The sequence below is a fragment of the Pan troglodytes genome, chromosome 17 (assembly GCF_028858775.2).
Source record: "Pan troglodytes isolate AG18354 chromosome 17, NHGRI_mPanTro3-v2.0_pri, whole genome shotgun sequence".
In the NCBI taxonomy this organism is placed as follows: domain Eukaryota; kingdom Metazoa; phylum Chordata; class Mammalia; order Primates; family Hominidae; genus Pan; species Pan troglodytes.
The window spans coordinates 25,268,082-25,556,439 of NC_072415.2; the positions used below are offsets into that span (position 1 = coordinate 25,268,082).

At 39.5% G+C, this 288,358-nt stretch overlaps 1 protein-coding gene and 1 long non-coding RNA gene across 51 annotated transcripts; one reads left to right on the forward strand and one right to left on the reverse strand.

The window, feature by feature from the left end:
* The first annotated feature begins 473 nt into the window (after positions 1 to 473).
* EPB41L3 (erythrocyte membrane protein band 4.1 like 3) lies at positions 474 to 237,424 on the forward strand. Of its 50 annotated transcripts, none has more exons than XM_016933355.4 (27): positions 474 to 763; positions 140,836 to 141,029; positions 151,583 to 151,780; positions 184,854 to 184,958; positions 186,218 to 186,260; positions 191,675 to 191,750; positions 195,664 to 195,882; positions 196,229 to 196,316; positions 201,316 to 201,468; positions 205,426 to 205,523; positions 206,236 to 206,411; positions 209,862 to 210,082; positions 213,409 to 213,969; positions 219,161 to 219,214; positions 222,083 to 222,118; positions 222,317 to 222,382; positions 222,851 to 223,042; positions 228,783 to 228,857; positions 229,231 to 229,329; positions 230,437 to 231,171; positions 231,681 to 231,803; positions 232,393 to 232,761; positions 233,490 to 233,621; positions 234,117 to 234,215; positions 234,677 to 234,757; positions 235,031 to 235,147; positions 236,338 to 237,424. In XM_016933355.4, exons 2-26 carry the CDS (start codon positions 140,847 to 140,849, stop codon positions 235,139 to 235,141), a joined length of 4,293 nt encoding a protein of 1,430 aa, XP_016788844.4. In that variant the 5' UTR covers positions 474 to 763; positions 140,836 to 140,846; the 3' UTR covers positions 235,142 to 235,147; positions 236,338 to 237,424. The 50 variants fall into 50 exon arrangements, with proteins under 50 accessions (XP_016788844.4, XP_016788845.4, XP_063652059.1 ...); XM_016933356.4 differs by having other exon boundaries at positions 140,869 to 141,029; XM_054672326.2 differs by lacking the exon at positions 474 to 763 and adding an exon at positions 19,142 to 20,020 and having other exon boundaries at positions 209,916 to 210,082.
* LOC134808653 (uncharacterized) lies at positions 150,282 to 164,925 on the reverse strand. Its single transcript, XR_010152033.1, has 5 exons — positions 164,839 to 164,925; positions 162,462 to 162,634; positions 158,515 to 158,691; positions 157,600 to 157,687; positions 150,282 to 150,395 (listed from the first exon to the last, which is right to left on the reverse strand). It is a non-coding gene; the product is annotated as an uncharacterized LOC134808653 (long non-coding RNA).
* Positions 237,425 to 288,358: the final 50,934 nt, after the last annotated feature.

The following is a 288,358-nucleotide window of genomic DNA, read 5'->3' on the forward strand; positions in this document are numbered from 1 at the left end:
CTGCCTCTACACACTGCTCTTCATATTTTGGCGCTTCATGTGAAGTTGGAAGATGCTTAAATGAAACAGCCTCCAAGCCACTTTCTGGCCTACATCCCTAGACTGCTGCTGTGAAGTTAACTCTTTTCAGAGATTGCAAAAATTTAATACCAGCAAAAGAAACCAAGTTACCAGGTCCCCTTAAGGCACACGAAGGGACATTTATCATAGCCTCTCCCTTCCCTCCACTCCCTATCTACACAAAATTGTGTGTGTGTGTGTGTGTGTGTGTGTGTGTGTAATTCTTTCCCTGCTTGCAGAGCCCGCTGGCTATAAAGCCCAGGGAGGAGGCCTGTAAGGAGACCCATACTTCGCGAGCGCGCGGCTGGGAGGCGGGCTCAGGGCGGGGCAGAGCGCGGGGACTGCCCGGACACCGGGCGCAGCCAACGAGCGGACGGGGAGGGCGGGCCGGCGAGGGCTGAGCGGCGCGGGCTGTCACAGGCGCCCGAAGCGCGCTGCAGGTGGCAACTTGGAGGTGCCGCCACCGCAGCTGCGGGAGGAGCCCGGGTCTGGCGGCCCCTTCCAGCCTCCAGGAGCTCTTTCCCGCCGCCGAGCCCGAGATTGGACCTCGGAGAATTCGAAGGAAAGAGCCCCTGCGGAGGGACCTGTGAGCAGCCCTACCTCTCTCTGCCCTTGCGCTACTTTTTTTCTCCAAGGAAGGTTGTGCCTGCGGGCTGCGAACAAGCTCCGGGAGGGGCCCCAAAGGAAGGCTTCGGTGACCCAGGTGAGCGCCTTTCTCTTCCAGTGCCCCATCCTTCTTGGCAGCCGGGCGTAGGCCGGGAGCGCCGCCTAGCCCCGTGGGCAGGGGCGCGGGTGCGGGCCGCCTGCCCTTGGCTCGAGGTCGATGGGGGAGAAAGCGAGGAAGGGGCGAGGCTGGCCCGACCGGGGGCTGCCTGGCGGGGTCCGCCCGGAAGCGACAGGGACTCTCAGACGGGCACCTGGAGACTAGGGACGAGCAGAGAGGTGCTTTGAGGGGGACAGAGGGCTTGCGCCCGGTTTAAGCTGACCGGGATCGACCGCCTGCGCGCTGTGTTGGAGCTGCTGCGGAAGCCGGGCGCGGCGCCTCTGCGAACCCCAGAGCTAGTGCGCGGGGCCCGGCGAGCGCACCAGTCTTCGGTTCCTGGGAGCCCAAGGCCCTGGAGGACGTCATCCCTCTCCGCTCGGGCAACTCCTCCTCCGCCCCCTCTTGCCTCCACCCCTCCGCGCCGGCCGTTTAGCCTATTCCGAGACTCTGTGCTTTTGCCAGCGCGCGCTAGTTGCTGCTGTCACTCCCCTCCCCGCCCTCGCCGGAGTTGGAGCGACCTGGGGTCTGGCTCCCCGGCCCCGGCCGCCTAGTTGTGGGCTGGACGCGAGTGGGGCTGGCCAGTTCTTTGCGAGGAGGGCAGGAGTGAGCGCGGGCTCTCTCTCTAGTGCTCCCTCCGAATCCGTCCCCGCCCCCCTGCAGCTCGAACCGCTAGCCCAGAGAGCGGAGTCTCAGAAGCTAGACCTTGCTCGCCCTGGGGAAACGGGGGGGAGGGGGGGACCTTCCGGGAAGGTGGGAACCTCGCAGATGAGGCCAGAGCCTCCGCCTCCATCTCAGCGTTTCAGCCCCTGCTTTCCTGCTTTCAAGTGGACAGTGGCTCTGACCTCCGCATTCCGGCTTGTGGCGTGGGGGGCGCTAGCGGCAGTGTGTGTGTGTGTGTGTGTGTGTGGTGTGTAAGGATGAGCGAGTGCGATCCTCCGGGAGGCAGAGGCGTAGGAGCCAGTTCCCCCAGCCCGGCGGAGCCGCAGGGACCGCCACCCCTCGCCGCCAGCTGCGCGCAGCTGCACCCCGGCAACTCCGCGCTGCCGGCTCCTCTCCTCCAGCTCCAGCTCCCAGTACCCCCACGACCAACGCGGAATCCCAGGATTAAAATCATCTGGCCAAAGGGTGCGGGTGGGGGATCGAGGCGCTCCCGAGGCGAATGAGGCTGTTTTTCAAAATCCGGGAAGCGCCCCTCGCCCGGCGTTGCATCTTCCCGTGGCTCGGCTGTAAGGACCTGCGGTGGAGGCTTGGCGGAGGCGGGCCCGCGCTCCAGAGAGGGCGTCACGTCACCCGAGAAGCCGACGCTGGGGGCTGCTGAGCCTCCGAACTCCCTTTGGCGCGTCCTGCTCAGAAGCCGGGGAGCTCCTGGCCGGCGGCTGGCGGGGAAGCGCGGCGCGGGAGGTGGGGTGGCCTGGCTGGTGCTGCGGGAGGGCGCCCCGGGCGCGTCAGGGGCTGCGTGCCGCGGTTGGAGGGCGCGCCGGGAGCTGCGGCGGGCTCGGGGCACCCGAGTGGCGCTGGAAGTTGAGCCGGGGTCCGCAGGGCTCGGTGACCGCCCTGGCGCCGCCGCTGCGGATTCGGGAGCAGCAGCCACGCGGCGCGTTCGGCCGCCCCCTCGGCCCGCCGGCCGCGTCTTTCGCTTTCCTTCTGCAGAAGTGAAGCCGCCGCCTGGGCTCGCTCCGGCTGGCGACCTTTGCGCCAGAAAAGCCTGAGGTGCTGGAGGCGAAATCCTCCCGGGAGCGAAGGGCGGCGTCCACAAGACAAGGAAAGGGAGGACGCCGGGCTCTGGCGGGTAGCGCAGTAGCGGGAGGGCGGCGCTGAGCGCCAAGGATCCCCGAGGCGAGGCGAGGCCAGGCGGACCCAACCCAGCCAGGAGGTGCTGCCCCCGCCCTTGGGGCTCTCTCACAGGCACCTGGTGTTAGTTGCAGACCCCCGCCCCCGCCAGTCCGCAACTCCCGTGTAATTCCCTCTGAAGTGCGTTGGATTAAGATTGGGCCGGGAGAGGGCTGGAGCCACTAAATGAATGAAAGTAGAAACGATGGTAAATCCCAAATCTAACTGTGGTTTAAATCTAAATTCCACGTGATTAGAAACAGATTCTAACCCGGTAGAGCAGGGTCTATGTGGAATCTCCTATATCGCATTCAAATAATGGCAGTTACTGACGGGCCCCGCAAGACTTGCCCCTCCCAGGCTGTAATTGTGCTGCTTTGGGGGGTAGGAGCGGGGTGGGCTCCAGTGTGCCCATATCGTTACACATAATCTAGAACAAGGAAAGAGTCAAGTTCAGGTCGGTTCTTAAATGACCTTGGGAGTCTCCGTCTTCACTTTCCCTTACTGGCCATAGGCAGTTCCCAGTTGGATCAATTACAGTTCAGACTTAATGACACCAAGGGGTCAAAGAGCCTCTCTTGTTAACTATTAACATTAGTTAATAGTCTTCTTAGAATGTGTAGTACCTTAGGAAAACATTCTCAGTACTGAGGAGCAGAGGTATAAAACCGAAAGTTTGCAGCTAGGCTATGACCTCTCAATCCCAATAATGGAAATACAGCTCTTAGTGGAATGTTAAGTTATTGAGGGCAGGGCTCTTTCTCATTCTTTTGTTCCCAGAGTCTGGCATTTAGTAGGTGTTCAACAAATGTTTGTGTAGACCAGGGCTTATAATTAAAGACACTGCACTGAAAATACATTTAATAATTTTTAGGTCAATCATTATTAAAATCAGAATATTAAACTATATATCCCGAAGAGTTTAAAAATATAATTAAACCATGCACACTGGTCCTCATGAGTTGTGTTTTTAAACTCTTTGGGATTGGTGAAATCACTTCAAATAAGAAGGCACTTAAGATATTGGAAATTTAGAAGTTACAGAGTGGTAGAGTTGCATGGTTAAAGTCCCTTTATAACAGTCTCTGGTTGAATACCTAGAGAAACTGGGATCTCACTACTTTCAGAAGTGTTTGATTCCATTTTAGAGAAATTTTGTATTTAAATGTTAGGAACACGGGGATGAACATGCCATGGTTCACATCTGCCCACATGAAGCTCACATCCTAGTTGGTAGGCCAAAAAGGAAGGAAGCGTTATGATTTTGATGCTATTGTGTAGATACATGAGAAAGTTAAGGGATCTCAGCAAAGTGACCTCGCACTTTGAACAGCAACAGCAAGGGAACTTCACAGAGGATGGGTCCTGTGGTCTGAATTTGAAGAAAAGTTCTCCTGGAGCACTGCGTAAACAGACTAATGAGAAGTCCGCGGAAGGTCAGCCTGCATAGCTTTCCCTTCCTTCCAGTTCCACCTTCTGAGCTATAACACCCTGCCTTCTCTCTCTTCTACACACCCACCATTTTTCTACTTAAGAGCAGTTTCCATCTCTCTCTGTTTCTTCTTTTCTCCAGGCCAAAGAGCCACAGATTCTTCATGCTACCTCCAATCCCAAATTACCTATTCTCACAATACACTGAACATTGGCATGCTTTCCTCTTGAGGAATTAGGGAGGGAGAAGCAAAAACTCAAGCAGGGCAAGATTTTTGTAGGATTTTAAGTGAGGGCAAGTTGGCTGTGAATGGTTTATTAAAAAGATCCAGGAAGTGAGATGAGTCACAGTCCACTCTGGGCAACTACTTCCTTATCTGTAAGGAGAATAGTAATTTTCACCTACCACACTGTGAGAATTAATTTGTGACTTCAGAGTTATCTGAGTTACTTGGAAGCAAAGTGTGAGACCTAGCACATGGGAACATAGAATTTTCCAGTGCAGAGCTGGTTAATCAAGAATAGCAAGAAGCACAATTAGTAAGGAAATATGACTTTCATTGGAGAACTGCTAAAGAGACTAGAGATTTTAAAAGGTATTGAAACCCGCTATTTATATTAAAGATTAAAAAATAAATATGGCTATTAGAAAATGTGTATGATTGGTCATTTTGTCAGGGAGTAGAGAAAACTGGAATGTAATAATACTCAAAGTAGCCACCAGATCACTGAAGAGATGAAAATAATTTGTTTTGTTTTCATGCAGTTCAGTAGTATGTGAGGCTTTTATTTGGGAGGATTTGGTGTCACGATGATGTCTTGTGAAAAAGCAGGGCTGATTGATGTCTAGTGTGCATTCTGAAGTGCTAAGGGTCTCCTAGCCCAAAACTAATGCAAGCACCAATGTTCTAGTGGGACTGTGGGAAGAATGCCAGATGTGGGAGCTAAAAGGACACTGTCTTGGAATCCTAAATAATGAGAGAGTGAGCAGTAAGTTGAAAGCAGCGACGAGACAGGGGAAGGGCACTGAATATAATTGGGGCCGATTGGGTGCGATTTCAGTCAAGCAGCATAAATGAAGATCAGAATGGAGAAAAGACATGAATGGACAAAAAAAATGCATGGTAGAACTTACATTGGGGACTTTGAAATAAAAAGAGAGAGAAAGCTACCATTTCTTTGTGTGGTGGGAAAACAAGGGTGAATAAGAACTTGGACACCCCCCTTCTGAAGTCAGCTCATTGTATAAGATCTCTGAGCCGCCAAATCCTCATCAGTGAAATGGGGATAGGAATGCTTTATGGTGAGAAGTCAACAGAAGAACATATCAAACACCTAGAATATGACCTGGCTTTTAGGTGAGCTGCTCTGGCAACAAGCTACTGGTTTTCTAGAACCAAGAGTGTTGGTTGGCTGGATGCATTATTGCCACATCTTTATTTTAACTCTTAGCCTTCATTAGAAATCTAGTCTCACATTTGAAACTGGCAAGGGGATATTTTACCCAGTTATTCCCCAGTCATCTCAAACTGAATATGTTTAAAAATTTCATTCATCAATTTCATACTTTCCTCCCTTACTGTAGGACCACCATGTCCTGAGTCACCTGTGTGGGAGACCTGGTCTTCATTTTTTTACACCTTTCTCTTCTCACGTTGCTCCCTGACAGACACACACCACGGAAACGTCAGGGTCCCCGTGGTGGTAACTCCCACCGCCACTTCCTTTCTATCAGATCCCCACCAGTCCTAGCTCTGGCTCTTGCTACCTCCTGCTTGGATTGTTATGGTAATTATCCCAGCTCACTCTCATTCTGCCTTCCTAACTTCTGCTTCCAGTTCAGTTCTTTTACAGTGCTCCTTTGGTTGTATCACTCCCTGCTGCAAACCTCAAGCCACTTCTGTTTCCTAAAGTATGAGTGAAAACTCCTTTTGATTTGTATTCAAAGCCCTGTGTTTGCTCTCCTGTATCTAAGTGTTCAGATCTCCCGAGGCCCCAACAGGAAACCCATGGCAACTCTCCCCAATTCCTATGCATGCCTTTAGGTTTGATTTCTCTGCTTTCGCTCACCCTATTTCTTTCAACTGAAATGCCCTTCCTCCCCTTTCTTCACCTTGAAATCCTGCACTCAAACACCACCTCCCTTGTGATGTTTTTCTCGATAATTCTCAGAAGAGATCTCTCTCTCTCATCTTTCCTTCTGTAGCTCTTTGCTCCTTCTGCTCTCATGGCACTTCTCATGTATTTATTCTTTGGTGTGTTTTACTGATTGAGAGCTGTGACTTCATCCTATTCACCTTTGTATTCCCCAGTAAGTTTTGTCCGGAGTGGGGGCTCCACGGTAACTTGTCACTGAGAGGATGATTGTCTAGAGATATCTGAGGAGAGTTTATGACAGAAGAAGAGATGAATGTTGTTCCAATCCCATGTCAAGTCAGTATGAGGAAGAAGTAGCCAGGCCTTGATGAGGTCTTTCAAGACAAAGTGGAAAAACAGGCAATTATCTGGAAATTTCAAAAACCACCCTCTACCCACATTGGCCTAATTTCATGGATAATTTATGCCTTGGTAGCTGGAAGAATCTGTAAAATTGGCATTCTTCATTATAGTGATGAGATTATAGTCATGTGAGCTAGACAGAGATTTCAAAAGTAGAATAGAATGTGGAGAGTCTAGCTGATAGTGATTGGGCTGAAGGAAAAATGAGATATGCTGGGCAAGATGCCCATAAAGTACTGAATGCATTCCTAAATACATGAGCGAGGCCAGACACCGTGGCTCACACCTGTAATCCCAACAATTTCAGAGGCTGAGGTGGGATGATCATTTGAGGCCAAAGACCAGCCTGGGCAACAAATTGAGATGTTGTCTCCACAAAAAATTAAAAATTAGCCAGGCATGGTGGCACAGTGCTGTAGTCCTAGCTTCTTGAGAGGCTGAGGCAGGAGGATCAGTTGAACCCAGGAGCTGAAGGCTGCAGTGAGCTATGATTGTGTGCCACTGCACTCCAGCCTGGGTGACAGAGCAAGACCCTTTCTTAAAAAAAAAGTTTATTCATACTTTTAGAAGATTCAATTTCTTATGGTCTCATACTTTTTTTTATTATTAAAAATGAAAACATTGCCTATAATCCCAGCACTTTGGGAGGCTGAGATGGGTGAATCTCTAGAGGCCAGGAGTTACAGGCAAGCCTGGCCAACATGGTGAAACCCTGACTCCCTGACATTACTAAAAAATAAAAAAATTAGCCTGCTGTGGTGGCTCATGCCTGTGATCTCAGTTACTTGGGAGGCTGAGGCATGAGAATCACTTGAACTTGGGAGGCAGAGGTTGCAGTGAGCCAAGATTGCACCACTGCAGTCCAGCCTGGGTGGCAGAGTAAGACCGTCTTAAAAAAAAAAAAAAAGAATGAAAAGATAAAGCCATGTCATTCCTCATGTGTATACTATATATTTGGGATCAGGTGAAGAAATAAATTGTTATAAGAAGATGACCAGCTTCCATATTTCAGGAGTGAAAATGCTTCCAAACTATTGAATATACAATAGCCTTCAAATTGAGAGGATAAATTCACCCTTCTCAAATAGTTGTAAATAGTCCATTGCTCACTAGGAATGAGCAAAAAGAAAAATAAACAGGCATGATCAAGTACCGAGGTTTTGAATAGTTAGGAATTAGATACTTTCACGTAGTGTTAGAATTAGGTACTGAAACCTCCTGAGTTATGAGAAATTGAATGGCTCTGAATGATAAAGAGCTGCTGCATCTATGTTGTATGGATTTTGACACATGGTATTTATAAAATTTACACAAATATGTTACAAAATGGAAAAGATGTTGGCTATCCACTATGTGCGAACATTTGGTCACACGTGTGTGATTCATATCAAAATGCTGTTCCATACCCAGCTCATCTGCAGCTTACTAAGCCTCTCTTGGCCTCAGCTTTCTCACTGGCAAATAGAAATAACAGAATTCCCTGCATCACATACAGGATGAAAAAAATTTAATGACGTCAGCTACGTGACTGTAGTTTATGAGTGAAAAAGTGAGACCGAATATTTTAGTTACTAGTCTGATAGCTAAAAAAAAAAAAAAAAAAAAAAAAAAAAAATCAGCATTATGCCATACAAACCTCTCTGTCTCTGTAACTCCTTCAGTATAAAAACAAACATGGAATATTCACAGGAACAAATTCAAATACAAACAAATGTTTAATCAGAGACTCATATTCACCTTTAAGTAAAAAACATACTTCTTTCCCCCTAATAGTCACAGCATTCTGCAGAGCTAAAGAAGGAGACCAGGAGTCTGTGGGAGCAAAGATCATTTTGTGAAGCTAGAGGTCCGATTTAAAAGCAGTTGCTGCCACAAATTAAAACATATTTGCATTCTGCCTAAAATAGTTGTCTCTTTGAATGTTGGGTGCCTTTTTTAGGTTGCTTTGTGAATAATGTGCACAAAATGAAAATGTTAAAAAAAATGTAGCCTGCAAACCCTAAAGAGCAGAATAAACATGGTGATACAATATAAAATGAGCAAGACTGCCTTACTATTTAGCTCACTGCATACTGGGACGCGTAGCAACTGCTAGACTCACCCTGCTGCAGTTTCAGTACCAGTAGGTACTAGCTGGCTATCTGGCGACAAGTCACCTAAGTTTGTTGAGTCTTCATTTCTTCTGCAAAACAAGCTTAGTAATACACATCTAGCAGAGTGGTTGTAAGAACAAGAAGTAATATTTAGAAAATGGCTAGCGTATTGTAAGTGCCCAAACAAGTGTACCAGTATCTTTTTGTCATATAATGCATACCTTGTTAACATTTAATTCAGTCTGAAAGTCCATATTTAATGGATCACGTTTTACTCTCAACATTGATGTTTCAAGCCCTTCTTGGCCCTGACTGTGTTTATTTACTTTTTGATGATGTACAAAATAAATTTTAGTCCTGAGTATATTTAAATGTAATTTTCTTTTGCCCTTTTTCAGGTTTAAAAAAAAAAGTAACCAAAGCAAAATGCAGTTAGGAAGATAAACCTGATAATCCTACTGCAAAATGTTTCTGCATTTTGAAATCAAATAGAAATTAATATTTTGTTGATCTACCTCCTCTGTATCTGTATCATTCAAGCAGAAAAAGTAATGACTATCATAGATATTTAGCCTTGCTTATTCTAAAGTAATCCATGAGAAATTAATTTATACTTTTTAATCTTGAAGTGATCTACATTGATCATTTAATTACCAAAATAATTAGGAAAAACTGTTACACTTTCATGTTTTCAAATGGACAGGGATGATCTTCTTTCTTTTTTCTTTTGTGAGACAGGGTCTTGCTCTGTCACCCAGGCTGGAGTGCAGTGGCACAATCACAGCTCACTGCAGCCTCGACCTCCCAGGCCCAAGTGATTCTCCTGCCTCAGCCTCCCGAATAGCTGAGACCACAGGCACCTGCCACCATATCTCGCTATTTTTTTTCTTACTTTTGTAGAGATGAGGTCTTGCTGTATTTCCCAGGCTGGTCTGGAACTCCTGGGCTCAAGCAGTTCTCCAGCCTTGGCCTCCCAAAGTGCTGGGTTTACAGGCATGAACCTGCTTTGATCTGGTTTTTAAAAGAGCACTTTAGTTCATAGTGGATACAAATGTAACCTATGTTTCCTGAATTATAGTAACTACACAGCTTAATAACTTTAATAAAACTGTACTTCTTTGACTCTGTCACCACTCACAAAATAGTCATTCTAACCATAGTCAGATTTCTCCCAACTGGGTTTAGGGATCACTGGAGATCTCTCCCCTGCTTGCAAAACTGAATCCTCTCTGAGCCACTTAGACTAAGCAATTTTTACTTGCTCCGATTTTGGCCACTACAGTGACGCCTAACATCAAATATCTCAAAGGATGCTACTAAACCCATTGTGGCCAGCACCCAGCAGAGAGTCACTAGGACTGCCGGGAAGTGAGTGATGTGTTCTCCTGCTTCCCTGAGGTCTGGAGGCGATAGAGGTTCTGGACCATTGACACCTGTGGCCTCATGAGGTCCACCTGGCATATGTAAATGTTTAGACAAGGGTTACCAACTTGTAAGCTCAAGAAATTTTAAAATTGATCAAATAGGCAATGGGGAACCATTGAAGGATCTTATTGCAAAGGAGTAATATGGAGAGATTAGATAGGGAAAGGTTACTCTGACTATGGGTGGGGAAAGTTTGATGGCCTAAGAGTACAGAAAACCTTGGCGCCAAGGTTTGTACCTTGATTTCCTTTTCTCTTTACCTGGGTTCTTTCCCAAAAGACTCCTTACTTTTTCTCTAATAGTTAGATATTGGAATATCAAAAGCTAAAAATATATAGATCTTATTTTTAAAAAGGTCAGATGGCATATTTTTAAAAGATTGGATGATGTAGATACTTTTCTTTCACAAAATGTATGAGTCCTGGGGAATATTTTCATGTTACAACATCATCTACATTATTATAAAGGATGAGTAATTTGTACTATTCTTAGCTATTATTTGCTTCCTTTGAAAACATATTTTAGATAGAAGAGAATTAGGTAATGCAACAGTGAGTAATATGGCTGAAGTGTATGTGTGACCCAGTTGCCAAACCTTTTCACTAAGTGAAAAAGTATCATGACATTTTGTTTTGTGTCTGGTACTTTAATAGATGAATATACTCTTTCCTTTCAGGTTACTCCACGTGTATTTTTCTTTAAGTGTAGCATTGGTCTCTGTAGTATACAGTTAGAACATAACTAAGTGTGTTTCAGGAAAAGTAAGCAGCAATGTCATTTTCCAGATTGTGGGTTCATCGTCACTTAATTTCCCTGGATGATAGTTTATTCATCTTTGTGATAGAGTTACAGCTGCTTCAGCTTTCAAATCTACAATCCTGAAGCATTGTCATAGATTAAAAACCTTTTTTTTTTAAACTTGATAACATAGCATACACTTCATGATTGTTTTCATAGCTCAGGGTTGTTGAAACACAATTTCGACATGAAAAAATGGAAATATCACTTTACACAGATTTTGCTATGGAAAAATACTAAAGAATTCTTTAATAATAATATTGTTATTGTTAGCTCAGGTAATATAGTTTTTCATCTCTGGATAATTGATCACATTGATCTAATAACAATTAATCTATTGCTTTTCTGAATTAACTCAGTACTTTCACTGTTTACCGTGTTACCTAGAATCTCATTTTATTATTTTCCTTTCCTTTTACGCATCGTCATGGATTTGGATGAATTCAAAGAGGTTCTGGGTAATCTTTTCAAAGCATAACAAGAGGATTTATCTAGATGGCTCCCATTAAAATAAATAAAAAATAATACATGGCTGAAGTATAGTACATCTCTTAAAAACACTTTCTCTTGACCTCCATTTGGCATAAGGAAAGGGGGTGTTTGTTACATTTGATTAGCTGTTAGTCTAGAGAAAGATAAAAGTCCACTAGACCTGGCTGGAATATCGCAAGTGGCACATTCCTGCCTGACTCTGACCTGCTTATATAATGCTTCAAGGAACAGCTGAGCTGAATCATGAATGGCTGAATGGCTTTTTGTGGAAGGTGCAGTTAACTTTGTATCTGGAAATGAGTTGATATGGGAAAAAGTGTCTGACCCACAAAATTATTTCTCTGGCTAAAAGTATAATGTTAGTAAGACTAAGGAAAAGGATTAATAATAGAAAAAAACATAAAAAAGAAAAGAGCAATTTTCATACATTAGACTTCACTGGGCTGCATATGGATGGAAGTGAGTGCTCTGTACCAGGGACTCAACAGAACAAGTTGCACTGTGTTCACAAAAAACTAATCAGAGTGAAATGTGCTCTTCTTCTTTTCTGCCTACTGCTTCTGAACTTCATCCTAACCCCCACCTTCCCTGCCCCCACCCCAACCTCTCTTAATAGTCAAGAGCCCCATTCTTGTGGAGTTGTCCTTGTATTATACATACATCACATAGTAGGCGTTCAGTAGATACAAATCATTACAGTGCGGTGTTGTAAAATAGAAATTAGAACACATAATAATTGTATTTTCAAAAAAGTTTTAGTGGCTGAGTTAACCAGGGTAATATTTTAAACATATCTTATTTAACAGCAAATACCCTGTTTGGTGTTAAAGGTGTAATCAAACTGTATATTGAAGTTGCAGAGAGAGGTTCAATAGGAACCTATTACAACTTTAACACCAAACAGGATGTTTGTGAGCACATGCATTCTACTAGGGCTGAAAATACCAAGTTCTGTTCTAAACACATTATTTTTTTGATGGTGGGATGGTTTTGCTATTGTAGAGACAAGATGAATTTGTCTGTATGGGGTTGCTTGTTGGAGATTTATGGTATAGTTTTTTTTTACCACTTTTCATTGACTTTCGTCTGTTCACAAAGATACACATTGAATTCAGAAATTTGTTTTTCACCAATGACCTACTAAAGTATCAGTTTGCACATGATATGAGAAGGACCATCAAAGATGTGGGGAAGCCAAGGTCAATGACCTCCAAATGTTTAGAAGCCTTTTATTTTTCCACTGAAATCCCATGGGGAGAAACTTGGTCTCAGTTCTGTGTGCTCTTTAGACGTAGGTTGAGCAATGTCGCTAAGCTATTCTTCTTTAGTCCATGGTCTTACATTAACTTTTTTACATTTCCCGCATAAGGAATGCATGTTTATCTCATATTTTGGGAGGTATTGGCACTCTCTTTCTGAATATTTTTCAAAGCAGAAGACAAGCAATGATCAAAGAGTAGTTTATGAATGTTGTAGATTTTGTTTCTAAGAGCATAGGAATGCTTCTTTTCTTCAGTCTCTGGCTTTTTTAGCCTTAGGGTGAAAAGACTAGAGTGATAAAAGGCAGAGACCTACTTTCTGAATATAGGCATTCCCCATTTTACAGCTGAGTCATTTTTTGAAAAGTGTATTTGTAAGTAGTTGTTTGGAATTTTGAATTATTTGCCCGGAGAGAAGATATTAAAAATTGTGTTTAGGTTTCCAGGCTAGTCCAGACAACTATATTAAACCTATGTTATGAACAGATTTTGGAACTGCAGTATTAATATTACTTATGGGACCTTGGAACAGGAAGCCAAATGGTACCTCCCTAGATGGATAGCCTACGGTGAAAAATTTTGGATGAGTATATAGTGCTTTGCAACTTCCTTCCTGAATCCCTCATCTGTCTTCTAGTGCCCATGTCTTTGGACATACTATCCTAAGTCAAACTGTTTTGCTCATAGTTAGGCTTTCTTACTTTCCAAAATATACTCCTTGCTCCAAATTTATTACATTCTCTTTCTCAAATAAAACTACATTTTTTTTGTTCTTCTGATCAAGTAATAGATAGGAAATTAGTGTGATTGAATTAATTATATTTGCAGAAAGGATTGCTGACCCTACAATCCTTCCTTGTTATTTGCATTTAAAAAATAGAATGACTTGTAACTCAAATCAAATACAGGTTGTTGTATTTTCTTCAGTTTGATATTCATTTATCATCTTTTATAAGCAAGGTACTGTTACACTATGAGAATTTAAATGTGAATAAAATATGGTGCTATCATTTTATAGGGAGGCCAGTATATAAAAACAGTATAAAGTGTGATAATGATGAATGGCGAAAGAGAATTTTGTGAAAATACCAAATCTTATACATCACTGGAGGGAAGAAGGTAAATTGATACAATAATATTGAAAAACAGTTAGGCATTATCTTTTAAAGATATGCATACTGTCCAACACAGGAGTTTTGCATTTCATTATATATTATAGATAAACTCTTGCATGTATACACCAAGAAATGTTTCAAAATTATCCATAATAGCAAGAAATTGGAAACAACACAAATGTCTATGGACAAGAGAAGATATCTGAAGTATGGCATGTTCACTAAATGAGATACCATACAACCACAAAAATGAACCATAGCTATCAACCAACCACATGATGAATCTTTAATATTGTTGATTTTTTTACATTGCGGAAGATTACATGATATAATAGCATTTTTATAAGGCTCAGAAACTGAAAAACATAACAATATTGTTTAGGAAAATGTGTAGGAAGGCAGGAGGACTGCAGAGTAGAGGCAACCACATTGGTGACGTTCTCATTGTTAAGTGAGAGTTCACAGGTGTTCATTTTGTTATTATGCTTCATCTCTTACATATGTATATGTATTTTAAGCAGTTGTTTGGAATTTTGAAAAAATAAAAACCTAGAGAGTTTATTATGCAATATTATTTATATAATATATATGCATATGGATATAATATATATAATATTGCATAATAAAAACACTTGTATTGCATCATAAAAACACTTTAGGTGCATTTTTTTAGTGATCGCTCCAGTTCTGGGGAATCATCAAAGAGGAAGCAGTTGATTTTGACTGGGAGACTGGGAAGGATTCACAAGGGAGGCTGAGTTCACCCTGGACTTGAAGGAAAAGTAGGGTTGTGGGGGTCAGGCAATGTTGAGTGCTGGAAAATGGAGAAAGAGTGCAGCAGGCATACACGTAGTGGGCTTGAGATGTAGAACAGTTGGAGTGATTCACGGGTGGGCTGTGCAGGAGCCAGGGTAACAGCTGAATTTGGGAGAGGTGAGGGAAGGGTGGTGCTGTCATTGTTCTATATTTTTGTGGAAGGCAACTATAATCCTCCTGCAAAACCCATGAGATTACCAAGGGAGATTGCTGAGAATGAAAGGAGTAGCACCTGGAGAAATCCAGGGAAACCAGAAGAGAACAGAAGACCTTCCTTCTGGAAGACCACCAGAAGGAAGGGTTGAGGTTCTGGAGGAGAACCTTAGGGCACAAAACTAGGACTTCCCAGTTGGAGGGGATTTCAGGCCTGTGAAAGGTGGGATTTCATGATACAGATAGGGGTTGTCCTTCAAGAAAAAAGGAGCACTAAGAAGCCACGCTCTCTTTCTATTTCTCTCTCTGTGTTAAAAATTTTCTTTTTGTATGCATATAGATCACAGTTACCTAAAAGTAAAACAGCTTTTGGGTGACTTATTGTGATAGAAGAAAAAGAAGAGACAGAGAAAAAGAACTACCATTTACCGAGGGCCTACTATGTGCCAATATTCTGCCCTGAGTGCTGGAAATATCTTCATTTCTGGCCTTTCCCACAACTTCTGGAGTATCTAATGTTAAGAGATAAAAACAATCACACTCTTTATTTTCGAATGTACGGTGATGTTATTTTTGTATAGTCACCTTCTAGTGTTCTCAAATAGTAGGTCTTACTCATTCTAAGTAGTTTTTTTGTACCCATTAGCCATCCCCACCTCCCCCATGTATCAAAACATCTCATATACCCAGTAAATGTGTACATCTTCTATGTACCCACAAAAATTAAAAATTAAAATAAAGAGATAAAACTCAGGTTTACAGAGGGTGAGTCACTCACCCAAGCCAAAGTCGATTCATAAAAGACAGACTACCTCTGTGAAATCACAGTTTCTCTCCTTGCTCCATGCTTCTCAAAAAAAAAAGGAGAAGAAAAAGGAAAATATAAGAAGCAGTTAAAAAAAAAAAGTCTGAATTAGATACACTGAGAAGTTCAATTTTGTGCTTTTTTTTTGCTCTGATATCTTTAGCATTTTTAAAGCTCAGTTCTTTTCTCTTGATGTTTAACCATCTTAGTCTTGATGGGAGGTTCTAACACCTTATCGGTTGCTTCCTTTAGGGTACAGACTGTCCACTCAGTTAGCTATGTTCTAGCAGGTGTCTCTGGAGAATGTACTTAAATAAAATTTTTGCGGTAACTAGCCTTGTCCCCTGGCCATGTTCATACTCTCTTCACACACATAAACTGACCCTGACATAGCTACAGATTTGTCTTTTCTCACTGATTTTACTAATGTATAATTATTTTCTTTTTATTAAAATCATAATCATGCTTTTAGTTGCTATTTATTCCTGGAAACTGCATATTAAATAATTATTTTTATCTTGCTGACACTAAAGTTACAACTCATACATTTCGTAATCATAGCGCATTAATGTTAACTCCATAGTTTCCTGCCTCTGGTTTCTCAGTGAAGCTGGAAGTGGGGTTTTTTCCTAAGAATCAGGGGAGTACAGAAGGGGTTTGAGAATGGATAAAGTTTGCAACAACTTCAGAGGGCAGAGGTACAAAAGAGCCAATGAGGGAGCACAAAGAGGATTTCTAAAGCAGCAGAGAAGGCCTTCATGAGGTTAGAAAAACCCATCTCTTGTAGAAGTGGCCATCAGCATGGCTCCATTTCCTCCTGCTTTGCGGAGAGACTCCAGAGCAGGAAAGAGACCCTAATTCTGATTCTACTTGAATGTAGGAGGTATTGGAAGACAAAAGAAGCTCATCTATGAACATTTTCCATGAATCAAGCAGAAACTTGGGTTTTAAAGGCAAGTACAATTCAGATATGCATCTGATCATGTAAGGGAAGTTATTCATTTTGAAAACAATTCTGAGATTCATTATAAGGTGATGAAGATTTATGGATCAAAGTGGTGGAAAAGTAAGGTGAACAATTAATAATTCTGTACAACTATTGTGTACAGAGAAAGGGACTATAATTCTAGCCTCCTACACCTGTGGACTATTCCAACATTGCTCTTGGGTAAAGACCAGAATTCTTCCCTTGGCCACATGGTTTGCTCCCATCCATTTCTGCAGCCTCATCTTGTATCATTTGCCCTTCTGCTGTGTGTTCTGGATTAATAGTTCTCAACTGTTTTGGTCTCAGGACCTCTGTACATCCTCAAAGATGACTGAAGACTGCAAAGAACTTTTTATACATGTTATCTATTGATATTTACTGCCTCAGAAATTACAACTGAGAACATTTTTGATATTTATTTTTAATTCACTTAAAAATAACAATAATAAATCCATTTCATGTTAACATAAATATTTTTATGAAGGTTAACTGTGTTTCCCAAAACAAAAATAGCTTCGGGTAAAGACTGTCATTGCAAATCTATTTAATGCCTAGCTTAGCAGAAGAGAGTGGGTTCTCATGTCTACTCCCGCATTAGAAACTAAGGGTGAGATATCACACATCATGTAGCTTGTAGAAATTTCTACTCTAAGCTTATGGGAGAATGAAAGTGAAAAGGCAAATAAGGTCTCAGTATAACCAGGAAAGTGGCTTTGACCTCGGGGGTCCCTGAAAGGATCTTGGGGACTTCCCAGTCCCTGGCTCCTACTTCAAGAATTATCTACCCTAAACCCATGGGCCTTTGTTTGGTTGGAGGGGTCAATAGGGTGACTGATGGGGATAACGGGAAATAGGGCTAGGAATTTAGGTTGAGACTATAGCATACCTTGTCGCATTTGGACATTCCTCGTCTCCTGAGAAGGAACTGAGCATTACTGCCAAGAGGCAGGCAACAGTTGGAGATGTTCAAAAGTTCACTCTGAATTGACACGGCTTTGTGTTTCTCAAAGGTCTTTTATGGGCATCATTTTTGTTACTGTAACTCATTTTGTTACTGTAACTGCAGTGAGATGAACATTCACCATTCATTATCAGGACTAAGGAGAGTAGGTTAAGAAACAAAATGCTATCTGAAGCTCAAGTTGTTAAAATTTTAAAATATTCAAAGGACATCAAGAACACCTGGCATGGACGCTTTTCCAGGATTCGCATAGAACGGGATGCCACAGGCAAGGACAGATCCCCTGAGGGCTGTGGAATGAGTGGGGACAGCCCCACCCATCTCTGGTCTTGGTAGGCATTTCTGTCATGATTTCTTCCAGTGTCTTTTAGGCAACTACTCTCATCCTACTATCTGCTGAGAATAAGACAAAATTTCTTGAATTAATGCTAGGCAGCTTTTTATTCTATTACAAATTGCAGTCTTTTAACACTTTACACCAACTGTTGACTTCCATTCATGCTTTCCTTTCAAGATTGGGTCTACACAGGGTGGCCAAATAGTTCCAAAACCATTCTGATAGTAGTGCGTTTTTTTTTTTTTTTTTGCCCTAATTGTGGCAAGATACAAGTGTCATAAAATTTACCATCTTAACTATTTTAAGTGTACAGTTCGGTAGAATTACATGTGTATATATTTTTATGGATTGAGAACTTAACAATTTATTTATTTGTTTTAGATACAGGCTTTTGCTTTGTCACCCAGGCAGGAGTACAGTGGTGTGATCATGGCTCACTGCAGCCTCAAAATCCTGGGCTCAAGTGATCCTCACACATCAGCTTCCCGAGTACAGGAAGTACCCTGTCTCTACTAAAGTACAGGTGTACTACAGGTGCACACCACCATGCCTGGCTAATTTTTTAAAATTTTTTGTAGAGACAGTGTCTCACTATGTTGCTCAGGCTGGTCTCAAACTCCTGGGCTCATGTGATCCTCCCACCTCAGCCTCCTAAAATGTTGGGATTACAGGCGTGAGCCACTGTACCTGGCCAAATTTTATTTATTGTGCTACTCTCTAATGAAGCTTTTCTTGGTATGCATGTCATAAAAGTTCAAAATAAATAGTCTTGGCCTCATTAGTGTATGTTGTTTTACAACTAATCTCCAGAACTCACTTCATCTTGCGAAACTGAAACTCTACACATTAACCAACAGCTCTCCATTTTCCTTTCCCACTGCCTCTGGCAACCACCATTCCACTTTCTGTCTGTATGAATTTTACTACTCTGTATACCTCATATAAGCGTCTGACTTGTTTCACTTAGCATAGTGTCTTCAAGCTTCATCCATTCTGTTGCATGTGTCAGTATGTCCTTCCTTTTGAAGGCTGAGTAATACTCCATTGTACGTACATACCACATTTTGTTTGTCCATTCATCCATCAATGGACACGTGTAGTTTCTGCCTTTTGACTATTACAAATAATTCTACTGTGTACATGTGCATGCAAATATTTCTTTGAGACCCTGCTTTCAGTTATTTTGAGTTGACAGTAGCATTTAATGGAACTGATTAGTAGTGTACATCTGTAAGAAAGAGGCCCAGGAGGCCTGAGTGGACCTGAGGATCACAGAATTCCTCCAGCATGACCTTGACAAAGCCTGGTTTTCCAAGGTGACTGCTCATGTGGAAAGCTTATGACAGATGAGCTATTTTACATGAAAGCTCAGTTTGGGAGTTCCATCTACTTGAAAATATGTTTTATGTGATTTTATGCTGCAAAATTTCTTCCCTGATAGAGCAATTATCATGGTTTGTAAGATTAAAAAACAATGCATCCTAGAAATTTAATGACATGCTAATTATTTTTCCTGGGCCTCTATAAAAAGATAATAATAACTTATTTCTTTTTGGTATCTTCTTTGAAGAATGCAAATTCTATTCTGTGGTTCTGACTGGTAGCACAACTAAACTGGGTTATAATTTATATTCTTTGTGAGTGTGTAATTAGAATTGTTTTAGTCAAATGCTTGTTGGAATGTGTAAATCACTTTATACTAGATTTTCTGATTATTATTTTGAGTCAGCCTAAGTCTATACCTTGCAGAAGTCCCCCCATCCCCATTCTAGTCCAGACTTGTTTTATTTTTATGATCCTGTATGTTTATACAAATCTTTCCTGTTATCTTTCTGGAAACATCTATTGCATATTCAAATGTGGTTTGGGTGTATATCTCTTATTTGCATCTGTTAATGAAAATGTTCGTGAGAGATCACTTTGGATGTCTCATGAATTATCTACCCTGTTTTTCTACAGAAACTTTCTCCTTAACTCCCACTGTATTGGCAGTGGGGTGGCTTCTAGAAAGGAGGGAAGTGTCATTCTCGTGCTCAGAATGGGATAAGGTAGCATCAGTTGTTGAACTATGTCTAAAGTATTTTTTTCTCTCTCTTTTTTGCTCACCCTTCTTGTCTCACTTGGAACATGGAATATGGACCTGCCAATCATCTGGAAATACGTTACCTTTGCATGTTGGGACGTGGATAATGTGGGTGAGTCCTGAAATCTGTGTTTAAGCTTTTGACTTCTCTTTGTTTGGGGAAGAAGAAAACTGTCAGATGAATTGTTTGATGGGAAACTATCTTCAGCGTCCCAGTGCCTGTGAGCACACTGCCCAGGCACCTCCAGTTAGACTCAGTCCTCCTGCATCAGAGAGGGAAAGCTCCTGAGGTGTCCTTTCAGCAGCACCCAAACTCAAATGAAACGAAGATGAATCATATTCAATGGCAAAAGTTGCTATTTAGACTTCAGCTGTTGTTTTTCTTTTGGGTTTATACCACATTTAATAATACTTCTTTATGACAAAGCAACTTGAAAATATCCCACATGTCTTGACACTGTGTTTTCTAAGACTCTTGTTCAGTTGTTTCTATAAATCACACACCTCTCATCTTCATATTTACCATTTGTGGCAGATGCACATGTATGTATTTTTGTGATACTGAAATTGTTTCTAATATAAGTCCATTGGAAATTGTACGTTGTTGATATGTTGATATAAAATGAGTCGTGCATCTTGACATGACTTCCCTGCTCAATTAGTCCTTAGTAGGTGATGTCAAAACTCAAAATAGCAAAACTGTTAAATATTAAATTCTAACTTTGTTCTTCCAAAGCTGAGCAATAATGATGTACTGGACCCTCCATGGTTTTGCATGCAGGGCCAGGCCTGGGAAGGAGGGTTGTGGTCTGCTGGTAGATTTCTTGCTATGGAATGCAGAATAGACAACAGGAAGATTTTGAATACAAAAAAATGTTTTTCAATACATATTTTTCTAGTTCTCAAGGATGTGGTAAGAAAGTCTAGGTACAGCGTTTGATTGGTATGATGTTATAGAAGAGGCTGGTCTAGGATGATCTTCTATACTTTTCTTAAAGGGTTTAGCATGGCTGATTTAAAAAAAGAAATAAGTTGAGGCATACCTCCATAGGAAAATTATTGTCTTGATTATCAGTTACAGTATCATCCTGAGTCTCTGTCTCAATAAATTTGAAACTGCCATGTCACTGTCTTAGCCGGTGGAGGTAGCAGGATTTCACTTGCTTGGAGCAAACACATTTGTTGTTGCAATCTGTTATTTCTGAAATTTCTAAAAATGTATTGAATGTTAGCATGAAATTTGGCATTGGTGTTTGTAAGATTTTCTATTCTGGTGTAAGTAATTTGGGAATCTTTATCTTAGATGATTTAGTTTCCCATAAATATCCTTAGGAATATGTGTCATTTGAGTTTAATCTGTTGAGCCGTGAGCTGTTGATTCGACACAATTATCACCTAATCAGCTGTTTTGCTTATTGACTTATGATTCTTTAGTTCCACATCTAAAAATCTCCCTTTGGGATTCACATGGTGTGTTTTCTTCTGTGTGCACTTTCGGGTCTTCTCATCTCCCTTCTCTTAGGAAACAATAAGTACCTGGATATTTACCCTGAAAAATAATCTAATTTTCTCTTTCAGTAATAATTGGTAGCCAGAGCCTACCCCCTTTAAATTGATTATGAGCCAGGTCTTGTGAATTTTCCATCTGTCTGGGACCTTGAAAGCCTTCTGAAGATAACACTTTGTGAGATGCTCAGGAAATCCTCAGAAATCTCTCATCCTAAAAATAGCGAAGTGCAAGAACAACAGGGTTTTACTCAATTATTTTCTCCTCCCCAACTCTGTTGCAGTGTATGATGTGCGGGCTCATGTGCCTCTCCCTCTCTTTTTCCGGACTCTTTCTGTTGAGGGGTCTTCTCATTTGGGGATTGTTTGGTTTTCTTATTTGTTTTTTTGCATGTATAGGTTGCTAGCTGTATGGCATAACACCTACTGGTTTGGTCAGTAAGGGATTGCTTTCGTAACAACAACAACAACACATCTGGTGTGCCCGTCACACTGTCATGGCTTACTTTCTGGGGTGCACAGAGTCGCAGCATCATCACCACCTTCCTTCCACCACCATCCCCATTGCTTTGTCTCCACCAGGCACTCAATTATGGACTTTCCAGGAGTCTCATCTAATTTTCCTACAACCTGATGATACAGGAACCTTTCATTGTCTAATACTGTGGATGAACAGACTGCAGCACAGCTAAACCTGCCAGAGGCCACTGAGCAGTAGAAGAAGGGGTCTGTTTTTCATCCAGGAGTCTGATTCTGGAGTCATATCCATTGAAATATTTTCACCAGACGCATTTCCTTTTAGCCAGTTTAACATACTTTTGGACTCTCCTGGCCCTTCAAAGGTAGAATTTTGGTGCATCCCAGATAATGTTTTGCCATGCACATCTGAATTTGTCTTTTATCTGGCAGTTACGTAAAGTTCTTTCATGAGTCAAAACTGACAGTTCCGTGGTGGCAAGGTTGGGGAACAGGGGGGATTATATTAAAGAAATATATGATATTTCTGTCTCTAGATAAGTGAAGAACTTTGCACCTGATGGTATAAACATATTTTAATGGAATGGATGGTAACCTAGGAGTAAAAGTCAAACTGTGTAGAATCTAACTTTTTTCTAAATCCAGACAAACCCTTGTACCTACAAATTTTATTTAGATTTTCGGCTCTTGTTATTGAATGTTAGGGCTTCAAAATCTAATTGTGAGTCCTTCTCTAATAGGTAATTCCTGCTTTATTAGTCAGGGTAATATGGCCTTTCTCAAAAGCAGAGGGACATGAAAAGCAGAGAATTATCTTGGTCAGCTCGTCTTGCTTGCCTCTTTCAAGGAACTCGACTGTCAAGTGTAGGCACTCATAGAGCCTCGCCGTGGAAGGGCTCAGCCAGAATGAGGCTGTTTTCCATCGCCTGACACTGGGCAGATCCTCATGATATCTTTCCTGAGTTTTGTGACAGCTTGCTAAAGACTTCTCCCAAAACATCTTTATCCCATCTTCTATCTGACTCCAGAGAGACAGGTCCAAGCTATAACTCTGACCATGCCTCGCTCTTGCTTTCGACATTCCAGTGGCTCCATATGGCTTCTAGTAGTTCCTCTCCACGGTAGTATTCAACAACCTGGTGACTGTTGATCATATGTGGGTGTCACGAGTAATGTGTTACTAATAATAAATCTGGTACTACAGTTTAAAAATTATTTTTCAGTAAAATAGACTGGATTCACGTTTACCATGATAGCAATGTTATTCACCCTTTTTTTCCTGTATTATTTCTTTGTAGGGGGTTGAGGGAGAGAGAGAGAGACGGAGAGAGAGAGAGACAGAGAGAGAGAGAGAGAGAGAGAGAGAGAGAATGACGCCATGGTGGGCAGGTGTTAGGGACTGTGTAAATTCATCAGCCTTGCTTATTTATCCCATTTCCTAATGGTTTCTGGTACACAGCTAATAACTGAGGTTCTCAAGAGCTTCTGTAGTACTTGTGAGTTATGATTTTTACCAGTTATTAATTTTGTCTAGTAATTTTACTGATGGACAATTTCTAGATAAGAAGGAGGGCAAGGATAGATGAAGAAAGCTCAAATATTTATATTGTATTAATGATGCTATGAACATTCTTACTTATGACAAATAGTTATGACCACCAAATAAATAGAAAAATGATACTAAAATTAAAATGTGGAAGAAGATAAGTCATACGAATAAAGGGTTAAAGTTTGTACATTTCCTTTATTTCAATAATAATAAGTAACATGTATACTCATCAATAGTACACTGTTGTTTGCCTTTTAATATTATCTATGTCAGGGAGGCCTAAACAAAAAGAATGATTCTTTTTTTCAAAATAGAATGAGATGTTCAAAAATTTTTATGTGTTGATAATTTTTCTTCTAAAACAGATGATTTCATGTTTAATAGATGTCATTACTCACATGCTCATGTAAAGATGTTATCAATATAACCCACCTGCCCTCCAAAAATGTCTGTGTTGCTGCTCTTTGCTTTATTTTCCCAAATTATTTTGGTGGAGGTGAGGATTTGGAAAAATCTGGAAGTATATGTTGCATGGAAAGGTCATTGGCCTTATGTCTCAGTCTTAAAAAAATTGGCCAAGAACCAAGCTCCATAGGATGAAGTGCAAGTTTTTCCCTGATGCTATTACTGCCTACTGGATGCATCTGTCATTTTCACTTTTGCTGTCACTTTCATCCCCTGCTTGTCACCCCCACGTGCCCATTGGTGTGTGTGCCATTAGCGTCCCTGGAAGCCTCAAACATCTGTGATTTTTCTCATCCTCCTTCTTCTGCCTCCAACTCCTTACTTCGTCTTTACCTAGCTTGTCTTTTACACACAGCTCCTACAAGAAGTCAATTCTGATAACTTCCTGCCTCCCAACCCCTCCTGGGACTCTTACAGCATCTGGTGTGTGCCTTTCTCACACAACTTCGCATATTATATGGGAGTGATGAATGTACTTGTATTACCTGCCTTCATTGTTTTCTAAAATCAGAAAGAGGTTGGACCTAGTGTCTCACACCTTGTAATCCTAGCACTTTGGAAGGCCGAGGTGGGAGACCACTTGAGTCCAGGAGTTTGAGACCAGCCTGGGCAACATAGAAAGACCTAACAATAAAAAATAAAAACAAAAATACTAAAAATTAAAGAGAACTACTAAAAATAAAATAAAATAAACATCAGCCAGGTGTGGTGGTGTGTACTTGTAGCCCCAGCTGCTTGGGAGGCTGGGGCAGTAGTATTGCTTGAGCCTGGGAGATTTAGGCTGCAGTGAGCCATGATTGCACCACTGCACTCCAGCCTGGGCAGCAGACTCCATCTAAAAAAAATAAAGAAAAATAAAATCAGAAAGAACTGGGACCTCATCTCTTAGTGATGTCTGTGTACCTAACACTTGAAATTTGGTAGGCTGTCATAGATTGTGTTTCTTAAGATGTCGGCTGTGAGTTGAACATGGGTGGCCAAGGTGTTGATTGAGCTCATCACTAAGGAAGAAAGCAGGGCTGGGCAGAGGGAGAAGTTGGGCTGGTTGTAGTCCCAACAGAGGCCTCAACCTACCTTACCTGGGGAGTACTGGAGTGGGGATGACTTCCAAGTTGTTTCTAATTAGAGTAAGAGGGCTGGAGCATTTCTTCCCCCACAGAGACTAGTCATTTTGGATGTTGGCCCTCCCCAGGAGGAGGTGTGACCTGGGGTAAGCAGTTGTCTTCGGCAGAGGCAATCCCCACAGATGGTTGACAGCTAAGGGCCACCTGCTGGCAGCACTTTTAGCAGCTAAAGGATTATAAATCCTTTATTCCTGTAAGGGGATCTGGGAGGTATATCATAGTGTCCACCATATGGGAGTAACTTTTTTGTGAAATTAACTGAAAAAAAAGCAAAATGCCTGTGGCTTTGGGAACTTAGGGGATAAGGAGAGGAAATGAAACATGGGCTATTTCAATCTGCTTTATTAATAGAAATGGTTTTTAAGGCCGGGCACAGTAGCTCACGCCTATAATCCCAGTACTTTGGGAGGCCAAGGTGGGCAGATCACTTGAGGCCAGAAGTTCGAGACCAGCCTGGCCAACATGGTGAAACCCCTTCTCTACTAAAAATACAAAAATTATCTGGGCATAGTGGTGCACATCTGTAATCCCAGCTACTCGGGTGGCTGAGACACAAGAATCACTTGAACTCGGAAGGCGGAGGTTGCAGTGAGCCAAGATTGTGCCACTGCACTCCAGCCCAGGCGACAGAGCAAGACTCTGTCAGAAAAAAGAGAAAGAAATGGTTTTTAATAAAATGGATTTCTCTCTGAATAAAAAGGTATGACTTTTAAAGACCCCTGAAATTTTAGTGAAGGCTTCCAACTCTAAAAGCAGCAAATGGCAAATATTTAAATTTCTGCTACTTATTCTGTAAACATTTACTGAGTGCCCAAAAAGGGGACAGCACCACTGTTGCTGGTATGGGATCATTAAAAAAAAAGAGTAAGTCAAATACCAAGGAGATTTCAAGCCATTGGTGGGTAAGGACATTTAAACTATTGATCATAATACAAAGCAGAATGAAAGAATGATTCTAATACTATTACAAGCAGAGTATACTAGAAAAGATGCATTACATCAAACTTGGCTGAGTGGAAGTTACATGTGTATTTATGTGTGTGTGTGGGCATGTGTATGCATGTATGTATATGTGTATGTCTGTGTATTTGTGTATGCACGTGTGTGTGTGTGTGGACACTTCTGGAAGGAGATATCAAATGAGCTAAGCTTTGAACCTCCAGAGATTTGAGTTTGACCCTTCCAGGAAATGTTAACTTTTACTTTTCTGCCCCAAATAATATCTCATTCAACTTTTTTTTTTATTTTTAATTTTGAGACAAGGCCTCACTTTGTTACCCAGGCTGGAGTGCAGTGGCGTGATTGATCATAGTTCACTGCAGCCTCAGCCTCCCACCTCAGTCTCCAAAGTAGCTAGGACTATAAGCACGTACCACCATGCCAGGCTATTTTTTTCTTTTTATAGATATAGGGTCTTACTATGTTGCCCAGGCTGGCCTCAAACTCCTAGGGTCTAGTGATCCTCCTGCCTTGGCCTCCCAAAGTGCTGAGATTAGGCGTAAGCCACCATGCCCAGCCTTCTTCAAATTTTATAGCTCCTGCAGTTGCTGACTTATATCCATTGAAAGGAGAGGCACTCCTGGCAAAACCTGTAATTGCCCAAAATCAGAATTATCACTCTTCCTCTTTATTCCACTCCCAGACTTTAAAAGTACAATGACCGTCAAGACTTGCAGGTTGGTTCCTGTAGGTGAGCAAGGTTCCAAAACACGGGAACATGCTTCCGTTCCAGGGCTGAGCCTGCAGCCTTGTCCAAGTCTTGCCTTCTGGCATTGTTCTCTAAGAACCTCCCATGATTTGGGTTGGAGGCGGGCCTTAGCTCATTTCCACCCCGTCCAAAAGAAAGTGACTTTGTTCATTTTCCTCTCACTTAGAGAGGCTTCCCTTCCTTTTAATGACTCCTATGTATATGCACGTCCTTTGTTTTTTCTACCTTATCTTTAATTATTGCTCAGATGATAACAGTCCTGATGAATAAGACATTAAGTCTCCCTTTCAAAGTATTAATGAAAAGGAAAAAAAATGGAAGCATACTGAATTACAACAGCAAGGTTCTAAATTATGCTTATGAGGCAGTGTTGATGATAGGGAAGTAGTTAAACATTACTTTGCTTAGAAAGAAATTGTTCTCAGGACCAATACTGAGTGTCAGCAAAATGAAAAACAATTGATTCATGAAGTTCTTTCTTCCCTGGCATATAGAGAATGAGATTATTAGCTAGAGAAATTTATTCTAAAATCTATTTTAGTCTGTAGCTTTCCTTATCAACCATTTTCCTGTCAGTCCTAAAGTCCTATATTTAAAAATCTTTCAACATCAGTTACCTGTCCTCTTCTTCTGGACTTGTCACCCTAGGTATCAAGGGAGGAGGTGAGGTGAGGCGCAATGGTTCATGCCTGTAATCCCAGCACTTTGAGAGGCTGAGGCAGGAGGATTGCTTGAGGCCATGAGGTCAAGACCTGCCTAGGCAACAAAGTGAAACCTTGTCTTTACAGGGGAAAGAAAAAGTTAGACGGGCATGGTGGCACAAGCCTGTAGTCCCAGCTACTCAGGAGGCTGAGATGGGAAGATCGCTTGAGCCCAGGAGTTTGAGGCTACAGTGAGCTATGATGCATACCAGCCTGGGCAACAGAATGAGACCTGTCTCAGTCAATCAATCAATGAGTGAGAGAGAGCAGAAGACAGAAGGACTGTAAATCTGTTGAGTCCCTATTGATCCTTCTAAGTGGATTAGCATCACCTCCCTGGTATTGTGCCACAAGTAGGCACAAGGTGCTCAGCTTCATCTTTTAGGGAAACAATTTGTATATAAGCTTTGCTATGATTAATACTGGCAGGAGGGATGGAAAACGTGCAGCATTTAGGGGAAAATGAGTTAGTGTGTATACTACAGGACATGCTGCTAGTTCCCCCACACCCCATGTGAAAAACTAATTGAAACACTTGATGTTATTGTAGCAGAAGGTCAAACTGCTTTACCATCAAAATGAGAACTTGGTATGAAAATATACAGAGTTTAAGGACCAATTTTACATGAAAGCTGCTGACAGGCATTGAAAAATCCTACTTAACATAATTTGTTTAATTTGTCCGATCTTTATTTTAGGCAATAAATGACTGGAGAACCTGAAGCCACAGGTCCTCTATACTAGCTTCATTTCTTTTCAAAAAATCACCTCCGTCATCAAAGAAAATCAACCACTCCGAAGTGCTATTCTTCTTTATCCCTGTTAGTTTTGCTTTTATAAATCATTTATGATAATGGAGTTCAGTTTAATTTAGTAATTAGTTTGCAAAGGAAAAACATTCAGCTTGCATATGGAAAGGATGAGGAAAACATCAAAGAAAATTGGTTTTTCATAATCATTTTAGTGTAACAGACATAAATACCTACTTAAGAATGGAACTGGATTTCTGGGATAGTTCTAACTGCCTTCATGCTTATCTCACCCCTGATACAACCAGTTTCTTGGACTTTCTGGGGGAAATTTATGTGAGGTCAATGATTCGTACTTGTTCAAAGGTTACTCTGCTGCGTAATTCAGCTGTCAGCAGAACTTTGTCTTGCCTGGCCCAAGATTTTGTGGAAATCTGAAGGAAAAAAACAACAACACACACTACAAGGTTTTATTACACAGTGAACTGACAGATCCCTGCAGGCTATGTCAGCAGAAGCATGGGGCAAGAGTTCTTGCTGCTGGTCTGAACTTTGCATTTCCAGCAGGTTGGGTTGCAAAGCCAGCCCTGGGATAGCACAGGGGGAGGCAACTTAGCAGCATTGGAGGGAGGTAGGGGTGGTTTTATCCTACAGCAATGACTGATCACCTAAGTTTGATGGTGTTATCTCTGAAGCCTTATCTCCTTCTCTAGTTACAGTCCATTAAGAGTCTCAAGACTTAGAGCCTATTTTTAACTGCAGGTCCTGCTTAACCATAATTGAACATGTGATTTGTTCAGTTCAGAAGCCCTTCCCCCTCCCAACGTCTTCAAATGCCTGCATATTCCTATATACCTGAATCATGGAAAGCAAAGAGCAAAATATCCATGTATTTTGGATATTTTGCCATTTGTTAGTGCTCTGGTGTTTTTTAAGAGCTGTTGTTGTTGTTTGACAACAATGTATCTCTAACTGGAATGCCATGAATTATCTGAGTACCATGTGCCCTTTACAGCATGAGAGCATTAACACGGTTAAAACATTTTTAGAAGCATCCAGAGAAGATTTTATCTTCCATGCCTTTTACACCTCCGCCCCAACTGAAATTTAATGTTTGCATTGGAATTCAGGGCCTTCTAGCTCTTGATCTGCAGCGGCAGCTTGGTAACTACTTCTTCTCTGTAGTAAATGTTAATGGTACTCTGTATTCATTTTAATGGTTTTAATGATTAGAAAGAACATTGGTTTTGTTGGTACTGTAGATTTTAAGGATATGTTTTTAAAACGAAAGAATGAGTGCCTTTTTTGGTTTTGATTGTAATTGTAATGTTTTTTTCTTCCCTTTGCTTTTTTAAATCTCTCCCAATCTTGGACAAGGGGCTCCACCTAGTGTAAGTTTTAGGTTAAAAAATAATATGGATGTAAGTAGTATAGAAGGGACAAAAATTATCTGAATATACTCCTTTTTTTTACGATGAGACTGTAAAGCAAAAGACTGATATTTTATAAAGTGCTTTTATGGTTCAGATCATTCATGTGATTTATACAGACATTCCTTCTGATTCTCTCATTTCTCCACAGATTCTTATTTTTATCTACTTTTTAAAAAGGCAAAATTACATCTCTTATGTGTCCAAATATAATTTTAGGTTGTAAACATTACCTTTGCCTGTGGTGAATGAATTTAGATCCAATTTTCTAGCAGTATGACAAGAGAAGAATCTTAAATGAGACAGTTTGCAATGCCTCAACCCTTGGTAAACTTAAGAAAGTTACTGCCTGAAATTTTTTTCTTTCTTTTTGTAAATAGGTGCTTAAATTTTAGATCAATGATTTTATTTAATAATTTTAAGAACATCATCTAACTACATTTTGAAAATTTTTATATTGAATCCAGCCTTAAGATTCAGAATTGTTTACTTAGCAGCCACTAAGTGGAGTGTACTACAGTTGATGGTATAACTTTTTACAGCTTTGAAAATATCACTGTATCACGGTATTCAATTTTTAAATATGTTTTTCTTATAGAGGAGAGTTTCTGGTGCTTATATCTGTTGCCAGTGAGTTCCAAGAAGAGAATATAAATACGTCTCTAAGGGACTGTATGAATCCATGCAGTGCTATAAAGAAATACCTGAGACTAGGTAATTTGTAAAGAAAGGGATTTAATTGGCTCATCATTCTGCAGGCTGTACAGGAAGCATAGTGGCTTCTGCTAGGCTTCTGGGAGCCTCAGAAAACTTACAACCATGGCGGAAGGCAAAGCAGGAGCAGGCACAGTCATATGGCAAAAGCAGGAGCAAGAGATAGAGCAAGGGGGAAGGTGCAACATACTTTCAAACAACCAGCACTTGTGAGAGCTCATTCACTATCATGAGAACAGCACTAAGGGGATGATGCTAAACCTTTCATGAGAAACAAATGCATGATCCAGTCACCTCCTACCAGGCCCCACCTCTAACTCTGGGGATTACAATTCGACATGAGATTTGGGTGGGGACACAGATCTAAACCATATCAGGGACTAAATACTAGTCTGAGGTGCATAAACAGGAAAATGCCCTACCTTGATGATGACATCAACAGCCAAGGGATACAGAGAATTGAGACGTTTCCTTAAGAAATGTGTCCCCTCAAATATTTGGCTTTTCTGATGTGAAGAGTTTGCTCTCACTTTGGCCCATCGCCATTACAATAGGAGTAATATTTCCTGTATGCCTCCCTCAGGACAGGTGTTGGGCATACATGATGTATTTAATTCTCCTAACATTATGTGAATTAGGGACTCCTGAATCTATTTCATAGATTAGGAAACTGACACTTGGAAAAATCAAATGATTTATCTAGGTTGTGTCAGGATTTGAACTCAGATCTCTGTTCCATAATACATGTTTGTTTGTTCTCCATAATACATGTTTGTTCTTCTGCATCGTATTCTGCACGTCAAACTTCCAAAATCCTCATGGCATGAACTCTTCTTTCCTTCTCCAGTTAATCACTGTTCTTATTCAAGATTTAAAATGTGCTAGATTCCAAGGGAGTTGATGCTGTCCGTGTCCTCAAGAAACTTTCAGTTTAACTGAAGAGACTGAGCACAAGTGTATTTTTAATGATCCTATATTCCCTGGTGCATTTAGTTAAGGCCACATACATGGTATACTCCTAGAGAGAATAGCTGCAACAAGGCAGTGATAGTGTTAATTGACAAGGCAGGATTCTAAAGGCAAGGACATCTGCTTTTCTGCCTCTTCTTCTCCAGCAATGAGAGCCTTCCTTCTGGAATGCAGGTGATACAATGAGACCATGGAGTATTATCTAATGTTGAATTCTAATACTGCATTATCTAATATGGAGGTTCTCAAACTTTTGAGGGTTGACACCGTTTTTCACTACTGAGAATCCACAAAGAACTTTTGCTTAGGTAGATTATACCTATTGATATTTACCATTTTGAACATGAAAACTAATAATATTTTAAAATATTTATTAATTCATTTAAAAATAACATTAGTAAATCATTACATGTTAACATAAACGAATGACATACTTTTATGAAAAGTAATTATATTTTCCAAAATAGAACAATTTAATGAGTAGAATGGCATTGTTTTACATTTTTATAAGTCTCTTTAATGTCTGACTTAATAGAAGACAAGTGTATTCTCATCTGCTTCTGCATTCAATCTGTTACGATACACTGTTTTGTAGTATAGTAAGAAAATGCACAGAAAATCCAACTTCACTCAGAAATGTTGCTGGAAAAGGGAAGAGTATTCAATTAGTCTTTTCAGGCAATTCTTTGACCTTGCTGTTTCAGATAAGGGTTTCAAGGAACCCCCAGGGGTTCCTGGGCCTTAGTTGGAGAACTGCTGGTATAAGTAAGATGAGGCCTACTTTCAAGTCTCAGCTCTTTTGTTTCCCAGATCTGAAACCCTGAGAAGTTACTTCATCTTTGACAGAACTGCTACGGGACTTAGAAACATTGTGCATGCAGGATCTGGCACAGAGAGGGCACTCAAACAAGAGGCAGAGATGCCCATGGTGATGAGCTGCTGCTGCTACTGCTGTGGTCTTGAGTGGTGTGAAGAGCAGCTTCCAGAGTTGGAAAATGAAGTCACACCCCACTTGGGCGTGTCTAGGAGTAAGACTGTGTGGAAGACAGTGATACCATAAATTGACAAGACAGGATCCATCTCTTTCCTAGGTTATATGACTTCTGCTGTTCCCTTCCAGAATGAGGCTGATTTGTAGGATTTGCACAATCTTCCTAAATTCTGAATTCACTACACTTAGAGAACCATTTATAGTGGTTATTATAACAAAATAGAACAAAGGTGGGTTTTATATTGTATATTCATCTCTTACAAAATTCATTGTTTAATGTATAATGAATAATTGCAAATTTTCCTAAAATAAACAGTAGAATACAGGTACCATGGGATTGGGAGAAAATAAAAACCCAGAAATTCTGAGAAGGTTTTACAAATACATTGTAAAACCTCAGAATTTTCGGATGAATACATTGTAATGTAATGCACTAATGGGATGTAGTCAGATCTCAGCAGGACACTGGAGGCTGCTCCTAAGGGAGTGTCCTGAAGCCAAGTCATATCATAGAGAGATGAATTTGGATGTTCTGGGTTAGAAAAATCTGAGGTTATGAGACAGATCCAGAATAAAGGTCACTGATCTGAGAAGCAGAATGTCTAAGGAGCAAAAACCAAAAGGCACTTGAGGAGGGTCTGGTGGCATGAGGGGGAGATTAGGAACAAATGGTAGATTGAAGCTAGACCCAGATTGAGGTGAGGCAAGGGTGTGAAACAATTTGGTCCAAGCCAAATCTTATAGACTATTCCTTTTCTTCCTTTTCCTTCTTTTCAGAGATGGGGGTGTCACGAAGTTGCCCAGGCTGGCTTTGAACTCCTAGACTCAAAGCAATCCTCCTGCCTCAGCCTCCTGAGTAGCTGGGATAGACTATGCTTTTATCTATCATCTTGATTATTTATGCGGAGAGCTGGGAGAGGAGATTTCAAAATGCTGGAAAATAAACTCCTTAAAAATAATTTTTAAAATATATTTAAAAGGCTTATGGAAAAATACCTCATTATTAAAACACTATGAAAATGACCTCACGAAAAGAATCTTCTTATTGCATTGTCAGAAGGATGATGTAATGTTTTTATTTTAAAAGAACATTTTAGCCACAGGAATAAAACTGCCACAGGATATTTATCATTTAGAGGAAGAAAAAGAAAAACAACAAAAAATGTTTCTCAACTTTGCTTGGGATGAGCAGCCGTAAAGGTGGATTCTTTTCTCTTTATAACCTCAGCGATATCAGGTAAAACTAGTATTGCCAACAAGTATGAGTGTCTATGGCTGAGACACATTTTTGTGTCTTGGTGTTTATCTGCAAGTTTCAGAAACTCATAGGAGACCTGCTTAAGAAGACCCTGCTAATCATAATGTGGTTAGACCCTGGGCGTCCTACTTAGCTGTTACTTTTGGTGGGTCACACCCAGCTTCTGAAGGCCTCAGTCTACTTTTGTAATATAGGAAATAAGGTTAGATAAGTGGTTCTCAAAGCATGGTCCACTGACCAGCACATCAGCCTTACCTGGGACTTGTTAGAAATCCATTCCTGGGCCCCAGGACCTAAAGAAGCATAGACTGCAGGGGTGGGACCCAGAAATCAGTGTTCTGCCATGCCCTCCGATGTGATCGCTAGGAACACTTCTAGCTTCAATGATCTAAGATTCTCAGAAGTCATATGGCTCATTCTGGCCTTCAGGTAAGTGGTTTTCTGGACCAATCCGAACAGAGAAATATTCAGAGGATGGACACTATGTGAGGTGGCTCATTCCATTGTTTAACCATCTCAGGAAGCTCTTATACCTCATTGTTTAAACACAAATAAATTTAGAGCAGTGAATTTTAAATTGCTTTTTGGATTACAGTTACCTTAAAGACTTAAAAACAGTTTTAAAGATTCCCCAGAGAATGTGGGGATGGAGTGGAAGATGGGAGCCACCTACTGGAATATACATTAAATTAATATACAATTTTTGGAGGATTACAGATTCCCCCCAATAGTATTCCATGATCCCCATGGACCTGCTTAAGAAGCACTGATTTAGAAATTTTTTGGTGAACAGTTAAGGAAAATAAGCACATGTCCAGGAATTCTGAAATGGAGAATCGGTCAGTAAATTTACTACAGTTGCCTTTTTTAAAAAATCAAGTACGTAGTATGTATCAAACACTTACTGATGGGGAAGGCACTGTTTGAGGTGCTGGGGTGGGATGCCTCCTACTCTCTGAGCTTTCACACAATTACTGCAGAAGTGGACACATCAGATAACAAATAAGCAACAGTTTCCTTCTGCCAGGAAATGTTCCCAAAAGGCATGGCACGTGAGATGGCCCCTAGGGTAGACCTCAAGGTGGAGAGGAGGTGCAGGAGCTCCTGCCTGCTGAGAGGATGGCATGAGAAGGGGCTGGAAAATGGAAGGCTGTCCAGGACACAGTTTATTCCTGGCTTCTGGGGAGGGCGTGCACAGCCCAGACTGATGGAGGAGCAGTCAGTGTGGAATCTGTGGCTCCTGCTAAGCTTTCTTCCAGGGCTACATATAAATCTCTTGAAGGAGATGAAGTGGAATCTTTCCTTCTGCACTTATTTTAACATGGACAGTTGTCAATTCTCTGCTTTAGCTCCAAGGATTCTCTTGGAAACAAAGCATTTCTTTCAGTGGAGGGTATTGGATCTTAAACAATTAGGCTGGTTCTCTTTACAGAGCAAGTTATAACCATTTGCCCAGAAGTCAATGCCCAGAATTTTGAGCTATACTTTTACTTCAACATTAGAGAAGCCAAAAGCTGGGTCATTTTTAGAGATCTAACAACGAATACATTGCATATTCTCTGTGTGCCTAGTGTGGATTGATTAATTCTGTATACTTAGTAGTTTCTCATAAGGCATTGCCTTATAGTCTTTTAACAAGATTTTTATTAATTCTCGCGGGAAAGATAATTTTCTCCTTATTTTCCAGATGTTTCCTATTACAATTTCAATAGTTTTGTCTTGATAATCTTATGTAATCCAACATCATGTCCTGGTTGTTTAATTCCAGAAGAAATAGGGCTGTGTGAAAGTGGTTTTCCAACTTGATCAAATCTTCATCCTTAGTATTCACTGCTGGACTAGATTAAGGCTTCAGTACTGCCAAAGGCTGCTTAAATTCACAGTGAGGGGAGCAAACAATTTAAAAAGCTGGTTTTTTAGTCTGCCTTCTAAAAGGTTGGGTGAAGGGAAAATGATGATATTGCCTAGTCTGAAGCTGGAAGATACACAATCTTAGGAATTTAGGTTGACATAATTAAAAGTTAAATTACCCTTCTTGAAATTACCAATTAAATCAATTTTTATGAAAACTACATGTTATTTTTTTCTGTATATTTTATTACAATGCAAGGCCTTCAGAGAAAAAGTATTTTCTTATGTACCTCTTAAAATGAGGTCACACAGGATAAAATATTCAATAACTTTACTTTGTGTGCATTAAATGTAATTGAGAGGTTTACCAGATTGGTAATGTACCAATGGTGGGTAACAGATATTTAAAATTTTGCGGGGGTGTTGCGGGAAGTCAGGGACCCCGAATGGAGGGACCGGCTGAAGCCATGGCAGAAGAACATGGATTGTGAAGATTTTGTGGACATTTATTAGTTCCCCAAATTAATACTTTTATAATTTCTTATGCCTGTCTTTACTGCAGTCTCTAAACATAAATTGTGAAGATTTCATGGGCACTTGTCACTTCCCCAGTCAATACCCTTGTGATTTCCTATGCCTGTCTTTACTTTAATCTCTTAATCCTGTCAGCTGAGGAGGATGTATGTTGCCTCAGGACCCTGTGATAATTGTGTTAACTGCACAAATTGTGGAGCATGTGTGTTTGAACAATATGAAATCTGGGCACCTTGAAAAAAGAACAGGGTAACAGCAATGTTCAGGGAATAAGAGAGATCACCTTAAACTCTGACCGCCGGTGAGCCGGGCGGAACAGAGCCATATTTCTCTTCTTTCAAAAGCAAATGGGAGAAATATCACTGAATTGTTTTTCTCAGCAAGGAACATCCCTGAGAAAGAGAATGCGCCCCTGAAGGTGGGCCTGTAAAATGGCCCCCTTGGGTGTGGCCATTTTCTATGGTTGAGACCTGAGGGATGAAATAAGCCCCAGTCTCCCATAGTGCTCCCAGGCTTATTAGGACGAGCAAATTCCCGCCTAATAAATTTTGGTCAGACGGGTTGCTCTCAAACCCTGTCTCCTGATAAGATGTTTTCAATGACAATGGTGCCTGAAACTTCATTAGCAATTTTAATTTCGCCCTGGTCCCATGGTCCTGTGATCTCGCCCTGCCTCCATTTGTCTTGTGATATTCTATCACCTTGTGAAGTACATGATCTCTGTGACCCACACCCTATTCATACACTCCCTCCCCTTTTGAAAATCCCTAATAAAAACTTGCTGGTTTTATGGCTCAGGGGGCATCACAGAACCTACCAAAATGTGATGTCTCCCCCAGACACCCAGCTTTAAAATTTCTCTTTTGTACTCTCTCCCTTTATTTCTCAAACCAGCTGATGCTTAGGGAAAATGGAACATACATGAAATATCAGGGGTGAATTTTGTCCGATATCTGGCTGAATTTCCCCCGATACAGGGACAGGGGGGTGGGGGTGAGGTGGGTGGGAATTATGCATCGGAACCATGTCTACGCAATGCTAAAAAAGAACAGTAAAAGGTCTATGGTTTTGTCAGTGGTTCTGATCATTACAATCAACTGGGCCCCATTGATTAAGCTAGTATCTCTGCAGATTTGGCGCTGGCACTGGTTTTTAAAGCCTTGCGAGGTTTTTAAAGCCTTGCGAATGACTCTCAAGCATAGCACTGCCCTACATGATACCTGCATAGCTGTCATGTTCAGGCAGTGATGTGACTGATGGAAAGATGCTGACAGATACAGCCGAAAGATACAAAGTTGTTTTCTTTTTTAATTGCAATTGATTTGAAGACATCCAGAGACTACGACAATAAAGCAAGATATAACACAGCACTTGTCTAGAGATCTGACTTTCCAGGCCCCCACAGTTCCCTAAGATGATGCACAGCTGTGGTTGGTAACACCCATGTGAAGTGAGGACCTCCCAGGTGCAGGTAGAATCACTGGCCACTCTGACCTGAGCTGTCCAGACTTCTGTCTCACCACCGGATGTCCCAACCACTCTGCCTCTGTTATGGGAAGCCTGGCTCCATGTTTGCTGCTCACATGGTGTAAGTAGCTGGCACAACCCTCCCTCCTCTGCACAGTCCTGGGTATGTGCCGCAAGACTGCAAAGGAACTCCTGGGAGAATTCCTCAGCCAGCCTAGCCAGGATTCCCAGGGTGTATGGTCTATTCCTGCCACAGCCAGTTAGCAGTTTATCTGACTTTTATTTTGTGGTGGCTCATATCTGTAGTCCCAGCCTTTGGGAAGCCAAGGCAGGTGGATCATGAGGTCAGGAGTTCGAAACCAGCCTGACCAACATGGTGAAACCCTGTCTCTCCTAAAAGTACAAAAATTAGCCAGGCATGGTGGCATGCACCTGTAATCCCAGCTACTCAGGAGGCTGAGGCAGGAGAATCACCTGAACCCAGGAGGTGGAAGTTGCAGTGAGCCAAGATCATGCCACTGCACTCCTGCCTGGGTGACAGAGCGAGACTCTGTCTCAAAAGAATAAAAATTTTAAAATTAACAAAATAATAAAGACTTGAATGACTTTTCTAATTGCAAGTTTTTGTAGCATAACTTTTTAGGTAAATTACTTATTATAATAGTTGATTAGCTCATTGTTTTTTTCTGTTTTTAAGAGTCGAGATGCTGAAGAAATTCACCATGGTCTAAAGCATTTTTGTGTAAGTCCAAACCATGCTTAGCTTAGCGTTTCTTTATAGGAAAGAAATCTAGAATGTCCCTCAGACAACAGTTGACCCAGCAGTGGCTTGGCAATTATTTCATTTTTCTGGGAAGGGTAGTGACTATAAAGGATTACATCACATATCTATTTAATAGTGTTCTCTTTCCTGAAAATGGTAGATTGAAATATTTTGAAAGTTTTTGTTGATTTCACTTTACTTTTACTCTTGACATTTCTTGTTTATCCTTTACTGAGGGGTCGGAATAAAGTGAGATTCTCATATGTTTTACAAAAGAAAAATGACACATCCAAAATTTTAGCAATTGTTGCTGTGCTATTTGAAATTTTATATTCTAATATTTCTTCCACTTTTTTTCCTCCAAGCAAATATCTTCCCTTGCTAGAATCTGAATGTTTGTATTTCCCCAAAATTCATATGTTGAAATCCTAACACCTGCAGTGATACTATTAGAAGATGGGACCTTTTATGAGGTAGTTAGGTCATGAGGGTGGAGCCCCCATAAATGAGATTAGTGCCTTTATAAAGTGGGCCCAAGGGAGCCCCCTCACCCCTTGCACTGTATGTGGACACAGTGAGAAGGCACCACCTGTGAACCAGGAAATGAGCCCTCACCAGACACCAAATCTGATGGCGCTTGCTCTTGGACTTCCCATCCACCAAAACTGTGAGAAATAAATTTCTGTTGTTTATAGGTTACTCAGTTTGTGGCATTTTCTTATAGCAGCCCAAACAGACTGAGACATTTCTCTTAAGCTTGAAAAGTGAGGCATTGAAGTGTGCAGATTCCATGAATATTTACGAATGGAAAAGAGTAGAGAGAAGATAATATATAGATTGTGTTTTCATTTTGGATATTTTATTGATTCTTTTCTTCCTCTGTCTTTAAGACATCTTTTTACTTTTAATTTTATTTTTAAAATATAGTACAGCAAATTTGATCTTCATGTCTGTACTTCTGTATGTACAGATTTGTGAAATCACCAGCACAATCAGGATACAGACCAGTTCCATCACCATAAAAAACTCCCATGTGCTACCCCTTTGTAGTCACACCCATCCCCCACCCCAGCCTCTGGCAGCCACTGATCTCTTCTCCATCACTAGGGTTTTATGTTTTCTAGGGTGTCAAACAAATGGAATTACTTGTATGACATTATATGCAACCTTATGAGACTGGCTTCTTTCATTCAGCTGGCACCTTTGAGATTCATGCAAGTTGTTGCACATATCAATTATGTTCCTTTTTATTGCTGAGTATTGTTTCATTATAGGCATATACTGAAGTGTATTTACCCATTCCTCAGTGAAAGACGTTTAGATCGTTTCCAACTTTTGGCAATTATTAATAGACCTGCTATAAACGTTCATGTGCAGCATGTGTGTTTGTGTGTGTGTGTGTGAACATGTGAACATAGTGTTCACTTCTCTAGGGTAAATGCCCAGGAGTATAGGATTGCTGGGTCTTATGGTGAGAACTTTGTAAGAAACTGCCAAATTTGCAAAGTAGCTCTACCATTTTGCATCCTCGACAGCAGTGTATGAGAGTCCCAGGTGCTCTGCATCCTCGCCACTGCTTGGTATTGTCCATACTTTTTCTTAAGCCATTCTAATACACATACAGTGGCCCAGGATTGGATTTTAAAGGAGGAAAGGAACAGATCCTTGGTACTATCTGAGCTATTGATTACTCTGCAGAGTCAGAGGTGCACTGGGACCTCAAACAGAACTGCTCTCCTTGGGAAACTCTGATATAGGCAGCTCAGAGGTCCCTGTCCTGGACAAGCTTCGAAAGCCCAAAGCGAAGGGGATGGGGAAAGAGATGAACAGGATCAGAGGCCGCTTCAAAAGAATGGAGCAGTGTGTATCGTCCTTCTTCTTTCTCTCATTTTCTCCTTCCTCCTTCGCCCTCAGTGGAAAATAAATGGATGGTTCTCCTTTTAATTCCAATTCCAATTTTAATTTTCACTCCAATTCAAATGTGGAAATTGCTCCTTTTAATTTAAATTGCTTTCTATCCCGAAAAGGACAAAACACAATTTTACTCCACTGAACAGTGATGGAAGGAAAAAGTTCTAGCAAGAAGAAGTTGAAATAATCAAAGGATCTCTGTGTGTTTGTCTAGATCACTGTGCCACCAGCTATGAATCTAATTAATGTCCTTGAAGCATCAGAGAGTCACTCTCCTGCCAGAAGTCCTCATTTAAAACAGCAGCAGACCCCAAAAAAGTGTGCATAAAATTTTGAGGACCGGCATAACTTTTTCTTTTTCAAAATATTGGAAGAAAAATATTGGCAAAATTTAGAATTTAAAAAATTGATAATTAAAGCATAGGTATGGGAAGACTGGGGTATATATAAACAATAGAAAGGTTTCTCTTCTTTTCAAACATTTTCTTTTTATAACAGATTTGGATAAGACTACACAGAGATAAAGACTCATCTAAACACAATTAAGTGTGCCTAATGGAGCACCATATCTTCATATGTTTTATAGCCACATGATCAAAAAAGATATATTAAATTACTTGCTTTATTGCTATATTTTTCCATTGTCAAGTCATAATCACCTTGAGTTAAGAGATAAATAACTGCATATTATTATAAAACAAATACTATCCTTAATCATCTTTTACAAGAGATTCAAGTAGTTTAGTAATTTTTTAGGGGTGGGGGTGGTGGGGAGTGTTACCTGGGGAGTGTTGACAGAGAAAAGTCTGATATGGTTTGCTGAATATTTTCATGGTTTCCTGTGATCATTAGCATTTATAAGAATACACTGTGTAATGAGTTGACACCATAAAATTAGCTTTGAATTCTCCTCAATGGAAAGAGGAAATTACGGTAAACTCTTTTTATGTCTTTAGTTGTAATAAATCCCCAGTATCATGTGCCTACTTATTTAATTATTTGTGGGAACATAGTGTGCCTACATCCCTCTAAGTGCAATGTAGTACAAGTATTGAAATACACTTTCAAATTAAATACACTTTCTCATCTACAGAGTAATCATTTTTTTTTTATTGAACTGAGAAGTCATAAATACTTGGGTGCCTGGAAATATATCTGTAATAACTGGCCCTACTCTTTATTGTCTTCAGAAATAAAATCATCATATTTATTAATGCAAGTCTCAAGATTTTACTTAGATGCAATTGCTTTTTTCAACTCATCATAAAGCCTAGACAAACAGGAAACTGTTGCTTTAATTACAGTGGAGAGATAACCTTTAGTTCTTGGAGGCACAGTCCAGGTAATGGACTCTTGGTGTTTGCTCACCACTAAAGCTTTTGTGACCTTGGGCAATGTACTTCACCTCTAACACTGTACTTTTCTCATTTGAAAAATGAACATGGGACTAATAATTTGTTGAATAAATGAATGGATGGATGTACTGTTTCTTTCTACTTTTCCTCTCAAGATTTATGTGTATATATATACACACATATTTATGTGTATATACATATATATACACATATTTACATACACGTAATACACATAAATATATACACATATTTATGTGTATATATATGACATTTAAAATATTTTTAAATATGTATTGTGTTTAATATATATTTAAGTATATGTAGTTTGTGTATTAAAACATTGTTTTAGTGTTATAATAATATACCAGTTTTAGGTTACTCATTTATAATTAGGAAAAGGCCATTTCCACACTATTAAAGGCATGTTTAAAAAATTCCTATTCATATAATTTTGTTGTTTTGAGTTCTATCTTCAGGATACTGGTTCTAAAATTGGAATTCCCAAGTCCCAGGCTGGAATCAATATTCTGGCTCTTACTGACTATTGTGTGGTTGTTTTCCAAGTTTATTGCACTCATTTACAGGAATTTATATGACTCCTTGCAACTTCTGCCAACATTAGATTTATTATTTTAATTTGTGTTTCCTAGCTCAGTAGGTATGAGATAGTACCTTATATTTATTTAAAATTGTGTTGCCTTCATTGTCTGTGATGCTGAATATTGTTTTAAAGTTTGCCATGTTAGCATTCTTTTGCGTGATCTGCATTTTACTCTTGTCTAAGTTGAGGTTAGGTATTATCTTAAGGGATTTAAGGTTATTTCTAAAAGGTTTACATTCCTAATATGAGAAGCATTATTGTCATAATTGTATCTGTTTTTATCATCATCTTAGTCCTTATTTTCATGTCATACCAAATTATTTCATGTCATTAAATTAGAGCCATATAATAGGTGAATCAAACAAACAAACTCTAGCTGCTCTCTGGAATTAAAATTCTGTTATTCTTTTAACACTTTGTTGGTTGTTTTGACACTATTTGGAAATCATTGTGAATGTCATGTAAGTAACAGAAGCATGAAGGGCAAGAAGGAATTTTATGGCTATTTGTGGTCTATGCTACCCGTGTGCCTTCCCTGGGATAGTCTTCCAAATACAGTAGTGCCCCATTATCCTTGGGGGATGCATTCCAAGACCCCCAGTGGATGCCTGAAACCTCAGATAGTACTGAACCCTGTATATACTCTTTTTCCTATACATACATACCTATGATAAAGTTTAGTTTATAAATTAGGCACAGTAAGAGATTAAGAGTAACAAATAATCAGAACAATTATAACAATATATTCTAATAAGAGTTATGTGAACATGGTCTCTCTCTCTCAAAATAATATTTTCAGACCACAGTTGACCATGGGTCAACTGTGCAAAACTAATGTGCAAAGGCTAAATGTAAAAGAACGTGCAAAAGCTAAACTTTTAGCAGAAGCTAAAAGATGAGAGGGGACTGCTGTCTAACGCCCACGGTCATTTGATTAACTTCTGCCCTTCCCTGCTTCTTCCTAAATATTCCTATTTCCACAAAGCTGCCTAAGATTTTTCTCCTTACAAATTGATTTTTGGCAGATATAGTAACTTATATGAGTTAATTTCCATGCCCAAGGTATACATTTGCACCTATTTTAGTAAATTTTATAAACATGGCAAACTAAAATATGTAATTTATTCATAATTACTCAGGATCTTTTAATATGTTAGGGTCTTACTGCTTATTCATGCACAGGTACAGGGTGAAAGAACTGTGAGGTTTCTGAACAGATTAAAAACTGATGACTATAATTACCTGGGACCCTTAGGGCTCAAATACTGAGTCTGTTTTTCCAACACCTGCCTGTAAATGTGTTATGTTGTCAGGCTTCATAGAGCAAACCGAATAATCAAGCTGCCAAATAGTTATCTTTTGAAATAACTTAAATTACAATACATGAACTCCTATTTATCTTAAATAATACCACACACAGAAAATCACAATATAAGTTTGGCACTATAGCTCATGCCTGTAGTCCCAGCAATTCAGGAGGCTGAGCCAGGAGGATCACTTGAACCTAGGAGTTTGAGACCAGCCTGGGCAACATAGTGGGATCTCATCTCTACAAAAAAAAAAAAAAAGTCATGTATGGTGGTGCACACCTGTGGTCCCAGCTACTCGGGAGGCTAAGTTAGGAGGATCACTTAAGCCTAGAAGGTCAAGGCTGCAGTTAGCCATGATTATGCCACTGCACTCCAACCTGCATGACAGAGCAAGACCCTATTTCAAAAAAAAAAACAAAAAAGAAAAAGAAAATCACAGTATAATACATTGCTTTAAAAGAAATCATTTAGACTATTTACTTATAATATCTGCGTCTTGAATCTTTCAGCTTCTCTGTCTACTGTCTAGTGTGGCTTGGTCAAATAAATGCCCTTTTAAAAAGTCTGACATATGCCAAAATATAGAATTTTTCTGTAACTGAATTATTGAAGTAAGGAACAAATTTTACTATCTATTGGCTTAATTTCTGGATGTATCATTTAGGACCATCACATCATAGGAAGCAGAGGCACATTTAGCTGTGAGTTTTGGAGAATGGAATGCAGGGAATTTTATAGAGGGGTATGAAAAAAGAAACTGACATTGGTGTTGAGCCCCAAGGGCTAGTAATGGTGGGAAGTTGTTACTGCCCCTAGGGCTGAAATGGTAAGGGGAGGTAATAGTGTTAACTGAGCCCACTAAGAGCTGACTTCGTAGAAGGTCATTTAACAAGAGCTGCCCTTGCAGAGGGATGATGCCACTGGCAGAGGGATGAAGCCACTGGCAGAAACATGACACCCAAGCAGGGAGGAAGCCTGGGAGAAATACCCCCGCTTCTCAGGCTAGTTCTTTAGTCTTCATAGTGTCTCCCATTGGCCAAAGCCAACCCACACCAGAGGGTCAGAGAGCCTGAGTGATGCAGTTCATGAAGTGGACCATCCCCCTAACTCCGTAGCACAGTGCCTAGCAAAGAAAGGTAGGAGATAGATCTGGGGACCTAATGGCATAAAATAAGCATAATAGAATTTTTAGGTTCTCTTTGAGGAAATCGCTTGGTTAACATGTTCAGAAGAGCAGCATTCAATAGAATCTTTTAAATAGATCTGGACTTGCATTGCTTGTTTTAAATTACTTGTTGGCCAGCCTGGCCAACATGGCAAAACCCCATCTCTACTAAAAATACAAAAATTAGCCAGGCATGATGGTGCATGCCTGTAGTCTCAGCTACTCCGGAGTCTGGGGCAGGAGAATTGCCTGAACCCAGGAGTCAGAGTTACTAGTGAGCCCAGATCGCACTACGGCACTCCAGCCTGGGCGACTCAAAAACAAAAAACAACAACCAAAAAAACCATAAATATTTAAGATCTTAAGATCCTTATGTCTTATTCGAGTAGCAGTAACAAGTAGAGACACGATCACACATTAGCAATTGTTTTAGCACAGCTAAAACTCAACATCCACTTCTTGTAGCTTAGAAACACAGACTCCAATCAGAAAAATTGGAAGAACTCAAAGAGAGCAAAAGCTAAACTTCAACTGCAGAACCTAGGCATGTTTATTTTCCTTTTTCTTTTAAATTTCAGTTTCTGAGTCTTCTTTCTTGAAAAGTATCAGACAATTCCTGAAGGGATTAAAAAGATCATTATGTTAATTTTTGGGAAACTGTACCTCCTCTACACAAGGCAACCATTGACTGAGACAGTAAGAGTCACACAGTCCTGCAATCCAATTTTCTGAGTCATCGTCTCATGTTGTATATTCATTTTTTTATTTAAGACAGTACTCTCTTTGAAGCTGTATGCCTTTCGTTTCAATTTGCTACAGATTTTCACTTTGAATCAGATGAAATAATTTGATACTTTGGGATGTCTCACCATTGATGGTTATAAGTTATTTTCATGTTATTTGTTGATTATAGTGGTAAAATTCTTCCCTTTTCAATAAAAAGAAGCATCAATTTTACTCAGAGAAGGTAACTAACATTTATTGAACATCTATTACATGGCACAATCCTTTTATCTTTTTGTTTAGTCTTTTCTTCATACCTCATTTTATTCTACAAAGAATTTGGGGATAATTTTTGTCAATGGGTAACAAGCTTTAGAGCACCTATATACTGTAGGTACCACTAAATTCACATTACAGTTGAGGAAAAGGTTTGGAAAACTTAAGTAACTTTATAAAACTATGAAATGACCCATCTATTTATGTTAAAGCTTACTGTCTCCTTAATAAATACTAGATGATCTGCTAATGTTAAACTGAAACCATGAAAGCAACCAAATATGACTTTCACCACATATTGAATATTTCCAGATTACACTTGCTTCAAACGGGTTAAGTTCTGTTGTAGCAAATCCATGCAAGGAATGTTGGATCTGCAGCATAGGCCCTAGCTGCTCCTTAGGGATTTAATCTCAGAGGTAAAGGACCCAGCTATTGGCTGTCTTGGCTGTGCTCTTATATCCAGTGGCATTATGGGTAGAGAACCCATACATCAAAGATGGAGCCCAGGTCAGAAACATGTTGGAGAAGCATTTAAGAATTATTTTCTAGGCCAGGCACAGTGGCTCACACCTGTAATCCTAGCACTTTGGGAGGCAGGCAGGTCATCTGAAGTTGAGGGTTCAAGACCAGCCTCACCAACATGGAGAAACCCTGTCTCTACTAAAAATACAAAATTAGCTCGGTGTGGTGGCACATTCCTGTAATCCCAGCTACTCGGGAGGCTGAGGCAGGAGAATCGCTTGAACCCGGGAGGCGGAGGTTGCGGTGAGCCGAGATCATGCCATTGCATTCCAGCCTGGACAACAAGAGTGAAACTCCAAAAACAAATTAAAAAAATTATTTTCTAGACCCATGTCCCTTTAAATGGCTAACTTGAAAGTTTCAAAGGCATTTATCATCTGAAAAAAATATATAGCTCTTCAATTTTAAGATGCTGTATGATTACACCATCAATTTAATAACAGCATTTAAGGGGAAAAACACTATTGCATTAAATATATGAATCATTTTCACATCCTGATTTCAGACATGTTGACGTATTTGCAGAAAAGTACATGCTAGAAATGAGGAAATAAGAAGTTGCTCCTGGCATAATTTTCTGGAAGTAAACTTTTCCCCTTGCAGTCAGTTGAATCCAGATGATGTTCTGAAAAGAAAAAGGAAGGAAAACAATCAAAGCCTGTTGATTTTGAATTGTGCTACTCTTAATGACCTGTATAGACTGTGGTTCCGGTTAAAGGGTCATGACTGGGGCTGTGGGCTTTCTGGACAGGGAAGAGCTCTTGAATTAGGTAGACATGGATTAAAATTTGGAGTCAGCCATGGGGTCACTGAACTTCTCCAGACTTCCTCTATGCAGTGAGTAGCAGAATGCCTATTTTACGAGGCCTTTGTGAAGTTTTGAAAACTACCATCTGTTGAGTACCGTGCCTAGTATCTGGCGGGCGGTAGGGACAGTTACTGTGTTCTATGACAGTTGTCTGACTGTCTCAGCCACCCTACCTGACAGTTAAAATAGTGTAGTAAAAATAGTCACAGCATATTATTTTCCTGACTCATCTCTTCACCTGCGTCTCAGAAATTCCAGAATCTTTCCAACGTTCTCCCACCTGTCGTCACCAACTTTTCCCCCACAGTGATGAGGGCTGATTCATCTGCAGGGTCCCTTCCGTTACCCTATGGTAGCTGCTTCCCCAGCCCCTGCTGTGATGTGATGTCTGCAGTGGCTCCTGAAAGTGGCCGCCCCCACTCCCGGGCATGCCTCACTGCCTCTGCTGACACTCCAGCTTCTTAACTTTGCACTGACACTATGTGACAGCCCCTGTCATTCCATGGGATATTTAAATTTTTATGAGAGGTTAAAATATTTACAGTGAAAATGACCACATAGATTCTACTTATAGCTCAGTCATAAACAATTTGTGTAGAATCAATAAGTCACTTAGCCATAGGGGACTCATTTCTTCCTTTCCAAAGTGGGGGCTAGAATAGCTCATTGCGTGAGTCCTTTCTAGCACTCATGTTCTCTGTGTTAAAATCGTCATGGACCTTGTAAAAAATACCAAGTTTCATTTGTAATATTTAGAAAACATTAGTTTTAGAATATCCTTAAACATATACTGTTTAGCATTTAAAAAGTAAACATCTGTTTAACGTTGGGAGAAATTAAATTGTAGGCTCCAGATGTGGTTCAATTCTCTGTGGAGATATATATTTAAATCACAGATCTCTAAGCAGCCTTGAGGCAGCTGCCAAGTTCTTGGTCCTCCCCCACCCCCATCTTCTTTCCTTTACCTGTTTTCTTCTAAGATGAGGATTGTGTGAAGCAGGCCCAGCTGCTCTGTTGTCTTCTCCTGTCCTGTATTGGGCAGCTTTCTAGCCTGGTGTCACGTTACAGCCTCCTCACTGCATTTCCCAAGATATACCAGCAAAACGCAGTGACCAGGGAGCCCCACTGCCTTGGGATTCAATTTGAGAAAAAGCCTCTGTGGTCTTTGAATTCTAAATCTACTCAGGCTTTCTACTAAGATACCATAAAACAAATGTTTCTAGTTCGATGTAAAACGGAACATCCCAAACCTTTATGTTCCTTTTCTTCCTTTTGTGTGAAACCACAACATCTTAATCTTTTTTGTTTGTTTGTTTTTAAGACAGGGTCTCCCTCTGACACCCAGGCTGGAGAGCAGCGGTACAGTCATAGCTCAATGCAGCCTCAAACTCCTGGGCTCAAGCCATCCTCCTGCCTCAGCTTCCCAAGTAACTGGGACTACAGTGCATGCCACCAGGCTGAGCTAGTTTTTGCATCTTTTTGTAGAGATAGAGTCTCGCTGTGTTGCCCAGGATGGCCTTGAACTCCTGGGCTCAAGCAATCCACCCACCTCGGCCTCCTAAAGTGCTGGGATTACAGGTGTGAGCCACCATGCCTAGCCTTAATCATTAAAAAGTTTCATTTCTGTGTTTTGAAAACCTAAACTATGTTTGATGGAATAAGGCAGAACTAAACTATGGAGTGGGTGTGGCTGTTGGAGAAGGCTCACGTTCACCTTTTCCCCTTGGAGTAACTGTATTTGGTTCTTATATGTTGAGATATTAAGGGTTTAGAGAGGTTTGAGTTTGTTTGTTTTGCATTTCTTTATTTTATTTCTAACTCTTACCCATCCTACTTACTTACATAAACAAAAAATACTGAAAATGATAACATATTTACCTTCACATTATTCTCTAGAGTCCCTAGTATCTTAAAATTTAGTTTAACAGACTGTTTTTGTAACAGAAATTAAACTCACTGGTGTACCTTCTATTAGACACTATAAGGGTAAACTCCCAAAAGTAAAAAGCTCAAAAATAAGATATGAAAAGATAAATTTAGCAAAACCAGATTCTCCAAAAGTAATAATAATATTCTTATTATTTTGCATAATTATATTGCTATCATTCATTAAACACTGGTTACATTTTAGACTTCATCCACTACATGTTTATGTAAATAATGCTACATTTTTCTTCATTTGGTTGTGTCACACCACAAAGACTTGATGGATTTTTTGAAAATTAGAAAAATCTGATTTCAAATATTGGCTATTAAGCTTCCTCCAAATTCACTTTGTGTGGCCAATCACAGACCCTCAGAGAGTCACTTACTCTCCAGAGAGGCAGAAACAGATACAATAAGAGGCTGCCATGGCCACTGATGTGGAGGGACAGGTCATGCTAAGAAGGCTATGCTGCAAACACAAATGCCGGTGTGAGTAGCAGCCCCAGAATGGACGTTATGAGGCCAGGTTCTGCAAGGGGTTTACATTTATTTTTAGGTGAGTTGCTTCCTGCGTGGACTACTCCATGTGATATGTGCTGGAGGGAGACGAAGCAGGAAGTTTTAACAACAGTTAATGAATCTCTTGAGCAATGCCGGAAAAGCTAGGCAGCATTTTGTGTGTATTTGTGAATACATGTGCATAAGTGTGGGCATTTATGCATATGTGTGTCTATACATATGTCTGCATGAGCATGTATCTATATATATATATGTGTATGAATATGTGTTGATACTAATGGATATATGATTGTATATGTGTGTGTGCATATATATGTATACATATCTATATATGTATACATATTTGCATGTGAATATGTATATATACATGTGTGCCTATATGTGCATATGAGTCTGTATCTATATATTTGTGTGAGTGCATCTATACATGTGTGTCTATATACATGTATGTATACGTATCTATATATCTGTGTCTATACACATGGCATGAGTATGTGTCTATACATTTGTGCCTATACACGTGTATGAGTATGTATCTATACATGTGTGTCTATACATATTTGTATGGGTGTGTGTCTGTGTGCTTGAGTGTGTATCTGTGTGTATAAGTGTATCTATACACATGTCTATACATATGTGTGTATGAGTGTATCTACCCCATTTTTGTGTATCTATACATGAGAGTATATGTATACATATGTATTTATCCATAAATGAGTGTCTGTTTCTATACAGAAGTGTGTACTTATCTTAGACGTTTAGAGCATGGGCAATGGAGCCAGGAGAGAGCCAGCCATCTTTCATCATAATTGTATGACCTTGTGGAAATTTCTTAAGCTCTTTTTCTCTCAATCACCTTACCCTTAAATTGGGATTAATAGTAATTCATGCCTTATAGGTTGCACTGAGGGTCATATTTTAAAATGTTGATAAAACTCTGGCTTATAAGCAACCAACAGTGTCAGTCTTCATGATCATCATCTTCACCGTCATCTCTAATCCTCACATCCTAAGGTAATGGAGGCTGAGAGAGTGAAACATTCCCATCTGGAGACATTGGTTACAGTATGTGGTAGGTCCAGGATTCTAGCCTAGCTCAGACTTTCTGTTGCCCAGAAGTCTCTGTCAGATTGGTAATATCTTTCTTGTCTTTCTACAGTTCTGGAAAAAATAAGTTTATCAGCTCTGGCTATGACCTATAGACAAGGTCACTCATCATCATGAGAGAATGGGAGTAACTTGTATGGCTTTGGATCTCTAGTTGAGAAAGGAAGAGCTTGGGCTTTGGAGCCTGGCAGGCCTGAATTTGGGCTCCTGAAGCATCACTGGATGACTTGGGCCTGATTTATGATGATTTGTTGTTTTTATCTTGGTCCTTTGGGTGTTTTTAGGACCTCAGAGGTACAAAATTAGATTACTAATAATCTTTGGTTAATGATATGTACTCATTGGTGTTTCCTCTTTACTTATCTATTAGACATCTTAAATAAGAAGCACCTATGAACCACCTGCCAAAACAACAGCTAGAATTTTGATGATAACCTTCATCTCACCATTTGGCAATTTCCTTGTCTTATCCTCTCTCTCCACCTAACAGAGACAGCATCCTGTCTGGCATGTAAAGTATGCCTTTACTTTCCTGTTCATGCAATCTTATTACACTCTGAAAAGAAAATTTTAAATTTTAATTGTGTTTAAGTTTTTAAAAAGGACATCTTGTTGTATATAATTCTTTGAGATTTTTTATTGTGAAGTTTCACCTACATTGTGATATGCTGTAATAATATCTGTTTTGTTCTATTGTTTAATATTCCAGTGTGTAAAACATACTGTAGTTTATTTTTACAATGTCTTCTTGATAAGTATGTGGGTGTCTTCACGATTTTGCTATTGTGGAGGGAGCTGTTTCAGCACTGTTGAAGGTAACTGTAACTCCTATGCACATGTGCCAGAGTTTCTCTTGGGTGGGAATAGAATTGCTGGGTAGTAGGGCGTATGAATGTTCAACATCAGGAGACGGTACCAAACTGTTTTCCAAAGTGGTTGCCCAGTTTTTCACTCTCATTAGAATGTGGATTCACATTCCTTCCAACACCTGGAATTGTGAGACTTTTTCATTTTTTGTTAAGTGAATGGGTATAAAATTGAGGCTCTTTATTGCATGATGTTATCTCTCACTGGGGTTTAATTTACATTTCTCTGACTGCTAATGGTGCTGACCACCACTTCTCATGCTTATGGGCATGATGTGCTTTCCCTGCCACGAAATGTGTATTCTTATCCTTTGATCATTTTTCTGTAAGATTGTCATCTTCTTATTGGTTTGCAGGAGATGTGGGGCAAATTTCTTGGTTTCATCCAATTTCATTTCTGGGTTTTTCTACTAAAAACTGAAAAGCAGAGCTTTCAAATCAGAGAAAAACTAGAGAACAATTAGCATAGCAAAGCCATGAATAACAAACATTTTAAGAGGCATCATGCACTAAAGAAGAATTCCACATTTCCCTAGTTGAATTTACATGTGGATTTTGTTTAAATATGTATCCAATGCAGAGTTATAATCACTAAGAGTAACAACTTCTTGATCATTTTGAGATCTTTTTTTATCTGTAAAAATGGGGATGTGGATAATACAATGTTCACTGAGTTGACTTAGGATTAAATTAATGTTTACAAATGGAACTGTAAGTGCTGGCATACAGCATAATAGACAACCAAAAAAATGTTGTTTTTTGCTTTCTCTGGGCCCTGCCCCACCCCGCCGCCCCCCCAACCCTGGAGCCTCCTATCAGTGGACTGGCTTGGTTGGAACTGGCCCTCTTTGCTTAGTACAGAGTGCTGCTTATCGGTGTGGCCAGTGTAGTCCTACTAGTATTGTTGAACTTTAGAGAATAAAGCAAGTTAAATGAGCTCAGACTCCTTTGAAGGAAATATGAGGAAAGAAAGTGCAAGGGGAGAATTTCAATGCAGTCTTTGGCAAAATTAAAAGGAAAAATCAGTATAATTATCCTGTTGATCTCAGTAGCCCTATCTGTAGATGTTCAAAGTGTGTATTAATATGACAATTGTGAAAGATAAGGATAACAATATATACATAACTAAACTGAAAATTCAATATCAAGCAAAATGATGATGCTCAGAAGCCAGTGGTCACAGGTGGCCCCATGACACTTTAGGTTTTCTGTTTCTCTGCTGCTGGGATCTACAGCACTTTGCAGAATGCTGCAGTCATGCGAAGAAGCTACACTGGGAACCAGGGGAAATATTAGAAGAAGAATCTGAAGGACACGGTAAAATACTGTGCAGTTATTGCTTCCTGCCCCGGCTTGATTTTTGGAGTGTTGAATTTAAGGAGAGAATCTGGATGTGATAGAAAGCAATTGCTTTTACCTTTCCGGGATCTTTCTGTGTTTCACGGAGAATATTCCTGGAGGAATAGAAGCCGGAGAGTCAATGCTACAGTAACTTTGAAATTGCTGCACTGCAGCATGCCATCTTTCATCTGTCTCTATCTGTGCTCAAAGTCTCTCTTAGGATTTGGAGGTAAAATTTTCGGATTGCTAACATTAATGTATGCTTGTGAGAAGTGGCCATTGTTAGTGATTATAACTCTGCATTGGATACATATTTAAACAAAATCCACATGTAAATTCAACTAGGGAAATGTGGAATTCTTCTTTCGTGCATGATGCCTCTTAAAATGTTTGTTATTTATGGCTTTGCTACGCTAATTGTTCTCTAGTTTTTCTCTGATTTGAAAGCTCTGCTTTTCAGTTTTAGTAGAAAAATCCAGAAATGAAAATGGATGAAGTCTAGCTACAGCGTATCTCACCTTTCCCTTTGTCCTTCTTACTTAGTACATGCCAGCCTGACCAATTCGTCAGAAAGTCTTTGCTCTGGGGACATTCACTTGAGGAGTTTGGAAACAGCTTTCAGTTGTGATGGCAACTTCAATTTAGGGGGTGGTTAAAAGTGTGAATGCTCTCCAAAGACAAGAATGCCGTGTACTTATGCTTAGACTTTGCAATCCACAAGTTGTAATTCACTTTCCTTTGTGCCAAGAATTACACAGAAGTATAGTGAAATATAATTTAAGTTTATTTTGTAAGTAATTGTAAAAACAACTGGCCACGCAACTTCATTGAAACATGGATGTTACTTAAACCTCAGAGGCATGGGGCTGCCCACAAGCCCAGCTCAGGAACCTATTTAAGGCTTCAGAGTCTTACGTATGGGTCTCTTAGTGGGTTTGCCTGTCTTCTGTTGATCCTTGGGAAAATATATTTCAACAATAAGTGGTATTAGAAGTGGCTAATTAGCAAGGTTTGTAAACATAAGCAGTAGTAAATAAACTCAGAGGGGTATTTCATTAGGCTCTTTTGTTGAAACCTTTTGATCTTGATATGTATTTAGCTAAGGGGGTTCTTAATGTTTCAGAAGGGACTGTTTCTTATCTGTGTCACCTGCCTCATCCTGAGGGACGAGGGTCAATGTCTGGACAGGAACCCAACCCCTTTCCTGCCAACTACTAAGTTGCTGATATCTTTTATTTATTTATTTTTCTGACATTAACTTTCAAAAACAATCCTACTATTTGGGAAAAGTAACTTGTAGTAAGATATTTTAAGTATTATTCCTATTTTATAGCATATTACATTTTCTTTAAGTGTCTAATTTTCCTTTAAATGTCTAATTTTTCGATAATTCTAGAAACTTTTACAAAACTATATAAAAATTACTTTCCATAATGGAAATTACAGAGAAGATGAGCCACCCTTAACAGAGCTGTTTGACTTTACAATAAACTTTGATAGAATATGCCTTTTAGCAGCAAACTGGTAAGAAATTACTGAAAATCAAAATTATACATATGGATGTTATTCATATTTGTAGTTGTATTCAGATCTTAAGTGTAAAGATATTGTTTAGTTTGTTTTGTGCTGCTATAAAGGAATACCTGAGGCTGGATAATTTATAAAGAAGAGAGGCTTATTTGGCTCACAGTTCTGCAGGCTGTATTAGATGCTTTTTTTTTTGAGACGGAGTCTCACTCTGTCGCCGAGGCTGCAGTGCAGTGGCACCATGTTGGCTCACTGCAACCTCCGTCTCCTGGGTTCAAGCAATTCTCCTGCCTCAGCTTCCCAAGTAGCTAGGATTACAGGTACCCACCACCACGCCTGGCTACTTTTTATATTTTTAGTAGAGATGGGGTTTCACCATGTTGGCCAGGCTGGTCTCGAACTCCTGACCTCAGGTGATCCACCCACCTCGGCCTCCCAAAGTGCTGGGATTACAGGCATGAGCCACAGCACCGGGCCAACTAGATGTATTTTCTTCTGGTGAGTCCTCGGGAAGCTTACAATGATGGAGGAAGTCGAAGAGGGTGCAGGGGTGTCACATGGCAAGAGAAGGAGCAAGAGAAAAAGAAAGGAAGTACCAGCTGTTTTTAACAATCAGATCTCATGGTAACAAACAGGGGCGAGAATTCATTACCATGAGGGCAGCACCAAGCCATTCATGAGGGATCCACCCTCATGACCCTAACACCTCCCACTGGGCCCCACCTCCAATACTGGAGATCACATTTCAACCTGAGATCTGGAGGGCACACACATCCAAGCTATATCAGATATTGAGGATATTTTATAGGTAAGGATATTAAGACCAAGAAAGATTGCGAATTACTCACAATTAAACAGCAAGTGGCAGAACAAACAGGGAACTAAGAACAGAAACCAGTTTTCATGGCTGAGGACCACCCTCCCAAGAACTGCCATTCCTTACTTCATAAACCATGATGTAACCCTAGTTAGTAGTGGGCACATGCTCATATCCAGTGGTAAAGCTTGCAGAAGTGATGGTACAGGCAGTGATGAAGGGCTCCTCAAGTTAGACAGAAGAGGCTAGAAATGATGTAATTGCTGTAAGAGCTGTGTCAGGGTCCCAGGTTTGGTGATTGGCTTGGAGGGCTCTTATAGGACTCAGCATATGGTCATACTCACAGCCAAGTTCTATTACAGGGAAATGATACCAAGCTAAGAGAAAAGGTGCACAGGGGCAAAGTCTTGGGGGAACCAGGCACAAGCTGCCAAGGTCCTCTCCCAGAATAGTCATAAGGGATATGCTTAATTCTATAGCAACAAACTGTGATAACACGTGATATGTTGGGAAGCTCATTAGAGACTCAGGGCCCAGGACTTTTACGGGGAGCAGGTCACACAGGCAGAGCCTCTGCCTGGTATGTATCAAAATTTCAGACTCCAAGAAGGAAAGCAGGAGTGTGCAGCATCAACCACATTGTTTAGCATGAGGAGGGGAAACATTCTAAGTTCTGGATATATGGACTCTGAGATGACAGAGGGAATCAAATTAGGAAGATTACACTTAAAAAAAAACTGATTCTACTAAAATAGAAAAATAAATAAATAAATAAATAAATAAATAAATAAATAAAATCAGGTTGAGGTAGGTCTAATAAGGTTGAAAATAGAAAAAAAAAAAAAAAACTGATTCTAGCCAGGCTTAGGTAGCATGTGCTGATAGTCTCAGTTACTCTAGAGGCTGAGGTTGCAGGATCATTTGAGTCCAGGAGTTCAAGGCCAGTCTGAGCAATGTAGCAAGACCCCATTTCTAAACAAGAAAAAAATCTGACTGTAATATAAAGTTCATATCCATGGTACATCTCTAGTGTAATCACTAGAGAATTAAAGTAAATTATATGATTAGAGAAATAGAATAGAGAGGGAATTTTGACTTTGTATTAGCTGTGAAGGACACACTGTTAAGAGATAATCTTAACATGAAAATATTAATATTATTAAAAGGTGGTGCGTGCCTGTAGTCCCAGCTGTTTGGGAGGCTGACGCAGGAGAATCGCTTGAACCCGGGAGGTGGAGGTTGCAGTGAGCCGAGATCGCGCCATTGCACTCCAGCCTGGGCAACAGAGCCAGATTCCGTCTCAAAAAAAAAAAAAGGTATATATATTAGGTAAATTTTTTGAAGTACCTGAATTCACAACTGCTCTTTGAAGTTAGGTAATTCTTCGTCTGAGCTCTCTAACCTATTCTTGACTTTTTAAAAACATAAGTAGTTAATTTTTTCTTATTTGTGTAAGCATAATGTGACTGTAATAATATTTATAATAAAAAATCTCTAGAGGTTTGTTTTCTACATGGGACGAGGGTCCTGATGGGTATAGAAGTAGGAAAGGAACATAGGAAATGGTGTCTGCTGAAGTGCTGAGGTGCCTGCTAGTCTTTGAACCAACCCAATGAACTGATGTGTGTACCTAGACTTCTAAACATTCTAACATAAAACCTCTTCCTCACTGATGATCTACATATATGAGTAAATGTTAGCTACCTAGGGATATCCCTACCCTGTCTCTAGCCATAGTGGCTTCTAAGAGTCCATATTTATAGTTACATTTCCTCCGTACAGCTACTGAATTATTCTAGTCCTATTTATTGGAGGTATATGATTGCTTTTGATTGGCAATATTACCATTTTACTTAGCCAAGGCAATTTTTTAAAATTCCTCATGTGTTTTGTTTTCTAATGAAGCTGTTCTCTTACTTGTGTGGGTAGAAAATATAGTAACAGGTTTGAGATGACTTTGAATTGCGTCTGTGTGTGGGCCAAGTGGTGATGCAGTAGTATTGTAGTTAGATGAAGAAAACTGCTTCATAAATATGCATTCTGGAGATGACATTCTTATGTTACACAAATTGGATGTGTCAGGATTTTAAATGTCACCCTTGCATTTAATGCAAGAAGTTCCTGACTTGCACTTTCTTGACTTTCCTTAGACGTGACCGTAGAAACTTACTTTCTTCCTTGCTGCCAAAGAGTGAGACATCCTTTATTTCCCTCTTCTGCACCCTCCTGGCTCCCCCTTATTCCTTTTATGCCCAGCTCTCAACATCTCTCTAAATACCAGGGCTCTCAGCAGCAAGAAGTGGGAGAGGGCATGGGTGTCCTTCTTTCCACCTGGATTCACAAAACAGAAGAGCTGACAGATACAGCGGCTCATGCCTGTAATCCCAGCACTTTGGGAGGCCAAGGTGGGAGGATTGCTTGAGGCCAGGAGTTTGAGATGAGCCTGGGCAACATAGCAAGGCCCCGTCTTTACAAAATATTAAAAAATTACCTGAGTGTGGTGGTGTCCACCTGTATTCCCAGCTACTTGGGATACTGAGGCAGGAGGATTGCTTGAGCCCAGGAGTTCAAGGCTGCGGTGAGCCATGATGACACCATTGCACTGCAGCCTGGGCAACAGAGTGAGACCCTGTCTCTAAAAAACAAAAACAAAACCAAAACAACAAAAACAGAAACAAACTCAGAAGTTCAAATAAGAAAATTAACTTCTCTCTCTTCCATGTGACTGTTTTGTTTGTTGTTAGTTGTTTAAATTCACATCCCACTTTATTCTAAAACAAAGGCACTCTAGGTAGGCATCCCAATTATTGCAGTAGCATAAATAGTTGATGATGTCAGGATGCAAAGAAAATATGGGAAGCAAAATTAAAGCCAAGGAAAAATAAGTAGGGTAAATGTATATTGTAATGTCTTTTACAGTTGACAAAGGTGGGTTGGGAATTTGTCTCTTAGATTCCTAGCAGTGAAAGTGAAGAGGAAAACATGAACGTGAAGATACGAAATATCTGTAACATAAAACCCCAAGTTTTCCTAGTACTAAAACCTAAGACAAGTTTCTTCCATGGATGTTCTTAACCGGTAATGTAAAAAGCAACAACTTAGATAGCATCCTTTTCACATGTAGAGTGGGAGACTCCCAAGCCTACTGGTGAGACTGTCGTCTGACTCTGACATCATCAATATATGGTTATTTACGTAGTGCACAAACCTAAGCAAGGACAAGCAGTTCTGAAAGGGCTAATGATTCCAAGTACGCAGGTCTAGCCAAGAGTGAAATGCAGGAAATTGTGAGGAACAGGCAGTCCCTGTATCCTTCAGGCAATTACTTTCATGGATATATTTTTCCCAACTGGGCTTTTGAGAAGAATTATCCAACCCAGAGTCTTGGCTTATAGTCTCTGACTGAAACTTGGAGTGCAGTGTTGCCAACATATTTGGGAATGGAGGAAGGGTGGAGTTATTTTGCCCTGATGAAATGTAAGGACATATCCCTCAATGGATAGCCACTGTGGTTTCTCTCAGAGATGAAATGAAGGAGGATCAACCAGCAGGGATAAAAATCTTTCTCCAAAAATAACTCTGGATCCACTTTAAACCAATGTGGGATATGATTCTAACTCAGGTCGCTTAACCTTTATAGCAGTAATTTGTAAACGTTTAAAATTTGGGTTAGGACTCATGAAACCAACCCATTGCCTAGAAATGAAATGCCATGAAAGCCTATTGTGCTATCCCCACTGGAGAAGTCTTAAACTGTGTCACGCTGAGTGCAATTAATCACCTATGAGCAACAAATCCTTAGGAGCCTTGCATTTGGTACAGAATAGGCTGAAAAAAACAAACTCTAAAGATGATGCTTAAATCTTGGTCACATTCCTTTCCATTTCAAAATAGAGACAAGAGAACCTATAGAACATTTTGGGTTCCTTTCTCTAAAGAATAATTTTCTAATAGGCAGGCCAATGTATTTGAAAATAGAATTTAATTCAACATTAACTAATGGTTCAAAGTGAGGATATTATTTAGAGCCAATATTTGTTTCTGATACTTCTTGGAATGCTTTCAAATGTGTTCACAACTACTTTTGGCATAGTACATGGCTTCAGAATGCCAGTTTTTCACTTTAACCTTCAAAGTATGCTAGTGTAATAGAGAAGCCCATTTCAAAATTTCAAAGCAATGCACATAATTATAATTCTCCATGTGTAGTGGACTTATATTCAGAAAGAAAAAAATGTCTCTAAATACTTGGCATTTGATAAGAAAAAAATTACAGACATTTGATACAATGAAAACTATTTTATTTCAAAGATTACAAAGTTAGATGGAAAATGCTGATAAGAGCTTGCTTTCCATAATGACTTTAGTCTGCTCCTTAACCTCTGACATCTCTTGCCACATCTCCGTTGCCAGGCAACAGCAGAGAAATAAAACCTGTGTGAGTAAAGGAAGTTCCCAACATAAGAATGGGGAGTGGGGGAGGGATAGCATTAGGAGATATACCTAATGTAAATGATGAGTTAATGGGTGCAGCACACCAACATGGCACATGTCTACATATGTAACAAACCTTCACATTGTGCACATGTACCCTAGAACTTAAAGTATAATAAAAATAAAATTAAATAAAGTAAAATAAAATAAAAGAAAAAGAAAAAGAATGGGCTGTATTCTAGAAGCTGGTGAGCCAGTTATTTAGAAATTTAAACACAGTTTTTATGTTAAAAATATTATAAATGGTAGTTTAGTACCCAAGACAGCCATTGCAAGCCTAGTTAACTCATAATTCCCTTTAAGTAATGAAAAGCAGCACCTTTCCTCTTCAGTATAACTTGATTCTCTTGTCCAAAATGCCATATTCCAGGAAATGAGAAAATGCCACTGAACAGCCAAAATAGATGTTATAAAGCCCTTGTGTTACAGCATGTCCTTCTTACTCAGAGGGAAAGTCAGATGAAGCCACAGACCATGTATTCTCATTCTAAATATAATTTTAAAGCTTACCTATTTGATTTGAAGGGTGACAGAGGATGGTAAAAGGAGGCCTGCAGAAAAAATAAAGATGTGATCGCTGACAGCCTAAAGGCAGGATAGGATAGAGGAGGCAGACCAATCAAAGCACAGTTGTCTGTCGCCTTTTCCAATAAGGTAGGAAGTGCTGCTTACCTGTAGACCTCCTGAGAGCATCACTGTGTAATATCTCCTTGTAAGAATTACAATAACCATCCCATAGCTGACAAAATAGTGCTTTTTAACAAAACTCAGAAGTGTGCATTTTAGAAAACTTGATACATAAATAGCTAACATTTAAAAGAAAACAGCATTGACTACACATTTGAAAGGAGTATGCATTCAGCTCCAAGCAAAGTTCATCGAGCTAGAGTAACAAAAATCCGAGCGTTCTGCAAAGCCAAAGTTTACTATTAAAATACAAACTAATTATACCTACACTTTATAAGATGTTGCCATGGAGAAATATATTATGAATTCCAATTAGGAATGCCAGAAAAACCACTACCCACCTGAAGGCATGGAGAAGTAGCTGTAGAAAGCTGTCTGCCCTTAGCAGAGGTACATAGAAAAAGAGATATTTTCCATGTAAGAGAGAGTCATGCCTCTGTGTCAGTCACCAGCGTGTTACCAACAGGGCAGTAAAAGGCATTTGCCCTTAAGGAGGCCATGAATTTGTACCTTTCTCATCCTTCCTCTCATCCCTCTCTCATCCCTGAGGTGATCACTCATGTGGCTGCTCATTCACAATGGGGTTATCTCTAATTAGGGGGACTACTTTATATATTACACCTCAGCAACATTTTAATCTAATTGTTCATGAGCCCTGCTGACTCTTAATTACTGTTTTAGTCATGTACACAGCAGCGACAGTAATTCCAAATTAAAAGGTGAGTGATTGGTATTAAGCATTGGATTAAGTTTGTATAATAAATACCAATACTTGCTAAATATACTGGAGCCAGCTGACCACCTCTTTAAGATGCAGCCATCTAACTAAAAATGTTCTATTTACCAAAAGGGAGTTTCATGTTACTGTTTTGTTTTGTTATTTCTTCCTTTAGATTGCCTCTGTATCTGCAGGAATAATTTTGAGTGCTCCTGTTCAGATGACTGAAAATTGTTCTAAAATGCTAGGCAGTCCTGTTGAAGGAAACATTGTCCAATCAAACCTACAGATTGTAATCAAGAGGAATTTTGTAAGATTATATTGATAGAAATGTTCCTTAGGAGACTGCATAACCAGCATTAAATCAATCTTCAAATAGTTTCTTAAGTTTTAATGAAAGTTTTGGGTTTCCTTCCCTAATTATTCAGCTTGAGCTTTTTATAGAATTTCTTGAGTTCAGAACATATTAGGGCCATGTGAGGGCTCTTCCAGTATCTGGTGAGAAGTGATTAGCACACAACAAAACATATCCTGCAACAACTTCTAAATTCGGAAAGTTAGGGGTCTGAAACTATGGGCCTTAGGAGCAAAATATTTAACCTGCTTCCTCCATTCCAGAGCCAGTGAATGTTTTGAATATCTATTGCTAGGAGGATGCCTTGGGGAAAGTTACTGGAACTTCCTTAGTTTCTCCTCATGTTGACGAATAATCAGTATCACCCACAGACGTGTTGCATTTAATTAGGTCTTGCGTGTACTCTGTGGGGCCCCTAGCAATGTGGCTATACCTCTGGGAAATGGAGATCCTTATTTCACATTTAGTGTTTCAAAAGGATTCTTTGATGTGTCAACAAAGCCTTTGCTTTCTCTCATACTTTTTTTTTTTTTTTTTTTTTTTTATCCAGAGGAATTGGTAGAAACCATAGAGAAGAGAGAAGGGAAGCTCTTGGGGAATGGATGGAGATGGTACTCTCTTGAGGACTAATGGTCTTCACTTTTCACTTATGCGCCACCTAAACAACACTGAAAACCTACGTACTGCATGCACATTTTTAAGTTCACACCTAAAATTTTTATCTTAAATTTAAATGATTATATAGTATGTAATTTCAGATATTATATATCAGTTATACTTTTTATGACCAAACATCACTTTTATGTTATCTTTTAAATACTGTAGCAATTTTCTATCCATCATCATATATTTCACAAGTACAAGAACAAACTTTTCTTTTACAGATATTTTGCATCATTTCTTTTCCTACATAAACTTGTTTCCACTCTACTTCCTCCTCAAAATATTACCCTAATGTAATATTTTTATGCTTGAAAATATTTTATTGGTTACCATCTGCAACAAAATGGGTATATAAATTTAAATTTAATTTTTCATTCTATGTGACTATAATATTCTCAGTTTTAAAAAATATTCTCTGGATTAAGTGATTGTTACAATGATTAGCAGTACACACTTAGACATAAATGACACAAACATATTACAAATTATGACAAATAATTATTACACATAAAAAGTAAAGTGTTATTGGAAAATAATCTCTTAGTAATACAGGCAGAGCATTTTTTTCCCCACTAGCTCATGTATCTGTTGATAAATATTACATATTGCTAAAATGAAACAGGGTTTAGCAACCCCTCCCTTCCTTCCTTCCTTCCTTTCTTCCTTCCTTCCTTCCTTCCTTCCTTCTTTCGTTCCTTCCTTCCTTGCCTATCTCTTCTCCTTTCTTTCTCTTTTTCTCTTTCTCTTTCTCACTTTCTGAGATAAGCACAAATAAACTCGTTGAGGTACAAACCTACAAAACTGGATGGATAGAAATGGAAGGAGAACCATATGACAGCGTATAGCCTCCAATTTGAATTAATTTATGAGTTACTTCATTTTCTCCTTCTTCAATTTGATTGAAAGGAAAAACTTAAAATGTATCTACCTCAGTGGCTAACAATTGGTTAATCAATCATTGAAGTAATTCTAATTATTGAAAAAAATTGTTTTCTCGAAGTCAGCACCAATCTCTTAGACAGTTTCTTCTTTCTGCCCACTAGAGGTGTTGTGTCCTGAGACAGTGCACTGTCTGCCTTGGGGATGGGGCCGGTTTGCGTTTGTATTGCCAAGTGGAAGGAAGAGGCTTGTGAGAAAAGAAAGGCTGCAGATACAGCCACTTTCTTCAGCATAGCTGTGTGAGGATCCAGAAGCTGAGGCTCTAAAAACTGAGTCTCCACCGGGCAAGGCGGCTCACTCCTATAATCCCAGCACTTTTGGGGGCCAAGGCCAGCAGATCACTTGATGTCAGGAGTTTGAGGCCAGCCTGGCCAACATGGCGAAACCCCGTGTCTACTAAAAATGCACAAATTAACCGTGAGTGGTAGTGTGTGCCTGTAATCCCAACTACTCGGGAGGCTGAGGCAGGAGAATTGCTTGAACCCGGGAGGCAGAGGTTGCAGTGAGCCGTTGGCGCCACTGCACTCTCAAGCCTGGGCATGAGAGCGAGACTCCATCTCCAAAAAAATAAAATAAAATAAAATAAAGTAAAATAAAATTAAAATAAAATAAAATAAAATACATAGATAAAGAAAAGAAAGAAAAGTCAGGTAGTGTGATGCTTCCAGCTTTGTTCTTTTGGCTTAGGATTGACTTGGCAATGCGGGCTCTTTTTTGGTTCCATATGAACTTTAAAGTAGTTTTTTCCAATTCTGTGAAGAAAGTCATTGGTAGCTTGATGGGGATGGCATTGAATCTATAAATTACCTTGGGCAGTATGGCCATTTTCATGGTATTAATTCTTCCTACTCATGACCATGGAATGTTCTTCCATTTGTTTGTGTCCTCTTTTATTTCATTAAGCAGTGGTTTGTAGTTCTCCTTGAAGAGGTCCTTCGCGTCCCTTGTAAGTTGGATTCCTAGGTATTTTATTCTCTTTGAAGCAATTGTGAATGGGAGTTCACTCATGATTTGGCTCTCTGTTTGTCTGTTATTGGTGTATAAGAATGCTTGTGATTTTTGCACATTGATTTTGTATCCTGAGACTTTGCTGAAGTTGCCTATCAGCTTAAGGAGATTTTGGGCTGAGATGATGGGGTTTTTTAGATATACAATCATGTCATCTGCAATCAGGGACAATTTGACTTCCTCTTTTCCTAATTGAATACCCTTTATTTCCTTCTCCTGCCTGATTGCCCTGGCCAGAACTTCCAACACCATGTTGAATAGGAGTGGTGAGAGAGGGCATCCTTGTCTTGTGCCAGTTTTCAAAGGGAATGCTTCCAGTTTTTGCCCATTCAGTATGATATTGGCTGTGGGTTTGTCATAAATAGCTCTTATTATTTTGAGATACGTCCCATCAATACCTAATTTATTGAGAGTTTTTAGCATGAAGGGTTGTTGAATTTTGTCAAAGGCCTTTTCTGCATCTATTGAGATAATCATGGATTAAGAAAATGTGGCACATATACACCATGGAACACTATGCAGCCATAAAAAGTGATGAGTTCGTGTCTTTTGCAGGGACATGGGTGAAGCTGGAAACCATTATTCTCAGCAAACTATCGCAAGGACAAAAAACCAGACACTGCATGTTCTCACTCATAGATGGGAATTGAACAATGAGAACACATGGACACAGGAAGGGGAATATCACACACCGGGGACTGTTGTGGGGTGGGGGGAGGGGGGAGGGATAGCAATAACATTAGGAGATATACCTAATGTTAATTGACGAGTTAATGGGTGCAGCACACCAACATGGCACATGTATACATATGTAACTAACCTGCACGTTGTGCACATGTACCCTAAAACTTAAAGTATAATTAAAAAAAAAAAAAAGAAAAGAGAAGAAAACCTGAGTCTCTCTTTTTTTCTTTTTTGGAGACGGAGTCTTGCTCTGTTGCCCAGGCTGGAGTGCAATGGCACGATCTTGGCTCTCTACAACCTCCACCTCCCGGGTTCAAGCGATTCTCCTGCCTCAGCCTCATGAGTATCTGGGATTACAGGCACACACTGCCATGCCCGGCTAAGTTTTGTATGTTTTTTGTTTTTTGTTTTTTTTTAGTAGAGATGGGGTTTTGCCATGTTGGCCAGGCTGGTCTCGAACTCCTGGCCTCAAGTGATCCACCTGCCTTGGCCTCCCCAAGTGCTGGGATTACATGTGTGAGCCACCGTGGCCAGCCCAAAAACCCTGAGTCTCTTAAAACTAGACAATTGCCAGCATATGCCTTTGAGAGAAGCTGTGTGCTCCCAGGGGCATGCGTGCTCCAGTCTGAAGATCATTATTGTAAATAATAAATATTTTGCTATGTGGCCGTTTGTTTTGAGGGAAAAGTTCTCATTATGAATTTAGTTGCCCTACAGATGCTACCATTATATTTAAAAAGCCGAATCAGGTAGAGTTCTGGTATCTGTGTGCCACCTTGCATTGTCCAGTATCTCCCCCAACCCACTCAATACACAAGCCTTCATCGAGCTTGTGAGTAGCTGCAGGGAATTGGGGTCCTGTTGGTGGCAGGGAGTCCAGTAGGAGTGGGAGGAGTTGGGGAAGGAAGTGAGAAGTTTGATTTCCTTGGGCACTGAGATGAAAAGCTGAGGTGATACAGTTGACCTATCTCAACTTCCTGACCCATTTTGTAGGTGTTTATTGATAAATGAGCTCATCTTCCTTCTGATTTCTGAGAAGGAGAAGCCCTCAGTTCAAGGGCATTACCTCCGCCTGTGCCTTGATCCCCTCTCATCCAGAAATCTGCCCTGTGACCCACCATCGGCTCCATAATCCTAACCTTTCCATCTGTGTGATTCCTTTCCCTGTAGTTATGATTATGCTCAAGTCTGTCTTATCCTTCAGAAACAAAGCAAACACAAAAACCCCTTTTCCTTGATTAATTTCTTGCTAGCATCCTATCTCTCTCCTTCCCTTTCCTATTTCCTCGTCTCTAACATGGCAGAGATAATAGAGTTATTGAGGGAATTAAATGAAATAATACCTGCAAAACATACAAAGCCCTATCTTTACCTGTAAGACATCATTAAAACATAGCAATTATTAGTAGTAGTAGTATCTATAGTTATTTATATTTAAATATCTCCATTTCTTTAAAACTTTCATTCACTCCTCAATACACAGAATTATTAATATTTATCCCCAAAACTCAACTGAAATTGCCCTGGTGAGGCCACTTGTGACTACATTCTAAATCTAGTGGACTCTTCTGAGCCCTTCTTTTTGTAGAAGACTTAGTTAGATCTGCTGTCTCTCTTTTCGATACTTCCTTGTTGGTCTTCCTCAAGACAGTGCTTGTTCAACCTTTACCTGTTAGTGTTTCCTAGGGCTTCATCTTTGACCCAAGTTGTTCTTTTTCTCCATACTGCTTTGGGATGAGTCTTAACTTCTCCCTAGTCTCAACCTCTCCTGAGCTGCAAGCAAATATTTTACGGATTGTTAGAAATATGAATTAGATGCCTCATGAGCAACTCAGCCTTAAGCTGTACACAACAGAATTTATCATTTATCTTGCACTCTTTCAGTCTTTCCAACAACATATTTCTCCCCAATCCCTTCTCCTTTATCAAAAAATGGCACCACCACCCAGTTGGGTGCCATTACCAGCAGTTACCTAAGCTAGAAAGCAGGATTCAGGGCAGACTCCTCCTTTCCTAGTCAGACCGTTGGTGCGGTCAACACTAGTGCATTGAGTGGAGACTATGTGTCAAGTAATGGGACGTCAAGTCCTGTCAGTTTTTTCTCCTGCATATTCCTCAATCCATCTTGCTTTTTCCCACCTCTACTATTATTGCCCTAAGAATAATTTATTCATATAATAATGATAATAACTTCTTTGTTACTATTAATATTATTATTTCTTGCTTAAAGAATGGCAAGACTCTCCTACTTGGTCTTCCTGCCACTAACCAGTCTTACATTTCTCCAGTCTTTTCTCCAGAATGCTGTCAAAGTGGTAGCCCCAAAATACAAATAGAACTGTGTTGCTCCCCTGACTACAATCCATTGCCCACAGGGTAAAACTCAAGGACTTATCTCAATATGCATAATTGTCAATCACTTGGGCCTTACCTGCTTCTCTTCAAAATGTTCCCGTCCTCTCTTCTTACATATTCCCCATACTAATGACTTTTTCAAGGATCCTGTGGCTTTTCTAATCCATTTGATCCTTTTGTCTGGAATCCCTTCCCCTCATCCTCTGCCCATCCGTCTGGTAAGACTCAGCTCAGGCTAGGTTAGGTGCTCCCATACTACCTGAGCTTATTTCCAGCAAAGCATTCCCTGCATTAAAAGAAAGGATTGGTTCATGTAGCAGTTGTCCCACTAGACAAGAAACATGTCCCTTTCTCCCTCCAAAGCGGAGACCCACACTTGTATTTAATCTCTGTGTTACTGCTACTTAATACTGTACATTATTAAGTCACGCAGTAAGTGCTCAATAAACATCTGAAGAAGGCTGGATGGGAATATAGAGAAAGTATCAGAGGGCTCTGATGGGATCTGCAGCAGTGTGGGGGGATGAGACATCCTCAGGGGCTTCGTGGAGAGAGAGGGTCTGAGCTAGTGGCTGTCACATACAGGCTGTTCATGTTCACTGTCATCATTGTCAATACTTCCATATCATCACCACCACCATGGTTAACATTGATTGGGTTCTGACAATGGGCCAGGCACTATTACATTCTTTAGATAGCTGATTTTGTTTAACCTTCATTTCTAGCTTTACGAGGTTGGTACCCTGACCCATCCCCTTTTTAAATATCAAAAAACTTACAGAAAAGTAACTTTAACTTGTTCTAGGTCACATAGCTCATAATTGGTTGAGGGAGAAATGGAACCAAGTCATATGACTAATGCTTCTCTTTTCTAAGCTACTTACGATCCCTACTCTCATTGTTTAACTCCTGACCATCCTACAAGTTACCACTCAATGTGGACACAGAGCAACAAAGCAAGTTATATTTTTTAATCTTTTTTTTACCTTTAAACTTTTTATTTTGAAATAGTTTTAGACATACAGAGGAGTTATAAACTCAGCACAGAGTTCCTATATATACCACATTCAGCTATCCCTAATGTTAGCATCTTATAAATACACAGCACAATGGCCAAAACTATGAAACCAACATTGGTACCACACTATTAACAAAATGCAGACTTTGTTTAGATCTCGCAATTTTTCCACTGATGTCCTTTTTCTGTTCCAGGACCCAATCTGGGATTCCACTTTGCATACTAGTTGACTCATTAGGATCTCCTTGGTCTCCCATCCATGGCGGTTCTTCAGTTTTCACCTGTCTTTCATGACTTTGACACTTTTGAAGAGTATCTCATCATTTCGTAGAATGTCCCTTAATTTCGATTTGTCTCATGTTTCCCCATGGTTAGATTGAGGGTATGCATCTTGGGAAAGAATCTACAGTGGTAACGTGCCCTCTGTCATATCGGGGGCACATGATATCTATGTGTCTTGTTACTGATGATGTTAGTGTTGATCACTTGGTTAAGGTGGCGTCTACTGGCTTTCTCTACTGTACTGTTAACATGTTTCCCTTTGTGATAATAAGTATTTGGGGGGAGAAACTTTGAAACTATGCAGCTTAAATTTCCAACCACTAATGTTAGCATTCATCAGTGGATCTTCTCTGTAGCAATTATTACTGTGGTTTTCTAATGGTGATTTTTCTATTTTCTTCATTCATACTACAACTATTAATTGGAATTAGTCTATAAGGAAGAGTTGTTTCTTTTCCTCCTTTTATTTTTTTGTTCATTTATTTTTAGGAGTATGGACTCATGGGTATTTACTGGATTCCTTGTGTTATAATCCAATACCTTCATTTTATATTTTTGTTCAAATTCTTCAATCTTGGCCATTAGGAGCTCTTTCAGGCTGTCTCCTGTGTCCTTTCTATATCCCCCTGTCCCCTTTTTAAAGCGTTTCCTTACTTTCTGGCACCAAAAGGATGCTCCAGGCTGAGAAATGAAGCAAATTTAAAAAATTAATTAAAACTGGCCAGGCGCGGTGGCTCACGCCTATAATCCCAGCACTTTGGGTGGCCGAGGTGGGCGGATCACGAGGTCAGGAGATCTTGACCATCCTGGCTAACACGGTGAAACCCCGTCTCTACTGAAAAAAAAAACGAAAAATTAGCCGGGCGTGGTGACGGGCGCCTGTAGTCCCAGCTACTCGGGAGGCTGAGGCAGGAAAATGGCGTGAACCCGGGAGGCGGAGCTTGCAGTGAACTGAGATCGTGCCACTGCACTCCATCCTGGGCGACAGAGCGAGACTCCGTCTCAAAAATAAATAAATAAATAAACAAACAAACAAACAAATAAATAATTACAACTATGAATCATATGAGAAAATTAAAATTTCTCATTGGACATGTCATGCAATCGATCACTAGTCTTTTAGAAGCCTGGTGCTTCTCATAAAGGATTTGCCTTATGTGACCATAAGGAAACCACAGAGGGTAGTAAGTCCTTCGTTCTTCTCCCCACCCCCCAAAATAAAGCCTTGGAAATTACCAGGTAGAGTATGGAATGTTACATTCCAGTCACATAACAATACTTGCCATTTAATTTCCTCTCAATAAATGTGCAAATGTTCCCTTTCCTGATCAATGTACCTGAACAAATGTCGGTTTTCAGAACGGTGCGGCAAATGGTGCAGCAGGCATCCTGCGGTGTTCTCTAGGAATTTTAGGATCTGCATGCTTAATTCCCCTATCTAGAAGAACATGTACTTTACCTGAGGCTTTGACTTAGTTCATAACCAGTTGTCTCTTCCTGCAAAGTGAATTAAGTTTGAAAAAGTTAAAATTAAAAAGTTGCTCTTATCAAGCTGATTGTACTGCCAAAATAGTTTAGACTTTCTATATGTATCTCTGAGGAAGCTTGTTATTAAAAATAAACTTTATGGTAGGGATGAGAGTTCTTCACTCTTAAAGTTACTGAATCTAGATTAGTGTCAATTATGGCTGTTCTTCACCCATCACTCATCAGGCTGTTGCTATGCCATTAATCAAGGGAACCCATCTAATTTTAGGTTTAGCTTTAATCAGCTCTTGTGCTATTTCCATTTTTATATCATCCTTTTATACAAACACCTTAGATTACTTTCAGCATATTTGTAAGTCATAGTTGCAGAAAAACCTAATCTGGCAAACGAATTTTGAGAGGACTTGTAGGAAAACGAAATCATATTGGGAATGGTCGTATTGTGTAAGGTCAGTAGAGGCATATTTTCACATCTGGATGGTGTCATAGTAACTGAGCCAAAGATCAAAATACAATGAAAAGAAAAATCATATAAAGGAAGGCTAAATAACATGCTCATTCTACAGAGTGCATAAAGGCAAAAATTTTAAATGTAGTAACCAAGGTCATAGTATAGGTATAGTAATAACAACTTTTTTCTAGTCCTACTAGGAAAACTGTCAATTATGTGGTAGATGAAAAAGATTTTATTTGGATTATGTACTGAGAATCTGAGATAGTAATTAAACCATCCATAATTTTGTTTAGCTTTCGTAGGATTTTTTTCTAAGGAGGTAACCCAGTAAATGTTGTATGATTGATATGAACTGCAAGAGGGTTTCAAATTACATCAAATCATCATGAGTTTATAAAAAACATCCATAAGTTTATTTGTGGAATGATTATTCGGAACTCAGAAGATATTTTCGTTTAGAAAGACTGTTCCACTTCTTGGTGTCCAAGGTGATTGGATAAGAGCCTAATTAATCCATGACATGCTTAAAGTATGGACAAACTATAGTGTTTCCATTACAAAAAATTGCCATTTTTTGTATTGCTGCTATGACGCTCTGCCTTTAGCATCCTATCTCTAGTGGCTATTGAGTTAGCTGGGTGTTCACGGCTCCAGTGTAAGATTTCTCTGTCCTTGCAAGGCGGGTGGAGAAGTAAGGACTTCTCCCTTTGTCTTTTTGCCTTTGCAAAAAGTCTGTGTTCCAAGTTAAGAAATCTGAGAAATTTCCCTCCTCCATTTATTTGTAAATAGGGCTTTTAATAAGTCAAGACTTAATGATATAAGAACATTTCATTGTCGAAACCTTTATCATCTGTGTTCTTAGTCTGCAACTTTGGTGTAACTGTTCAACTGTATAAAAGTAAAACTGTAGCCAAATATTTTGAAGATCAAAATGTCCTCTCCAGAAAAAAAAAAATTGTTTATTCATCTTTATAAGGAGCACATGCCAAATTATTCTTTTTTTGAGATCTTATACAGAAATGGTCCTGGACACTTCACTTTAGCAACAATCACTTAATTAATTCCAGACACTATGTAATGTTGGCAAGGAAAATACTCATAATATTAAAAAAACTCATACTTGATGTAGTCTAATTGAATTACAACACTGCTGTTAAAGACTAAGTACACTTGTAGAATATGAATGTTTGTCCTGTTATGTCCTCTTCTAGAGAATGACTCTTAGGAAAATTAAAGTAATGTATTTTTACTTAAGTATTAATAATAGTAGCTAACTGGTATGTGCCTACTATGTGTTAGGCACAATTGGAGGAGCTTAATATATTTGATGCTGAAAGAACCCCATGAAGTGGGTAATGTAGACATTTCCATTTTGCAGTGAAGACACTGAGGCCTTGAAGGTTAAGAAACTTACTTCACAGCCAGCATCTTCCAGATCCTGGTTTAAACTCAACTCTGACTGCCCAGGCTCATCTCTTAACACCCAGACCATGCACCTTCTACATACCTAAATAAATATATCATCATTCTGCATACTATAGGCGTACACTCTCCACAAAAGTATAATGGTGTCTGGATACCAATGTCCCTATCTGTCGCCCATTTCCAAGTGTTTATTAGGCTCATTTCTGCTTCCCATTTAAAAGGGTCCCATAATTGTTCCTCTAGGAATTGGGATACATTTGCAAATCCCTGATCTTGCTGGTTTGGGTCCAGACTCCCATAAGTCCTCATATCTGTCACAGTGTTCTGTGTCTGCATTGATGAAAAGAAACTCAACCATTAAATGATGATTTTTTTAAACAAATGTATCAGAGTGCATTCATTCAAAGGAATGTTGTCTTCTGGCAAGTAAAACTCCATGCAGATAAGCTCAGTTCTATCATTTACCTGGTTGTGACCTCAGAGAAGTCACTTACCTTATCTTCTGTAAGATGGGTATAAGAGATTGGCAGGTTTCCTGAAACGTAAGTGACAGAATGTATGTCAAATACTTGCAAAGTGTCTGGCACATACTAAGTGCTCAATAAAGTAGTTGCTATTGTGAGTGAAAATGATTCTGTTGTTCAAAATCTTGTTGGAACTACTTTTTGAAGTCCCTTCCAAACTAGTACATTAAACTATTCTAAAGAATTTAGTTGAGTTTGTTTATAGTTAAAACTCAGGGTTTTGTTTTGTTTATTTTGGTGCTCAGTGGATCTGACCCCATTGACCCCCTTATTTATTAGCCCAGTGCAAAAATCATTTTGGCTCCTTCCAAAAACCAATCCATCTCCAATATCATGAGTATTTGCAATTTTTTAAGTGATTCCAAATGAGGCCTGTATTCTTGAGAGAACTTCTCAAGTAAATGCTATAAAAATGTTTTGAGTGCCTGGGCACAGTAGCTCACACCTGTAATCCCAGCACTTTGGGAGGCCGACAGGGGTGGATCATTTGAGGTCAGAGTTCAAGACCAGCCTGGCCAACCTGGCGAAACCCCATCTCTACTATAAATACAAAAATTAGCCATGTGATAGTGGCGCACGCCTGTAATTCCAGCTACTCGGGAGGCTGAGGTGGGAGAATTGCTTGAGCCTGGGAGGCGGAGGGTTGGGGTGGGCTGAGATTGTGCCACTGCACTCCAGTCTGGGCAAGAGAGTGAGACCCTGTCTCAAAAAACAAAAACAAAACAAAAAAACAAGTGTTTTGAGCCATTTTTAAACTTTTTTGAATTGTGTGTGCTACAAGACAGGAAAAAAACATGTTAGGAAAAGCCCACATGTTGATATCTATTTTTATATGCTTTTTTAAATATCTGAGGCCTGTTACCTCAGAGCAGATGCCATTTCCTGCACTTAGCCCTTTCCATCAGGCAATATTATCAAGTCTGCAGACCCAGCAGACTAATCAGAATTCCTGGCTGCTTCATCCCAGCATTTCTAGGAAATGGATCTATAAGCTCAGCACACCTCCCAACAGTCGAGAGCCACCTCCTTTACTTTATCAAATGGGCTGGTTCTCCAAGGGCCTTCCTGCTCAGCTTTTGCAGCTATGTGTCCACAGAGGTGAAAGGAAGGAGGGAGACCCCCGGGGCCCCCCAGCTGTGCTGGCAGAGAGAGAGTGGCCATGTGGTATTATTGTGAGCCCCCGTCATCACCGTGACACACCATTATATGGCATTGAGAGCTTACTGAGTGCTTTTTTCATGAATTATTTCATTTAATCCTCTCAATGATCCTTGAAGCAGGTTTAGTCACTCAGTTTATAAATGAGAGAGCAGATGAGGCAATGCAATCCAAGCCAAGGTCAGAGAGCTGGGAGGGAGGAGCGGGGCAGAGGGCAGGTCTGTGGACTCCATGTTTCCTGCTCTGTTCCCCACAATGGTCCATGGGCAGACAGAGAAACTCATTGTCTCTTGGGGTTTCCCTCAGTCCATCACAGATAGCTGTACAAATGTCACTTATTTTTCTGCCCTCTAACTTTCCTAATGAGATTAATCACTGGCATCCAGGGAGCAAATGTGAATCAGTATCAAAGTTTAGAGTCTGATCCTCTGAATTGAAGAATAGTTGAGTCATTCTCCCGCCTCTTGTGGCAGCATTTCAACACCAAATGTTCCTACTCCAGCAGCACTGCTAGGGAAAATTAAGGTTTTGGTTCCTGGAAGATAAAGTGTCGTCAGCAGCTCTGGCTAGTCCCCTACCCAGAGTAGCTGCTCAATCCATGTTTGCAAAGGATATTGATAAATATTTGAGTGTCCATTGCAAGCTTCACTTAAATGTCCAAGATCTGAAAAACCTTGTTGATTTTTTGTCTTTTTGTTTGCTTTTTCCTTTGTATCTAGCAGAAGTAGTGAGCCCCTGGCTACCAACTGTGGAGGCTGAAACCTAACCATTATGTACTGTCCTGATTCCAATAATGACAGTCCATCAACATTTATTTATTGCAAATATTCACTGAGCGTCTCTTACATGCCAGGCGGTGTGCAGGTTGGGGACACAGTGGTGAGTAGAAGCAACCCAAGTTCCCTATTGGGACTTGCATCTAGTGAAGGGAGACAATGGTTCATGGAATCGCCACACACACAAACGCATAGGTGCAATGTTTGAAGCAGAGGGACTGATGCTACCAGAACCCTTGCTGAGGATGTGTGATCTAGTTAAGGAAGCTGAAAAAGAGGAATGGAAAGATGGCTGGGCCGACGGGAGTGGAGGAAGGGAACACTTACAGCATTGAGGCTGCATTTGAGAGTGTTGTCCTCACCTGAGAACAATGGGATTGGAAAGTTCTAGGCAGGGGTGACAGCATCACCTTTGTATCTCTGAGTGCTCACTCATGTCCCGGGAAGCTGGATTAGAAAGCTGAGAAGAGACTATTTCAGGATAGGATGTTGGTCTGGGGTTGGGGAGATGTGGACAGAGCCCAGAAATTATTTAAGGTGAAGTACAAAGGACTTGGTGGTAGATCTGACAAGAGGGTTTGGGAGAGTAAGGTGTCCAGGAGATGCCTGGGTTTCTAATTTGCATGACTGGGGATTTGTGGTTTCATTCACTAAGCTCCCTACTACCTTGTGCTAGGACATTTTTCAGCTCCTTTTAGGGCTAACGTGCCATGCTACTTATTCTGAAAAATACAAATATGAGTAAAAGAGACCCACTGCCCTCACAGAGCTTACAATCTAGTGGGTCAGTACAGGGGGAGTGGTTAAGATATACCTCTACCAACTCACTGTCTCCTTATGTTTTCTCGAAGTATGGAGGTTGCATAAATTTGGCAATGGTCAACACACATGAATGCCCTCTCCAGAGGGTGACTAGGGGATGGGAGGCCCTGGAACTTGGGTGCCCTGGTGGAGGCAGAGGCTGGGGATAAGGAGATCGATGAAGGAATGACCTGGCGATGTTTGAAACGGCACTATGAATCACTGAAGAAAGCTTAATGCAGACCAAATGGAAAAACACAGCACAGGCTTCAAGCCTGAAATGACAGAATCTAAAACTCATCTTTAGTGGGCATGTGAAGCGCAATCAAAAGAAGTGAGCCATGTCATGGGAGCAAGTGGGATGACAGTGATTTGTGAGGACGAAGGGTGGATTGCGACGTCTTCTCTTCCAACAGCCCCGTAAAAGTATTCACTGCTTGATGGTGGCTAAATCTTTATAAATATCACCATGGCAACCATTGATATGAAAAATAATGTTAGCCTGGACACTTCTGCTTCAGATGCTCTGACATTTTCCACTGCAGTGGTCATTGCCATTGTTTGTGCACATGAGCAAAGAGGGCCCTGCTTGAATCCTGTCACATTTTCTTTTGTCCTCAGAATATAAATGCTTATTAAATTGCCCCTGGTGTTAACAATGGCCCAGTGGCATTTGGGGAGGGGTGGCTTTACCATTCTTCCCTCTCATCTCTGGGTGTGTGGTGGAAGAGGAGCCCTACTGGTGTCACCAGGGTTGGCTCAGGAGTAAGGAATGGGGTTTTTCTTAGGGTGATTGGGAGGTGCTGCCTAAATTAGTTCCATGGTTGGAGGGAACCAGTGTATGTTGCATATAACTATGTCACATTTTTATCATATATCCACCATTCCCTTAGATTTAGTTTCTTCCTTCCAAATCTCCTTCCTGTGTCTAATCCCAATCCTGGGCAAGCTAATTCTTCAATTTTATACTTGTATCCTTCTGATAATCCTTCCAAAAGAGTCCCATATTTTATAATCTCTGAGCTTTTTAAAATTCTTTCATTCAACACACATAGATTGAATGCCTTCTCCATGCCAGGCACTGTTCCAGGTAGCTGGACCCCTGTTTTTGTGGGACTTATGTCTGGAATGGCAGAAGACAGACAATAAACATGATAAATAAGGAAATGATATGCCATGTTAGGTCATGGGAAAAAAGGAAAGTGGGATAAGAGAATAGGTGCTGGGGTAGCCCCGTCACAGTTTTGTTTTTACTGTGTATATTTAAGGTGTGCAGGGCAGGCCTCTCTGAGAGGTGACGGGAGCAAAGACTTGAAGTAGGCAAGAGCATTAGTATTTCCTAGAGAAGAGCTGATTCCAAAGCTGACGGTGAGAGTGCACCTGGTTGTGTGAGGAACGGCAAGCACAGAGTGCCTGGAGTGAGACGGGGAGTGTGGCTGGCAGATATGTTCAGAACAGTGGGGCTGGATGGGGTGAGGGCAGATAACACGGCCCCCAGAGGCTTTGAACAAGAGTGACGTGATCTGGCTTATGTTTTACCAGGCTGACAGTATCTTCTGTTTGGAGAATGACTATAGGGGTCTCAGGGTGGCAGCAGAGACAGATGTGCTGAGGTGTTGCAGGAACCCAGACAGGAGATGGTGGTGGTTTGCACCAGGGTGCCAGAGGCAGGTGCAGTGAGAAGTGGCTGATTCTGGGTATGTCCTGAAGGTAGAGCCAGCGGGATCTACTGATGGATGAGAGCATTCGCCTTTGCCCTTTTTCTCAAACTCTTAACTTGTAGACTGCTCTTCTTGGTCAAATGGATACATGTTTATACAATGACCCCATTTTGGGCACAGCTTTTTGAAATTAATTTCCCTTTTCTGTAGAGGAAATTCCAAGGGAACCTTATGTAATTGTGTAGGGGCAGTTTAGCATCATGGTTAAGAGCATGGACTCTACAATAAAATTGCCTGGTTCTACTACTCACCAAATATGAGGCCTGAGACAAGCTACTCAACCTCTCATTTGCCTCAGTTTTTTTAATCACTTGTAAAATATGGATAATTATAGTTCCTACCTCATAGAATTGTGAGGAACAAAGAGATAATGTGCACAGAAACCCCTTAAAACACTGTGTGGCACATAGCAGAGGTAAATACAAGTTAACAATAATAATTATAATTTTATTAGCGGTTGCCTTACGGTCTTTTAGTAGCTTCTTAGACTATAAACAACCTGCATATTCTTTCTAAATTAGTGACTTTTTGGAAGACTTTTTCTGTTCTCTAACGTGTCCATAGTAGTAGAAATAGTCTTTTCTTAACTCTGTTTCTCTTCTTTGTAGACAATGCAATGTGTTCTCATTGGAGTATATTATTGTACTCTAAAGTTACTGCTCTGAAAGTCAAAACTGTTGAATATTGGCAATTTCATATGATTTAACTGAATATCTGTGTGTATGTATTTATTTGACTGTCTACTTAGAGGCTTTAGAGGACTAGCTCAGAAGTCAGACTACCCGAGCTTGTGTCCTGGCTCTGATAGTCAAACCTGTGTAACGTCGGGCACCTTATTGAAACAGCTTCTGCCTCATTGACCTCTTTTGAAAATAAGGGTAATAATAGATTCTACCTTGGAGGGTTCTGGTGATGGTGAAAGTTATTTAACTGGAACAATAGCTTGTAAAACAGTTCCTCATACAAGATAAATGCTCAGTAAATTTTAGCTCTTAGTGAAAACAGATCCCTGGGCCAGGCATCGTGATGTACCAGTATCCCAATGCCTGAACACACCTGGGGAAAATCGCTAGATCCAATTCATAAAACGTCAGGTTATAGTCACTTAGACACAATTTCCTACTGGCTCCTCTAATTTTTCAAATATTTTTATCTGTTTCATCAAAAAGTACCTGCTGGAACCTTCTATTATTCATCATCTGAGATAACCACAAGTACGCGTGTGTAACTTCTACACATTACACAGAAACTTGGAATAAAACCACAAATGATATTTTTTTCTTTTGGGTGTTTGAAGAGTTGTTGAAATTCTAGTCACGATATTTAACGTGTGATGAGTTCTTTATGCCTGTTGTGAAATATGCCAGCATTTTATTGACATATTACTATGAACTGGGTAGCCAGCTACAGTAATAGGTTTCCCCTAGGGTGTGAGAATCAACAAATCTGATGGCAGGCACTGCCAAGCAAACCCAGCCTGTTCAAAATTGACTCACTTCGTAGTGAATGGGCACATGCACATGTCATCCAGTGGCTTCTCTATAAGGACTTCAGGTAATTTTTTAAAGATATAAATAAGTGCTTGTTATCAATGTTTATTTTTATAGCCTCTCTCTTTTGAGGAATTCTTAACATTCAATTTAAGTATGTGCTTTGGTCTTCTTTTACCTGTTTCTCAACTCCATTTACTCCTAAAAGTCACTTGGGGAATGCTGAAAGATACTGCTGCCTGGGTCCCACTCTCCAGAGGTTCTTATCTAATTGGTTTGGGATACAGCTTAAGCATCAATATTTAAAATTTTTTAAATTTAAACTTTCAATTATGAAACCTTTCAAATGTACACAAAACAGAGAGAATTGTATAAGTCCACATGTACCTATCACCCAGCTGTGATAATTCACTTCAGTGCCTTAAAAATTTTGTTTTGTTGAGATAGGGTCTTGCTCTGTTGCCCAGGCTGGAGTACAGTGGCACTATCACAACTCACTGCAGCCTCAACCTCCCAGGCTCAAGTGATCCTCCCACCTTAGCCTCCTGAGTACCTGGGACCACAGGCATGCTCCACTACGCCAGGCTAATTGTAAAATTTTTTGTTGGGGTCTCAATATATTGCCCAAGCTGGACTCAAACTCCTGGGCTCAAGTGATCCACCCGCCTCGGCCTCCCAAAGTGCTGGGATTACAGGAGTGAGCCACCGTGCCCAGCCTTCAGCGGATGTTTTTTAAAAAATCCCCCCACGTGATTCTGCTAATGTGCAGCTGTGGTTGAGAACCACCCGTCTGTGCTAGTAAAACAGAAAATGGAGGGAATATTTCAATGAATATTGATATCACATCAAGAGAAGTGGAAATTTGCTGAAGGTTATACAACGATTTTCAGACATTACTTGGTGCTCTGTTCATCAAGCTATAATGGCATTCAGGAGGATGGCATGTACTCACTGCACGCCTGTTTGATTCTGTTAAACAGTGGGATAATTTGGGAATAGGCATTGAGACACCCAGGAAAAATTCCAAAATAGGCTTAATGATTTCCCATTCAGAGTATTTATACCTTGACTCCAAAAACAATATCATGCCCAGCTACTTATGTTAATTCACCAAAGCTTGGCTCAGAGGTAAAGAAAGGTTTGATTAGAGAGGTTGAGGACTTGTATAAATCTAAGCAGATTAGAGTTGATGGATCTGAGAAGACGTGGGAGGGGAAGAGGTGGTGGAAACTGTCATGAGATTTATGGAGAAAAAGCACGGAACCAGTGACAAATTAATCTCAACCTATAATTGAGAAGTTGTTGGGGATTCAAAGACCATGTACATATGTACATGAGTGTTCCTTCATGAAGTCAGTGCTTGAGTTGCTACCTCAAACAGGGTAGGCAAGCCCTGGTTCCAGAGTGGCAAACATTTGGAACACAATTTCATCTCCCAGTTGGACAGGAATTTATAGCTGATTTTGCCCAAGTGCCCTCCTGACAGAAGCAGCCTTCTGGGGCATTACTAACACATGTCATCTGGCATCTCCTTAAACATTCTAATTGGAAACTCACTGTTTATAAAACAGCCTGGCCCATATTAGAATGATGGTCCTCTTTTATTGAGCTGAAATCTCATCCTTTAATGAAAGAAAATATTTCTAAACGTATATGGATGTAAAACCAGATTTAAGTTTATAGGGCTCATCAAGTATAAAACCAAAATAACCTTAATAAATTGATAGGAGAAATGCAAGGCCTGAACACTAAAATTAACAACACACTAATTTAAAACGATAAATGATATTGTTTTTCTGAAATAAAATTCCTCATGTTGTGCTTTAGAAGGATGGAGCCTCTGGTCAATTTCCTTATTTAATTTGGTTCACTAAGTTTTACTAAGCAGCCCAAGGAATGCTTGTTTGCCTAAGTATGGTATACCAAAATGTATTGAAATTCTCTATTTGCAGGGTTTAAGATAGTCAGATCTCAAACTTAACTAAAACTGCCGGCAATTAGTCCTCAATTTCCCATTTTAATGAGACATCCCTTGGCAACTTTGTAAAAACTTGGAAATTAAGGTCAGAGTTGCAGTGTTACTGCAATCTTTAATAAATAGGCATCTAATCCAATTATTGCTGGAATTGGGAACAGGACAATCCTTTATTGTTATTTATTACTATACTTACTGCTAATGAACTGCTGCTACAGACTGATGCATGCAATGACAGGATCCAAGCAATAACTCCTGCAAACTGTGAATCGTGTAGTGTAGATTATCTTCAGTTCAGCTCTCGTATATGTCTCAGTGGGCTGTTTTTCCACCCGTTTTCTGTTCCAACTTCTATGAAACATCTATCTGAACGCACTTTGTCACCTGTGGGATTTTTGGTATGGACTGGTCACCTAGGTCAATGGTTCTCAAGATTTGGTGTGATTTATAATCACCTGGGGAACTTGTTAAAAATGGCTGCTCCCTGGACCCCACCCCAGAGCTTCCGACTCACTTAGTTAAGGCTGGACCCCAAAATTTGCATCACTCACAAGTACTTTGAATGATTCTGATATCAATGGTGTCCATCTGGTAGTTTTATTCTTTTTAAGATTTTTATTGACACAGAAACGTAAAACTTAGAAAACTGTTCACAAATAAGCCAGTTTGAGAAATTCTGGTATCCTCAGATTTGTATCATTTACAAATGAGTCAGCCTTGGATATCAGACAAATCCCTAATAAACATCTTGCATAGGAAAGTGTTAGTAGCCAAGGCTTTCTTTCAAATGGCTTTGACCTATTGAACAAATTTATTTTAAGGGACAAAGATATTCTAGATGATGTTCTCAATGATTCCCAGAGCATTCTGGAAGCTGTGGACTACAGTGGAATGACATTTTCAGGTTGTACCCTCACTGTTGAAATCTGCAAGCCAGTGAGACAGTTGGAAAGGGGGAAAAAAAACATGCTGGAAAACAGGAATTAAATTAAGAAACAAAGCTAATGCTTTTTCCTTAGAGCAGTTATTGCTGTATGCTTATTAGTTTATAAAGTTAACCATCACACATTTTCCTAAAGAGGAGATAGCATTAACAAGTTAATAAGCCCGACTTCCGAATGTGTCTTACTATCTATTATTTCTTCCTCAGTTAATTTTTGTTGATAGCTTCTGGGGTGAAACATAATAGCTGATTAGGATTACTTACAGCTTTACAGGGGATGGACAGGCTTGCTGGCATTTATTTTGTCTTTTGGGGGAAAAGTGATTAAAATGTTAAGTGTCTTAGCATATAATTCAATAGTGATCATGTGGTTGAGAGCTGAATTTAATATTACAGATTAACAACTTCCATTCTTTATATTCTAGCATTCATATTTTACCATTCCATATTTATACTAAAATCCTAAATAGAAAACATTCTCAGTGGATTTTTTATTTTTACTTAAGAAGAACAGAATCATTGAGCATTTACATTTAATGAAGAATTGATCACTAGAATAACCCTTACAATTTTATCATTAAAATTATTCCATTTAAAAGTACTGAGACTTATTCCTAAAATTTACTGGAAATGGAGAAAGTAAAAAAATCAATAAGGATATGTTTTAATACAATAAAACTTACATACTATGTATGGGTCCACCTTTAAGTCTATTCTTTATATAAGAATACAAAGATAAAAAAGGCAAATATGGAATTCCGATGAATAGGAATGATTTTAAATGGTGTTAGCATGCCTAAACTTGCTCCATCTTATGTATACTTTTCATACATTTTGTGCCACATTTATACTTATCAATACTTTATTTCATTTTGCATCTGTGCCTTGCATGTAGACAGACCCCTGAAATGGGGTATACAAACTCAATATGAAGAGAGCATCTGGAAGCCTTAATGAGCTGTAAACTTAAAGCTATTCTTAGAACCTAGAAACTCTTCAATGAATTTTTATTTCAGAAGAATAGGCTTGTTGCTTTTGAATTATGCATTCATCCCTGTATTTCTCTTATTTATGGTCCCCAGTAACGCTGTGGCTGAAGACTTTATATCCTGATTTCAAGAACTTGATATGCAATTCAGGTGCCTGACATTATTCTGAGCATAAAATAAACCTCAACTAGTTATTGCCAGTGTTGTCAACATTTCACTAAGGCAGCAGATCAGGTTGAATAAATGAAGCCAAATGAGTGTGAATGTCTATTAGGGTGGCATTTGTAGGGTTTGCTCAAGCGTCAATATTTCTTCAATTTTCATGTTTGAGAGCAAAGTTCAGATAAGTTTAACCAGACTGATTCTCTATTGTTTCTTTCTGGAGTCTCATCCATAAGGCTGACAACATGGCTGTCAATACAACTGCAAATTCTGTCCTTGTCTTGGCTATCAGGTTGGAATTATCATTGCTGTTCAGGTAGCAGAATACCAGTTACTCATTCACTCAAGAAGTCAGTACTCTATTGACATTTGCGGTGGAATAGAGGTTCATGGGGGATCCAATCTCTTCAGCTTGGGATGAATTTACACACATATCTTACCTGAAGTAAGCTGCACCCTTTTCTCTGCACCTTTTCTCTGGCTAGAATTCTTGATAGCTGGTGACCTTCAGTGATATAACTTATATAGAGTAATTTCAGGAAGTCCATAAATAAGATTAGCGTAGAGGAAGCCCAAGTTAAGGTAGTGGAGATCAGAATGGGCATCCTAAGACCTAGGCTAGAGTCATGGAATCTTTCCTGACTTTCCATGGATTGTTTCAGTATTTGCATAACACTCCCTTTAGTACTGTGTGGACATAGTAAATTAAGAATCTGAAGAACTGAGTTCTCATGCCAAATTGGCACTAATTCTAGGACTGTGTAAACGGCATTTACTGGACCCAAGAACTACTTTTCTATAACTTATTGAAACAGCACCACAAGGGGGGTTACAATGACAAGAATAAAGAATTCTCTGGGGCTATAGTGTCTTTATTTTTGGTAGTGAGAGGGAAAAGGAGAGAAGTTAGTATTCTAAGAAAGCAAGCAAATTCAATCATAATTGTATCTTCACCTTGCTTTCTACTTTATGTTCCTTCTCCTTTCTGTGTGGAAGAGCTCATTATTTCCTGATGAGAGCTAAATAGTAGGGTTTTCATTATTGCTTTTACTCAGTAAGTAGTAAGAGGTGATACATCTTTTAGTTTTATAGGCCCCTAATATTATTGAACCATACAGAATTTTAGAATCAGTCCCTAATTTTATACATGAGGAAGCCGAATCCCTGAAGAAAAGTGACAGCTTAGTTCATTATTCAATGTCCATTCATTCATTTAGCAAAAATGTGAAGTGCTTGGCTTGCAATGTGCCCAGTGAGGCACTGTGGGGAGACAGAGAGGACTAAGAGAGGATCCTGCATGGGATTCACAAGAAAGAATGAAGAGATCGCTATTATCAAGATGCAGGCAAGTTGCTGAGGGAGCTGTGCAGCTATGCACCCCTCATGAATTTGACGTTTCTTTTTCTCCCTGTCTGTGCTAGGGGGAAAAAAATAATAGAGGAGAGACTTGGTTAAATCCAGAGGATTCCAAAGTAATTGCTTCCAAGATTTCCTATCAAACTATGCAGCAGTATGGTTTTTACTCCAAATTTTCAATTCATGGAATATTACCATAATTAGGGTTTTGTTTGTTTGTTTGTTGTTGTAGTTTTTTGAGACGGAGTCTCTCTCTGTTGTCCAGGCTAGAGTGCAGTGGTGAGATCTCGGCTCACTGCAACCTCTACCTCTCAGGTTCAAGCAATTCTCTGCCTCAGCCTCCTGAGTAGCTGGGATTACAGGCGCCCACCACTATGCCCAGCTAATTTTTGTGTTTTTAGTAGAGACGGGGTTTCACCCTCTTGGCCAGGCTGGTCTTGGAACTCCTGACCTCGTGATCCACCCGCCTCAGCCTCCCAAAGTGCTGGGATTACAGGCATGAGCCACTGCGCCTGGCCTAGATAGGTATTTCTAATTAAAAAAATACTTAGTTGTCTAACATTTTTCTCCCAAGAAAATTGCCATTCAGACACTATTGCTGATTTTCATCACCACAAAGATTAAGATTCATGAGTCATAAGAAAAAGTTTGCTTTCAATTTTAAAGAATAGCAAAAATACTGCAACAAAATGAATGAAAATATGGAGCCATCTGTGTCTTGAATGATAATGCCAAATGAGTGTTTATTGTAAACAATACAATTTATTCAAGTCCACTTTCAATGGAGTGCTTTAGTGTACATGCAAAAAAGGAAAATGAATTCTTTCTTCATTCACAGACCTTATGTGCTACACACACACACACACACACACACACACACACACAGAGTCATACAGGTGCGTATGTGATATGTGCATATATATCTCTAATACTCATATGCAACACTTTCTGACAGGAAATGCAGTTAATTCCCAAACATCCACTATTGGAACTGTCACCTTTATCTGTCACCTGAAAGACAATTCAGGCCCTCATTACCTCTGGTAACTGTCTTAATACCATAGTCTCCTCCGAACACCAACCTGGTATTTGCCCATCTGTTCTAGTCTTTGCAGAGCCATAAGATTAGTTTTCTTAAAACATTACTTAAGTCACACTTTCTTGCTCAAAATTTCCCAAAGCTACACATCCATAGAATATAGTCCCATAAACTCCATAGCAACATAGTAACTATAATTTTCCAACCTTCTCCCTCTTCAACATGAAAAAACCCTTCCACTCCAGCCAAGGAAATCAAATACCATCCTCCTTTCCTACCAAAGTCTTCCCTATTCTAGAAACCTGCGCCAAGTCTCCCCACCTCTCCGGGCCTCACTGACAGATCAGGCCCACTAATCTTTCCCAGAGGCACGTGTTCTGTATCTTGTCTTTGGCACCCAGTAGCAAATGCAATATTTTTGTGAATCCATTTTTTTCCCTCTTTTAATGAGTCCCTGAGCTCCTGGAGGGGCAACCGGATGATTTGGAGAAGGCTCTATTTTAAAAAAAATTAATAACGTACAACATGAAAAGGATCTGATGTACAACACGAGGACTAGAGCTAAGAAGTGTCTTGTATTCAGGATTTTGCTAAATGAGTGTATTATAGCTACTCTTGCCACAAGTAGAGGGGTGTTGGGGAAATGCATAACTATGTGAGTTGATAGATATGCTAATTTGTTCCACTATAATAACCATTTTACTATATATGTATCTTATGTTGTATGCCTTAAATATACATACAATTTATTTTAAAAATTAAAAAAATTTAATATTTTATTTTCAATTTTTGTGGGTACATAGTATGTATATATGTTTATGGGGTACATGAGATGTTTTGATACAGGCATGCAATGTGTAATAATCACATCATGGAAAACAGGAAATCCATCCTTCAAGCATTATCATTGGTGTTACAATTCAATTATACTTTATTTTAAAATGTACAATCAAATTATTTTGACTATAGTCACCCTGTTGTGCTGTCAGACGCTATGTCTTATTCACTCTACTCTTTTTGTGCCCATAAAAATATTTCTTAAATATCTTGGTTAGTCGGTTAGATCTTAAGATATTGTGAGATGACCAGGAGTTACTTCTTTCACTTACAAGTCAGTGAGCCACCTCCGCTCTTTAAAATCAAGGTAAATTTCGGTGGAAAGCTTTATAGATACTGGAGAGGACGGAGTAGCTGAGTTGCTGAAAAATGGGCGACTTCTCTTATCAAGCATTAATTCAGATCTTCTCTATTAACATGACTTGAAGACACCACCAACTTGATTTTATTTTCTTTCCAAAAAGAAAAAAAAATAATACTGCAGTCCCTAGCCAATAACTAACTCACCTGAAGGTCAGGAACACCCTCTCCCTCCTTTCTCACAGGGGATGTCTGGGAGGGGAGAGGGGTCTGGAGAGGCCAGGCCATCATCTAAGTGGGGATAAAGGGCTAAAGCTATTGGCATTGGCAGCTGTCTCCAGGCGTCGTCCGCGGAGCCTGACCCTGCGCCAGGACGGAGGAGGCTGTGCCCATGTAACTGTCCTGAAGTACTGCGGTGGCCCCCTCCCCCGCGGCTGGGAGGGCAGGCAGGACGAGGTTGGCTTTCCTCGCACGGTCTCTGGGCGTGGGCCCCCGCCGCAGCTCCGCGGAGCCTCGGTGTCTCCTGCAACAGGGGGCGGGGGGAACAGCGGCGAGCAGCCCTGGGCTGCGGCTTCCTCCCCACGCCCGAGTCTCCTGCGCACCGCCGCCGAGGACGCGCGCCCGAGCCTAGTCCCCACGCCGCGGCGCGCCCGAGCTCCCTGCTGATCCCAGGTAACTTTTCCGCCTCTCGGAGTGGGGGACTGCGAGGGGGTCTCGGCTTTACAAGGTGCGGAGAAAGAGCCCGAGGCCTGGGGCGAGGCGCGCGGGACTGTGGGGCTGACGCGTGGCTTCGGCGCCGCGCGGTCTCCCGAATCCCGAATCCCGAGCCCCGCGCCCGGCGCGGCCGGGGTCCCCAACCGCCCTCCCGCTCGCCGGGACCCCTACCGGGCCGAGCTTGCGCGCCGCGCCCCCCGCCCGCTCCGCCCGCCGCGGCGCAGCAGTGGCTGGGCCGGCGCGCAGAGCCTGAGCCCCGGCCTCCGGCCTGGGGGCCTCCCTGGGATCCCTGGCCGAGGGGGCGACTCGGTCCCGGCGTCCCTTCTCCGCCAATTTGCACAAATCCCCCGCCCGGGGCGCCATGTTTTAAGTTGCCCCTCGGGCTGGGGGCGAGCGCGGGCCGGCCCCTCCCCCGGGGAGGTGCGGGGGACAGGGGGCGACACTGCGGCGCCGCCCGGGCGGCTGGCGGCTGGCGGGCCGCGGGAGGGGCCCTGCGCTCAGCGCGCGGCGGCAGCGGGCTCGTCCCGGGTGCAGGCGCGGGCGGGCGCAGCGCGGAGCCGATAAGGTGCGCTCCGCACAAAGCATCCCCGCTGGGCAGGGGGACCGGCCGCTTTTATATAACTTGCCTCGTTCCCCAAACTGGGGCAGCGGCCCCCGGCCGGTGGGGGAGGAGGAGGGAGCGTCCAAGCGGGGTTGCCCTGGGCCTGGGCACCTGCCGGGGCCCCTCGCCTCTGGCACCCGGGCGCGGGAGCACGGGCGGGCCGGGGGCGCCTGGGTCGGCCTGCCGTGGCCCGGGGGCTCGGGGCGGCGGGACTCACCTGGCGCCCTCGGGGCCGCGATTCTCCTCGGGAGGTGTCTGCGAAGGCGGCTCTGCAGCGGTGGGGGTGGGGAGGCTAGGGCTTCGGACTGCTGGAGTTGGGGTCGCAGCCAGTTCCTGGCGAGTGTTTCCTGGCTGCTGCCGCAGGGGCTTGCTTTTTCGGATTTCCCCTCTAATCTCGCCGGACTTCTTCCCCTTCCCCCCCACGCCCGCCAAGTTCATGGCTTCTGCAATGCGGTGGGTGTGGTTACCTAGTAAATTGTAGCTGTGGTCCCTTGCAATGAGAGTATTCTTTTCAATTTTCTTTTTATATTACGGATCTGAAGTTTTCTAGGGTTTTTCCGTTAGTTGCAGCCCAGGGTTAAAGTTGGTAGAGATTGTTGCGGAACAGAACAAATAGAATGATAAAGGAAACATGTGGTATTAATTACTTGTGGAGGTTGGGCTGGGAGGTCCTGAGAGGGCCGGGCAGTCCTGCTAATGCAGTGCTTCCATTGCGTGTTTAAGTTGTTTCAGCTTTTTTACATTAGTCTTGCGGAATTGCTTTTGCAGATACCCTGCCTGTCCTTTTTGTTGAGGGGGGGTGGGGAGTGGGGCACAGTGAGAATTTTAGGCTGTCTGAGGTGGCCAGGTGTGCTGGAGTTTGTCTTGGTAGCATTAACTTCTATAGTACAGGAAGCGTCACACCAAGTGCTTCAAAACATTGTTTTTGAAATTTACCTTGATTTTTAAAGTCTCAAGGAAACAAAAATGATAAAATTCCGCTTATGTCTGTGAGCCATGGACGTAGTCCCTATTACAGCAAATTAAGCAGAAAAGCCCTATTAAGAAAAGAGAGCAGCACATCAAGCTCCAGTGAACTCTGGGGACTGAGAGGTGATTTCTATCTTGGCTCAGAGTGAGTGTTTAAAAAATGCATGTTAATTTTGGTATCAAACTTTAAAAACTTTAGTTGGAGTAACAAAATTAATGTGAGAGGGAATAAATACTAAATTGGAGAAGCGTGACTTCAATTTGTTAATTTGCAAGGCATTGATAGCTGAATGCTGAATACTGTCTCATTTGCATTATGGTTTTCTGGTGGTTTAGAAAAGCAAAATATCAGATGCACAACTTACTGCATCAAGTTTATTTAGTTAATACACTTTGGCCAAAATAAGTTTTTCAAAACAGAACATGTTTTGTGAATAATTCATCCATAACAAGAAGAGTAGCCACTTTAATTTGTAAACCGCTTTTAGCTGAAGGATTCAGGAGCTATAGGTCAAATGTCAGTGTCTCAATGAAATATTTGCATTTAATTTTTAAGACATTTCTTCTGCATGAATGCGATTTAGGTTAAAAGCAATTTTTTATCAGTTCATGTACAGTGCTTGGACTTTGGACAACTTTGTGTTGAAATAAAAGATCAGGATTTTTTTTTAACTTGATCGGATGCAATTTTACTTATAATTGTTTTTTAAAAACTGGTTGGTCAAATGTATTAAAGGACCACCTAGGTAGAAGAGAGGCAACTATCCATGTACTGAGAGATGTGATGCTGTTATCTTGTGAATCTTTTCTGGACTTATATAGTATATTAGATTAAGTGTGGCAGGAACTTGCTGTAAAAGTATTTTCTTCCGTGTTGTATGATGTGCATTCATCTTTTAAGTTAGTGCTTTCCCTAAAATTCACAAATTAGAATTCATGTCCACTCCAGTAAAATAGAACTCCAAGAGTAGACTGAAGAATAAATGTTTCCTTTCTGTGAGAATTTGAGTATATATAATGAAGAGAGAGACTTTTTTTTTTTTTTTGAGATGGAGTCCTTCTGTGTCACCCAGGCTGGAGTGCAATGGCACAGTCTCCGCTCACTGCAACCTCCGACTCCTGGGTTCAAGCAATTCTTTTGCCTCAACCTCCCGAGTAGCTGGGATTATAGGCGACCACCACCACACCCGGCTAGTTTTTTTTTTTTTTTTTTTTTTTTTTTTTTTTTTTTTTGAGACGGAGTCTCGCTCTGTCGCCCCAGGCTGGAGTGCAGTGGCGCGATCTCGGCTCACTGCAAGCTCCGCCTCCCGGGTTCACACCATTCTCCTGCCTCAGCCTCCCAGTAGCTGGGACTACAGGCGGCCGCCACCACGCCCAGCTAATTTTTTTGTATTTTTGGTAGAGAAGGGGTTTCACTGTGTTAGCCAGGATGGTCTCGATCTCCTGACCTCGTGATCCACCCGTCTCGGCCTCCCAAAGTGCTGGGATTACAGGCGTGAGCCACCGCGCCTGGCGGAGAGAGGGTTCTTGAGTAATCTACCCTGGCCGTCTTTAATTCCCATAGTCTCCCCTAAGTACCCCATCAGTTTTCCGTGAAATATAGACTCACCATTGAAACCTATGAATCAAATTTATCTTTAGCACCACTTCATTTTGAGAGATCCTTAATCGTGCAATCGCTCCATCTATTTCTTTCAAAAGGCTAGCTAGCTGCTGATTTGTTGGGAATTCATCAGGCACTCAGCCCGGGAGGGTTCTGCTGTTATTTGATTTGCCTTGGCTGTGGGGAATTCTGTGCTCAGAAGCAAGGACTGGAGCAGTGAAGTCATTGTCCTGCCTGGTGGTGTGACATCACTATGGCTCAAAGGAAACAAGGGTGGGGCAGGCAAAACCAGACCATCTGAAGCATCTTGCTGGCTTTAAAACTTTGCCTGATCAATCAATGAGACTCCTTTCTCAAGTTGAACTACATTGCGAGGTATTGTTTGGAGAATTGAAAGGTGTAAATGAATATAAGACTGCATGGGAAAATGTGTCTCCAAGAGTAAGGAAGGAGACGTTTTTTGTTTGTTTGTTTTTTGTGAAATAGTAGAAAGCACTTGAATATTCCTTTTGTAGAGAAAACTGTAATTTTTTAGAAGGGCCATTTACAAAATTAAAGAAAAAGAAAAATGAGTATATTTTTATTTATATATTGAGTCAACATATTTCTTACTGTTCTTTGTACTAAAACAGCATTCTTTTTAAATTCTTGATTTAGGTTATTAGTAATGTCTTTTAAAAAAAGTATGTGGTCTCTCTAAAGATGCAATTTACTTATTGGGTAGGCAATGTTCTCATTTATTTTTAAGTGATGTGATTGCAGTTGGCAATAGGAAAAAATGGAAAAAGGTGTTTCATAAGTAGAAGATATCTGCAGTGATTTGGAGTAATTGATTTCCATTTCCATTTTTGTTTTATGTACTAATTATTTTATAATTTAGCATTTTAATCCTAATTTAGAATTCTAGTGCAGAGATGATCAGAGACATATTTCACCCAAATTAGTGTTGAATAAATGATAAGACTGAAATTCAGAAACAATAAAGTATATTTCATGTTTTCCTTTCTGAATTTATAGTAATATCAGCATAAAAAATGAAGAACCACAGAATGGCTGCAGATGTTCCTTGTCTTTTCCATGACTGACATTTTTCATGTGAGTGTATTATGTATGTAGGAGCTCTGGGCAGTTCTTTCTTAACTATGTAGCGATTCCAGAGCACAGTTTCAAAGCATAAAGAAGAAACAAATTGGGAAGAATGGCACAAGAAGAGAAGTTGAAATTAGATGCCAGAACTGCAGATTACTTGGTTGAAATGTCTTTGGTGTTGCATTTTTAGTCCTTGCGATGATTGGTTAAATTGCATACTTTGGAATTGTAAGCTTCTATTAGCACCAAACCCCTAATTCTTTTGTAATTTGCAGTACAGAGAAAAAGCTGACAACTTAATTTTTAGATTGCTGACATTTTGATACATTGTTCTTATAACCCTGCCTTCCAAACTAAAAACAGAGAGAGAGAGAGAGAGAAAGCAGAAAGGTCTATATTAGACCTAGAAAACAAATGTAATATTTAACCTGCCTTGAGTATATATTTTTCTCTCCAGTTATATTGGGTGGGTGCTTGATGAGGATAGGGAGTTATTTCTCTTCAGGTTTCTTTCCCAAACCAAGTAGAGGTCTAGACACTTAAAGCATTCAGTAAATACTTACGAAATTGTATAAAAAATGGGGCCATTTGTAACTTACGCTTTACTACCAAAAAAAAAAAAAAATCTTGGAGAAAGCTTAAAAAGCACTGCTGCTTTATTTAAAAATGAGAATTACCAGACTCATGTATGTAGTCATTATTTTTAATGGCATGGTCCTCTTCATAACAAGGTTGTTACCTCTGTCTGTAGCTCAAATTGGTAGATCCTAGAGGTTTTGCCATATCAGGGAAGAGAATTCTGCAGGTACCAAGAGAAAAGAAGAATGGTTTCTTTGAGGGAAGAACTGCAGGGAGTCGGTTTCCTTTCCTGCCAGCTCTAATTGGTGTCATGGAGGACATCAGTGTGGAGGGTGTCCTCTGAAGAGGGGAGGGATCAAATGGTAGGGTGACAAAAGCTGAAAAGGATTAGTGCTGGGAGATGATATTGATCTCCTAGCATTGAACTAAAGAGAGGAAAACTATTTTCTGTTTTAGCTCTCTCTTCTTTGGTCATTGTTGTACATGCCTGTGTTTATATCCTCAAATAGCGAGTTTCTTTGTATTTGATTCAAGCCCCACATTTCATCATTTCTAAAAGAAAGTTATTTTTTCACATTTAACATCTCTGAAATTGGGATATGTCTTACATGGCTCTCAGCCATGTGGCAGAGAAAAAGCTGGCAACTTAATTCATTGTTTGTGAATATGCATCAAAAATTGGACATTGGATATTAGTGGATTGGAGAAAATCCTGGAGACAGTAATGGAGCACTCTTAAGTGATACATTTCTAGTGCTCGTGGTGACCCAAGTTGATATTGTGTGGAAAAGCATAGACAGCAGTAACTCTTAGTTGACGTGCAATTTGGTAGAGTTGGATTCTGAATATGTAAGAATTTTTGGGAACACCTTGGCCAATCTATTTTGTTTATATTTTCTTTATGCGTTGAATAACTCAATCAATTTGAGTTCTTTAGATAAGAAGAAAATGAAAATTCCAGTTCCTAAAAGTGTGTGAGTCATAGCTTAATTGGCAGAGTGCTATACAACATGATGTTATTTCTTATAATCAGTGTCATGAATCTTATGAAATATGGTTTATCATTTGGCTATGCAATTTTTTGAAATGTACTTTATAATAGGTAATGCTTATTTTACACTGTCCATTCTGTGTTTCAGTGATTGTTTTTCTATGTATTATTGATTGTTTCCTATAAAAGGATCCTTTTATAGGGAAAATCTATTGAAAATTCTTCATTTCCCATTTTGACTTTCCATTTTGGCCTTGGGAAGATGACTGGATTTTGATAGAGACTCTCAATTAGTCATTGAGAAGACATTCCAGATAGGACATTCCAGAAGTCAAGAGACCTGCCTTTAGCTGGAATATAGCCTGTATGCTGGGGAGTAATAGGAGATGCATCTAAGTAGGGAGTGTGAGGCCTGATTGTGGAAGGTTTTTGGATATGAGACTAAGGGATATTTGGGGCTTTGCTAGGTAGTGGGGAGTTATTGAAAGTGGTTGAGTAGGAAAGAAGAATATTTTTTCTGGTGATAAGTGTAGGATGAGTTGGAAGAATAGGAATCTGGAAACATATGGTCTTTAGTTAATGGAGTTATCCAAAATTTTGCAGAAATTGAATGTGATGTTTTTTTCTCTCAATGATTGATATTTTGGCAATTCATTCCATCTTTTTGTGGGAGTATTTAACTGAGGATTAAATACTACTTTTGGATTGTTTAAGGTAGAAAATGAGATATACGAAATATGGGAAGATTTTCCTTATCTTTTCAATGAATGTATCTCAGTTATTTGAGATATTAAAAATAATACATTCTCACTTTAAAATATATTCTAACAATACAGAAAAACCAAAAAAAGAAATCTCATTATCTACCTTTCTGAATGTATTATGTATCAGAGTGGAATAGGACACACCTGGGTTGGGCTCTCGGCCTTGCTATTTAATAACTATGTAGCATGGTTCTTTTAACTTCCTAGAGCCTGTTTGCTCATTTATAAAATGGGCATAATGCTTATATCTGAAGGATAGGAGGATTAAATGCTGTAATACATGCAAACACTGAGCACAGTATCTGGTATATCACAAGTGCTTCGTAAATAGCAGTGGCATCATTTTGTACATATACAGACTCATACATAGGTTACATAATATTTTACATGAATAGACTTCTGTCTTAAATACTTCTATGTAACCATTTTTTGTTTGTTTGTTTTGTTTGTTTGTTTTTTGAGAACAGAGTCTCACTCTGTTGCCCAGGCTGGAGTGCAGTGGCACGATATCAGCTCACAGCAACCTCTGCCTCCCGGGTTCAAGTGAGCCTCCCAGGTTCAAGCGAGTCTTCTGCCTCAGCCTCCCAAGTAGCTGGGATTATAGGCACCCGCCACCCTGCCCAGTTTTTTTTTTTTTTTTTTGAATTTTTAGTAGAAATGGGGTTTTACCACGTTGGCAAGGCTGGTCTCGAATGATCCTGACCTCAAATGATCTGCCCGCCTTGGCCTCCCAAAGTGCTGGGATTACCGGTGTGAGCCACCACGCCAGGCCAAATTTTTTTTTTTTTTTAATGTAACAGTATGTCTCGGAGGAGCTTTTTCATGCATGCAAATCTATACCCACATCATTATTTTTAATGGTAAATAAATATTTTCTTTTGGTCTTGTGCAATATTGATAAAGGATCATTACCTTAATGATGGTGTTGATGTGAAGCTTTGTTGTCCAGCCCCTCTGCCTCCTTCTGCTTGCTGCCTACACTTCATGACTCTCTTCTAATATACACATCAGGAGGCTTGTGGTAAAACAGGATATTTAAAAAAGTTAAAATCTCTGATGATTATTATGTATATCTCAAGGTTGTGTGTGAATATTGAGTTCTAACAAACTAAAACAAGCAAATTTTCACCATAGATTTCCTGACTTTTTTAAATTTAGATTTTAATGTCATCTCTTCATAGAGGGCCGAGCTTATCCAGCAAAGCCTAACCTGAGTTCCTGGGTGCCCATCATTCTCCCATGTGCCTCTTGGCATGCCTCGAGGGACAGCAGATGCAGCAGTCTGGACCTGAACTAGACTCTCCAGAATCAAAATATCCAGGGTCTGGGATAGTTTAGTAGGTGTAGGGGGTCACTGGGCTCCCAGAGATGGAAAATATTAAGCTTCCTTTGATCTCTCTCTGAGTTCCCAACACTTCCTTCGTCCTCAGCAATTGAATGGTAACAAATGTCATATTCCATTCACAGATTTTATGCCACTTCTTCAGGGATGTGGGCTGCTCTGTTATGTTATTCACAATCCCATGATTTTGACTGATCTTGGATTTACTTGGAATCCAGTCTTCATTGACCAATTTGAGGAGAATAGCTTTATGATCCTGAAGGTGGTGCTAGCTGGCATGGTGCACCCAGGCTTCTGTGAGATGATGCCATTGGGGCATCTAGAGGTCTCAGGCTGGCCCTGACAGTTGCATATTTCTATGTAATTTTTTCCTAGAGTTACTAACATCCCAGAGATATAGGGAGTTTTGGGTAGTTTCATTACAGAGAATTATTCTTGATGAATTTTGGTGTTTTATACCATTTTGTGCTACTCAGTGACAACTTTTATTAACTTTAGAAGGAATATGCTTACTGGCTAAGTATAAGACTTGGAAAATAGAGATTGACTAGGTTGTCTGCTCAAGAAGTCTGGAAAACTTTTCCTCTGAATTCTTGAAATGAGAGCAGTAATTCATTGGGGGGAGTTATATTGTAGAACAGGGGTCCCCAACCTTTTTGGCACCAAGGACCTCCATTCTGCTTACCTCCTGCTGTGTGGCCCTGTCCTTGGCACAGAGGTTGGGGTTTCATGGAAGACAGTTTTTCCATGGATGGGGGTTGTGGGGGATGGTTTCAGGAAGAAACTGTTCCACTTCACATCATCAGATTCTCAGAAGGAATGCACAACCTAGATCCCTCACGTGTGCAGTTCACATTCTCACATTCTCACTCAAGAATGTGAATCAAATGCCACTTCTGATCTGACGGGAGGCGGAGATCAGGTGGTAATGCTGACTCACCCACCGCTCACCACCACTGTCCTTGGCCCAGCAGTGGGGAATCCTTGTTGCAGAATAAAGAAAATACGAAGAGCTAGAGAAGATACAGATGGAAACATCTGCTAACCTTGAGCTAGGTAACTGTGGGAGGAGTACTCTATTTCTCTAGGCAAGGTTCCCCAGAGTGAACAGATGACGATGCTGCCTACCTCCAGGTTGAAATGAGATCTGTGTTTGAAGACATCTAGAACCAGTCTAATGAGAGTATACACATAGTACATGTTTTCTCATTTCAGTAGTATATGCTGTTGTCCTCTTTGCTTGTTTTTAGGGACATGTGTTAGTAATTGTAAGATCCAAAGATGACCCTCAGGATGAGTGTAGAATTTTGTGACATTCCACCACAAAACCCGTAATCCAAAAGATGGCCCTCAATGAGAATGCAGAATTTTTTGAGTATGAAACTCCAGATAACAGTAGAGGTTTGCAAAGAATGAGACACAGTGGTTATACAACAGAATTACCTGATGAGTTTATTAAAAAGGAATTTTTGGGGACCAATCCACGGATTATCATCTAATAGATCTGCAGTTGGATCCAGACCTCCTTATGTCCCGACAAGTACTTTGGTGAAATCTGATCCAGGTGGTCCCAGGACCACATTTTGAGACACACTGTCTTAACGACTTTTGTCTTAATGACTTTCCAGCTTCTTCACTATTGTCAAATGAGCATTTAACCTGGAAAGAAGATACAATATAAATAAATAGTACTAATGTTGGAGAAAATGTTTAGCATAGAGCAAAGAAACCTGGCCTTGGACTCAGAATGCTTGGGTTTCTTTTTTTCTTTCTTTTTTCTTTTTTTTGAGACGGAGTCTTGCTCTGTCACCCAGGCTGGAGTGCAGTGGTGAGATCTCGGCTCACTGCCAGCTCTGCCTCCCAGGTTCATGCCATTCTCCTGCCTCAGCCTCCCAAGGAGCTGGGACTACAGGCGCCCGCCACCACGCCTTGCTAATTTTTTGTATTTTAGTGGAGACGGGGTTTCACTGTGTTAGCCAGGCTGGTCTCGATCTCCTGACTTTGCGATCCGCCCATCTCAGCCTCCCAAAGTGCTGGGATTACAGGCGTCAGCCACGGTGCCCGGCCTTGGGTTTCTTTATGGCTGGTCCATCACTTGTAACTTCTGTGGCCCTAGGAAATTATGTAAAATTTAAAAGGTTAAGGAAGTAGGATAAAAGGTTAGTTTTCTTATCTATTAAATAGGGATAATGATAATTATGTAGCAGAATGGTCAGAATGGTTGAGTAAGAATCTAAGTGAAAGTACGTAGCTCTTAATATGTCTTCAGTTGGGGTTAATTTTCTTGCTTTGTGATCGGTAGTAGTGTAAAATGGCCTTGAAGAAGAGATGCTTCTATGAGTAAATGTGATGCTGCTGGTCAAAATCATACTGAGCTATGTGGGTCCTACAGATACTTTTAAGATATTATGAAGTTCTTCACTTATATATGTGAAACTTGAGATGATTAAAAGCTTTCTTTACAAATGTTGCTATGTTTAGTGACATTCATATCAATGGTAAATGGTCAGACTACATTATAATTTATTAGCATTTTTTCCTATGCTCATATCCGAGAAGGACACACACACTCACATAATCCACATAGGGGGACAACAAAACAAAAGTCACTGTATATCACATTTGAATTGCATCAGTTTCTTAGACTCCGGAGATAAATTCAAGAAGGAACTTCAGTCTTTGGAGCTGTAGTTGCCATTCAGCCTCAAGGTCTTAAGCTTTTCTGACAGCATGGCCCTGTCTTGGTGCAAAGAGGCAGCAAGCCCGATAAATTGTGTAACCATTTTCAGACGTTGGCTTTTTTCCCCCTCATTGAACCTCCCCCAGTTGTCATCAAAAATTGCGATTTTGGAGTTACCTCTGAGAGGGTTTTCACATTAAGACAAGACATGTGAAAAGATCTTTGACAAAGGGTAGAATATACATATATTAATAAATTAAATTTCATTTCTTTTTTTTTTTGCCCACTCAGTGTCCAGTAAAATGTTCCTCTAAAACATTTAATGGCTTTATTGACTTACCATCATACCTCTTATTTCTCCATGCTCTTATTTAAGAGTTGGATTCCAGCTTGATCTCCTTGCCTGAGTCTTCTCCTGACTAGAACTGTAAAGCATTTTATTCGGTCATATTAGAGTGTGTAAGGGCCTTCGTGCTGCTCAGATCAAGGACAATCCCCTAGGCGCCTTATCTCAGTGAATGCTTTATTGACCCCCAAGATGAATCCAGGTCTTCTCTACTCAAACCAGCTTCTGAATGATCTCTTCTCCAAGTATTCTAGTTCAAGCATCTCCCAGAATAAAGAACCAAGCAAAATTAAACCAACCCATCTTTTAACCTGGTTTCCTCCTTAAGCTTATTGCCAGTGTTTCTTCCCAGCTGCTTGGTTGTCAGACGCATGTCTTTGAAATTAAGATTTGTCCAGGCAGGATACTCATTTGGCACCAGTGATAGTTAAAAGACTCATCAAAGTACTGAGATACACACTGAAAGTGAAAAGACGAGACTGATGGCATGTGCCAAAATGTGACTCTTTGAGCCTTTGTAAAGTTTTGTTCCTTTCTCTGTTCTTTTATCTGTTTGTTTTTTCCACAAATACTTATGGAATGCTTGTTATGAACCTGGCACCATGCTCAGTGCTGGGGTTACAGTGGTGAACAATCAGGTTTTACTCCCCTGGAAACTGTATTTTAAACAAGGGGATGAGTAGTAAACAAGATTTCAAATACCAGTGAACACTGAGCATAATCAGAGCCCAAAGACTTGGCATGTGGAGTGCTCCTGTAGATACTATCATTTAGGGGATGTTTAACATTTTACCAAGTCTTTCTTTTTGTTTGCACCCCTTCTCTGCAAGTGTGGTGTCAATTCTAGATTGTAAGTGGAACCAGGCAGGGACCATGTCTAATCATCTTTGTGTCTTTGAGCCTGGTACAGTGCCTCACACATGGCAGGCCCTAGTTAACTGCTAAACAGATAGTTCTTACTCTTAACCACTCTTTTTTCTTGTCCCTTGCCTTTCCTTGTAATAGTGTTTTGACTTAAAATACACATTCTCTTCTTTCTTTTGTAAGCTCAGTTTCTTCTACTGCTCCACTGACATGTGGACTCACCTCAAGCTAATGAAGCTGAAACTTCAGGACTTCTTCCTTACAGAATCATGTTCCAAAGTTTGCACCAAAGTTTGACTTTTATAATCTTTTTCTTTCTTCCTTTTTTTTTTTTTTTTTGAGACAGGGTCTTGTTCTGTTGTATAGGCTGGAGTGCAGTGGCAGCATGATCTTGGCTCACTGCAACCTCTACCTCCCAGGTTCAAGTGATTCTCATACCTCAGCCTCCTGAGTAGCTGGGATTACAGGCATGTACCACCACACCTGGCTAATTTTTGTATTTTTAGTAGAGACAGGGTTTTACCATGTTGGCCAGGCTGGTCTTGAACTCCTGGCCTCAAGTGATCTGCCCACCTCGTCCTCCCAAAATGCTGGGATCCCAGGCGTGAACCACTGTGCCCAACCTATAGTCTTTTTTCTTAAAGAAGGTTTCCCAATTGCAAGAGCTTTGGCACTTAAAAAACCTGGATCTATCTCTGATCCTAACCCATGTTAAACTGCCCCTTTTCTGAATTTTGACTGCAATTCTGGCTAACCAAAATCCAGAATTTGGCTGTGACAACTCCTCTTCTTTTGAAGTATCTCATGGTCACACATGAGAAACACATCCAAAGGCTTGAATTTGTGATTTGACTAAAACACATCAGTGAACCTCTCAGAAACATACACTCATCTACAAATGTGCAGAACAGCCATCTCTTCTTTTTTCAGAACTATTGTGAAGATCAAATGGTGTAATTGATGTGAAAGCACTTTTCAAACTGTAAGATGCATAAGAAAATAATGGACACTGTTGTCAGGGAGTAGAGCTGGAAAGCATTCAGGGGAAGGAACGTCTGATTTCCTTAATGATCTGCTCTGCAGCCTGTGCCTCCGTCCGTCTGCCTAACAATGGAGTATATCTTGAGTACATACATATTTCCAGCACTACCCAGGCACCCAGCAAAATGAATGTCACCGCCCATTTTTGCGGGGCTTCCTGTCACCCTGAGCACAGACATAATTAATTGTTGCCTCCCAAGTGCTGTGATGGGGAATTGGGGCATGAAAGGCACACAAAGGAAGCTCACCTACCAGCTGTGGGTGTGTGGCTCTGGACGGAGAGGGAGTGGCGTCCAACCTGAGACCTGAAGATGACCAGGAGCCATGCGGTGGAGAAGGGGGAGAGCTGGATAGAGTCTGGAGTCGGCTGGACAGAAGGGTGTCGGAGGTGACTGACCAGCGTGTACAGAGGCCAGGAGGAAAGAGGGAGACATTCGTGTGGCTGACGAGTAAGATGGGCTCCGAGGGCAGTGGGGGAGATGAGCCTTAGGGGCAGCTGGGGTCAGAGTTCAGGGCCCTGTGCACCATGTCATCCTGAGGGTGAGGCAGAGCCAGTGAGGGGTGTTACCTTGTTGGAAGACATGGTCAGATGTACTTTTAATATGGCTTTTGTAGTAATCTAGGGAGTTTACTTTTTTGAAGGACAATATATCATTATCGTAAAAATGAGTGTTTTTTGGAGGAATACATGAATGACTCGGTGAATTCCTTAACAGTTTCTGGCACCATAGCAGTCTAGCTTTATGCTTATAGGACACATGTTTAAACTTAGAAACTTCACTGTTTTTCTATAAAATAAAAGTCACAGTTAATATCACAATATATCAATCTATACAGCAACCCCAAATATAAGTACTTTGCACATAAGTACCCAATAAATGGTGCTAATGTTACTATCCAGGGAAGAATTGAGGATGATCTAAACTAAGGAAGTGGTAGAAGAGATGGAGAAAAATGAATACTTTGAAAAATGTTTAGGAGGTAGAATTTTGAGACTTAGTGACATGTTGGGTATGGTGGGAGGTGAGGGAGAGGGGAATGGCCCCACTTGCTGTTCCCTGAGATACACACACACACACACACACACACACACACACACACACATATATGAGTTGATGGTGGGGTTGGTGATGGCATGTGTAAGTCAGGAGTTTGTCCTGAAGTTCCTGTGGGACATTTCAGAACCCATGTCTAGTAGTCTTCATGCATCAGCCAGCAAGCCAGAGAGGTCCAGCTCAAAGATCAAGACTCAGAATCCTCCAGATAGGAAGGTAATTAAAGCCATAGAAGCTGAGGTCACTAGAGAGAGGGCAGAGTAAAGAGAATCTGCAAGGGAGAAGTAGAAGAGGAAAAGGTCTGTGAAGCTGGGGAAATGTGATTTGGAAAGAGGTAGTGTTCACTGTGGTTCTTGAACATTTAAATGACACGAGAGCTGCAATGCTCCCTTTGCATTTAGCCACGCTGATGTTGGTGAGTTCGCCATGAGGAGCTTGGAGGAGCAGTACCAGTTTTCCAAGCTTGTGCACTGATTCTTTCACCTTTGCTTCCCTTTCATCTTCAACCCCCTGTGTTCCGAGGGTGGAAGCCAGGCTGCAGTGGGCTAGGGCTGAGAGGAGGGCAGTGCGCACAGCGGGGGTACCTGGTGCTCAGGAAGAAACCAAAGCACAGATGTCTTTGCCACTGTAGGTTAGGTAAGATATATATATATATATATGTATGTATTTGATGTAATTTTTATCCACCGTGTTTTATTTTTTAAGGAAGTATATTGAGAGGCAAAGGTGACATTGTTGGAAATGTTTACCTCCTATGCAGCTGAGGGGCTGTATTTAAAATTGTGACAGGCAGCTCAGCTTAAAGCACTAAACATAGATTTGCAGTATTTTCTTTTATGCAGCCCTTTTCTGTAGATCATAAAAGGCTCTAATGTGTCGTTTCGGAGCAGTGCCAGGGCAGTGATGACAGCTGTTTAATTCCCTTAATATGCTCTCTTTCTTCTCATGATCATGGAAATGATTCCACCAGTGGTAGAATATTCTTGATCACAGATGAGCAGAAATAGTGCAGCTGTATTGACCATTACTCAAAGGTAAACAGTAAGCTTCAGTTCAATCCAATGGTTAATTAAGAAACTAGAGGATGGGCCGGGTGTGGTAGCTCATGCCTGTAATCCCAGCACTTTGGGAAGCCAAGGCGGGTGGATCACTTGAGGTCAGGAGTTCGAGACCAGCCTGGCCAACATGGTGAAACCCCATCTCTACTAAAAATACAGAAATTAGCCAGATGTGATGGTGGGTACCTGTAATCCCAGCTACTTGGGAGGCTGAGGCATGGGAATCACTTGAGCCTGGGAGGCCTAGGCTTCGGTGGGCTGAGATCACACCACTCTACTCCAGCCTGGGTGACAGAGTGAGACTGTCTCAAAACAAAAAAGAAAGAAAAGAAGCTAGTGGATGCAGGAATGGGGTTGAAAATTATTTTACAAAAATATTATGAAATATTTCTGATACACAAAAGGGTTGATTGAAAAGATGATGACCTATATACACAGCCTGCACAAAATATGACCCCAGCTGGGCTCAGGTGCTCAAGGTCTGTAATCCCAGCACTTTGGGAGGCCAAGGCAGGAGATTCACTTGAGCTCAGGAGTTTGAGACCAGCTTGAGCAAAATAGTGAGACCCCACCTCTAGAAAAATTTTTTAAAAAAATTAGCCAGGCGTGGTGGTGTGTGCCGGTAGTTCCAGCTACTACCGGGGAGGCTGAGGTGGGAGGATTCCTTGAGCCTGGGAAGTCAAGGCTGCAGTGAGCTATGATTGCACCACTGCACTCCACGCTTGGGTGACAGAGCAAGATCCTGTCTCAAATAAATAAAATAAAAACAACCCTAAATTGCTAAATCCCCTGCATTCTCTGCATGTGCACCTCTCTCCCTCTTAGAAGAGGCCCCTCTTCTGGATTTGTGTTTCTCATAACCATACGTGTCTTTCTTCCTTCCCACATCACTATTTCTAGCATTACTAAATTATTTGTGGTATTGTTTTTAATGTTTATATTTTTTAAAATAGTATACTGTGCACATCCTTCTGTAGCTTTTTGTTGTTGTCTAACAGTCAGATTGAGATCCGTGTATGTTGATATCTGTAGTATTCTATGGTGTGTTTCTTATTAGTTGAAGACTGGACGCTTTATGCAAGGTTTGTGGCTTCCTCACTGAACCTTGAACTGGGTCATGCTTCTCCCTTCTCCCTCAGAGGCATTGGACTTGCCGAACCCTCAGCCTGGAACATTCTTCCTCTGCGTTTTCACAGCTGGCTCCCATGCCTTTCGTCATCCTTTGCCGCTTAGTGTAGCCTTGGACAGACCTCCTCCCAACCCCCACAACATCCTACAAAACCTGCTCCTCTTCCCTGATTACTTTTCTTCATATCACTACACATTTTATGTTTTCGTGTTTCTCCCTCAACCAGAATATCAGCTTCATGGCAACAGGATTTTTATCCATTTTGTTCACTGCCATAGACCCAACTTTTAGAACACTGCTCAGCACTTCTGTAGGTGCTCAGTAAATCCTCAAATGAAAGAGTCGTTTAAAATATAATGTGAAAAAATCCCACGAATTTATGAGGGAAAATTCCAGCTCAGTCTTTAACATTTTATTTAGCAGGTATGGTTTTGTTAAGAGTGATTTAACTTTAAATTGTAAATATAACTTCAAAATGTGAGACTCCCTGATGAGAAGAGCTTGCCTGTGCTGCCTGCAGGAGCTTCTTGGGATACGAGAGAATCAGTGTGTGCTGGACTAAGACCTTACCCCACCGAGCAATGAGAGTCATGCTGCTCAGGGTGATGGTTGTGTTTTGGTCATTTTCAATTAACTTGGACTTGGGATTCTTTTTGCTTTTTGGGATAATTTCTCCCCCTTAAGAATGAACATTTCCACGTTGTTAATACTTTCCCTGATATACCATCTGGCCTGCCCCTTTGTTCCCTTTCAATTTTAGCACAGTCTAAGGTAAACAGTTTTTTTTTTTTTTTTAACCAATGAATATTCTATTGTCTTGTAATTTGGAAAATAATTCGTACTCCTCTCGTTTTCACTGTCTGTATTCAGTGCTGGGAAAATCAAAGTGCAGTTGGTTTTTAATTCTGAGTTCTTCAGTTAAGCACCAAGTAGATAAGCGAGAGTTTGATTAGGTGTGCATGCTAATTAAAGAAACACGAATGATAATTTTTCATTTGGACCACTGTAGGAAATTATTCTGACGTATAAAGATAGATATTGATGGTTTTCTATTGGCAACATCATTTATAACTTAGTTTTGAAGAATTTCTCAAATTGCTGGCTTATTTCTATTTTTTTAATTGAAAATTGGATTTTTCTCCAGTCAGAGAATCTGTATGCATTTTGGTAGGGCAGAGATCTGGGGAGAATCTGTCTACATGTTAGGAGGGCAGAGATTTTTCTTTAGCTCCAGGTACTCAGTAAGTATTGGTGAAATTGAATGGTCTCTCTTCATTTTTAAATTTATATTCAGTTATAGTCCTTTCTTCCTGATGTCAGTGGAAACTTGTTCTTGGAGGAGGCACTTGGATCAGTGCAATGATTTGAATGTGTCTCGTTGATAAAGGGAAGTTGATTGAGTGGTAAAGAAGATGTCAACTTAGATATTTTCTAATAAGTGAAGGTGTGGGGACACCTGGACCCTCCATAATCATTTCTTGTGAACTACCTCAATGATGATCCACGTGAATTAAGTTTGACCAAGAAATACAGGCGCTTCGCCTCTTTGGCTCCATCTGTATTTGATTTCACTGATTTTAGGATGTCTGATAATAACTGTTCTCAATTGGATGTTATTACTCTTTAGCATGGACAGTCAGGATTATGTCTCAGGCCTGGAACAGCAAATTGGATGTTTTGAAGCTCTTTTTAAAGAGTCTCTAATGACGTAGATAATTGTTTTTATGGTTTTCTGTAAAATGGAATTGCCTGATGGAGCTGTCTCGTTTCTTGGTGGCCTTTTATCTGATACTGCAAAGAGACTGAGGTGGCAAATTTCTCAGTAGAAATACCAGCATCATTACAATCCTTATAAGCACTAAATTTGCATTGGTTGTTTCTCCAATAGAAGACATCTTCTCAGATGTAAGTACAAGGGTTCCTGCAATTATTTTTATGCATCTGCCTGATAAAACAAGTTGTTTGAATGGTGGAGAAGAATATCTCAATATCAATTTAGATATTCACTAACAATGGAAAGAGAATGCATTCTCTAATATCATTTTCTTCAGAACTCCAAGTTCTGAGAAGATATTTGTTAATTCTCATTTCATATATTATATAATAACTATGCATATGTATTATAATATGTCTATAATAATCATATGTGTTATAATCATTGTGGAAGTTTTAGATCAGATTTGGGATATGCAGTGTTATCATTATAAATTTATATAATCTCTACATATAATCCCAGCTCAGTAACTTACTAATATTGCAGCCATAGGCAAGTTCTTTAGTATCACTTAATGTCAGTGTCATACCCTATAAAGTGTGCATAGTAATACTAGCCTCATTGGATTTATGTGATGTTTATGTGCATATTACTGCATATAGAAAATGGGAATTGTAGGAAAGCTGGCCTCACTGTGTTACTGTGTGTTATTAATATTACTATTCTTTGTAGAGTTTGTTTCAAAATCCCAGTGCTGGCCCCTGTGAGCGCTTTCCTAGGGCCATGGCATGCCTCTTGGCTAACTCCTGGTTGCTTTGGCTGTCTGGGCACCACACTGACCAGCTCAGAGCAGGCGGCTGCTGGGCTGTCAGGGGCCTGCTCTACTTGGGTCCAGCTTGGAGCAAATGTAAGAAAGGTCATCAGGGATCGGGGTAGAGGGGACTTTTGTCACTTAGCTTCTCTCACTTTTGCCTGTCGTTTTAGATTGAATAAATTGAAATATGGCATGTCTGTGTTAAAACTGGGTTTTCTGCCACGAATGAATGATTAGAAATGAAGAACTGAAATAAGTTCAATCAAGAGGTTTGAGCTCACAGTGGGAGCTTTTATTGTGTGCATCTTTCATTTCAGACCAGCCCCTCCCCCACTTGCTTTGGAGAACTGCTCCTCACTCCTTTGTGGGGATGACTTGGGGCTGTCCACACAGGGAGCCATCTGTTCCCTGGCTAAATGATAGGCAGGTGACCCAGACCTGGCCAGTGCACTGCTGCATTCCCTTCTGCATGTGATCCACGCTAGCTCCACACATTCTCCCCTGGAAACATTCCCCATGGATGGAGAAAAGGTGGCCCTAACTTTTTGAGTGGTTAAGATAGAAGAATTTGGCCTTCTTGCTTGGCCCAGAGAGCATGATGCCAGGAAGAGAGATTGAGTTATGTTTTAGCGAAGTGGAATCCTTGAGATCTCTGACACAGCCTTATTTCCTGCAGACGACCAATGGAAATGGCCAAAAGGATTTTCTGTTTATATTATAGTAGGAAAGCAACTGTTAGCTGTGTAGTATAGTAGTTAAGAGTCCAGACCAGGCACAATGGCTCACGCCTGTAATCCCAGCACTTTGGGAGGCCGAGATGGGTGGATCATTTGAGGTCAGGAGTTCGAGACCAGCCTGGCCAACATGGTGAAACCCTGTCTCTACTAAAAATACAAAAAATTAGCCAGGCGTGGTGGCAGGTGCCTGTAATCCCAGCTACTTGGGAGGCTGCAGCAGGAGACTTGGTTAAACCTGGGAGGCGGAGGTTGCAGGAAGCCGAGATTGCACCGCTGCACTCCAGCCTGGACAACAGAGTGAAACTCCATCTCAGGAAAAAAAAACCAAAAAACAACAACAACAACAACAAAAAAAACGAAAAGAGTCCGGCTAGTTACTCTGTATGACCAGAGGAAAGTTAAATAACATCTCTGTGCCTCTATTTATTCAGTTGGGAATAATAATAGTACCCACGTCATAGGTTTGTTGTGAGAATTAAATGAATTATTATTTGTAGGGCACCCCCTAACACACACATATATATGTATATATAAACACATACATACAAATATTCATAGAAATCATATATATATAGTCATTTAAATATCTACTTGTAGGGCATTATATAGAGAGATATATTACTTTTGGAATTTTTTTTTAAAAAGGTTTTTAAAACAAGTAGAAAGGACATGATCTTGGACAGTTCTCAAAAACAAGTGTATACCAGTAGATGTTAATTTTTTTTTTAAACAGAGTTTTACTCTTATTGCCCAGGCTGGAGTGCAGTGGTGCAATCTCGGTTCACCACATCCTCCGTCTCTATGGTTCAAGTGATTCTCCTGCCTCAGCCTCCCAGGTAGCTGGGATTACAGGTATGTGCCACCATGCCTGGCTAATTTTGTATTTTTAGTAGAGATGGGGTTTCTCCATGTTGATCACTCCTGACCTCAGGTGATCCGCCCGCTTTGGTTTCCCAAAGTCCTGGGATAACAGGCGTGAGCCACCATACCAGACCAATTGATATTAAAATTTTTTAAGTTGGGTATATTTTAAAACTTCAAATGAGGAATAATTAAATTTTATTTTTCAACAAGATTGTATGTAAATTTTTATATCAGATTTATAGTATTAATGTTTCTAATTTGGAGTGTTGGTTTATTGTTTCAATTGACAGAAGCCCAATTTAAGCTAGTTTGAAGAAGAAAAGAAACAAAGGAAGACTTGGGGAAACAAAAGAATTGGAAGGGGCCCACTCTTGAAAAGCTTCTATTCAGAAACCATTATGGATGATTTGAGTAGCCATGTCTAGCATCATTTGATGTTCAATAATTCTGTCCTACCAATCTGTGAAATCTGGAAATCACTGTTTTCAGGGACTTTGTGGCCCTTGTGTGATGCTTACTGCATGTATGTCTGTTCTAATGGGAGATTTTAATGGGAATTAGTCATTTTGCATAGCCCTGTTTGCTAAACTTGTGATGCGTTTGATACTAGGTCCTTGAATTACTTTCATTGCTAAAATATTTTTTATGTAATCTCTACATATAATACCAGCTCAGTCACTTTTAACTAGTATTGCAGCCATGTTGCAAAAAAAAATTTTTAGCAATAAAAGTAATATCATTTTCCGTTTATTCACTTATTCATCAAATATTTCTTGAGCACCTATCATATGCCAGGCACTTTTCTACCTAGCAGTAAGCTGCATTGTAGTACAATTAAAAACTTGTCTGTTATTTTGTATCTGTTGCTTTGGTTTATCATTTTTCATTGTTTAAGATTTGCCCTCAACCAGAATGGCTTCTAAGAGCAACTTCAGTTATTCATTTTTTTCAACTCCTTAAATGTAGACATTGGTCAAAAACATTCAGTGTGTTCTCTGAAGGCTTTCAACTCTCATGAAATTTTATGGCATGAAGACTAATGCCTGTATTTGTATATTTTTAAGCTGAGTAGAAAAAGATGAAATTTCTACAGGCTGTAAGAGATACTCTATTGGGATGCCTTATATGACAAATAACATTTTTCATTTAGATCACAATTTATTCTATAGATACAGATTGACTTTATTATGATGACTATCGTGGAAGTTTAAAAATAGATTTGGAGGTCAGGCTTGGCGGCTCACATCTGTAATCCCAGTACTTTGGGAGGCCGAGACAGGCAGATCACTTGAGGTCAGGAGCTTCAGACCAGCCTGGCCAGCATGGTGAAACTCCATCTCTACTAAAAAAACAAAACAAACAAACAAACAAACAAATTTAGCTGAGCATGGTGGCGGGTGCCTGTAATCCCAGCTACTCGGGAGGCTGAGGCAGAAGAATTGCTTGAACCTGGGAGGCGGAGGTTGGCAGTGAACCGAGATTGCACCACTGCACTCCAACCTGGGCAACAGAGTGAGACTCCAGCTCTAAAAAATTTAAATAAATAAATAAATAACGATTTGGCATTGGAAGAAAATACATGTCTGTTCTAAAGATAACCCTTTTGCTTGTTGTAAACATCGTTTTGAGGTGTGTTGATAGTTTTTAATTGCATTATTGCTACAAGTTAAAATTTTAACTGTATAATTAAGGTTTTTATTATGGCTAGTGTTGAGATTATCAATATTTTATGACCAAGTTAATTTCAATAATATTTCAACTGCCCACTGAGTTAGTCATTTTACATTTATTCACTTATTCATCAAATATTTCTTGAGCACCTATTATATGCCAGGCACTTTTCTATCTAGCAATGAGCAAAAATCCCAGAAAATCCCTGCCCATGTAAAACTTATATTCTAGTGGGATCTTTTGTTATCTCTAAGCCTGTAACATCTGTGTTAGGTAGATATTGTCTCCTCAGTTTATAGAGGAGGGAACTAAAGTTTGAGGAGTTAAATGATTTGTTCAACAACATATGGAGAGTAAATGCAGGTTGGAATTTGAACTTGAGACTGTCTCATTCCAAAGCCATTTTGTCAATACAAATACTGTACTCATTCTAAATTTCAAGCGTTTCTTATGATATCCTCACTCTTTAGCCAGCCATGCTCATCGTGGTGCTGTTTCTTTAATAAATGATTGAGTATCAGTGACACACGTGACCCTGACAAATTCCTGGCATTTGGTACTGAGCTAGATAATGTTGGGGGTTAACTTGATGAGCTGAATGTTAGCCTACTCTAGACCTGAACTGTAATCTTCCAGTGGACATTACTAGGCATGCACCATTCACCCAAGAAAAACTGAAGTGAATCCTAGATAGGATCCTTTTTTGTGTGTGCTCAGGTGAGTGCCTTAATGACGTATATTCAGAGTTAGCTAACAATCTAGATAAAATGCTTACAAAGCAAATCATTGTCATGTAGTTTCTATACCAGACTAGTTATTGAAAATGCTTCTGTTTGAATAATAAAATGGGACTGTGGCTTACAGATGGTTCTCTGTGTAGTTAAAATCCTGAAGCATTTAGGAACCATTTTATGCATTGTTTTGACCAGGGACAAGGATTTCAGTTAATATTGATAATTATTCATAATATTTTATCTTCTGCCTAAGGAGTGGTGTGTGGGTTATGGAGCACATCTCTTTCTGCATTTGTTTTTTATGCCACCTATACTGAGTTTATGTTTTGGCAAATATTTACTCAGAAGACAAATTATGCGTTCTTAAAGGTTTCTTGTATTAAAACTGAAAGGCCCTTTGGAAGTTACCTTATTCAGTGCTTCCATTTACAAGTAATAAAATGGAAGTTCAGGGTGACCAGAGGCCTGCCCAAGGCCACGGGCCTTGCGGGTGGGAGTTGAGGCCTCCCTGGCAGTGCCTCTGTTCTGCTGATTTAATGATTCCCTCATGACAGCAGGAGTTTATGACATGTTTTAATTTTTTTTTTGTGGTTGCCCCTTTTTATTTTTATGTTGTGTTTTCATTGTCTGCCTTTTGTAAGTCCTGAATAGAAGCCCTAGCCTCATCCTTTTTTTTTTTTTTTTACTTTGGGAAAGTAGGGGAGGCGAGCATGGGTGATACAACTTGGAAGGAAAAAGACCAAAATTAATTAGTGCAGCATTTTTTATTTGTGTTCTCCCAAATAATAGATTGTTACTAAGAGTGTTACTCTGTGTAACATAGTGAAAAGCTGGTTCAAGGTTTTGCTACTTGTTTTATTATTAGATCCTCATATGGAAAATATATTATTATACTTTGGCATTTTCTAGCCAGAACATTTTAAATCACAGGGGAGGTGCTTAACTACCCTAGCTCTGGTCCCTTCTCTAAAATGAAGCAGGCAGCTTGATTGTCTCTTCTAGATTAACACTCTATGACTCAGAAATGTGTCCAACTTATACAGCTCAGAAATAAATCTGGTGACCTAGTTTATTTGGCCTTGATTATTTTCTCCTTGATTTGAAGCATATTTCTTTTTGGGGCATCTCTCATTTGACATCTTTGAAACTCGAAATTGTTGTCGATTACTGTATATTGCTTTTATTACGAAGTCCCTGGAAGTGTAGCAGAGAACCATGGACAAGCTCCTTGGGTTGCCTCAAAAAGCAAAACGGTTCCATTCCTGAGAATCAGTTGCTGCTTTAATGCCTGCAGACATTTTAGGTTTGAGTTGTCCTAGCCAACATTTGTACAGTGCTGTGCAGATAAGGATATTCGTCATTCTAGTGATTTCCTTGAAAACTGAACAGTGTAAATCTGTGGGATAACTACTAGAGGAAAAGTTATCAGTAACTACTCAGCTAAATCCGCAAATGTAGGAAAGAGAAATATATCCTTTCTAAGGAAAAACAAAGACTGTCCTGCACGCTGGGTGGATCAGTGATTATGTAGAGGTTGAAAGCAAGATTTGTCCCGGTCCCCTCTGGCAGAGGCTCTGTAGTCACTCAGTGAGAAAATGCCAGAAGAGGCATCCCTCCACATGTAGCTCTGCAGTGCCCCTTAGGGACTCCTGGGCTGGGGTACACAGCCAATGGATTTGCATCCTCTTTTGAAAAAGGAGTTCAGCAGTTTGAAAGGCACCAACCTCTGCTCTAAACAGATCTTTGGCACTTGACTGGTTGTGGTAGAGTGATTCTTGGGTCTTGGTGATAACTGAGTGACTATTTTCTTTGAGAATTTTGGACAAGGAGAAAAATAGGAAGCAATCCGGATAGACTGGGGAGTAACTGAGGTCCAAGATGTGTAGAGGGACAGCACTGAAGGACAAGGAGTATAGTCGCGATGGGTTTCCCATACTCTCTTGTAAGATTAGCAGTTTGACAGCCTTCCTGAGCACACGCAGGGGCGTCTTCTCTGTACCCATGAACACATGCAGTACCCGGCAACAAGGACGGTTTTTGCTAGAAGTGTGATGCACGCCTTCACAAAAAACAGCTATTGAAGATTTGTTGTTGTTTCACTCGTCGTTTTCTTCTCCTGAAAGCTTAGGATGAGTCATTTTCCCTGCAGTTTTTCTGTCTTATCAGTCCTGTAATTTCATCATAATAATTCACCCTGGGATGTCACTTGACACACGATCTGAGCTGACGTCTTTGCCGAGCAGATTGACTGTTAATTTGCCAAACAGACGGATTCAGACACTTTTTAGTGAGCTCCTGTTTACTCCTGTTACGTTTGAGGGATTTGTATCAAAAGAAAAAGCCCAAATCTTTTAATTTGCATACTCCTTTTTATCTGCAAATACTTGTCCATGTAAAAGGATGTTCATTGCGGTCCCATTTTTAAGCAGCGAGAGTCTGGGGGCCCTGTGTGCCTGTCAGGAGGGGACTGACCTCACCAATCTCTACATCCCACGGTGGACACCCAGTCCTGTGCTGAATACAAGGAGGTCATTTTAGCCATCTAGAGTAAACTGTTAAGAAATAGTGTAAAATACATTATTCTTTCATTTGTTTATTCAACAAAGACTTTCTGATTGCCTGTGATTAAGTCCCAGGCATTCTTCTAGGACTGAAGATGGAAGAGAAGCAAGCAGATACAAACCCCTGCTGTCCTGGAGCTTCTATTGCACAGGCGAGAAACAGAAAATAATCAAGACATGAATACAGCACAGAGGAGATCAGACAGGAGTTATGGGGCAGAATGAAGCGGGGCAAGGACCAGGAAGGGTGAGAGGATTTTAGGGAGTAGTTAGGGCAAGCTTTGGAGAGAGGTGCATTTGAACACTGTCCTGAAGGGCATGTGAGGGAGTACACGGGGTGGGAGGTGGGTGGCGGTCTGAGGAAGAACATTACAGTGCGAGGCTCTAGGGTGGGAGTGGCGGGGAAGCCAGTGTGGTTGGAGCAGAGAGAGGGAGGGTTGGAGGTGGCAAGGATCCAGAAGAAACGGGGCCACGGGTGGCAGGGCCGTGTGGACCCTTGAAAGGCCATGGTCTCCCTGAGGGGGCCTGATGTGTGCATCCCCTGACCTGATCTTAAATTAAGAGAGGAGCTCTATAGGATGAGTAAGGAATAAATAGACCCTGTGGGGATGGAGAGAGGAGGCGGAGCAGGGAGACCCCTTAGGAGCCCATTACGTCATCTAGCTAAGGGATGCTGGTGACGATATCTAGAGCCAGGACTCCAGTTAAGCTCTTCAAAGACTGAGCATAGGTATAGAAGAGTTCCAAGGACCAAGCCCTGCGGTCCTCCAGTGTCCACAGACCAGAGTGGTGGTCAGTGGGGTAGGAAGAAAGCCAGGAGCTGGTGCTGGAATCCTAAGGGAGAAAAGCGTCTGGTGGTGGCGGGGAGGGAGGGATGACCCGGCCACATGCTGCTGATGGGAAAACATCAAGTGGAACTCTGTGGATAAGATGCTTCCTGGCCAGGTGCAGTGGCTCACACCTGTAATCTCAGCACTTTGGGAGGTCGAGGGAGGAAGATTGCTTGAGGTCAGGAGTTCGAGACTAGCCTGGCCAACGTGGTGAAACCCTGTCTCTACTATAAATACAAAAAGGTTAGCCAGGTGCACTGGTGCATGCCTGTAGTCCCAGCTACTTGGGAAGCTGAGGTAGAGAATCGCTTGAACCTGGAAGGCAGAGGTTGCCGTGAGCCAAGATCATGCCACTGCATTCCAGCCTGGGTAACAGAGTGAGACTCCATCTCAAAAAGAAAAAAACATAATAAACGTCCTTTTTATTTCTTTTTTAAGGGGAGGGGTTGTATACATATTTGTGCTGGAATATGATTAGAACATTTCTGGGGAGATACCCAGAAAACTTGACATTGTTTCTTCTGTGGAGGTGTCCTGGGGCAGGCACCAGGAACGTAAGCGGAAGACCTTTTCAGTCTAACAATCAGAATTAACTTTAATGGGACCCTTCTGATCCCTCACCCTGTCAGACTCTCAGGTTTGCAGTTGCTGCATCCTCTGATTTGTTCATTCATCCATTGACAAATATTGAGTGCCTCCTATGTGCCAGAGACTGCTTGAAACGTTTAGTGATAGACGCATGAACAGAACCGACAAGATGATGTTGCTCTGCCCTCAGAGCAGCACCTAGCCCTCCTCCCTGACAGCTAATCCCTGCTGGGTTTAGGAAGAACATTCACATGCATCTGTGAGACTCGACTAAGATATTGTTGACATGCAATCTGGCTTAAGACTTTATAGACAATCTTTGAAACTTAACTGTGATTTATAATACAATTTCTGTGGAAAATGGAATTTTTGGCATGCAACCATTTTACAAGTAATGTTTTGGAATATAATTAACTGGCAAATTGAGGCCTTTCCATACTCTGGTTTTAACTGTTCTGATCAGCAGATTTTGTGTGCAGTTATCAACTGTTAGTTATCTCTGCTAATACAAATATATAGTGGGCTAAATGTATATATTTTAACTGCTGGGTTAAAAAAACCAAGTCTGTCTTGTTAATTATTTTGCTTAGGCTAATCCTGCAATGAATTTACATTCCCTGTATTCATACCAGCTGATATCCACGACAGTCATATAGCTGTGGCTGTGGAAAAAGGAAATGCTGGAAGTTCACAGTGGTTAACATTTTTGCCTTCAGCGGACATGATAGTGTTACAAACACTGTCCATTAAAGATGGTTTTAAAGCCCCTTTTTCTACTGGAAGGAACAGACTTCAGCTTACTGGGAAATTCACTTGGAGAACAACTGATAATGTCAGGAACCAGTATGAGTATTACTCTCTCCTTAACCATTTGGTTTCTGGGTTAAGAAATCCTCTCACTGGGAAATAGCACGTAAGGAGAACAAGAATCCCTATAATCGAGATAAATAATGAGCGTCCCCTTGCTTTTGTCTAAGCTGGGCATTTTTAAATCCTGCCAATTAGATGAGCCCTTGGAAAGTTCCTAGTAATGGCCAGGTGTCAACCACCCAGGAGGAGCACATCCGTAGTGGAAATGAGGTGTGAGTTTCGGGAGTATCTGCCCCTGGACTTGGGGCTCTGGATGTGGTGCTTGGATCAAGGGCATCTGCAGCACCTGGGCTTTTGTTGGTAAAACTGTCTTACTACCCTAAGGACTCCACATAGGCTATCAGCTCTTAGCATGTCTAACTTTCTATGGGCACTTACTTGCGTTTGGCTCATTATATTAGCAGCTTTTGTAGTCAGGGAAATGATGACTTCCTGAGGTTGAGTGAGGAGGATCTGTGTGCACAGGCTTCCCTCTCCCATTGCAGCAGGTCCTCTTCTATTGAGAAAAACCTATTTCTGTGCATTTGCTTCCTGTGAACACCTAGGCTGGAATGAGAGGGGTGGTGGATAGTGCTCTGTGTTTTGAAAATGTTTTCATTTTCTAAAAATCAGACTTCATTTTGTTTTAAAGAGTTACTCCAATTTAAAGCTTGCTGCTTCCTCTTATTTTTTGACTTACAACTGTGTTTCACTTTCACGCTATCTTTTCTGGCATTGTTGACCTTAAGGATTTTGAGACAGGAGGGGGAGATTTTTGCCTGTTCTTTCTTACTTCCTTCTTGCTGTGCTATTTCAGTTAATCCTGGTGATGGTGCCTGGGAAGAAGAATTATGTAAAACACCGAGAGAGTTGTTGTAACTGGTTCAATACTGATGTTCTCTGCAATTCTGAATCAGGAAGTTTCTAGTATTGCTTTCTACTTCCCTGTTTTTTATGCTTAGACTCAATTCCTTTCCCATATGACTGATGCAGAGTTCATTTCAAAGCAAACCTTACTTGTGGAACAGACGTGTTCATAGCAAATGGTTGAAGAATTCATATTTGCTACCCAAGCTGAATACCAAACAATGTCATTCCAGCAACACCATCTTGAAGAAGACTTTTTAGGGAATGCTACAAAGCAAAAAAACTCTCAGTAGCACCCCGCAGTGTACATGGTGGCAGCTGGAGAGTCTAATTATAGACTGGGAAGCCCCTTAGGAATTACAGAAAGTGTTAGGAAAGGCTTGCGATAAGTGACAGCTGTTTGCTGTGGGCACCAAGGAGCCAAAGTGCATATAGAATAAAAATAAAATGTCCTCTCCAGCATATGTTGGTTTTAGACACTTGTGAAAAGCACCCCACTTACTATTAGTAATAATAGATAGATGGCCAGTCACTGATACAGTGTTGGCTCAAAAAGCTCTGCAAGGGAGAACACACGTTTATTTTATAGGTCAGAATTGTGTTTTTAAAATATTTGACTATTGAGCATATGTTGATTTAAAGATAGCTTGGGAAATAAACATTATATACCTGTAATTTGGAAAAAAAGAATATTATGGGTGCAGCTGTACCCTGTCAGCACTAATGGATTCTAGGGCCAAGGAAATCCCACCTTCTTGTCAGAAACATATGGAGTGAGAAACATTCCGTCTATTTTTTTTAAACCTCCAGCATCCAAGTAATACCAAGGAAGCGATAATGATTCCTCTAAGTGAATACATTTCTGAGACTTAGCATTTTTCATAAGAGGTTCATTTGAAAATATATTGTTTCTCTGTAACTTTCATTAATGTTTTGACATTTCTTGATAAAAATAAAGCAGATACACACATTTAGTATCCAATGCGCGTAAGGTGGTGTTTGTGGACTTGTCTTGTAAAAAGGAGAAAACTACTTTGGAAATAATTATTTGCTGGTGGATTATAATATTTATGTATAAATAGAGGAAGAAAGTATATTCCAAGAGCAATCCAGTCATATAACCTGTATTTTTACCACTTACGCAATGTGATGTCTTATTTTGGTTATGGTTTTAAATTACATATAAAATGTTGGAGAACATTTTGTGCCATTTGTGATTGGCATCACATATAAAAACATATATGAACTTAACGTTTTGCGTTGCTTTATCCTGTGAAGGGAAGATGAACTTTGCACTATAATCAGTGGTGAGGACTATACTATATTAACAGCTGCTCTAGTGTTCTGTTTCAATTAAGTTAGGGCAGGAAGGAGGAACAAGTGTTTCATACTGAAGTAATCACTGCATAAGGGTTGATGTCAGCTATGTTGCTGTTCAGAGTTGTAATTTAATACACAAGACATACTGGGGAAAATCCTCAGTTTCTTCCACTTTTGTAACCTTATAATTATGCTTTGGCCTCTGTAATAACATGACCAAAGTCATTATTACTTTTTTAATTGACATGGGCTTCAAGTTTTAGAATGCAGCTTTAGCTTTGCTATATCATATTTTATCATCAGATTTCTGGTAGGACATACATTAAAATTATCTTGATTTTCTGTCCTGGATGAGCCATAATGACTATAAGAGACAATATTCTGTATATCCTGGGTTTTGTAATCTGAAATATAAATAAGTAGGGGCTAATGTCTGAGTACTTAAGATGTGCCAGATACTGTATAAATTATGTGAATTTTCTTACTAAATCCTCATAAGCTGGTGAGAAAGGGATGTTAACTATTCCCATTTTGCTGATATGATTAATATCACCACTTACTAAGCCAAGGCTCAGAAAAGTTAAGTTACTTACCCAGTTACGCAGCTAATTCATTGTGGAGTCAGTTGAGCCCAAGCAGTGTGACTGTAGGAGATAGACTCTTACCCTGTAGGTTTTACTGTGTCTCTATAATAGGGAAGACCAATGGACAGTGTGCACAGTTTCCTGGCCTAGTCACAGAGGAGATGCCCCATGAGTATGTAAATGAGAGAAAAGTCTTTCCATTTTCTGCACTGTCACCTTCTCTTTAACCTTGCTATCCTTCCCTTTCCTTTTTTCTAGGTACTTCAAATTTGGCACTTACATAACCGGCTTTCTCTTTTCTCTGCATAGCAGATCTGTGATCCTCTCCAGCTCAGTTGATTAGGGTAGGTTAGGTTACGCTGCTGTAGCAACGCTCAAATCTCTGAGGCTTCAAAGAGCAAATTCACTTCTTGCATGAGCTGTGTGTGCACTGTTGTTTGGCAAGAAGCTTTTACTCATAGGAATAATGGAGGGACCCAGGCTGATAAGGAAGTGTGATCCTACTAAGTGCCTGGAAAGAGGAGAATCAGAAAAACTTGGGAGAGAGAATGACAAACTACTGCAGCTGCATTCCCTGACCACAGGGATCGAGCATACCATCCACCAGATGCCCAAGCACCCTCATGCATGCTGTTTTCCTCATCCTGCTGTATTCTATGGATTCTAATCTGTGCAGAAACTGCTTACTGATGCTTCTTTAGTGGTGGATACAGCATTTACATATAGGCAGGGCTTAGCTAGGTAGGCTGTTGGGAAGTAGGGAACTAGAGGATTTATCCTAAGTCTACGTTTGCAGAGCCAGCCACTTTAAATTTTGACGATGATAATGATGATTTTAGGGTACCTTATGGTAGGAGCTGGAACTAATGGAGCTACTGGGGAGGGCTAAAGCTCCCCATCCTCCCTGCCTTCCAAAACTCCTCTTCATTTCTAGGATATTATAATTACTCAAGCCCTCATCTTTCTGCTGGGTCATCAAAACGCATTCCTCAATGGTCCTCCTTTATTTACTTTTGACCTCAGGTCTGTTCCCTAATCCATTCTCCATTCTCTAGCCAGTGTGGTGTGTCTGAAACACCAATCTACCTTTATTGTAGAAAAATAAAGATTTTCACCCTGAAAATCTTGAACTCGTTCTCCATTGCTCCTAATGTGCATTGATGCGTTCCCTTTGCGGTCAGATCCCTCGTGACCTCTTGAGCCTCCTGTCTTACCATCACCAGTCCGCACCCAAACAAAGACCCTCTTTCTTCACCTTGCTATATTCTTTGGATATCAGATTTCACTTTCTCTTGAAAGGAAACCCTGATCTCCCCAGTCAAGGTTGAGTGCCCATTCTCTATGTCTTGTAGCATCCAGTTCTCTATGTCCTGTAGCATCCAGGACTTTTCAATGGCATTTCTCAGCTGTCTTAGAACTGTTTACTTGGGTGTGTTTTCTCTAAATTATAAGGTTTTTGAGGATGGGAATTTATATCCATGTCTTTTTTGTTCATCATTACGTCCCCAGCATTAGCATACTGTGCTGTGTTCATTACAGGAACAAGCAGCTGGGTGGTCTGATCCAGTCTAATTGTCCTCTGATTCTTCTTCCAAATCCATACCTATTTTCTTACATTGCTGAATTTGACCAGAAAGAAAATTCTAATGCTACCTGATCTCCTTGTCTTATTGAAAGCGATTTTGAAGTAGTTATTCTCAAATATTACTTTACTCTGGAAGACTTTTGAAACTGCGAATCTGTACCAGCTTAATTTTTGTGCGTTCTTAATCTCCATCCAGGTGGTTCTCTGAATTTTGTTTTCATCCCTGTCTCTGGCACACATCTCTGTCTGTATGCATCTGGAAGGTTGCAGTATTGAGGAACTCAGCACCGGGGATCACCTCTCTGAAAATTACTCTTAAATTAACATTTTATGTGGTAAATGTAAAAAATAAGAGACCGTAAAAAGCTTCAGTTTGGTATTGTGAAATATGGATTCAATATTTGACCAAAAATCATGTTGATTTTGTTAGACTCATTATGAAAAAAACAATCTGGGGCAAAGAAGGGAGAACCCAAGTTTTGATCCTTTGCCCTTAAGGGAAAATTGGGTCTACATACAAAAAAAAAAAAAAAAAAAAATACCTCCACAGCTATTAAAGAAAGGGTGAGGCATGGGACCTTTAACCATCTCTGCTTGCTTCTTCAAGTCAGTTTTTCAAGGGAAATATTGGAGAGAAGTCAAATTAATTCACTTCAATTTCATGTACTTTGTTTTTTCCTCCTCTCTCGGTGCTGGAAGTCTCAGGCAGATCAAACTGACCAGAATTTCACTGCAGGCAGGAAGAAGTGGGAGGCCTGTGGATGATAATCTGTTGTCTGCCTCTGGTTAATTGGGAATGAAGGTCTTAGGTCAAACAAATGACTTTGTTCTTTGCTCTTTCACTGCATAACAGGTATTCCAGAGTTTCTGGAATACCCACTGGTTGAGGAGCTCAGTTATTTCCCACTTGAATAAAGGGACAGTACACAGGTACCGTGTAGTTATTTCAAAGTCTCCTCTTTTGTTTTTTTAACTGATTGCCTACAATGAATTTTTATTCCTCCTTTATTCTTCTCCTAAATAAGTAGGCAGATAGAGCTAGCTTTTAAGGTAAAAATATTGATGTAGACTTAATGATTTTACCAGATAAAATTTGAGGGTGATGGTGTATACTTTAAAATAAAACAACTAGATTATTCATTGAATATATGCTGAAGAAATATGCGAACTATGTGCTGGGCATTAGGATAGAAAGCTAAAAACTGCTGCTCTCTGCTGAGGAAGAGCCCATGGTCAGGCTGGGCAGTGGCTACACAGTGCCGCAGACGTTCCAAGAATGCGGCGCAGGATAATATATAGACCACTGGAATAGAACTGATAGTCCAGAAATAAAGCCACACATTTGTGGTTCCCATACATACCCCACCGACCTTCGCTGCTGAACTACTGGTTTGGTCTGATTTTTCAGATTGTGCATTCAGGATGCTAAGTGATTTTGAAAACAATTACCCAGCCCTGCCTGTCAGTCTCCTACATGTTTGTTTTTTCATCTCAGCTGAGATCATAGGGCTATTAGGTAAATGTTATGTGGCTCTACCTACCATACTCCAGCCCAGATTGGGGATGGGGCTTGGTTTTATGTAAGGGATGATGCTATACCAGAGTCCTTAGGGAAGAAAGTTGGGACTTCCTGGCTCACTCATCATGCAGACTTCCCATTACTAAGTGTAGTGAGTCAAACTGTGTCCCTCCCTGGACTACATGTCATGGGCCTATTAGCAGACCAGAAATCCTTCAGATGCAGGTGTTGCCTGGGTCACTGATACTAGTTTTATAACAAAATCACAGTACATACAAAGTCATATCCCATTAACATCTTTCTTCAAATGAAAAGCTCTTTCTCAGAGGTACAAGCCCTCAAGTGTTAAACTAATTCTGCAATACCAGCTTTCCCTGATTTCCATATTAAATTACTGCATCTGTAATATGGGGTGAGTGTGTGTTCTAGGAGTATAGGTTCTTCCCAACCTGGCTCTAGTTTGGTGGTTAGTTGTAAGTCACTCGTTTGCATGTGTTTAGCTATTTTAATGATTGTCATGTGTAACTTGTTCAGTGGTAAAGATCAAAAGTAGTAAAATTGCAAATGAGATAACAAAGTCTCCTATTTTCCTATCCTCGGGACCTAGCACATAGCATATGCATACTACTGAATGATAGATTAAATGAGTGAATGATTATAAAGAAAATTATACACCCAAACAAAGCAGAATGGTAGCAAAAACAACATAAACCCTTTTGGTAGGAATTTACTTAAGGTGATTTGGCAAAGGTAAGCAGAGCAATTTGACTCTGATTTCACAGTTTCTTTGTGTGAAGCCAGTGCCTTTGGTTTGAGCAGATGCAGTCTGGGGCTAGCTGACTTACCTTTTGATCTCCTTCGGTTCCTTTTAGATTAGTGTGATTCTAAAGTACCAAACCGTGAAATAGGAAGATTAATGTTTTTTCTCCCATTTAAATTTCAAACCTTTTATTCTTCCTACCACGTTTATTCTCTCAGGACCTTGCTACCCACAGGCAGCTGCTGACACCTCTGATGAGCTAGTTGGTGTTCCCCAGGAATGGACACCTTAGTGTGGTCCTTTAAGATGCAATTCTCCAACTCAAGAAAATGAATACTCACCTTCAAGGTTGAGAGGGTGTTGTTTGGGCCAGGTGAGGCCCTGAGCCCTCCTCTGCCATGGGGGCTGGCCACCTTGTGTTCTTTGGTTTATTTTCTCTTCTCAGAAATCCTGAAAGGAACTCTTTTCTGTTAAAAACATCTTCTTAGGCAAGACCAAACCAGTTTGAATGTTTATGAACAATTTCTCAGCATTATGCCAGTGTCCGATGATGAAAACTGTTGGCTTTATTACCTTCAAGGGTGTTTTCCCTACTGGCCTCTGAAGCTGGCCTCTGCTGCGTTGGTCTTGTAACACTTCCATGAGAGACTGCTCAGCACTCCCAGGCAGATGGCATTGATTAGAAATCTCTAAAGATTGTCTTTGTTCTCTCTGCTTTGTGAAGCAGAGTTTGCTGCCTTTTAAAATGTTTATGTATAATCTGTGCTTAACTGGCCTGGGTGTTGCTACCAGACTTAAGTAATGGACACATCAAATAGCTGGTATTCTTACTAGATTCTTTTTTTTTTTTTTTTTTTTTTTTTTTTTTGAGATGGAGTCTCGCTCTCTTGCCCAGGCTGGAGTGCAGTGGTGCCATCTCGGCTCACTGCAACCTCCACCTCCCAGGTTCAAGTGATTCTCCTGCCTCAGCCTCCTGAGTAGCTGGGATTACAGATGCCTGCCCCCATGCCCGGCTAATTTTTTGTATTTTTAGTAGAGACGGAGTTTCACCATGTTGGCCAGGATGGTCTCGATCTCCTGACCTTGTGATCCACCCACCTCGGCCTCCCAAAGCGCTGGAATTACAGGCATGAACCACCGCGTCCAGCCTCTTACTAGATTCTTATACATAAGAAGCAGATACATGGTGATAAGGAATGAGTAAATGTGTTTGGAAAATAGGACAGGAATACTTTGCAAAAGTTTTGGCATTAGACAGATAGTTCAGTGCAAAATATGTCTTCTTTTGGGTTGTACAGTGTTAATATAAAAATTATACTAATAGTAAATCATTCCCTTTTGTCCCCATCACCAGGGGAAAACACAGCTTGGAAAGTAAAGAAGATTTTTTGTTATTGTTTTATCATGCCGTTTAGAAGCTAAATGAAGAAGACAAAGTATTTATAGTATCAGATAAGAAGTTGCTCTGGTAATTATTATTTTATACTTGTAGTTCCTTGATGCCCAGAAAATTTATTTTCATTGTCTTTCTGGCTAACCAAGGGCATCACTGTCCCCCATAACCTTTGTCTGAACTCCTTGTCCCTTATCTCCCTCCTGAGAAAGTCCTGGGGTAAGTAATTATCTCCCAAGCTCAGATTTTCAGTGGAGTTCATGTAAGCACGTTACTGGAAATGACAAGTGCACAAAAGTGATAGATGCTACTGTTATTTTTCTGACAGAGTGGCAAGGAGAGAGTTCAACCTGTTCCTTAATTTGGTTTATTCATTATGATTTTATTAGCACTCGTGATCTTAAGGCCTAGAAAGCTCTAAAGGAGGAGGTAATATTTCGTAAGTTTTAAGGAACTTGGTCCAAATCATCATTTGATTTTAACAAGCTGTTCATTTTCTTTTTTTAATACTGGAATAAATTCTAGCCAGGAGATAGTATCAAAAGGAATAGCTCTACTGGTTTAAAAAAGATGGCCCATTTATTGAATGCCTCCAATGTGTGTTGTGCTATATTAATGCTATGTAGTCAACAATGATAAGATTAGGTATTTTATCTACATTTTTCAACTGAAACAAATTGATTTTTAGAGAGTTTACGTAACTTACTCAAATTCACACAGTTGGTAGGGGACACAGCTAACTCTGAACATAATCTGTTAGATGTCATCACTTTGTAGGAGATTGGTGACTGATACCAATTGGCAACAGTGATTAATGGCATTTATTAATGTCTGAATATCTTAAATAATGTGTTTTTGGCTTTTATTGTTAATCCTTTTTGAAAAAGACAAGGCTCATATCAAGTTGCTTACTGCTAATTATAAACTAGGTAGTTTATATTATGCTTCCTGGATATAACATCCGTGTTTTAAATATCGATTGGTTGCTCTGTATGTGTGTGTGTTTGTGTTTGTGTGTGTGTTTTAATGTGTTCTCTTTAGTTTTAAGACAAGCAGAAGTCTGCCTATAGCAGAGCCTCATTCATAAGGAAGATAAAATAAGGAACATCAGGGTCAGGATTTAGGATGGATGGGTCGTTCTCCAAAGTGCTTTTCTGAATAATAAAGACATGTTTGCCTGTTTCATTTTACACACACACTTAATAGGTAGTAGGGCTAGAATTCTAGCCCATGTCTGTCTGACATCAGTGACTATGCACTTTTCACTAGGTTGGACTGTCCTTATAAAAAATGATTCTAATAATTTCAGTAAGTTTGTTTATCATAGTGTCATTTTGCCCAGAAATTACCTATAATACGAAGCACAACTTAAAACTATCTTTTTAAGGATATAGCAGTTGGGTGCCCTCATTCAGCAAACATAATCTAATGAGGACCTGCTAAGTGCCTGACACTTAGGATTTAAGGGCCTGGAATCCCAAAGCTGAGTTCATACATTCAGCAGATACTCCTTGAGCACCCACTACATGCCATGCACTATTCTAGATGCCTGGGATACAACAGAGGGGATATAATAACTAAAAATCCCCCACTTCCTGGGGCTTAGAGCCTCTGATGGGAGGAGACAGTAAAAACCAAAGTAAGCAGCTGAAGTAGGTAGCGTATTGGACTAGTGATGGGTATTAGGGAGAAAAGGGGGCAGGAAACGGGGACAGAGCCAGGAGGGGTAGACAGGGAAGGCCTCGCTGAGAAGGAGAATCTGAGCAAAGACTTGAACACAGTGGGTGAATAAGCCAAGGAAGACATATGTTCCAGGCAAGAATAGCAAATGTAGAGGCCTCGGGTGGGAGGAATGGTGGGGAGGACGCTGAGAAGGGAACAGAAGTAGATGATGAGGGCGTTGGAGTAGCGCTCTTTCAGGCCAGCGTATCCAGACAGTGGAGCTTACTCTAAGGGAAATGCAGAGTCATTGGAGGATTTTGAGCCAAGACGTGACATGTTTTTATTTATATTGTAAAAGGATCAACCTGGCTGTTGTGTGAAAAACACAGTACAGAGAGTGCAGAGGTAGGGAGACCAGTTGGGAGGTACACTGGAGTAACTGGGCAAGCAGTTACTGGATGGTGAGGTGGTAGGCGAGGAGAAGGCATGATGGCTAGTGGTGGAAGTAATGTGGCGGGGTAGGCTGGGGCAGAGGTGAGGGTGTGGCAGGGAGGGGTGGAGGTGAAGTTACGGCTAGTAGTGTTGGAAGTGAAGGTATGGAGAGAAGGGGTGGAGATGAAGGTATGGTAGGGAGGGTAAGAGGTGGAGGTGTGGAGGGTGGGGATTGAGGTGAAGGTGTGGAGGGTAGGGGTGGAGGTGAAGGTGTGGATGGAAGGGCTGGAGGTGAAGGTATGGTGGGGAGGGTAAGAGCTGAAGGTGTGGAGGGTAGGGGTGGAGGTGAAGGTGTGGAGGGTAGGGGTGGAGGTGAAGGTGTGGATGGTAGGGGTGGAGGTGAAGGTGTGGACCATAGAGGTGGAGGTGAAGGTGTGGAGGGTAGGGGTGGAGGTGAAGGTGTGGACCATAGGGGTGGAGGTGAAGGTGTGGAGAGCAGGGGTGGAGGTGAAGGTATGGTGGGGAGGGTAAGAGCTGAAGGTGTGGAGGGTAGGGGTGGAGGTGAAGATATGCTGGGGAGGGTAAGAGCTGAAGGTGTGGAGGGTAGGGGTGGAGGTGAAAGTGTGGAGGGTAGGGGTGGAGATGAAGGTGTGGAGGGCAGAGGAGGAGATGTAGGTGTGGGGAGGCAGGGGTTTAGGTGGAGGTCTGGTGAAGGGGGGCAGAGGCGAAAGCGTGGAGGTGATGAGATGATCACATTCTGGAGATATTCTGAAGGTAGAGCCACAGGATTTGCTGAAGGATCATGTGGTGCATGAGGAAAAGTTACTTCTTGATGTTTTTGTTGGTTTGTATTTTCTTTGGCGTCAGACTCTGGGAGGATGGATTGATTGACTGTTCTGGAAGACTCAGGGATGCCCTGGCTTGGGGAGAAACTTCAAGTGTTCACTTTTGGACATCATAGGTTTGATGTAGACTTTTAGTCAACAGAAAAGAAAATCCCGCACTTGTCCTTAAGACTCTTAGGTCTGGTGGCAGAATGACAGATGCATGGTCATAGGGATACATATGCCTGCACTGGATGGAGGAGACCATTTCATGGGGCAGAGGGAACTTGGGCAAGACTGCTGAGTGAAGGTGGTGTTGGAGCGAGCTTTGAAGTATAGGGTTAAGGAGTGCTTGGGGAAATGGGTGGACTGGGGGCTTCTAAACACAGAAGCAGCACAGCACGTTCAAGGGCACTGGAGACTTAGAAGCTCGCTCAGCACCTGGAGCACTGCAGGTCATTGGGTCATTCATGACTGTTGAAGCTCGTGTGGTGAGGATGAAGATGAGGCTTGGGAATCAGGAGTAGCTGAGGACACCTGTGGTTGCCTTTACTGTTGTATGAAGGAGAAGTCAGTGATGGGGGACAACTGAAAATACTTCATTTCTTAGAAAGAAATAGCTTGTCGATTCCACAGCTGCCAGGACCCAGCTGGAGAGGAATGCCAGTAGAAAACAATAGAGCAGATGCTCATCTGTGGCCCTATTTGGTTACTCTTTTATACTCTTTTTCCAACCAGTGTTTCTCAAGCTGTAAAAATGCTGGGTTCCTAGTCCCTAGTTGTGCTAAAGTATATCATAGACTGAATTTGGTGAATGGCCCTTGAAATCCCTTTGGACTCACTGCCGGTCCCACTCCTGTGTGACTCTGAAAAGCTCAACAGGGCTGTCTGGGTGAAAAGAAAAGAATACAGTGAAGATATTATGAGAAGATAATTGGACAGATTTTCTTGACATTCAGGATTGAGTATATAAGAGATTTGATCTAAAATAAAATTTCTCAGGTTCTAGAAATTACCTGGGGAAAAAATTAAAAAAAAAAATCTGTTAGATGACCAAGACCCCAACTCAGGGTGAGTGTTCAGCAAGGTTTTGTGGAGTTGAACTGAAAGTCCTGGGTAAGGTCTGGATAGGTGTCCAGATTGGAGTTGTCACTAAGGCTGAAACTGAAGGTAGCTGGGAATTATCATTAGCAAAGTTCTATTGTTCCCCCTTTCCTGTGCAGGCTTCTCTCTTTTTCTCTCCTATTCTCCTCAATGGCAAGCCTATTCCAATTAAAGGGAGGCACTTCTTTGGAAAGAAGAGGAAATAAGATGTTTTCAGCAATAATCATTACTAATATAGGTGGAGAATATCCTTACCACATATGATTACCTAATATTCCTCTCAAGAGAGATTGAGCATGACTGAGATGGAAAAATATCTCCATTGTGAAATATAGCTTGAAATGAGTAGTGCATCTTATTAACCTTAAGATCTTAAAATTCAAGAGTGTAGTCAGCATATACCTTCCAAATAAACCAGAAAAACAAAATGGCATATCCATCTATGAAACACAGAAACCATTAAAATTGCTGTACCAACTTTGTCATAGTGATCAAAATATGCACGAATTGATAGCCTTGACTAGGGAATGGTCTTTTGTTTTCTACTTGTCATTTCTGTCTTCAAATGCAGCTATTCAGTAGCTTTGAGGTGGAGAGGGGCCAGTGGTTGGCAAACTTTAGTTTGTGGAAGAATCACCTGTGTGCTTATTAAAAGTGCAGATAATGCGATCTTACCACTCTCATTCCAGGCTGCATCTTAGAATCCTACAGTAGCTTTTAAAAATGACCTGTGCCTGGAGCCTTCCATCAGAGACACTGTTTGAATTGGTGGACGTGGAACCCAGGCATGTGTGCTGTGGAGATTCTGTACACCTGCACTTAACATGTTTTTTTCGGGCGCTCCAGATGCTCCTGCTCCACGTGGTCTGAGTTTCATCCTCTGCAGACCTTAAATCTTCACTGATTTGCTCCATTTGCTAAATAGTGGCATCCAGTTACGTTAATGTAGGATGAATAGTTAGGTATATTTCAGATGTATTAAATTATATTATAATTAACTTTTTCTATAAAAAACTAAGTTAAGACAGTAGAAAGGCCACCTAGCCAAAAGAATATTTTTAAAAAAGTAATAAATATAACTTTGACTACTATTCATCTCTAAGAAGAAATACTTTCTCGGTTTGATTTCTCCTAATCATAAAAATAGTACTTTTGTAGAAAAATCTAAAAAAGTGAGTCAACCATCCAGAGGTGATCACTCTTTGACATTTTGACTTATCACTTAAGTCTCTCTTTTCATGGTGCGTCTGGATGTGGAAAACTGTGGGCTTGATCTGCAGCCTCGCCAGGGTTAGTAGCTAGTGTTACCCTCTCCAGCTGTCTGGCGTCTGATGGTGGCTCACCTCTTCCCTCCAAAAGAACTACCTCCCTTTCTCAGGGAATAGTTTGATCTGTCTTCCTCTGTATCCTCATTTTTTTCCTATTTTAGGTCAGAAACTCAAGTGGGGGCCCAGGAAGCTCTCATCTAGCCCTAAACTTGTGACACTTTCCAGGACAGACAGAGCTCCCTGGGAAAATGTGTTGGGACCAATGTTGTCCACTCTTCTCAGTCTCTGTTTCTCGCTTCGAGCAGCACCCCTCCTTTTCAGCTTCTCCTCTTCTGGACCTGGTTCCATGCATGTTTGAGGAACCCTCTGAACAGAAGAGTTTAAAATAAGGCATCAGTGTGGCTTCTTTACTTAACCACATATAAAGCTTCCACTTAGACAGATTTACTTTGTGTTCATTTTAAATAGACGAGGTAAAGGATTTAAAACTAATTTCATTGTGAAAACTACAGTAATTTAAAAAATTATCAATATACAAAGTGAAGCAGGGTTTGCTGTGATTAAACCTTAGAAAAATACCTAGACACAAAGAACCTATAAAAATTTTTAAAAGATGAACTGCATTTCAGCCTTTCAGGTTTTTTTTTTTTTCCAAATTTATTTCTGAGTTAGTCTCCTTTGAACTGGAAATATGTGGATTCAAAAATTGAAAGAGCTATTTATTGGCTTAGTTGCCCAATGGAGACAAAGAATTTAAAATGGAACATCACACCTGTAGCTGTTCTGTCACTTTTGTCCATTGTGTGGGACATTCAACTCCCGTAGTCAGAATATCAGAAGGCAGCCCCAACCACAGGGCCGTCCTTTTATCTGCTGAGCCACCTCAGAGGCAGGAGGCAGGAGGCAGGAGGCAGGAGGCAGGAGGGAAGATGGCAACTGAGCCAGCTGTCTCTTAAGGCTTTCATAACAGAGTATTTGAGGCATAAATGAGGAGCCCTTTCAGTGCTACAGGCCCACAGTGAACAGCCCTGGAGTAAGGAGTCCTCTCATCAGCACCTTCAGAGAACTTGATGAGGCACTGCTTTCAGGCGACTCATTTGTGTGCCAGGGAGACCTTTGAAAGAACATTCTTTATAGTCTCCATCCATTGCTGGTGAAGAGATAAAAGTGGATGCATTATAGTAAAAACAGAATAATTAAACACTTGGCCTCACATTTGTATTGAAGGATGAAAAAAAATGCCAACAGTCTGTCAGACTCTCCAAGAATGCCAGAAGAGTCCTCCATTTCCTCCCTCTGTAAGAATTGTGATAAATTCTATTGTGAACACTTAGTTAATTAATTGTGGGGCAACAAAGTCAATGATATAGAACTGTGGGGAAAACCAAATTCCATTAATTTGGCTTTGGGCTACAGAAATGGCCTAGAAAATGTTGAGATCGAAAGGAGTGGGTAACTGATCAAATTTAGCATATTCTATATGAGGGAGAGTTGAAAGCTATTAATTGGTGTTCGTTTCTGTTTAGTGCAGTATACCATAAAACAGCCAAGGGGCTTTAGGGGTCAGATTGAATTAGATCCCATTTCCCAAGATATCATTTGTAGACTTGTGACTTAGGACACATTTAGGTTAAATGAAGCTGATACATTCATTCATTCATTCATTTAAATATTTAATGACCCCCAGTCTGCTGATAATGGTTACTTGGTAGGATTTTATAAGTATTAAATAGAAACAATAATAGAATACCTGGAATTTTTCTATGTATTTTATTTCTTTTCTGTAGCGATAGAATTGGCTTTTTATCATATTTCTTTATTGATTTGATCAAACATTATTCATGCTGTGTGAGTCTTTAGTACTCACCTCCTGGGACTCCTTTAAAAGGCAAGATACAAATATTTACAGGCAGCTTGCCTTCCTGGGTCCCTAAAAGGTCCTACTCCCCCTCCTTTGTTTTCTTTCTTGTTCTCACCACACGTTCTTACAGTGACTAGTTTTGGGGACCTGCATGAAGCTTACCATTAGGAGCTAACCACAGAGATAAAAGCCTTGAGACATGTGTGCAGTTACAGAAAATGTCCAGGGCAGCTCCTTGTTCTGCTGTTCGTTTGAATTTACAGGGCTCCTAGAAATAAGTACTGTACTGTACTGTTACATTCATGAGATGCAGAAACACAGACTGTTCATTCATTCATTATTTGTTTAGGGTCTATTTGTATGTAAAATTCTCCTGGACAGACAGGGAATTAGAAGCACGGATTATTTGTGCCCAGGTCATTTTGAGACAGCCATTTTTGTTGTTCTCTCTGTCCTTCACCCTGTGGTACTGGCACCTACAAAGCGAAACCTGAATCGTGGATTCTTGGCCAAATATCCCCAGTTAGCAGACAGTATATGCCCCCTCACTAAGGCATAAAGTTGGAGTTTTTTGCCATAACCTTTTCCCTATTTTTAAAATTAGTGTTTCTGTGAAAGAGAGACCCACTTCAGAAGGAGTTGGAGAGCTCTTATTTGGTGGTGGATGACTGTACAAAGAGTCTGACTCTGTTTTAATTTATTCACTCTCTGTGGTTCACACCTCCTTTCTCACAGATGCAGAGTCAGATGTTGGGTAATAGAAAAATATGCTCCTGAATTAAGGTGCCAAAGATATCTTTTTGCTAATAAGTTCTTCTCTGAATAGAATTGGCGAAGAATATAGAGAAAATATGCTACCTTTTTCTCTCTCCTCTTTTGATTTTAGCAAAGGAATGCTTGGAAATTTTAAACAGGGTTGGACATTTATATCTTGAAAGGTACTGACTTCTTATCAATTTGAGGTTTCCCACTAATAACAGCTTCAAAATTGTAACTGATTAAAATGTAGGCTCAGTCTGTTTTAAAGCTTAAAGCCGCCATAGTGGAAAGTTATGAGTTGTTGAGCCTCGAAAAGCAGACTCAGTGCCATTCATGTTTTCTGTAGAAACAACAGTGAGCGTTTATTTTTTGTTTCCCAGGAATAAATGTCAACCTGTGACAGAATGACAGGATCTTAAAGATTCACACTAGATTAACTTTTTCAACAAAGGAAGACACTAGTGTTGTAATGCCATATATATATATATATATATATATACACACATATATATATATATATACATAGTAAGTAGTAGGGAATATAGTCTTTAAAACAAAGTTTTTTTTATTTTGAGACAGAGTCTTGCTCTGTCGCCCAGGCTGGAGTGCAGTGGTGCGATCTGGGCTCACTGCAAGCTCCGCCTCCCAGGTTCACGCCATTGTCCTGCCTCAGCCTTCCAAGTAGCTGGGACTACCACCACACCTGGCTAATTTTTTTGTATTTTTTTTGGTAGAGATACGGTTTCACTGTGTTAGCCAGGATGGTCTTGATCTCCTGACCTCGTGATCCACCCACATTGGCCTCTCAAAGTGCTGGGATTACAGGTATGAGCCACCGCACCCGGCCAAAACAAAGTATAATTTTACAAAAATTTGAATTGATTAATATTTGACTTACAGTGAGTAAAAGGATAAGGTGGCATATTGGCAACATGCAACTGTAGGTGATCCCATAAAGCAATACCTTTGATAAATTGCCCAGTTCTGAAAGAGGAATAGGAGGTGAAGAGTAGTACCGCATACCAATGTACATGACTTGTGTGGGATAAACAGCTCTGTTATTGGAGGCAGAACTCAGATTTAATTCTTGATGCTGTGCTCCTTATCCTGTGACTTAGGCGAGTTGTTCACTAACCTGGCTGAACCCCTGTCCTGTTGGGGTGAGCTGAGCATGTAGAGAGCAGGAGGGAGGTGCCTAACATCCCCACCTGTGTCTTCCGAGTGACTAGCTTCCTTTATGTTCTCAGGCATCATCCCTGTTTAACTAAAAAGTAATCACACCATCACACATGGCTTATAGAGAATTATTTCTGTCAAACTCATGAAGATCCTGTGCATTTTAGACACAACTTTCCTTTTAGGGAACCATTAGGGAGGATATGATCAGATTTGTTTAAAGTTTAGTTAAGAAGCAAATATGCAGTATTTAAATTATGCCTGGCACATTGAGGGCACAATGGCAGTTTCTTCTTCACAAAGGGTGATTTATGGTTAACAGAAAATGGAGAAAATAGTTGCTATATTGAGTTTATTCGCTCACTCTTTCCAGGATTCGGTTTAACATAAGGGCTGAATACTTTTGTTCTTATGTATATCATTGATGCTCTGAAATGTCCACTTTGATTTGATTTTTTTGCTTAAAACCTCAAGGATGCTGTTGTGAGGGTGCTTTTGCTAAGGGAAATGATGTCATCAATTCTGAAGTCCATTTTCTTTTTCTTTTCTTTTCTTTTTTTTTTTTTTGAGATGGAGTCTCACTCTTGTTACCCAGGCAGGAGTTCAGGGGTGCTATCTCGGCTCACTGCAACCTCCACCTCCCAGGTTCAAGTGATTCTCATTACTCAGCCTCCCAAGTAGCTGGGATTACAGGTGCCCGTGACCACGCCCAGGTGATATTTGTATTTTTAGTAGAGATGGGGTTTCACCATGTTGGCCAGGCTAGTCTTGAACTTCTTACCTCAGGTGATCCACCCGCCTCAGCCTCCCAAAGTGCTGGAATTACAGGCGTGAGCCACCGCGCCCAGCCGTCTGAACTCCATTTTAATGATAGGGAACACTAATGAACTGCTATAAGCACAGCTATCAGGAAGCTCAATTGAAATATTTGTGTTAACTCCTGGAAAAATTTTTTTTAGCAGTTTTGTATCTTGGGAACAAGTATTTCTGCCGTGTTTAGAACAATATGTGAAAATGCTTGTCAAGTGAAAAAGTTTAAGTATGTTCTGGGAAACACTGCCCTGTGCTTAGTGAGGTGGTTCTAAGTCCAACCCAGGGCAAGGCAGGATTCACTTGTAGACTAATAGCACTAACAGAATTCTTGTACAGACCACATAGAAACTTTAATAGCAAGTTTCTGATAATGACAGCATCAGTGATAGTCACGTTAAAATTTTACGGAGACTAAAATTCTCTGCCAGATTATGTCGAAACAAATGTGTAAGTGCAGATGTCATTTATCCATTAGTTGGGTTCTCAGATGAAGTCTAGAAGCACATTCTCTACTCAAGAGTCCAAACATATTCATGTTAATCTGTTTTAAATTTGCTTTTTTGGAAGACTGGAGCTGTCACTTAAACCACAGGAATATATCCATTATAAATGAAGGCAGGCATTACTTTTCACCTGAACTGGATGATTTTTAGAAGTATTCCTGATGATATCGGGTTCATGAATGATTTCCCGTGTTAAAGGTGATGGAGCATCCAGTCTAGAAGAATAATTGTTGAAACTTGACACTTGTTTGTTGGTAGTCTCCCTGCCTTAGGGCCTATTGGAAACAATATTTTTGCCACTAGGGATCCCTGTGTTTTAAGAGACCTAACATTTGTGGGAGCTTTGTCCTACCAGCTTCGTACATTTCTCATCCTCACCAAAGCTGCAGTGAGAGCTTCTGATGGGTGCTGGACAGGCACCACCTACCTTCATTCCCTCACCTGCTACCTTGCTCTGGCATTTTCCCTCACCTGGACTGTTGCCATCCCCTAGTCACTGGGTCCCCTGCTCCTACTTGCACCTGCACTCAGAAGCCAGAATGACCTTTTAAAAGCATCCATAAGACCCTATCATTCCTCACCTCAGAATGCTCCACTGCATTTAAAATAAAATCCAGCTCTGCAAACCCATGGGATCTGACCCCTCCTCATATCTACCTTATCTTGTACCCCTCTTCCTCACACCCCCTGCATTCCAGCTACCCTGGCCTTCTTTTCGTTCCTTGCCCAAGCCTGGGCAATCATCTTCCTCACAAGCTTTATCGCTACTGTGCGTATCTGCATATGGCAGATTCTTCTTGATATTTCAACACTGGTTAAATTTTTCCTTCTTGGAGAAGCCTTCCCTAACCATCCAGTCTAGAGCAGCCAGCTATTTCCTTTAAGTGGGTTATTTAACAACATCTATCTCTGACACTTTTTATTTCTTTTCCTCCTCCAATTAGAACGTAGGCTCCACTAGAGCAGAGACCTTGTTCATCTTTATCTGATGTATCCCTAGGCCTCAAAACAGCTATTCAGGAAATGTTTGTTAAAGGAATGTATTAATGAATGAAGCAATGATGTAGCCAGTATTTCTAAGTTAATTGATAAGTTTCCAACATAAAGCAAAAAAGCCTTGTCAGTGTGTACAGCCATGTCACTGCTGAATGTACACTTTCCTTTAAAATAGCAAAATGAAATCTCAGATCATCAGGCCTCCTTTGCTGAACCTCTGAAGTTCAGGAATCCTAGTCTGGGAACTTCCTTGCTTTTGACAGAGTGTTCACAGCGCAGAGATCCTAGAACAGAATTTGAATTGGTTCTTCTGCCACTCCCTCAATAGACTTAATTTGCAAGTAGTTTTGCCCCCGGGGGAACCCTGCCTCTCCTATTAATACTGTCACTGAACTCTATTAAAGTTCTCTGCCAACATAGGTCCCCTTCCTTGAGTAGGGGCATCAGCTGCTTCCTTTGCTTATTAAAATGTATTTGGGTACATGTGGGATCAACCAAAGATTCTTGGTGTTTCAGAAGCATAGGCAAATTTATGCGCTGGCATTTGGTACCAGTTGGATTTGGAAGCATGAACATATAGTGGTAAGGTGGATGCTTCCATAGTCACCATATCTATATATATATATTCTAAACTATATTTGTTGATTTTTCTGCTCACGCATAGAAGATCTAAACATTTTTTAACTTAAAAGCTAAAAGCTTACTGCAGATAAACCAGATTTTCCCAATCTATTGAGTGTTTTTTTCAACTTTTTCAGGTTATCTGTGTAAAGTATTGCTTCAGTGAACTAAATAAAACCTTTATAGACTCAAATAGTTAATGAAGCCTTCAGCCTGACCCACACAGTGGTGGGAGAGGTCTGTGCTTGCTACAGGGCTGGCGGCTGCCTGCCCTCAGAGCTTTATGCCCTTGGGCCTTGTCAGTAGGATCAGGTAGTATCTGTCTTCACTTTGCAACATTTCTTTAGATTTCTTGCTGTGAATATAACAGTGTCTTTGGTTCTCAGGAATCCTAGAATTTTGGAATTTTAGAACAGAAAGGGAAGCCACGTTCTGTTGAGGTCACAGAGCATATGGCAGAGTTGGGCGCGGAACCCACTTTTCCTGCCCCGTCACAGTGCCTCCCTGCGCTCTTATTTATTCCTGATTTCCCTTCTAGCTTTCTGAAGTAGCCTGTGATGTTTGTGTCTAAAGTTTAAAACTAGTTGTCTTGCGACTGAAAGTTAGTGATTTTTTTTTTTTTTAAATCAGACAAGTGTTCTTTCCTGTGAAAATCCTTTCTGTCCCCACAGACTTAGTTAAAGCCCCCTCTCTGGGCTGTGTTCTCACACCCTGGGCATGGTGCTTGGCTTGCTTCTTGAGGTAACCTGTCTGAATGTGCATTCCTTGAAGCAGGGGACTGGGGCCTGTGGCCTTACTATTGTTTCATTTAGTTTTGTTTTTTTTTTAAGTTTCCAATACTGATTTGTAAATGTGCAATTCTGTTATGAAATCTTTGTCTCCATATTGATGAATCTTGGTAACCCTTTGCAGATTTACAGTGGCCATTGTGAAATTAATTTTTGAATTATTATGTCTTCATAAAAATCCTGACTTTCTGCTTCTTACATAATCTTAAAAAGTCAGTCAGCTCCACAGGAGCTGGTGTATTGGCCTTCAAGATTTGAGCTTAGCATGGCCAAAAAGCTTGTTTTTTACAAACCATCAGAATTGTCCCTGCATCTCAACCCTTTATTGTCAACTTTTTGAAGATATTTAATAATGACCAGTCCTGAATTTTACCATTTGGTACTTTGAGGAGTAACTTGTCCCGGCTGCCCCTTCAGGGCCTGTGTGGTCTCTGAGTTTGGCCTAGCTTTGAGCTGAAACAATGGAGAAGCCCAGTTATGCTTTCTGAGGTTCCCATGTCTGCCAGATGATCCCTGAGTAACAAGATGATGTCTCCTTAGCGAGGGTCAGGCGGCCTTGCAGGACCTGCCTGTGTCCGTCTCGCTCTCAATCCCTTTTCCTCACCTCTCATCACTCTCACGCACCCCTTCCTTCCTGCTACATCAGACCACGTAACCTCACGCAAGTAAGTGCATGCGATCCTCCATACTGTTCTGCTTTTGCTTGATTGGAATCCTCTGCCTAGAACTTTTTCCATTCTTTCTTTTACTGTTTTTTTTTTTGGGGGGGCGGGCGGGGGGAGGGTGGATGGAGTTTCACTCTTGTCACCCAGGCTGGAGTGCAATGGCATCATCTCAGCTCACTGCAACCTCTGCCTCCCCAGTTCAAGCGATTCTCCTGCCTCAGCCTCCCGAGTAGGTGGGGTTACAGGTGCCCACCGCATACACAGCTAATTTTTGTACTTTTAGTAGAGATGGGGTTTCGCCATGTTGGCCAGGCTGGTCTCGAACTCCTGACCTCAGAGGATCCACCCGACTTGGCCTTCCAAAGTGTTGGGATTACAGGCGTGAGCCACTGCACCCAGCCTCTTCTACTGTTTCTTTAAACACAACTCAGGAGGTGATATTGCCAAGAGTGAGGTGGATTGGAGTTAGGCATAGGGAGGGAAGTGCTGTCCCAGTCCCAGCATGAGCCTCTGGACAGATGGAGGCCACCTGCTGCAATAGGGAGGACAGGAGTCAAGCAGATTGGGGGGTTGGCAGCAGGCAGGGGGTGGTGCAGAGATCAAAGGTTTGGATGGAAAAATGTTCGGTTTTAGGTGCTTCTGAGATATCCAGGTAAAGAAGTGAGAAGAAGAGTTGTATTTATGGATCTGAAGCTCAGTGAGAGGTCACAAAATTTGGAATTGTCATTGTATTTGAAATGAAGTGGATGAGCTCTCCAGGAAAGATAATTTAAAGAGTGAGATGGATTTGTAAAGAATTGTGAAGTTTAGAAATAGAATATGAGAAATGGGATATGCAGAGACAAGTGGAAATGAGGAAGAGTAGCCAGAAAAGATAGAAGGAAGCCAAGAGGGTGTCAAACCTGGAGAACTGAAAGATGAGGAGGGATGCCACCTAGGATTGATTGGCTTGTGGGGAGGTCATGGTCACCTTAGCGAAGTTACTAGAATTATGAGGAATATACTGAAGTGTGAGTGAGTGGGAGGATGTGGTGACAGCATGAGAAGAAAATTCCTTCCAGAAGCTTGGCACCACAGAAAAGTAGAGAGGTAGGGCCCTACTAGAGGGAGTAGGAGAGTGGAAAGTGAGACCAACAGCAGGTTGTTTTGGTTTCTTTTTGGGATTTTCTTTTTGGATGGATGATACTAGGGCATTTTTTTTTTCATGCAAATAGAAAAAATTCAGTAGAAGGGCCAAAGAATATTACTGTCTTCTAGCTTGCTCGCAACTGATGGTTTTTAGCAGACTGGTGGATAGTACTCTATAGTCACAAATACTTATGTTAAGTAAGACCCACTTCTCCTATAAATTTACACTTGAAATATAAAAGAAAAAAAGGTTGATGTTAAAAAGTTTGTCCATTTGAGTCCTATATCCTCGTTAGACAGGTAAATGGTATGAAGACGTTTTCTTTTATGAAATGCTTTGTTATTCTGTAGGAATCCTGTCTTACACATAAATGACAGAAATTTATATTAAGCGTTTTCCTTCACTAAATCTTTAGTTTGTGTCTTTTCATAAAATGCCACTGAATTTTTATGTCCGCAAGAGAGGTAGATAAATTTGAATACAGAAACTAATTTAGCAGTCATTTAGTTAGGAGATGGAGATTTTAGAGCTGCCACTTCTAAAAGTGGAAAAGATGAGGATTAACTGACTTTTTTTTCTTGCTTCTGTGGAATAAAAAATTAGAGCTGAAAAGGAACAAAGCCCAAAATGCATGGCAATGACCGTCTTTTTATAGGTGAATTAGATTGGGGATTGTGAAGATGATTTCATTCACACCTGCACATGCATCCTTTGAAGCTCATTTACCATTTCTTTTGGTGTTCATTTAATAAGTATATTCCTGAGAGAGGGATATTGAAATATGATATACGTTTCTTTAAAAAAAATTAAGGACTCCTCTTGCCATCTGCCTAGCATACTTATGAATGTCCTTACCCCAACTTTTAGGATTTGGAGTTTCCAGGAATCCAAACCTTTAAAGCCTGAGCAAAACACAATTGTAAGGTAAATTTAGTATAAGGAAAGGACAGTTTCAGTCAAAACTAAGCATAAATACATTTTGTCTCACTTTCTGTTTGGGATTTCAAGTGATGATGTTTGCTTCCAGTAACCCAAATAATTGGCAGATAGTTTGGTGCAAAGTGAACCTATCAGAAGAGAAGGGAACCTTGGAAAACAATAGTCTTTAGTTAGTTGGAAAGGGAAAGCTGTGATTTTAAATGGCAGCACCATCCTAGAAAGCAAGGAATGAGTATAAGAAAAAGAACCAAAGCAATGTAAATATCTTGAAAATCTAGTTGAAAAGAAATGTTTTGGCATTTGGGTTTAAGAGTGAAGGAGAACACTAAAAGCTTATTAAAATAACGAGTTTAAGTTAGGCATATTATATTGTATTGTATTTATTTTTTTGAGACAGAGTCTCTCTGTGTCACCCAGGCTGGAGTGCAGTGGTGTGATCTCGGCTCACTGCAAATTCTGCCTCCTAGGTTCAAGCAATTCTTGTGCCTCAGTCTTCCTAGTAGCTAGGATTACAGGCAAGCACCACCACGCCTGGTTAATTTTTGTATTTTTAGTAGAGACAGGGTTTCACCATGTTGTTCAGGCTGGTCCTGAACTCCTTACCTCAAGTGATCCACCCGCCTCGGCCTCCCAAAGTCCTGGGATTACAGGTGTAAGCCACTGCGCCCAGCCAGACATATTGTATTTAGATGTTGATATTAGTTTGCCATTAAAAATCAGGTTATTGCTTGCTTACATTGGTATATGGGTGGGGAAGAGGAAACAAGTTTTGAAATAGAATTTGCTGATCTAGGCCATCCATACTGGTTTATTTGTAGGAATAATAAGAGCTTATGTCCTTTGAGAAATGTGGAATTAGATATTGATTCTAGTGAGATTCCAGCATTAAAAAAGACGTACATTTTAAAGTTTTATTACTTTATCTCTCAGTAGCCTTGACAATTTTATTTTATTAAAAGTGGCCAAAATGGCAACAATTTGCATTTATTATATTATGCCTATAGTGCTGGAAAATTAATATACCTAGGAAATATATGACAAGGGCATAGTAGATGATTTTGAGGTATGAGCTGCTGTGAGTTGTGTGATATACAACAGGTAAGGTATTATATGGTATAGTCATAGATGGTAATGGTACATTATTTTATTCTTTAGATTATTGGTAGGTGGTTGTTGGGCTCTATCCATTTTACATTTTTATTTAGCTTGTGTACTGCTGACTCTCTGCTTTGGTGATGGTCCTGGATTTAAGACAAAAGCAGATGCAAAACGGTTTCCCAACTAGGCTGATAACACTAAAATCATGGGATATTCATTTGCTCAGGAAATAGAATAAGCAATTTCCTGAGCAAATGAACACAAGCTAAAGTTGTTGATTTCTGCCTTACGTCACAGTCCAGAGTAGGTGGGTCATGGTCCATGAGGTCATCCAGAGACCCATGCTGGAAGGGGTGGCTCTGTCATTCCCCTGAATGTGACATGTCCAGGACTGGGTTTAAGACCTGCACATCCAGCCAATGGGAAAGGGAAATCTAGGGCAAGTGGCTTTGTCTTTATGAAGATGACCTAAACATTGAGTGCATTTTTCTTCTGTTGTCTCCTTGGTCCAGTCTTAATCCACAGCCACAGCTCATTGTAGTCTCAGGCTGGGTGAAGGGGCACCTGCTAAATCTGAAAGCTTAGTTACCAAAAGAAGATGAAGAAAATGGATTCCAGAGAGCATATTTCCGGCACAGACTAGGAGCTCCTTGAGATGGGGGGTAGTGGTTACAACAGATGAATCTCTGTTTCTAAACCACAAGCAGTGCTTGGCTTATATTTGGTACTCAGTAAGTGTTTGGTGGGTTGAATTGACTATTAAAGCTAATCCTTTCCCTTCCAAAAGATGGAGTTTGACCAGAAGCTCTAAATTCTGCAGCCCTCCACAACCTTTCCTCCTCCTCTACTGTTTTCTCTATATATTTATGCCACTTTCCAGGATAAGCATACAAAAGAGAATATAATATTTACTTTTAAGATTTGCTTGAAAATCTAAAATGTATTATAACAGGAAAAAAGAAAGTCTGTTCATTTTATTTGCATCACTACCTTTCTCTGTATTCAGACTCGATATTTACATATGCTCTGGGCAACTAAGCACATGCCAAATTGATATGTCTCTTTTATTCAACAGAAAGAATATCTGGTGATTGTGAAAGTAACCGTAAATAGAAAACACAGATATAGCATTTAGTTTATAACCTAGATTGGTATTTGTGATGCTTCCTTCTTCTTCAAATTATTAAACATATTTTTATATATATTGTGAAGATAGGAACTAAGAGTTACTGGTTTTATTTTTGCACAGTTCTATATTATACCAATTATATAATTTGCTTAAAGCACTACACTAGTCCTTTGCTCATATTTTTACTATAAAATTATAATTAGGAAGGGAAATTATATGACAATAATGAGATATTTGTACTTGAGATACTTACTCCATATACCTAAGGTAAGTAATTGCTTAAAATGACATGGGATCTACTTGGCGTAATAGCAGCTCTCTTGCTGCTTAGAGCAAAAATCTGCTTTAAAAACATTGTGGAATATCTTATTAGTAGGAGAAAAAATGTAATAGCAAGAAATAAGTTATTTAGGTATTATCACGTTCAGTGTCCTCATTTGGCACATGCGGAAACTGAGGCACGAAATCCTGAAACATCTTGACTTGCAATCTTTGGGAAGATGTTCATATTTTAGAAGGTCTTTTTAAAGGATGTATCAGCAGATTATTATATATTAAGATCTGTTGTTTGAGTTCCCTATGAGATATGAGATAAATTTACCTTTCAACACTCAATGGAAATAGGGGGAAGCCAGGAAGAAGATGAGAATTAACTTGGGAGGGAAGGAGAGGTGATCCTGCCTGTGCCCCTGCAGCTATGGCCAGTGAGACAGATCCCGAGTCCCTGAAGAAGCTGCTGTTGTAGCTCAGTTGCTAACTCAAAGAGGGATAACTGGATTAAGAGAAATCGCATGGGAAAGGCATTTGTTCCTTGAAGTATCTGTAGATTCAGGGGGTTGGGAGGGCCCCTGTGTAGAGATAGGAAGGGGGAGGGAAATGAGAAAGAATGTCTGCTTCCGTTATTAAATCATCCTTCCAAGGGATTGAAATATATATGCAGGTGATACAGCAAATTTTTTTAATTGAATGTAAGATATTTAATTATTATGACATTTCTTTAATGTCATTTAACAATCCGTTGTGGCAAAAATCTAATAGGAATAAAGCCTGTGATCATTACAGATCAACTTTTCCTCCTAGATAAATGTTAGTTTTGAGTGCCTGGTGGGCACCCATCTCAGTGGTGAAGTTGACAAGTCATCTGTCCAGTGTGTGGAATAGGATGGGGTTTGGTAGCATCTCCCTCTCTGTGGTTCTCTTGAGCCTTTCACGGTGAGCATCCTAGTTTTCTTGCACGGAGTGACCTGCTCTTCCCTTTTTTCTGCTTGCAGAACAATCAACCATGACGACCGAATCTGGATCAGACTCGGAATCCAAGCCGGACCAGGAGGCCGAGCCCCAGGAGGCGGCGGGGGCGCAGGGGCGCGCGGGGGCGCCCGTGCCGGAGCCGCCCAACGAGGAGCAGCAGCAGGCCCTGGAGCAGTTCGCCGCCGCTGCAGCGCACAGCACCCCGGTGCGGAGGGAGGTGAGCCCAGGCCAGAAAACTAATGACGCAGTGTTTGCTGAGCTGCTCCAGGATCGGCTTTAACCTTGGTCTCTTAGCCCTAGAGGCAGCTATGAGGGGTCATCTGCTGTTCCCCTTCTAGCCCCAGGCAGATGAAAATGTATGCTATTTTAAGGCTTTCAGTGAATGACATTCCACAACCTTGCCTGGTAACTCCTTCTTTTAATTAAAACACTGAAACTCACTGAAGTCCAGACTGGAGATTATTGGTCCTATCTGGATTTAGAGGAAAGATAGACACCAAACTGAGAGCTTTAATTATGCTTGTGGTTGCTTTTTCCTTCAAGTCTAAGGGCTAGAGTGAGTTTGCATTTCCCCAGGCATCACCCTGGCCCTAATATTGCAGATCTGCTTTTATTATTATTATTATTATTATCATCATCATTATTATTATACTTTAAGCTCTGGGACACATGTGCAGAACGTGCAGGTTTGTTACATAGGTATACACGTGCCATGGCGGTTTGCTGCACCCATCAATCCATCATCTACATTAGGTATTTCTCCTAATGCTATCCCTCCCCTAGCCCCCCAGTCCCCGACAGGCCCCAGTGTGTGATGTTCCCCTCCCTATGTCCATGTGTTCTCATTGTTCGACCCCCACTTATGAGTGAGAACATGCGGTGTTTGGTTTTCTGTTCCTGTGTTAGTTTGCTAAGAATGATGGTTTCCATCCATGTCCTGAAAAGGACATGAACTCATCCTTTTTTATAGCTGCATAGTATTCCATGGTTTTTTAGTGGATCTTCAGGTAGGTCTTTCCCTCCCTATACACATCTACATTTTCAGCTCTTTTTCCCTGTACATGTTTGAGTAGTCAGGAATAATGCATTACTTTTAAAAGTTTTAAAGTATGGTTTTACATGCGGGCCTTGAATAAGTCCATATTTAAATGTCTTTTGTCTTAAAACTTCAAACTTGGAATCAAAATGTTTTAGAGTGCCGATTTGTATGTGGTAAAGCAATCTGGAGTCCCCACAAGTGATTGGCCTCTTATATGTCAGAAGTGTTTCAAACTAGAAATTCTAAGATGTTGAGATAAGAGATATAATCAGCATATTAGTGAAAATCTTTGGAAGTCATAGCATTAAACTATATATTTGCAACCTGATTATTTTATTTCTTTACCTAGAGTATTTGCAGGTTTGCCTTTTTTTTTTTCAATTTTATACTTATTAAAAATTTGAGGCCGGGCTCAGTGGCTCACGCCTGTAATCCCAGGACTTTTGGGAGGCCTAGGAGGGCGGATCACCTGAGGTCAGGAGTTTGAGACAGCCTGGCCCAATACAAAAATTAGCTGAGTGTGGTGGTGCACGTCTGTAATCCCAGCTGTTAGGGAGGCTGAGGCACGAGAATCACTTGAACCCAGGAAGTGGAGGTTTCAGTGAGCCGAGATTACACCACTGCACTCCAGACTGGGCGACAGAGCAAGACTCTGTCTTAAAAAAAAAAAAAAATTTGAGGTAAAATGTACAAATAAAACTTACTATCTTTTTTAAGTGTACAGTTCAGTGGTAATAAGTACATTTATATTTTTATATAAAAAATATATATTATATTTTATATATATGTATATTTTTTAAAAATTCCCTTCATCACTCCTCCTCCCTACCATCCTCCCTATCCTTCCCAGCCTCAGGTAATCATCATTCTACTCCCCATCTTCATGAGATTCCATTTTAGCCCCCACATATGAGTGAGAAGATGCAGTATTTGTCTTTTGGTGCTTGGCTTATTTCACTTAACGTAACAGCCTGTAGTTCCATCCATGTTGGTGCAGATGACAAGATTTCATTCCTTTTTTATGGCTGAATAATATTTCATTGGGTGTATATACCACTTTCTAAAAATTCATTCTTCTGTTGATGGGCACTTAGGTTGATTTCATATTTTGGCTGCTCTGAATAGTGCTGCAGTAAACACTGGAGTGCAGATGGCTTTTCTATATATTGATTTCCTTTCTTTTGGACATATATCCAGTAATGGAATTGCTGGATCATATGATAGTTCTATTCTTAGTTTTCGAGGAACCTCCATACTGTTTTTCACAGTGGCTGTACGAATTTACATTTCCACTAGCAGTTATGAGGATTCTCCTTTCCCCACATCCTTGCCAGCATCTATTACTGCCTGTCTTTTTGATATATGCCATTTTAACTGGGGTGAGATGATATCTCAATTGTGGTCTTGATTTGCATTTCTCTGATAATTAGTGATATTGAGCATTTTTTCATATACCTGTTGGCCATTTGTATGTCTTCTTTTGAGAAATATCTGTTCAGATCTTTTGTCAATTTTTAAATCTCATTTCTCTTGCTATTGAGTTGTTCGAGTTCCTTAGATATTGCGGTTAATAATCCCTTGTCAGGTAGACACTTTGCAAATTTTTTCTACTATCCTGTAGGCTCTTTGTTCATTTTTTCCTTTGTGGTACAGTAGTTTTTTGGCTGGATGTAATCCCACTTGTCTATTTTTGTTTTGATTACCTATGCTTTTGAAGTCTTATACACAAAAAAACTTTGCTCAGACCAACCTCCTGGAGCATTTCCTCAGTGTTTTCTTCTAGTGGTTTCATAGTTACAGGTCTTACATTTTTAATTCTTTAATCCATTTTTATTTGATTTCTGTGGATGGTGAGAAATAGAGGTCTAATTTCATTGGTCTCATACAGTTATCCAGTTTTCCCTACACCCTTTACTGAAAAGACTGTTCCCTATTGAATGTTCTTGGCACCTTTGTCAAAGATGAGTTGGCTGTATGTGAGGATTTATATCTGAATTCTCTATTCTGTTCCATTGGTTTATGTATCTATTTTTATGCCAGTACCATGCTGTTTTGATTATTATAGCTTTGTAGTAAATTTTGAAGTCAGGTAGTATGATACCTCCAGCTTTGTTCTTTTTAGTCAGGATGACTTTGGCTATTCGGGGTCTTTTGTAGTTCCATATAAATTTGAGGACATTTTTTCTAATTCTGTGAAGAGTGTCATAGGTATTTTGTTAGGGATTCCATTGAATTTGTAAATTACTTTGGGTAGTATTGCCATTTTAACAGTATTAAGTCTTCTAATCCATGAGCATGGAATATCTTTCCATTTTTTGCATTCTCTTCAATTTCTTTCATCAGAGTTTTATAGTTTTCCTTACATCGATCTTTCACTTCTTTGGTTAGATTGCTTCCTAGGTATTTTATATTTTGTAGCTATTGTAAATAGGATTGCTTCTTGATATCTTTTTCAGATAGTTCACCATTGACAAGTTTAAACACTACTGATTTTTGTATGTTGATAAATTCTGCAATTTCACTGAATTCATCTATCAGTTCTCACAGTTTTTTGGTGGAGTCTTTAGGGTTTTCTAGGTATAAAATTATGTCTTCTGTGAACAAGACTAAGTTGACTTCTTCCTTTTCAGTTTGGATGCCCTTTATTTCTTTCTTTTGCCCAATTGTGCCAGCCAGGACTTCCAGTATTATGTTGTATAATACTGAAAGTGGGCATCCTTTACTTGTTCTAGTCCTTAGAGGAAAGGCCTTCAGTTTTTCGCAATTCAATACAATGCTAATTTAGGTTTTTCATATATGGCATGTATTATTTCGGGGTATGTTCTTCTATACTGATTTTGATGAGGATTTTTAATCATAAAGACATGTTGAATTTTATCAAATGCTTTTTTGACATCTATTGAAATAATCATATGGTTTTTGTTCTTGATTCTGTTAATGTGATGTATCATGTTTATTGATTTTGGTATGTTTAACCATCTGCATCCCTAGGATGAATCACATTTAATCATGGTGAATGATCTTTTCAGTCCCCTTTTTAATGTACTGTTGAATTCGGTTTGCTAGTATTTCACTGAGGATTTTTGCATTAATGTTCATCAGTGATTTTGGCCTGTAGGTTTTGTTTTTGTTGTATCTTTGTCTGCTTTTGGTATCAGAGTAATATTGACCTTGTAGCATGAGTTTGGAAGTATTCCCTCCTCTTCAATTTTTTTTTTGAAGAGTTTAAGTAGGATCAGTATTAGTTTTCTTTACATGTTTGATAGAATTCAAATGAAGCCTTCAGGTCTTGGGCTTTTTTTGATAGAAGACTTTTTATTATAGCTTTGATCTCATTACTCATGACTATTTTGTTGAGGTTTTCTGTTTCTTCATAGTTCATTCTTGGTGAGTTGTATGTATCTAGAAATTTATCCGTTTCTTCTGGGTTTTCCAATCTGTTGCCATATAGTTGTTCATAATAGTCGCTAATGAGTCTTCATATTTCTTAGGTCCCAGTTGCTATGTCTCCTTTTTCATGTCTGATTTTATTTATTTGGATTTTCTCTCTTTTTCTTAGTCTAGCTAAAGGTTTGTCTATTTTGTTTATCTGTTCAAAAAACCAACTCATTGTTTTGTTGATCTTCTGTTTTTTTTTTTTTTTTTGGTCTCAATTTCATTTATTTCTGCTCTGATCATCATCATTTCTTTTTTTCCTAATTTGGGGTTTGGTTCATTCCTGCTTTTCTAGTCCCTTGAGGTGCATCGTTGAGTTATTTATTTGAAGGCTTTTTACTTTTTTGATATAGACGTTTATTGCTCTCCACTTCCCTCTTAGTACTGCTTTTGTTATAGCCCACAGATTTTTTATCTTGTATTTACATTTTCACTTGTGTTTTGATAATTTTTTTTTTAACTTCTTAGTTTCCTCACTGACTCGTTGGTCATTCAGGGCATGTTGTTTAATTTCCATGTGTTTGTGTATTTTCTGAGGTTCCTCTTACTGATTTCTAGTTTTATTCCATTGTGGTCAGGAAAGATACTTGATATGATTTTTTTTTCTGTTTTTTTTTTTTTTTTTGGTTTTTTTTTTTTGAGTTTGTTTGGACTTGTTTTATAGCCTAAGACATGGTCTGTTCTGGACAATGTTCCATGTGCTGATGAAAAGAATGTATTCTGCAGCAGTTGGGTGCAATGTGTAAATGTTGGTAAGGCCTGTTAGATCTAGTGTGTAGTTTAACTCCACTGTTTCTTTGTTGATTTTCTGTCTGGATGTTCTGTCCATTACTGAGAGTGGAGTGTTGAAGTCCCCTACCATTATTGTACTGCCGTCTGTTTCTCCCTTTAGATTTACGAATGTTTTATATACTTGGGAACTCTGGTGTTAGGTGCATAGATATTTATAATTGTTTTATCTTCTTGCTGAATTGTCCCCTTTATCATTATGTAGTGACCTGCTTTTTCTCATTTTAGTCTTAGATTTGTTAGTCTCTCTTATATAAGTATAGCTACATCTGCTCTTTTTTTGGCTTCTAGTTGTATAGAATGGTTTTTTTTTCCACCTTTTTACTTTCAGTCTGTGTGGGTGAAGTGAATTTCTTGAAGCTAACATATAGTTGGTTCTTGTTTTTATATCCATTTACCTACTTTAGGCCCTTTAATTGGAGAATTGAGACCATTTACATTCAGTGTTATTGATAAGGACTTATTACTGCTGTTTTGCTGCCTGTTTCTGGTTGAAACTCCTCTTGTTCTTTTTTACATGGTTTTCCTTTGTGGCTAAGTGATTTTCTCTGGTAATGTGTTTTAATATGTTGCTTTTTATTTTTAGTGGATCTATTATAGGTTTTTGTGTTGTGGTTACTATGAGGCTTACCAGAAACATCTTATAGATACAGCAAGTTATTTTAAACAAATGACAACTTATCTTAGATCACAAATTTAAAAACAGAAACAAAGGCTAAAAAAAACTACACATACAAACATGCACGCACATACACACACACCCCAATTCTATACTTTAACTCCATCCCCATTACATTTTGACTTAGTTGTCTCAATTTGCATATTTTAATATTATCTATCCCTTCACTGGTTGCTGTAGGTATTATTGTTTTTGATAGGTTGTCTTTTGGGCTTCATACTAGAGTTATGATTGTGGTAGTACTAGTAGTACATTGTACACTGCAAGTACAGTAAGTACAGTAATAGAGTATTCTGGGTTTATCCATGTACTTGATTTTACCACTGGGTTTGATACATTGAAAGGTTCATTTTTATTTTTTGCACATTAGTGGTTTTTTATTTCAGATTGAAGAACTCTCTTTAGCATTTCTTTTAAGATGGGTCTGGTGGTGGTGAATTCTCTCTGCTTTTGTTCTTTCAGGAAAGATTTGATCTCTCCTTTGTATTTGAATGATAATTTTGTTGGATGCAATATTCTTAGATGACAGCTTTTTTCTTTGAGCACTTTAAAAATGTCAGTCCACTCTTTCCTGGCCTGTGTGGGTTTTCTGTTGAGAATTCTGTTACCAGGCAATTTGGAGCTCCTTTACCTGTTATTTGTTTCTTTTTCTCTTGCTGCTTTTAGGGTTCTGTCTTTGTTCTTGAGCTTTGAGAGTTTATTGCTTTGTGGTATTCTTATTTAGGTTGAATCTGTGTGATGTTCTCAGACTTCCCTGTACTTGAATATTTATATCTTTCATGAGTTTTGGAAAGTTTCCTGTGATTATTTCTTTGAATATGCTTTCTACCCTTTGCTCTTGCTGAGCTGCCTCCTGAATACCAATAATTCTTAGGTTTGGTCTTTTGAGGTAATTTTCTGTACCTTGTATGCACTCTGTTCCTTTTTGTTCTTTTTTCTTTTTTCTCTGTGTCTTTTCAAATAGCTGGTCTTTGAGCTCACTGAATCTTTCCTCTGCTTTGTTCATTCTACTAAGAGCCTCTAATGAGTTCTTCAGTTTATCAAATGTATTTCTCAGTTCTGAGATTTCTGTTTGATTTCTTAAAAGTATTTCAATCTCTTCATCAAATTTATCTGATAAATTTCTGAATTGCTTTTCATTTTTATCTTGAGCTCATGAGTTTCCTTAAAATTGGTATTTTGAATTCTTAGCTCACAAATCGCCATCTTGTAGGGTTGGATTTTCCCTTGTCTTTTTGGGGAGGTCCTGTTTGCTATTGTTTCTTGTGGGTGGGTGTCTGTGTCTTTGTATAGAAGGATTAGTTTTAAATTGCAGTTTTCTCTATCTGACTTGTTTTGTTTTTTATTGGATATGTTTGCTTAGAAATTTTTTACCGCTAGGCCTCTGCCACCTCTTTGGCCCTAGGTGGCCTTTAAGCCCAGATCACCTTGGCTCTCGTAAGCGATGGGAGTGCCGCTTGTCCTGAATGAGGGAGGTCCCAAAGGGATTATCCTGGCAATGTGGGATGGCTGACTAGGAGTTTGTGTCCAAGGGATCTGTGGAATGTGCCTTCTCCAGTGTGGTGCTGCTGAACAGCCACTCTGATTCAGTGTCTCCTTTGGCCAAGTTACAGAGCAGAGTGTCCAGGACTGGGGTGGTGGTCCCATCTCCCGGCTTTTTCTCCGCCTGTCCTCGGGGATATTTCTCCCTTCAGACAGTCACATCACTTCCTTCCCATGGGTTAAGGCAAGGGCAGGTCTCCTGCAGGGAATCCCAGGAAGGTGGGACAGCTGGTTGGCCACCTCAGTCTCACTTTTCCAGTATCATTTTTCTACGAGTTGGGGGAAGATTTTCTGCACTTTTATTGCCGGGCAGAATCAAGGGGAGGGGCATCATGACTATGGAAGTCCAATTCTTACACCATCTGCGTGGAGTTTTCCTACTTCTCTGTGGCCTCAGGATCTGTCTCGTCCTCATATTTGAGTTCCAGGTTGTTGCTGGTGAAAATCTTGTGCTGTATATTTGTTTTAGGTTTTCTGTGGAGGGATGGGAGGAGGGAAACCAGCTTGCTTCTGTGCCACCATTTTAAAATGAATGTCACAAGTTCTGCTTTAAACAATATTAATAAATAACAATTATTTTCACTCTATAAATAGCTGCTCTGTCTCATCTCAGATGCTTTGTGATGGAGAGCAGGGAGATCCCATCCCAGCTTAGTAGACAAACCTAAGGAACTGTTGTAGCCATCATGGTTTTCTTTTACCTTTTCTTTTTGTGGAGGAATGATGATGATAGTGTTTGGCTTTCTTTTTGTTTATTTTTTTTTAATCTTCAAACATTTAAAATTACTAAAGTAAATGTTTGCTTTTTCTTCCTTCTTTCCTCTTTACTCTGAAATGAAATAACATGAAAATGGGAGATAATTATAGAAAAGTATGAATATCTATACCTAGACATGATTAAATATACTTTCTTTATCTTCTGCAGTCAGATACAAAACAAGAGAAATGACACTAAGAGGGAGAGATGACTGGCTGCAAAAGGCAGAGACCTTGAAGTCCTGTCTCTTCTAGTCATTGTTTTACCATCTTCGGAGAACTCATGCAAGTCCCCAAGCCTCACTTCGTCTACAAAATGAAGAGTTCAGAAAAGATAATTTCTGAGATTCTTCCACAAAATTCTTTGATTCAGGCTAGGAAGCTATCTGTTGGAAGTAAAATGAAGCTGATTTTGGTACATAGTAATGATTAGAACATGGGTTTGGCTGGATTTGAATTCCATTCAAATCCATTGAATTTATGCCTCAAGAAAGTTTCTTAGGCTCCCCGTGTCTCTCTCTCCTTATATGCAAATGAGGGTAATAATACCCATACCATAGAGCTGTGAAGATTAAAAGAGATTGAGAATTAGCTAAAATCCGATATTTAAAATTAGAACGCATCATATGACTATGATTGACATTTCATTTGAGGTACTTAGTCTGCTATTTTTGAGTTCTTAAAGTTTTTTTAAAAAATGTATGTAAGGGCCTTAGTGTTGGGTTCATGTTTCCAGTGTTCCCAGAAACAATGCCTATCCTTTGAAAGTTGATGCCTTAAGATGCCTCTGGAATTGACATTTAAAGTAACCCAGAAGCTTATTCTCATACAGATATTTTTATTTTAGTAAAGGAAAAGCGACATTGTATCTTCCCTGTTACATAGAAAATGTTGATTTCAGGTAAAATTTAAATAAAAATGTATTAATAGCTTCTAATGACCTTTGCCTATGAAGAGACAAAAATAAAACTTAAATGTTCATAATTTGTGTAAGTTATAAAGCACTTAATGAATATGTTATTGTTGTTGATATACAATACCAAAGTAACCAAACTTCTCTGTCAATTACCTCAAGGCCAAAATTAATGACAATTTTATGATTTTCTTGCACTTACTATTTTAATACTTCGCTATAGAAAGACAGTGATTTAAAAAGTAGGACTGAGTTGCCAGAGCAGGTTTTCTTTAGTTTATTTACTTTTTTTTTTTTAAGCTAGAACTTGCCTTCTCAACTGTTTTGGCCTTTAGAATTGGTTATTCAGTTTTTTGTTGCTTTCTTTTCATAAGCTCAGCAGATTGGTCTCTCAATTCTTAAGAAGTTCTCAAGACTTTGCCTTGAAATCCTGGGCAAGATAGAATTGGAGGAGAGTACTGTATTAGCAATCTTTTGGATGGAAAACAAGATAGAAAATGAAGATAAAGCAGAAATCTGTACCTAAAACCCAAAATAAATATACCCAAATATCTTTGTAATTATATTAGTGTTATAAAAATGTAGAGGCTAATAGAAAAATTAAGATGATAAACCATCAATATTGTTTTTACTTTTCGAGCCCCTGAAAAGTAAGGGCTGATAGTATGTACACGGGAAAGGAAATGCCATGCTTATTTCAAAGCCCTAAACAGAATTCTGGTGCATGTCTTCCTTTGGACTGTCAGCACATATTTGCAGACTAGTGGCAGTGGTGGCGCAGCCCAAGGATCGAATTTGCAGTACTACCATTGGTGGCCATTTAATAGGTAGAAGATAGATGTACAGAGAGAATAGTTGGAGATCTGTGTGCACATTTCCAAAGAGATTGGTATACGGGAGAATGTTACTGTTACTTAAGATGTCCTCTGCAGTTTTATATCTAGCCTGGACTAGTCTGTTATGGTTTGAAAGCAGATTAAAGCTATTGGACAGATTTGATATGTTCTTACACTGGTTCATTACAGTGAAGGGAAGCAGACATAGGGGATTACTTTGTGATGAATTTCAGTTCTGCTGACTTCATTGAATTGATTGAGAGCTAAATTAAACATTTTAACCATTGTAAAAGTACTGAAAAGATTAATACTTGAAGCTCTCCAGGTCTTAGAGTTTATCAGATATCTTGTATATGTAGGGATGAGGCAGCTGTATAACAAGTTATAGAGTATAGAAGTATCTGGTGAATTAAGAAAATAGAACATGTAAGATGAAATCTAAACAGTATATTTTAGAGGCCTATACTATCCAATCCTTTTTAAAAAGTCAGGAGTCAATTATTCATTGTTTGCTTAATGAAATCTTGATAGCATTTGCTAACTCAGTGGTTCTAAAGTAAATCCTGGAGTTAAAATGAAATAAGGCCTTATTGATACATTTAAATGGCAAACAGTATTTAGGCAAATATTATAAATATCTGTATATTTATATCTATTCCTAATATCCTAATTCAGTACCTCTCCTCTATGAAATAGAAAGCAGTTTTGTGCTATTGCATGAGCAATGCAATATTTATTTCCCATCTTGCAATGAAAACTGTTGATTGTTTGCTCTTCACAGGTCAGTGACAAGGAACAGGAGTTTGCTGCCAGGGCTGCAAAACAGCTCGAATATCAGCAATTAGAAGACGATAAACTTTCTCAGAAATCATCTAGCAGTAAACTCTCTCGGTCTCCATTAAAGATTGTCAAAAAGCCTAAAAGCATGCAGTGCAAAGTGATACTTCTAGATGGATCAGAATATACCTGTGATGTAGAGGTAAGTGTGTGTCTTAAGACTTTTCTGTCCTAGATATTGAGAGCTGGGGAATGTTGGTATAAAATATACAAGATGCCTCTTTATTTTTCTAGGACTCTGGAAAATTACTCACACCCAGTCTCTAAATATAAAATTATTTCCCTAGTCTCTAACAGGGGATCAGATTAAAAATATGTATAATGTCCCAAAATGTTACAATCAAAAGTAAACTGTGATCTTATATTTTTTAAAAGACAAAGTCTCCAACAATATGGTAGGAACAAAAAAAATTTTGAAAGCTTTAAAAATAGACTTTAATATCCTGACTGTGAGCTATTATTTACATGAATTTTATCCTTTTTTGCATAATTTGTGGCCACGTCACTTGTTACTTGGTAGAAAACTTACAAATTCTGTACATATGGGTGGTGGGATAATTTGAAAATGTCCATGACCTTTTCTTGCTTGGAGAATGAGTAATTTTTAAAAGGCACATTGTGGTGGGCATTGTAGTTTCGGTGTAAAAGGGTATACCCTTTGTTTTTCTTTGTAAAGAAAACAGATTCCTCTCAGAAAGGGCAGTTGAATGCCTTTTGTCAGAGATGTTTGTCAAGACCAAATTAGCAGTTGAAAACACAACCTGTCTGGAACTGCAGAGACAGCTGATTGTTGAGTTCTCTGAGTATCAGGGAGGATTCACGCAGGGCATGAATTCAGGCTCTATGAGCAGGTCTGTGTGTGCACCAAGATGGAATGGCTTGCACTTTTAGCAAGGTTTCAGATGCGATGTCTTCATTCAAAGAGCTCATTCTTCCTGCCTCCAGCTCCTGCCTTGTCATAAAGAGGGCAGGGTATCACACACATCTCCAAGCCAGCCGCTCTCCCCCTTCATTCCACTGTGCTTTCAGAGTCCACCCTTTCCTCAGGCTTGTGCTGAGACTCTGTCCCAGGCAGCACAGGCAGTGCACACATGTGTGTCCTCACATATTTCTCTTCCTCGTCCCTCATGACAGCTAATACCAAGCCCACCTATTTCCCATGTTCCCATTTACTCTGCTTCCTCTGTCTCCCAACCCCCATATCATTCCTGTTATGTTTTGTATAATGCGCTCATGCACCCAGTGTTTTTCTTGGAACAGAAGATTCAAATCCATTTCACGCTGAATTCATTTAGGATGGGGATGAGAGGTAGGTTACTAAATTGTTACAGATTGCAGGAACATGGAAAAAAGTCTGTATGGTTTTTGAAAATAAAGTCTTACATCAAAAATTATTTAGTCTGTTGTATACCAATTTATAGAAAATTTAGTCATCCAGTATCCTTATAAACATTGATGGGCTGCTGCAGGAATCCCCAAGGACCGTGCACAAAACTATTTCTTGCCTTTTTCTGGCTTTGATTTTGTTTCATTTCTTAGACCAGTGTGTCCAATTACTCATCTAGATCAGAATTCTGGAAATAGGCAGCTCCAGTAATATACTTCTAGCTGGGTTTTACTATGAAACTTATGGAACTTTTGTAACCTTGAGAAATACTGTATTTTTTCAGTGTAGATGCATTTTCTGGAAAAATTGATCCAAGTCAAGAGAAACTTTCCCTCTTAACTTTGAGGAGAGTCTTTCTATTGATTGCATTTATGTAATGGAATAAATAGGGTAAACTGGCAGTCTTCGAGTCCTAGCTATCAGAGTCTTCCAAGAGTCTAGAAGAAAGTTTATAGTGTTTCACATAGAGAGGATAATGCCTTAGGGCTGACCGAGGTACAAGTATTATTGAACATTTTGTCAAATTTAATTTATGTCTGTGCTTCAGATTCATTACAGCTAATCACTGTGGTTACAAATTTTTTATTTTATACTTACCTTTCTTTTAATGCCACTGTGAACATTCTGAGTGGCACAGCAAACTTGGCCAGTTATTTTCTTCTATAATAAATTATTTTTATACATTTGACAGATTCTTAAGAGCAACTTTTTTCTGGGATATAAAAACTTTTGCTGGTAGAATTTTTTCAGTTTCACCACAGACATTGATATCAGAAAATACATGTTCACGGCTGACATCTTTGTGAAGAAGATGGAGAAATTTGGACATGGTAAAGTTCAGTGGATTAATTTGTAACTGATTGGTTGAATGAGAAAAATGTATTGTAAATCAAGCAGAGTGATTCTCAAGGAGGCAATGAGGTGCTAGTTGAAAAATAAAAAACATGTTACAATGGCTCTTGCGTTTTGATATAAACAATGGAAAGTAAAGTTTGGCTGGTGAGCTACACACGGGGCATACTAGGTAAACAGAGAAGGGGAAGCATAGGCCAGGGAAGGTGTGCTTCAGTGTTGGCTCTCCTTGAAACTGAATCTGTATCAAAGACTTGACAAAGGCACAGAAACACAGCTGAACAATTATTTTTTAGGCAATATAGAGCTTTAAAGCCTATATTGCTTATTTAAAGAGATTGATGCCCCAAGTGTCGGACTCCAGTTTTATTATGAAATGGACAGTGTGGGACGCTGAAGCAAAGCAGGAAAGCTAACATTTAGCAGGAGTGGAGGTAAAACTTTACTCTGATAAAAGGGATCAAGTACAAAATGGAAATGTGTTTGCGAGAGGGGCAGTTAGCCTTGGTAACAATTTGAGTAAAACTCATCTTCAGCTTTAAGTTCATTACAAACTCATCGTGAACCAACAGTGTGTTACAGTTGTCAAAACCATTTTGTAATCACAGGCTGTTTCCGTGGAAGCATAGTGTTAGGTTTGCAGAAGGCAGCGAGCCATCCTGTTTCCTGCGTTGCACAGATCCAGCCTTCAGGGCTGTGTTTCAATCACATGCGATAAATGCTCTGAAGCCACCAGACTGGGGAGGGCTAATGGTAACCCATGTGGTTTCAAGGAACTTCCTTAAAGTTTCTGAACCTAGGTTTCCTCAACAGAAAGATGAAGGTGAAAATACTTGCCTCGAAAGGCATTGTTGAGAAGATTAAAGCAAATAATTTATTTGAACACTCTCTGGGATGTGGCATATTCTTAATAAATGGTCCCTGTTTAATAATGATAATACGAACAATGGACTTTGACTTGAGCATATTCAGCGAGTATTATAGGTTGGTGAATGATCTGGAAGCTTTCATATGAGGAATGGTTAGAGAAATAGGATGTGTTAAATATGAAAAAATAAGATTGGTGGAGGATAGGAAAGCTATTCTCAGTTAATTGGAAAGGTGGAGACTGAAGGGTTATCATAACTTTTATGTATAAAAAGAAAAACTAAGGTAGAAGTTATAGGAAGTCAGATTGTAAGTTAAAAGGAAAATAATGTCTTTAATGATCGCTGTCAACCCTGTGATGATGTACGCACTGCCTGGGAGGGTTCCCGTAGAAGCTGTAGGTGCAATTATGGAAGCCACTGATTCCTCAGATGCTGCCTCAGACCATATCACATCCAATGCCCCTTCCTACTACCACTCATGGACAGAAGAGACATTCAGACACAAAGAAACCAGACTGAAAGAGGTGGAATTGTTTCCCTAATCCCTCTCTCCAATATGTGTAGTTATAGATGAATTAAGAATGAAGGCGATGATAACAGATGAAACCTTTTTTTTGCATTTAATAAGGCATCAAAAAGAGCATTTTATTTTCATAAAATTGTGATGTTTTTCTCCATGGCATATTGAATGCCTTCATCACATCAACTTAAAATCATTAAGGCTCAACTGTGCCATGACGGTAGCATGAGAATTTATAGTCACCTGTAAAAGACTCCCTGGCAACACACCCACACACCCACACACGTGCACACACAAGGCTACAGTGGGAGAGACCCATCGACCCAGAAAGCAAGATAGAAGGAGTAGTTATCTGAGAGCAATGACTAAACACTTACTGCCTGTTTGATCCCCAACATCTCCCCACCGATGTTTCTATGCTAGCCTTTTCAGATCGTGCTTTCTCTAACTTCCTTCTAGCAGTTGGCTTAGATCATTGTAGCATTCAGTGCTTTTCCATTTGAGAGATTTTTTTTTTTTTTTTTTTTTTTTTTTTTTTTTTTTTAGACAGAGTCTCACTCTGTTGCCCAGGCTGGAGTGCAGTGGCGCGATCTCGGCTCACTGCAAGCTCTGCCTCCCATGTTCACGCCATTCTCCTGCCTCAGCCTCCAGAGTAGCTGGGACTACAGGCGCCCACCACCACGCCCGGCTAATTTTTTGTATTTTTAGTAGAGACAGGGTTTCACCATGTTAGCCAAGATGGTCTCGATCTCCTGACCTCGTGATCCACCTGTCTCGGCCTCCCAAAGTGCTGGGATTACAGGTGTGAGCCACCGCGCCCGGCTGAGAGACTTTCCTCACTAATTTTTTTTCAAACTCAGTCTTGATTATTTAAAATATAAGAAAAGATCTTATTATAGCGAGCTTGATATATATGTTTGAGAAATATTTACACTCTGCCAGATTTTCATGTATGCCAACAAAATCACTATGTGATTCTCCTCTTGTTGTACTGTTAGAGAATGCAAACAATGTCCTTCAGCCAGTTTGTTATTGTTGTAGATGCTTATTTCTCAAACTACATTTTAAAAGAGAAAATAAATAAAAATATCTCAGTTCCATGCAATGGAGGTAACAGTCCTCTCACTCATCTCATTTATTTTCATTTTGTTGCTTCCATGTTTGGCAGACTGATTGGAGTCTCACTGATTAGTGTACAGTGTATTCGTAGTGACTATCCAATTAGGACTTTGCTTTCTCTATTTGGGCACCATTCTAATCTAGTATGATTTTGTTTTAGGAAAATAAGTCAAGCTTGATCTCAAATTTCGGTCCATATTTCATAGGATAGGTTTGCTGCTGCATCTATCAAATGTTTAAGCCATTGTGTGGTGCAGTTTGGTTTGTTTCCCTGAAAAGCCCTGTTGGTGGAGGTGTCCAGAACATTGCTCTAAGAGTGGTAGGTGTTACTCAAAGGGCCCTGCCATGTTTCTCTCCTCATGTGAAAGTCAGTTTATTTAGCCCCTAAATATTGCCAATTCAATAATGAGGGCAATTTACTGCTTACAGGACCCAGGTACATCCATGCTGGGCTAGTATTCCAGGGAAACATGCCAGTGAATGGGCCACACTGGAGAGAGATTTGCCTCCAGATTGAGGCAAATCAATGAGAGCAATTTAAATGCAGCCATAACACATAAAAATCTGGTCCCTATATTACTTAGAGCTTGTCTAGTGGCCTGTGGTGGAATGGGCTCAGTAACTGAGGACAATTTAGATCCCTCCAGGATAGGCCTGGAATCTGAAGTACAGAAACGGTCATCTTGACTCCAGCAAGCATTGTTTGAGACCATCCAGAGATGCTTGTAAGGGACCAGAGAGGATAAGGAAATTTATGGAACTATGTTTCTAAGTTGCTTTTGTTACCTTCTAACTATTGGTCAGTAAGGGACTGTTAAAAACTTGCCTAATACTGTGTCTTGCCTGTGATTCAATTAATTGTGTAAATCTTACACTGTTTTATGCTGTACTTATTGAGATTCAACATCTTAGCCTTCCAACTTCTATAGGTTACATGATTAAATTTTTTCCAACCCCTTTAGAAGTGCTTGACCAGAGAGCAAATAGAATTGCCATAATGTAGAAAGTTAGAGTACCTTTTGCTTTTCTTGAATTACAAGAATATTAATTGTAAACCATAAAAATAAGGACTGTTTTAAACCAATACAAGTATTGTTCATTCACCAAACACATAAATCACAGAGCTTTTGATTCCACGTAGCTCTGTAAGTTTCCAGTTTAATCTATAACATGCCACCCTCCTCCATGGATCTCTGCTCAACTGAAGAACTTACATCAAACCATCCATCGCGTGCTGTAACCAAATGGCCCCATCCAGCAGCAGCAGTAATTTCCTGCTTGAAGAATGATGCCTCTAGGACTCTGGAGGATGGAAGGACTTTAATTAACGTTGTTTCCTAGTGTGATAGCTCTTTGGTGCAACCATAGGAACAGTTACATACAGGAACTGTTAACATGCAATGTCTCATTTACACAATTACCATTAAATCTTACGGTATTGACATTTGTCTCAATAAGGTTTCATTAAAACAGACTGTTTACTAAAACTGTTAAATCCATTTTCCTGGTTTTCATTTTTAAAAAGTAATAAACTTTAATAGTCCATCATGAGTGTAGACAAGGCCTAATAAATATTCTAAACAATATAAATATTAAAAATGTGAGCATATATATCAAGAAATATAAACAGTAAGAGTCCTATTTCATCATACTGTAGGCTGTGTTTTGGAAGCTGAGTGACTTTGGAACTTGAGTGCCTATGTGCGTTCGATGTTCGATGCTCTATGTGAGATAAAATCCACTAAGGCATTCTTTTTGCTAACTCCCAGTTACTCCCAGTTGTCACATTGTGTGAAGGCCTAAGTTACTCCCAGTTGTCACATTGTGTGAAGGCCTAACAGGATTCATTTCCCAAATGTTAGTATTCTGACATCGTGATGCTGAAGCCCTAGGTTTGCCTTTTCGTGCAAACCTAACTCCTTTAAGTCTTCAGGCTTCCAGTGTGTTTTATGGCCACTTTGTGTTGCTGATATCATGAAATGGACTTTCCTTCCCTATGCCCAGGCAGAGGGACTCACAGGTAAACGCTCTGCTCCATCGTCTTGCCTGTTTCAGAGGACAGTATCTTATCTCTGGATTTTGTACAATACTATGGTTAATTTTTCACATAGTAGATATACATGACTTACTGGTTTAATGCAGAAAGCAGTCTTCCAAGTGTGAAAATATTCCAAGTTTTCTCATTTTCACCATCCTGTGACTAAGATTTCACGTGATACTTCATGTTTTTATCTCTAGTTGACTTGCTTGAAGTTCACCTCTGTCAGAATCTTCCCTAGCATGATTCCCGAGAGTTTTCCCATGAGCTGTGGAAAAAGTCCTTTAAATTTCCTTACTCTGCGTGTGGCTTTAGTGCCACAGAGCCCTGTGAGATGGTGATTTGGCCACTCAGAATTGCCACTGACACCTTTCCCTGGGCTCAGATGGCGGTGCTGCCCTTTCAACTGCTTCTTCAGAAATAAAGCAAGCTTTCCCTAATTCCCATAGCATACTTGAGTACAGCCTTTAAGGACAGACAGTATAACAGAAAGCACACCGGCTACATCATGTGGCCTTTGTAGGAGTCGTAGAGCTCCTGATCAATGTCTTCCTGCCTGATGCCCACTCTGCTCCTGCATGGCAGGTACCAGCTCACACCTACTGTAGGATGCTACCCTTTCTACTCCTCAGAGTCCAGGCCCCCAGTCAGCTCTAACCTCAGGGTGAAAAGGGAGCTTCCCACTTTAGTCCAAGGCATTCCTTATTTACTTCCTCAGGAAAAGAGTCTTTCCAGCGTGGTAGACTTTAGCCAACTCCTTGGGTGGCTACAGTGGCCTCCCATCTGCACAGGTTTATCTGGTGCCCCATGACCCCAGTACAGGACTGTCTGCTACCAATGCACTTTACCTGACTTCTTTCTAGAAGTAGATCTATACTTATAATTTCCAAAAATCCCTTAAGGTGTAGTTTCTATCAGGTACACCTTTAGCTTGTCTGAGCCTACTTCCTCAGCAGTTCAACGAGGTAGGAGACAAGGTTATTTTCATTGTCCCTTCCAGACATAAGTCTGTTTGACTGTATGGCAGAGACAATCTCACATCTAACCTTAAGCCTTTGCCTCATTTGGTCTTCATTAAAATCTTTGTATTTTCTAGAATGCATTGATCAATTTGTGCATTATAAGCACTGAACTATTTTTTTTTTAACAAGAGTGAATCCTTTGGGTTTTAATTATTATTTGTCTTAATGCATGTTGGTTTTTCTTCTTTACAATTTTAATCCATAAAACATGTTACCACATTGTGTACAAAGGATACCAAAGAGCTGTACTCATTTTGCAGGGACTTTAATGTAAAGTTTTGCTTGGGCGCTTGTTACATTCCAGGCACTGAAGACCAAATGAGCCAAAGGCTTGAGCTTATGTGTGAGATTGTCTTCACCATAAAGTCAAACAATTTTATATCTGGAAGGGACATTGGAAGTGACCTTTTCTCCTGCTGTGTTTCACTGGTGAGTAAATAGGCACAGGGAAGCTAACAGTGTGTCTGAGGACACACAGAGAAAGGCTAGAACCCAGATCTCCTGCTCTCTGTTTCAGAGGTCTCTGCACTACAGAATTAAAACATGCAAAGTCAGCCAGACACGGTGGCTCACGTCTGTAATCCCAGCACTTTGGGAGGCCAAGGCGGGTGGATCACGAGGTCAGGAGTTCAAGACCAGCCTGACCAACATGGTGAAACCCTGTCTCTATTAAAAATACAAAAATTAGCTGCGCATGGTGGCACATTCATGTAATCCCAGCTACTTGGGAGGCTGAGGCAGGAGACTTGCTTGAACCAGGACCCGGGAGGCAGAGGTTGCAGTGAGCCAAGATTGCGCCAGTGCACTCCAGCCTGGGTTACAGAGCAAGACTCCGTCTCAGAAAAAAAAAAAAAAATTCATTCTACAACAGCAGCAGGAACGATCCAAAGTATAGTATTTGTCTCCAGCATGGACTTGTGATTTAGTAGTGTCACAGGATCTTTCGGACGTTCCTTTTCCAGCCGGAAGCCTCTAGGGCGGGTGGCGCCTATGCTTGATTTTTGCTCAGGCCCATTGGGCTCATTCCGCCCACTCGACCTGCAGGCTGCAGTTGGCTCATGCTACTGGCCCAGATCCCACACCTGTCAAGGGCAAGCCAGGTGTGGAGTGATGAGTGGTGCATGAGCAAGCAAGTGCGGGGTCCAGCCACTACGCACAGCCAGGCACGCTGGCTGCTATGGCGGGGCAGACAGCTCCAGGCACTGGCACAGGCACCAGCTCTGGGCAAGCCTGCGGCTGGATCGGATGCACCGGAAACAACTTCTGCTGTGGGTACCCATGTCTGGACAAGGGGAACGCAGTGACACCCGGAAGCTTGGAGATGCCAGAAACCACAGACCTCCCAAAGAGGATGTCACAGCCCTGGCTCAGGGAGGCTCTAGGTCTGGGCTCCCAGAAGGGGTGCAGCCCTTCTCTCCTTCTTGTCACCCCCAGTGTGGCGAGGAATAGGGATGGGGTGTTTCAGCCCTGTGTGTGTTACAGCTTTTTCAGTTATGCTTTTCCGCAGTTCCTGAGTTCTTGTTCCATGTGCAGGAAGAATGAGGTACGTGGGCAACTGGATGGGGAGCAGGACAAAGAGGTGCTTTATTGAGTGACAGTACAGCTTTCAGGAGACCTGAAGTGGGTAGCTCTTTTTCCTCTTTTTGTTTTTTGTTTGTTTTTTTTGTTTGTTTGTTTTTTGTTTTTTGAGATGGAGTCTCTCTGTCACCCAGGCTGGAGTGCAATGGCATGATCTCAGCTCACTGAAATCTCCACCTCCCAGGTTCAAGCGATTCTCCTGCCTCAGCTTCCCAAGTAGCTGGGATTACAGGCACATGCCACCACGCCTGGCTAATTGTTTTTGTATTTTTAGTAGAGAGGGGGTTTTGCCATGTTGGCCAGGCTGATCTCGAACTCCTGACCTCAGATGATCTGCCCGCCTCTGCGGGTAGCTCTTTTCACCGGCAGGTTATCCCAATGGATGCAGCTGTCAGCAGAGAGCAGTCCTGGAGTGGGTAGCTCCTGTCTGCAGGCCGGTCATCCTGTCGAGTGTGCAGCCCTCAGAGGAGAGGAGACTGCCATGGGCAGCTCCTGTCCCCTAGCAGGTCATCCCAAAGTCTGTGAGTCTGGCTGAGTCTAGTTTTTATGGGCTTCAGAAGGGAGGAAGTACGTGCTGACTGGCCCACCAGCAGCCATGGGCAGGCCTGGAAAAAGCACCGTAAGTTATCACTCAGGGGGCCACGGACTCCACCTGGAACTGAGAGCCTGGCCCACATGTTTCAGACCATCCCTAGCTGGAGGGTGGGACTTCACCAGGGACCCACCCCTTTCTGCCAGGAGCCTGCCGGCCTCCTGCCACCATCTACATGTCATCCAGGGTGCCCAGGCTATTTGTGCTGAGGGGCACCTGCAGGCCTGTGCCAAGCTGCCCTCAGTGTCCCCCTTAGCCTCCTTCCCATGCTTGTTGGCACAAAGTCTGGAGGGGTCCGAGGCAGCAGGGGACTTGAGTGTCAGCACCACCTCAAGTGCATGTACACCTGCCTGGGTCATGACAGCCCAGGCTCAGCCACAACTTTGCTCTGAAATTGGAGTGGGTGCCCAGAACAAGGAGAAGCCAGGCAGTGGGAGCAGGCACTTACAAGCCTGCAGGGGCAGGGGGGTTCCTGTACCCCTGAGAATGCAGGGATGCCCAAATCCACAGCTGCAGCTGGGCAGGAAGGTGAGGCTCCCACCTGTTCCTGGCTCCTGCCGACTCTGTGGAGCATGCAGCCTTGGCCGTGCCTCCCCTGCTACAGCTGGTGTCATGGCAGCGGCCACTCCAGTCAGGCCACCACTGCCATCAATTGGAAGAAAAAGGAAACAGAAGGAGAAGGATCTACTTCACAGTTTATGAAGCTGAAAAAATTAAGTTTCTGATTACCTCCTGTATTTGTAATTCTGTACACTTTTGACTTCAAAATTGGTGAATTTTTCTAATTTAACTTATATATGTAGTTTTTGGGTAGATAGATGGAAGAGAGGCTACTAAAGTCTTTACCTACTATTCACTTTCTTCTATTTTCTTCACTTGCCGTCTTCTTGTGGCTGGAAGTCTTTGAAATCTTGAAGTGCATCTGCAGTGGACGCTGTAGTGGGTATCCCCTTTTAATAAACAGGGCAGCTTGGCTCTAGGCCTGCAGTGGATTAATCAGGAGAAAAGGGGCTCAGATCCTGTTGAAGAGAAACAGGGTTAGTCAGTGGGCAGAGTATCATCCCCTTAAGTTTTCTTAAACCTAATTTCTAAAAATGACTGCTAAATCTCTGGTTTATACTCTCATGATTATACTGTCCCATGAAATAAGCTGCTATGTAAAGAATAAAGCTTCGAAGCAATGCATTTTGAGTGAGAAGAGGAAAATAGCTGGAAAGATATAACATAGGAAGTCTTCAGAGTGGTGTATGGAACAAGTTTCAAGGCTCGACAAAGCTCTTTGCCTTCATATAGAATGATTATAAGCAAGTTCTATAGTTATCACGTCATCTAGCTTAAAGTGGAAAAGTGAGTCAAACCTGGGGACCCTAACCTTCCCTTCTGGAGAGAAACAAGTTGCACCATCTAGTGATTCTTTTTCAATTTTCCTGATCAATTGCCAGTTTGTTTCATAATTACAGCATTTCCCCCATGAAAGGCAGGTTATAATTTTCAGGATTATAGCTTATCTCCCCTTAGTTAGCATTTCAATTCATGCCTGCCTTTTTGTGGAAGTACTGCTGGCCCTTCAGGAAGTTTAGGAAGCAGGCTGCTGTCATCAGCCACAAGATTAGAAATCTTTTCATAGGTGGATAATATCCTAGGAAAGTTTCTACATGATGGATAGTCACTTGAGTTTTTGATAATCTCTTTTTTGGTTAACTTCCATTTCAAAGGAGGATGTCTTTTAACTTTGTCTCCATATTCTGAGGCTTATCAACAGCATCTATGAGCACTTTTTGACACAGAGTTGAGGTCTGGTGAAAACACAAGTTCTTAGAGTTGAAGGAGAACACAAAGTCTAGTTCAGCCCTGTAAAATGTGTATGTGATGTGTGTGGCGTGTTGCGTGCATGATTTCCAACAAAATGTGGAAGTAGGTTCAGGGAAGAATGAAGTATAGTATGCTGTTGAAGGCCCTGTCATGGAGACATGATGAAATACTTACTAAGAACCAGCATTCATACAACTACTGACACGCACACTGGCTGATGCAGTCTGAACAGGAAGCATACACTGGCGGTAATTAGTTTCAGGATTTGGCTAACACAAATGCCCTACAGTCCAGTGTCTGATTGGCATGTGGAGAGAGGTAACACTTTTTTGGCTTTTATCACAAAAGGAATATGGTGCTATTCGTTTGAAAAAAGTTTTTAAGTTAAAAGGAGATATTAAAATGCAGTGAAATACCTTTTGTGGTTTTACTATTTTTATGATATTGTTAATTTTTTGCAGCAGAGGAGTAAGGGAAAATCTGGCGTTGTTGTATTTCAGTCCAATGTTGTTTGCTGTTTGGAAATGGCAATTACATAATTCAGTGGGAAATGGAAAAAATGATAATGAAATATAGAGAGGAAAATGCTCTGCCAAAAGGTTACATACTGATATTTGATAGTTTTTTTCCTACTTTTTTTTTTGTTGGTGGTAATACATATGGATCAGTCACCCCCAGACTGTTAAAAATGTGTGCTTGAAACTCAGAATGTACATACCCTAATAGTTGAATATCTGAATATCTACAGGAATTTCATGAATTAAATGAGACTGGAGGATTGTTAATATGGTAGAAAAGTTCTTCCATTCCACCCCATAAAGAATTGATTTTTGAACTTAAGAATATTAAATTTTGGGAGGCAGCACGCCAACTATTCATCCCCAGAAGTCCTCAGTTGTCTTATCTGTGAAGTGGAGCTCACAGGGTTGTTGTGAGTGATAGAGAGAGTGAATGTTATGTCTGCACGTGCCAAGGACCTTTTTTGGGTCCGCAGTGGCTGGCAAATTTGAAAGGTTCTCTAAAGTTATGGAATTTCCACCCCATAAAACATATATTCCCTTCTAAGCCTTTGTCTTTAGGAATATAAATATAAAATACCATACAGATTGGCGGGTTTTTAACATGAAAATAGGATCAGAACCTTCATACTATTTAGAGATTTACTTTTATCACCTAATAATATGTAAGACACCGAAAAATATTCCTTAAATCTGAGAATGTAAATTTCTTTGTAAATGTGCCTCTCAATTTCTCATTTTTGTTTATTTGTTGTTTAACCTGGAAAGAATAGTATTTGTGTTTTCCCATCAGCTACTCATTAAGTTGGCAGTTCTGGAAGTGCTGAACAATTTTATTAAATAAGAATAGGAAGCAACAATTGTGCTTAAGATTGTTTTAAAAACCCACCTACCTAGAAACTGGTAGAATTGAGAAGGTGAGCCGGAAAATGTAGGAAACTTGCTTTTTTTCTCACACTGTCCTGTTTGAACCTGCTGAGATTAGACAGAAGATGTAGCTAAGGTTCTGTTGCTGTTGTGTCAGAAATCAGTAGGTGTTTAACAAGCCTGAATATATTTTGAAAGTAATTACACACACGCCACTTGTGACTTTCAGTGCTTGTCTCTTATCCTGAATGGACTCACATTTTATAGGGAACAAGTAGGTATAGTGTTCCTTGGCTTCAGTAATGAACTCACTCAAATAATGTGGGAAAGTCTATTAAAGAAAGGATCTGAGGAAGTCAACCCTCTTTTTCTTCATCTCTAGTCCCTCGGGACGTTGGCAGAGGACATTCTTTCTAGTTCTGCTATGTCTTCTGATTTCTTACTTAGTAACTCTGAGTGGTGCATTTGAAGAGACTTCATATTGAATTTGATTTCAAGTACCTTTAAAATTACGAGTTATTCTATATTTGCCCTTCCATAGCAAGTATAGGATAAGGTTCTTTTTCTCCTCCTATCATATTTGGAGTTCTATGTTAGTCTGGGTTTTTAAAAAATGACTAGGGACTCAATAGTAGCAGCCGGGAGGAAGGAAAGAGATGGAAAGCGACCCAGCTCACTCATTTTCACGTTGGGACACATCCTCTACTGTCATAGAGAACTTTCTCTTTTGCCCTGAAGAAATTGGGAGTAGCTGTTTGAGGCACATTTCCTGGATTCTTCTTTCTTTTTTAGGGGCCAGATTTTGAAACAGGGCTGATGTGTAGAAAGCCTGACCACAGATCTTTGGCTGGCTGTAAATACCGTCTTAGGAGTAAAGATTCCTCAATGGTGGTTCAGATTGTGCAAAATGGGTAAGCAGGTCTCCAGTCACCTTGTGGCAGGTAGATATTAATTATTAGAAAATGTTAGCTGACTATCCCTGTAGAGGTATTTAAGGCAACATAAAATCAAGTAGTATTCACATATTTTAATTTAGTTTAATTCTTTAAATTTCCGGAATAATTCTAACTATGTGCGTGATATTTATGTAACATTGCTTAGCACTTTCATTGTTGGGGCAGATGAAGAGATGTGAGAGCAAGCGTTGAGTATGTTTGAAACACCATGGGCAGGAAATGAGCTGGAGTGGAAAGCCCTGGGACTCATGGGCAGGAAATGAGCTGGAGTGGAAAGCCCTGGAGTGGAAGGATCGGTTTAGTGTGCTCACAAGGTTGGATATTGTTCTATTGGTGTATTGGTTTTCTCTTGTGGCAAAACATCGCATAAACATAGTGGCCTAAAACAGCACCCGATACACATAGTAGCCTACAACCGCATGTGTTTACCACCTCACGTTTTGCATAGGCCAGGAGTCCAGTGTATGTCAGTTGGTCCTGTGATCAGGGTCTCAGAAAGCAGAAATCATGTTGTTCACTGACTGCATCCTCATGGAGACACTGGGCTAGGAACAGATCAGCTTCATACTCCTTAGGGTTGTCGGCATAATTCATTTCCCTGTGGTTGTGCAACTGAAGTCCTTACTGTCTTTCTGGCTGTTGTCCAGGAACCGCTCTCAGCTACAGAGTCCACTCTTGAATCCTTCCCATGAGGCTCCTGTAGCACAGCAACATAGAACCTCCCTCACCATGATTTGTCTTCTCAGGAATCTCTGACCTCACCATCGGCAACCAGCTAGAGAAAACTCTCTACTTTAAAAGGGCTCACATGATTAGGTCAAACCTGCATGGATAATGTCCTGGTCTTAAGGTCAGCTGTGCCCTCCAACATCACCTCATCACAGGAGTAGGATCTACTTTATTCACAGTTTCAGGGATGGTGCAGGCATATACACCACGGAGGAAGGAAAGCTTGAGCCATCTTAGAATTCTGCCTGTCACAATAGGGGATGAGTGCTTCTGAGGAGCTTTATGTAGGGGAGTTATTTGGCTCATTCATGTTTTTAAAATGTTCTTCTGTTGGCTAAATAGCAATTGGAGGTAAGGGAATAGAACAGGGACACTAGTCAGCTCTATTGTAAAGAACCAGGCAGGAGATGCTGAGAACCAGAACCAAGGCAATTGGCAATGAGGTAGAGAGAAGAGAGTAGATTTTAAGGAACTATCCTGAAAAGGGGCAGGCCTGATCAATTGGATATATTAGGGGGATGTGGGTAGTGGTAAGAGCCAGTAACTGATAATGACTTCGAGATTTGTGGACTAAGTGATTGCATAGAGAGTTGTACTACCAATGGATGTAGAATACAAGAGAAAAAGTTTATGGGGGAAGACAGTGAATTTAACTTAGATGCGTTGAATTTAAAGTGCCTGGAATATGAAAGTAGCAATCTACTATTGCAACTGGGTATACTGTTTGTCATTTGCAAGAGATGTCAAGTTGGTAGACTTTGTGGGAGCCATTATCTTTTATATGAATTCAAACCTGGCAGTGAATGAGGTTATGCAGGTAGTGAGCGAATGAGCAAGAAGAAAAGAGCCTTAATAACAGAGCTCTGGGGGATACTAACCTTTGAAGTAGGGAGTGGGGACAGCTTTGACAAATCCCCCACCCTCGGGTTCTTCCCCACACCGAACTTGTTTTCCATTTTTGCCCTGTTCCAGCTTATGAGCTGGGAGTACCTGATCCTTTGGGGAAATTGCAGTAGTGATTGTGACCGTATGAGGGTCCATCAAACAGTTCAAAAACAGAGAGTGCATAGAAAAGCATCCTGATATAATTTTCTAAGTGCCATGCAAGGACTAGAAAACAGGAAGTGGAAGGTTGCATAAGGTACCATTGTGGAGAAATAATTGAGTGTTGTCATGCTCTTTGATTGATTCTTGTGCCTTTTTTCAGTTCATTGCCAGTTCTCCTTTTATTTATTTAATTTGGCTTTTTGCTGTCTTTCATACATTAGAATTTCAGCTATACAAAGTGGTAAGAACCATAACATTACGTGTTTATGAGGACCGACTGATGCCTGATTCTCCTTTGAACAACTTAAGATGAATATTAGAAGTAGCTTTACATCAGCATACTGCATAATTGTGATTTTTAAGGTACCATTATTAAAAAGTGTGAAGAGTGGTGTGATTCAGAAAGTTCTCTTAAATGTTTATCTGAAATTAGAAAAAAATAAACCCTTTAAGTGTAGCCTCCAGCATTTTTCTAGTTTGGGGCTGTAATAATACCCTGCTCTTACCTTCTGGCCCTGGCAGGAGGCATCTGGTGCTGAACTATTGGTCTCACTCCCTCTCTGCACAGCAGAGAGGCAAAGGATTCTTTTTTTCTCTTCCATTTTGTGGCTTGTTATCGACCAGCCAATGCACCTTAAGCTTTTTATTTATTTATTCTGTAAGGGGTCACAGACTTCCAGTTGTGGGAGTTTTTTGTTGGAACAAATAACATTTCCATCAATAAAGTTAGCTTCCTAGAACTTGCTGTCATGATTTGCCTTGTCATATCGCTATTGTGGATATTTTCTTTCTGTATAAATAGAATTTAGGATCTTCCTGTTGCTTCTCTTGCAAGACTGACCTATTTTGTTAGCATTGCCTAGTGACTGTTTCCTATAATCTAGGTCAAGGATAAGTCTACCATAGGCAAATCAAAATGACCAGATTAGATATTAATTCATGAAATGCTTTGATTGGTGCAGGTTTCTTCTTGTCAATAAACAAGATATCTTTGTTGTATAAGAATGTATCTGTTCAGCATGACAGACAGCTGTGTTTAACATGTATGTACATTTGGAGTCCTTTTCTAATAAGCACACAAGAAAATTCTAAGTCATATTTGCACTTAGGAATGCACCTCATTTTCCCTGCTGCTGCTTATAGACATAAGTGATGGTTTGCAGACGCACAGGCAGCATAAGGAATTGGTTCTTGTTATGGTGTTTGGAAAACTGGAAGGAATACAGAGACTTGTTATTTTTTATGGAATGCCATGGTGACAGCAAATAAAGTCACTAAAGAGGCACCACATTCCTTAGGGAAATGCCATTAGACTGAGCTTGTAAAACACATGAATGGTTTTAAATGATTACCCCAAGCAAAATGCTCCAGTTAATGTCTCCAGTTATTCCTTTAGAAAAAATACTGCCCAGACGTCACGACTTACAAAACTTTCTTTAATAGTATGATGATTGCAAATTCCTCATGATAGGGGGGAAAAAAATAAAACACCACCACCAAAACTGGAAATGTAATATTTCAAAAGTGAATTTTACTTTAACTTGGGGTTTCTATTATTTAAACCCCACCATGTTCTAGCAAGGACTTAGGCTGTTTTACATAAATGCACCCAATATAACAAAGAGAAAATAAATATGTAGAAAGCGGACCAAGAGAAAATGAGAGTAGGAAGCCAAGCATGAGGCTAATCCACAAAATGCATGTTCTGAGATCTCTAACAGGCACAGAGGAGGAAGCCTCAACCCGGTGTCCATGCCACAAAAACAACTTGGTAGGTGAAAAGAAGTGAGTTTATTCCAGAGCCAGTTTAAGATTAAACTCTCTACTGCAGCTCTCTGATAGCTTATTCAAGGAGTGGACTATGAACAGCCATCAGAAACATCTCACTGATTGTTCTTCCTCTCAAGCAAACCTTTAATAACCATTAAGTAATGATTCATCAGTTTGAGATTATGCTCCTCATTATGTATGCGAGATGCAACTTGTTGTGATGTTTAGTACACATAACACATCCACATACACACACGTACAAATACATATCTATGTGTATATATATCACATTTTTTAGACACAGGAGTTTTGGTATGGATAAAACTGGAGAATATGGCATGGACATGGGGCCAAAATGGACTTCCTAGTTCCTTCCCTAACAAGTTTAGATGGTGGGAGTATCACAGAAGATGGGATGGGCCTGCAGTGTGCTGTTTCCCAGACATCTCCCTGAAGGATTATTACTGAGAGAACCCAAATGAGAGGCCACTCATGTGTAGCAGCCATGAACCCACTGATCCAGTCAGCAGAGAAAAGCAGCCAGTGATTATCCTCAGCAAACTAATGTAGGAACAGAAAACCAAATGCTGCACAATCTCATTTATAAGTAGGAGCTAAACACTGGGTATACATGGACACAAAAATAGGGACAATAGACACTGGAAACTCCAAAATGAGGGAGAGAGGAGCAGGGAAAGGACTGAAAATGACCTATTGGATACTATGCTCACTGCCTGGGCAACAAGATCAACTGTACCCCAAACCTCAGCATCATGCAATATCCCAATATAACACATCTGCACATGTGCCCCAACTCTAAAATAAAAGTTTAAAAATAAAAGAGAAATTCGAAAGTCATCTTCTAGAGATAATTTTGTATAGTCTGCAGTCTTTCCTTCCTTATGATTCTATGATAATAGGTAGTTTATTTTAGAAAAAAAGGATACATTTTGATTGCATTCATTTGATATGTGCATCATGTATAATCAAATGCATATGTATGTCTGTTACACACTGATATTATTAGCAGAAGAGAAATCAGAATATCCCAGGAATATATAATTTCTGAATTTATTTCCGTAAGAGGATTGCAGCTTAAAACATTCTCATTCAATAAATACAGATTAAGAACTTCCTTTATATAACCAGAAATTTTCATTTTAATTAATGAAAGATTTAAAAATACATTTATTTTCTCTTTTTATCCTCAAAAAGATCTAAAACAGCTACCAAGGTTATAGTTAAGTTATGGATATGCCCAACACTCAGTTAGAAAACTTAAACAAAAAGCAAAAGTCAAAAATTAATAATTCATAATAAATCTGATAAGGCCTTCAAAAAAAAAAAAGAGACCAATGGACATTAGGCTCTCAATACACAAATTAATTGGCTTCCTACTAGAAGCCAATGAATGGGATCCAGATGGTTACAATATCTAGGCAATATTTCAGAGCTATATATTTGTTGGTTTCTTTTCAAAATGGGGTCTTACTTTGTTGCCCAAGCTGTACTCCAATTCCTGGGACCAGGCAATCCTCTTTCCTCAGCCGCTTGAGTCGTTGGGACTAAAGGCATGCTCTACCATGCCTGAACTCAGAGCTGTATTTTAAAATATCAGAACTAGAGATGATGGGCATCTTCTCATGAGAGGTGAGGGCTTGACTAGAACATATTCACAAAGAGAATATCACCCTCCTGCAAGGATGTGGTTCATGGAAGTGCCTGAGGTTAAAATATACCTCAAAAATTTGGATCTAGGCCATTTTAGAGACAAAGGCATACTCAAGATCCCAAAACTGTACTTTATAGAGCATGACTTCAATAATTTTAACCCATGAAAATTTTAAAGCACTCATAGGACATTTAAGCTTGAGCAATGTAATTTTTTCTCTAGTCTTCAAGATAACCTCAAAGCAAAATACGTGCCCAGTTATGTCAATTAGTTCATTTCCTTTATAGGATTATTAACTGTTAGTCCGCTAAATATGGTGACTGCTACAAAAATATCAATTTCAGTTTTAGAACAGTCTTTTTAGGTACAAGACCAATTACATATTTAATAGTTAATGCTCCAAACTGTTATTCATGTGTTTTTTTCTATAGTTAGATAGGGCGAGAGAATATTTTTCCTAGTTATCCAGGAGTTTGAATTTAAGAAGGGAATCCAAGACACATCCCCATACCATGCCCAGAACTGCTGTCTGCATTCATCAGATGATCACACCCACTAATCAGATGGTGTCCAGATCCAGGTGTGTTGATAACTGGGCGATTCGAGTGGCCTAATACAGTTTAGCCAAGACCTCGCCTTAGAAACCAAGATCCATCATGTATTTTTCTATATTGTGAAAGATAAAATGTGTATCAAATCAAAGTAATAGAGTAAAACCACAGTTTAAGACCACTTACTCCTTGGGGAGAATTTGAGAAGTTTATCGGGAAGTTAACCTTTATATGACGTTTGAGGTGGAACATTAAAAAACAGGTTTTTCATTTGTAGGAATAAAGTATTCTCTTTTTACAAAAATGGGGGTAAAAATTCAACACAGTAGTTCTAGCCAGAGAAGATTATACCTGCATGGTAGAGAAATATAAATAAATTGGTCATGAACAGATTTCAAAGATTAGAGCAGTTGTTCAAGAGTCTTAAAGCAGGAAATGAACCCCAGATGCATTTATTTAGCTTGATTTTCTTTGATATTTTTAAAAAAATGTTTCTGCTCGATGCCCGGCACTGTAAGAATACAGTGGTGAGTGGATATAGCTTACAGGTAGGCTACCCCGACCACAACTCAAATTCTAATACAAACAAAAATAAAAGTGCCCCCCGACAGTGGCAACGCAGGAGCTATAAAAACAGCTTCCCTGAGATTTAACCTAGTCCTGCAGTTCAGGGGTGGAATCCTGAGGAAGGGGTGCTTGAGTGGTGGAGAGAAGGATGAATGGGTAGAAGGCTTCAGGGCGTGGAGGTGTGTGTACAGTCTCCTCTTTGCAGGAGAGGCTGACAGGGAGCGAGGTGAGGTAGCAGGGAAGCCACAGAGGCAGGCAAGCCTGGGAGGCCCCTGCAGGGTCTTTCCACAGTTAGGCTTTTGCTGTCTGTGTACCAGAAGCATCTCTCACTACTGAATCTGATAGCTAAACCATGATGTTGTCATATAGCTTTCTTCTCCCTGAGATCTGTGTGTGTGTGTTTTTTTTCTTTTTCAATGGTAAAAACAAGTTCAAATAAGTGATACAGTCTCAGGGATGACCTCCCTAAATTTTCACTTCACTGCCTACTGTGCCATCCGAGATCACTTGTTCCACCATATGAAAGCAAGGAGAACTGGTTTATAGGATCAGCAAGACTTCCAAAAAAGCAGGGGAGCAGAGCTTCCCGAGCCCCTCAGTCCTGAACCTTACTCAAGTTCAGCCCCGAGAGCAGATAAGCTCCAGGAAAGACAATTGCTTTATCACAAGCAGAGAAAAAGCAGTGCAGTCTAAACATGTATGGAATCTTTTACTTTTGCTTGAATAGAATGTTTGCGATTTTCCTACAGATAAAAGAACGGTAGAGTTGCTGCTTACGGGAAAAGGCTGTACCTATCTTGAAGCCATTTTGAGAGTGCGGTTTGCCTTATGGTTTCAATTTTTATGTGATTGTTATTTACTACCATTTGCAAATGCTACTCATATGTTTTACAGATTGTAACCACAAAACTTAAAGAAATAGTCATCTGAGATTCGGGAAGGAGCAGTGACTACCATTCCCTGCAGGTTGCTGAGCCATGGGATCCCTGCAGTGAGCGCGCCTCCCTGCTGCTCCAGCTTCTCACTGTGCTGAGCCCAGAAGACAGGGCCTGCCGTGTCTGGTTCTCGAATTAGACCAGGCCTCCCATCTTCTTAGCAGGGTTCAGCAGCTTCCTCCTTACCCCTGTCACAGGAGTGGAAACGGCTGGGCAAAGAGGATTAGCACTGGCTTTTCGGGATTGTGGGTTCACGCAGTATTAAGCCAGGATGCCCTGATAGAGGAGTGTTAGAAAACAATACTGACCTTTGATGTGTAGACCCAACTATACCCCTCAGTGGCTCAAACAGGGTATTACATGTATCAGAAACAAAAACCAAAAAGTATACAGAATCAAAATATTTGATGATTGAGAAGGTTTTTTCTTCCCCTATCTACTGGACTTTAAATACTCATCTAAAATATGATATGCTCAAGTGCAGACAAGACTGAACTAAGCATCATTTACAGTGTGAGCATGTCCTGTTTTTTTAACCACTTATTTACATTTCATTACAGGTCTTACATGGATTATAAGATCATTTTAATTTAAACACTTATATTTAACTGGTGAAATGATATATCATTACATCTTTAAATATGCTGGTGGTTTATGTAATACCTTGATATTCTTTCTCTTTCTATTTATTCTCAGCCTTGCCCTACTAATATAGGCTTAAACAGTTGATGGACAGGAAAGGACACAGATTCACTTAGTACATACTTTTTTAAAGCAATGACAATATTATTCTCATGTTTTTTGATTATCAGTGTCTTATAGAATTGAAAAGTGACAGTGCTACAAATTCATACTCATTAAATTCATATTACTGAAAGTGGTGTTTTTATTGTCTATATTTGAATTGCATATAGCTCTTCATTTGACCAAATGAATTATAAATCACAATTCAAGTTTTGTTTGTTTAGGGGTTTTTTTGAGAATTCTTACAAAAGAAGTTAAGTACTTCCTCTCACAGGAAAATTCTCAAAGTTTCACGTCATTCAGAATTAGCTAATATGATCATTTTACGTGATTCAAGTTTAAGTATGTGTCTGTTTCAAACATTCCTCCTTCTTAGACTTCCTTTTCTGCGTTCATTTTGCATGCATTGGCTTAGTGACCTGAATCCTTAGCAGATTAACAGCAGGAAATGTTGTCTGACAGTTTGCTGCCAACATCTCGTATGTGTGATGTGAAACTCTTTGCAAAAAATCAAGCCCAATGTTTTTGCTAGCCAAGAAGAAGCATGCTTCACTGGAAAGCCATCATCTACCACAGTGCACATCTCTGAGTGCAAAAGTCTGGTTTCAGGTAGAGACTGAAATTACAACAAATGAAGGCAGGAACCAATTAAAAAAAAAAAAGCGCCTTTAAAGAAAGGTAGATGGGCTTAATATGTAGGGAGGTACTTTTGTCATGTATGTACTTGAAGTGTTTGTGCACTGAATCTAAGTCAAAACATAGGTCAACTCTACTGCATGTGAACAGCCCAATCTAGTTTGGACATTTGCTATATGGCTTACGATGCATAATACCAAAATGTGCCAGTATACCCAATATGTATTTAAAACTGTTCTGTGAGTGTGTGTTTGAAAAGAAAAATTGAATGTAGACTCAGTTTACTAATATCAATACTATTTTTGAATAATTTCCCAGTTTTACCTATATAAAGAGAAGGGATTTGTTTTTCGTAAGAGTAATGGTATGATTTGTTTTCTATGATTTCATTGTAGAATAAATAGGATTTTAATAGTACATCAGTCTCTATTCCAAATTCAGCATTAGAAACCTTAAATTTATCAGGCTCCTTATGAAAAAGGCCTAATAATAATCACCTGCATTTATTGTTGATGCTTCCCATGAGTTAGGCAATGTGCTTTCCAGTGTTTTATCTTAATACAACAATCCTTTGCATAAGTACCAGTATTATTTCCATTTTATAATGAAAACAATGAAGCTCAGAGAGGTTTAAATAACTTGTCTAACATTACAGAGCTGATTAGTTGTAGAACCAGAGTCTAGCCTTGGGACTGTCTAATATACTGCACTTGAATAATGGGAAGACAAACTTTCAGTGGGTAGGAATATCCAACTTAAAGGTGTTTAAATAATGCCAGATGAATTCTCATCTCTAGATAGTTTAGACCTGGAAATTAAACACACATGTTCACTATTTTGTTTATAAATTTACCAAGACCAGGAAATAGTTTCATATTCCTAACAGAAGGCTCCAGATCATTATTGCTAACTTGATTAAATGAGAATGTGATAGAACAATTATTGATTGACTGATGAATGTTTGAAAGTAGTTACCCTCATGGTTTTCTGAAGAGCTGATTGTTCATGAATTTAAAGAAAGGACTGACAATATATGTGCCATCTAGAGAGAAGAAATGTGATCTCTGCCTCTCATGTCAGCCGTCTATGAATATGCTGCCTGGACCACATTTGGGATTAGTACATAGCCTGAAAGATCCCATTAAGTCCTGCCTCTTGAGAATGGATTCTGGCAGTAGTGATGTGGATAATGGACTTTCCATGCTTAATAAACGTGGCATTGCATGTACACTTGAGACAGCCCAAAAAGGCAGGAGATGCACATAGGATAGCTGGTGCCTTGTCTTTCTTCTTAGGGCTTCCCAGCTCCAGCTCTTTCTAAGGCTTTATGGACTCTGTTGACCCAGACCAGACACCATCATCTTTTGTTCCTGGGTTTGACCACGGCGCTTTGGCATTTTCCAAGTATGGATTTAAAAAAAACAAGAAAACAAAAAAAAACACACTCTCCGCTTAAATTTCAAGGCAATGTTATAGAGTATTTTTCTATCAAGAATTCGTTAGAAAAAAAGGAAGCCCAGGAAAGGTGACTTACACAGAGTCCAGGTGTCTGATTTGGGCTCAAGCTGTGGCCCAGAGAGTTTGCCGAACTCTTTAGAGTCTCCATCGTTGAGGTAAATGGTAGTGCAGTCATTTAGAAATAAAGACAAGTTCAAGTGACCTTTAAATGTGAGGAAAATGAAAAGGCATTCAGTGAGGAAAAATGCAATTAGGGCAGGAAGCATGGGGGGAAAAAGATGACATTTTGTTAGATTCGTCCAAAATAATGTGAGAAGAAATTCTTTCTTGAAATTCTTGTCAGTAGCACTTCTTAGACACATAGATCGAATGCCTGCTGTGTTCAGGACACTGTACCAGGGCAGTAAAAAGGACAAGCAGTTTTCCATCCTCAGGGAGCAGAAATAGGAGTTCACAAAATACTATACTCATGAAGAAATATAACTTCCAAGAGAAAATCAGGGGTCTATTTGAGGAAGATAGGTGATGGAGAGAATGAAGTACTTACGGTGTAGACAACCCCTCAAATAAGGATACAGAAGCATCAGTTTTGCTGGAAATTTTCAATATCGTAGCTCTCCATATTTTCATGTATTAACATGAGTGGGTTTGAGCCTAAGCCAGCATAGGCAGGAGGCTTTTTTATTTTCATTTTTCAACGTTATTGTCTAAAGAAATGCATGCATGCATCCTGAAGAGCCTTGCCAACGCACACACCTTCTGATGCAGGAACCCCATTCCTTCCTGAGCAGCAGGGACTGCTGCTTAGCTCCAGTTCTCATGCAAAACAACTTGCTCTCCTCATTCTCTTCATGATTGTACAGCTTCAGATAGATAACTGTACCCTGTCTTCCAAGGCTAAAAGACGGTTTTTGACTTGACAGATTTCTCTAATTTCAGCTGTGCCAGAAGAGGGCTTCACTCAGGCTGATTCATAGCTTTGTAAGACTGAAGAAAAAAACCCAAACACATTTTATTGTAGTCCAGTGCTGAGACTTGGCGCAATTTGTGTCTTCCTGCTTTTGCACTCATTGTCTTGGGCACAGACTAAGAGATGATTTATAGGGATTCAGGAATGGAGGCAATGCCCATTTTGGAGAAAGCTGTGCCAAGGAGAGCTGTCCTCCCTGGCCTCAGTGCCAGGTGTTTGTACCTGTCAGTCACCCCAGTCACCTGCTAGGGAAGATGTGAATGCTCCTGCTCTATTAGAAAAGAGATCAAGACATTTATTAACCTACTAAGGGTCATTCTTTAGTAATGTGACAGGATCTTGAGTAAAAGTGTATTTTAACTATACAAAGGGAAACTGTCTCTGTTTTTTAAAAACACACACACACACAACAAATTTTTAAACATTTCTGGTTTTCTTATATTGTATTCATAGCTTTAAATGGAAGTTAGTGTTTTTGCGTTTCTTTCGAGAGTTTAGTGGTTTATTATTTCTCATTTGTGTCATTTTATTTTAGCATTTGGCCAGTTTATCATTTCCTGAGAACTTTTATTTTTCAAGAAAATGTGTTGGAATGAATGTCTTCAGATTTTAAGCCTGGGGCAGCATAGAAAGACCCCATCTCTACAGAAGAATTTTTATAATATTTGCCGGAAATGATGCTACATGCTTATGTGCTAACTGGGAGACTGGGGTGGGAGGATTGCTTGAGCCCAGGAGGTCAAGGCTGCAGTGAGCTGTGATTGCACCACTGCACTCCAGGGTGACAGAGTGAGACCCTGCCTCTAAAAAAAAAAAAAAAAAGGATTTTAGGCACATGTGTCTGTGTAAACCAATTTTACTATAATGCAACTATGAATATTGGCCTAGACTAAATCTGAAAAAGCTACATACTTCCTCCCAAAAAAGTAAAATATTTTTAGAGTCCTCATATTTAAAAATTTATAAGTTGCAAACATATTTTAATTTAAAGTGACTGTTCAGCCATACCAACATACCAGCATGCATTACCTGGGTATATTTAAAAAATGCAGATGTCAGCCAGGCATGGTGGCTCATGCCTGTATCTCAGCACTTTGGGAGGCCGAGGTGGATGGATCACTTGAGGTCAGGGAGTTTGAGTGACCATGTCTCTACTAAAAGTATCAAAACCATGTCTCTACTAAAAATACAAAAATTAGCTAGACGTGGTGGCGGGCAGCTGTAATCCCAGCTACTTGGGAGGCTGAAGCAGGAGAATCACTTGGACCCGGGAGGCAGAGGTTGCAGTGAGCCGAGATCACGCCACTGGACTCCAGCCTGGGCAACAGAGTGAGACTCTGTCAAAGCAAAACAAAAAGCAGATGCCTTGGCCCAACTTCAGAAATTCCAATTTAATTGACCTGAGATAGGGGCCTGGACACTGACATGTTTAAGTGCCCCCAGGATCCACTGTTGAAAACCACTAGTTTAAAACATTGCTTCGGTGTCATTGCTTACGGCTTGCTAGTGAGAAAAATACTTTTGTAAAGTTTCATCAAGTTACTGTTTTAATCTCTTAATGGCATTTGACAAAGTAAGAGGCCCTGTGAAAGATGACATGCAGGAGGCCCAATGCCATTGCAAATGTCTTTACTGTCAGGGATATGAAGTGAGTGCCCAGAGACACGGCTGGGATGTAAGGCAGAATATAGAAAGTGCTGCCATAAAGTGCCACAAAGTCCAAAGGAGAGAGAAATCACATTTGTCTGGGAAGACAGGAAATGCTTCAGAGAGTTGGCACTGGGGAAACCCCTTGAAGGATGAGAGGACTTAACAGGCAAAGCAGAACATGTGGGACATTGAGAGCATCATTATGGGTAATGCCTGAGATGGATTGAAACACATCAGAACTGTTTAACTCAGTGAGTTCATCATGATAGTATGAAGCCAAAAGATCTAATTAGTGACTTTGGGTGATGCTAGGGAGCCAACTCATCATCTTGAAAATGGATAAAGGGAGAGAAACAAGCATTTATCTTCATTTTCATAATTAAACTGTGTCACTGGGTAAACAAATAGTTTTGACAAAAGGAAATACCTCTTTATAAACATGCTCCAGTTAATAAATGAAGAAGGAATGATTCGGATTAGAATATCACCATTTTGCAGTCTGGAATGAATGATACAGGACAGTGGTCATCAGTGACTGCTAATGTCACACATGTAAAAAAAAAAATCAGGCAGTCACGTTGTGCTTCCTAATGAAGTATCATTTATGGAAAACAAACCGGAACCTGACGAAGCTTCTAGATGTAACTCCCACTTCAGGGGCGATTCAGGAGACTGGGAGAGCTGGTAAATTACACCATAAAGATGCAAACAGCAGAATCTACACTGAAAGAACTCCACAGGCAAATGACATAGTTTCTTAGGCAAGTTAATTTCAAGGGGAAAACCAAGATAAGTGGAGAATTATCAGGTTAAGTTTTGAATTTTCTAAAATGTCGATTCAATGAAAATTTTAAGTTTGTATTTACTCATGATAAAAGTAAAATCATTTGGAGGTTAACCTTTTTTTTTTACTAACCTTTTTAATTATTTTATTAACAATTTAAACTAAGAATGTATTTTTGTCTTTCTCTTTTTAGTTAGTAGATGTATGCTTTTGGAGCAGTTTTAGGTTTATAGAAAAACTTGAGCAGAAAGCATAGAGTTCCTATATACCCCCTCACACTCTTCCCCTCACCCCCCCAGTTTCTCTATTTTTATTTTTTGCTATTTCTTACAGGAAGGATCCCCTATTTTTAACATTTTGCATTAGTGTGGCACATTTGTTACAACTGATGAGCCAATATTGACACATTATTGTTGACTAAGGTCCATAGTTTACATTACAGTTTGTTCTTTGTGCTGTTCATCCTGGGGGTTTTGACAAATACATAATGTCATGCGTTCACCATTTCATGATCATACAGATAACGGACTGTTTCACTGTCCCCCACATCCCCTGTTAGCCACCTATTCATCCCTCCCCACCCCCAAACCCTTAGCAACCATTGGTCTTTTTGCCTTTAGTTTTGCCTTTTTCCCTTAGTTTTGCCTTTTCCAGGATGATATGTACAGTAGTCCCCCCCATTTCCTGCAGTCTCACTTCCCCATTCTGTTTTCCACGGTTTCACTTACCCACAGTCACAGTCTGAAAACAGGTGAGTTCAGTACAATAAGATGTTTTGAGGGAGAGATAGAGACTACACTCACATAACTTTTATTACAGTATATTTTGTAATTATTCTATCTTACTATCAGTTATTGTTAATCTCTTACTGTGCCTACTTTATAAATTAAACTTTATCATAAGTATATATGTATAGGAAGAAACAGAATATGTAGCATTCACTACTATCTGTGGTTTTAAGCATCCATTAGGGGCCTTGGAACGTAAAATCCCATGGACAATGGGAGACTGATGTAGTTGGAATCATACAGTATGCATCCTTTTCAGATGAACTTCTTTCAGTGAACTAGCAGTATGCATTTAAGGTTCTTTCATATCTTGATAGCTCATTTTTTCTTTTATCAATGAACATTATTCCGTTATCTGGATGCACCACAGTTTGTGTCTTCGTTCACATAAAGAAGAACTTCTTGGTTGCTTCAAGTTTTGGCAATTATGAATAAAACTGTTATAAACATTTGTGTGCAAGTTTTTGAGTGGACATACGTTTTCAACTCATTTAGGTAGATACCAAGGAGCATGATTGTTGAATACTGCAAGAGTAGGTTTAGTTTTGTAAGAAACTGCCAAACTGTCTTGAGTGGCTCTACCATTTTGCATTCTTGTCAGCAATGAATAAGAGTTTCTGTTGCTCCACATCATCACCAGCACTTGGTGTTTTTATTGTTCTGGATTTTAGCCATTATAACATACGTTTGGAGGTATCTCACTGTTGTTTTAATTTGCAGTTCTCTAATGATGTTTGATGTGGAACATCTTTTCATATGCTTATTTGCTATCTGTATATCTTTGGTAAGGTGTAAGTTCAGATATTTTGCCCATTTTTAAATTGGATTGTTTTCTTACTGTGTTTTAAGAGTTCTTTGTATATCTTGGGTACCAGTTCTTTATCAGATACGTGTTTTGCAAATATTTTCAGCCAGTCTCTGGCTTCCCTTTTCATTCTCTTTAAGTTCTCTTTTGACAAACATCTCCTAACACCTAACAATTTCAAGAATCAATTTAGAAAATTTTTTAATTAAAGAAAAAATGTAAAAAGTCATGAAACTTGTTTAAGTTGCTTGGAGATATGCCATTTTTAGGACATTTCATTTAAAACTTTCCTGATTGTTGGACTCAGTATGTCCATTTACTCTATCAGAAACAGAAATGCAATTTGTCAGGGGAAATTTTAAGAAGAGGGCAAGCCACCATTGGTTTGTTACTCTAGGAAAGTAAAATCACATTTTGGGGATGATATCATACTGAATAGTATACACAAACTGAATGCTTTTGAGTCAGAAATAACCACTCATAAATAATTGTAAGACTAAAATATCAGTCTTTTCTGATTAGGTAATTATTCATTCATTTAGAATACCTCTATCCATTTTTTTTAAAAATATACTCAGTTCTTGACTCATAGTATAGCATGTAACCACACCCAATGATAGTAAGATACCTAGATTTGATCACTTAAAGAACAACATGTCTTTTGGAACCATAATAAACATAATTTCTCCAAAATTTCCAGTCTGATTGATTGTTGAGATTTAGTCATATATGGTAAACATGATTACCTGCAGGCACATGCAGATATCAATAAGTAAAATTAGTTGACTTGAAAAGTTGAATAATATGCTAGAAAAAAAATCATCTGGGTTAGAAGAATCAAGACATTTTTAGAGTTGGGAGAGAAGGGATCCAGTCCAGGGCTGGAAAATAAGTTTCATGTCATGTCCCACCTCCATCCATTGGCAGCATCTTTCTCATCATGACGTGTAGAAGGATGCTGATGCCCAATCTGGGTGCAATGGGAGAGAGTGCCTCAATCCATTAGTGGTTTGCAAAGGGAAGCCCAGTTAGAGCCTCAAGCCCATAAACATCTTGCTCGGTAGAATCTTACATCCCCACTCAAGGATGAGAAAATGGAGGCCCGAATAACTTAAAAGCCTTTTCCATAGTCATCCAGCTGGCTGGTGGCCATGCTGATATTTAGCAGGTAAGAATTTCATTGCTTCCATCCCATGATATAACCATCTACAGCTGATACCAGACAACTGGTCTTAGCTCTAAGGATTAGAAAAAAAAAACTTCAGTGTGGACTAGTATGTTATTGTCTTTAAAACCAGTGTTTAAAATATGTTTAAAATATTCAGTAAGAAAAGATCTGGTCATTTAAGAGAAGGATGGGACTCATTAATAGAAATCAAATTGCGAGGAACCAGAAAAGTGAGAGCCAGGTAGCATTAACAGTCTGTGTTTGAGCTAACCCATGCCTCTTGTTAGGCAAAGGAAAGAACACAGCAGCCAGAAAGTGGCGAATTGAAACTCTAACCAGGGCGCCTGCAGCATATTCAGAAACGATTCCTCCTTTGAGAAATGGCTGTGGTCTCTTGGGTCAGAAAATGTAGGAGGCATAGGGTCCAGTGAAGCCTTGTAGAGAAAAGTTTTTGTATTTGCATTTGTTTTGGTTTTTGTTTACACATAGAGAAAGTATTTGGCCAGACACTGATATGTATTTTTCTACGTTGTGTGTATGTAGGTAAAAAAAAAAAAAAAAAAAAAAAAGTAGTCTATCTAAAGCAATTAGGTAGTAAGCAGGCATCTAATATCTAAAGAGTGGGACATGTTAATTATAAAGCTGCTTATTGGCACCACCAGGAGTTGGATATGTGCTCCTATAGAAAACACGCATAATAATCTGTTCTACATTAGTTATTCTACTGTTTGTCAGCCACCAGGCTATAATAATAGCTGACATCTATGGAATGCTTAATATATGCCACCACTAGGCCACATTTGAATACATTATTTGATTTTAATGTCATCCATTCCAAAGAAGTAAGTAGTGTCATACCCATTTTACATAGCTGCAAGGGACATCCTGAAGATTCAAGCACAGGTTTACTTGATTCTAAAGCTACTTCCCAGGTCATCACATAAGTCTGCCTCTCTCATCCAACTGCTTTGAACCTCTGTTCTTATCTGTGAACTAGAGATCATACCAATAGAAGCATCAGAATAACCAATTTTTGTGAAAACTTCATAATTTGTGGAGGCTTATTCAGAAATAATATGCTGTTATTTATAAATATTATTCAGAAATAATATGCTGTTATTTATAAATATCATTCAGAAATAATATGCTGTTATTTATAAATAAATGATTTAAACCAGCAAGCAGGCGCTTCATTGTCGAAATATTTATTCATAGCCGATGAGCAATGTTATTATGTAGTTTTGCTAACAAGCAATTTATTTTCATAATACTTTATGGAACTGTTTTTTCCAAATACATCATCGATTATTTAGCTAGCTATGATTTAGGCCTTACTTTTCTACCATAAATTTGCCTTTTCTCCTAAATAGTCATGCTTGAGGGGACTGCGTTATTGCTTTCAGCATAATTACAGCTGCACTATAACACAACACACGACTCACAGGTCTTTTGAATGCTTATTATTTTGGCATAGACATAGTTGATCAATTTTCATATTTCTCATTGGTATTACATTAACTCTTAAAGACAAATATGCTTAATGTATTAGATGTAAAATGTTAGTAGCGCACAAACAAAAAACTCATTTAGTTTATTTGTTGCCAGTTAATTCGTCACAGACTTCATGACTATGTTTAAAGGCCTTGGAAGGATTAGGTGAAAAAATGATACGTCACAATAAATTAAGCTGATGAATTTTTTTTTCCAAATGACTATCTTTTTCTCCAGATGCTGGCTTGATGGTCAGAAATATAACTCATATATCCCTATTTTGTATTTATATATGATAACTCAAGTATTCTTTAAACTGAATATTTTGTTATGTTTAATAAGGATTTGCTCTAAAAAAGTTAAGAGAAAAACTCTGTATAAACTGAAATTTGTGACAAAAGAAAAACAAAACAAAAATAATGAAATTTGTTTAATGGATTTTAGAAAGTGGTCCTTAGAATTTCTAAGTAAGGATTTGGGATAGAAGGTTTTAAGTGAGAGTCTGCCTAAGACAAGGAGCAGGGTTAATTCTTCTCAGGCTCAGAAGTTTATCTCATAGAGCTGCAGTCCCCAACCTTTTTGGCACCAGGGACCAGTTTCATGGAAGACCATTTTTTTTCTATGGACTGGGGTGGAGGATGGTTTTGGGATGAAACTGATCCACCTCACATCATCAGGCATTAGATTCTCATAAGGAGCGCGCAACCTAGATCCTTTGCACGCACAGTTCACAATAGGGTTCGAACTCCTATGAGAGTCAAATTCTGCCACTGATCTGACAGGAGGCGGAGCTCAGGTTGGCAATACTTGCTCGCCTGCCACCCACCTCTTGCTGTGCAGCCCTCTTCCTAACAGACCATGGACCAGTAACCGTCCATGGCCCAGGGGCTGAGGACTCCTGATCTAGATAATTGAGTTAGGGCACTCTGCATTATGGCTTTTGTTGGTTTGTTATGTACTCTTTCACTGTCAGAATTTTTATGTTTCACATATTTAGGCTTCCAAGCATCACATTATTTTCCCCAGTTGCTTCCATTTAGAAATCACCCACTGGTCACCTGTACATACTAAGTAGCGCTGTTGATACTTTGCTTTTGTTTATTTGTGGGGTGGGCTTTTGTAGGTTGAAGCCTTCGCCCTCCCCTGCTGTTTTTTAGCCTTTTTTGCACTTAAACAGGAGATGGCAATGTGATCACACTGTTGGTCACTCCCTAAAGTTACACCAAGCAATGTTTTAAATATTACCTGGTTTTATCTCTGATACTTGGGAGAACTTTCTTTGTGTTGTATTGACTTGCTTTGCTATTCTGTTTTCTGTAGAAACGCTCCAGAGGACAAGTGCTGTTTGATAAAGTGTGTGAACACTTGAACTTGCTAGAGAAAGACTACTTTGGGCTTACGTATCGAGATGCTGAAAACCAGAAGGTGAGTGATCAAAAGCAATGCAAAATAAGATGGCTTGAACTGCTCATTACTGCCAGAAAGTGAACTGAAACTGAATGGGTGGATCACTTTCTCCACCTCCCTTCATTCTCCCACACTTTCTACTTTGAGTCTGTAAATGCTGTTAATCATCTATTCCTTGATGAAGGAAATCACTGACAGCTTCCTTTAATCTTGAATATTCTAGTAACAGTAAATGAAGCCTTGTTTTTCATACTTGAAGTATTTGTGGTTCCTGGAAAGCATTTTATGTGGTTCCTTTTGCCGGGGTGGGGTTGGGGGGAGTAATGTATTTCAGTAGATTATTTGAACCAATGAAAATCAATTGATATTTATGTAAAAATCATGCTCATATCCCAAAATTCTATGACGATATTATGATTATAACCCATAAACTGTCAGGGCCGGTCACCATTGCTGCTGTCCTATTTTTCATTCATCTTTTTATGCTTTCATAATGTTTCTGAATCAGAATATGAGGGGGATTGTGTGCTGACCTGACACTTGTCTAATATGTTTAGTAGATGTTTTATGTTTAATGCAATACCTCTGTAGACTCTGTTCAGGGCTGTATCTCCTTAATCCACACAACTACCTGAGAAATACAGAAAAGGAAATCGTTTCCATTGCATTGACACTGGAAGCTGAGTCAGAAATTTTGCTCATAGTTGTTACTCATTTTGGTGTTGTGCCATAAATCATCCTTAATACCTCCTGAATTCTCCAGACAATGCCTCACTTCATTATTAAACATCTGATTTTACCAATGAGGAAAATTGGAAATCACAGGCAACTATTGATTTGTTAGGGAAGCTTCCTAGGTAGATGCCTAAGGATCTTTTATTGCAGAAGTCTCTAATGTGGAACTGAATGGCTAGGACATCAGTGTATCCAGTTACATATATTTTTAATTTATCCTAGTAACTTGTCTGAACATAGACTCTTCTGTCTTTTCCCCTCTTTTTCTGTGCTAGCTTGAATCCCTGAAGGCAATGGTTATAAAAGAAAAAGACTTTTGTCAGGCCCAAACTGCATACATGTGCATTTTCTCATTAGACCAGTGCCTGGGCCCTTGGAGGGCTTGGCAGAGGGGCACCAGATGTGGGGGAAGGACCACAGTAAGGGAAGCCTTCCCATGACCACTAACTCCACACTGCATTTAGGGAGAGTCTGTACCTAATCAACATTAAGTCATTTTTATTCTCCTCTGATTCAAATTCAAAATGTCATTTCCTTTTCAGAATTGGTTGGACCCTGCTAAGGAAATAAAAAAACAGGTTCGAAGTAAGTTCTTTTGGATTATTTTTTGTGGAAATGTGAAGGTTTTCAGAGAGCAAGTTGTCTGAATTGGTAGCCCATACCTAAGTGGCTAGTGTGAATACAAGCTTTTCTTATCTCAAATTTGATCTGGCAATTCCAATAGTATTCATTTTGTAGTTGTCACAACTTGGAGTTAAAGGACCGTGATGCTTGGCCTGTTTCTCTGCCTGTGAATGGATGTCAAGTATATGATTTAATCAACTGATGTTAGAATTGGCAATTAACCATTTAAAACTTCCAAACTGAATTATTAATGTTCCAACAGTCACAAAAGTATGAAAGGCCAGATGAAAGTCATAATCATTTCATAGCTTTGAAAAGGAATAACAAGTCAAACTGAAGTTTACTGTCTGGTAACAACCTCTTTTCCTGGTCCCCTGAAGGCAATTTGAAAAATACGTATTTTAATGGACCAAACAATTGCATGAGCAAGTCACAAATTTAAAATACAAGTAGCTAATAAGTCCTAAACAGTTGCTAAATTTTACTAATGATTAAATGCAAATTAAAATGACACATTTTTCACCTATTCAGATTAACAAAGAATTAGGGTTTAATAATAAACTATAGCACTTATTTACTCAATTGGTAGAATAAGTTGGTTCAATCATTTCAGAGGGCAATTGTCAATATTAAAATTTAAGCTGTACTTACTCTTTGACCCTTAATTTCACTTGTGGAAATTTATTCAGCATATCTATTAACGAGGAAAATGTGCATTTGTATAGCAAATGAAGTTTCATTATATTACTATTTACAGTAGCAGAAAACTAGAAGCACCTTAATTATCCATGTATAAAGAAATTATTAAGTCAATCATGGAAGAGCCATATAAATACATCTTAGCTCTCTTTAGTGAAAATCAGTTTGCAAAATATTATCTATAGCATAATCACGTTTTTAAAAAATTATGTCTGTATAGATGCATGGAAAACTCTTGGAAGGCAGGAAGGTTTTAATAGTAATTACTCCAGCAGTATCATCCAATGTCGGGGTTGAGAAGAAGGAGTTTTTAAAATTTTTTTACCCTTTACTATAGCTCTTACTTTTGCCGCAAACATGGATACTAATTTAAAATAACTACGTTTTTATTCATATTTTTGTCAGTAAAGTCTAAATTCTTCCAAACAACTAATTCTAGTTAAAGAACACATTTAAGAGCAGTTTATTAATAAGAACATCATTCCCATTTCAATAAGTAAAACTTTTCAACAGTTTACTATTAAAAGAGCAAGCAAATACTTCTCAGTGCCTTTGAAAGTTGTGAGCTATCAAAATAATACCCCAAGTACTAATAAAACATAATCACTAGTGAGCAGTTTGGAAATGGTTCAATACTAGATAATATCCCAGAAAGACAAAAGTATAACCATACTTCTAGATATAAGAAAGTCGGGTGATTATTTATACAATTAAGACATCTTTACCGTATGTTTGAGGGAAATTTGATGTATCCACTAACCAGAAACTTGATAACAAATTAGGTTAATAGAAACAGTTAATTGAGATGGAAACCAGGGATAGCTGTAGTTGTGATAAATAGGTGAAAACACTACTTATTTTTTGTTCTGAGGAATCCTAAGAAAAAAATTAAGATATTTTTCTAAGGAGTATTAAAGAGTTACTAAAATAGACATGCTGAATATATATCATAACATTTTGTGTGCATAAAGTTCTCTTATTCATCTAATTAATGGAATACTGAGCTGATTAATAATTGCAAAGTACTTTGAAAATATATAAAATGTTCAAGGATAAGTCATAATACCATGACAGGAAAGGCTGTATAAAACTAATTTTCTTTTTTATTATTAATAGGATTCATTTTTTCTTTAACTTCCCATTTATAGTGTCTTCTACCATCCTTTCAAAGAGAAGAAAGCTAAAGGGACAAGACAATCAAAACAAGAGTTTTAAAGGATTTTTTTTATCATGCAGATTAGGCAGTGTATATGACTTTGCCATAAAGAAAACTGACAGTCTTGCAGATAAAGGAGATAAGGAAAGTTGGAATTTCTTTAAAAATGGAATTCGATATTTTTACCTGTATTCTTTGTTGTTTCCCATCCACTAAAATGCCCTCTTGCCACAAAATTTTACATTCAACCAAGGCAGAGAAGTATTACCTTATCTAATGTAATTATTGTACCATCATCTCCACTTCCAAAATATAAATGATAAAAGGATGTTTCCATGCTTTTTATGCTGTGGGCTCACAGTATTCCTTTAGAATGAGATCTCTAAGAAAATGGAAACCGAGCTAACAAATATCTTAAGTCCAAATTTATGATATATAGAAAATTCTAAAACTTCATGCCTGTAATCCCAGTTCTTTGGGAGGCCAAGACAGGAGGACCACTTGAGGCCAGAAGTTCAAGCCCAGCCTAGGCAACATAATGAGACCCTGTTTCTATTTTTTTTAAAAATTGTTTTAATTAGCTGAGCGCAGAGACACATGCCTGTAGTTAGTTAGTCCTGGCTACTAGGGAGGCTGAGGGGGTTGGATCACTTGAGCCCAGGAGTTCAAGACTGCAGTGAGCTGTGATTGTGCCACTGCAGTCCAGTCTGGGTGTCAGAGTGAGACCCTGCTTCTAAAAAACAAAATTTTGAAACTGAAGAGTTCTTATGAAAAAAAATTCTTATTCCAGTCATCTTTTAAGCATGCAGGATCTTAAAATTTCTAAATAGACTATATTTTGTGATTTTAAGTATGTTTATGATACAGTAATTTTATGACATAGAGCATATATCGCACTTTTATGATATAAATGCAGTGTATTAGAAATTTTAAGATTTGTCTGGCATAAAAGACTAACATTAGAAATTTTTCATAAGAATGAACTATCATCAGTGTTATAATTTTCTATTTATCATAAATTTGTAACTTAAAATTCCACATCAGCATTATAGAAATATTCATTTTAATGTGTTCAAGCTGTTTCATTTCCTCTTTCTAACTAGGGCCCTCATTTGAGCAGATGTAGAGTTGCAAACTTATTTATTGCGTAAGCACTTCCTTCTCAGTGGATTTGTTTCTGTCATATTCTTTATGGGGATATGGATTTGAGCTTTAATCTGCCTCTCTCATTAATTTCCAGTGTTATGCCCCATTTAACTGGACTTTTTTTTCTTGATTGGGGTATAGATTGTATTATAGGTTCTGTACACTTTCCCATTGTTTCAAAATACTGTCCTGAAAGATGTATTTTTTGTGTGTTATAACCTTAGGGAAGTAGATTCCTTAGTAGTAGTAGTGATTTTCAAAATGTGGTTCCAAAGCCCATTTTTATTATTAGAACCATAAGGAAGCTTATTCAAGCCATCGATTCCTAGGCCATACTCCAAATCTCTGGAATAAAAATCTCTGGGGTGGAGCCTGGGAATTGGCATTTTTAACAAGTACCTCAGGTATTTCTTCGGCTCACTATAGGTTGAAACTTGCTTTCCTAGAATGAGGATTTTTGCATTAAATGTCTTTTCTGTATTTTTTATTACTTATTAGTGTCTAACTTGGATATTTATTATAAGATTGTATAATTACATTGCTAAACTATTCATTGGATTCAAGGCCTGCTTTGAAGTGAATGAAAATTATAAAAGAGCAATAAATCCATTTCCCATAACTAATCCATTAGTTTTAATTCCACTTGCTTGGTGGAAAGCCAGATCTCATTATGAACCTTATCACTGGCAAGCGTTGAAGGGATCTATTTTAATAGGAAGTGAATAGGAATCAATAAGGAAATAAAACCAAATCAGACTATTTTTGGAAAAACAGAAGTACTTTTTTGAGAACAGTGGGAAAAACAATTACGAAAATGTATTTGACTGACAGATATATTTTGAATGGTTTAAAAATGATACTAAGTTCCCAATAATGCCTGGTCCTATGCCAAATCCTTTATAGGGCACCTCAGGTAGAGTTCCTGCCATGTGGAATCTTAAATGTGATGTCAATGGTAGTGTTAAGAATTAACTATAACTAATACATGGATGGATCTATGCCATTTATGACAGAATGTAAGAAACTGATGAAGCTAAGTATTGCCTCAGATGCAAGAGAACAGTGCAGAGAAAGGAGCTAGGAAATACAGTACTGTACCTTCTTCTGAATGTTTGGGAAGGGCTCATGGAGCAATGGAGTTTCCAGAAGTCATTTAATGCAGAGACAGAGAGATTTGGAAGTCTTGGGAGAGTATTGGAAGCATAAGGGGTGGACTGTGAAGTCAGAATCCTAGAGTAAGGGCAAGTCGGTGGCCACTGGGTGAGGCATGGGTGAAAGACCTCCAGGGTGGAAGCCTGGGGGACTGGGAGGAATTTTTCAGTAAACCATTCGAAATACAAGCAGGACCTAGGCTCTAGTGTACCTCTTGGGTAGAGGGAACAAATATAAACAGCACCACAGAGAAGAGATACCCAGACTTTGGTAAGTTACTGCATTTGAAGGCCGGAAGAACAGAGTGAATACAGTAATGATCACATAGTAAATGTGGAAAAAAAAGAAAAGGGTATTTTCCATGTTTATATTGATAAACCATATACAATTAGGGTTAGTATTAATGAGATGTGGAGCTTAGTTAAGGCTTCATAATATTTCAAGGATATGTGTTGATAATACAGAGAGTAGATACTTGTGAGCTGACTCCTGGTTGACCCTTTTCAGTGCTGGAGAGGCCTTGAGTAGAGGCCACAGGATAAAGATTGCAAAGCATAAAGAGGATCCGGCTAAGTCTCAGGCTAAGGAGGTGCAGGTGCAAAATTTGGCAATATGCAGAAAATACATTCAAGTACCTATTTCATCAAAAATTTCCCTGAGCAAGAAAATAATTTTCAACAGTCCACAGAGCAGCCCACTTACTAGAACACTGTTCACTGCAACAAACATTTCCCATAAAATAAACGTATGTTGAATAGTCCCTTGACATTTATTATAATTGGATATGACCTGTAATAACAGAGCAGAAAGGACAAAGAAAATGGGAATTATGATTGTAGTGTTGATCTGTGAGCTATCCAGAAATTCGCAGCAATAAATCCAGCCACTCCCAGACTTATCTGATTGAAGATTATTCGTGTCACTCATGTTTTTTCCTTCTTCCAAGTGCTTATTTACCTTTGATTCTGAAAAGGGTATGAAGTTTGATCAGTTTCCATACTAGTTAAAAGTACCAATAAAGGATTTGATTGGGAAGAAGATTAGAAGTTAGACAAGGTTTCAGACTTATCTGTAGATTTCATGTGACCAAGGTTTCCCAGTTTTCCATTAATGGTCAAAAGTTGCCTGGGTGTTAATGCTTGGAGTTAAGGCAGTTCTGGCCATCAATTAGAGTCATAAGAATTTCTCAAGGTTTTACTCTAATTTTTTTCCATCCTTGCAGGTGGTGCTTGGCACTTTTCATTTAATGTGAAATTTTATCCACCAGACCCTGCCCAACTATCTGAAGATATCACCAGGTATTTGAAAGTTGGCTATGCAAAAGACAAGCATATTGGGAGAGTTGTGCTTCTCTTAAATGCTCCGGAAAGGAGCGTGCTTACATCTGGTAGCCTTACAATCATCCACGCTCAAATGGCAAACAAAAGGCGCAAATGAACAAGAGCAAACATCTGATGAGAAGATTTGCCAAATCCTATCTTTTCACTGTTGAATCTTTGGTGCCAGGCTGATATTCCCTCTGCTTGACCCTGGTGGGAAAACATGCAGAACTGAGATACTGTCATCCACCTACCATAGTCAAATTGGATGGAATTCAGCCTTGTATGATATAGCAGCTCTTAGTTTTTCTGCTTTAATACTTAGAGTAAAAATGTCCTTGGATGCTTGTGCTTTTTATATAACCAACACATACACACACACATAAATTTAAGTGTTTAATGTCTATGTCCTGTATATACAAGGAAAATGATTAATTTGTTTTCTAGAAAGAAGATATTAAGAAAGAAATCAAAACATTAAAATATTTCAGTTTGGTAACAGCTTTGAGTGTGAAAGGGGATCTCATTATAAAGCTGTACTGGATGTCTTAGTCTGGGCTGCTGTAACAAAATACTATAAAGTGGGTGGTTGATTGATAAACAATAGAAACTTATTTCTCACCATTCTGGAGACTAGAAGTTTGAGATCAGGGTGCCCACAGGTCAGGTCCTGGTGAGGATCTGCTTCCGGGTTGCAGGATGCTGACTTCTTACTGTGTCCTCATGTGGTGAAAGGGTGAGGGGGTCTCTCTCTCTCCAGCCTTTCTTATAAGGGCACTAATCCCATTCATGAGGGCTCCACCCTAATCACTTCCCAGAGACCCCCACCTTGTGATTCCATCACCTTGAGGGTAGGATTCGAACATATGGATTTGGAGGGGAGGAGACACAGACACTCAGTTCATTGTTCTGGTGTGCTCTGACCTTCTAGGCTTCTCTCCATTCACCTTAAAACCCCTACTCTCTTGCTCAGCTCGGTAGTAAGTTTATGACCAGTCAAAGCAATTTTGTGCAGTGTATGCAGAATTTTCTGTGTGAGCTTTGCATTCTTTTTGGAGGGCTTTACAGAAAAGGGAAATTACTCAAAACAACTTCAATCACTTGCTACAGTTAAAAATAATTTCACCAGACATATTAAGAGAAGGGTAAAAATTAGTTCCAGAGGATTTTTTATATTTGCAATAAATCAGAGAAAAGTTATAATTTCTTATTTAAAGATAGTTTTTAGTTGCTATTGAAGAACTGTTTTATTTTGGCTAATTTGTGGTTATAGAGCCCACATATACCTGGATTTGAAAATGTAGTTCATGGTGGGCCAGGCACGGTGGCGCACGCCTGTAATCCCACCACTTTGGGAGGCCGAGGCAGGTGGATCATGAGGTCAGGAGATTGAGACCATCCTGGCTAACACGGTGAAACCCCGTCTCCACTAAAAATACAAAAAATTAGCCGGGCATCATGGCGGGCGCCTGAAGTCCCAGCTACTCAGGAGGCTGAGGCAGGAGAATGGCATGAACCTGGGAGGTGGAGCTTACAGTGAGCCGAGATCGTGCCACTGCACTCCAGCCTGGGCAAGAGAGTGAGACTCCGTCTCAGAAAATAAAAAGAAAGAAAGAAAATGTAGTGCATGGTTTCTTTCTGTTGACTCATGTAATATTTGTAGAGCCGAGCCTGTTAAATGTTTAAGGATTTTTTGTCATAATTACATGGATTTATGTCACTTGCCTAAAATCATATTTAGAGGGGACCTTTAAACTTTCTCATAGTCCTCTGCTTCCATAGATGAACAGTTCATTTCTTATATACAAGGTACCAGGTGTGCTTTGTTCTATCCATATACTAGGCTGTGCTTGGGATTATTAAAACTCATCAATGTTAACACTTACCTTGAGGTCTTTGGCAGTTAGTAATTTATCTGTAAGTCTCAAAAGCAAAATAACGGAGAAGACAAATCAACATATTTTTGTAGGTCATATTTTTATGATATGGCAAAATTATATGGAAAATGTTAATTTCTCCAGTTTAAAACTGTTTATGGGGACAAGATTCTCGAATTTTAAGGTAGGAATTCTTTATATCTTAGATAGATTTTAAGAAGCTATCTAAATTTTAAAAATGAGAACTGAAAACAGGAGAAATTGTGTTATTATAAAGAGACTACCTCATTAAGAATGCAGGAAATTGAGAGTGAAGTTTATAATGACATAGCTATTGAGTTACCTGAAATCTGTTTTGCTCGTATAGTAAGACCTGTCACCTTAATATCAAAATACTTCCATAAGGCTAATTGGGGCCTAATAATCACACAGTCATGTCACTTAACAATGGGGATACATTCTGAGAAATGCATCTTTAGATGATTTTGTTGTTGTGTGAACATCTTAAGAGTGGACTTGCACAAAGCCAAATGGTAGAGCCTACTAGTCATCTAGGCTCTATGATAAAGCCCCTGGCTCCTAGGCTAGAAACCTGCAGAGCATGTGACTATACGAATACTGTGGGGAATTATAACACAATGGTAAGTATTTGTGTATCTAAACATAGAAAACGTACAATAAAAATACAATATAAAAGATTTTTCTTAATGGTACACCTGTGTAGGCCACTTACCATGAATGGAGCGTGCAGGACGGGAAGTTGCTCTGAATGAGTCAGTGAGTGAGTGAAGAGTGAATGGGAAGGCCCAGGACATTACTGTACACTACTGTGGGCTTTATAAACACTGTATACTTAGGCCACATTAAATTTATTTTTAAAAATTTCTTTCTTCAATAATAAATTAACCTTAGCTTACTGTAATTTTTTTTACTTTTTAAACTTTTTGACTCTTGTAACACTTAGCTTAAAACACACATCATACAGCTGCACAAAAATATTTTCTTTCTTTATATCCTTATTCTGTGAGTTTTTTTCTATTTTTAAAATTTATAATTTGTTTTTACTTTTAAAACTCTTTTGTTAAAAACTTAAGACATAAACACATATATTATTAGCCTAGGCCTACACAGGGTCAAGATCATCAGTATCATTGTCACCACCTACACATCCTGTCCCACTGGAAGGTCTTCAGGGACAGTAACACACATGAAGCTGTCATCTCCTAGGATAACAGTGTCTTCTTCTGATACCTCCTGAAGCACCTGCCAGAGGCTGTTTTACAGTTAACTTTTTATTTTTACAAGTAGAAGGAGTACACACTAAAATAATGATAAAAAGTATAGCATAGTGAATACATAAACTAGTAACGTAGTCACTTGTTATCCTTATCAAGTATTAAGTTCTGCACATGATTGTATGTGCTAGTCTTTTATACATGTAGGTTTGTTTACACCAGCACCACCACAAAGGCGTGAGTAATGTGTTAGGCTATGACATTAAGATAGCTATGACGTCACTAAGCAATAGGAATTTTTTAGCTCCATTATAATCTCATGGGACCACCATCTTATGTGTGGTCCATCATTGACTGCAACATCGTTTTGTGGCACATAACTGTATTTAAGAACATTTTTACATTATAATTCCCCCACCCAAGGATTTCAGGAACTGTACTGGGGACTGTTCATTTGACTTTAAAAGTTATTTTAAAAGATGTTAGAAGAATATGTCTTTAAGTTTCTTTTAGACTGTGCTTTCTTAATAAAACCCTATTATGAACGTCGACTTGCTTCTAAATGCCTTTAAATACTGTCTTTTGTAACCAAGTATTTTTCCCTTCTATCTAGAACAAGTATGTATGAAGTAAATATCAAAATATATAGACGCTAGAAAATTTATCCTAGAGAGGCTGTTCTACAGGGAGAAATTATTTGCCCACGATTTTTACCAAGCGACCTCCTTTTCCTGTATCCTCATGCTGCCTTCGTTGTGTTGTGCTTTTGGTTCCTGGAAGGTACTACCTCTGCTTGCAGTTGCGAGATGACATCGTGTCCGGAAGGCTGCCCTGCTCCTTCGTTACCCTGGCCTTGCTGGGCTCCTACACTGTCCAGTCAGAGCTCGGAGACTATGACCCAGACGAATGTGGGAGCGATTACATTAGTGAGTTCCGCTTTGCACCAAACCACACTAAAGAACTGGAAGACAAAGTGATCGAGCTGCACAAGAGCCACAGGTTAGAGGCAGAAAGGTGTTCATTTAAGTTGTGCCTTGATGGGAGAGTGTCCCGCACACAACCCACCTCTTCCCAGTACTGATTTCAGTCCATTAACGGCGAGACTTGAGCATAGTGTGGGTCCATGCACAGTAAAATTCTGAGATGGGCAAGCTCTCACTCAGAGCATCCAGGTGTTCATTTGTAGTGCTTTCTTGCAAAGCCCTTTTTCTTGTTATTCTTTTCTCATGTATCTGCTGGTGCCTCCATAGGACTTCTTATGAGATAGCATGGAACTAAGTGGGAAATATTGCAGCCTACCAGGGAAGGGAAGAGTATCATTGTAACATATTTTTCTTCTTATTAGAGGAATGACGCCAGCAGAAGCAGAGATGCATTTCTTGGAAAATGCCAAAAAATTATCAATGTATGGGGTAGATTTACATCATGCTAAGGTATGCATTTTTTTAAACCCTAAACTTTCTATTTAATGTTATGTAACTTGATGTTGTTATTACTGTAAGCTGGTGATTTTTACTTCAGTTAATATAAATGAAACCTCTGAGAATTCAAATCTCTGTTTGTCTTTTAAGCCCTACTCCACGATACAACAAATGTAGCTTTCTGATATTTACTGAGGGGTTTGCTCTTTGTGTCTCAAACTTGCATTACTCCTGGGCACAGCCTTCTGAAAGCCCGTGATAGGCAAAGCCTCTGATTGCCTTTTGATGCAGTTAGAAACCTACCTTGACATAACAGACTTTTACTTCACCCTGCCTCCCCATCACAGTCGTATTTCCCACTCTGTGCCGTCACATAACCTTTGCTCCCATCAGACTCTGTTTCTACGCTTTCCCTGACTATGTCCGTCTCTGGACTATCCTCCTCTTTCCTATCTGTCTGTCTGAACTTAGCCGATTGTCCAAGACTCAAGCGTCACATTCGTTAAGTGCCAGACACTGTCTGTGGCCCTACCTGGATACATACCAGGCAGCAGTAAATTCATATTGAATTTAAGAAGTCTACCTCTAAAGTTTAGGCACTCTGACAAATAATCAGAACTCTGAAATAAGGTTGTTGTTTTAAAGTTCAACTAGGCTAAGATTTGCTTCGTTGACTGGTGATGGATGAAATGTTAAAGGTGTATCTTGGGAATGGAGTCTTGGGAAGAAAGAATTTGGGTTGAGACTGTAGGAGGGTTACAGTCGTGAGGATACACAGAGCAGCTTTGACTCTGTGTCATGCTTTTCCTGGAATCTTCGTACTTTTCAGTAGTGGTAGAATGAAGATAGGACTACTAGTCTTTTTAAACAGCCCAGAATAAAAGTCTTGTGGAAATGCAAGGAAGCTTTTATGAAAACTTTTGTTAGCAAAACATACAAAATGTGTTAGGATCCTAGGTTTGGATTCTGATGCATTAGCAGTGTTAAAAAGGTCAATGTTAAGGTCAGAGGTTGTTTCTTCTGACTGGGTCCAACAGGATGACATTTTTCCTGTTTAGGGATGTGTGTTTGACTTTTATGGACAGAGTTAGTCACCGATTTCATGGTCTGAGACTCACAGAATGTGCAGTTACAGGTTTCCAGGCCAACGAGTGTCTTAAACAGTCAGGTTTAGGGCCTGGAAATGAAGAGAATTTCAGCTGGCTCCGTTCGAGCAAACACCTCAGCACCCCTGCGGACCCATTGCCGGGAGCTCTGTGATCTGTAGGTTCTGTTGATACTGGAAGTTGGGCTGCACTTTGGTTAGCTTTTGGAGAGCAGACTAATCCACAGGGATTTGGGGAGAATAGTGGCCCTTGAATCTGTGCAGGTTTGATTGGTTTTGCCGCGGATCACTCTGCACGTCATGCAGGATGAGCTCTCCAAGGCCTGAGCACTAGCAAAATCTCTGTGACTTGGCGGAGGTTCACACCAGGGATGTGCTGTTATGTTGAATGCCAAGCTCTTTGACATTTGTGTATAATTACAACAGCAGGTGTAGCTCTGTTTACTTGCCAGTTCATTATTACACTTTTTCACCTATTTTACACTCAGATAACAAAGATGTTTTCTATTATATGTTAGGTACAAGGTAGAGTGAGAATTTCAAAATGAAAATAAGAACAGACATTAAGATTTTTAAATTTCTCTTAGTGTTTCCCCCTAAGAGGCTAAAAGATAAGGAAACAAGAAGGAAATGAAGGGAGCCTGAGAATTTGAGTGAATCTGAAGCTATTTTTGAGTTAAATCACACACTTTGATTCTCTTACTGCCCAGAAATAAATAAATAAATAAAAGATTAGGGTGTGCATTTCAGGAAGTGCACCTCAGGATGTATCAGTGTTTCTATCAGTAAATATAAAATCACTTAACATTGCTATAGCTACAGAATTAAAATAGATGGCTGCCTTTTCATTTAATAATGTGATTTCAAATTATGCCAATTAAAAAGAAAGAGAAGGAAGCGCAAATGTAGCATTATAGGAATTTTTCTGAATATTAAGTATAACAGATAATTCAGTTATAGACTCCATTTTCCCATGCAGCCAAACTCCATCATTTGAAGAAGCAAATTTACTGAAACAAATTGGAACTAATCTCCGGTTATGAGCGAGATGCCTCGCTTCTGTTGACGGTGTGAAAGACCCTGAGCTTTACAATCCATTTAAAAATTCTGAGCTGGAATCCTGTATGAAGAATAAATACCCATATTACACAAAGGTCCTATGTTTTGGAAAACCTAAATGCTTTGTTTTTTCTTTGTACATCTGTCTCTGCTTGTTTGTCACTTAATGTGCATCTTGATAGGCTTTGTCAGAGTCATTTATTTTATGTAAGATTCTGAAATGTAGATATAAGTCCATATAGGATATACCACAGAGTAGGATGGCAAAATTTGAACACTGATGTTGAATTAAAGAAATCGTATGCCCCTTTATTTTCATGATGACAGAGACTATTTGGGTACACCCCAGTGCTCCTTGCTAAAGGGAGTGCACATGTATTTATTGATAGTGAAATGCACATGTCCTTAAGAAATACTGTTGTCATAACTTTTTAAACCAAAGATTTCTCAGGCCCAGCAAGGTGGCTCACACCTGTAATCCTAGCACTCTGAGACGGGGGGATTGCTTGAGCCCAGGTGTTCGAGACCCAATAGAATAAATGTAGCAGAACCCGATCTCTACCAAAAAAAAGAAAATGTCGAGTGTGGTGGCACGTGCCTGTGGTTCCAGCTACTCAGGAGGCTGAGGGTGGAGGGTTGCTTGAGCCCCTGGAGGTGGAGGGTGCAGTGAGCCAAGATGGCACCAGTGTGCTCCATCCTGGGCAACAGATGGAGACCCTGCCTCAAAAAAAAAAAAAGAAAAAAAAAGATTTCTCAAACTAACCTCAATACTGTGGGCTGTGGCAGAAAATTTGAAATGAAAAGTATCATTTTTTTTTGCCGTGCGATTAATGAAATGGAGACTTGCATCCAATTTAAAACTGCACTCGTTTGTGCCGTTTTCATTTTTCATTAACCTCTATTTCAACAAATGTGTAATGGCTTCATGCATGCAAGGTAGGCAGTGCGCTGGCCGTGAGATTACAAAGATAAACAGAGCTCCTGCTCTCAACCAGCTTTTGTCTCCAGGAGAAGGAAGACAAGCGGTAGTTTATTTCAGTGCCATTTGCTAAGGGTGTACAAGAGATAACAGTTTGATTTGGGGACACAGAGAGGTGTGTTTTGGAGGGGACAAGAAGAGGAGGCATCAGAGCCTTCTTCATCTTCCTCATGAAGGGAGCTACTGTTTTCTTAAAATTCAAAGAATTAACGGGTGATTAAAATTTTTATTAGAAGTTTTATTGTTATCTAATAATGGAAAAGGTTTCGAATGTCCTTTCCCTCAGTAGGTTGAAGGTATACTTCCTAAAGTCCTGTTCTGTAGTTACCAAAAATAAAATGAGTCAAAGAGCAGTGATTCTGGCAGTGCTTCCTCGTTCCTGCACTCTGCCGATGGCGTAAGGTGGTCATCTCTGAGTGGTGGCGCAGACAGATTGGCTGGTTTTAAAGGATCAGTAATGCCAGCTGTGTGTCAGCATCAGGTTATAGCTCTTTAAATCACTCTTTCAAATTAAAGTCCTAGATAAATGGTGGGCAGTTTCCAGTCTTTGAGTTCTCCTCAAATTTTATTATATTGTAATATCCTGCCATCAAATATTTCCACTCCTGCAGAGTAATTCAGTATGTCGTGGAGTGATACGTTTCCAAAGTAAAATATTTCATTTTAAACCAATTATGCTTTGTTGGCAAACTTACATTTCCCAGAGATGGACCAGTATATGTATTTCTGATTCTGGAAATTTCCATCTCCTGCCTTGCATTGACAGCAGACCTGGGCATAGCTTCCAATGGATGCTCAGCTCATGACCCTTTCTGTCCCCTGCTTCCAACAATCAGTGGGACCAGGGGTGGACTCTGACCTCACATACAATCCTGCCTGTGTCCTGTCTTTTTCCTTCATTCATGGCCACCACAAATGTTCATTTTCCCCTGACTTAAATGGAATACAGCATGGGGAAAGACTGTATGTGGTACATCTCCTAAGCTTGATACAACATCTCTGATGACCTCTGGACATCACACATCCCTAGGAAATTACCTAAACATGAAATGTGCAAGTAGCAAAAGGAAATTGCAGTTCTAGGATGATCTCAGGTTTGTTTCTTAAAAAAAAACTATACACATATTTAAAAAGTATTTATATTTATATATGTGAGCCATATTGCTAAGTGTGATTACCACTGGGCAGTGTGTTTGTGTGGAGGGAAGGGCGGTTGTTGGGGAAAATACATTCTTACATTTTTTTATTCATTCATACTTTTAAAAAAACTATTTCGTATTTAAATTTTACTCTGACAATAATGGTATATAAAAAATATCGGGGCTCTTTTTAAAGGAACAACAACCAAAACCCTCATAGGAAAAGACAGGGTCCATCTTGTTAGCATACGTGTTGGTTAAGAGTGCTGCCTCTGGAACCAGGCTGTGTTCAACTGGAACTCTGTACCTATTTTCTCATCTGTAAAATGGGAATAATAATAGTAACCATCTCAATTACAGTGAATATTAAAAGAGTTAATATATGTAAAGCAGAGCAGTGCCTGGCAATTGACAAGCGAGAACTGTGGCTACTATTATTACCGTTATTAACATACCTTCATGAGCTGGGCCCTCTTGGTGTGCAGTATTTACTTTGTAAGTCTGAGACACCTGGGAGAGCAGATTTTATTCTAACAAACCTCTCCATAGTGATAAACATCTTCACCAAAAGGCTAATGTTTAATGGTAATGTTTTAAAAATGGCTGCATCATTTTGCATAAGTAAACCAGCCATTTATAGTTTCTGTCGTGGATGCTTAAATACTTTACCCAGCAGAAAATGGAAATAAGTTAGATACTGATCTGTTGTTTCTTGCTTTTATTTTCCAGGACTCAGAAGGGGTAGAAATTATGTTAGGAGTTTGTGCAAGTGGTCTGTTGATATATCGCGACCGGCTGCGAATAAACAGATTTGCCTGGCCCAAGGTTCTAAAGATTTCATACAAACGGAACAACTTTTACATTAAGATCCGGCCGGGAGAGGTAAGTATACCCACATTTGCCTGTGCATTGGGAGGAAAGATCCCTGATAGCAAGCAAGCATTTAAATTATCTGCTTATGAGTTTTGAGCATTGTGGGACACAGTGAATTACATCTAAGTGCCTGAGAGAGTTTATTGTAGGTTTGCCCAATAAACAGTAATAAATATTCTCTTCTTTACTATATTGTTCCAATATTTCCTACTGCATACATTAATTGGAGGGTTTTTAAAAACATATTTTAATATAAAATCCAGTCTCGGCCGGGTGCGGTGGCTCACGCCTGTAATCCCAGCACTTTGGGAGGCCGAGGGGGGGTGGATCACAAGGTCAGGAGATCGAGACCATCCTGGCTAACACGGTGAAATGCCGTCTCTACTAAATATACAAAAAATTAGCCGGGCGTAGTGGCAGGTGCCTATATTCCCAGCTACTCGGGAGGCTGAGGCAGGAGAATGGCGTGAACCCAGGGGGCGGAGCTTGCAGTGAGCCGAGATCGTGCCACTGCACTCCAGCCTAGGCAACAGAGCGAGACTCCGTCTCAAAAAAAAAAAAAAAAAATTCCAGTCTCATTAATAATTTTGTGTATACTTCAAGCAGTAATGGATAAATCTCTTCCTCCACATGCTTTTGTTATTTCTCCATGCTCTTTCTGTTTGTCCTGAAAATCTGGTTGTACTTTAAAGTGAACAGTTTAGAGGTCCTGTACTTCAAGGTACAAGGAATATTAGAACAAAGGACAATTAGTGTGAATTATATCAATGTTCTATAGCTCAATATATGTTTGTTTGTTTGTTTGTTTGTTTGTTTTAAGTCAGAGAAGCTAATGAGACAATCAGAATTGTTAACTAGTCCTTACTCCTTGGACAACAGCCTCCATGATCAACTTACGTTTATATCTTCCTTAGTGGTTTGTACATAATAGTAACACATATCTACTCTTATTTACTTAAGAGATAGTTAATAAATACCTCAAATTTCTAATTGGTATGGTTAGTATAACAGAGGCAGTCAAAGCTCAAAGATTCTAGCATACTTATATCTCTGAACATTTTCTGATATAATATAGAATTATCTCTTGTCTTCAAAATCTACTTCTCTACTGGAGTTTCTTGGTGGAAAATGCAATTTAAAAAATCAGAATATCGGCTGGGCATGGTGGCTCATGCCTGTAATCCCAGAACTTTGGGAGGCCAAGGGTGGGAGAATCACCTGGGCCCAAGGATTTAAGGCTGCAGTGAGTTTGATCACACCACTGTACCCCAGCCTGGGTGACAGAGCAAAGACCCTGTCTCAAAAATAACAAAAAAATTGAAACATAAAGCATGTAATGATGTTTAGTATGAACATAACATCATACCTATCTATGATAACTGAAATAATCTGTAAGCTTTTCATGTAAATAACTAAAATTATAGTGTTTTAAAAATATTTCCTAAAGATTATATATTAAACTTATAGCCAATAGATAGTCATTTGACTTCATTGAACATTTGTTAAGTGAGCACCTATTTATTGTCAGACATTAGAAATCTAAAGACAAATATGACCTTGTTCCTTGTTAAGGGATTTTCTATTTAGCAGAAAAACGGACTCATATACTTTGATTGTAACAGCATGATGCAAATGAGATGATATTCTGTAGACATGGAATGAGCATAGTATTGTGAGAGGCCAGAGGGGAGAGCTAGAGAAATGAATCAGTGGACAACTAGTAAGTCATGGGAGGTTTTAAATCAGGATATGACACAACTAGGTGAATATTTTGGAATGATACATTTCTTAATGAAATTCAACGACTTAGAAACATGACGTGATAAGACCTAAACTAGGGCAGAGGCTGTGGGAATAGACTGGAGGGAACAAATGCAAGAGAGAGGTTTCAGAGGCAGAAGCAGCAGGTCTTAGAGACAGGATAGAGGAAGTAATTAAAAGAGGGAAAAGTCCAGGATAATCAAAGGTTTTCAGTTTGCATGATTGAAGCCAATGGAGATGACATTCGGCAGGAGGGAAAAGGGGGAAAATTTCAGAAAAACAACTGAAATCCCTTTGAAACAGATTTTCAGGGAGTAACTCTTGCATAGGAAGGAGTTGAACAGAGTTATCAACTGTATATATTTTATTCAAGGCCTTAGACATGGAATAAATTACTCCAAGAGCAAGGCAAGTTAGAGAAAGAAAAGGCCCTAAAACTAGAACTCTGGATAATACCACTATTTGAGAAAGGGCCAAGGAGCTGAAGAAATGACAGCCAGAGAAATAAGAGAAGAAACAGCCTGATGGATGACCAGGAGATGAGTTTCAGAGGAAAGTGGTTAGCTAGCAGTATCATATGTTACAGAAAGGGCACGCAGGATGTGGACTAACAAAAGTGTGTTGAACTTAACAGTCAGGCCCCATGATGACATTTCAGAGTTCAGAAAGGCAACAGGAGCACCTGCCAGGTGTGTTGAGGTCAGGAGTAGGTAGCAGAGGCAGCAGGTCGTGGCTTCTGCTTCCTAAAGTTTAGCAGTGAGGAGTGAGATGGGGTTGTGGTGCTGGCAGAAGCAGGCTCAGAGAGAGCTGGTTTTTCACTCCTCTTCTCTCTGCTTTTACAATCCTATTTACAGCCTGAGAAAAGTGAGTGAGAAGAAATTATTGGAGACACACAGACTCTGAAGAAGTTGAAAGAAATTGATATAAAACACAGAGAAATAGATATTAATAAACTATTAATACCTATTCAGGTAGTCTAGGAGCCTGCATCATCCTTGCCTACAGAGGTTGGCAGAGACTCTTCCCAGCTTCTTGCAGCAGAGTGCAAGCTGACTCTTCCATATAACCCCTGGCATTGGCATAATATGTGCATATTAGTTGCAGGATGAATAAATGGATGATGATTTAGTCACAAGCCACACTATGTCTGTCTTGACTGGGTCCCTTAGACAGTAGTGATTTTTACAAACACCACTGCACATGAACATCCAGAGTGAATAAGAAGTTGGGAAAGGCAGTTGCGGTTGAAGCATTTGTGATGTATTTCCCACTTCCCCTAATCATCCTCAACAAACAAGAAATAGAGGTCAAACATGATTGTATCTCACATGCCATGCATATGACCCCTCACCTCGGTTCTTTGCCATATAAATGATTTTTGCTATTGATTATAGCAGTAGTACCCATTGTGTGCTCTTTGGGGAAGCCTTTACTGTTTAAGATGATTGCCCTCTGGTGGTCTGATGTGTACCTTCTTCAGAATGTGAAAACCTGTGCGTCTGCAGTAATAAAGTATATTATGCAGGAAATGAGATGAGTATTTCACCTCGAAAAATCAAATGGCTGATAAGGCATCATCTGAAGTGTACATGCTGAAAAATATGAAAATATGTTCCCCCAATCTCTGATCTTACGTATGATGTAGAGAGACGTTAGCATTTAACACGATAATCCATAGCGGAACACACAAATAAAATCAGCAATCTCTGACACCAAGTTACCAACTACCTAAGAAATACACATATTTCCTGCCCAGATATTAGGAGAAAAATCTCATTTCTAAGAATGCTGTAGACTATATTTGTAAACATTTTGTTCATTTCTGTACCTTGCAGTTGAAGTCATTGTGTCATTGAGAAACCATGAAAATAAAAGTTTAAAAGTGATATCAGGGCAAATTGATTTCTGGAAGAAATCAAAAAAACCCCTTTTTGTGTTTGGTTTTCAGTTGTATCATAAGATGCACACTTATTCAGAAGACATTTTACTGTATGCATAATGTGGCTATTTATACCTGCAGCATTTTAAAGACACATTTTTTAAATTAACAAATGAATCTGTATAGCATGAATTATGCATATAGCAATTGATCTAGTAAGTAAATTTTTGAAATTCTGGTGGCATTGTGATTCTGTAATTTATTTACAGGGCTTCTGTTATTTATAATTTTAAACTTTATTCTTCAATGTATTTTTTTTAATTTAGTTTGAACAATTTGAAAGCACCATTGGGTTTAAGCTGCCAAACCATCGAGCTGCCAAGCGTTTATGGAAAGTATGTGTTGAGCATCATACATTTTTCAGGTAGGAAGAGATTATTTTGTTTTTTTCCCTAAGGAATAATTATAATCACTTATACTGAAAAAGATTGTCAATAAAAAATATGGAATTTTATTCTTTCTATCCCTTCAAGTTCATTGTCACCATATTTCTTGATAAGAAATCCTAAGAGAACTAGAAAAAGACTAAATTTGAAGGATTTTCCCTAATTTGTCATGTACTTACATGTCCCAAACCCCCCTTCTTTAGTATCTTTAGTGTCTTTACATTATTTTTAGGGTGTCCGCTTCAAATATCCAATCCATTCCTTACTATTTCAATTCTTTACTATTTCAGTGATTTCTCAATACCCTGAATCCCTTTACCTACCTATGCATGGTATGAGACCCATCAAATTAGGCACCCAACACCAAATTGTCACTCTTCTTCTTCACTAATATCAAACTATTTAGTAGCTGTTTGGGCTTATAGAACCATAGACTGTCCACTTTGCGTGGAATGTTAAAAATTCATCTAGTTCAGTACAACCCTCATTTGCATATATCCTCTCTAAAACATCCCTAGTTGATATATACTATATGCATTCTTTTATGAAATCAGATTTATTTAACTGCAAGTTGTGTGTGTGGTAATGTTTAGCATGCAAAACACATGACCTCTCAGAGTAAAAAGTTTAAAAAGCACTCTCAATATTGGACTTAATAGTCCTTCTGCTGTTTTTCTTTATTCTCTTTAGACTACTGTTACCAGAAGCACCTCCCAAGAAATTCCTAACCTTGGGTTCCAAGTTTCGTTATAGTGGCAGGACACAAGCGCAAACGAGAAGAGCCAGTGCGTTGATAGATCGCCCAGCACCTTACTTTGAACGCTCATCCAGCAAACGTTATACCATGTCTCGCAGCTTGGATGGAGGTAGGCATCGCTTACTGGCCCTTAATAACCTAGTACCTACCCCAAAAAGAATATGAAACTGTCATGAGCTTTCAGTAAGTATAGATATTCCTGGATATTGTATGTTGAAAAGCAGTTGTTGCTTATTGACTGAATGGCACATTTTTAAGTCTCCCCCAGCGAAATGAAAGTCCCTTTGTCAGTCTAACATCTGCAGGTTTATGTAAAATTACATAAAAGAATCGCACTTCAGGAATGAAGAAAATAGCTTTCATAAGCTGACACCCTGAATTTGGAGAAAGATGCTCTCATTCTAAATATAGTAGTCACATACTCTGTGATTTGATTCTCTTGCCAACAGGTCTTAAAGGATTGGTAGGTTTAAGACCGTTTGTTTTATAAATCTATAAGTTAAATTTATTTCTGTTTCTAAAAAATCTTTATGAATAAAGTGTGACCTTTATCAGTCAGTTGATGATAGCTGGTAGAAAGGATGACATGCAAATAACAGAGCAAAGGGCTGTAAGTTAAATTCTCCTAGTTGTGCTAATTACTACCCCAGATGGACTGGGAGAACAGTGCTAGGTAGGGGTTCTGTACTGCCAAGTTAAATTAGTCAAATGGAGAGATGATCATTCAAACTACCTTTTTAGGGGATAACACAACAGTGAATTTTTAGTAGGGTTTTGTTTTATCGAACAGTTTCTTGATTGCTCTCTGGAGTAATATGGAGGTACACTTTCTGCTGCAAGGCGTGCCCGCTGTAAGAATACTCTGGAACTGAATCATGTCTAGGTCTCTGTCTTCTCATTTGGAGCACCTGGAGATTTGTTGTTTTTAATAGAAGTTCTTATCCTGTGCAAATAAAAAGAATTAGGAGTTTCTGGTATGCAGGTATGGTTTAAATAATAAGGAAAAACATAAATAAAAATAAACAAAAGTTACAAGCGCATGGTACCATCTCCTTCCCTACCTTTTTTGCCACTGTTCCCCTGAGAGTCTCAGCTCTGCCTTCCCCATTTCACTAGCCGGGTGATTGATGGGGAGAGGTGCTCCTTGAATCTCCCAACTAAAAACAACTGTCTTTTTCTAATGGAATACTTTATGAACAGTTTATAGAAGAAATCAAAATGGCATTATTAGTGCTATATTATGTATGTTACTAGCGAGGTGGAAACTGTACTCTTGTGGCATGGGTAAATCCAGATTGAAGTCCAGGCTCTGCTGCCCTCTGTCTCTGCGGTGGTTGACAAATGATTTCAGCTCTCCAGGCCTGTTTTAGTCATCTGTATAATAGGAATAAGGCTGCCTTTGACGGGGCTGTTGTGAAAAGCAAGATACATGTGAAAGCACTCTTGTTACATAGGTAATTATCTCAATAATCATATTGATAATTACTCTTTTTTCACATTTTTTAAAAATTTCAGTAGCTTTTGGGATACAAGCAGTCGGTTTTTGGCTACATGGCTGAATTGTATAGTAGTGAAATCTGAGATTTTAGTGCACCTGTCACCTGAGTAGTGCACATTGTACCCAATATGTAGTTTTTTATCCCTCACCACCCCCCCCACCGCCACTGTCTGCCTTCTGAGTCTCCAGTGTCCGTTATATTACTCTATGTGCCTTTGCATACCCATAGCTTAGCTCCCACTTATACATGAGAACGTATGGTATTTGGCTTTTCATTCCTCAGTTACTTCATGTAGAATAATGACCTTCAGCTCCATCCAAGTCACTTCAAAATACATGATTTCATTCATTTTTACGACTGAGTAGTATTCCATGATGTATATATACCACATTTTATATTCATAATTATTCTTACAGGCTTTTGTGAGCTAGCCTAGGAAGTTAATTACCATTGTGTGTCTTCTAAGAGTTTCCAGAATACCGAACTTAGAGCCAGCCCTTTTGAATAAAATAATTATCAGGACTGTTTCGAGCTGAATTAAGATATTAAAATATCGATGTTAACATTGAAGCTTTTCTTTCTGGTTTATCCTATTGACTCTTCTTTCTCCTTTAGAGTGTCTCTATTACCTCTTTCTATATATTATCAGTATTTGAGGAACTTTGTAGAATCGCACTTTTTTTTCCTGAATATCATCCACTTTGTTCATTGACGTGCACCCCAGGGAACACATTTGTTGTGAATGTTGTTTTCCTTATGACCTTTAGTGTGATAATGACTGCTGAGAAGACAGAAGACAATTGTGAAATCAATGTACTAATGTCATGCTGTCTCTTTCTCCCTGCCCAAAAGTGATGTTAGTATGTGTTGTCTCTCACTCCTTGCGGTCCTGCCAGCTCTAGTATGTTTTCTGCTGCTGTTGAGCTGGGTGGCACAGCTGCATGTTGCAACATAAACTGCTTTTTTGCAAGGTTGCATCTTACAGAGAATGGCCTAACTGGTCCATTAGGAAGTTGTGTCTCATATGAGCTTTTTCAACAGTGTAAAGAGATATAAAATGTCTTAGTGAAGATATTTTAGTGACATAGTTTAGCTATCAAAAGCATTTCAGAGAGGATTTCATTTCAGAATCCTTTCTTTTATTTACGTTTTTAAATTCCTAAAATAATAATGTAGATATTTTGTCTGTGATTAGTTACTGTGTATTTGAAAAGCAACATTTATAAGTTTTAATAAATTTTATATCTAAAACCTAAAATAATGAGTACCAACTTTTAAAACTTAATTAAGCATCTTTTCACTAAGACGTTTTAGCTGGGATGAAAGGCTATGTCTTATTCTCTTGAGTTTGCATGTTTTGCATTTGCATGAATTTCATTTAGCAACATTCATTGTGTTTTCGCAAAATATTAGAGATGAGTAAATGTATATGCATATTATGGTAGTCTGTTTAAAATGCAGTAGAAATGAAAACATTTCTGTACTTTAGATGAATGGAATTGCCATCTGATTTTTATAATCTCTACCAAGATGGTTAATATTTGTTATTACCCATGGAGCTTTTATACTGTAAGAGTGATAGACTTTTCAACATTAATAATAATAATAAGAAAACCAATTCAGTGCTCCTTGGTGAATGGCACTTCCAAAGAGCCAAGTGTATTAGAACAATTGTGTACTGCAAAGACTGCTGTTAGGTGTGGAATTGGCCACTACGAGACTGGTGCCAGTGCCAGCCAATGGTGATAATATGCCCAGCGGCAGCCTCGCGTCATGACCCTCCACTCACCTCCACACTTACACACATCCTCAGCAGAGAGTCTGAGGATAGATGAAATTCCAGGACATGAGCATTTCACGAATTTTAAAGCACTCGTATAGGAAATACAGGAAGGTCATGCTCTCATGAAGGTCCCTGCAGCACTGATTTGTTTTTTCAAGGCAAACCTGGTATTTTGTGTTGGTATTTTTTTTTTCAGTGAAGACATAGTTGGTGTTGTTCATGTGTCTTCTGACCTAACTATTTTGGATTTTATTTCTTTAATTGTATTTGCTTTTAGCATCAGTGAATGAAAACCATGAAATATACATGAAGGATTCTATGTCTGCTGCAGAGGTTGGTACTGGCCAGTACGCCACAACAAAAGGCATCTCTCAGACCAACTTGATCACCACTGTGACTCCGGAGAAGAAGGCTGAGGAGGAGCGGGACGAGGAAGAGGACAAACGGAGGAAGGGGGAAGAAGTCACGCCCGTCTCGGCCATCCGGCACGAGGGAAAGGTATAGCTCCCAGACTGCCTGCAAGAGCTTGCTCCAGCTTTTAAGAATGACTAAATGATGCTGAGGCTGTAAACCAGGAATGTGCTCAGATTTAGGATAAATCATATGTCAGCACTGGTCACATTCATATGTCAATTTTTAAATTATGATTGCTGTTTCAACATTTTTTCTCTGAAAGGTTCATTCATAGCTCTTTAAAAATTTTTATTTTAATAACTTGTGTGCTATGTAAGACTTTCAATAGCTGTCCTGTATGTGTATCTTAAAAATACTTTTGGTGGCGTATTACACTTTTCTGTTTGGGCTCACATTTCAGAACTGTCACTAAAGCTGTTTTCTTTGTTTCTGGCCCCATTCTCCTACCCAAGTACAGCATATTTTTCTAGATATACAATTATCATATTGCCATTCTTCTGACTATAAGTACATGGAGTGACCACAGCCTATATATTTATACTTACACCTAATCAGCAGAGTAGTGACTGGCCATGTTTTGAAAAGGGATCTTAAGGCAGAAAGTTGCAACAGGAGATAAAAAGGGAATTTGGCAGCAGCTTCTTCTTTCAGTGTTTAATTCATTAAACTTTGTAACATTGTTTCACCCCAAATTAAGTATCTTTTTTAACACCATTTTTAAACACTATGTTTTTTTCTGGTGATCCAGCACTACAAAGCAACTTTTCAGAAAAATAATTTAAAAGTCAAAAAACCCTTCAGGAGGCTTATACCTAATAATAATGGAAAAACAGAGTGGCTCCTGGCCTGTACAGAGCATAGAGTAAGAGGAAATAGCAGAATGAAAATGTTCATAATAACCCATGGGTTATCCTAAAATTTGAGTAAATTTGATTCACGAGTGCTCTTTTGTACATGGGCTCTTCAAATAGAGTTGGAGAATCACTACCCCGAATTCTATGGAAAGTGTTCCTTTTGACGAGAATTTAGCAGTGACATCTTAACATAGACAAATAATTTTTGTAGTTATGCTAAAATACTACAAATGGCCCAATCCATCATCTTTTATTTTTTGGGATAAGATTATTTATTTGGCAAACACAAAATTAAGCAGAGAGTAGGAAATAATGGCAGGGATATTTCGATAACTTTTGCTGTTAAAATGTGCTTTGTTCTAAATTTTGTTTTTACACTCTTCCTGTCTGTTCAGTCAAGGAAGGCTTTAAAGGGGACAGAAAAGAATATAATCCACCCAAAAAACAAATATGTGGTTCTTCTTCTTAGTTATTCTAACATTTTATAAAATCGCCATGCCAACATAAGATTCTCATGGATGTTTAAGTATGAAGAAGTGACACATCAATGTAAGTGATTTTTAGTTTTGCTCCCAAGATAAGGCCGGACATTTTCACTTTATTTGCTTTTAAAAGACCACCAGTTTGTTTATATAAAACGTAGCACTAAGCTGTCCTCACTTGGTGCCATTTGTGATGTGGGAAAAGACAAAGGACACTACCAGCCTCATAGCCTGAGTCTCTGAGAAGCCAGCACTCTGGGCAGAATGTCTTCAGGAAGTCTGTAGCTGAAATCTGGTGCTCATATAGGTGTGGGCTGGCTTGGTTTCCCCAGTGCAAAGCTGTCTTCTAGAAATGACTTTAATAATCAGCATAGAAGGTTAAACCTTAATTTTATCCTTCTCCATCTTCAAAAAGTAACGCAGAGGGTACTTATTTTTCAACCAAAATGAAAGTGTATTACTGAAAATAGTTCTTGAAAGGCTGGTCCCCTAGGTTGCCTGGGAAGGAGGCACGTTTCCCAGGCTGGGATCCCCCGGGTTATGGGGCTGCCTCACCTCCATGCTGGAGGACAGTTGTCTTCATGCAGAAGTTAGTGTGTAGCAGCTACATTATTCTTAGTTGAATGAGATTTGTGCAGTTTCCTGTTTAAAGTGCCGTCTTTAATGTCAAATGCAAATGTGTGGGAAAAGACATACTTCTCTCATCGTAAAAAGAGACCCTTCAAATGCCGAAGAGCTACGATTTTATTTGTGCATTTTCTTTCCCTCATGCCTCAGATGTAACTTTATTTGTGCATTTTCTTTCTGTCGCTATATTTACCACTTCTCCCCAAGTCAGGATTGCATAACCACACAAGGCAGGCTGGGTAATTTCCATGCTGTCAGGCCACTGGGCAAAACACACACATACACACACGCAGTGACACAGACATCAGCAGAAGTCTAATTACTTTCAGGCTTGGATTTCCCGGCCTGCAGCAGCTGCTGTACCTGCCCAGGTCCTGCCTGGGGCTTGCGTGCTTTCCTTCCTCCCCTTCTTGTCCAGCAACCCCTCCACCACCTGCAGAGGAAACTGGCCCTGGTCGTGGAGACTTCCAGGACCCAGAGAGGAGAAGTAGATTCACTTGCCCCATAAAAGCTTGAGCTCACCAGGGGAGCACCTGTGGAAAACCCTGCTTTTATCATTATATTAAGGACTCAAACCAAAGATCTAAATATGCCCTTTATCTGCTAAGAAAAATCAGAAGGCTGGGAAATTATATCTTTCTATTATTATGCATCATAAATAATAGAAAGTAAATACTGGCAAAGCATGTTACAAGAAAACACATTGTTTTTGCTAGTTAGCTTGTTGAAATCACTTGAGTTGAAGTTCCACTAATATCCTAAATAAAGGAGCCAAAATAGAGCTTTCAAGGGAACTTCAGTTCTTTTTTGAGGAGTGAGATATTCAGAAATGCTAAGTGTCGAATCCCTGATTGTAACTGCTTATCAGATAGGAGTGGGGCCAGAAACTTCTTGATTTGGAATGTAAACTCCTTGTTTTGGATGTAATTGAATAACCAGGGAAAGGACTAATGCTAGAGATTGGTTTTTTTTTTAATCAAAATCTGGATTGGATTTCATCTTCATTTTTAATCTAGCTGAACTATAGTAACAGCTCTGCTACCTGGAAATCAGGAGAAGGTTATTGAAAGTCTTCATGTTAAGTTATCAGATTTACTTATGTTTGCTCCCCAAAACCTGAAACTTTCTAGAGTTGTTAGTCTAAAATGAAATTTTTTGACCATGTGAAATGTGTAGACTTTGGGATTGCCCACAAATACCTTCTGTTCTGAGTTTTAAAAGAATTCCACCTGTATGTGATGGTCTCATGGGAGAAATGTAGCCGTTCGTGGCAACAGTGGCATGCAGCTTGAATACTTTAACATTCATGAGCAACCCTAGTGCTAAAATTTTTGTTTTACAATTTTATATTGATACCCATAAGAAAATTAACTAATTGCAGTTTTCTTTTTGTCCTTTTGCACCTCTGTTTGCTGCTTTCTGTCTCTCTCTGTCTCTTTCACATCAGTCACCTGGGCTTGGCACTGACTCATGTCCCTTGTCACCCCCATCCACCCATTGTGCCCCCACATCTCCCCCAGAGCTCCGTAGGAGGTGTAAGGAGAATGACTGCAAACTGCCAGGTTACGAGCCGTCCAGAGCTGAGCACCTGCCTGGAGAGCCCACCTTGGATTCTGATGGCCCAGGGAGGCCTTACCTAGGGGATCAAGATGTGGCTTTTAGCTACAGACAGCAAACTGGCAAGGGGACCACCCTGTTCTCCTTCTCCTTGCAGCTCCCCGAGTCATTCCCCTCCCTCCTAGATGATGATGGATACCTCTCTTTCCCCAACCTTTCTGAAACCAACCTCCTGCCCCAGAGCTTGCAGCATTACCTCCCGATCCACTCACCGTCCCTCGTGCCCTGTTTCCTCTTCATCTTTTTCTTTCTGCTGTCTGCCTCCTTCTCAGTGCCATATGCTCTCACTCTCTCCTTCCCTCTGGCTCTGTGCCTCTGCTACCTGGAGCCCAAGGCGGCCTCCTTGAGCGCCTCCCTAGACAATGACCCGAGTGACAGTTCAGAGGAAGAGGTGTGTACCTCGGCATAGAACACGCTTCCCCTTCGTGTTCCGTGCTTGAGTCCGAAACAGTGTTAGCTGGCTGCTGCCATAGTGGTCCTACTTTCAGAGCCTCATTTATTGTCTGTGCCAATATGTTGAGGTTTCTGTGTGTTGGGGAGTCCAACCTGGGCCCCAGGGTTAGGCACAACACCATGTGGATGTAGCAGTCTGAGCCCAACCCGGAATCGTTCTGCTACCCACTGAGTTCTACGTGGGATGAAAGACTCAGCCAGAAGTCAATTTTATAGAACCCGTCAGCTGTGTAAAAGATCAGGGCTAAGCTAAAGGTTCTGATCAGTTATGGTTTAATAAGGTAAATCACATATAAGACAGATGATGAGTAGTTTTCAACTTAAATGACAGTCAAGGAGAGGTGGAAGAGTGCATCCCCGGAGGGGATGTATCATCATCACCTGGGTAGCTTTCTAAAGTTGCAAAGGTATCTCCTCCCTGGAGATCCTGAAATGTCCCCACCACCCTCTGCTCATCATTGCCAGACAGTCATTGTTACTCACAGAGAGGTCAGTCAATCGGATCCCGCATTGTATTGTGTCAGAGCAGTTTAAAGCACCCACATGACATCAGTCATTGGTAAGGGCAGAAACAAGCCCAGAAGCAACTGTATGCAGTGCAGCAGTGTTCAGACACAATCAGAAAAGGACTAAATTGAAGTTTTCAAACAATGTAAAGGCAGGCTGAAATTTCACCGTGCTAGCAATGCCAATGCAGATAATATGACAGCGATTCTTTCAACTGCAGTATGAGTCTCAGAATCCCCCCATTTTCACAGTGTGGTGAGGCTGGGCCTCTATGGCTGCCAGCCAGACATGGACATAGTGGGCGAAAGACCCTGAACTATCAGCCTCCATCCTTGAAGGCATGCTGCTGCAGGGCAGGCTCCTGTCCCCGACTCGAGCAATTGGGCGAGCTGACATGGTAGCCAGTAGTTTTTCCTGTTAATTGTTCTCCTTTCCCACCGCCACACAGCCCAGTGAACAGCCCAGCAGTTTCTCTTTCTACAGGCTTCAAATAGCGTGCAGGGAAGAATAATAGAAGCTGCCACCAGAGGCCCTGGCTGCTGTCATGCACGCCCCTCCCCACTCCTCTCCCCAGGCTCCCTGCAGCCCTCCTGTTCCCACAGAACAAGAGCTGTTGTGATAGGGAAAAAGCAAAATACGCTTAGCATTTTTTTTTAAAGTCACAAAGTCAAGGCAATGCTAAAAAAGGAAAGAAAGCCTAAATCTGTGCTCAGCTAGAAAGTCATAATTTGAGCTGCACCTGTGAGTATATAGTATTATATGTTGAGGGTGTGCGAGTATCTATATTTAGTGGAATTATGACCATTTCTTTGCAGCAGAAGGAAAAAATGTGAATGGTCTCACAGGTGTTTTAAGTAAAAGTCTACACTTTTAATAGATTTTGCATAAGAGACATTTTCAAGGTTCTTGAGTTATATATAACGATTTGCTCCAGCTGATATATAAATAACTTTTTATACATGGAAAATATTTTGAGAACTACTTGAAATCCTAGGCTTTAATATCACTATTTCTCATATTGGCAATATTATCAAATAGTGTTGGACTAGAACATATTACAGTTAAGAACACAATATTGTCTACAAATACAATGTTATTATTTATTAGCTGATTTCTAACACGGAGATATATTTTTCCTTTAACAGTCGAGTTAGTCATCAAGCTAACATAAGGCAAAAAAGATTGCTGTTTTATGCTTTTCTAAATTCAAAATAAATATTTCAACTTTTATATAGCAAACCACACAGATCTTGTGCCTAATCCAGGGTATACATCTTGTTGTAATCAGTGCATGAGAATTAATGTTAAACTTGGGCATGTCTGCATTACATTGGCAAAACAAATCACAGCAGTTAATTGTTACAAGCTAGCGAACGTGTGATTGGAGCTTCCCAGTCATAACTGTCCTTGTTATTGCAAACCTCCAAAACCATGAATTAGCACTGACCACTGGAGTCTTCATCACCCTTCTCCGCAGCCCTAGTCAGCCTATATGATAGCTCTCCTGCCATCAGACTCTGTAACTAGCCATCTGTTCAGTGTTGTCTCTTGAAGTGTTAAGAGCTGTGCATTCTAGTTCAGGCTGAGCCAGAGAACTCATATTGAGGTCATTCTGGTCTGTTTTATTTAAATTGCCATTTGCTTACATGGCCTGATTTAATCTCTAGGCCTCAAGCACTGTGGCAGCTACACTGAGTGACTTCTTAACATACAATTCAGCCTTGTCACTTTCGTTTTGCCAAGTCACTACTAATTAATTCTTTTTAAACATTGTATCATCATTGCTTACATTTTTAACATGTTATGGTGGCTTATTTCCAGCCTTTCTAAGAGTGAAATCCAGTATAAAAAGGCTTCAACATTTCACATTATAAAGCTGTTGACCAGTCATGTTTTTTCTTTTGTACTTTCAGAATGGTCAAATAAGGGGCAGGATATCAAAATATCCTATCAAGAAATATGAGATGAACTTACCTCCCCAAACCATAAAATGCAATTACATGTGTATTTCTGAGTAATTTTTTGATAATACAAAGAAAAATAGAGATAAGTTCAAATAAAGAGGAAGAAAAATTAACTGATTTATAACATTTTAAATTACATAAACAGTATTATATGATAGTTTATGATATGTTATATATTTGCAGTTTTATGTAGTCATCATACATTATAGAAATACCAGTTGCTATAAAAACTTTTATTCAGCCTTATTCATTTATTGACTGTTGATCAGGCACTATACTACTGACTGACTGACTAAATGCTAAGTAGGAATTCAAGAAATTTTTTATGTGGACTATGCTATTTGTGTATGGCTGAGAAAAATAGGAATAATTATATAATATAATTGTTATAGGCATTTTTTTTTTTTTTTTTAGCTCTGAGTGTGTCAGGCATTATATAGAGCACTTACTATCCATTACCCAATACAGTTAGGGCTGTTATTTTCCCCATTTTATGGGAAGGAAACTGAGATTAAAATATGAAAAGTGCCCAGTGTGCCACAGGTTTGAACAGAAAGGATTTGAGCTCATGTTCATCTGACGTTAAACCTTTCCCTCTTAACGACCACTGTCCCCTAATGCTAAAATGCTTGCAAGTTACTGAAGTAAATTTTAAAACCACAAGGGAAATAAGCTAAATAGGAGGAGAAGCACTTTCAAAAATTTTAGAAGTGTTTGACACAACTAATTAGAACACTAAATGCAAGTCATTCGAGCTGGGCACGCAGTGGCTTACCCCTGTAATCCCAATACTTTGGGGGGCCGAGGCAGGCGGATCACTTGAGGTCAGGAGTTTGAGACCAGCCTGGCCAACATGGTGAAACCCTGCGTCTACTAAAAGTACAAAAATTAGCCAGGCATGGTGGCATGCACCTATAGTCCCAGCTAGGACTATAGGGAGTCCTCCCTAGTCCCACTAGGGAGGCTGAGGTGTGAGAATCACTTGAACCCAGGAGGCGGAGGTTGCAGTGAGCCAAGATTGTGCTACTGTGCTCCAGCCAGGGTGACAGAGCGAGACCCTGTCTAAAAAAATAAAACACTAAGTGCAAGTTATTCTTATTTATTCTTGAAAGCCTAAGATCTTTGAGTTATTCTGTACACCTGAACAAATAACCGGTCTCTCTTACTAATTCAAACTGGCCTTTCCCAGGGCTGTCACTCGGTACAGCCATACTAATCCCATAGCAACAATCACCTTTATATGAAAATTAACAGCCACCTCCTGCCCCCAGTTGTTAACCAAGCCGGTCAGGTCATGAAAATGGGTCAACACGCTTTCCTTACCAACCTACAGAAAATTATTTTCCACTTAGACTTGGTAGCAAGGGTGCCAGAATGGTGTCCTCAGGTACATGTGCTGAGCATGTGTTCAGCCTCCCTTTCTTTTAGGAGTACGTAACATGAAACATGTGGCTAGTGCCAAGAAATCAGCATAGCCAGAGTTTAGTTTTGTCAGTGGAAACAACACTGTCCCAGTTGCCCCTTCCTGACATTTCTTGTTCTTTGTAGTGGGAGGTTATTTTAAGAACCAGATTCACCATCATAGACTCCCCTCCCATTTTCATTTTGGTTTTCAAAATATTAATCACAAATATTTGATCAAGGGAACTTTATTAATGATTAGTTGATATCTGTGGAGGGAAAGTCAGTTAATATTAGGGCATTTAGATGTCCACAGCTCTACTCTACTCGAGAGAAAACAGTTTTTAAGTCATAAACCCCTGTGAAACAGATTAAAAACCAGTCCTGAAATTACTGTTCTCATTCTCCTCAAAACCTAGGCTCTGTCAAATGCTGTGCTTTGTTTTATTTGTTTCTAAGTAGATGTTTCTCTCTTTCTCTTTCTCTGTCTATTGTTTTAACAATTCTTATTATTTGCTTCATTTGAATGGTATTTTTGGAGCAAGATGTTTAAATACATACTTTAATATACTTCTTTATATTGGAGGGTGGGGCACAATAAACATAACATTTAGTCTTAAAAAATACCTAGTTAGCAACGCTACTTGAAAATTGAGTTATGTTTTTCCCATAAAAAATATATGCCTGTGAGTCACTGGCATGTGCCTTTTATAATTGACAGGTAATGCAGACAGCCTGATGGCCTTAGATGGATATAAATTATCATAATGGTATAAATGAGAGGCTGAAAGTCCAGTGACTGTTACAGTAGCTTTTTCTGTAAATTGACATTTTCATTTACCTTTCAAATATGAAATATTACTAGAATAAAATATATATAAACATCAATTTTATTTGCATTAAACATTTTAAGGAGATGTTGCTTGAGGTTTTTAGTTAAAAGTTGGAGGAGGGGTGTGGGGATGACAAATTGGTTTCCCTGAGACATAGAACCAGACAGGTCAGTGTGGCTCCCCAGCTCCTGCAGGCTGAGTGTGCCTCAGGTATTCCTATGAGTTGGCTCTGTTGATGACACCTAGCTCTGGCCCTTCTGTTGCTTTGCTTGAACTTGTGTTCTTGTGAGAAGGTAGTGTGACACAGAGAAATCACAGAGAAAGAAAATGACCTGTCTGACCTGTGCCAGAGCGTGTTTGACCAGATGGTTTACTTTCTGTCCCTGCCTTCCTCCTGGAACCTGATCACTTCTGTGGTCAACAGACTGACAGTGAGCGCACAGACACCGCAGCCGACGGGGAGACCACCGCCACTGAGGTTGGTATTGTGGCTGAGAGTGGCTGGTAGTGGCATACCGAAAATGCCTTGTGGGGTGGCTCTGTGTTTAAGAACTCCACATATGAGCTGTTGTAATGGAGATCAGTTCTAACTTTAACAGTTGGAGTTAAATATGTATTTTGTTGTCTAGACCAGTGGTTCTTAAACTCTGGCCTACATCAGAATTACCTGGAGGATTCCAGCCTCATGTTTCTCATTCAGAAGAGCTGGGGGTGGACTTGAGGATTTATATTTCTAACAAGTTCCCAGGCGATATTGACTCTGCACATCTTAGGACATATTCTGAGAACCACTTGCCTAGACTGATAATACATTTTTTTTTTTTTTAGAAAAAAATTCTATCTCAAATGAGAGGCTACAGATGTATAATAGAATGAATGGGAAGAAGGTCAAAATTAACTAGTATTTTGGCTTGATACAGATATATTTTTAATTCCCCAATGGTGAAATAATTATTGTTAAAATAAGACTTACCTGACTCATTTTTGTAGCCTTTGACTGTAGCCTCGGTCACTCATAAGAAATGAATTTTTAAATTACTGTTAGTACTTTATTTTTAAAAAATATAATCACATTAAACAGTGATAGAAGATATACTGTTATTTCTCCTTTTTTCTTTAGGGTTAAAGAAACACATTAAATGTGTGTGTGTGGCTTATATTGTTTTTCAAATCTTCTCTACCATTAAATAGTTAAAATATCTTTAAAAATAATATCTGTACTAATGGAAGTCAAGACATTTATTGATGTTAATTCGGCTACTTTTTACTAGCAGAATTTAGTTTTTACTTTGTAATAATGTTTATTTTAGGTTGTTTATGTGGTTTTTTTTGGCATCATCCTATTATAATAATATTTTCTAGTTGGGTATTTGGAAAAAACTAAAAATGTTGTAAGTGGTATCTGTATATCACTTAATTGAAAATATCTTCAGAAAAAATCTTTTGCGATGGCATTTTATTAGGTTTCTTCCTTTAGAAATGCCAGAGTTCAATCCAAAGCTTGAAAATCATAAGTTTTTAACATTAAAGATGATATTGTTAAAACTATTATGCAGATTCTTTTAAGCAATCATATATAAATCTATTACAAGTTGGTAATTTTCTTTGCCAACTATAACAAAGCTACACCTTGCTTTTATAAGAGTTAGTTACATGTAGCCACAGGGTAGTACATCCAGTAAATTTCATTGGAATCTTAATGTGTGCTATAAATGAAAAATATTTTAATAATAATACCTTAAACTTCTACAGTAGTTTTAAAATGTGTTATGTAACATTTAAAGCATGCAGGGGAGTACCTATAACATAGGTAGATTTTGAAGCTTAAAAATAAAATGAAGAGCTGTGAACCCCCTATGCACTGAAGAATGGGTGTGTCACCAGCACATTAGCACTGTGTTTAAATTTCCTGTTTGCCCCGTGATACTGATGAAACTCTGTCCCATCTATAGGTGGCCAGCACAACAGTGGTCAGTGTAGAATATGAAGAGTAAGCAGTCTTGTCCCCATTGGCAAATAAGAAGAGGGAGACCTAGATAGACTAAATGATTTTCTTAAGGCACCTGACTCAGTGTGATCCTTTTCTCACCTAGAATTTCATTCTGGGTCTTCTCTTCTAGCACAAGGGCATAAAGCCCCAGTCCTGAGTCCAAGAGCCATAGTGAGAGACACACCTTTGCTGCTACTTGCACATGTGGCTTGGCCTGCTTACTAATTACTGATACTCAGACAGCAGTCCAGGGATTAGACCACTCCTTGAAATTAGAAAAATCAGGAGAATGAGGTGGCTTTGGGATAACTGTATTTTTTCAAATCTCAAAAATTGTCCCATCTAAAACCTTTAAAAGAAATCATGCTGTTGTTGATAGTAGTTGATTTCTTTAAAAAAAAAAAAAAAAAAAAAAAAAAAAAAAAAACTTTCTTAGTTGCCCCATGTTTGTCTTCTCCCCTCCCAAATTTGTTTTTAACTATATACATTCAAGAAAATTGGCTGGGCGTGGTGGCTCACTCCTGTAATCCCAGCACTTTGGGAGGCTGAGGCGGGCAGATCACTTGAGGTCAGGAGTTCAAGACTAGCCTGGTGAACATGGTGAAACCCTGTCTCTACTAAAAATACAAAAAATTAGCCAGGCATGGTGGCAGGCTCCTGTAATCCCAGCTACCTGCGAGGCTGAGGCAGGAGAATTGCTTGAACCCAGGAGGTGGAGGTTGCAGTGAGCCGAGATCACGCCATTGCACTCCAGCCTGGGCAACAAAGCGAGACTCTGTCTCAAAAAAAAAGAAAAGAAAATCAAGGTCTCAAGAAACTTTAAAATGTGGGAACCTCTGTGCAAAATTCTTCATATTCTTTGAGCATGGGTTCTCTGGTCTACAAATTGGGAGTCATAATCACTAACCTCCTAGGGCGGGGTTCATACACTACATGTGAGCTCTCATAGGGCGGGGTTCATACACTACATGTGAGCTCTCATTATTGTGTCATCATAGCTATTCTTACAAATTTTAATTTTAATCTGGCTCCCCCCACTTCCTGAACTATTTCTAATGTTCATCAAGAACAACCTGCCACACCCTTGCTGTCACCTTCTCAACCACGTGTGTCTGCTGGTCAAAATGCCAAAGACCCACCAGGCAAGAATTCTTCCACTCCTATATTCCTATATTCTTATTAAGCTTCCTAATTGTGTGTGAGAATGTTGTGGTTTGTGTATAAGAAAGAAGTGGCATCCATATGCAAGAGCATACACGTGCCCACATTTAGCAAGTCTATGTAGACCATAGTTCTTCAATCTTAGAGTAAATTGCATGTAAGACTTTATTTCCCACTCTTTCTTGATGCTGGCAGTCGGACCAGGAGGAAGATGCAGAGCTCAAGGCACAGGTAGAAAATTAAAAATAAAACAAACAACAACAACAACAAAACAACAGTGTGTGATAAGTCATTGTTTGTCTACAGCGTTCAGATCTTTCAGCATGCTCTGTAGCTGGTTACCATGTTGTTGGTGCAGTGTGTAGGTTGGCATTTGTTCCCTTGACGACTGTGTCCCTTACTTTTCCCTTTCTTCTCCACTTTTTTCAGAATAGTCTGATTAAACGAATAAAGGGTGAAAATGTGTATGTCAAACATAGTAATCTTATGTTAGAGGTTGGTATTGGTATATACCAGTGCATGTCTGTGTGTGTTGTTTTTCTTTTAGTGTAATACCTGTGGGCTCATATTGTGATGCATGAACTGTGTGCTCATCTGTTAATAAGTGGGGATGACTTCTCAGCTTCTGATTTGTTATTCTCTCCTAGATATAGATCCCTTTTCCTGTGTGTATATTTATTTTAATTCTCTCAGGATACATGTGAATTGTACTCTTTATAGTTTGCCTTCTAAAATTCTTTTGGTATTCATGTTTGTGTGAACTAGATTTTTTTTTCTGTTTCCTTTCCATGGGAAAATCACATTTTCACCAGAGTGTTTGTGGTAGTGCCATGAGCCTTGATCAAAATTTTGTTTTATTTTGACTACTAATAAGATTGACATTACTTTAAAAGCAAACAAAAGAGCTGAAAGGAACACAAATGTAAAACATTGACTGTTGGATACTTTATGTTCTGAATATAGGAGCTAGAAAAAACTCAAGATGACCTGATGAAACATCAAACCAACATTAGCGAGCTGAAAAGAACCTTCTTAGAAACTTCAACAGACACTGCCGTAACGAATGAATGGGAGAAGAGGCTTTCCACCTCCCCCGTGCGACTGGCCGCCAGGCAGGAGGATGCCCCCATGATCGAACCACTTGTCCCTGAAGAGGTCAGTAGTCAGGCTTGTGGTCAGACTCGTATTCTGTTTACCCGCCTTCCTTCTCTACAGGATGTGGAATTGCATTTGACAGTCTTCTGGGTAGAAAATCTCTCTTCCTACCTATGTTTAACCTGAGCTGAGATGCTCAGTGCTCCAACAGAAAACTGCAAAATAAAATGGTTAAAGTGGCTGAGGAGTGAGTAATAGCATCAGATGGTTCTTAGGGCGGGAAGCCACAGGGAGACTATCGTGAAAAATCAGCTGATTCTGACCATAAACCTAGATTTATAGCTGAGAGAAATCAGGGTATTCTCTTCATGCATTGACACTTTTTCCGCATATGCTTTCTACTTTTGCTTGAGGCCCATTGAGATTGTTTGACTAAATGGTAAACTGAAGTTGATAGCATTTCAGGACAATTTTACTCTGAGATATTACACCAGGCTTTTATTGATATAACAAGAGTTTTATTTGATTTTTATTTATAACTGATTATCTTAATTGATTTATATTAAGTTTTTTGTTTTTTGTTTTTAAGACAGTGTCTTGCTGTGTCACCCAGGCTGGAGTGCAGTGGGGTGATCTTGTCTCACTGTAGCCTCCGCCTCCCAGGTTCAAGTGATTCTCCTGCCTCGGCCTCCCAAGTAGCTGGGACTATAGATGCCCTTCACCACACCGGGCTAATTTTTGTATTTTTAATAGAGACGGGGTTTTGCCATGTTGGCCGGGCTTAAGACCACTTAAGTTTTGCCACTTAAGACCAAACTCCAGGTCTTAAGTGATCCACCCACCTTGGCCTCCCAAAATGTTGGGATTACAGGCGTGAGCCATCGCACCTGGCCAAATTTATAATCAGTTCCTAGTAGATGTTTTATGGGGAAAGTAGTGGCCAGAAATTTTTTTTTTAAGTAAGGTTATTTCACACTCTTTGGCTGTACATTTAAAGAGATTTTTTTTTTTGAGACATAGTTTTTTTTGTTTTTGTTTGTTTGTTTGTTTGTTTTTGAGATGGTGTTTCTCTCTGTCGCCCATGCTGAAGTGCAGTGGCGTGACCTCCGCCTCCTGGGTTTAAGTGATCCTCCTGCCTCAGCCTCCTGGGTAGCTGGGACTACAAGCAGGCACCACCACACCTGGCTAATTTTTTTGTATTTTTAATAGAAGTGGGATTTCAACATGTTGGTCAGGCTGATCTCAAACTCCTGACCTCAAAAGATCCACCACCTCAGCCTCCCAAGGAAGCTCTTTTTAAATGTACAACCAAAGACTCTGAGGATTCAGCCGGTGTTACTTCAGGGCTCCCATTGTGTGGGAACCAAAAATTACTGTAGTGCTAACTTGACTGTCTACTGTTAGACATCATGTTGCTTTATCTCTGTTTCAAAAAAAGTAGTTTTTGAAAACTGCATCTTTTTTAGCATTGTATTGGTTAACCTCCTTTTCTGTAAGACCACTTTATTGGGAAATATCTGTTCAGGAAGCTGACACAGAATGGAACATTAAAACTTAGGCTTTGGTGAGAGAAAAATTCTTTAAACAGTGGTCTATATGCAGTGCTTAAGTCATTGCAGTAAAAATAAGAATTCAATTACACTTATTGCTGATCATGTTCTAAACCTTTGAAAGCTGTTTATCAAAAGTAATCAAGAACTCACTATCACTATGTTCATGACAATCCCAAACCTAACTAATAAGAAATAGGTCTATATCCATTTGAATGACTTAAAAAGGATCCTTTTATGCAGAATAAGTGAAAAGTACGATTACCAACATATTCTTGTGCCATTACACTTCAGTTCCATTCAAACTACTGAGTTTCAAGAGACAAATTTCACATTGATTGATTTAAATATAATAGTCCTTACAATATTCAGTTATGCTCTCATGAATTTTATTGTAATTGGTTAAGTTTGGCTTATCCTATTTCTACTACCTCTTTTGGAAATAATTTACTGGCTCTAAAGATATCAGATACTGGATTAAGTTACAAAAACACAAACTAAATAGCCACCCCAAACAAAACAAAACAGAGCAAAACTAAATGCTAAGTGATCACCACTTTGAATGAAAGTTTAGGGAACAACTTAGAGAATTTAAAGGGTGGTGCTGATAAACAAGGGAACTTCATAAGTCCAGGCTATTAGACTAGTAAGATATGTTGTTTTTACATTTATAAAACCCTAAACGTTAGAGAATTAACATTTGATAAGCCCAAGGATGTTAATAATTTAAGGAGTACTTTGAATATACTGAACTTTCCCTGGATATTAATGCTTTTTCTGTGTTAGTGCAGAAAAACTGGAGAAGGCCAGGAAAGGATTTTTTCAGCATAATTAAGGAAGAAAAACATGCCCTCTGCAGAATGGCAAAGCAGTTTGGTTATTTAAACTGGAGAAGAGCAAAGGCTGGCATACTCACTGCTTTCAGCGTCTGCAGGGTTGTTTTGCAGTCCCTCAGTGCTCCGTCACACTGTGAATGGAGACATAGCAGAAAGAGCTTGACTAGATATAGAGAACTTGTTAGAAACAGGGCTGATTAACCCTGCTTATCAAAGGAGCCCTGAAAAGCATCTCAAAGGAGCTTCAAGTCCCAGGGGAAAAGGGATCTCTTTAGGTGTCAGGGTGCTGTGCTCCCCATGGCAGCAGGGCCAGGCAGAGTGGCCTGTCCTCTCTTCTACTCTTCTCCAGGACCTCATAGTCATCGATGACATCAAGTTTATACTCCAATTGAGGGCCCTGCAGGTAGCCTTCAGAACAAACCAGAAAGTTCTTTTGCTCTAAATTATTGCCTATTTCTATATTAAAACCATGGCTTCTGTTATTTTTGTGTGTGAAAAGCACAAAAGATAATTTTATCCTTTTTTTAATTGTTTGTATGTTATGCACATAGAAAACATACTGGTTTATAAATATATAACCAAACGATTTTTATTTTGGAGGGGATATTTTTTAAAGTAAGTTACTAATTTGATATTACTCTATTTTATAATAAAGCCTACTTCAATTAAACAGTAGTCAACCAGTTTAGAAAGAAATCCAGTTACTTCCAAATGGAAATATTTAACTCAATTTTTAAAATTGACATCTCTAATAAAGTAGTGGTTATTTTGTGTCAGAATCAGAAAGAAACTTAGATTTGGTGACCCCAAACTTATGACTTCCCAAAGCTTAGTTGTTGTTTTTTCTTTTTTTTTGTCTCAGTGGCAAAATGGTACTTTGAAGAAAAAAACTAAAGATTTCTTGAGTTTTAATGTTACCGTCTTTTTTCTTTATATTGTTTTATCTATAGTAGTTAAATTGTTATAATAATTATTTCTATAAAATGCTACCAATTTATGAACAATTCGAAGAAAATTATAGTTAGAATTATATATAGCAAGCTAATAATGATGTTATGTCCTGAGAATTTTATGTTTGTTTCCTATATAAAATGGAAATTTGATTGCCAATTGTTTCAAGTTTCAGATAGTTGAGTTAACAGCAGACAAGTAGCAAGGATGTCCCAAAGCAGCAAATAATATCTAATTCTCATTTGCTTTAGAAAATAGGCAAATAAACCCACACACAGGGCCCACCAAACATAGGAAGGGTAGACATGTGGTATGTACAGCCTGCCAGGTACATCCTCTGTCCACAAACCTTTCCCATGACAGACTTTCATGATGCATCTAAGCCTTGTCCATGTTAGAGTTATATTCCTTAGTGGTTACTTGAATACCAAAAGTTTCCAAATCACAATAAAAAAGCAGTACCTGCTAGTAGGTATTCTGCGCCGATATTGTCCTCTCTTTCATATGAGTGATAGTTTTACAGGCGTGTTCACTGTACAGTAATTCCTTGAGCTAGATGATTACTATAGTCAGTTCCCATGATTTGCAAATTCTGTATTTGCAAATTTACCCATTCCCTAAATTTTATTTGTAGAAACCTTTAATCACCCAACAGGAAATGACACTGTTATGAATTTTGTGTGCCAGTATAGGGCCTTGTTTTCCAATTATGATATTAAGATTAATAACTTATAATGTTTAAGTAACTAAATGAAATGGTTGGGCTATATATCTGACTATATCCTAACCCCTGATAAAAGTGAATTTTTAGATCACCTTTTCTTTATCAGTACCTCTTCACTTCTCTATTAACTAGGTTAACTGTATTGGGAGGTTGACCATATATAGAATTACATTTTAAAATCTCCCTATGTTACCTGTTTATGTTATTGGACATACACAGTTTGGAATGTAGACACTGTTAATATTTTCAATTATAAGACAGAGGCATTTTTTAAATTAGTTGGTTTCAGACACCAGGATATGCTGAAAACCACTGTTTCGCTGGGGGTTTTGTGAAGCTTTTATCTTAGGAATAATATTTAGCTCAGTGATTATAATTAGAGACCTAGCACTGTTATTCTGAAAAGTACCTATAATTTTGACCTTTCCTTCCTGTTTCTCATTTCTGTTTGCAAAAGAGGCTATGATTAAAAGCAAAAAGAAAAAAGAAAAAAAGAAAAAGAAACAAAATCCACATTTAATGATTCCACATGGTACATTTTATCTTTTCCAATACCGTCCTTCAAAATGCAGTGGGATAGAGATTTTTGTTGTTGTTGGGTTTTTTTTTTTTTTCCCTCCTCTGAAAATGGCTTGTTTCTCATTAGAAAGAGTCATTTGAGAATGATACTATCAAAATCTGTCAGTGTAGGTCCTGCAGAATATTCCAGATGTTCCCCTACAATCTCTTGCAAACAAATGATTAAATGTAGTACTGGTAGATTTTTAGACAAAAAGAAATTTTAAATAGCTCTCATAAAGTTACATTGTTTGTAATGATAAGATGTATTTTAAAAGTTCCATTCTTCTAGAAACTTTGAACTTTCCATCGTTATTTTTCAGTTAATCTTCCAGAATATCCTTTCTGTCCCTGCTCTGTGAAGTTGAACGCTTGGTTCAACTTAGGCTTGGTAGCTAATGTATTGCCACCTGAATTGTGCCTATTTAATACTAGAGAAAAAAATAAAAAGTAGTTAAAAAGCAAAAACCTAATTCCTAACATGAAATACTTAATATTTCTTAATTTTTTATGTTAAAGTATGAATTGATATACTTAATTTTCCAGCAAGATATTTTGAAATTGACTTTAAAAAATTATTAACCATGTTATAAAAGTTCAAATAAAGCCATTGAGTATTTTTTCTTTATTTGTGGGCAATAAATCAATCCATCTAAGTATAACTGGGTTTATTTAAATTAGTGGCTAATGCAGTGACATTGTATGCATTTCACTACTCTGTAACAGGCAGCACCTAAATGGGGAATACAATAAGATACTTGTCAGAAATAGAAATTTTAAATTTTTAAAAATTTTGTAATGTTTTATTTTAAATACCCACTTTTTAATACCAACATAAACATGGTTTAAATGCCAAGAACAAATACCTTTATATTGTTCTTGTATGCTCTGTGTTTGTAGAAATGAAGAACATTTGAGTTATATAAACACCAAAGTTAACCCCAAAGTTTCAGAAAATCTGAACTCTTTGGAAAAAACTAAATTTTGAGGTAGTTTCAGATCATTTTTCAAATGCATAAACAATAATTTACTCCTTCAGGAAGAAAATGAATGAATATTATGAGAATATATGAGATGATAGATAGATAGAGATAATACAATGAAAGAACTCCCTTCCTAACTTGCCTTTTTGGAAACTGTCTACTTCCTCTTCTCCAACCCAACCCCCTTTATTCAAACAGACCAAAGAAGAAACAGAGATTTCTGAAAAAGTTATATTTTTGCAGCAAGGAAGCGCTCCATTCCTTGAGTCTCAGGTAAAAACCAAACATAAAGGATTTTCCAGAAGAAATTGGTCTTCAGACTTCAGTGTCATTAAAATGCTCTTAGTTTTTATTTTCCCTTTAACATTTATCTTGTTTAAAACCAAGGTAGGTACATAATTTTGATTTAGATTCTGGGGAAGGGAAAATTGAATTTTCTTAATATTTTAATTATCAGTTATGCATCATTTCTTTATGGCTTCTAATCCAAGCTGATTTTTCTCTGTATGTTGTCATTGACTTACTTTCTGATAATAATCTTGCTGAAATGTTGTTTTACTGCCTGTTTTTACCTGTAGAGTCGTGCTAATTTAGATGATGTTGATTGATTTTGAAAGTTCTGAATTCTTATTGGTTTCCCCACTAGCCAAGTGTGATAAAGAAAATGCAGGAAGGAGACTCTGCTGACTCTGTGGTTACTTCTCGTCAAATAATTTTCCAGAAAACTGTCCCATCAACCCTAGAGGTTATTCTTTCAATTCATTTCATTTAATCTAGCAACAACATGTAGATCAATCTGTAGTGGTATTTTTAAAGGCACACGTATTTCTAGATTTAAGTTTTCAGGCTGTAATAAACAGAAAAGTTTCTAGAAAACATTCTAGTTTAAAATGTAAACCAGGGCACTCACCTGCTCCTGGTTTGATATCTCTTCCCTCTGTAATCTGTGAAGCTATTAACCTACCTGGTCATATTGTATTATGCCTCCCTGAATACAAAAGTTTCTTAGCTTTCATTTCTTTTGCCTTATTGGAACTAACACTAAAGAAAGTGAGAGAGAAACTCCTGAGACAGTGAACTTCAGTTGTAAATAAGATTGGAGCGGGCACAATGGCATGTGCCTGTAGTCCCAGCTCCTGGGGAGGCTGAGATGGGAGGATCACTTGAGCCCAGGGGTTTGAGGCCAACCTGGGCAACATAGGGAGACCCCATCTCTTAAAAAAAAATGTAAGACTCGAACACTGTACAGATCACTGTAAGAGGCTCTAATAGTGTCCTATTTGTGGGAAATATTTCATTACAATGCCTTGAACACAGTGACACTCAATATTTATTGAATAATAAGTGCTATTATGGATTCATTTCCCTGTATAAAGAAATACAATTTACAAATATGGAAAATATTTACATAAATTTGTAGAATGTTGGGAAGTTCTCTGTGATAACAGTATATGAAGTATAGATTATATTTAACGAGGAAAACTTTTATCCCCACACATGTAAAGCTAAGTAACTTATAGAACATCAATAATGTTATTTAATCTTGAAATATAAAATGATCCAAAATTTATCATAAGAGCAAATCTGTTCTTCAAAAAATTTACTGCAAAGTATGTTCCAGTTTAAAGAAGTTGCAACTCTACCTACCGAATGTATTCTGAGCTGAAGTTTATAGTTTATCATTTCAGAGGAGAAGAGATTGCAGCCATAACTATTAGATAATAACATGAGCACTGTATGGTCCCATCACAGACCTGCATGTAGCAGTTGCCCTGATTTTCTTAAAGGATTCTTATTTTAGAAATGAGATACCATCAGAATTTCTAATTTAGCTTTTATATTTCAAATATAGGGCACAGAGGATTGGGTTATTGTAGACAAAATACCAACTGAGGTAGTTGATGGTGATTTGAAAAAGATTGTGACTTACAAGGTGGTGACCGTGAGCAGTAGAACTGGTGACCTCCCAGCTGACATGTTAAAATCTGGCACTATTAAAATGCAAAGCTTCGAAGACTTGGCTCGAGAAATGCAACTGAAAGAAGACAGCAAACAGAAAATATACACTCTAGGAAAATCCTATGACACTGTCTCCGGGAGAATTGTTACTATGACTGGGAAAGCTAAAGAGGGCGAGAAAGTGGAGCAGCCCTCCACTACGGAAGCACTTCAGAAAATGGAGAAAGAAATGCCAGAGTCCATGAAGATCATTCCCGGCCTGGCAGAGTATGAGGTCCTGGAAACCCTCGCTGATGAGAAATCCAAGAGAGGACCAGAGGTCCAGACGACAAAGCGGAAATTGTCCGAATCCCTGGCCACCATCAAGGAGGCCGAGTCTCGCCGGCAGAGTCCTGAAGAAGATGACCTCAAGAAGGCTCCACAGCTGGAGAAGGATGTGGCCGTCCTCCCTGGCCTGGAAGGCAGACGCTTCAGCAAAACAGAGCAAGTGCCCGAGAGTGAGGTCTTAAAAGTGGGCCTCTTTGGTCCCCGAAGGAAGAGCCTGTCCGAATGGAGATATTCCCAGGAACCAGCCTTTACCGTTGCTACTGCCCATTACGTTACTGAGTCATCCGCCTCCCAAGTAGTGGTAACCAGTGTCACTCATTGGGGCCACAGTTTGCAATTCCAGCATGACAGTTTTTGAGGCAGTCCCCTTCCACCCCAAACCTTTCTGTTTCTCTTGCTGCTTGGCTTTATGTTGAGAGCAGCCAACCCAGCTTCTTAATTTTTTTTCATGGTTAAATCAATACTGCAGTGCAAAGTCAGCATTAAAACACTTTCCATTTTATTTCCAGCACCCTGTTCCCAAGATGTGATAGTGCTGCTGTGGCTTGTAATGAAGGGGAAAATATATATATATATCTGCTTAAATCGGCGCCACCCCGATCCTAATAACCGTCTCTGCTTTACCAAACAAGAGCACCTGGTTTTCTATTTTATTTCCCATTCTTTTCGTTTCCAAACTCTGAGATTCCTTCGTTCTTCCTCCTCCCTGTCTCCTCTGCCTACGATTTTGTCTAACAAGCTGTGAATGTTTATGTGCCTGAGTTTGTGTCTCTCTTTTGTGCTTGACTCTGCCTCTCTTTGTTCACTCAGACTAAGCAGTCTTCTGGGGAAAAGCTCATGGATGGCTCTGAAATCTTCAGTTTATTAGAGTCTGCGCGAAAACCAACAGAATTCATAGGAGGGGTTACTTCTGCTTCTCAAAGCTGGGTTCAGGTGGCCATTTGTTTTCGTCCTTGGTGTTTCTGAATGTACCCATGTGCCTTTCCTTACCCTTTTTTTGGGCGTGAGTGTGTGGTTGCATCCAGCTGGCTTTGCCTTCAGCATCTCAAAGGTGTCTTATTGTCCTTTGTGTCTGCTTGGCATATCTGTCACATGCCTTTAGTTGCATCTCAAGAATGTACTTCAGTATTCGAAAGGCAATCATATTGAGAAATTTTAATAGAATTAAATATCTAAAAGCATTATGTCTCACCAGTTGAGTCTAAGAAAGCAGCCAAAACCAACGTGAATGCGCTGCAATGCTTTGGTTTTTGTTTTGTTAATTGCACTTTATCCTGCCTTCCGTTTGTTTTGCGGATGTCCTGAAGCAGCAGCGCAGGTTCAAGTGCATGCACCAGGGGCAGGGGCAGGCATCAGAGATTTCAGTGGGAGAAATGAAAGCTAATTTATATTTTTCGTCAGTGTTTCTGGTTATAAGCACTTGATGCTGGCTTTAGACATCCTGGCGAGTGGTGGCTTTAGTTATTTTCTGACCTTTGGTTTATGGATGGTCACACTGATGCCACAATCTCTTCCCATGCAGAAAATGGAAACCAAGACGGAGTCCAGTGGAATAGAGACGGAACCCACCGTGCACCACCTGCCGCTTAGCACTGAGAAGGTGATGCAGGAGACCGTGTTGGTGGAGGAGCAGCGTGTGGTGCACGTGAGTGGGGATGCTTCTTACTCGGCGGGAGAGAGCGGGGATGCTGCAGCACAGCCCGCATTCACAGGCATTAAAGGGAAAGAGGGCTCTGCCTTGACGGAGGAGGCTAAAGAGGAAGGAGGGGAGGAGGTCGCTAAAGCTGTCCTGGAACAGGAAGAGACAGCCGCTGCTTCCCGTGAGCGACAAGAGGAGCAGAGTGCAGCCATCCACATTTCAGAAACTTTGGAACAAAAACCTCATTTTGAGGTAACTAGTAGTTAATGTTACTTTTATCACTAAAATAAAACTGATATAGGATGCCTGGAAATTTAGATCAGCATAAAGGTGGAGCTAAGTTTAATTTTCTGCCTCTCCCATGTATAGTGTGTTTCTCCTCTCATTTCCTTCTTTCATACCTAGTAGGAGTCTCCACACTGATTTCCAGCTTTGGGGTCACATGCAAACATATCTCTTAATTATTAATAATATGGCACCAGGAAATGGTTTCTACTCTCACTGAAATTATTATAATTGGCAGTAAAATTGGGAAATGCAAAGTTGGCCAAGATATTAGAAAATGTGATACATTTATTTCTTATCAGTGCACTTTTCCAGAAGCACCAAAACCATGTTTGCCCGGGTCCTAAATGCCAGAACTTTATTCTTTATCCTCTTTTATTGAGATTCCTAAAGTATTTGGGGAGTTAATGTCTCATTATTAGTTTCTTCTTTCTAAGAAGTTATTAAATAGAAAACTTTTTTTATTGCCTTCAAAATGTTTTGCTTTACTTGGAGCATTTCATATAAAAATGCTATGAGAGTCCAGGAGACTGTTTGACATGTGCATGTTGTATGCCTCATTCCCCAGCTTACTCTCTACATAAACATTTATAGCATACTAACCTGTGCTTATAACCACCAAGAGAGGAAAAGGAAGAAAACAATGTGTTCATGCAAACTATAACAGCCACTCTGCTTACTCCCCTTTGGCACAGTCCTCAACGGTGAAGACGGAAACCATCAGTTTTGGCAGTGTTTCACCGGGAGGAGTAAAGCTAGAAATTTCCACCAAGGAAGTGCCAGTAGTTCACACCGAAACCAAAACCATCACATATGAATCATCACAGGTGAGATATTCTGTGAAGACCAGAGCCCTGGCTGCTTATTTCACCCCTCTATGGCCTAGTGTGTTTACATAGAACTGCACGATATTTAATTCATGAGACTTAGAGGATCCAGTGGCCAGACCATTTCTATTAAAAGTGATGCAATAATGGTCATTTTATTAGTGATCAGGGAGCAGCAGATGACTTAACCAAGTCTTTATGTGTCTTGAAGTGTAGAAAAAGGCTCAGAAACCTGTTTCCCTAGCCACAGAGAAAGAAAAATATTCACTCACCCATCCACCACTCATATTTCTGAAACCTTAGTTTTTTTAATGACAGTTATCTGTGGTTGCACTTAGTACTTATTCTTGGGAGCAGCTCTCAGACTCTGAAGAGCATAATGATTGCATAATAGGAGATAGTGAAATTGTCGTAATGCCTTAAATAACGTAGCCAACTTCTGAAGAGCAGATGTGAGAGCACCTGGATGAGGGGTCTATGCCTCTGCTGCTTTAGGTGGATCCAGGCACAGATCTGGAGCCAGGCGTGCTGATGAGTGCACAGACGATCACATCTGAAACCACCAGTACCACCACCACTACGCACATCACCAAAGTAAGTGGAGTGAGAACCGAGAAGAGGATTCCTTGAGAGCGAGCTGGAGGAAGGTGCTTGTTCAGAACTCCTCACAGGTTGGGCTGCACAAGCACAAGGTGGCTTGATGCTCAGGATGCCAGGATAGCTGCAAGGGGAGCTTTTACAACCCCTAGATTTATGATGCACTTGTCCTCATGTGCGAGTTCCCCTTTAGGAATATACATTCTGATATCCTAAGCTTAATGCTTACTCCAGTGCTTGGCATGTGGTAGTGTTCCAGAAACATGGGCCATCCAGACCCAAGGGCCTCCATTCCGTCCTCACCTCTGGAATTAAAAATGTGAAATAAGTGCCATAGAACTCTAATTTCAATTCTCGAAGAGTGAATGATGTCAGCATCTTCTGCCATTTCCCCCTACTGAACCATGATGGTTTCTCCCAGTGAGTAAATTCATAAAGCTTCTCTACGTGTCTTGCAGACTGTGAAAGGGGGCATTTCAGAGACAAGAATTGAGAAGCGAATAGTCATCACGGGGGATGCAGACATTGACCATGACCAGGTAGTATGTGTGAGACGGTAAATACCCTGGCAGAGAAACAAAGAAAAACCTGTTGGTCCTACAGTTTCAATGCTATTCCTCTAGTCCAGCATGTATTCCGAAGAAAATTATGAATTAACTTTCCAGTATATGATTTATGATTCCTTTTGTAATCATTGTACCTCATTTGTAAATTGTGGATATAGATCTAGCTCATAAGTCTCCACCTCACCACTGATCATGCATGTTCCACCTCCTTTTTGTTTCTGCCCTTCTGTGATTTCCCGGGGATAGGCGCTGGCTCAGGCAATTAAAGAGGCCAAAGAGCAGCACCCTGACATGTCAGTGACCAAAGTAGTGGTCCATAAAGAGACAGAGATCACACCAGAAGATGGAGAGGATTGACCAGAGGTAAGAGGTGATGCCGATTCTCTAGGCTTGCCTAGGCTGGCATGAGGCATGGGGCACTTCCCTCTCATCCTTCACCTGATCCTTCCTTTCCTCTGTTCTCTCACTGGCATTTGTTGGGCTGGTTACCAAGAGGATGGAGAATTGGTTTATGGGTTTGTCTCACATTTGGAGCTTCCATTCTTGTGGAGTTTTTGCATGCACTGCCAGTTAGAGGATAAAGGAAGAGCAGAGTCTATGCTTGTGTGGTCTTCCTGGTGTTCCCTTTTATTCCATGGCCTGCACTCTTTGATTATCCAAATTTGTAATGGCAAATTTGATTTTACTTGCCATGTGGCCTAATTGGAACAAAGGCAGTTTTGCTCTGAGAGGCTCAATTTGTGTGTTCCAAATACTAGGGAAATAATATATACCCCTTTCTCCTTCTGATGGCAACATTATCCCGTCGTAAGCTTTCTCTTCAACTGTGTTTGATTGTAGCCTGTTTATGCTTTTGTCTTTAGTTTTGTTTTTTTAATTTGAAAGCTGAGCACTCACTTTCTTTTTGGATGTCTTATATTTCCTGTATTCTTTGGGATGATTTTTCTCCCTAGTGTAGCACTGTCTCAGAAGGAGGCAAAAAAAATGCAGTCTTGTGGTCCTGTAGAAAGCACATACCTTTCCAGTGACTGTTTGGCCAGCATCATGAGCAGACTATATCATCTATGTGAGCACAGACTTGTCATGCATACTCACCTGCCATGCAAGATCTCATGGGGCCATGAGCGTTTCTGAGAGGGCTTTGAATGCTGAATGCAGCAGTCGAGCGACTTGCACAACTTGGTGATGTGATAAAATGTTTAAGAGATTTCATATATTAGTAAGTTTTCTAACATCGGTTTAAGAAACAAATTGATGAGTGGCATCTCTTAAAAGAGAAATATAAAAAATACTCATTTTACTCAAATGAATAATATATTTTGGAAGATAGCAAAAAAAATAAAAAAGATTTCTTCCATGAGCTTCAGCCACTTGGGCGTTGTTGTAATTACTTAAGAGAAAGCATGTAATTGGCAGTGACTTAACGCTGGAATGTCATGGCATCTTGTCCAAACGAGCATTCTAACTTCCAGGATACTTTTTTTGTGTCCTTGATCTGAGAAAATCTTTCAGTTGTTTTCAAATGAGTAACTAATCAAATCTCTTTTTTGCAGGAATAACTTAGCTTGCACATGAATGCAGTCATGCAAACCGTTAGGAAAACCAGAGCCTATATGGAGTTCCCTCTTCTAACCCAACTGACTTGTATCTGTCCGTGGAAAATTTCAGTCCAGAAGAATTGACCTTGACCATTAATAAAGACACTGGCAGAGAGATCTTCCCATAATAAAGCAATCTGATTCAGCATCACTAAACCGATAATGCATGAAGCAACAATAAAATTACAAAAGAGCAGCATTTTTAATTTTCACAAAATGTCTCAGTTTTCAGCTATACCTGCACGTTCATAACCAACAATATAAACCGTGGTCTCATGTAACACATAAACAATTCATGCCTTTCATAGTTTATTAAAGTCTAAACAAAATTGCAATTTCTTAGGTAACCTTTTATTTACAATAAATGAAGATTACCCTCAAATGCTAGAAGCTGTCTAGGTCCGTCCGGTGTGTCAGATTTTCCTCAGATTAGATGTGCCAATAACCAAGTTTATTCAGTAAACAACTTGTACTTGTTTCATCTGGTTTTATTACTCTCACCCATAAACAGTAATGACTCTCTGACCCTCTGGAAATATTTAATGCTTCCAATCTTGCTTTGTGTATCTCATTTAATTTGTTATAAGGTAGTACTGATTTTAGCATATTAATGCGATTTCTTCCTTGTTGTTTGCTTTGGTCTGTGTTCAATCCAGAGAGCTTAAATTGTCATTATTTTGGGAAGAAAACCTGTATTTTTGTTAGTTTACAATATTATGAAATTTCACTTCAGGAGAAACTGCTGGGCTTCCTGTGGCTTTGTTTTCTTAGTTTCTTTTTCCGTGCCGTGTATTTTTTAATTGATTTTTCTTCTTTTACTTGAAAAGAAAGTGTTTTATTTTCAAATCTGGTCCATATTTACATTCTAGTTCAGAGCCAAGCCTTAAACTGTACAGAATTTCCACTGTAATTAAAACTATTTAGTGTTAGTTATAAATAGCCTTCAAAAAGAGAGATTCTCCATTACACGATCACCTGCATCACAGCCCATGGTGAATGTATGTTTCTGCATAGCGAAATAAAAATGGCAAATGCACTGAAAGCTCTAAGTTTGTATGTTTAATAATTTCAGTATTGTATGTGTTTAGTCCAGAAGTAATATTTGCATGACATCAAAGGCCTTATTCAGCTGCACGGTAGAGATATCCTGTCTTTACAAGATTGAAAAAAAAAAAACCCCACAGAGTATACAGTATGCAGTGTCTGTACCCTTTGAGGGATTGAAGATGGGAACAAAGTAGATATATTTAAATATTTGGTTGCCTAAGAAGGCTTTAAAAAATACATCATCGAATCTCATCCTCAAAGTTTTAGGTTTTTTTTTTTAATAAGAGACAAGGCTGTGCTATGAAACAGGGTTGCTCAGCCTGCAATCTCATGACCTGTTTTAACAATCACTGTCCCCATCATCCATTTCCTTCGTTATATCCATCTCTTTCCAGCACATCCATTGCTCTGTTAAGTCAATGTCGACCCTAGTTGTTTTAAAAAATCAACATGGAGTCTGGAGTGTGAATTTGAAGTTGCTTCTAACTTACAAATGAGTGTTACACGTTCCTTCCATTAAGTGCTTTTTTTTTTTTTTTTTTTTTAGTCTTTCTTACTGCTTCAAATTAACCGGTATGGAAGTTTCTGCCTTGGGTTGCCGTAGAGGTGGCCCTGTATTTTAATGGGCATTTACTCATGAAGTAAAATTGGACTGTTCCATTTAAAAAAAAAAAAAAATTTTTGTGACAGGCCATCGGTGCATGTAAAATTGTGTTCTCAGAAATGACATTTGTTTTGACAAATAGTTTCTTATCAGAGCTGTGTAAGCTCTGAAGGAGGGTGACAGAAGGACCTGATCCTCCCCCATGAGTGTGGCTATTAACATACGCATGCATGCACGCATATGCTCTGCTCAGGAAATGGGGATGGGACAGCAGAAAGACTGGCTCCGAGGGGCTTTGTCATGCCCTATCTCGACATCACTCCACTGTTGCTGGTACAGAACACTGTCATGTGGTTTAATACCACAAAATTTCAGGGACACTAAAAGACATCTAACTTGATAACAAGAGGTCAATTCTAAGAATAAACCTTACAAAGAAGTAGCTATGAATAAAAACAACATTCATATGGGTGTTCTGTTCATCCTATTACATGAGTCAGAAACCTGGGAGACTTGGGCACCAGTGTCTTTCTTGCCCATCATTTTCCCAGCCTGCCAATAACATTTCTTCACAGTCTCTTTAATCTAGCCGAGACAGTGTACCTAGATTATTCCAGTAGCTCACTGACTCATGTTCTCACATCACTTCAGTCCCTTACACTGTAGCTTGCAATCTTTCAAGAAATACAAATGTAATCTTCTCATCCTTGTGCTTAAAATGTGTTTTTGGCTTTCTATCACTTATAGTATAAAGGCCTTAATTTTTTTTTCTTCAACTTTTAGATTCAGAGGGCACATGGGCAAGTTTGTTGCATGGGTATATTGCATGATGCTGAGGTTTGGGGTATGATTTAACCCAGCACCTAGGTAACGAGCATAGTACCCAATAGACAGTTTTTCAACCCTTGCCTGCCTCCCCCGTCTCGTAGTCTGCAGTGTCTATTGTTCCCATCTTTGTGTCCACGTGTGCCTAATGTTTAGTTCCCACTTATACATGAGAACATGCAGCATTTGGTTTTCTGAATCTGTATTAGCTCGCTTATAATAATGGCCTCCAGCTTCATCCATGTTGCTGCACAAGATGTGATTTTGTTCTTTTTTATGGCTGTGTAGTATTCCATGGTGTGTATGCAGCACATTTTCTATCCAATCCACCATGGGTAGACACACCTGGGTTGATTCCATGTCTTTACTATTGTGAATAGTGCTGTGATGAACGTATGCATGCATGGGTCTTTATGGTAGAATGATTTCCATAAATTCTTTGCCAAGAAAGGCTTCAATTCTTCTAACCTGGCCCGAAGCCTTGCATGGACTGGCTGCTCCCCACCTACTTCTCCAGCCACAGATGCAACAGTGTGTCTGCTTACTCTGTGATCCCTGTCCGCCTCCACCACACTGGTGAAGTGCTGGAACTATTCTCAGCCCTGTTTTACTGGGCCCCAAATTTTGTTGTAGGTTTGAGCTCAAATGTTCCCTTCCTGATTTTACAGATCAGCTTTCCCTATTATACACTCTCAAAGCAACATTTTTAGTAGAAAATTTCATGATTGTCACTTTTATTTATCTGCCCAATTCTTTGAATGAATCTCTTCTACGTGCCATGGGTCTCACAGATGGCCCACATCCAAGCATAGTGCCTCTATAAGTGGTGCTCAATATTTGTATGAATGAATGAACACATTGATAAAGGTTACTTTGCTAAGATAAATTTGAAACATCAGTTTTTTTCTGAGTTTTCTCTGAAGCCCAGCAAGTGTGGGGGAGTGGCTCCCCATGGAAACAGTTCCTATTTCAGGTCCCTCAACAGCTCTCATGATTATGCCATTGTCATTGAGTCAGTCACTGGGAATCACCCCCTCAGCAAATGATGGTCTCTCCCAGAGATCTGCCATTCATTAGATATGACGGGTTGGGTTCAGCTCTCTGATTAGAAGGGGTTACACATTATTTCACATGTACTGATGTCAGCCTCAGTTCAGTTGACATCCGGTCGAGGTCTGTTATTGTTGAGCTCTAAACTTTAAGTATATTTGAAAGTGGTCTTGGAAGCTGGAGTTGCCCTATTTCAAAGAGTCGAATAGTAAATTTCACTAGATACACCATTTGTAGATAATGGAAGTCTTAACCACTTCATAATGTCTTTCTTTCTCAAGTTCATTAATTATTCAGTCTTGGCATAGCAGAGGTAAGAGAGTAAGTAATACAGGCTTAAAACCCTGGGGTTAGTTTCAACTCCTTTATTTCCTTTGCAGTGTGAAAGATCCATTACATGTAACCTTCCTTTACCATCCTACTTTAAGCCCTCATATCTCTCACCTGGACTGTTGATCAGCTGCTAACTGGTCTCTAGGTTCCATTCATCTACTACTACCACCCCACCCCAACGCCCCCCGCTCCCCACACCCCAAGTTCTTTAGGCTGCTCATTTGTCATTCTTAAAGGTGCCATCATGACACAACTAAAAAATCCTTTGGGGATATCCCTCACTCATTCCCTAAGGCTCAATTCTGAACTCCTAAACTTGAGTTAAAACTATGTATCGGCCAGGCGCGGTGGCTCACGTCTGTAATCCCAGCACTTTGGGAGGCCGAGGCAGGCAGGTCACGAGGTCAGGAGACCGAGACTATCCTGGCTAACACAGTGAAACCCCGTCTCTACTAAAAATACAAAAAAATTAGCCAGGCATGGTGGCGGGCACCTGTAGTCCCAGCTACTCGGGAGGCTGAGGCAGGAGAATGGCATGAACCCGCGAGGCGAAGCTTGCAGTGAGCCGAGATCGCACCACTGCACTCCAGCCTGGGGAACAAAGCAAGACTCCGTCTCAAAACAACAACAACAACAAAAACTACATATCCTGTATCCCACCTTTCTTTCTGCCACATTATACAAGATGAACTTTATACTTGTATTAACATGAGATATACCAACGGTCATAGCAGCATTATTTACAGTAAATGGTGAAAACAGCCCAACAGATGAATGGCTAAACAAACTGAGATATATACACGCAATGGAATCTTATTCAGCCATAACAGAGAATTAAGTTTTTTTTGTTTTGTTGGTTTTGAGATGGAGTCTCACTGTTGTCCAGGCTGGAGTGCAGTGGCACGATGTCGGCTCACTGCAACCTCCACCTCCTGGGTTCAAGTGATTTTCCTGCCACAGCCTCTCAAGTAGCTGGGATTACAGGTGCGCACCACCACGCCAGCTAATTTTTGTATTTTTAGTAGACACAGGGTTTTATAATGTTGGCCAGGCAGGTCTCAAACTCCTGACCTCAGGTGATCCACCTGCCTCGACCTCCCAAAGTGCTGGGAGCCTCCCAAGTGCTGGGAGCTTCCCAAGTGCTGGGATTAGAGGTGTGAGCCAACACTTCTGGCCCAGAATGAAGTTCTTATAGATGCTACAACAAGGATTGCCCATGAAAACTTAACCAAGTGAAATAAGCCAGATGCAAAAGGGCAAATACTGTATGATTCCTCTTATATGAGGTACCTAGAGTAGTCAAATTCAAAGAGAAAGATCATGGTTGCCAGGGGCTTCTGGGAGGGAAGAATGGGGAGTTATTGTTTAATGGGCACAAAGAGTCTTGGACAATGGAAAAATTTAGGAAATAGTAGTGATGGTTATACAACATTGTGAAGGTACTTAATGCCACTGAAGTATACACTTAAAAATGGTTAAAGTGACAGACTCCATGTAATATTTTACCTTAATAAAAAATACATTTGTCATCTCAGCAAAGAGCTTTCCAAAAGTTCTTACCATCAAGATCAATGCTGGCCAGCCCCACCATGTGCTCCATGGTCCCATCCAGCTTGATGTTCTTATGAGCCTCAGAGAAAAGCCTCTTTTGTGGAAGGTACGACCAAGAGAAAAAAAGACTATGCAATATGGATTTTTTTAAAAAAAGGAAAAACTCTTATGAATAGCCTCAGATCAGAGAGGACACCACATCCATGAAAACAGAGAGCTACAGAGGAACATTCAGAGAAGAAAGAGCTTTTACAAATTGAAACATATTGGCAGAAATGAAAAATTCAGTAGAATGCTTGGGAATTTGGGGAAATCTAAAAATGCAGCAGAAAAAAAATGGAAAAAAAATGCAAGAAAAGATAAAAGCAAAGCACTCTAGAAGAAGCATACAAATAGCTGGAGTTCCAGAGAGTGAAATGATCATCACCATTATCAAAGTTCCCAGCTTTGAAATCGTGGGTTGGTTTCTGAGTGGCAATAGAGCATACCCTTTCCTTACACTGCTAAGTTCATGCTGGCTGCCCAAAAAGTATTTGTTTAGGGAAAGCTATGTAGGTGGTAAAACTAAAAGGCAAAGAAATGACTAATGCAAAAGTCAGAATGGTAGTTACTTCTAAATCAGGGAAGGAGGGTTGTGATAAGGGAGGTTCCCACTGGGCTTTCTGAGGGTGCTAGGCAGGAATGTTCCTTAGGTTAGTTACTATTCTTTCACCTCTATGCAAACATTTTTTTTGTCCTGTGTTTAACTTCAAAAATACATGTTTTTAAGCCCTCGTCTTTTATTGTTGAGACAGGGTCTCACTGGAGTGCAGGCTGGAGTGCGGTAGCGCGATTAGGCTCACTACAGCCTCAATTTCCTGGGCTCACGTGACCCTCCCATCTCAGCCTCCTGAGTAGCTGGAACTGCAGGAACATGCCACCCCACTTGGCTAGTTTTTGCATTTTTCACAGAGACAGGATTTCGCCATGTTGCCCAGGCTGGTCTCAACCCCCTGGTTCAAGCGATCCTCCTGCCTCAGCCTCCCTAAGTGCTGGGTTTATAGGTGTGAGCCACTATACTCGGCCTTCTTTTACTTTTATGAGAGGAAATATGTCCCAGGACTAAAGAAACTTGGACTAAGAAGTCCTGGTTAAAAGCGTGAACGCATCAATGATTAGATTTGAGATCTTAAAAAAGTAATTGACCATTTCATATATATATATATATATATATATATATATATATATATATATATATATATATTTTATTATACTTTAAGTTCTAGGAGGAGAACGTCACACACCGGGGCCTGTTGTGGGGTGGGGGGAGTGGGGAGGGATAGCATTAGGAGATATACCTAATGTAAATGATGAGTTAATGGGTGTAGCACACCAATTGACTTCATTTCTCTGAGTCTCAGTTCACTTATTCATAATGAAGAAGTTGTACTAGCTGATCCCCAAATGTTCCATCGAGTTTCAAGTTCCATGATGCCAGCTAAGCTATAATTGAAAATGATGGCCTAGGAAGTAGGCCTTTTCTGTCCTCAGGCCTCTCACCGCAAGGTTATTAGTGATGCTCAAAAATCAGAGAAGGTTCAAGCTCAAAAGAATCTTTAGGACCATGGAGTTCAAGCAGCTCACAAAAGCAGTCCTTTAACATTGCCTTTGCCCCGTGGAAAGGTTCTAACTTAGAATCCTAAAGTGGAATGGAAATGGGTTTCTGAATACAGACACACACACACAGAATAGCCTCTCAAGTTTCTTTGAGATAAATGTAATCTGTTAGAGACTGGCCTGTACTGCAAGTTTAGAAATATTGTTTCCATATTACAAGTTTAAGGAAAAGTTTATCTGCCAAAATAATACATGGATTTCTAGAGCACCCCATACCATAAGGAGGAGCCAGAATATTTTCCAGCTGAATCCAGTCTTACTCATTTTCCTTGAATGACACTGAAATCTAAATTATCCTTGAACACAAACAATGACAAAGAAATACAAATGTTCATGCAGTGTAATTTTCAACAATCAAATTGGCCAATCTGATTCTAATTCTAAGCTTTGCCGAGGATGCCAAGCAGAAGCCACGTGAGCACATTGCTGGTGAGTCTAAGTTGGTGATTTGGAGTAGGATTGATACCAATATAGAGTCTTAAATTGTGCAAAGTTCTCAGCCCAGCAAATCCAACTCCTGGAATTTTTCCTAAAGACACAGAGGTATACAGCAGTTAATGTACAAGGATGAATAGCTCAATGTTGCTCATAAAAACCAAAAAGTTTTAAGTGGTCTAAATAGCAAAATGGAAATCTGTAAATAAATCATGGCATTACATAGAATAGAATACAGTGCAACCAAAAATTGTACAGTAAGCCAGGCGTGGTGGCTCATGCCTGTAATCTCAGCACTTCGGGAGGCCAAGGTGGGCAGATCACTTGAGGCCAGGAGTTCAAGACCAGCCTGGCCAACATGGCAAAACCCCGTCTCTACTAAAAATATAAAAATTAGCCAGGCATAGTGGTGGGCGCCTGTAATCCCAGTTAATTGGGAGGCTGAGGCAGGGGAATCACTTGAACCTGGGAGGCAGAGGTTGCAGTGAGCCGAGATCACGCCACTGCACTACAGTCTGGGTGACAGAGTGAGACTCTGTCTCAAAAAAAAAACAAAAAAAGAAAATTGTAGAATACCAGCCTGATAGAGGAAATCATCTTAATATGTTAAGTGAAAAAGTGAATAAATGAGCTTATACATTATGGTGCTAATTAGGGACAAAGCTTATCTCTGCACAGAAAATACCTGGGAAGATGTATACCAAAATGGTAGCAGTGATTTTTCTCTGAGGAGAGAGTGTATAGTGATTTTTTTCTTCTTTGAGCTGTTCTATTTTTGTAAACTCTTGTTCTAGGCAAAGTTTCTTCAAATGTCTATCACCATTATTATATTTTTTTAAAAAAAGAGTTTAAGAAATAATGTCAATAATTTTATCTAAGAACTGAGACTAATGGTGAGTGAGAGATACGTAAATGAGAAGAAAATTGGAAAATTGACTTTTTCCAGAACTTCAGTTATTACTACAATCTGCAAATGTTACAAATGCTTTTGTTAAATGCTTACTTCCTTAGTCACCTTCTAATTAGAGTGGTGATAGATTAGTTTCTGTTACAGACAATGAAGTTAGTAACACTTGATGCTAGATCTTTACAGATGTAGATGCTTCTCCTTGGATGCACGTTAGCAGTTTAGTCTGTGCATTTGCTTTTTAAGGGTGTTATTTCATATACCATGTAAGTAATTTTGTGTCACTGTAGTATAATTGAAAATTTTCTGTTTGCTGAACTTTTACCTCCCTCTACATAAAGCTATCACTGGCCCTGTTTCTGTTCGATCAACCATGGCCTTTAAAAAGCAAACAAAAACCATAGACTCTGAAGGCAGCAATCCTGTGCTTTGCCACTTACTAGCTCTGATACCTCAGGCCAATTATCTAGACACTCTGAGCCTCAGTTTACCCGCAGTTATAAAGGGAAGCACAGCCAGCTACACAGGTGGTTGTAGTTGTGATGAAACCCTTCAGCCATATGAGAAAGTATATGAGCAAGTAGGACATTCTTTGTAAAATGTGGAATGGTAGTTTGATGTAATAACAGTATTTTTCCTTCTCTCTCCTCAACACTGTGCATCATTTATCTGTATATGAGAACTCAAAATGGTTTATCTCAAGAATAGCAATTGCCCCTGTTTAAGAAAAAGTAGCCCTAAGCTTGAGGAAGTTCCGTTCAGAAGCTGCAAAATCCTTTTCTTGGGATGTAATTCAAGTGATACGACTGTATCTAGGATCCTTCCCTGTAGCAGGGTCAATATTCACTTTATACAGGGACAAAAAAGAAATGTATGATTACTTATACATAGGTGGTTCATGCTTTTCTATGGTGAGAGTTTAATATTGTCAGTGAAATGGTGAATCTAAGATGGCTGGCACAATGCCTGGCCATATTAAACAGGTAGTAAATGTGCACTGTTTATAAATCCAAAACCTAAATATGCAAGATCCTATGATTATTGCATTGCATGTTGAAAGGTGTATATATATAAGGGATTGCATATATTTGTAGATTAGAAATAATTATTTTCTATATAAGGGTTTATAATTACTTTAACACATTTTGTATGTGTTTGTAACTGAAGTAACAAAAAGTCGGAATTTTCCAAGGAGGCACCAATAATAATCAGAAATAGTGTAATGATGCCCAAAAAAAGGGCTTCAGCGTTCATTTGTTGTAATCACCCTAAATAGGCCTTAAATGTGGGCTCTTCATAAAGCCTTAAAATAAACTAATGTGCAAAAGAATGAATCATGGCCACTTATAAAGATGTTCATAAAGAAGAACGTGGGAGAACAAAAAATCAACATGCAGTATAATGAGCTAGCAGGTATAATAGTGGTGAGTGGAAATTAGGAGCCTGGAGGAGAAAGAGCCTCTCCTAGGTGGGATGGAAGAAGTGACATTGGAAGTGATGCTTGAAAGATATATAGTGGTCACCAGACACCAAAGGAGGTGGCGGGGTGGGGATCAAGACTCTCAGAAAATAGAAGCATCTCCTGCATAGGTCAGGTGCCCTTTGCCTTCCAAACAGCCATCTACTGCCGGTTCTGTCCCCTACTCTGATAACTGGGAACCTTAACCTACGTGAGCATTGAATGAAGACAAGCAGGGCTGTAAGGGAAGTGTCCCAAGAGTAAGAACATGAGTGCAGATGGCTGGGTACCAACTTGTGGTTGCAACTCCTGCTGCCAGAAGGAGCAGAGCCTTGGGTCTGAAGTCAACACTTTAATGAGAAGATTGGTCTGGAGGCAAAGGAAGGATTTCGGTGAATTGGGGCAGGTGATTGGGGTAGGGGGGGAATCTTATCTCTAGTGATGGTAACAGAAAAACAAATCATAGAATGCAAATCACCCTTGGGGAGTAGCTTAGGATACCCTGCAAGAAGATTGGGAGAAGGACTGGATTTCTTAACTAGTAGTCTGCCCCACTATGTAATTCTAGATTTATATCATATTAGTGGCAATGTTTTCTTGTACGGAGAGTTTTAAAATAGAAGAGCTGTTTCTTCAAGTACAATGGAATAATAAGTGAAACTATGTGAAAAGATAGAACTTATAATTAAATGGATTTTTTTGTATTCAAATTCTCCATTAGCAGAAGTGGTTGGGATAGAGTATTTTGATTAGTTTAAACCATATATTTCCTACATGAGTTACAAATGTTTAAAGACTGACAATACCATGTCATATTCTAAGTGCAATAACACTATAAATAATTTCTTCTTTGATGATTCAGAACACCCGGGATCTTTCCATGTATGGCAGCCTTCATGTGAGTTCTCTTCTCACCATACAGTGTTGTGGATACAGAAGGGAAGGAATTGGATTTGGATGAGTACTGAGCACCGATCACAGGACAGAGCCTCAAAGTTGCTTTTTGGAATAAATTTCTTATAGTAGCCTGTTCATCATATGACCTTCTCATACAAGTGGAATATCAAATGCAGTTCAGGCTGGGTGCAGTGGCTCACACTTGTAATCCTACCACTTTGGAAGGCCGAGGCAAGTGGATCACTTGAGGTCACTAGTTTGAAACCAGCCTGGGCAACATGGTGAAACTTTGTCTCTACAAAAAAATATAAAAATTAACCAGGCATGATAGGGCATAACTGTAGTCCCAGCTACTTGGGGGAACTGAGGTGGGAGAATCCCTTCAGCCCAGGAAGTTGAGGCTGCAGTGAGCTGTGATTGCGTTGCCGCACTCCAACCTGGGTGACAGAGCAAGAATCTGTCTCAAAAATAAATAAACAAAATGTAGTTCCTTTACAAACATTAAGTACTTTGAATTTTTAAGAACTTGGATTTAAGGCAAAGGGAAGTTTCCTGCAAAAAGAAATAGGATTGACTGATTGGAGCAGGACATCGCCTCCCTTGTGTCCCCAGATTATCAGGCGCATCTTGGGGAGCTGGCCAGCCTGGGATGTCACTGGCACTGATTGAGATGTTGTCACTCAGATCTTAAAATAATGAGACTTTGCTTAGCCTCGAAGGTGTCCTAAGACAGGGCAGGAGGAGTGAAGGCAAGCATCGCTTCCCTGTGTAGGAATGATTTCTCAGGCTGCTTCTAGTCATTTCTGGGAAAGGAAGAGTTTTCTACCTATCAGTGCCAGGGGTAGTAGACAGTGGAGAAAGGTGGGCACATTGGGATCTAGGGGCAACTGGAGCAGGAGGCACCAAGAAGCACAGTCAGGTCTGCACCTGGAGTTCCCTGGAGGGAATTGCAGAGGTTAGAGTGAGCCAGGCACCAGGCGACAGTCACAGGTGAGCACACAGGTCAGAGCTGCACAAAGGCTTGGATCCAGGCAGGCATGAGGCAGGAGGGCCGAGAGCAACATCAGGCTTGACTGGCTAAATCCAGGAGCTTACCAAGAACTTGCAGCTCTGGATATAGGTGACTTTTAAAAAATATGGTATGAACTTGTTTGTCATTCCCCTTCCTCCTAAAGATAAACTAGTAGTGAGTGGGAGATGAAGGGGAGACAGAAATCTACTTGAGCATGCTGGTCAGTTGGGTACCCATTAATTAAGGATTGGTGATAAATGAATGTTATTTAAGAACTCATGACTAATATCTAGCTGTCATTCGGTTTCAATAGGCTATGAAATGCCTGCTGTGCCCAGAATGACTCCCGCAGAAATTTTTGACAAGCACTATGTGTTAAAAGGAATAAATACCTGACTTCAGTTCTTTTAGACATGAAAAAAGAAAAATGCTATTGCCTCTTATAAGGTCATGCATGAGTAGTGGTGACTTTTTCTTTCTTTCTTTTTTTTCTTTTTTTTTTTAAGATTCTTGCTCTGTCACCCAGGCTGGAGTGCAGTGACATGATCTCGGCTCACTGCAAATTCCGCCACCCGGGTTCAAGCGATTCTCCTGCCTCAGCCTCCCGAGTAGCTGGGATTACAGACGCATGCCACCACACCTGGCTAATTTTTGTATTTTTTGTAGAGATGGGGTTTCACCACGTTGGCCAGGCTGATCTCAAACTCCTGACCTCAAGTGATCCGCCCACCTCGTCCTCCCAAAGTGCTGAGATTACAGGTGTGAGCCACCACACCCAGCCAATAGTGGTGACTTTTAACCTCTCCCATCCAAAACTCCTCCCAACCTCTCATATTTTGCTCATTTCACCCCTTGGCTTACAGCTCCAGCCCCATCCCCAGTGCCATCACCCCACTCTAGGATGGCTTTTCAGGGAGCTCCTCCATTCTTGCTGGTTTCCCTTAACCCTATTTGTAAAGTGTTTCCTCCAATGTTGTCAGCCATCCCCAACACAAAAGTGTTCCATTTGTTCCTGCAAGAACACTCAACCTGTATAGCCACTTATTAGCTTTGTGATGTGAGGCAAGTTATTTAATATCTTCTTTCAAATCCACAAGGTGGGAGAATTTGTAAAATGGTCATTTAAACCATGTGAAAATGATGGTATATGACCAGCTCTGACCTACAAAAATATCAGTCTAGCTCTGACCTGCAAAAATATCAGCCTCCTATGCTGTGAGAATTAAATGTAAAGCAATTCAAGTAGCACCTGACATGTTGTAAGCTGTTATTCATTTCTACTATGACATTCAGACTCTGTGAATTACATCTTTGCCCAAGGATAGCAAATGGACCTGTGCTGCCTCCACCTCCACCCATTCCCAAGAAGCCACTATTCCTTTATTGTAGGGCTCTTTTTCACTGAGCCCACAGGCCAATTGACACCCTTGGAGGATAAGAATCCCTGTCTCCCAACCCCATGTCCTACTCTTCTGGTCTCAAGAAATTTCCACCCTATCAAAAGGGTCTATCAAAAGGGTCTCTCCTCTCTCTTGCGGTAAGGCACTGTGTGCTCCTGGCATTTTTCCACGGAATTTTTTTCATATAAATATTCTACATGGTGGTAAGGTCTTAGGTCACTGTTAATGCTTAGTGGCACTGCACTTACCTTTGGGTTAAGTGAGGTTTTGTGGACTTCTCTGGTGACTCAAGAACCTTTGTGTAATTTTGGTTTTTTGGAAGATATGTTCTGCATTTCAAACTCTCTACAAATCAACGTATCCTGCAGGTCTTATGGGCAGGGAAAAGGGAGGTGGTGAGCTCCCTGATTGGCTGAATATGACCCAAACAGGGCTAAAGAATAGCTTTACCTGTCTGTGGAAGTTATGTTTTGGCGGTGGGGGGGTGGGGGTGGGGGCAGTGGTTCCGTGGATGAGTGTACTCAATAAAACATGCCCATGCAGCTGCTTGTCCTCCAGCTGTCTTCACTCTAACAGTAGCCCAGCCTTTGCCACTCAGTTGTTTCAAATCTGCACTTAATCTGTGAGCTGTCACTTCTAAATATCACAACTTCCCAAAGGTCATTCCTTAGTCTCTGAATTCACTCATAAACCTTCTGACTCCTGCCCTTCAACACTAGGTCCCAGCACAGTTGAATTAAATCTACAACATATTTATGAAAATGAAATATTACAGAACTCAAGCCTATCTGTAACTTTGAAGAATTGAGGCAAGATAATAAAGATACAACATCCCTCCCCTCTTCTGAAATAATATGCTGAAGTACAAACTACATTATTTTTTAAAAAAATGAGGCCAGTGGCTGGGCACAGTGGCTCACACTTGTAATCCCAGCACTTTGGGAGGCCGAGGCAGGCGGATCACCTGAGGTCAGGAGTTTGAGACCAGCCTGGCCAACATGGCAAAATCCCGTCTCTACTAAAAATACAAAAATTAGCCAGGCGAGGTAGTGCAGGCCTGTAGTCCCAGCTACTCGGGAGGCTGAGGCAGGAGAATTGTTTGAACCTGGGAGTTGGAGGTTGCAGTGAGCCAAGACTGTACCACTGCACTCCTGCCTGGGTGACAGAGTGACACTCCATCTCAAAATAATAAATAATAACAATAATAATTAGGCCTGGTATGATGGCTCACATCTGTAATTCCAGCACATTGGGAGACCAAGGCAGGAAGATCAATTGAAACTGGTAGTGAGACCCTGTTACTACCCGTGAAAAAAAAAATTAGCTGGGCATGATGGTGCTGCCTTTAGTCCTAGCTATTCGGGAGGCTAAGGCAAGATGATCACTTGAGCCCAGTTCAAGGTTATACTGAGCTATGATCAAAAGAATAGTATTAATGAGGCCCACCTTTCTCTGCTTTTCCTGAGTCTATTGCCAAAAGAAAAAACAGTTTCCAGTCATGGACATGATGCAGGCTTTTGTTTGCATGCCACAAACATCCTTTACAGTCCTGCTATTGTGGCAGAATGCATGGCTTCCCTATCATGTCAGAAAAATACGTTAGGAATTAACACACAACCAGAAAAGCACCCAATTTGTGTAGCAAATTTTTAAAGTGGAAACATTTTCTGCACCGTTACTAAGGGGTATAAACCCATCCACCCCTAGGGATTCACCTAACCCTAGATTAGATGTCACCTAATCTAGGGTTAGGTGAAAGGAGGAGAGTAACAGCAAATATGATTCAGGCTGAAGATAAGGGTTATTTGGCTGGTTCTAGGAATGAGAAGCTAATAAAACAACTCACTCAAGTAGCTTTTTGTGTGTGTCTACTAAAATTAACTCAGTTGCCCCTCCATCAACTTCATTTTGCATACACAGTTGGATAATTGCGTATTTAACATTTTGATTCATTTTTACACTGAGAAAGTTTGTGCATATTTTCAAACTATATCCTGAATGCAAACTTAGCATACTATTTAAAGGCTATATCATTTTGCATATATAAGGTATTCCAAAGAGTGGTGACATTTTCTTTTTCTAACTCGAAGAAGAGAAGATACTAGTCCTGGATTTTAGAGCCGCTTCAGGTTCCTTCTCGTCTAACCCAGGTTTAGCCCACTCAAATATCACATGCATTCTAAATTTAAATGCTGCCAGATTTGTATAACATCTCACTTCTCAGTGTATTTGCAGCAATGTTGCAAGACATCGCTCTATTCCAGAGATCATTTTGCTCGGCTTTCAACAGTTTTTTAAAGAGGCTTGAATTTTTCTGGGGACGTGCTACCTAGGTTGATTTCAGAGGAGTTGTCCACGAATGTTGAGCAGCCAAATGATACAAGGCATTTGGGGACCAGAAGGACACTGAGCTAGCTGCCTCCCAACTAAATGAGAAGGTGCTGCCTACATTCCAACCCAAGTCTGCTGTTTGGTAAAGCTGACTTTCAAATTCCCCCTGCTTATGATTTATGGTGACTTTTTCAATTAGCCTCGACTGCTGGATGAATGCTGCTCCAGATGTGGGGCTCAACTCTGATAATCCCTTGAAGAGCACAAACAGCAAGAAGCTATTAATCAGCAAATCACAAAATTCTAATCACCAGGGCTTGACTTTAGACGATGGGCTGCTTCAGCCTCGTAGCCCAAGACCTGAACTATGAAGAGCCACCCTGGCTACCAAGCTCTAGAGAAGCCTCAAATCCATCCACATCTTGGCCCGTCTCCATCAAGTGGATTTTAGCGTGGGAGGCAGTGCAGTATGGATTGGAGGCAGGAAATGACTCTGGGCTTGAATCCTAAAGGATCTCCAGTAGATAATCACATCTATACAAATAATGGCCCCTGAAAATATGTTGATATTATTGGGCCTTTGAAATGCCTTCAGTGTGGTCTATTATTTTATGAGCAGCATTTGCCACAACTCGTTCTACCCCGGTGAAGTCCAAACTTTTCATTGTGGCATTCAAAGCCACTTATAGCCGAATCTATCTACCTTTCCACTTCAATTCCAGAGACTTCCCAGCTCAACCCCTAGCTTGGAGTGTAGACACTGTTGGGCCCTCATCCCTCAATGCGAAGCCCATATTCACACTTTAGGGCACGTGTTCAGGATGAGCCCTCTGTGTTAGAGCTTCCAGACCGTTTAAAATTAATAACCCATGAAAGTGGTCCTTTCGTATTCATAGGTTCTGTATCTACAGATCCAACCAACCATAGATCAAAATGTAGTTAGGCCTATAATGGTTGTGTCTGTAACTGAACATGTAGAGACGTTTTTTTCTTGTCATTATATCATTAGAAATTGCAAATATATAATTATGATAATTTTGCATGGCAAAAGGGGAAAAAATGAAAGCATTTTAAGATATCTGTGGGTTTTTGTGAAAAATTACTTTATATAATTATGCTAAAATATAAAGACTATATCATGGAATATAATTATGATTTTTAAAATAATATTTTAAGTAGAATATTCTAAAATATTAATGATCAATTTAACATGGTTCTTTTTTGTTTTTATTTTTAAAATATCTGTTTTTAATGCTTGACATGGTTCCACATTATTCCTGAACAATAAATTTTAGTGATTATTTCTTAAAATTCTGATAGTCTCCAATGATGAGGAACTTTTTCTTTAAACAACTAGGTAATAAAAATTTAAAAACCATTGATTCTGTGATCATTCGAAATGTATAATGCAGCTGATTATTATATTTAAATATTCTAACAGCTCTCATATTGATGAATATTTTTTTTAAAATCTGGAGATAATGTTAATGGGTTTTTTAATTTAATTGAACTTTTTAATGTCAGTTATTTCAAAATTTATTTATTCATTCGTACAAAAAATGTTATTGATCTTTTATTATTTGTCAAGTTCTACTCTAGGTACCAGTGATTCAGCCATGAACAATTGTAACAATGCCGCAGCCCTGCCCCCATGGAGCTTACTCCTAGTCAGGGGAGACAAATGATTAACAAAATAAGTAAATATTTAGTAATCAATATGCTAAATAGTATGTTAAGTACTATTTAAATATACTTAATATACTAGGTAAAGTAAGTGATATGGAGTAAAATAAAGTAATGATAGGAGATACTGAGCAATGGCAGTGCTGGCCAGTTTTGAATAGTGTAGTCAGGGAAAGACCTTACCAAGGTGATATTTGAACAAAGACCTAAAAAAGAAAAGCGAATGAGCCAAGTGGATACATGGAAAAAGAACGTTCCCAGCAGAAGTATGAAGCCTATGCATGGCCCCAGGCAGAAGTGTGTCCCACTTGTTAAGGAACATCATGGTCGCTGGGCACAGGGGCTCACGCCTGTAATCCCAGCACTTTGGGAGGCTGAAGCAGACAGATCACGAGGTCATGAGTTAAAGAACAACCCGACCAAGGTGGTGAAACCCTGTCTCTACTAAAAATACAAAAAAGTAGCTGAGTGTGGCGGCCCACGCCTGTAATACTAGCTACTCGGGAGGCTGAGGCGGGAGAATCGCTTGAACCCTTGAGGCAGAGGTTGCAGTGAACCGAGATCGTGCCACTGCACTCCAGCCTGGGTGACAGAGCGAGGCTCCATCTTTAAAAAAAAGAAAAGAAGAAAGAAAAGAAAGAAACATCATAGCCATTGTACGTTAAGCAGAATGACCATGGTGTCCACTAGTGTGATATGCGATGAGAGAAATCACAGAGGTCAGATGATGCAGAGCTTTGAAGGCCATTGCGAGAACATTCTAAACAAGATGGGAAGCTGACACAGGGTTGATAGCAGAGGAGTAATAAACCACAATACGTTTTTACATTTTAAAGGGTGCCTTCTGTGCTGTGTTGAGGACAGACTGTAGTGTGGAGAGTGCTGCAGCAGAGAGAGAAATCTTGGGAGGCTCTTACAATCATTTAAGCTAGAGACAATAGACTAAGAGGGTCAGTATTCCACAACACACCTTCTGGGGCACACAGGTGCCTTGCCACACCAGTCGGGAGCTTCTGCTCTGCAAAGTCCAAAGACTAAGCTAAAGGTAGGTACCTAGGGACCTATAAGTGTTTCCATTCCACATTTTAATTTGCGTGTGTCTCAAGGATCCTGAATCAAAGTGCCCCAGTTCCAGTACCCAAACTAGAACTCTTGAGCCCAATGTAATTGAAATTTGCTGATTATCTTTCCTCACGGCCTTAGACTGGTCTGTTCGTTCTCAAGCACAAGCAACAACATTAGGCTCTGACACAGGCACAGCTGTGTTCTCATCCCGACAAAGCATAGACTTGGCCGTTCTATCTGCCCTCCCTGCATTTGCACTTGTCCCACCTGGAAAAAAATTGTTCCTGCATCCTCCTCTGTGTGGTCCTCCCTATTCATACCAGCAAGACCTTTAGTCGACAGTTTTTGTCAGCCCAGAGCCTAAGATAAATAAAATATGATAAAGATATGAGTGCATTATGTGACTGGGTCAAAAAGAGGTGAGGACACCAAGAGTCCACTGTTATTCTCCAAAGCCTTTGTCCCCCAACCCTGACCCAAATTCATCTCCAGCTTGACTTCAGTTCCTATGACCCACCACCCATGCCAACCTATCCACACAAGAAGGTTGGGACCTGTCCCAATCCTTTGCCTACATTTATGCTATAGTAAATGAGGTGTTGTTCTCTATGTACTGACTGATGTGCCACAACTCTGTGACTTTATTCATGCTGCTCCCTCTGCCTGGACCCTCTGTCCCATTTTCTTCAACAGATTGACTTTCACTCATTCTTCAGGGCTTAGCCCAGGCATCATGGCCAAGTGTCCATGGCTAACCTCCCCAAGCAAACTGTCCCTTTGCATTTCTCTACTGTTAGACATCCAACATTATATTAAAAGTATTACTGTCTGTCCTACCAGAATTGAAGTTTTTGTGGTCAGAGATATCTTATCTACTAAATTCCTAAGTCCTGCTGCACTTAGCTCAATAAATGTTTGCAGAACTCAGCCTCCCCTAACTTGTGAAGCTTATTCAACAACTTCAAATAGTCCGAAGTGACTTTTTCCTTGTCTGAATTCCAATCTGAACCAAATGACTTAAAACTTAAGTATTCTCTAATTTTTAAATTATTGTTTGTTTTTCATCTACTGCTCAAATAGATCTAAGTTTCATGTACATTGGGACTATGTCATGTGTTTCAATATATAATGTATCAAGTACATCTGGGATAGCAGTAAGCAATACTATAAATGCAAAAAACTACAGATTGTTTTATAAACTCTACTTTAACTTTCATTCTACTAAATGAGGAAAGTTGACTAGCTTCTCTGCTTCAGAGAGTGATTATGAACATCATTTAGTAAATATTAAAGACTACATTTGAATTATTTGGATGATATATGATTTACATCACAATGAGATTTTGTATTCTTAAATATCATATTCTTAAATGTTGTATTATATTCATATCATATTCATGTTCTTTACAACAAGCAAAGAGAAATCCACAAAGATAATATAGAGTGAATCCCAAAGGAAATGAAATCAATATGTTTGATCACACTTTTCTTTTTTTTTATTTTATTATTATTATACTTTAAGTTTTAGGGTACATGTGCACAATGTGCAGGTTAGTTACATATGTATACATGTGCCATGCTGGTGTGCTGCACCCATTAACTCGTCATTTAGCATTAGGTATATCTCCTAAAGCTATCCCTCCCCCCTACCCCCACCCCACAACAAGGCTGTGAATCTTTGAAGCTTCAATGCTGGAATTGCTATAAAAGCCAATTTTTAGGTATTTACATGTTCCACATTAATATATGAAAACATCATTTATAATAAAATTAATGTTATCCATATTTTGTTTTTTGCTTTTCTTGTTTTGGACACAAAAATCAGCTTACTTAGTAATTCAAAGAGGAGAAATAGTTGCAATTTTTCAGGTGTTCTTGTCTAACAACATTTGGAAATTTATCATATGCATTATCTTAGTTCACTTGAGCTGCAATAACAAAATGCTATAGACTGGGAGGTTTATAAACAACAGAACTTTATTTCTCAGTTTTGGAGACAGAGAAGTCCAAGATCAAGGTGCTGGCACATTCCTGTGTCATAGGTAGCTGTCTTTTTGCTGTAGGCTCACAGGGTGGAAGGACTGAGGAAGCTTTCTGGGGCCTCTTTTACAGGCACTTAATCCCTTTCATGAGGACAAGAATCCCATACATGACTTAATCACCTCCCCCTCAAAAGGCCCTACCCCCTAATACCATTACCTTTAGCGTTAGCATTTCAACATATGAACTTGGGGATACAAAAATATTCAGTCCATAACATATGCCTAATGATAGTATGGGGGAAATGCTTAAAATATGATTTAGTGCATTTTATTGTTATTAAATATTATTGCTTTTTTTTTTCTTTTTTTTGAGATGGGAGCTTTGCTCTTGTCGCCCAGGCTGAAGTGCAATGTCATGATCTCAGCTCACTGCAACTTCCGCCTCCCAGGTTCAAGCGATTCTCCTGTCTCAGCCTCCTGAGTAACTCAGATTACAGGTGCCCACCACGATGCCCAGCTAATTTTTTGTATTTTTAGTAGAGATGGGGTTTTGCCATGTTGGCCAGGCTGTTCTTGAACTCCTGACCTCAGGTGATCCACCTGCCTCAGCATCCCAAAGTGCTAGGATTACAGGCGTGAGCCACCAAGCCCTACCTATTATTGCTTTTTTAAAATAGAATCAGAATGATAACAATACATTTTCTAATCTAGAGATAAGTGCAAACTCTTAGCAGCCAGTAGAGTTTGGAATAAGACTCATTTAGGTAGCTATTTTTAGATGCTTTATTACTATATCTAAATTTATATTTAACAACTGCCCCGTCAAATCTCTATACATGTTTCATTTCGCATACTTAATATCAAGAACTTTAAAAATTTTAAAATCACAATTATAGAAGAGTTTTATAACAAGAAAACTTACCCTGGAAACACTTTTGTAGTGGCTAAAGAGCAATCAGTGTATTTACTCATAATTCTAGCATATTTTTGTAAAACCATCCTTCCAAGTGACTATACTTTTTGTTTTTGTTTTTTTGAGACAGAGTCTTGCTCTGTTGCCCAGGCTGGAGTGCAGTGGCACAATCTCTGCTCAATGCAGCCTCTGCCTCCTGGGCTCAAATGATTCTCCTGCCTACCCTTCCATCTAGCCAGGACCACAGGTGTGTAGCACCATGACTGTGCCACTGCACTCCAGCCTAGGCAACAGAGCGAGACCCTGTCCTCCATAAAAATTTATTGGTAGACACAACTGAGACAAGACACTTTGGGTCCTCAATTATTTTAAGAGCGTGAAAAGGTCCTGAAAACAAAGTGGCTTAGGACATATTTTACTTGGCTATTTTTTGTAGAGACATGGTCTCACTTTTTTGCCTAGGCTGGTCTTGAACTGCTGGGCTCAAGTGAGCCTTTCACCTTGGCCTCCCAAAGTGCTAGGATTACAGGCATGAGCCACTGTGCTGGGCAAGTTAATATGTTTTTTAAACAAAAGTTTTAGTCACACTTCTGAATAATCTATTATGTTAATGCAAAATATGTGTCATTCTGGCAGTTTATTTTCTATCATTTTAATAAAATATTTTAAATAACCATTTCTTTAAATCTACTCCTAAGGAACAGATCAATAGAAATAAATATTTCCCAAGTTCAGTTCTAAAATATTCTTTTAAAATGCTCTGAGATTTTTTTTTTTTCATGGCCTGTCTGAAGAGTGAATACATGGAATTCTGGAATTCTGGATATGATGCTAGATCTTAGGTAGTTCCAGCCCTGTTATAGCAGCTACTGGAGCTGTCCATGGTGTTCTGTCACAAAGTTCAGAGTATGTCCTAAGCCAGACACTTTGCTTTCAGAATCTTTTCACACTCTTGAAATAACTGAGGACCCAAAGAGAGGGATCTTGTCTCAGTTGTATCTACCAAAAATTTTTTGTGGAGGACAGGGTCTTGCTCTGTTGCACAAGTCTTCCACTGGACCTTTTTAATTCATATCTGTTTCTGTTCTATCTCTCTATCATTAGCTTTGCTAACCAGAGATGCACCATACACCTTCCTTCAGCCTATACTTACATTCTCTGCCCTGTGAATGTCTAACTTCCAAATACCCTTTCCTCTGGTGAGCTTCTGAGCAAAGGCCAGCACTATTGTCAGAGCATTGCTATTAACATAGAGGCTGTGCATGTGGCTACACTAGAATTATGGTCTAACAATGGCAAGGAGACCAACCGTGTACTGGACAAGCCCTGTCCAATGGAACCTTTGCATGATGGAAATCTTTTATATCTGTGCTGTCAGGTAGAGCAGCCATGAGTCACAAGTGGCTATTGTGTACTTGAAATGTGGCTACTGCAGCTGAGGAACTGCATTTTAAATTTTATTTAGTTTTAATTCATTTAAATTTAAATAGCTCTATGTGGGTACCATATTGGACAACAAAGTCATAGACTCTACTTGAAATAGCTCCTTTAATTTGAGGATCAAGTGAAGTCATTGTTAATGATGTCACTGTGTAGACATTGGTACTGCTCTTCAGCACAGGAGTCTTTTCCATTTTCTGGGCACACAGAGGAGGACACTTCCCAGCTCTCTTGCAGGGAGGCAGGGTCATGTGACTATGACCATGTGATGCAGCTCACTTCCAGGCAAACATTTAACTGCAGTACATGATGCTCCTTTTTTCATTCTGCCATGGTAATGAGAATGTTCCAGACCATGGAGTCTCTGTGATCCTGGGTCCAGAATGACTGTAGGACAGAGCCCCATACTCCATTACAACCCACACTGGACATGAATGTGAGTCAGAAATAAACTATGTGGCGAGCCACAGGAAATTCAGGATTCCTCTATTACTGCAGCATAACCTAGACTTCCTGGCTGATAAGAGAGTCCACATCAGAATCACCTGAGCAGATTGTTAAATCTACATATCTAGAGTCCATCCCAGGTTGGGAACTGGGCATCAGTATTTTTGGTTCAAAACAAAATAAAACAAAAAATCTCTCCAGGTGCTTTGAATGCATACTAACCTGGTTAAGAAGCAGTGCTGAAATACAATGTCACTGTTACTACAGATAGTATAGAAATCAGTCCAAGAGCAATAATGCTAAATTTTGCAAAGCCACTTGACTGCTACGAGAGGGAGATGAAACGTGACCTGTGCTCTTTCCCCGGGCTGTGCTTCCTTTCCTCTTGTTCTAAGTGCTGGGGATGGTGGGAGAGAACAGATTGATATGTCCTGGACTCCAAATTGAATTTGTTAATGCTTTTATCCTTATTATAATACTTTCACACACAGTGATTAGTTCCACAAAAGCCTGTTTAATCCAAAAAGTAGTATTAAGAGTGGCATATACTGTAGAATAGCCTAGGAATCTAACTTCTACTTAAAAATATTGTTTCAATCAGTAAATGTATTCCAAGTTTGAATAATATGTGTAAAAACAAGTTTTAAAAGTTAAAAAAAATCCATTTTTATTGGATAATAGGCTGTGGAAAATAGGATCAGCATTGCATATTGCTCGATTAGCATAGCAGGTTGTTAGTAACAACTACTCCACTGACCATATAATGTCTGCCTTGAAATGTCTTTATTCATCTTTTAAAGTGATGAGCCTTGGATGTTGGTTATTTCATTTATCCAGCAAATGTTGATAGAGTATCTGTCATATACCAGCCACTGTGATATGCACTGGGTACAGAGTGGTGAACAAAATAAACAAAATACCTGTCCTTGTGGAGCTTCCAGTTTAATAGGAGATGTAAACAATAAGCAAACACACTATTAAATATACAATTACTAATTGTGTTGATTTCCTCAAAATTAATACATAAATTTAATGTAATTCCATTTATAATTCCAACTTTTTTGAGATAATTCTGTGATGTGCTGATAATGTATATACGGAAGAATAAAAGACAAGACCAAGATTAGCCAAGAAAAGGGGATGAACGAGTACAGTGGTGGGGGGTAGATTACTGTAGGCCTCAGTTTGAGTCCTTTGACGGGGGAGTGGGTAATGCCCGTAAAATATGAAAGGGAATAAGCAAGGCTGAGCAGGGAGAGCTTCAATCCTGATCACACCTCACATGTGTGAAAGGAGAGGGAGGAAGGGTCCCTGAGGGCCATGTACCTATGATGAAGTCCTGGCCAACCCAGTCAAGAGCCCTGGAGCAAAAACTTTGCCTTTGGAGGAGTCCCGCCCTGGGTAGAAATGGCCAGGCCCCAATGCTTCTGCCATGCCAGTCATTTGCTGGGGGCTGCCCAGCTCCAACTTTGCAGGGCTGTAAGCTCACTGGGGTCCATGCAGTGAAAGGCCAGTTTTTCTGATCAGTGCTGAGGCCCCAGGCTGTACAGTAGCACATAGAATAAAGCTACTGTCTTCAAAACAGCCTGGTATTGGAATAAGAAAAGAAAAAAGATCACGAGATAGAATAAGGAGCCAAAAATAAATAAACAAATAAATGACTTTAGCATCAGTAAATGAGAATTACTTTGTGAAAAAAAGTTTAATTCAATGGAGGAAAAGGTTTATTTGATAAATGGTGCTGGCATAAATGCCTGTCTTTTTGGAAGAAAATAAAAGTGGGTATCTCCATCTTAACCATAGACAAAAATTTATGCCAGATGCACCAAACACTTAATTATAATTAATAAAATATAAAAACCTTACAAGAAACTATGAAATTCTGTCTATGTAATCCAGCAGTAAAGATCATAAATTATTCAAGGCTGGAAACCCAGAACCTATTTAAAAAAAGGGCTGTGGAATATTCAAAACTTTACTAGAGAAAAGATACCATAAACAAAGGCATGAGACCAATGACAAATCAGGAAAATCATTTAACTGAATAAATGATTAAAAATCTTTCAAGCATTTAGAGAACTGGCTTACAATATTGTACAGCCATAACAAAGAGGTTGATTTCTGTGAGCCAGGAATGAAAATCAGTTATGTGTTTTACAGCCAAAAGGACATCTACTGTTTATATTTTCCATGCGGGTTCAGTGAAGAAATGCATATATAGGGATACATTTGATGGACTGAAATCTTAAATGATCTGTGAGGAAAGCTATGTTGACTTTCTTCACTTCTCAATTCTGTTGAACACAAGAAAGTTGGGGAAAAATATGACTGTCCTGCAGTGAAATGCTCCCCCTCCACAGGCACACCTGGCATTGTAACTCTTTTATGTATAATGGGATTTCTGCATTATACTGTATCCCAGGAGAATAAATGCTTGCGGATGCCTGCTAGAAATTTCAAAGCCCTCTGGGAAAGTCTTATCTCGCCCTGGAAGGTGAGGTCATTTTCCATTTCAGGGATACATGAAAGAAGTTAGTCCTCAAGAAATTAAGTCTACAAAGGCAGGCCTCAAGTAGGTCAGGAAAGGCTCTCTCTCTCTTTCTCTTTTTTTTCTTTGTTTTCTTTTCTTTCCTTTTCTTTTTCTTTCTTTCCTTCTTTTCTTTCTTTTTTCTTTCTTTTTCTCTTCTTTTCTTCTTTCTTTCTTTCCCTCTTTCTTCTTTTGTTGAGGTTTTCTTCCCTCAATTATGGATACCAATGAGTGTAGATGTCTTTGAAATGACCTTGTTTGGTAGATAATAAGATGGTCTCAGATAATAAACCTGAAAGGGTCTTAAATACTAAGCCACCAACAGAAGATGCATAAGCTATATTTACCAGGCTTTACTAAGACAGATATTTAAGTGTCACGGGTCTCTGTACCTTCTTCCAATTTATTTTCCCAAACCTTTGGTAAACATCTGCCTTGTCCCTGCTGGGTAAAGCCACTGTGAACCATATGAGAATGCCTGGATGTGGTGATGAGCATCTGCCCTGGTGGCCAAACGTGGATAATCTTCTACTGTTGAAAAGAAGTGGCAATTTCCTCATAATACTTTGCAATAACAACCTAGAGCCTAATGCTTTATCCCTCTGAAAAAATCCCAATAATTGCCTATATATCTGTGATCCATTAGTTTATCCAGTCTATTGGTAAAGCTATTTATAATTTCCATTTCTACTGTCTCTGCCTCCTAGGATAACACATCCATAATTTTACTATTTCTTAAAGCAGAACTACATTTATTTGTCCTCAGTTTGCTTTTTCAAGCTTCAAGGGATACTCCCTTACCCTAAGATGACAAAATTTAGTGTATAAATATTTGGTGAGTTCTTTTTGATCTATATAAAACAAGTGTGTGTACACATATATATAAGTATATATGCACATATATATCCTCAACATAACATTTTCATATTGAATTGTACATTGCTGTGGTTGTAGTTTAAGCTTTTTAAATATAGTATTCCTCACCTCATTCTCAACCCCCTTATCTTTAACATTTTATATTGTCCTACTCTTTAACCTGATATAGTCAGCTACACTGAATTCTAAGACCATCAAAATGTATTTGAAATAAATTTGTTTGAAATTATTCCTGTAATAAATAAGCTTAGTTATCAGAAATACTCTGAACATCAACATGTAACAATAATTTTCATTAGATTTTTCTTTCTTTAAAATGTGAAAGAGAAATATATCTTATCCATATCTGTGATGACTGCAACAACAATAGAAATGGTAGTTTAAATTCCATATTTATAGGGACACACGAGTATTCTTGTATTAGTGACATGATTTATGAATAGTATATTCTGTTGGGGTTAAAAGAATGTGGAGCCTAAAGGCACAATTACATTTTAATTCTAATTTCTTTCAAGGGGTTTTCATTTACATTACAAGTTTGTCATCTGCGGAGACAAGGCAGCTCTTGTCTGGGAAGTGTCTGGTTTTAATTTGGTATGTTATAAACTGTAAGGCAAGATGGGAATGGAAAGAAAACTGGATCAGGAATTGTTAAAACCTGTGGTAAGTAGCATTATGCCGTGGCTGGGCTTTGCAGCCCCAAATCAGCTTTGATCTGGGCTCTGCCATTCGACAAACAATTCGCTGTACTTGGGCAAATCACATCCCCTCTCTAAACCTTAAGCAACCTTATTTGTGAATTGAGGGCTGTGGGGAGAGTTCAGGGAGAGTAGCCAGAGAAGCACTTGCATGACGAGCGTGCACAGCGGGTTCTCTTCTCAGTGACAATTGTCCTGGCTCTACCACGAGCTCTGAGATGCCACATTAGTCACAACCTGTAAAGGCGTCAATTTCTTTATTTGCTAAAAGGTTAGTTTGCAGAAATTCTAAATTCCCTTTTAATACTGCAGTTTATACTCATATCTTAAAGGGACTTGTTTTCACCATAGCCATCTCCTCTTGTTTCAGTTTATTCTCCAGTAAGTCCTCCATGACCACCACGCACCCACACCTTCAGACACCAAGACAAGTCCTCCTTCTTCGTGTCCCACAGTGCCTTGTCTCCTGAGATGACAAGCTCCTTGGCACCAGAGATGGTATCTTTCTCATCTTTGCCTCCTCGGAGAGACTGTACACTATACACTGTACAGTGCATAGTACACAGTAAGTGCTAAACAAGCGTCATTTGACTGAATGAATGAATGAATGAATAGGCACAGGGAGATAGGTGAATGGATAAGGTACTAGTTTACTATGGCTGCCTTAACAGGTACCATAAAATGCACGGCTTAAAACAACAGGGGCTTATTGTCTCACGTTTCTGGAGTCTAAACATCTGAAATGAAGCCATTGGCAGGATTGTGCACCCTTGGAAACCTGGAGTGGAGAATCTTTCCGGTCTCTTCCTGGCTTTTGGTGGTGGCTGGCAATCCTTGGTATTCCACACTATATGGCTGCAATGCTTCTATCTCTGTGTCCCTTGTCACATGGCTTTCTCTCCTTTTGTGTATATATGTGTGTGTGTGTGTGTGTGGTGTGTGGTGTGTGTGTGTGTGTCTTTCCTTCTTGTGAGGACAACAGTCATATTGGATTAAGCGTTGATCCTATGACAGACGACCTCACCTTAACTAATTTCATCTGTAACTGCCCTACCCAAAGTCACATCCACAGGCACTGGGCATCCCCAGAAGAGAATGACAAGATTCTCTCCTTGATCAAATTCTAGCCAGACTCCCCTGAACTGTCTTCTCAAGTAGGCCTTGGCTTTTGGATTTCTGTGTTCATTTCTGAATTTGTCCAGTTTTAGCAAGAATCCTGCTTAGTCAGTTTAGTTGGAGGCCCCCATTGATCACCCTCAATATCTGATCAGAGCCCTCATCCTCCGCCGTCCCTCAGGTGATGGTTGATTACGCTGGTCTCCTTCAGCAAGAATGTTGTTAGGTCAGTTTAACAAAGAATTGCCCTACCTGTTAGTAATTTTTTATCCACTGACTTCCAAACTGCTCCTTGGATGTAAATTCCCACGTTACCTGATTATATTCAGAGTTAAGTCCAATTTTTCTTCCCTATCCTGAAACCCCATTGTAGTAGCCTCCCTTGAATAAAGTCTGCCTAACTCAGATGGTTGCAGAGCAAAAAGCGTAATCATCTTCAACAAAATCTTTCTGCAGCCCAGATAGAATTTAATGTTCCAATATATTTAAAGTCTTTAAAAAGTAAAGATTAAAAACTAAGGGAGAGAAACTAAAGTGGAATGAGGTAGAAGCCAGAAACTTCAGAGATGTTTACTCTAAGTCTCTTAGAGTAGAAATCTTAGCATAGAATTAGGGGAAAGACAGTAAAGAATCCACTGTAGGCTGTCCCAGTGATATGGGTCTCTAATAAAGTCTCCTGTGGAATGATCCTCCAGCTGGAGGTGGAAGACTCACTGCACACTTTCTTCTCCACCTACAACTTGAGCCTTCAGTTATAGGACTCAGTTCTAGCATGTCTTTGAAAGTTCAGCCCTTGGCCGGGTGTGAGTCTTCATGCCTATAATCCTAGCAGTTTGGGAGGCTGAGGCAGGAGGATACTTTTAGCCCAGGAGTTTGAGACCAGCCTGGGCAACATAGGGAGACCCTGTCTCTTAAAAAATAAAATAAAATAAAATAGAATAAAATAAAATAATAAACTTCGCCCCTTTATCAGATGTCACTGAAGTTACAGGCAATGGAAATGAAGTAGAATGGGCTGAGTGTGGTGGCTCATGCCTGTAATCCCAGCACTTTGGGAGGCCGAGGTGGGCAGATCACCTGAGATCAGGAGTTCGAGAGCAGCCTGGCCAATATGGTGAAACTTCATCTCTATTAAAAATACAAAAAAAAAATCTGGGCATGATGGTGGGCACCTGTAATCCCAGCTACTTGGGAGGCTGAGGCAGGAGAATTGCTTGAACCCAGCAGGCAGAGGTTGCAGTGAGCTGAGATCATGCTGTTGCACTCCAGGCTGAGCGATAAGAGAGAAACTCCGTCTCAAAAAATAAAATAATAAAATAAAAAGTAGAATGACCGACCTCTAACCCACTTCCTATTTAAGTACTATAATACACATTATTATGAAATACCAATTTGTCCTTGTTTTTAACTTGCTACATTATTTTATACTGGATAGGAGCTGTGCTGGTAATTTTCTTTCTCCTTTAAAGCTCTGTCCTTAAATTACACATGCACAAATGTAATTTTATTCTTTATTCAGTTTTCCCTTGATCTTTATATGCATTCAGAATCTAGGTCAAAATGCAATAGGAGAGTGTGCAATGCACAAGAGAGGAGCAAAGGCAGACACAGCTGGGGATGGAGGTGAAACTTGCAGGCACCTTCTTCCATGCTACCTCCATCTGCCTTTTGTAATAGTAGGGTAAGGGAGCTCTAGACATGGAACTGTATGTTATTTCTTCCATATTAGTGTTTTTGGAAGTATCAAAAATGCAGATGGATAATTCATAGTTAGCAAAGTGATAATCTGCTGCATGGATCAGTACAGAAGTTTCTCCAACTTGGCCCTGACCACAGATTTGAGAGTGCAAATGTGCTGCTCCCTCAACTTCTCATGCCCCCTGAGGCAAGGCCCTCCTAAGAGTCTCTATTCTACTCCAGTCTCACACTGAAACTCCTTCTAGTATTAAGAAGTCTATTATTCTTTAAAAATTAGTTAAATGTAAAATATGCTCAGAAATATACAAACCTTATTATTTTGTCTAACTAAAATAAACAAGTAAACTATATTTATTTTTATTTTACTTTAAGTTCCAGGATACATGTGCAGAGTGTATAGGTTTGTTACATAGGTATACATGTGCCATGGTGGCTTGCTGCACCTATCAACCCATCATCTAGGTTTTAAGCCCTGCATGCATTAGGTATTTGTCCTAATGCTCTCCCTCCCTTTGCTCCCCACCCCCAACAGGCCCTGGTATGTGTTGTTCCCCTCCCTGTGTCCATGTATTCTCATTCTTCAGCTCCTACTTATGAGTGAAAACATGTGGTGTTTGGTTTTCTGTTTCTATGTTAGTTTGCTGAGAGTGATGGCTTCCAGCTTCATCCATGTCCCTGCAAAAGACATGATCTCATTCTTTTTATGGCTGCATAGTATTCCATGGTGTATATCTACCACATTTTCTTTATCCAGTCTATCATCGATGGGCATTTGGGTTGGTTCCACGTCTTTGCTATTGTAAATAGTGTTGCAGTAGACATATGTGTGCATGTGTCAGGAAACAATAGATGTTGGCAAGGCTGTGAAGAAATAGGAATGCTTTTACACTGTCAGTGGGAGTGTAAATTAGTTCAACCATTGTGGAAGACAGTGTGGTAATTCCTCAAGGATCTAGAACCAGAAATACCATTTGACCCAGCAATCCCATTAATGGGTATATACCCAAAAGATTATAAATCATTCTACTATAAAAACTATATGTTTTTAAAACTAGTGAAATGTTTCCCAATGTGTGCTATTGTTTGAACTTAGAAAACAGAGGCATTCATCAGTACAAGCCTTTGCCAAACAATTTTAAAAGGGCTTTAAAATAAACAATGTATGTATCACATCACATACACATCACATCAGGAAGCCTTCCACATCGCTTCCGCGATGTCTCTTGGTTCTGTGTACTTCACCCTGTCTCCACCTCCACCATCCTACGTTACTCACTGGGAAGTTTTTCAACAGCCTCCCAGCTGGTCACCTTGTGTCCTCTTTTGGTCTTCACCAGTCATTGCATACAAGGCGATCTTTAGAAGGTCAAATCTGATCAAGACAACTGCCATACTCCTGCTTCTTCTCCCTTCTCCTTTCTCACAAAAATGTGTGTGTGGAGTCTGATAAGGTGGTATGGACTGAAGAGGGAAAGCATTTAAGTTCCATCTTTTTCCTCCTCAAATGCTGCCTAAACATCACTGGGTTTATAGGGACCTTAATTTCATCCACATCATTCTATGAACAAATGTTTGCCTTAGCACTGTATGAACATTTATACGAATGCCCTTTAGGATTCTTTTTAGTCCAAGATTTCCATGAAAAAAGAGACCTATTACAGTAGGTCCTATGAAAAATATTCTATGATACATACCATGTATCTTAAATTCTAAGATGCATTTTTCATATGCTTAAAATCTCTGCAGTCAAGATGTGTATTACAATTGATGATGGATCCTAGCTTAATCAGCAACACTTTTCCTTTCTTAAATTTTCATAAGATCATTGTTCGTCCCGCAGTCCAGAGTATCTTAATTAAAATACAATACGTGTTCCTTGGGGCACCAGTAAAAGTCTTATTTTGCCATTATAAACTTGTCACTCTTGTGCATTTCTTTTTAAATACACAATCAAGTCAACAACTATGTATTGAGCACCAACCAGCAACTATAAATTTTCATACAGTGCTAAGGCAAACATTTGTGCATAGCATGATGGAGATGAAATACACAATCAAATCAACAGCTATGTATTGAGCACCAACCATGCATAAGACACTGGGTTAGTTACTACTGGAGATAAAACATCATTTATTCATTCATTCAGCAGGCAAATATTCAATACTTATTATATGCCAGGTTTTGTTTCATACACGAGGTGCATTGTGATTTAGACAGATAACATCTCTATCTTGGTGGAGCTTATGTTCTAGTATAGTAGAGAGTAAAAAGCTATAAAACATAAATGTAGCAAGGATGGATTGTAAATGTTGTTATGCCCACTTTTTGATGGGTTATTTGTTTTTTATTGTAAATTTGCTTAAGTTCCTTGTAGATTCTAGATATTAGACCTTTGTCAAATGGGTAGATTGCAAAAATTTTTTCCCATTCTGTAGGTTGCCTGTTCACTTTGATGATAGTTTCTTTTGCTGTGCAGAAACTCTTTAGTTTAATTAGACCCCATTTGTCAATTTTGGCTTTTGTTGCAATTGCTTTTGGTGTTTTTGTCATGAAGTCTTTGCCCATGCCTATGTCCTGAATGGTATTGGCTAGGGTTTACTTCCAGGGTATAAGGTTTTGGGTTTTACATTTAAGTCTTTAATAGGTCTTGAGCTAATTTTTTGTATAAGGTGTAAGGAAGGTGTCCAGTTTCAGTTTTTTGCATATGGCTAGCCAGTTTTCTCAGCACCATTTATTAAATAGGGAATCCTTTATGAACAGACACTTCTCAAAAGAAGACATTTATGTGGCCAACAAACATATGAAAAAAAGCTGTACATCAATGATCATTAGATAAATGCAAATCAAAACCACAATGAGATATCATCTCAGGCCAGTCAGAATGACAATTATTAAAAAGTCAAGAAACAATAGATGCTGGTGAGGCTGTGGAGAAATAGAAATGCTTTTACACTGTTGGTGGGAATGTAAATTAGTTCAACCATTGTGGAAGACAGTGTGGTGATTCCTCAAGGATCTAGAACCCAGAAATACCATTTGACCCAGCAATCCTGTTACTGGGTAAATACCCAAAGAAATATAAATCATTCTACTGTAAATATACATGCACATGTATGTTTATTGCAGCACTATTTACAGTAGCAAAGACATGGAACCAACCCAAATGCCCATCAATGATAGACTGGATAAAGAAAATGTGGTACAAATACACCATGGAATACTATGCAGCCATAAAAAAGAATGAGATCATGTCTTTTGCAGGGACATGGATGAAGCTGGAAGCCATCATCCTCAGCAAACTAACACAAAACAGAAAATCAAACACCGTATGTTCTCACTCATAGGCAGGAGTTGAACAATGAAAACACATGGACACAGGGGAACCACACACAACAGGGCCTAGTGGTGGGTGGGAGCAAGGGGAAGGAGAGCATTAGGACAAATACCTAATGCATGCAGGGCTTAAAACCTAGACAATGGGTTGATAGATGCAGCAAACCACCATGGTACATGTATGCCCATGTAACAAACCTGCATTTTCTGCACATATATCCTGGAACTTAAAGTAAAATGAAATAAAATATTGTTATGAAGGAAATTTATATTAAAATTTAAAATACAAAGTTTTATTGATCAATTATTTTTCTGTCTTTCCTATCTCTGAACACATTTCCTCAATGTTCCAGAGCATTTATGGATAAATCTTTGAAGGCCCTGTTCCTAGAAATACTTCAGTACAAGCTGAAGCTCAGAAATCTGGGTGTTTGCTCTAAAAACAAATCTACTTCCTACCATTGCTGTTTTCTTTTAGCCACTGATTACTCTGCAAAGATGTGTAATTCTGGATGATTTGCAGACATACTTCTAATGGTTTTACAATGTAAGTATGGGAATCAAATAAGAAGCTGATAACTTATGACTTACCTTTTTTATTCTTCTACATTACATCTTAGATACCAGAACATATCTAGATTATATAATACATTTACATTTAAGGCAAATGTGAGTCGTGTCTTACTTACAAAAGGTCTTTTTGTGTTACTTTATCCGAGACGATGCACAATGACTTGCGGTCTTTAAATGACTATCTCCTAAACTCTCCTTATGAGGATTCTCTGCGATTGTTTTATTGTCGTAAAATACACATAACGTAAATTTTACCATTTTGGCCATTTTTAAGTTCAGTGGCATTAAATTCACTCCCTTTCTCTGCAACCATCACCTCCGTCCATCTCCACAACTTTTTCATCATCCCAAATTAAAACGTAATACCCATTAAACACTAACTTCCCATTCCCTCCTACCCACAGTTCTTGGCAAGCACTGTTTTACTTTCTCTATGAGTTTGGCTTCTCTAGATACCTCACATAAGTGGAATCAAATAGTATTTGTCCTTTTGTGACTAGCTTATCTTACTTAGCATAGCGTCTTAAAGGTTCATCCATGTTGTAGCATGTGTTAGAATTCCCTTCCTTTTTAAAGCTGGTTAATATTCTGTTGTATGTATACACATTTTGTTTACCCATTCATCCATCAGTGGACACTTGGATTGCTTCCACTTTTCACTGTTGTGAAGAATGCTCTTATGAAGATGAGTGTACAAGTATCTTTTCAAGACCCTGCTTTCAATTCTTTTGATGAAAATTCTGTTTTTAATTTGTTGAGGAACTATTGTACTGTTTTCTATAATGGCCACACCATTTTACCTTCCCACCACCAGTGCATAAGGGTTCTAGCTTCTGTGCATCCTTGCCAATACTTGTTATTTTCTGTTTTTTAAAAACGATAATTATCCTAATGGGTGTGAAATGATATCTTATTATGGTTTGAATTTGTATTTTCCTAATGATTAGTCATGTTGAGCATCTTTTCATGTGCTTATTGGCCATTTGTATATCTTCTTTGAAGAAACGTATATTTAAGTCCTTTGCCCATTTTTAAATCAGGTTTTGTGTTTGTTCTGAGTTGTAGGAGATCTTCACAGACTCTAGGTATTAACCCATTAAGAGATACATAATTTGCAAATGTTTTCTCTTTCTGTCTGTTGCCTTTTCATTTTATCAATAGTGACTTTTGAGGCACCAAATTTTTTATTTTGATATAGTCCAATTTATCTATTCTTTTGTTATAATTGTCTGTGCTTTTGGTGTCATATTCAAGAAACTGTTGCCAAATGCAATGTCATAAAGCTTTCCCCCTGTGTTTTCCTCATAGAGTTTTATAGTTTTAGCTCTTATAAAAAGCATAAATATGCCTTTTATCCACTTTGAGTTAATTTTTGTACAAGGTGTAAAGTAAGGGTCTGACTTCATTCTTTTACAAATTGATACCTGATTTTCTCAAAACTATTAACAAATGGTTAGCAAATGGAAAGACTTTTTCCCAATTGAATGGTCTTATCACCCTTCATTTAACTGTATATATGAAAGTTAATTTCTGGGCTGTCTATTCTATTCCACTTATCTGTATGTGTGTCTTTATGCCACTACCACACTGTTTTGATCACTGTAGCTTTATAGTAAGTTTTGAAATCAGGACGTTTTAGACCTCCAACTTTGTTCTTCCTTTTCAATATTGTTTTGGCTATTCAGGTTCCCTGTGATTCCTTATAAATTTTAGGGTGGATTTTTTTTGTTTCTGCAAAAAAGGTCATTAGAATTTTGACAGGAATTGCATTGAATCTATAGATCACTTTGAGCAGTGTGGACATTTTGACATTTTAAGTATTCCAATCCATGAACTCTGAATGTCTTTCTATTTATTTTTGTCTTCAATTTATTTCAGCAATGTTTTATAGTTTTCAGTATACAAGTCTTCTGCCTCCTAAGTTTTGTTTATTCCTAAGTATTTTACTCTTTTTGATACTATTGTAAGTGGAATTGTTTCTTGGTTTCCTTTTAGATCACTTAGTGTTATTGTATAGCTTATTTACCTGCAAGTTTTAAAGAAATTGTCTTAAGTAGGTTAGTTCACCTTCCCACCTCCTACCCAATGTCTCCAGTCCTGCTGGGTTGTAAAGACAGCATACAGTTGAAGAGGTAGTTATTAATATGAAGTGATTTCTAATGTAATTATGTCATATTTTATAGATTATTTTCTTTACCAACCCCCACTTTGTTATGCTTTTTTATGCTATTGGAAGAAATAGGTGCAAAGACACCATAAAAATACACATTTGAGCCTTTCTTTTTTCTTTATTTCTTCCTTTCTGTTTTTTCTTTGGTGGGGGGTGTCGTGGTTGGGGCGGACGGGGAGACAGGGTCTGGCTTTGTCTCCCAGGCTGGAATGCAGTGGTGCGATCACAGCTCACTGCAGCCCTCTGATCCTTTCTAATTCCATCCTTGGGCTACACACAAACAACTATTTAGTGGTATTTCCTATATGAATTTAAGCTCCAGTAAATCATTTCCACTCCCTGTGTCTGATTCTTCATCTATGAAAAGCATTCTGCTTACTCTTTTAGTGGAGGTCGGGGGAAGGCAAGATGGGGAGGTGCAGTTTCTACCTAACTGGAAACTTAAACAAGGGATGACATTTTTCACTTACACCTGTCATTGGAAATTATAAACTGTTCTTCCAGCCCAAGACTAGGCAAGCCTTCGAAGGAAGTGGTTATCGTACTGCCTCTGGTATCAAGCTAAGAGACATTATCTTGGAATGCTAACCTGAATATGTGAAGAAATTTTCATTTCCAAGAGTCCAGACAGGCTCTCAAATACATTTTTCTTTTTTCACTTTAATATGATTTTCTTTTAATCTTGACATATGTACTACAGATAAAATCTTGCATAATTTGATATTTTTATTTGGACTATAACCTCTAGGTGACCGTCAGTATTAGTAAAGGAATGATTCAGTGCAGGAATATTGCTCAGCTAATCTTGTGACATTTTGAGCATGAGTTGTCATTTTTCTGGCATGATTTGTTATTGAACAAATTAGATTTCCTAAGAACACGGTGGCCATTACTTTTTCTGATGTAATGAAACACTCGGTTAACTTGTTTTAGGTCGCCTTGCAAATCTGCACTACATTACTTTCATTTTCCTCAAATCTCACGAATCATTTGGTCTGAGAGCTTGAATGAGAATTCTCCAAAGTAAACTTGAAAGCTTCAAGGTCCCACAGCAATATTCTCCAAGAGACTACTTGGCCACATCTGCAGAGGGCTGAGGTTTTGGGTGGGTGTCACAGTCTCTAAGACCTCCTGTGTCCTATGGCCTTGGTGAAGGCTCTTATGTGGTTCTCAAGAAGCCCATGTTTTAAGAAGTCCACCTTTTATTTCAAGATTCAGCACTACCACTGAGGAAGGAGCATGACAAGCAAAATTTATTTGGATAATTCAGTAAATGACATATTTGATTTGGAAGCATAGTTTGTCAGAATGCAGGAAACAAGGGAATGACAAGGCAGCATCGCGTACAGGTAAATAGCAACGTACTCCCTGAGCCCTGCACCACACAGTGGGTGAAATCAGCCAGGCACATGAGTAGATTACCACACTGTTTACATCTTCAGAGTTTGGTCCTGCCCCCAAGTCTCTGATCCTTGCACACACCAGGAGGGAGAACCTTTGCTAGACACAGTGGGGCAGTGAATTATACTCCATTTTGGCTATCAACAGGGAAAGGGCCTGTCCTTGGATGACTGACCCCTCTCTTTGATTCTAACTGGTGGTTGCTTGTGGGTTTTCATTTGTTTGTTTCTTTTTTTACCTCCTTCCTCTGATGCCTCATCTGCCTCAGGGAGAAGAGGCACAAGAATGTGGAATATGTGACCCATGTACGTGAAGATATTCCTGGTTCACTCAAAAGTACGATTTTGAGAAGCCCACCTAGAGGTAAAGGTAACCACAGTTATTTTACAAGGCAAGCTATTGTGTTTCAAAATAATTTCTATACAGAAATTATCACATTAGAGCCTGCCAGATTATTCCTTAAAACCCATAAATATTATAAATGCTATATAAAATGAAGTGGAGATCACTTTATAGCAAGAACAATTACTACAATCAGATCTATTAAGAATAGTCTTCAATGACTCATATTGGGACTGATTTAGTCAATTAGTACTCAGTTGTGCTTACCTGATCAAAAGAAGGATCCTTGCATAAAGTTATTTTCTTTTTGGCTATCAGAATTCAAGAATTAAACTGTAATAGCGAGTAATGAGGGAACTTTTAAAGCAACACAGACCAATAAAAAATTTGCTTGAAGTAGTGACCAACAAAAAAATTATTCCTAATTGTAAAAATGTAGAAAACATGTGTATACAAGGTAACGATGGAAAAAAATCTAGTCAAATTGGGAAAAGAGTAAAAGATAGGTGAATTTGGAAGAATTCTTATTTTTGAGTTTTACCTAGACTGGCCTCACTAGTGCTATAGCAGCTTTTTCCAGAGGCAAAAATTACATTTAGCCATTGAGTGAAAAAGGCAGTGAGACTGTTTGAAGGTATCTTCCAAAGAGCATGTGTTGGAAACTTAATCTCCATTTCAACACTACTGAGAGGTGGGACATTTAAGAGGCGATTAGGTTCTGAGGGCTCTGCTCTCATGAATAGTTCAATGCCATAATTAGGGGAGTGGGCTAGTTATTGTGTGAGTGGATTCCTGATAAAAGGATGAATTCAGCTCCCTTTCCTCTTGCTTTCTCTCACATGCTCTCTTGCCCTTTCATCTTCTACCATGGGATGACACAGTCAGAAGGCCCTTGAAAGATGCAGACCCTCAACTTTGGACTTCCCAGCCTCTAGAACAGTAAGAAATAAATCTCTGTTCTTTGCAAATTACTTGATCTCAGGTATTCTGTTAAGATAGGCAGTATTGTCCAGCATCTCCTTAATATGCAACCCATGGGTTTCCTCACACTGCTGGGTCTCTGGGGCAGAATCCTTAATGAGCCATTTGGATTAAAAAGCCCTGGAGTATAGCCTGGCTTGCGTTCTGATAATGTAGATAATTTCTCACGGAAATTTTGGTAGAGACTAAATCCCCAGAAGTCCTTAAGTTGAGAAGGAAGGTGTTTGATATCCAAGGTGCATTTAAACAAAAGACCCAAGCCTAATGTGGAAGGTGTTCTTTCCCTCATTGGAGTCCAGGGACACCCTGCAGACATAATGTAATTACACAGACATGCATCCTTTACCATGTTGCAGACCCACCTCTGATATTGGTAAAGCAATAATGCTGATATCAGGAAGAGCAGTAAGGCTTTCTCAGCTGATACAGCAATTTAAGGTTTGCACTCCATATCTGACACTGCCATAAGTACTAGAAATACAAAGATGAGTACAATAGTTTTGTGTTCCAGGAGGTCATATCTCCTGGGGGAGGTAAACATAGAATACAATATAGGATGTATTGGATGAAAAGTAAAAGAATAATGATTGAAGTAAATAAGAATAAAGTGCAGCAGTGATCATGGATGGGTACAGAGGGGATCAGGAAAAAAATTATAAAGGAAGACATGCTTGATGTAGATCTTGAAAGATGAGTAGAGATTTTTCCAAACACCTGAAAAAGAAGAGCCACAAGGAAACACAGCATGTTTGGAAAAGTCTGAGGAATTCTGTGTTGCTGGAGCATAAGCTTAATAGTCCAAGAAGCGAGAAGGAGAGGCCCTCTGGGGATAAGGGGAAGCAACCAGAATTGGAAAGCCTGGCAGGCTGTGCCAAGGCATTTGTACTTTATCTTACATGTGATGGAGAGCCATTCAAGCCTTTTGAGCAGGGGGAAAAGATTATTATATTTGCATTTTGAAAGTTGATGGTGGTGTGGTGTGTGAAAAATGAAGTGGAAACAAGCAAAACTAGCATCAGGGAGGCCAACTGGGAGACTAAACACAGTGACCCATTTCAGTGATAAGGAGGCCTGTTTGTGGGGTAGAACTGAGAAGATAAATTATGAAAGACCTCAAGGAAGCATATCATCAATTTTCAGGATATAAGAGACCACTGCAACAAATAATACTTTGAATGGAGTGCACGAGTGTAGTCGGGGGGAGGGAGTTGGAAGCCAGTGGACAGAGGAAGAACTACAAAGTTAACTCAGGAAATTTGATTTGGCTTTCACACTTTCCACTCTGTCCACAGCTGCTCCTCTGCTTCCCTTCCCTCCCAGCTGCTTTGCCAAGGTATCAGTCCTCATTATCTACTGCCTCCCTGAAGCATCTGACACCATGAAAATCTCCCTGCTGGAAATATTTTCTCTCCTTAGCAGCCATGACACCACACTCTATTGGTTTCTTTCCCTTTTATTTGGGTGCTGTTTATGATTTTTTTATTAGCTCATTTTTCTCTGCCTAGTTCCTTCAGATTTATCCTAGGCCTCTTTCTCTACTTACATATTTACCATGCAATCCCATTCATTTCCATGTCTCTAATATCCATGTTCATGCCAGGGACCTCAAAATATGTATTCCCAGGAAAGATCTGTCTTCAGAATCTTATTTCTATATGTGAGACTACCTACTTGATCTCCTCTTTTGATATCCCATAGGTGCCTCAACTAAACATAGCAAAAAACCTCAAAATGATTATCACCACCTCTATCTAGCTCACACTTGTTCCTTTCCCTCTCTTTCTCATGGGTGTAAGACACATTCTTTACCACATATCTGGAAATCATCCTTGACTCATCTTTGTGCCTTAGCAACCACATCTGATCAATCACAAAGTCCTCTTCATTCTACTTATGAATTGCCTCCAAAATCCATCTATTTTCTCTCCATTCTTACTGCTGCTATTACAGGACAGGTCATTGCTGTCTAAAATCCTATATGACTGCACCTGATCTCTTTGACTACCATCCTGTGATAGATTACCCATAGACTCTCTCACATGCTGGTTCTTCTTCCTGAAATGTTATTATTACACCTTCTCCCACCAACTTTGATATTTCCAACTACTATTCATTCCCCTAGTTTTAGCTCATTCATTACTTTTTGCTAGGAACCTTTCTCGACCCTCTCCTCCCTACTTAGTTGTCACTCAAATGAGTTCCCACAATACTCTGTTTAAAAAGTTTTACTCTCTTGCTATGCTTACATCATAAAGATGGCCTATCTCATTCCTTGCTGTATCGCCAGTGCCTAACACAGTGACTCCATGCTTAATAAATATTTATGTAATGAACACATAAATATATTCAAGTAATTTTATTGAAATATGACATGCATAAAGAAAAGAGCATAGACAAGCACACGTCCCAACAAATGAAATATCACAAAGTAAACTCATGGGTGTAAACCAATTCAAAGAAAGAACACCCCAGAAGCCCTTCGTATAACCACCCCAATTATTAACCCCCTCCTCTTTTCCAAAGGTCATTTTTACTCTGTCTATCATCATAGCTGACTTTTGCCTGTCTTTGAAATCAATATAAATATACTCTTTTGCATATGGTCTTCTCACTAAATGTTTGTGAGATTGATCCATGTTATTGCATATAACAGTTCTTTCATTTTCATTGCTATCTTGGTTTATCACTGCATGAATATGCCATAATTTACCAAAATTTGGTCATTCCACTTTTAAATATCAATAAAGTTGTTTTCGATGTGAGACTATTATATATAATATTGCTATGAACATTTATTTATATGCTGTTTATATTTCTGAACATATATATGCATTTCTGTGTGGTATATACCTAGGAATAGAATTGGCAAGACATAGTGAATGTGAACTTCCAAATATAATGAAAATTGCTAAACAGATTTCCAAAGTTATATCATTTTACACTTCCAGCAGTTAATGAGATTTCCAGTTGCTCCACATTTTTGCCAACACTTTCTGCTAGTATTTTTTCTCTTCTATTTTAAAAAAATTAGCCCTTGTGATGTGTATTGTATATAATGTTATTTTGAAGCCAGGCAAAGTGGCTCATGCCTGAAATCCTAGCAACTTGGGAGGCTGAAACAGGAGGATGGATCACTTGAGCCCAGGAGTTAAGGACAAGCCTGGGAAACATAGAGAGCATCCATTTCTAAAATATTTTATATATTTTTTAAATTTGCCAGGCATGGTGGCATGTGCTTGTAGTTCTAGCAGGCTGAGGCGGGAGTATCAATTGAGCCCAGGAGTTTGAGGCTGCATTGAGCTATGACAGCGCCACTGCACTCCAGCCTGGGAGGAAGAGCAAACTTGTTTCCCCCCACTTATTTAATTGTTTACTTATAAACTCCTATTTTAGGTTCAGGCATACATGTGCAGGTTTGTTATACAGGTAAATTGTGTGTCACAGGGGATTGGTGTACAGTTTATTTTGTCACAGGTAAAAAACATAGTACCCAGTAGATAGTTTTTCAATCCTCACCCTCCTTCCACAATGCACCCTCATGTAGTGTCTATTGTTCCCTTGTTTGTGTCCATGTGTACCAGTGTTTAGCTCCCACTTACAAGTGAGAACATGTGGTATCTGGTTTTCCGTTCCTGTGTTAGTTCGCTTAGGATAAGCTTCCAGCTTCATCCATGCTGCTACAGAGGACATGATTTTTTTTATGTCTGTGTAGTATTCCATTGTGTACATGTACCATATTTTCTTTATCCAGCCTACCATTGATGGACATTTAAGTTGATTTCATGTCTCTGCTATTGTGAATAGGGCTTCAATGAACAGAAACGTGCATGTGTATTTATGGTAGAATTACTTATATTATTTTGGGTATATACCCAATAATGAGGCTGCTGGCTTGAATAGTAATTCTGTTTTAGGTTCTTTGAGAAATTGTCAAACTACTTTCTACAATGGTTGAGCTAAGTTAAATTCCCACCAGCAGTGTATAACCTTTTCTCTGCAACCTCACCAGCATCTGTTATCTTTTGATGTTTTATAATAGCCATTATGGCTGTTGTGAGATGGTATCTTATTGTAGTTTTGAGATGGTGTCTCATTGCGGTTTTGATTTGCATTTCTCTAATGATTAGTGATGTTGAGGATTTTTCCATATATTTCTTGGCCACTTGTATATCTTCTTTTGAAAAGTGTCCATTCATGTCCTTTGCCTACTTTTTAATGGAGTTGTTTATTTTTTGCTTGATATTTTAAGTTCCTTACACATTTTGGATATTAGACCTTTGTTGGATCCATAGTTTGCAAATATTTTCTTCCATCCTGTAGACTGTCTCTTTACTCTGTTGATAGTTTCTTTTGCTGTAAAGAAGCTCTTTAGTTTAATTAGATCCCATTTGTTGATTTTTATTTTTGTTGCAATTGCTTTTGGTGTCTTCATCATAAAATCTTTGCCAGGGCCTATGTCCAGAACTGTATTTCCCAGATTTCCTTCTAGGGTTTTTATAGTTTTAAGTTTTACATTTAAGTCTTTAATCCATCTTGAATTGATTTTTGTATATGGTATAAGGAAGGGGTTCAGTTTCAATTTTCTCTATATGGCTAGCCAATTATCCCAGCACTGTATATTTAATAGAAAGTTTTGTCTTCATTGTTTGTTTTTATTGACTTTGTCAAAGACAAGATGATTGTAGAATTGTAGGTATGTGGCATTATTTCTGGGCTCTTTATTCTGTTCCATTTGTCTGTGTGTATATTTTCATATCAGTACCATGCTGTTTTGTTTACTGTGGCCCTGTGGTATAGTTTGAAGTCAGGTAGAGTGATGCCTCCAGCTTTGTTGTGAATAGGGCTGCGATGCTTTTGCTTGCTTTTGCTTGCTTTTGCTTGCTTTTTTTTTTCTTGCTTATGATTGCTTTGGCTATTCGGGCTCTTTTTTGGTTTCACATGAATTTTAGAATAGTTTTTTAAAAAGATTCTGTGAAGAATGTCATTGGTAGTGTGATAGGAGTAGCATTGAGTCTGTAAATTGCTTTGGGCAATATAGCCATTTTAACAACATTGATACTTCCTATACACAGGCATGGGATGTTTTTCCATTTGTTTGTGTCAGCTCTGATTTCTTTCAGCTGTGTTTTGTAATTCTTGTTGTAGACATCTTCCACCTCCTTGGTTAACTGTATTCCTAGGAATTTGATTCTTTTTGGTGCCTATTGTGAATGAGATTACATTCTTGATTTGGCTCTCAGCTTGGATATTTTTGGTGTATAGAAATGTTACTGATTTTTGTACATTGATTTTGTATCCTGAATCTTTGCTGAAGTTGTTTATCAGACCTAGGAGCTTTTGGGTAGAGACTATGTGGTTTTCTAGATATAGAATAGTATCATCTGCAAACAGAGATAGGTTAAATTCCTCTCCTCCTATGTGGATAACTTATTTCTTTCTCTTGCCTGATTTCTCTGGGTAGGATTTCTAGTACTTATGTTGAATAGAAGTGGTAAGAGAAGGCATCTTTGTCTTATTCTGGTTCTCAAAAGGATTGTTTTCAGCTTTTGCCCATTGAGCATGTTGTTGTTGGCTGTGGGTTTATCGTAATTGGCCCTCATTATTTTTAGGCATGCTCCTTCAGTGCCTAGATCATTGAGGGTTTTTAACATGAAGCAATATTTAATTTTATCAAAGGCCTTTTCTACGTCTATTGAGATAATCATGTGGTTTTTGTTTTCAGTTCTGTTTATGTGATAAATCACATTTGTTGATTTGTGTTTATGAACCCAGCTTGCATTCCAGGGTAAAGCCTACTTGATTGTGGTAGGTTATTTTTTTGATGCGCTGCTGGATTTGGTTTGCTAGTATTTTGTTAAGGATTTATGCATCAATGTTCATCAAGAATATTTGCCTGAAGTTTTGATTTTTTTTTGTTGTGTTTCTGCCAGGTTTTGATATCAGAATGATGCTGTCTTCATACAATGAGTTATGGAGGAGTCCCTCCTCCTCATTTTTTTGGAATATTTCATTAGCAATGGTACCAGCTCTTTTTTGTACATCTGGTAGAATTTAGCTGTGAATCCATCTGGTCCTGGGCTCTTTCTGGTTGGTAGGCTTTTTATTATTGATTCAGCTTTGGAACTCATCATTGGTCTGTTGAAGGTTTCAATGTCTTCCTGGCTTAATCTTGGGAGGTTGCATGTTTCCAGGAATTTATTTGTTTATTGTAGGTTTTCTAGCTTGTGTACAAAGAGTTGCTCATAGTAGTCTCTGAGAGGTTTTTTTTTTTTTTTGTATTTGTGTGGAGTCAGTGGCAATGTTCCCTTTGTCATTTTTTTATTGTGTTTATTTATTTGGGTCTTCTTTTTTTCTTTGTTAGTCTAGATAGCAGTCTATCAATCTTATTTATTCTTTCATGTTACAAATATCTGCATTCATTGTTCTTTTATGTGGTGTTTCATGACTCAATTTCCTTCAGTTCAGATTTTGTTTTTTGCTTGTCTTCTGCTAGCTTTGGTGTTGGTTTGCTCTTGTTTTTCTAGTTCCTGTATGTGTGATGTTAGGTTCTTATTTTGAGATCTTTCTACCTTTTTGTTGTGGCCATTTAGCACTATAAACTTTTCTCTTAACACTGGTTTAGCTGTGTCCCAGAGATTCTGTTATGTTGTGTCTTTGTTCTCATTAGTTTGAAGGAATTTCTTGATTTCTGTTTGAATTTCATTGTTTACCATTCAGGAACAGGTTGTTTAATTTCCATGTGATTGCATGGTTTTGAGCAGTCTTCTTAGTATTGACTTCTATTTTTATTGCACTATGGTCCAAAAGTGTAGTTGGTATGATTTCAGTTTTTCTGAATTTGCTGAGAATTGTTTTATGGACAATTGTGTGGTTGATTTTAGAGTGTGTGCTCTAAAATCAATGTAGATGTGAAGAATATATATTCTGTGTAGATGTATGAACACCATTGACAATCAGGAAAATGCAGACTAAAAGCATAATAACTTTTTTTCAGTCACAGTGTGTACATGAGAATATATATTCATTGCTTTTGGGCAGAGAGTTTTGTAGATATCTGTTAGATCCATTTGGTCAAGTGTTGAGTTTGGGTCCTGAGTATCTTTGTTAGTTTTAGGCCTTGATGATCTGTCTAATATTATCAATGTGGTGTTGAAGTCTCCTACTATTATTCTGTGATTATCTAAGTCTCTTCATAGGTCTCTAAGAACTCACTTTATTAATCTGGCTCCTGTGTTGGGTGCATATCTATTTAAGATTGATAGGTCTTCTTCTTGAACTGAACCCTTTACCATTATGTAATGTCCTTCTTTGTCTTTCTGTTGATGTTGTTATTGTTGTTGTTGTTGATTTAAAGTCTGTTTTGCCTGAAATTAGAATAGTAACCTCTGATTTTTTCTGTTTTCCATTGCTTGGTAGATTTTTCTCCATCCCTTTACTTTGAGCCCATGTGTGTCATTGCATGTGAGATGGGTCTCTTGAAGACAGCACACAGTTGGGTCTTGCTTCTTTATCCAACTTGCCACTCTGTGCCTTTCTTTTTCTTTTCTTTTCTTTTCTTTTTTTTTTTGACAATCTCACTCTTTTGCCTAGGCTGGAGTACAGTGTACTATCTCAGCTCACTGCAACCTCTGTCTCCCCAGCTCAAGTGATACTCCTGCCTCACCCTTTCAAGTAGCTAAGACCACAAGTGTGTGCCACCACACCCAGCTAATTTTTGTATTTTTTGTAGAGGTAGGGTTTTGCCATGTTGCCCAGGCTGGTCTCAAACTCCTGGGCTCAAGTAGTCTCCCCAACTTGGCCTCCCAAAGTGCTGGGATTACAGGTGTGAGCCACCATGCCTGGCCCACTCTGTCTTTTTTTGTTTGTTTGTTTTGTTTTTGAGACTGAGTCTCATTCTGTCACCCAGGCTGGAGTGCAGTGGTGCAATCACGGCTCACTGCAACTGCTGCCTCCTGGGTTCAAGTGATTCTCCTGCCTCAGCCTCCTGAGTAGCTGAGATTACAGGTGTGTGCCATCATGCCCTGCTAATTTTTGTATTTTTAGTAGAGATGGGGTTTCACCATGTTGGTCAGGCTGGTCTCGAACTCCTGACCTCGTGATCCACATGCCTCAGCCTTCCAAAGTGCTGAGATTATAGGCATGAGCCACTGCACCTGGCCCACACTCTGCCTTTTAATTGGAACATATAGCCCATCTTCATTCAGACTTAATATTGATATGTATGAATTTGAACCTGTTATGTTCTTAGTTGATTATTATGCAAACTTTATTGTGTAGTTGCTTTACAGTGTCAATGGTCTATGTGCTTAAGTGTGTCTTTGTGGTGACCAGTAATAGTCTTTTATTTCCAAATTTAGCACTCCCTTAAGGACCTCTTTTAAGGCAGGTCTGGTGGTAATGAATTCCCTTAGCATTTGCTTGTCTGAAAAGGATCTTATTTCTCCTTCACTTATGAAGCTTAGTTTGGCTGGATATGAAATTCTGGGCTTGAATTTCTTTTCTTTATGAATGCTGATTATAGGCCCCCAATCTCTTCTGGCTTGTAAAATTTCTGCTGAAAGCTCTGCTGTTTCCTGATGGAGTTCCTGTTGTAGATGAGCTGACCCTTCTCTCTAGCTGCCTTTAGATTTTTTTCTTTCATTTCTACCTTGAAGAATCTGATGACTATGTGTCTTGGGGATGGTCATCTTGTATAGTGTCTTGCAGGGGTTGTCTGCATTTCCTGAAATTGAATGTTGGCCTCTCTAGCAAGGCTGGGGAAATTTTCATGGATGATATTTTCAAACATGGTTTTCCAAGTTGCTTGCAGAAAGAGACTTTGACTGAAAAAAAAAGTTATTATGGTTTTAGTTTGCATTTCTGATTATTAGTGGTGTTCAATATTTTCATGTGTCTATTGGCCATTTAGGTTTGTACTCATTCAAGTCCCTAATTTTTCCTATTTTTCTTTTGGGATGTTTTTCCACAATTTATCAAAGCTAAATATATACATATGTGTTCCTGATTCAAGATCACTGTTACACATATACCATACAGATACACACATGCACACATCCACACTCTGTGGCTTATTTTTAAACTCACAGTGGTGCATTTTTAATGAATAAATTTCCTAATTTAAATACAGTCCAATTTATTCAACTTTTATGAGCGTTTTTATTGTCCTCTTTAAGAAGCCTTTTCCTGTATCATATTATAATTTTTATTGTATTTTCCTTTCATATTGAAGCCTACAATTCACCTAGAATTGATTTTTGTGTATGGTGTGGTGTAGGAGTTAAGATTCATTTTGTGAATTTGGATACCCAATTGTCCCAACATCTTTCATTGAAGAGCATTCTTCCTTCACTGGTCAGCAGTGTCATCTTTTTCATAAATCAATTATCTGTATAATTACAGGGCTGACTGCAGATTCTCTACTCTGTTCTTCTAGTATATTTGGCTATGCTTGCAGACAATACTCTTAATTACCATAGCTTTATAATAAACCATGTTGACCAGTAGAGTAAGTCATATTGTTTTTTTTCTTTTTTCAAGAGAAAAACTTGACCCTTTGAACAGAAGCAGAGTATAATATTGTATCTCTTTCATAATCAAAATACATAAAATTATGTATTCAATTTGTCATGGAGTTGCAGAAGTTTGGTTTCTTTAAGCAAAAAAATAAAAATAACTATTAGTTTGGAAAAAAATGTTCATAGAAAAGAACTCTGCTAGCATTTTTTATTGGGATTGGATTGAATCTATAGATCAATTTGGTGAAAATTGACTTCTTTAACACATTAATATGGATTCCAAGGCTTAAATTTAGTAATTCAAGTTTTAAATTCATTTTTATGTTATGCCCTTACCATTCATTTAGGTCTCAATAACTTTTTTTAGTTTTAGATGAAATGGTGTTGCATATCTTTCATTTGACTTATTTCTAAATATTTGATATGCTTAATATTTTAAATTAAATCATTTAAAATTAAGTTTTCTAATTGTTTACTGCAGGTATAGAGGGATGCTTTTGGGTACCTGTTGATTTTGCTAAATTCTAATAGTTTATCTGTATATTATTTTGGATTTTCAACATGTATAATTATGTCATCTGCAAATAGCATTTTTATTTTGTATTCTATTCATTATAACTTTTCTTTCTTTTATTTGTTTGTTTATTTGCTTTTTTTTGCCTAACTGTACTGGCTAGGACACATTACAATGTTGATTATACAGGGTGAGAGTGGGCATCTTTGTCTCATTCCCCGTTTCAGGAAGAAAGTTTTCTTTCATCCACAAAGGATGATGTTTACTAGAAAGATTTTAATACTTTTTGTTAGAAAGGAAGTTCCATTCTATTACTAATTTATAAAAAAAAATTATCTTGGATGTTGAATTTTATCAAATGCATATTTCTACATCTTTTCATATAATCATATGAGTTTTCTTCTTTATCACAATAATGGAATAAATTCTAATCATTGCTTATTGGATGTTAAAACAACTTTGTATTCTTGGAATAAATCCAACTTGTTTGTGATGCATTGTCATTTTTACGTAGTTGGATTTGATTTACTATTTTTTTTGTTTAGAATTTGTACATCGATATTTATGAGAGGTATTGACTATACACATTCTTTTATTTCATTTAAACTTCTCTATAGCAGCATGTGTTAATACATTTGCATCACTATAAAGGAATACTTAAGGCTGGGTAATTTATAAAGAAAAGAGATTTAATAAGCTCTTGGTTCTGAAGGCTGTACAGGAAGTGTGGTGCCAGCATCTGCTTCTGGTGAGGGCCTCAGAAACTTACCATCATGGTGGAAGGTGAAGGGGGACCAGGTGTGTCACATGGAAAGAGTGGGAGTAAGCAGGGAGGAGGTGCCACACTCTTTTAAACAACCAGATCTCACATGAACTCAGAGCATGAACTCACCAATTATTGTGAGGATGGCACCAAGTCATTCATGAAGGATCTGCCCCAGTGATCCAATACCTCCCACTAGACCCCACCTCCAACACTGAAGGTCGCATTTCAACATTAGATTTGGAGGGGACACACATCCCCCACCATATCATAGCAACAATAATTTAATGCTTCTCAATAAGATTCTCTTTGTACAAATAAAAATTTTGTCACCCAAATCCAAAAAAGAGAGACCTAAGATCTCAATGATTATATATATATTCATCTCTAGGTGATGTTAACTGCTTTCCTAGCTCATTTGTAATCCCACCTGAATATTCTATAATAGAAAAACTAGATTGTAAAGTTAATCACCATGCAAATTCTGTATATAACATAATACAGAAAAGGAAGATGGTAAATGTTTAAAATATGCAAATTAATACTTAAGAAGCAAGGATGAAAATATGCTTAGCTGCTACAATCCTCATTTCTATTAATGGCTGTGAGACTGTATTTGATACTTATAACTTTTTTCTGCTTCTCATTTCATGTTTTCTGGGCCTTCAGCCAGCACCTAAGCTAGCTGTAAATTTTTACTTAGTGCATTAATTCAAAGTTTTATTTCTGAAAGTCCTGAGTTCATACTGATTCTGTCTTTGCCGAGTTGCAGTAGATACACGTTAATTTGTATTAATGAACAAGAAAGTGGTAAGAGGTGAGCAGAAAAAAATCTTCTCACATCTAGACATTATTTTCTGATACCATTTCATAAAGTAAACCAAATTCTCACTTACTAGATAATTAGAACCAAATTCCTCAGCTAGTTTCTGTCTAGAGACATGAGGAGCCCAAAAGGGCCAGATGGTAGTCTCAACTTCCACTTCAGTGTATCTATTATTGTGTCTCCTGGTGGAAGCATTTCTCCCTTCGGAACTAAGACCTTTAAAACAGCAAAAGCAAACCTTTAGAAATTAAAAGCAAACATTCTGTAGTGGATTATTAGATGTGAGAGTGAGAGGAGCCATTTTCACATCTACCTCTTTATTTCCAGACCATAGATTAGGGCACTTGGTGAAATGGCATCTTATATTGGTTGCTGCCTCAAAGCATATTCTGTAGGATATTGTCCAATTTCATAAAATGTTGTCTCTTCACTGGCAGCATACTAATCTTCCTGAAGCTATCCAAGATCTCCCTCAGACTAGATGCTTCTCAGTAATAGGGTGCATGGTAAGACCAGTGAATTGCACGGCATGAGTTCATTACTGCTGTGAATTGCTTTTTTTTTTTTATCAGAAGCAATATTGTGTGGGATACTTTGGTGATGAATAAGTTGTTTCCTATATCAGTGAGAAATATTTTGGGTGGAAAAATTGTGAGCAAGGAAGGTAAATCCAGATCCAAAATGAATGGTATGCCATTGCAGATTAATTACTACTATTATCAGGATTAAAAGAGTTTAATATAAACAACCTACTATCAAGTGGTTAGTTGGTCTTCCTTGGAAAGACATCACATTGTCAGTCATCATACTGTTGGCAATGGTGTTAGGTTAGGCACCTGGGATGGTGTTACCAAGATCAGACTTAATGAAGGGATACGTGCTTAATGAGCTAATTCATAACCTCCATCCCTTTTGCCATGTATTTTGTACAAGAGCCTATTCATTAGGAACAAGGGTGGCTAGAAAAATGTGAAAACTTATACCCACAGAATGGGTCATTTTGTCAACCTGATTATTGAGATCTTTATCTGCAGAGGAAAAAAAGTAGCTTTACAATGGAAAGATGAGGCTGACCAACTGCCAAACTGATCAAACAGTATTACTAATCATGAGCAATCTGACATTGTGTGCTCTGAGGTAGTGCACTATGAACTACAGAGCATTACCTGAGAAATATCCTTGCCAAAAATGTTTCCCCTGAATCTAATTAAGCCTTTAGATCTAATTTACAATTTACAGGAATACAGGGGATAAAGGGAAAAGGAGATTGACAACAAAAGGAAACAATCAGACAAATGAAGAGTGTGGAATGATTTACAAGATAACTGCTCTTATGTCTTCCCAAAGACGATGTCATTGAAAAAAAAGAAAAGTGAGATGTTGTTCAGGCTTAAAAGAGATTTTAAAAATATAACAATCAAATGCAACTCATGACCATTGCCTAGATCCTAGATATGTTTTGAAAAGGAAAAAAAATGATATTTGGAGGCAATTGGAGAAATTTGGTTATGGACTGGATATTAGATGATATTACAAAGTTATTGTGAAGCTTCTTGGAAGTTGTAATGGTATTGTAGTTATGAAAAGCATAAAAAAGTACTTAGGG

Bases quoted from the DNA above. Each gene is read 5' to 3' on its own strand.
- EPB41L3 (XM_063795964.1), top strand. From the start codon at position 19,894: ATGTCTAAAGTATTTTTTTCTCTCTCTTTTTTGCTCACCCTTCTTGTC. The intron at 196,317-201,315 runs GTATGCATTTTT...TTTATTTTCCAG, and splicing joins TAGATTTACATCATGCTAAG to GACTCAGAAGGGGTAGAAAT. The intron at 222,119-222,316 runs GTAGAAAATTAA...CACTTTTTTCAG, and splicing joins ATGCAGAGCTCAAGGCACAG to AATAGTCTGATTAAACGAAT.